The 247379-nt window shown below is 37.9% G+C and overlaps 4 protein-coding genes, 3 non-coding genes and 2 pseudogenes across 14 annotated transcripts; 7 read left to right on the top strand and 2 right to left on the bottom strand.

Moving 5' to 3' along the window:
• Positions 1-45161: 45161 nt before the first annotated feature.
• On the top strand, positions 45162-45233 carry Trnad-guc (transfer RNA aspartic acid (anticodon GUC)). The gene has a single exon. It is a non-coding gene; the product is annotated as a tRNA-Asp (tRNA).
• A 649-nt stretch (positions 45234-45882) lies between these two features.
• Trnaw-cca (transfer RNA tryptophan (anticodon CCA)) lies at positions 45883-45954 on the top strand. The gene has a single exon. It is a non-coding gene; the product is annotated as a tRNA-Trp (tRNA).
• Positions 45955-64425: 18471 nt separating this feature from the next.
• Tmpo (thymopoietin) lies at positions 64426-92651 on the top strand. 5 transcript variants are annotated; one of them, XM_046419257.2, is made up of 9 exons: positions 64431-64982; positions 72435-72561; positions 74237-74395; positions 79652-79749; positions 87448-87567; positions 87667-87762; positions 88161-88271; positions 89284-89372; positions 90178-92651. In XM_046419257.2, the coding sequence occupies exons 1-9, from the start codon at positions 64704-64706 to the stop codon at positions 90461-90463; spliced, it is 1365 nt and encodes a 454-aa protein (XP_046275213.1). In that variant the 5' UTR covers positions 64431-64703; the 3' UTR covers positions 90464-92651. The 5 variants fall into 5 exon arrangements, with proteins under 5 accessions (XP_046275212.1, XP_046275215.1, XP_046275216.1 ...); XM_046419259.2 differs by lacking the exons at positions 87448-87567; positions 87667-87762 and having other exon boundaries at positions 64430-64982; XM_046419260.2 differs by lacking the exons at positions 87448-87567; positions 87667-87762; positions 88161-88271 and having other exon boundaries at positions 64430-64982.
• A 7469-nt stretch (positions 92652-100120) lies between these two features.
• On the top strand, positions 100121-109685 carry LOC124075714 (insulin-like growth factor-binding protein 6; annotated as a pseudogene).
• A 13716-nt stretch (positions 109686-123401) lies between these two features.
• On the top strand, positions 123402-131054 carry Slc25a3 (solute carrier family 25 member 3). 2 transcript variants are annotated; one of them, XM_046419363.2, is made up of 8 exons: positions 123402-123556; positions 123782-123942; positions 125203-125327; positions 127193-127372; positions 127852-128033; positions 128777-128949; positions 130515-130625; positions 130719-131054. In XM_046419363.2, the coding sequence occupies exons 2-8, from the start codon at positions 123786-123788 to the stop codon at positions 130877-130879; spliced, it is 1089 nt and encodes a 362-aa protein (XP_046275319.1). In that variant the 5' UTR covers positions 123402-123556; positions 123782-123785; the 3' UTR covers positions 130880-131054. The 2 variants fall into 2 exon arrangements, with proteins under 2 accessions (XP_046275319.1, XP_046275320.1); XM_046419364.2 differs by lacking the exon at positions 125203-125327 and adding an exon at positions 125496-125617 and having other exon boundaries at positions 123416-123556.
• Positions 128461-128706, top strand: LOC124075795 (small nucleolar RNA SNORA53). Its single transcript, XR_006846170.1, has one exon. It is a non-coding gene; the product is annotated as a small nucleolar RNA SNORA53 (small nucleolar RNA).
• Positions 131055-133586: 2532 nt separating the features above from the next.
• On the bottom strand, positions 133587-137795 carry LOC124075705 (thioredoxin domain-containing protein 17-like; annotated as a pseudogene).
• Positions 137796-138062: 267 nt separating this feature from the next.
• On the bottom strand, positions 138063-160579 carry Ikbip (IKBKB interacting protein). 2 transcript variants are annotated; one of them, XM_046419269.2, is made up of 3 exons: positions 160139-160579; positions 152676-152793; positions 138063-140023 (listed from the first exon to the last, which is right to left on the bottom strand). In XM_046419269.2, the coding sequence occupies exons 1-3, from the start codon at positions 160303-160305 to the stop codon at positions 139265-139267; spliced, it is 1044 nt and encodes a 347-aa protein (XP_046275225.1). In that variant the 5' UTR covers positions 160306-160579; the 3' UTR covers positions 138063-139264. The 2 variants fall into 2 exon arrangements, with proteins under 2 accessions (XP_046275225.1, XP_046275224.1); XM_046419268.2 differs by lacking the exon at positions 138063-140023 and adding an exon at positions 145269-147466 and having other exon boundaries at positions 160139-160572.
• A 93-nt stretch (positions 160580-160672) lies between these two features.
• Apaf1 (apoptotic peptidase activating factor 1) lies at positions 160673-238805 on the top strand. 2 transcript variants are annotated; one of them, XM_046419265.2, is made up of 27 exons: positions 160673-161255; positions 164520-164698; positions 164840-165029; positions 165724-165921; positions 173058-173241; positions 179561-179673; positions 179809-179940; positions 182139-182377; positions 182882-183049; positions 184266-184397; positions 187770-187883; positions 188321-188505; positions 191950-192076; positions 193113-193238; positions 195476-195601; positions 197386-197511; positions 205029-205190; positions 208810-208938; positions 213336-213461; positions 215297-215416; positions 217388-217504; positions 220915-221040; positions 228421-228540; positions 228850-228975; positions 230055-230180; positions 232318-232464; positions 236477-238805. In XM_046419265.2, exons 2-27 carry the CDS (start codon positions 164561-164563, stop codon positions 236621-236623), a joined length of 3744 nt encoding a protein of 1247 aa, XP_046275221.1. In that variant the 5' UTR covers positions 160673-161255; positions 164520-164560; the 3' UTR covers positions 236624-238805. The 2 variants fall into 2 exon arrangements, with proteins under 2 accessions (XP_046275221.1, XP_058427268.1); XM_058571285.1 differs by lacking the exons at positions 160673-161255; positions 164520-164698; positions 173058-173241 and having other exon boundaries at positions 164890-165029.
• The last annotated feature ends 8574 nt before the right edge of the window (positions 238806-247379 follow it).

Here is a 247379-nt window from a genome sequence, read left to right as displayed (position 1 = left end):
TTCAACTGGTGAACAGATAAACAAACCAGGATACATCCACGCAATGAAATACAACTGAAGGGGCTAGGGATAAAGCTCAGTTGGTAGAGTGCTTGCCTAGCATGCACAAGGCCCTGGGTTCAATTCCTGGCCCCAAACTACCAGCACATGCAATAACATGGATACCACATACTGTACATCTCTGCTTACATAACATTCTATAAGAAAAATTATAGGGACAGAGATCTGGCCTAGACTGCCAGGGTCTGGAGGTAAGGGTAGAGAGCAGGGAAAACTGACTACAAAGACATGGGTGGGGGGGAACTACCTGAGGTGATGGAGATGTTGTATATCTTGATTGTGGTGGTGGCTGTGTGATTCTATATATTTGTCAAGACATATCTAACTTCACATTGAAAATTATGGATTTTACAATATTTTTTAAGTTAGATATGCACATAAAAAAAAAACAGTACCCAGTTACGTTTTTTTTTTTTTTTTTCTGGGGCTCACAAGTGTGAGGTAGCAATTCTGGGTATGTGAGTCTGCTGTAAACACTCAAGCTCTCCTTTAGATAGGTTAACCCAAAGTCTAGAACTTGCAGAAGAGACCCCATACTGGGTCCAACCACATTCTCCAATCCACTTTACAATAACAAGCCTATTTCCACTTCCTAAAGGATCCCTCAATCTACACCTCAAGTATTTCTGAATTCAGGAAGTAAGAGAAGAGGTAGGATGAATCATCATCCCAACCCTCCCTTACCCATTGCCATATTGATCCGGAAATCTTGCCAGATGGCTATTAACACTGTGGCAGGGCAACTGAAATAACACACAGGAAAATAAAGGCAGAGGGAAGCCGAGGCCATAGTACTTTTATCAGCATTGACTCTTATAGGCTGCAACACATGTTTTGGCTGAGGTTTTACAGAAATAAAATGCTGGTTTTTACTCTCATTCGTGAGAAGTTTTTTTTCTGGCAGACTTAGACCTAAGCAGGTGCGACTGAATCAAAGATTAGGCTCCCAGCAAAAAGTATTTTCATACCAGGGAAGATTTACGAAACTTTATTTTACCATATTATTAAGCACTGATGGAACAGTTTTTCTCCCTCTAATATGTTTCTTAGAAAGAACAGCAGGCTGGAACTTAAAATTGTAAACAACAGTTAAGTGTACATGGACCAAAAAAGACTGGGCTTTTCATTGTAGCATCTGGTATTTAAAGGTGGCACTAATTCAGCAGACACAAATTCTGTTCCCTTCCATCTTGTTTTGAACTGCAACCGTGGTAGAGCCAAGGAAAGAGTGATTGTTACATAAATCCACCAAGGCTTTTTTTTTTTTTTTAACAGACCCGAATGCTGGCTTCAACCACAAAAGAGTGGGAAAGTATTTCAATGGATAACCAAAAAAGAATTGGAATGCAATGTATGAACTTTGTTTGGTTCTGGTTCAAAAATTTAAAAAAAAAAAAAAACCCACTAGAAAAGACATTTGGAGAAGACTGAGGAAATTTGAATATAAACAGAGTATTAGATTATATTAGGGAATTTGTTTATTTTCTTTGAGGCAATAGTGGTATATTGTTACACAGACGATTGTCCTTATTTTTATAAGGATACTGAGCTATTAGGGGCAATGTGTTCTGATTTCCAGAATTTGCTTTCAGATGGTATAGAAAAGTGTGTGTGTATGTACATATACACACACATATAATATACTTATGCAAATAAATCTATAGGTACAGATTGACAAAGCAAAGAGAATGTGGTTCAATATTATTGTTGAATGTAGAATTTAAGTATATCAGTGTTTATCGTACTTTTCCTCAACTTTTCTTTATATTTAAAATTTTCATAATTAAATATTAGAGAAGAATATAGCTAATCACTCTATAAGGACATCTTGTTGGTATGAAGAAAAGAAATAACTCAATGAAATTATTAAACCAAATAAAACAAAATTACTATAAGTCAATGAGTAAGAATAATTTAAACACAATAATGTAAATGTATTTACTACTGACCTATACACTTAAAAATTATTAGGTTAATGTGGGCTCCGTGTATATGCCTGAAATCCTATCAACTTGAATGACTGAGGCATGGAAGATCATAAATTCAGTCAGCTTTTTCAACTTACTGAGACCCTGTCTCAAAATAAAAATTTAAAATGGCTGGGATATAGCTCAGTGGTGGAGCACCCCTGGGTTAAATCCCCAGTACCACCAAAAGGAAAAGGGTTAGGTGTAAATTTCATGTTGTGTGTATTTTACTACCATATTTTTAAATCTTTAAAAAATTAAATTTCAAAATGAAAAAGAATAATTTAAAAGGCCTCAGCCTGCTACAGTTTTGCTCAGGAAATAAGGAGAGAAAAGCATTGATTTTCAAGGACATGTTTTAGTGTTACTAGAAGAGCAAGAACAGAGGAGAAAAAAACAAAAAGTAAAAGAACATTGGTCAATTAGGTTACACTCTAGAGGAAAAGAGAGAATTCCATAGGCAAAGGCATGAAACCCTAGAGGGAAAGTTAAATCCATATCAAAGGAAAATAAAAAATCTTCAAAGCCAGGCCAGACCAAAAAAAATTAAAAAAAAAAAAAAAAAAAAAAATATATATATATATATATATATATATATATATATATATATCCCAGCCTTATTGTCTATAAAACTCAAACCATAAAATGAGAAGATGAATTGTTACCAGAAAAGCAGGCGAAAGCTTATGGAAGAGAGGCCAAGGTATCAAGAAGTTGGGAGTGACCTCTGTTGTGCACTGAATTGTGTTCCCATTCTGTGTAGAAGTCCTAACTTCCAGTACTTTGGGACGTGACCTAGTTTGGTAATAAGGTGGCAATTAGTTAAGATGAAGTCATGCTGGAGGATGCTGGTATCCTTACAAAAAGGGGAAATTTGGGCAGAGGCACAGACACATCTAGAGAGAAGATCACGTGAAGAGATACTGGGAGACAGCCATCCAGGAGCCAAGGGCTAGAGCAGATCCTTCCCTCAGAGCACAAGGAGCCAGCCTTGCCAAACCAGCTTCCAGCCTCCAGATTCAGAGCCAACACATTTCTGTTGTTCAAGCCCCCCAGTTTGTACTATCTTACAGAAGCCCTAGCAAACTGATATATCCCTCAAAGGGAACCCAGGCCAGAAAACTACCCTGAAGCAACCTGTTAAAGCCTATTGGCCAAGGACCCAGGAATCCCTCTGATACCTGGGAATGTTATCCCAGGTAGTTATGCCAGAACATGGGGACAGATTGGAGAAGGAAAACTGAGATGGAGTCTTTAAGAATTCAAGTTTCAAGATGCAGGGTTGTCTTTTCGGGTGCTGCGGATGGAACCATGGGGCTTGCAAATGCTAGACAAATGTTCTACCACTGAGCTACATCCCTAACTATGTGGTAATTTTAAAGAGACACTGGTATTTCTTATGTTCTGGGGAAACAAGCTTAGAGATTTTATGCACTTAGGACTCTAGGAGGCAAAAAAGAGACAGAGAGACATGCTAATAGAGACTCAGGCAAGACATAGTAAGTCCAGGCCTGGGTGAGGGGCTGATCTGATGGGAGAATATTTCTTATGTGGGTTTCTACATTTTGGGAGGTTGAAGGCAGACAAGGTGTATGTGAACAATGAATGCTTTAGGCAAAGCCAAAACTTCTTAACTTTGAATCTTTCATTAGGAGGAAGAGCCAGATTAGAAAAATCTGGAAAGATATGTTAGGAAAAGAGAAATCTAAATTGGGAAAAAAGAAAAAAAGTAAAAAGATATTTAAATTCACCCATATTAGTTCTGTTTATACTGAAAGAAAGCAATAATTTAAAAAGTTAGATTTAGATGTTTTTAAACTCGGCTGAATTCCCTAGAAGGATTCAGAGAACCATAGAGGAAAATGGACCACGAGATCATATCCCACCACCTCAAGCAAAGGGGTAGTGAAGGAAATGGTCTGTTTCCCTGAAAGATCAGAAGTTAGGCCCAGAAAAATCAAAAAAGGAAAAGACAAGGTGCAAAGAGAACCCACTACAGAAGTATTGACTTTTAGCAGGTCTGTAGTAAAACATCGGAGGGGTCAACAACAATTTCAAATAGGAATCTGCTAAGAGGGGAAAATCTCCTAGGCCCAGGCTACCAGTTAGTGCACTCCTCCTGTGAAAGGACTGTTAATAAATGCTTTCGGCTTTGTGGGCCACAGAATCTCTGTTGCCACTACTCAACTCTGACTTGGAGGGTAAAAGAAGCCATAGTCAGTACAGAAATGAATGGACATGGCTGTGTTCCAATAAAACTTTTTTCGTGGACATCAAAATTGGACTTACTATTATTGTCAAGTGTCATGAAATATTATCCTTTTGACTTTTTTAATCATCTAAAAATGTAAAAACCATTACATTTATTAATGAATATATCTCATTTAAAGTAAAATTTAAATATAAAAATTGGTATTTAACCCTATAAAAACGGGCAACAGGTTGCCTGGGCTAGGCCCTTGGCCCAGGCAATTACAAAACAAGAGCCAAAGTAACACAAAACCCTCATCCTAGAAAAGGACTAGAGGTGCCTTTCCCTGAAAATGAGGAGTCAACTCCCTACAGAGACCACACTTAATGCTGCTATGATGTGGCAGAAACACAGTCTCAGAAGGTTTTGAATATGCTAAAAAAGAAAAATTGACAGCCCCAATAATCATCTGGGCACAGCCGCTTTGTAAATTTCACAACTTTACAAATGCCATTCTCTGAGAGAAGAGGCGTTATACCCATAGATGGATTCTCCCCAAGATGAAGTAGGTATGGGGCCTTGTGCCATAGCTAATCCATAATTAATCTCTGGATAAAGTCTCTCCTGAGTTTATATTTGTTGATAGTAGATATATCCTGGTGAGACTGAGACTAGAATTTCTCTTTTCATTTGTGAATTTCCACTGTCTTTTTTCCCTTCAAATATCACTGTCAAGTTTGGGGTTCTGGAAGGATCATCTTGGTTGTAGTCACTACTCAAAAGAAAAGATATTTGTTAGGTCGATTTGAGGTGGCTAAGGAAACCAAGCACTAGGCAACCCAGGCACACAAAAGAACAATCAACCAGGCGCTGACAGACAAGCAGTGAACCACCTGTCAATCAGAGGGGTCTCCTGACCAATCCTGGAAGGTCATGGATCTCAGCAAGATCCCCGGACCAACCCCAGGAGGAGAAGAGACTCTAAAAACCTCTCTTTTCTGTCCCAAGCCCTCCCTTACTGCCCTAAGCCCCCCCAAAAAAATTCCAATCCAGCTGAGCCTGGGTGCAATTCCCCCCCCCCCATCGCTCTGTTGGACTAGAGGGTCTCACCAGGGACCAAATCTCCATAAAGCCTTGTTAAGCAACTTTTAATCTGCCTTCTTTTGATTAACGTGCCTGACCTTACAGAAATGACTGAGCTTTTAAATTTTTGCTGGATAGATGCATTTATAAAAATGCATCCTATTAATGTTTCAGGCTCCTTAAAAAGTAGGGCTTTTGAAAGATTTTAGGTTGAATTAATTCAATTTCAGTATTCCTGAGAGAATATATCAGTCAGGATTGATAAGTTATTATGCCAAAACATTGTTTAGAAAATAAAAATTTGTTTCTTATTCCACACTACATGTGTATCGCAGGTTGGGGGCGGGGGGGGGGGTGGCGGTCTGTTGATCACAGTAAGTCAGGGGCTCCTGTGATGGGTGTTCCTTCTCAACCCAATATTCTCACGAGTCCGGAGCAGAAGTACAGCACACATTGCCTCATTAACTTTCCACGGGGAAGTAACTCCTGACATTTCAACTCGAATTCCATTGATAAATATGAATTATATGGCCTCAGTCACCCCACACAGGGAACCCTGAAGCTGGGATGGCCCTTCAAACCTGTCCTGAGCTGGGTGGGGGCACTGCGTGTTTACGCCTCCACACAGCCCAGTCATTGAATGCAGCTGCCCCTGAGGAGGGGGTCCAACTCTGAGCCAGAGGGTTCATCATCACAGTCATTTCCATTTTGCCAGTATCTCTGTTTAAAAGTATTGTCAAAACTTGAACACAACACTTCAGATGTGATCTACACAGCACAGCTGTGCACTGGGCCCCATTTTTGTATGAATGAACCCTAAATCCAAACTGGCTCTTTCACTAGCTGCTACACTCTTAGAATCCTCTCGAGCTTGTTTTTAACTCCAATTCCCAAGCTTTTCCATGTGGGCAAGGAAGACAGGAACTGTGAATGGAGTCGGTCTTCCTGGGTTTGAATTCCTGCCCTGCCACAGGCTATGTCATCTTGAGCAAATCACTTCTACTCGCTAAACCTTGGTTTTCTCATCTGTGAAACAGGAATGATCAGCATACCTGCCTCAAAGGGTCTTTGTGAGGATTAAGCCGGTTTAAGTCAAATACTTGGTAAATGCTGATCATGTCCCAGGCACCCCCACCATATGGTTCACCATTTTACCTAATCCTCACAGGAATTCTACAAGGTGTTTATTACTGAATCCATTTGGAAATCCAAGGTTCACAGAGTTTAAGGAGCTTGCCCAAGGTCAAATACCTGTTAAGTGGACGAGCCATGGTGATAAGACCTACCGAACTCCAAAGACCAAGTTCTTTTGATTCCATCATTTAGAAATCTTCTTCCTCTTCTGGTACTTCTACATTTTGAAACACACTACAGAGGTTAAAAGTGCATGCTCTGGGGCTGGGGTGTAGCTCAATGGTATAGCCTTTGCCTAGCATGAATGAGGCCTCAGATTTTTATCCCCAGCACCCTAAAAGAAAAATAAAAGGGTGGGGGTTGCCCCAAGGGAAGACTAGTTTATTTCGTGATATTGAATGAATTGTTTAATCTCTCCTTCCAGGATCTGGGGAACGTTACTTACTCTCCGCAAACCTTAGTTTCCCCACTTATAACATGGGAATTTTAATTGCGATACTACCTCAGTGGGTTCAGAGATGGTTAAATGAGATAGCATTTAACACAATGCCCACCCATTGGCTGATACCAATAGATGTTAGAGCTGAAAGGGAATGTTAGCTCCATTTCATCTGACTGGTTCCAGCCAAGTGCTCTCAGCCTGTCAAAATGGTGCTGAATCCCAGCAAATCCTGGTGATCACAATTTTCTCTCTAAATGCCTTCTCCTGGATTGTATCTAGAGATCAGCATTGAATTTACAAAATTTCTCTGAACTTTCTCAAACACACATGCTTCCCTGTGTCTAAGAGATGTCCAATTATATCTAGAATTCTTTTCCTCACATTTATGAACTCTGAGGTAATAATATTGAAAAGAGGGAGAAATGAAAGCCATTGTTACTCACAAAATGCATAAGACCCAGAAATTATAGGAAGTTGACTTCAGCTGTGATTCATAAGGGCCATTTGCATCTGTTCCTACTGTTTTACCACAACTCACTGCCCACGTTATTCAGCCCTATATATTCCTCACCCACAACTCGCATTTGAGGGCACTGATCACAAAATGTTCTTTAGTACATCAACACAATTGCCAGGAGCTCTCCTCCCCCACACTCAGCAAAGATGGATAGATATCTAAGTTTTTGATATTCCAAGACTGGTGGGAAAAAAAAAAGAACTCAATCCCCACCTAAGTTCTGCAAGATATTCATTGTTAGGTGCAGGACAGGCTGAACTAAGTTGTCTGCAGGGCAGGCTCAACGAAAGTTAGCTGCAGGATAACCCACACACTCAAACCCCCCTCTGTCTGGTCCTTTATCACCTGTTTCATCAAGTCTGAACACTCAACCCCACTCAAGGCTGAACACTCGACCCCCACCCGTCTGGTGCAACGCAAACCCACATCTAGCCCCTGCCCTGTCTGTCTGAAGGCAGAAGATGACACTACTGTATGATCCAATCACTGTACGCCAACAAGGCAGCTTGCAGACCCAGAGACCCCATCAGATTTTGGCTATAAAAACTCCCTCCTGCTGGACCCCTCTCTCTTACTCGCTCGCTCTCTCTCTCTCTCTCTCTCTGTCTCCCTCTCTCTCTCTCTCTCTCTCTCTCTGTCTCCCTCTCTCTCTCTCTTCCTTCTCTTGCTTTCGTTCTCTCTCCTCTCTCTCTCTCTCTTTCTCTCTCTCTCTCTCTCTCTCTCTCTCTCTCTCTCTCTTTTTCACTGCTGCAATAAAGATCTCTTGGTCGCTCCGAGTTGATGGTCACTTTCCTTTCATTCATCACCATTCGCATTACTGCTGAGGAAGATGGAGCTGCTCAAGACCATGCTTCATATTTCACGCAAAGTCACAAAGTTGGTTAGAGATGGAGATAATAGCTAACTCAGGCCTCCTGCAAAGCTGGAGGAGCCAATAGGCTACAAAAAGCAAGCTTTCCCCAACTGGTCCTCCATCCATGTACCACCACCGCCATTTCTGCAGCATCTTTCTACCTCTTATGGGATTGTGTGCTTATTTTTTAAGATCAATGCATTTTTTTACTGCCTCAATAAATTTAGAGGCTATTAATCTCACCAGTAACAGCTGAGAAATCACAGGTTTCTATACAGTGTATATTTTGTATAAGATCTCTTTTAAAGTATATCCATTTTCTAAGGCTGCCATAACAAATTACTGTAAACTAGGTGGCTTAAAACAACAGAAAAGAGAAAGGGAAGAAGGAAAGGAGAAAGAAAGAGAGAGGTAGGGAGGGGAGGGAAGAAAGGAAGACAAAGCAGAAATGTACAGTCCGATTCAGAAGACCAAAAGTCCAAAACAAGGTGTTGGCAAGTTCTTCTAGGAAGAGAAACTGTTTCATGCCTTCTCCAAGCTTCTTGGCATCCGTGGCTCATAGATACATCACTCCACTCTCCACCTCCATATCCACACAAACTTTTTCTCTCTATATGTCTCTATTCAAATCGCCTCTTCTTTCTTTTATAGCAATACCAGTCATTGACTTTAGAGGCAACCCTAAATCCAATATTCTTCCATCTAGAGATTCTTATTTAATTACATCTGCAAAGACCCCATTTCCAAATGTTGTGTTCTGAAGTTCTAGGTGGATATAAACTTTGAGAGGTACACTGTCTATCCCAGTACAATAAATAAATAATGATTAAATTTTTTGAAAGTTGGGCTAGGGGTGTACCTCAGTGGTACTGTGCTTGCTTAGCATGTATAAGGCCCTGGATTTGATCCCTAGAACAACAACAAAAAAAAAAGAATCTGTTTTGAGAGTTTAGCCATATACCACCTAAAATCATCTTGCATCCCGCTAGTCAGAGGTTTACAAACTCCACTGGGGAAACAGACCTTGGTGTGCACAACATCAGAAGGCATAGGGGGCCCCTGTCCTGGTTTTAAAAGCAGCAGATTTAACAGTCAAAATGGGTACACTTCCCCTACTGTATTTGAACCAATGTATGTTTTGGTAAATCAAGAAGTACGTCCCCTAGATAGACCCGATTCTCTTGTTTTGAGAACTCAGGAAATGTTATTAATCATAGAAATGCTTCAAGTGCTATTTTAAGAATGGTGGATGAACACTAGCTCATTGCATGACTCATTGTTCACCGAAATCAGGAGCTAGCTGTTCCTGTACAGGTCTCAGTGAGGTTGTATTTAGGGGATTTACTAATTTTCCTTTCCACAAAGACAGCCAAAGTATGGTAAGGTGGATTTGCAATTTAAAAGAAACCATTAGGTGATTTCAGACTCCATTTTGTGCCTGTAGACAAGAACCCAAAGTACACTTAGTTTCAAAGTACCCAAAGTACCCAAAGTTTCAGTCCAGAGAAGAAAGATGGAGGGGAAGATTTTATTTTCAGCAGCTTTTGTGAGCCCTGGTCTCCCATGTAAACTTGGATTTTTCCATTTGAGATATTACTGAGTAGACCCTGATCTAACTGCACCAACTTTGGCTCAGTCTTTCAGTCTTTTTTTTTTCCCTTTTGGCAGTGGGGTGGGGGTGGTGGCAGTGCTGAGGATTGAATCTGTGGCCTCACAAGGGCAAGCAAGCATTCTCCTATTGAGCTTCACCCCAACTGTCTAAAGAGCATTCACGGTATGATGAAATTAAAGAACACAGCAGAGACATTTTCATAGATTTTATTGATCATTGTTATTTTTAATTTAAATGCTTTTTTGCTCCCCAATAGTAAAAATTATTATGTATCAAAAACATAAGGGAAATTATCTTAAGTTGGAAGAACATCAGATGATGAAGACAAATTATCATATAGGCCTGATGCAACATATTATAAAAGATGCATAAGAGCAGATGCTGCTCTTGGAAATGACATGTCAATAAGCACATTTCCATAAACACATATGGTGTAGGATCTTTCATATACATATCACTCAGTGTTTACACTGAGTTAAATAATTCAAGATGGTATAGCCAGCTCACAGAAATACAATAAAACACTTCAAACAATTGCATTACTGCCATGAAAAATAATCCACCTAACAATAGTAACAAACAACACTAAGATAAGAGGAGATGGGAAAAGTCCATATTTCTTGGCAAAAACTCACAGTATGAGATGTTACTAACCTTCACCCTGTGTTTCCATCCTCAAAAATAGCGGAAAGAAGCAGTCCTAACTTTCATATTTGAATGATCACTGACTTCCAACAGTATGTGTCACTATGACTCATCACCCAACACCATTGCTGACACAGAAGGCCTGGTAAAACTTTTCTTGCAGGACGCCCTCAGAGACAGATGCATACCTCCCAAGAAAATGTGTCTCTTCTCTTTTTAGTCAGGCCTAGATTTTCATGACACCCATTGCCCAAATGAACAGGAAGGCTTTGAAGGGTCCGAACAACCAACTCAAGGTGAAAATGTATTGCTTTGTCAGATACTAACATATTTAACAGGATACTGGCAGCATTCGGACATGCTTTTAGAGGGAAGGCAGTGGGGATGGGGAAGAGGAGAGAGACCCACTGGTGGAAGAGCTGGAGAATGAAAAGGAAGCCGTTTTGCTGGTACTTACTCTATCCCTCTTCCAGAAATTCAAAGTCAACATCAGTGTACTAAAAACTGCTATAGAAATACTGTAGGAAACAAACCGGTTTAACTTGGTTTAACACATCTTTTCTCAAACTGACCTGACTGCAGAGTCCCTTCCTAATACAACAATATTTAACACCACAATTTTATTTGATGTGTTTTAGGGAATGTGGTTGCCAGTCTCCAAGAGAATCCCCAATGATTCACACCTTCTGGGTTGCACACCCTGCCTCATCCTTCCCCCAGTACACATTTAATAAGGGTGATGTGTGTCATGAAAAGGCGATTGCAGAAATAATAGAATATAACTTCCAAGGGTAGGCCATTGAAAACTGGGGCTTTCACCTTGCACTCTCGTGGAGCTTATCCTTGGAAAAGGCAGCTTCCATGTCATAAGGACACACAAGCTGCCTATGGAGAGTCCCACGTGGGGAGGAACTGAGGGAGCTGACTTGTGAGTGCACCATCCTGGATTCAGACCCTTCAGCTCCAGTCCAGCCTCCAGATAACTTTAGCCCCAGCCAACATCTGGAGCTGCAATTTCATGAGAAATCCTGAACCAGTCCTGATTTTCAAACCATAGAGACTGTGAGATCATAAATGTTTATTACTGTTTTAAGTCAGTAAGTTTGGGAATAAGAAGTTATGCCTCGATAGATGACTAGTACAAGGCTATTAACCTAAAGCATTTGATGTCAATCATCCTGGCTTGTCATTTGCTTATCATGCATCTTCAAGGTAGACTATATCTGTACACTATTGTACCTCTCCAGATATAGTTAATTGGTTGAGGAAGGAACTCATACTTAAAACCAACCAGTTGAGGTCACTCCCTGAGTGTTGTTGTTGTTGTTGTTTATTTTTATTTGTTCAACTTAATCATACATGACAGCAGATTGCATTTCCAGTCATCGTACACAAATGGGTGTAACATTTCAATTCTCTGGTTGTACACAATGTAGAGTAGCACCATTCAGGCAATCATACATGTACCTAGGGTAAAGATCCATCTCATTCCACCATCTATCCTATTCCCACGACCCCTTCCCCCGACACCCTCCCCTTTGCCCAACCCAAAGTTCCTCCATTCTTCCCATGTCTGCCCCCTTATGAATCAGCATCCATTAATCAGAGAAAACATTTGGCCTTTAGTTTTTGGGTATTGACTTACTTCACTTAGTATGATGGTCTCCAACTCCAACCATTTACCTGCAAATGTCATGATTTCATTCTCTTTTATTACCAAGTAATATAATATTATATGTGATATATATATATATATATATATATATATATATATATATATATATATCACAGTTTCTTTATTCACTCATCTATTGATTCCACAGTTTTAGCTATTGTGAATTCAGCTGCTATAAACATTGATGTGGCTGTGTCCCTGTAGTATGCTGATTTTAAGTCCTTTGGGTATAGACCAAGGAGTGGGATAGCTGTGTCAAATGGTGGTTCCATTCCAAGTTTTCTGAGGAATTTCTACACTGCTTTACAAAGTGGTTGCGCCAATTTACAGTCCCACCAGCAATGTATGAGTGAACCTTTTCCCCACATCCTCACCAACACTTATTATTGTTTGTATTCTTGATAACTGCCGTTCTGACTGGAGTGAGATGAAATCTTGGAGTAGTTTTGATTTGCATTTCTCTAATTACTAAAGATGTTGAGCATTTTTCCATATATTTATTGACTACTTGTATATCTTCTTCTGAGAAGTGTCTGTTCAGTTCCTTGGCCCATTTATTGAGTGGATTATTTGGTTTTTTCGGTTAAGTTTTTTGAGTTCTTTATAAATCCTAGAGATTAGTGCTCTATCTGATGTGGGTGTGGTAAAGATTTTCTCTCACTCTGTGGGCACACTCTTCATATCACTGTTTCTTTCGCTGAGAAGAAGCTTTTAAGATTGAATCCATCCCACTTACTTACTGATTCTTGATTGTATTTCTTGCACTTTAGGAGTCTTGTGAAGAAAATCAGGGCCTAATCTGACATGATACTGAAGTTAGACAGAGCCAACTCTTCTGTGGTGGCTAAGGCCAGAAGATGTGGGACTTGGAAGATGTGGGACTCAAGAGGTGCCAGTGACCACATTTCCTACAAAGATAGTGACAGCACAGAAGCAGAGTTGAGAGCCTGAGGGGAAAAAAAAACTTAGTAACATTGAAGTTACTTGTCCCTGTCCTTCAGCCCTCTCAGTGTGGCCCTTCTAATAAGTCTCCCCTTTTGCCTAAATTGGGTTTCTTTGTTTTGGGTTGTTTTAGTCAGGTTTTTCATCACTGTGACCAAAAGACCTGACAAGAACAACATAGAGGAGGAAAAGTTTATTTGGGGGCTCACAGATTCAGAAGTCTCAGTTCATAGATGGCCAACTCCATTGCTCTGGACCCAAGTGAGTCAGAACATCATGGCAGATGATGTGGTAAAGGAAAGCAGCTCAGGACATGACAGTCAGGAAGCGGTGAGACAGCTCCACTCATCAGGGACAAAATATAAACCCCAAAGGCATGCCCCCAGAGACCGGCCTCCTCCAGTCACACCCTAACTTGCCTACAGTGACCACTGAGTTTATCCATTCAATTGGATTAATGCACTGATTAGTTTAAGCTCCTGTAACCCAATCATTTCACCTCTAAATTTTCTTTCATTGTCTCACAAATGAGCTTTTGGGGAACACATTATATAGCACTGGTGTTTGTTTTGTTTGTGGTGCTGGGAGTTGAACACAAAAATACTCTACCACTAAGCTACATCCCCAACCCTATTTATTTATTTATTTATTTATTATTTTAATTTTTTAGTTGTAGATGGACACAATTTCTTTGTTTTATTTATTTATTTTTATGTGGTGCTGAGGATCAAACCTAGTGCCTCACATGTGCTAGGCAAGCACTCTACTACTGAGCTACAACCCCAACCCCTTATTTTTTATTTTGATACAGGATCTCACTAAGTTGCTGAGACTAACCTCAAACTTGCAATCCTCCTGCCTCAGCCTCCCAAATCTCTGGGATACAGAAATGAGTTACCAGGCCTGGCCTAAACTGGATTTCTAAACCTTGCTTCCAAATAGAACTTGACTGATATATTGATATATTCCCACCTAATTCCATGTGCCTCCTAGCATAGAACTGATGATAGCAATGACATTGTTCATCTTCCCCCTTGTTCACAAAGAGAGTGGTTTCAGGTTCACCTATTCCACCTCTTCTTGTTACAAGTAGGACCGTGACAACCATGTCTGATTGTCAGCTGAGTTGATTCAGCCAGTCTGAGCCAATCAGATTCTCCCTCTAGGTATTTGGAACTGAGGCAAAAGATACTGAATACAGAAACCCCTTTACACTCATAATATCACTCTTAAAACAGGCGGTGAACCCTCGATAGTAAGGGGCTCCAAGCTGTCCCAGTTCCTGCCTCTTCTGTGAAATCTCTAAGACCCTCCAGTGTTCTTCCAATAAGTTTGCAAGGTCACTTCTACTTCCTAAAGCCAAAAGGAACTGGACTAACACATCCTCCCCAACCTACTGCAGTTTTTGTGCCATTGGGGACTTGTCCATCATTATCTCCAAGACCAACCTAGTCCCTCATTAGAACTCAGTAAATATCTGATGAACAACTGCCACTCACTGTACTGGGAGGGAGATGCTCCTCTTCCCACTGAGTGAAACCCTGATTTACTTTTCTCTCTTGTACTCATCTGTCCTGGTTTTGATTCTGCCTGTTGTGTCAGCCACAGAGACTATATGTCCTTCAGGGGCAGCACATCACATTCCCACCTTCACATCAGAGACCAGAGGTCCCTGGCCCCTCATCAAACTTTACCCTTTACAACGTGCCCAGGGTCATCAGACCTATCTGCTTGGTTTTCCTGCCCACCTTGTCTATGCTGAACTGGAGCCAGGATGACCAATTCCCGTGCCAGTGCTGGCTTTACCCTGGCAATGCCATGTTGCCAAGGACCAGAGGGACCTGACACTTGTTAGAGTCTATAAACAAGTCAAAATAACACCTGGCATTTTGCCAGGGGAATGTTAGAGTTCGTAAACAAGTCTGGATGGTGCCTGGCAAAATGCCAGAGGGAATGGTTTGAGAAGTAACAAAAGCGAGCCATTAAGTGTGGAGATTCCTTATTGGTTGCCTGATGCATCTAGTTTATGCTAATTAGATAAGCTGTATGGAATGTATAAATACTGCTCCTGTCCTGCAATAAACGGCTTCCACTCCTGCTGTATCAAGTACACAAGATATTCGTCACCCCCCGGTTATTTTGCCCAGCCAGCCAGGCTGTGGCAGATGGTAGCCCGTTACGGGGAGCCCCGGGACACTCGGGGGTAAGTGAGGAAAAAAAAAAAAAAAAGCTGCCCGTCCATAGATAGGACGGGAGCAATCTGCTCGTCCCTAGGCAGATAGGGCAAGAGGAAAAATGGCCATTTCGAGAAAATGGAGAAGATTGATACAGTATGTTTGTGTCTTGTTTTGTCTTGAAATGTTGTATTGTCTTTGTGATGAAAATATGGAAGGGGTGTTAAGTAAATTACTAAGGGAAGAAAGCACCCCAGTGGAACCAAGAATAGTTAGGGCATGTGTTGATAAGAGCCCAGGAACTCTAGTCAGAAAGAAAAAGAAAGTTCAGAAGAAGAAGGATTATCAGGAAAAAAGTTGCAGCAAAAGGCTATTACTAAATACTTTTCGTTACCGGAGGGTGCATGAAGCGGAGAGGCAACTGCCGAGTGTGCAAGCCGGTCACAGCGCAGCAAGGATTTTCCAAGAGGCGGCAGCAACTGGCCCTTCCCTGCCTCCTGGCCGGGGAACCGGCTCTTCTACTACCGAGAGCCCAAACCCAAATCTAGACCTGACCTGGAGGCACAGTCTCGCAGGCTCTTGCTCCCTGTGCCCAGTAGCAGTTTGAGTCGGGGACACTCCCCAGGGCCATCTGGGGCTGCCCAGGCATTACAGCCAGCAGAAGACACTACTGGTGTCCCTGATGTTTGGTCATTTTCAATGCCAATAACTAAGCTACAATGGTTCTCCCACACCTGGAAGCTGATGAGTAATGAGCACTATTAATGCTTATTTCAAATGCAAAAAAAAAAACCTTGAGATAATGTACTAAATTGTTCAGAAGGTTGTTTTCTTAGTAGAATACTACAGGATTTTCTTTAGCCATCCGGAGTTCCTGCCTTCGTCCCAGTGCCAGTGAAGACGAAAATGGAAGAATTTCCAGTGTTGCTGAGAACCAGACGAGATTTCGGCTGAGAAACGGACGAAACTTCGGATCAAGCTAGCTGCCTGCAGAACTTACCTGGACTGTGATTTAAGCTAGCTGCCTGCAGAACTTACCTGGACTGTGATTTACCTGGACTGTAAGTTAATCTATTGAGACACTGCTTTACCTGGACTGAGACAACAAACTGTAATCTATAATTGTAACTCAGTATCTTTGCTAACAGTGTCATTGCTGGTATAATTTTTCCAAGGGCTTCTTGCATGGAGCCATCAAGTGGCTTGGTATTGTGGCATTTTGTATCCTTCCCTTCTGTTTGTAGCAGGTTATTTATGGTGTTTCTGTAAAAACCACTATGGTCGTTATTTAAATTAAATAAAAGGGGGAAATGTTAGAGTCTATAAACAAGTCAAAATAACACCTGGCATTTTGCCAGGGGAATGTTAGAGTTCGTAAACAAGTCTGGATGGTGCCTGGCAAAATGCCAGAGGGAATGGTTTGAGAAGTAACAAAAGCGAGTCATTAAGTGTGGAGATTCCTTATTGGTTGCCTGATGCATCTAGTTTATGCTAATTAGATAAGCTGTATGGAATGTATAAATACTGCTCCTGTCCTGCAATAAACGGCTTCCACTCCTGCTGTATCAATCTACACAAGTTGTTCGTCACCCCCCCTGATTATTCTGCTGCAGCCGGACTGCGGCAGACACTCACACCTCGGTGTTTCTCAATTCCTTATTTTTAGCATTCTGGGGATGGGAGTGGGATGGGGGGCTTTGGTCATGGCTTCACTGCCTCGGACAGAAAAAAAAGAATGAGCTTCCGGGAAACTTCCACCTTCCAGAGAATCATCCTTCTAAACCAAACATACCTCCTGTATGACTAGGGCAAGAAAGGTAGGTAAGGAATAGGACAGAGCATGGGGCTCAGTAGTTCAGTAGCTGCTAAGTGCAAGACAACTAGAGAATCGTGGTTAGCAGAGGATAAAAAAGCAGCAAGTATCGTGGGTTAACTACCCACTCCTACAACCCAACCCCCTACTCTCCCGTTTCTTCCCTTTCTAAAAGTACTCAGAGCTTCCTTGAAGGAGCTGCCCTTCCTCTATGCTCAACCATGTGTGGAACTGACAGCCCTTTAACCCCAGGCTCTGAATAGCCTGATCCAATAACCTTTTACCCCCAACAAACTATCACCAGGTGGTATTTCTCTGGTCACAGCAATTGGTGAGTACCTGACCTAAACTAGTTTAATCAGAGTGAAGCCCAACATTTTTTTGGATAGTCAAAGGATAAAGTCAATTTTCCCTCTAACGTGGAAGAAGTCCATAGACCCAGAAGATATTAACAGCTATCTTGTACCCAGGAGGACAGGTCACCTTGGAATAAAGTTGGTACCATGGAAGGCAGGGTTGAAATTGAAAATGAACAAAATTCTGTGTAGCAATACTTATCTTCTAGATCAAACCAAACCTGAAGGCCACTGAAGTACGTAAGCCAATAAACTCTAACAAGTTAAATAAATTGGAGTTCCATTTCTGGTACTTACCACCCAAAAGATATGAACCAATAAACAAGGACTAACTAGCAACCTGCCTGGTTTGTGAGGATGCAAGCAATGATTGAGTAGGGGAGGAAGGCGAACATAATCACATGAGAGCAAAGAAAATCATATTTTCCTGAAATCCCAGAGGGGAGATGAGGGATAGGATATGTGGGTCCATCCTGTAAACTGTGGGGGAATAGCCATGCATTTGATTCCATTAGGGCATGCTCCATTTCCTGAAGACTGTGATAAATCCAGATTCTTAAATCCAATATATTTATGTACCAGCAATAGATGTTTATGAACTTATAACTATCATGGGTGTCATGACGAAAATGCAGTGGTGTGGCCAGGCATTTAGGAGGCTGAGGCAGAAGAATCACCTTCACCCCACCAATTTGAGAACAGCCTGGGCAACATAGTGAAACCCTTCCAAAAGAAAAAAAAAATAGTGGCTTATTTTTTAAAAATTTAGATCCAGTCCTACATGGAAAGCTAAGAATGTCATTTGATATGAGACACCAAGAGTAAGACTCATTTTTAATCTTTATTGCTTATTTACTCTCAGGCACACAGGAGGCTTAGTTAACCTAATCATATTTTGTACAAACACTTTTAGTAAAGCTAAAAAAAATAGGGTCAAAGCAATTTTCCTTTCCCTTCACCTTCATTGCCACATGACAATGGAAGGGAGGTAATTCCTGATCCATTGGAGAAGAGAGGGGCTCTGTTAAAATCAACAAAGGTAAAAGGTTAATTAACTTCATTTGGCATATATATGTATGTATATACATATATATGACACATACACACATACGTGTGAGTGTGTGTGTATGGGATATATATATATATATAATATATATATAAAATATATCAAAGCATCGTATTGTACACCATACATACATATTTTTTTATTTGTTAATTTAAAAAATAAAATTTAAGTCTAAAAAAAGTTTAGGGAATAAAATTTTCCTTACCTGAGATAATCAACTTACAGTAAGGAAAGGTTTATTTTGGCTCATAGTTTCAGAGGTTCCAATCCATGGTAGCTTGCCCCTGTTGCTGTGGGCCTGTGACAGTACACTACATCGTGGCAAGAACACCTGGCAGAGGAGGCCTGTTCACCATATGGTCACCAGCAAGTAAAGGAGAGAGAGAGTAACTGGAAACTCAATATCCCCTTCAAGGGTACACCCCTAGTTCCCTAATTTCCTTCCACTGGGCCTCACCTCTTAAAGGTTCCACCACCTCCCAGTAGTGACACAGGCTGCTGACCAAGCCTTTAACGTGAGTCTTTGGGGACTCTTAAGATCCAAACCAATGCAGGAACCTATACTATAAATCAGGTATTAGGCAATTACCTCACCAGCTTCATGTTTCCAATAATGTTGCACTTTTTCATAAATTTGAAAAAAATATATTTTTTTCATAAATTTGAAACTTAAGAAACAAATAACATAACTGAAAATCAAAATGCTATTTAAATTTTATTTTAGACAGACAGATCTTCGTCTCCTAGGAGGGGAAAAATAATTCCTGAATCAACAGATTTGTTTAAGCAGTACACAAGCGCTCACACCAGCAGCACATATACTGAAATTATCCGGGTGCCTTGGTGCATACCTGTAATCCCAGTGACTCTGGAGGTTGAGGCAGGAGTATTGTGAGCTCAAAGCCAGATTCAGCTACAGCAAGGCACTCAGCAACTCAATGAGACCCCATCTCTAAATAAAATACAAATCAGGGCTGGGGATGTGGCTCCGTGGTCGAAAGTGCCCCTGAGTTCAATCCCCGGTACCTGCCACCAACCAGCTGGCTGGGCTGGCGAGATGAGCCGAGTTCAAAGGGGCTAGCTGCAGCAATAAACTTGAGAAAATGGCCAAGACACCATGCAAAACACAAACAGGAGTTTCTAAGAACAAGGGCAGGACGGCTCTGAGACCTTAAGGGTCAGCTCCACATTCAGCAGCACTGGAAAGAGGGCAAGAGAGAGAGCACACCCAGAACCCCTCTATTTATTAGGGGAAAGACATTCAATAGAATATTTCACCCCAGTAAAGCAAGGAATAGGGTTTCAAAAGGTGGAGTCTTGCTTTGTGATGTCTTGTGGTCAGCAGATTGACTGACATCTTGGCAAGTCACACACATCTCAGGTGCTATGTGGGATCACAAGCAGAGCAAGAAGAAAGGCACATTTACTGCACACAGCCCTATAGGCCCACAATGCCAGACCAGTCCCCTCATATGGCTCAAATACACATAGCTCACACACACAGCCCATGGATGGCTCGCAAAGCCTGCCCCCCAAAAAGTACATAAATATTAAAAGTAATTGAATTATTTTTATCTTAGATGATTTCATTTTGTCATATCAAAGCTGAAAAGCTCTATATAAATTTAGTAGATTCATTCAGAATACTTTAGTATGAAGACAATAAAAATTGAAATTGGATTTTCAGTTTTTCATAAATTTGAAACTTAAGAAACAAATAACACAACTGGAAATCAAAACGCTATTTAATTTTTATTTTAGACAGGCAGGTCTTCGTCTCCTAGGAGGGGAAAAAAAATAATTCCTGAGTCAACAGATCTGTTTAAGAAAAACACATCACCTTTCTTTCCTCTATCTAAAAAAGTTCATTTCCAGTTGACTTTCATAGCTTAAATCCTGGTATTGTACTCATTTCAGCTCTCTAGAAGGTTCCTCTGACCTTCCCTTTAGAAAGGTTTTCCTAGGATTTCCCTTCAAGTTTTACAACTTAGTTTAAAACCACAGGCACACAAACACACACATTCTCCTTTCCAAGGTCTCATCCAATAATCTTGATTTGTTTTCAAGAAGGTTGGCACTGCCCCGGGAATCTTCTTCTCTCTGTATGCTGGTAGATTCTGCTAGACAGGCATGCCATCCTGGCAGCCAGGGCAAGCTCTGGGCTGAAGCAACTGACAGGAGACTGTGAGGCAAAACACTACTCCTCCCCTTCCTCGGGGACTGAGCAAGCCTGAATCAGACATCATCTGGCCTAGGATTCAAGTTTCTAGTACAGAGCATACCAATTGCTACAGACCAGAACCCTTGGATTGGTCTGACCTAGGAATGACCCATCAAGCAAGTTAAAACCCACCAATCTAAGCTAATCTAAACTAGGCACTGCCTCTAAAACTAAACCAGCACTTAACTCTGCTTTTGATTGCTTCATTAGCCTCTGATAAATTAATGGAAGAGCTTCAACTGGGTTATAAGTTTACTCTTAAATATACTCCCTAAATATCCTTTAGCAATATATGTTCATGTTCAATGTAGTGCTATTGTAGTATAGTCATTAAAGCTTTACCCCAGGGGCTTGGGACATAGATTAGTGGCAGATCTCTTGCCTGGCTAAGGCAAGGGCTGGAGATATGAGGATGTGGCTCAGTGGTTGAGCCAGCACAATGGTTCCCAGCACCACAAAAATATAAGAATGAAATCAAATTATATAATGAGATTATTTGCATTTAAAATCTTGATTTTCTATATCTAGATTATGGATAAAAATTAATCCAATAAATAACTAGTGTACAAGTAATATATAATGTAGCATACAGATACTATACTATACTATACATCAGGCATTAGGCAATAATCTCACCAGCTTCATGTTTCCAATAATGTTGCATCCTTAAGAAGTGTAATATAGTATACTCATATGTTTTTATAGCATGAATATATCTATATCTTTATCTATATATATATGTTGTTCCATATATCTGTATTTTATAGAAATACAGATAAAATGGGAGGGGAAAAAATCCCATGATTTTCTTATCATCCAGAAAACACATCACTCTCTTCCCAGTGCATAAGTAGCAGAATGATATATAAAATAATAACTTTTTTGCTTTCTAACAGTTTGGGATTGTCCCCTTGCCCCTGGAAAGGAAATGACTCTGAAACATCAGGACTTTGAGTGACTGAAAAACCACTAAAGCAATTGTGTTTACCTGAAAGTGACTAAGTGTACCAAAAAGAATAGGCAAGAGGGCTGAGGTTGTGGCTCAGTGGTAGAGCACTTGCCTAGCACATGTGAGGCCCTGGGTTCAATTGTCAGCACCACGTATAATTAAATAAATTTAAAAGGTCCATCTACAACTAAAAATATATTTTTAAAAAAAAAATAATGGGCAAGATATGAACTCTGGAGGTGGGAATATGGGAACAAAAATCAAAAACTGAGTTTTAGCAAGAAATTACATTACATTTCTTGCCTACCTAACTTTATGTCCTTGATATACCAAACCCATTACCTACCCATGTGCACACCAGGCATGCACACTCATACATATACAACTCTGAATATGTATAAATGAAAATGGAATCACACATACTGTGCTGTAACCTGCTTTTTCCATTTAATAACATATCTAGAACACTTTGCATGGACCATGCTTTCAATGCCAGGATGAAAAGTACTCAGTCCACTTCACTCTACTGGGTTATGGGAGAATGCATCTTTCAAAGAGAATATTCCCTATTCCCTGTGCTCTTCTGTGATGTAACTTTGCCACTTCTGCATCAACAAGTGGAATCTGATACACCTCTGCTTGAATCTGAGCTGTCTTTGGCAGCAATTTGGTGACAACAGAATGTGGCAAAAGTGACTGCAATGCCATGCTGCCTCTTCCCCTGGTATTCTTGCTTTGTTCCTTGTCTAAGTGCTGTCTTGGAATACACTTGCCATGCTATAAGAAGCCTGAGGCCCACAGAGGTCAAACTCAGGTACTCTGGGTGACAGACCTGTTAAACCCAACCTGCAAGTCAAGGCAGCCCAGGCACCAGAAATGTAAGTCAAGAAGTCTCCAAATGACTCTAGATCCTTACTTTTTATTTGTTGTTTTTAGATCTACATGACAGTCGAGGGTATTCTGACATATTATACATACATGTAGTATGATTTCTTGCAGTTTTACATGATGTGGAGTTTCACTCATTTTGAACATAGGAAAGTTATGTCCAATTCATTCTATTATCTCTCTTATTCCATCTCCCCTCCCTTCTCTTCATTTCCTTTTGTCTATTCCAATGAATTTCTATTCTTCCCTCTCCTTCCCCTTTATTGTGTGTTAGTATCCACATATCAGAGAGAATATTCAGCCTTTGGTTTTTTGAGATTGACTTATTTCACTTAGTATGATGGTCTCCCGTTTCATTCATTTACTGGCAAATGCCATAATTTCATTCTTCTTTATAGTTGAGTAATATTCCATTATAAATAGATAGATAGATAGATATCTCACAGTTTATATATCACTGCTATAAACAGTTTATATACATATATATCACAATATATATAAATATATATTATATATTTATATATATGTCACAGTTTCTTTATACATTCATCTGTTGAAGGGCACCTAGGTTGGTTCCATAGCTTAGCTACTATGAATTAAGCTGCTAGAAACATTGATATGCCCGTGTCACTGTAATATGCTGATTTTAAGTCCTTTGGTATATACCGAGAATTGGGATAACTGGGTCAAATGGTGGTTCCATTCCAAGTTTTCTGAGGAATCTCCATACCGCTTCCCACAGTGGTTGCACCAATTTGCAGTCCCACCAGCGATGTATGAGTGCAGCTTTTTCTCCACATCCTCGCCAACATTTATCATTACTTGTATTATTGATAATTGCCATTCTGACTGGAGTGTAGTTCCTTACTTTTTGAGTCACCTTTTGCTAGTCACGTCTCCCCAGCTGAGACCGCAGACATTTTGGAGCAGAAACAAGCCATCTTCCCTGTCCCCTGTCAGATTCCTGACCCATGGAATCTGAGAACATCATAAAATTGGCGCTATTATATAATTTTTTCCAAATTATCTCTGCCGTCTCTCATCATCCTCACGAATGTATGGCTTCCTCATATGTGGCCTATGCATATTATGTGTCTGGTATTTTAATACACACCCAACATACTTCATTTAATTCACAAAACCCTTAAAGAAAAATATTGTATCCTTATTTTACAGATGACGAATTTGAAGCTTGAACAAGTTACTCAACTAATAAATGACACAGAAGAGAACTGAACTCCCACTTTCTGGCTCCAAATTGAGGTGCTCTACCTGTATACTACAAGATAAGTGACAATATGGCATGGACAGGAGGCTTATGTCACATAATAAAGCCAAAAATTCTACCATATCCCTGAAAATACAGTGAGGATTTCAATGGAATCTGGTCATGGAGGGGTTTCCATTGTTGCTCCTAGTGTTTTTTTCTGTAGTAATACACTCTGGAATGCATCCACTCACCTTTTATTTCATGGGTATATTTATATAATATCCTTTTCTCAGCCAACTGTTTTATCAAACCAGTTTGTCTGGGGACTCATGGCTCAGTGGTAGAGCATATGCTTAACATTCAGAAGGCCCTCGGTTCAATCTCCAGCCCCAAAAACAAAAAAGAAAAAGGTATCAATACATACATGTGTAATACATGTCAGTATGTATACATATTCTTACCTCCACCAAGAAATACTAACTATGATACCATCAATACCACCAAGCACTGAGCTGTTTTTTTGTTTGTTTGTTTGTTTTTCCTTTGATTTTTAGTCAGGACATATATTGACCTGTAACTGGAATTCTGTGATTGTATTGAAGAACAGATAAAGTGGAGGAAATATGTAGGAAGACCATGGCTACAACGGATGCATTTAAAATGTACCACAATTTTGGTATTAACCCCTCTGATTTGTTTTAACCTTAAAAGGGGGTTCAAATTTTAAACCATGTCAGTGTATTATAAAAGTTAAATTTTATATCATCAGTTTGATTTTCCTATATCAACAACAGTAATAATACCAACAACATCAACAATAATATGAGCCTGTTCACCAAGCACCAGACGCTAGACTAAAGGGCTTCTGCTCTACCTCGATTCATCTTAATAGCACCTCTGTGACATAGCCAGTAAAATCATCCATATTTAACAGATGAGGAAACAGGTCTTTAAAGGTTGAGTAGTGGATTCAGAGTGACTCAGCCAAGAAACTATCAGCTTGGACTTGAACTAGGGTGCATGTGACTCCACGCTTTCAACCCTATCTATCTTTTGATTTGGTATGGGTCCTATGCAGGACTGCCCAGCGTTTTTTGTATGTAATTCTTGTTTGCAGAATTTTTCATGAGTCCCATCTGCAAAACTGGAAATCAGAGACCGGCTTTCTCAGCCTCTCTTGCAGCTGGGGAGTTGGCATGTGATCAGATATACACATATGAAAATTCAATCTGCAGAACTTGAGGAAACAAGCCGTGCACAAACCTACGCATCTTGAGGTACTGTTCTAATGGGGGGTCTTAACGGCCGCCGGCGGTAGAGGGCGCTCTACCGGGTGGCCGGTGCCTGACAATGGTGGCACCTTCATTGTTCTGGTTGTCAACGGAGCCCATTAGAGACCCTCCCAGTTTCTCTGAACTCTCAGTTAGATCTTAATAAATTTTGTTTCTGTTTAAACTAGCTAAAGTTTTGTTATATGGGACTAAGAATCTGAATGGCACAATCCCTTCAGAACTCAGGAATTAGTATTTCAAACAGAACTGCAAATACTTATTTGTTTTGTTTTTCATGAGGTATAGTCAATTTTATTATTATCTATCTTAAATGTCTTCAGATTTTTCTGAATGATTCTTCTAATAATTCATCAAAAGCAGCAGGACAAGCCATCCTCCTCAGCTACAGAGAGAGGTCTGCTGACCTTTTCACCAAATGAGAACCATTTCTTTTATGAATTGAAGTCCAAAAAACTTCAAAAATAATTTCCCCCTTTGGAAGTATTTTCTTTCTTTGCTTCCTTGGTTATTAAAATTAATGTGATGTATCTGGTTCTAACTATGAACTTAATCAAATTCTCATTCCATTGATTTAAGTTTATTCCCAAAGTCAAACTCAGAAACATTTGCTCATTCTCTTCATATATTTCATTCTTATCAAACAGTATCCTTGTTCTCTATCTCTGTTCTACTGATGTGGTGACTACTGCACCTTAAATGGCATTACATTCTTGTGAGCTGTTTGGAACACTTTTTCTCTGAATTTTTCCTACTGACTGGTTTTACCATTCCCCCTTATTTCTTGTTTACAGGGTAAAAATAAAACAAAAATAAAGAAGGCTCTTCCCACAGTTCCATCTACTGAACTGTAGTGGTTTCCTTTCCCTTTTGCTGTGATTGCTTTAGGGATGAGTCTACGGTGGGCATGAGAATTTGACTAATCAGATTAAGGATGGAGTAACTTTGGAATGGTTTATCTACTTGATAAAAGGAGAGCTATACATAAAGATGCCATAGTCTGGCTGAGCAAAATAACCAGGAGGTGACAAGCAACTTGAAGGTTGAAGCGGGAACTGCTTTATTGCAGAGAAACTCAGCCGGAACTGAGCGGGCACTCAAGGTAGCGAGAGCCGCTTTATTGCGAGACAGCAGAGGTATATATAACCAACTGATTACACACAGCTTGACTCAATTAGCATCATCTAGATACAGCAAACAGCCAATAAGGAATCTCCATTATCTTAATGGCTCGGTGGCGTTGCTTCACAAACCACTCCTCCTGGAAACTGCCAGGCGCCATCTTGACTTGGTTGTGGCCCTCAACATAAAGAAAAACACCTGTATTTTTTACTTTGTGTGTTTTATGCTGCTATGTTGGATATGATGTTTAGGGTTAAGAGAGCCATTTTGCAATTGTGAAGGTATATACATATATAGATAGATTTACAAGATCTGGAAAACAAGAGAGAAGGCATTGGCAAAAAAAAAAAAAAATGTTGGAATCTGGAAAACATATGAATGAAGGCAGAGTCAATAAAGCAGAATTCTAACTGGCAATGAGGAAAGCTGAGAACCAACCTAACACTTCAAAGGTCTTTGGAACTGGTAGAACCAGGGACCTCTGGGACATAGGTTGAAGAAAGATAATAAAATAAGAAGACAGCAGTATATCCCCTAAACCCCTTCCTTATCCCATAGAGCTGGCCAATGACCTTCTCCCACACCAGCACAACACTGATGGTTTATTCACTGAAAAAAGTAAAATAGAATTTTCTAGACTTGAGGACAGCTGATTCATACATCCTGTATGTAAATCAGAAATATTAAGTAACTGAGTATTCACTGAAGGCTGAAGGCTGAGACCCTCAGCCCTCCTTACTCACTTGGATTCTAAAATATTTGTAACTGGACCTTAGTACTCTAGGCAGGTAATTAGAACAGTTTCCAAGTCATCTAATCAGCTCAAAAGGAAGAAAGAAAGAACTAAAGATACAGAAATGGAGATAGAGGATAATCACTCAGGGCATCTATAGTGAGGCTCCCACATGAACAAGCTTCACCCACACTCAGAACTGCACATTGTCTTTTGGGTTCTCACTCTTCTTAATCAGGAGCTGACAGCCAAAGATTTCCAATCATGTGTCTGAGAGAAATCCCTAAAATAAAAACTGGGGAAAGAAAAAAAAAAAAAACAGAAGGAAGCAAAGCAAAGCAACTTGAAGGAAACAGAAACTGTGAAGGAAGAATAAAACTCCAAAAACACTCTCTAATGTTCTCAGAAAGAAAAGAAAATATTTTGTTTCCATAAAACAAGAACCAAATTGTTAGCAGTTTTTAAAAGTATAATCTGAGTGTAAGAATGGGCATGTGAAATTTTCAAATATGCTAACAGAATTTAAAAATCAAAATAAAGCCTGGAAGACAAATTTGAAGAAATCTCCTAAAAGAAGAATTCTAAGCAGAACTAGAGGAAATAAAAATTTTAAATTACAGGTCTAACCCAGAAAGTCCAACACCTAGACATTAGATATTCCAGAGCAACAAGACATAAAAAATAAACAGAAGAAAATACTCCAGAAAAATATCTCAGAACTTCAGAGCATTAAGTCACCAGATAGAAAAGTCTTCCTGGGAGCCATATACTATGAGTAAAAGAAAAAGAAAAAGAAATCACTCATGGGTTATCAATGTGCATTTCAAAACATTAATGAACTAAGAGGTGATTCTGCCGGCCACCAGAGAGGAAGAGAGTGTCACATATAAGGTATTAGGAATCAAAACGTCTTCAGATTTCTCCACTACAATGCTAAAAGCAAAACCATTCTGTTAGGATTTGACCAGGAAAACAAGCCACTCCAGGTACAGAAATAGGGACTTATACTACTACTAAGGGTTGAGACTGTGAAGGTCAGGTGAGCTGCCACAGAAGCAGGTGAGATTAGGGATTGGGCCTGGAAGTGATAGAAAATCTCAGCAATCTAAAGTAAATCACTGGTTTCAATCCCAGCCACCAGCACCACCAAAGCAGAAGACACCCAAGAGCTTGCCTCCAGCCCTTGTGTCTGCCTACAGCAGCCTCTGCAGAATAGCAATTGAGAAATTGCTATTTTGCAATTTCCATCTTAGATAAGTGCTTCTCATTGACAAATTCAGACTAGACCCACATCTGGAGAAGGAGATTCAAAGATATGCGGTTACCAGTTTCTCCCTCTGATGCAGAGGAGATTCTAGAAGGGGAAATGAAGAGAAGTTGGACAGCAGACAAGCCAGTACAATGACCGTGGAGTGATACCTTGAAAATCCTGAGGGCAAATAACTTCCAACCTAGAATTATATTTCCAACTAAGTAGTTCATCCAGTATGTACATAAAATCAAGAGGTTTCTTAAACACAAACGGTCTCAAAATATTTAACTTCCATGTACCCATTCTCAAGGAGTTCCAAGCACATGCCTGTAATCTCAGCAAATCAGGAAGTTAAGGCAGGAGAACTGCAAGTTGGAGGCCAGCCTCAGTAACTTAGAGAGGCCCAGTTTCTAAATAAAAAATAAAACAAACTGGGGATGTCGCTTAGTTGTAAAGTACCCCTGGGTTTAATTCCTGGTGCCAAAAAAAAAAAAAAATATTTCCAAGAGGCTTGGCTACACCAAATATATAAAGCAAGAAAGGTTAAGAATTAGAAGTAAAGAGGGGGCTGGGGTTGTGACTCAGTGGTGGAGTGCTCACCTAGCATGTATGGGGCATGGAGTTCGATCCTCAGCACCACATAAAAATAAAATAACGATATTGTGTTCACCTAAAAAGTAAAAAATATTTTTTAAAAAATAATAAAGAAATAAAAGTAAAGGGGAAGAAATGTGATGCAAGAAAGAGACAATCCAATGGGAGAGAGATTAATGGGATTCTCAGAAAGAGAATTTTAAAAACTGGTTCTAGCATGACAGCTATGAGTCAAATACAGAAGACAATCCATCCATATTGGAGATGTGTGATGCAGAACACAGACACATCAAAAGAACTATGTCCAAGATATCCTTTACCAATGGACTGTCTTCTCAACATGAAGACAGCAGGCACAATTGGGTCTGTCCTAGATACTATCTGGGCTTGTCCTGCCAATGAAGTCTCTGCTGTCCTTGCTGCATTAGGCAGGATTCTAAAAGGGTCTCTAAAAAATCTCCACCCCGGGCTGGGGATGTGGCTCAAGCGGTAGCACGCTTGCCTGGCATGCGTGCGGCCCGGGTTCGATCCTCAGCACCACATACAAACAAAGATGTTGTGTCCGCCAAAAAGTAAAAAATAAATATTAAAAAAAAAAAAAAACTCCACCCCAAACATTACTCCCATGATTACCTTATAGGGCAAAGGGGAATTTTGCAGGTATAATTAAATTGACTAAACAGTTGACTATAAAAATAGGAGATTATCCAAATAGGTCTGAACTAATCACTTGAGCCCTTTAGACACAGCATTTCTCTGGCCAGTAGAAGAAATGGAAGCCTGAGAGATTCTAAGCAAAAGGGAAATTCTCCATCAAGTGGAGGGTGCACTTGAGAGCAGCCTCAACTACCAAGAGCAGTCCCCTCTGACTGCCAAGGAAATGAATTCCAAAAACTTGAGGTAGCTTGGAAATGGACTGTTGCTTAGTTGAGCCTCCAGCTGGGGATCCAATCAACCTATGATCATTTCCAGCTTATGAGATCCTGAGCAAAAGAGTGACCCGAGGAAACTGGGAAATAGTAAACGTGCTGTTTTAAAATGCCAGATTTGTGGTGATTTGTCATGTGATGAAAGAAAACCAACACTCTCAACATCAACTGTTGTCTGGATGAACTGGGGAAATTACTTTACCCCAAAGAAGAGATCTGCTTGATTTTCTCCTGAAAGAGAGAAACCATAGAAACTTTGGAAGCAGCGGGAGGCTGCCTACTCTTTGACTATACTTCTGCACTTGTCTAACCCAAACTTCAGACCTCCCCGATGTCCCATCTGAGACACACAGTATATCCTGTGTTTCCCAGAACTCACTCTGCACCCTGATCTCTGGATTCCCACAAGGGGCTCTTGAACTCTCGCAAGAACATTAACATCAAGCTTGATCCAGAGATTCATGCAACTTCTCTTTTGAGAGTCTACTATAGTAGTTGGGCTTGTCATTCAGTTGTCAAATATATACAAAGTAGTATTCACAGATATGTATATGTATGAAAAGTATAAAGCAAAGCAAGGAATAATTATCAAAGAAGTCAGCATACTGACTTGAAGAAAGGATGGAGAACATGATTGAAGTGGAGCACATGGAAGACTTCCAAGTTACTGGCAATGATTTCCTGGTAACAAGTAAGCAAGTGTTTGTTTTACCATTATTCTTTCTTTTTTTTTTTTTTTTTTTTTTTGGAACTGGGGGTCGAACCCAGGGCTTTGAGAATGCAAAGCAGACACTTTGCCATTGAGCTCCATCCCAGCCTTTACCATTATTCTTTCAACTCTGTGTATTTTTATACAGTCTTCTGTATATATTATACTTAACACATAAATGCTTACAAAAGATAATATTATAAAATTAGAAATTGTAAGACATGAAGCTACAAATTAAAATTTTCTTCTAGCTGCTTTGTCTTTAAGTTCCATTCTTTAGACCTTTAGAATGTTAAGAGTTTCATAGTGAACGGTCTCTGAAAATCAGGAACCCACTGGAGTTTTCATAAGTGGGAAAAATGATGGAATGTTTATTAAACTCTATTAGATTTATACCAAAATAAATTCCATATGGATCAAGATTTATAGTGAGAATTGAAAGCCTAAAAATAAAAAAGGAAAATATGAGAGAACCATTTTAAAATCCATGAGTAGATAAAGCATTTCTAAGCATGATACAAAATATAAAAGCTATAAAAGTAGTTAAACATGGATACATTTTTTAAAATTCTGCTTAGTGACACCACCACAAATAAACCCAAAAGACATGAAAAACCGGAAACAACTATTTGCATTCCCACAAACTGATAAGAAAAAGACCAATAATTCACTCAAAAAAAAAATGGGCAAAGGATATGAACAGACAGTTCTCAGGAAAGAAGTTTCAAATGGCTCTTAAACATATGAAAATATGCTCAATCTTCTCCACAATGAGAAATCCAAATTAAACTACCAGATTGGCACAGATAAAATTTTTGATAACACCATGTGGATGAAGGTTAGAAAAACAGATGCTCTCACATATTGCTGGTGGGAGTGCAAACTGGCTCAGCCCCTGTGGAGAACAACTTGACAGTATCTATCAAAATCTAAAATGCATGTTTTGGCAGAAGCCAGGAGTTGTGTACCCCAAAATCAATCCTCTAGATTCCTTGCTAACAGAATCCAGTTGCTCAGGTGGCAGTGTGCCAAGTCCCAAGCAATGGATTTTATGTATTGAGTCGTTTATATTTATTAAGCACTTTCTGTGTGCTAGGCACTGTTCTGGGCCCTATCTGCCAGCGAAGGAAGCCGGATCAAATTCTATCCTTCATGACAATCTGGTTCCTACAAGCTGAGATGCCAGAGTAAAAGGGCAACTGTGATATTTTTGATGTCTATTTCATATAATAAATGATTCACATAATTTTTCATCCAAATTGAGACACATTTGAAAGTGCATACTGTAACACAAATGGGCACAAACCATGATTGTCCCAGGCAAACTGGGAAATATGGTCTCCCTTCGTAATCCTGATACCGCCAGTTACTGTTTCCCAGTCCTTGTGGGAAACTGTGTGACTCCATTTTTGAGAAACCTCAAGGCCTGTCCAGAGGCAAACCCACAGAGCCTCCCTGCTGAGTTGTTTGTCTGTAAATAACTGGAGAGATCCGTGGCGCCAGGTGTCCCTGACTCAGTTAGGCTAGGTGAGGACCCATAGCAACCCCCTAGCAACCACCAATCAGCATGAGACAGGGAAAATATCTGAAATGCCAGGTGACCCTCCCAGGAATTTGGGTGATTGATATCATGATTAGGCAACCCTGCAGTTTATCATATACACTCTTGCAACTCCTCGAGGCCTAAACCAATCAGTTCAAATGTATCCACCACTTGAACTAACAAATCACCCTTACCCAACTTGTTCCCCCGCCAGTGAATGTGCTAATCAATGTTAAGAGTTGTTTGATTTTCCCGCGGTATGAAATGATTTGCTGTGTGATGTTGTGACGCATAGAGTATCCCCCCAAAAACTATAAATCTTCTCTGAACTAAGGGCTAGGACTCACTCCTCTGGCGCACTGCATCAGGAACGATTTTGAGTCCAGGCTCGAGTTTGCAATAAAGACTCTTTTGTGATTGCATCAGATTCGGCTCCTGGAGGTTTATTGGGGGTCCCACGAATCTGGCATTACACTTGCTTCCCCAGAGAAGCACGCGGAGGCAAAGAGCAGAAAGCAAAAGATTTTATTAAAGGATCGCAGAGAAGACTTCCCCCCAGAGGAAGAAGGGGATCCGAAAGGCAGAATCTGTGGGATGGGGAGGTCTTACCCCTTTTATATCTAAGGTCTTCTTTTATCCTTCTACATTTCTGTCCTTTATTTTGCTTATTTCCTTCTATCCTGAATGTGAAGGGGGATGCAGGTGAAAAGGTGAAAGGTGGAAAACAGGTAGGGATGTGGCAGGGAAGGAGTGATCCAGGCAAGAAGGGCCTAGGGTGGTTTGATGAGCACCTCCCTATTTGCTGGGAGCTGCTTCATTAACAGTTCTTTAGAATTTGCCGAAGCTTTGGGGACATTAAAATTTCAATGTCCCAGGTATAGTTCTGATTACCCAGGCTCAGATCAGACTCCTTTTCTTTTTGGACTCCGTTTTGTTTATTAAGACTAGCTTTCAGACGGGATTTACCTAGCTACACTAACTACCTATCTTTAAATCTGGCTTCAATCCTACAATAATAATGACATCAAAACTGCCTCCATGGCTGTTCTGAACGACGTCCTTCCGTTCTAGAGTGATTCCACTAGGGAAGTCTGGAAGAGAAATTAACCCGAGAGAAGATACATATGACAGATAATCATGCAAAGATGCTCAACCCCTTTAATAATGAGGGAAGTTGGAATTAAACCAATAATAAGATGCCTTGGAAGGATTAGAAAGAGAGGAAGGATGTGGTCAGATTGCCTTCAAAGCACATACAACTTTGATTTGAAATTGTAGTGCAGTATATAATTCTCTGGGCATATCTCTTAACATAAAAATGATTAAAACGTCATTGCTGAAAATAAGGAGGGGGGAGTATTAAATGATTTCAGTTGTGGGGCCGGGATTGTGGCTCAGTGGTAGAGTGCTTGTCTAGCATGCACGGGGCACTGGGTTCTATCCTTGGCACCTCGTAAATGTAAAAATGAAGATATTGTGTCCACCTAAAACTAAAAAATAAATATTTAAAAAATTTTTCAGTTCTTAAAAACAACACAGAACACTAGAATATAAAAAAAGAAATCTGAATTTCTATCCACTCCCATTTATTTGGCTAGTACTTTCCCAGTTTCCTTGTTACCCCACAGTGGCTAATGAAACAGAGAAACTACTGCCAGAATTCTTCTGGGAAGGATTTCTTCCTGTTAAAGCCAGAATATCCAAAAGGAAAGTTGGCTGGAGCTGACTTTTCCCTCATGCTTCAACCTTGAAAGTGACCGTGAAGCCCACAGCAGCTCTCCTGCAATCACGAAAAACAAGAGTCAACAAGGTTGCAGAGAAGAAAGAGAAGAACTCAGAGCCCTGGATGACCTTGTTGAACAGTGAGACCAATCCTGACAACACTCGAGAGCCTGTGGTTGTGAGTAGAAATGGGAGACAGACTTTTTGTCCGCAATACTTTCTAATATTTCTGAATTTTATTCTGTGAACATCAGTCACTTATCCAAACAAAACTACAATACCTGGGGTCCTATCAATCATTCAGCCTGAAACTGTTGTCTATTTATTTATTTATTTTAGTGGAAATGTAATTGGATGAAACATACTTTGATGGAAAACACAATACAATGGCATACACTGTAAACAAAGGGTGCCTTCACTATCAACTCTTACTGATAAAGCTCCAAGTTGTAAAAATCATTACTGGCAGTCAAATTAAACCTATCTACCTTTTCACCTAATTTATTTGAGAATTATCCAAAGCACTAATTGATATTGATGCCAGAATTAGGCAGTCAGTATAGATAGGTAAAAGAGTCAGGTGGGATCAAGGAGGCCAATTTGAGTGAGTCTGGGGAGCTGGAGGCTGTCCCCAGAGGGATTAAAATGCTAATGCCTTCAGAGCCTTTCCTCCACTTTATCAAGATAACTGGGTGAAAATACTTTGTGTACAATCAGTGGCTTGAGAAAGTGTGCTCTATATGTGAAATAGGTAATGAATTGCATTCTGCCATCGTGTATAACAAATTAGAATAAATAAATAATTTAATAAAAAAATTTAAAAACTAAAAAATAAAAAGATAACCGGCCCCTGCACCAAATGCTTTTGAGAAACTCCCTGATTTACAGTTATATATATGTTTTTAAATGCTTGCTGTCCAGTTGCTGATTTTGAAAAAAAAAAGGAGTACTCAAACTTGCAGGCCCTGATTAAGTTTCAAAGACCCAGCCTGCCATGCCCGTCGGTGTGTGATTTCTTCTAAGATTCCCCACATTCCCTCTCCGGCTGTCACCAGATGGGGAGGGCGCCTTGTGAAAATGGCTGTGATCTTTGTTGGGTTTGTCTGGTGCTATACCTCATTGCGACACCAGAGGGCGCGTGGAGGGCCAGCTCTTGTTTTTCTTTAAATCTCCAATCGAAGTCCGTGCTTAGAACAACAAAAGACCCGGAACCCAGGGGCCTGCAGACAAAGGGACAAGGGGAAAAGGCTGCCCGCCCTGTTTTACTGGAGTCGAGTGTGTCCCTCCCCTGCCTTAAGGAACTAGAAATAAACAAATGAAGCCGCAAAATTATGCAATCTTTCTCGCTAACAAAAACCAGAGTATATTAGAATAGGCAACACAGGGCTAGGGAAGAGCATCACAGGTGTGCCTGGGGACTGTTTTGCCTAATATTAGTAACTATAAAAAATATTTTTATTATTTGCTTTTCTGAGTTCAAGAATAACATAAGTCCATGGTAGAGAATTCAGAAAATGTAGAAAAGCAAAAAGGACAATTCAACAGATTCTAACAGGGATGCAGCTATTTTTGCTTTCACTTATTTCCCTCCAGACTTTCAGGATTGATAAACACACAGGAAAATAGGACTCGGCACGCTATTTTGTACTTTTTTTTTTCTTTTTCATTTACTAGGTTTCTAAATTTCATTTTTACCTGTAAATCCTGATAACAAAACTTTCCAATCACAAGTCCTTCACAGTTAGGATGATATATTTCAAAACTGCTACAGGAAGCTTTTTTCCTGAAAGAGCAACAACTTGCATACCAGATCTCAGTCTGGTATTTGAAGCGGGAATAAAAGCATGAATTTTCCTGTTGCCGTTGCATTTAGAATAGGAAACAGGTAAAGGCAACAAGGAGAAAGAAACTATTGCATCCCACCCCCAGAGGCAAAATAAATTTGTCCTTCCCAACAGCCTAAAGACAGTCTCCACAGGGCTATGGGTAGTGTGAGTCACCAGCACCTCTGATCCTCTGGGTGGAGCAAAGGACTTGACAGGGCCAGATAGATGAGCACAGCTACTTACCCAGACAGGTCTGCGAGCAATCTGCAAGACAGGAAAAAGTCTGGAACAGGGAGGCTATTGGCTCAGAGCCAATGACCAAGCAGGTGGATGCCTCAAAAAGGAGGAAACTTAGCCCAGTTTAGGAATAGAGAAGCAACACCAAGACCTGATACCCTGGAGACCTCCAGAGACACCTAATCACTGAGCCTGTAGGTTGTAGCAACAGAGCAAAGCGAGGAGATCTTCTAGGCCATACGCATTTTGTTATAATCATTGGAGCTGTCTGGGTCTCAGTTTCCTTATTTGTATAATGAAAGTGTCAAAAAGATCTGTTAAGGTACCTGCCTGCTCCTCAAGTCTGGGATTTGTGGGGTATGTGTGCTGAAATTAAACTCAGGGCCTCAGCATGCCAGGCACCTGTTCTACCACTGAGCTACACCCCAGCCCCAGCCCACTCTGGAATTTTTAACTATACCCAACTATGCATTATAAAGTTTCCTGCCTCCTGGCGCCCTGGTCACAGAAGCTCCTCTACTTGCCATTTCCTAAATGCCCACATACAGTTTCATAAGCTCTGAGCCTTTACACTCATGTTTCCCTCTTCTCTGAATGCTGGAGATTTTTCCCCCTTCTCCTTTAAAGTTCATCCTCCTTTAAAGGCCCTGCTGGAAAGCAGGACTTCAACCATCCCAGCCTTTCCATCTCTGTAATCCCATGGTGCTTTGCATATACAAACATTCTTTGGCTTTCTAGCTTTGTAGCCTTAATCTTCCTGTGCCTCAGTTTCCTCATTGTAAAAGAGAGAATTATTATATCAAGCTCATAGGATTAATAACAATTGAAAGGTCAATATTGTGTAATGCTCTTAAAACAGAGACTTAGAGACTGGGGCTGTGTTTCAATTGTAGAGCACTTGTCTGGCACATGTAAGGCATGGGTTCGATCTTCAGTACCACATAAAAATAAACAAAATAAAGGTATTGTGTCTATCTACAACTAAATATACATATTTTTTATTAAAAAAACAGAGCCTTGTACCTAATAGGCTCTCAATAAGCATGAGCTATGCCTCCACCACGGCACTTAACATAATATAATTACCATGTAAAGGGTCCAACTCCCCTATGAAATTTGAGTTCCTCAAGGGCCAAAAGAAAGTCTTATTCTTTTATCTTTTTTCTTTCGTATGCCCACCCACTCCTCAATGCCTAGGTTCATGCCTGACACAAAGGATAAATCAATAATGTTGATTTTTGTTTTTTCAATAAAGAGGAAAAGAAAAGACTGAAGTACTGATTGAATGGGAGGAAGACAGATTTTTGCCTCTTAGTTTTAACTTTAAACTACTGCTTAAAAAAAAAATTAGGTTAGGCAATATTGAAGTATGAGCATCTCCAATAGTTTATTTCCCCCCCTTTAATAATTTAATCATGTACTCATCTAAATTTGTCCTTCAGGCCTAAATCATAAACATTCACCTTTAAATGTTTATAGAGGGCTAAAATGGTGTGGGTAATTTGGGCCTTAATATATATAAATAATGTTTCTGTGAATGAATGTTTATAGAATCCAAAAACTACCCAAGAGCAATTTTAGCTTTTATTCAGTTATGGGGAAGAGGGAAAGGAAGAAAAAGTTAGGTAATGCCCTGAGCTAAGTTCTTGTTTTCTTTATGTTCAAAGGTTAAGTTGAAGAAAAAAGAATAATAGAGGGGGGAAAAAAAAGAAACACAAGAAAGAAAAACAGGTCTTGAATTGTCCATTTAAAACTTTCTCATCATTTCTCATTACTCTTAGAGTAAAAATTGAAGTCCTTCCAGGTATGGTGGTGCACGCCTGCCCGTAATCCCAGTGGCTCAGGAGACTGAGGCAGGAGGACTGCGAGTTCAAAGCCCACCTCAGCAAAAGCAAGGCACTAAGCAACTCAGCGAGACCCTGTCTCTGAATAAAATACAAAATAGGGCTGGGGATGTTGCTCAGTGGTTGGGTACCCCTGAGTTCAATTCCCAGTAGCCAAAAAAGAAAATTAAAGTCCTTTAAGAGAATGAAAGACACAACTTCAGAGAAAATATTTGCAAAATATATATGATGAAAAGTCTGGTAGTCAGAATATTTTTTATACTTTCAAAACTCAATAATAAGAAAACAACTCAATTTTCTAAGCGGGCAAAAGATTTGAATGCTCAAGTGAATCCATGAAAAAAAGAATGTTCAAAGGGTTGGGGATATAGCTCAGTTGGTAGAGAGTTTGCCTTGCATGCACAAGGCCCTGGGTTCAATCTCCAGCACTGCCACCAAAAAAGGAAAAAAAAAAAAAAATGATAAGATCCTTAACCACTGGGGAAAGGCAATTAAGATTTCAATGAGATGTTGCTACACATCTAGTAGAGTAAGAAGTCCTAATTCAAGGGCTGGGGATGTGGCTCAAGCGGTAGCAAGCTCGCCTGGCATGCGTGCGGCCCGGGTTTGATCCTCAGCACCACATACAAAGATGTTGTGTCCGCTGAAAACTTAAATAAATAAATATTTTTAAAAAATTCTCTCTCTCTGTCTCTCTCACTCTCTCTTTAAAAAAAAAAAAAAAAGTCCTAATTAAAAAAAAAAAAAAAAAAAAAACTTACCTTACAACACACAACACTGCTATGGTATGTTAAAGGCTGGGCCCTGGGCTGGGGATGTGGCTCAAGCGGTAACCCTGGCAGGCACGGGGTGCTGGGTTCGATCCTCAATACCACATAAAATTAAAAAAATAAAAGATGTTGTGGGAGAAAAAAAAAAAAGGTTGGGCCCTATTGGGAGGTAGTGGAATCTTTAGAAGGTTGGGCCAAATGGAAGATAGTTTGGTCATTGGGAACTTGTCCTCTTCTCTCTTTTTGCTTCCTGGCCCCCATAAGGTAAACAGCTTCCTCTTCCACACAGTCTCACCATATTGCATTGTTTCAAAGGCAATGGGACCATGAACTGAAACCTCAGAAACTGTGAGTCAAAGTAAACCTTTCCTCCTCATAAGTTGATTTATCTCAGACATCTGTTATGGTAATGGAAAGCTGACTGACACAAATGCCAAGTACTTGCAAAGAAGTGGAATAATAAGATTTCTCATGTATTTTTAAGGAGGATCAAAATGTTACAGTCACTTAGGAAAACATTGTGGCAGTTTCTCACAAAGATAAACATGTTTACCCTAAAACCCAACAAAGCTGATCCTATGAAGGCATAGATTCATGAAAAAATCTGCATACTCAGGTTTTATATTTATATATCTATATTTTTAATAATCAGAAAACTGAAGACAACACAAAAGTCCATCAACTAGTAAATGGATAAACAAATAAACATCCATAAAATATAATATTAATCAACAATTAAAAAAAAAAAAAACATCATGAATGACTCTCAAAAGCATTACACTAAGTGACAGAAGCCATATTCAAAAGTCCCAGACTATATAATTCCATTAATATGACATTCTGGAAATGGATATCAGGTCAGTTGGTTCTCTGGGGCTGCAGGAAGGTAAATGACTTCCAAGGGATAAGCCAACTTTGTGATGGAAAGGATGGAGCAAAGGAAATAATCTATATCCTGATTATGGCCAAAATTCATAGAATGGCACACCTAACATGAGTGAATTCTGCTATATGTAAATTATACTTCAACAAACCCTAAAAATAGTAAATAGGTAAGTGGATGGATAGAGAGATGATAGGCAGGTAGGTAGGTAGGTAGATATGAATAAGAGGCCCCCAAAAAGTCCTTAACACAGCCTGGGAGACCCAGCATCATCCTCCTCCCTTCAGCCTTTTCTTTGTCCCTCCTATGATCTTCCTCCCTCCCTACCCCCCTTCCTCAACCCACTTCAGCCTTCTTTCAAACCCTCTATTTACCACATTTCCTCAGTTCCTATAACCTTTGCACATCCAATTCTATCTATTTAAGATGCCCTTCCCTCTGCATTATCTTCTTGGTAACTGTCAAAGCTGTAATTTTACATTTTTGTGTTATCCTTTGATTATTGAAAAGTGTCTCCTCCACCAAAATGAAAGTTCCTTGAGACCAGGATCTTTGTTCATCACTGTGTCTCCAGTATCCAGTACTGTACTTGACATACACAATGAGTACTCATATGAGGAGGTCATATCTAATAGACTCTTCCATGTCTCAGCCTTAACACACCCAAAACTGGAATTCTGATCATCCCTCCAGAATACTGCTCCACATGCAGGGCTGCCATGTTGCACAATTCCAAGGGGCACCACCATCACAGAGAGTCTGTGAATGGAGTCCTGCCTCTTCCTCACTTATATCCTTAGTCCATTTTGTGCTGCCATAATAGAACACCTGAGAGTTGGTAATTTATAAAGAATGTTTATTTATTGCAGTTCTGGAGGCCAGGAAGTCCAAGGTCAAGGATGCCACATGATCCCATGGTAAAAGGCAAAGGGGTAAAACAGCACAAACCCATGCACGGTGGGAAAGAAAAGAGTGAAACTTATCCTTCCATCAGGAACCCACTTCCAAGACAAATAACCCAAATTCTTCAATAATAGCATAAATCCATTTATAAGGACACAGCCTTCATGATTTAATCATCTCTTAAATGCCCTACTTCTCAAAACCTTTACATCAGGGATGAAGTTTCCAACAAATGAATTTGAAGGAGACATTTGAACCTTAGTATGCTCTTCATGTGCAATATCAAAATGAATAGTGCCCTGTAAAGTCGCATATCATCCTTCTCCAGCTCAGTGATGGCAACTCCATCTTTCCACTTGCTCATGCTACAAAATTTTAGAGTCATCTTTGATTCCTCTTTCACTCTCATACCTCAAATTTACTTGATCAAGAAATTCTATTGGAATGGTGCTGAGAAAACTGGACATCCATAGATAGAAGAATGAAATGTGACCTCTATCTTTCACCCTGCACAAAAGTCAACTCAAAATGGATCAGACTTAGAAATTAGACCAGAAACTCTGCAACTGCTAGAAGAAAATGTAGGCCCAACACTTCAACATATTGGCTCATGAATTAACCTCTTTAACAAGACTCCTAAAGCACAGAAATAAAACCAAGAATCAATAATTGAGACAACATCAACCTCTAATTAAAAAGCTTCTGCACAGCAAAGAAAAGAAGAACAGATCCCACAGAGTGGGAGATCTTTGCCACCTGCTCCTCAGATAGGGCATTAATATCCAGAATCTATAAAGAACTCAAAACACTTAACACTCAAAAATAAATAGCCCAATTAATAAATGGGCAAAAGAACTAAACAGACACTTCTCAAAGGAAGAAATACAAATGGCCAACAAATATATGAAAAAAATTTCTATCAACTCTAGCAATTAGGGAAAGGCAAATCAAGTGAGAATTCATCTCATTCCCGTTAGAATGGCATTTATCAAAAGTACAAATAGTGATAAATGTTGGCAAGTATATAGGGGGGAAAGCACATTCATATGTTATTGGTGGAGCTGCAAATTAATGCAACCACTCTGAAAAGCAATATGAGGTTTCTCAAAAAACTAATAATGGAACACTCTATGACCCAGCCACACCAATCCTCAGTACATACCCGAAAGATCTAAAATCAGCATCTTGTAGAGATACAGCCACATCAATATTTATAGCAGCACAATTCACATGGGCCAAGCTATAGAACCAATTTAGGTGCTCTTCAACAAATGAATGGTTAAGGAAAAAAATACACACACACACAAAATGAAGTATTACTAGCCATAAAGAAGAATGAAATTATGACATTTACTAATAAATTGATGAAACTAGAGACTATCATACTAAGTGAAATAAGTAAGACCCAGAAAGTCAAACATCAAATGTTTTCTCTTATGTGCAGAAGGTAGTCCAAAATAGGAAAAAGAGACAAAAGAAAAAGAAATCAAGGGGTAAAGGGGATTCTACCAAAGTAGAAGAAAGATCAGTGGAGTAGAGGAAGGGGATTGACAGGGAGGAAGGAGGGAACAGATATGAGAAGAACAGTGGAATGAGACTGACCTAACTTTCCTGTGTACATATATGAAAACACCACAGTGAATCTCACCATTATGTATATCGACAAGTCACTAATTTAATTATATGTAAGTAAATAGCATAAAGATCAGTAGAGTAGAGGGCAGGGAACAGGGGAATGGAGGAGGGGAAGGAAAGGGGAAATAATAGGGACTTTACTAGAGCAAATTATATTCCGTGCTTTTATAATCATGTCAAAATGAATCCAAATGTTATGTATAACTACAAAGAACCAATATAAAAAAGGAAAAAAAGAAAAAAGAAAGAAAAGAAATTCTGTTGGTTCTAACTTGAAAATATATCAGCACTGCTCACCTTCTCTATGACTCTCATCTAGTCTGAGATCTTCATCCTCTATGTGGATTAATACAATAGACTCCATTAGTCTCCCTGCTTCTGTTTTTTCTTCCTACAGTCTACTGCCAACCATGTAGCCAAAGTCCCTTTAAAATATAAATCAGGCTGAGTGTGGTAGCACACACTTGTAATTCCAGCAGCTTGGGAGTCTGAGGCAGGAGGATCGCAAGTTCAAAAGCAACCTCAGCAATTTAGCTTAGGACCTAAGCAATTTAGCAAGACTCTGTCTCAAAATGAAAAATAAAAAGGACCAGAGATGTAGCTCAGTAGTTAAGTGCCCCAGGTTCAATCCCCAGTACTAAAAATAAAACAAACAAATATCAGACTATCTTTACAGTCACTTTTGAGGCCCCCAGGCCTCTCAGAGTTACATAACCATTGTCACTTCCTTCCTTCAAGTTTAGTCAAATGTTAGCTTTAAAAAAAAAAAATTATAGTTGTAGATGGACAGCATGCCTTTATTTTATTTGTTTATTTTTATGTGGTGCTGAGGATCGAATCCAATGCCTCGCACTTGCTAGGCAAGCGCTCTAACACTGAGCCACAACTCCAACGCAAATGTTAGCGTCTTAATAAGGCCTATGTTGAACATCTTATTTAACTGATCATTCTCCAAATACCCTATTCTCTTTTCTAATATTTTGCTCTTACTTTTATTTATTATACTCATTGTTCACTGTCTTTTTTCCTTCAACTAGAACATAAGTTCCACCTGAACAAGATTTATTTGCTAAAAATCTTACCATACATCTGAAACAATGTCTGGCACACATCATGGATTGTTAAGTGAATGAGTAACTACAAAGTGTCTGTTAAGTAATTTGAGATTACTCAATAGTAGTATAGGAACAAGCAGGACACGTGCTTACACTAGTTATAAAGTTTTCTCTGCATGGCGTGTATTTGTTTGTTAATACTCATATATAAGGAAATTTGCAACAGGGTGAAAATAGCAGCGGAATTACTATCAAAGCTTGGATGATTCCTGGCCTCTCACCACTTCCTACTTGTGTGACCCTTACAAAATTCTATTTAGGGACCGATAAGGCATCTACCTGTAAAATAAAAATATTTGCCCTATTGGCTTCATGGGGCTGTTAGAAGATGAAATGAATTGTTCAGCAAGCTGCGATAAGCTACCCAAACAGTTATTTAAGCAAAGCAAGACTTGAACTTCTCAATAATATTGATTGCCATCATGCAATCTACAGAAATTTCTCTCCAGGGTATTCGGTGCCCTCTGTGCTGCCAGTCACATTCTTAACCTTTATGTTCTCCAGCGCTGACAGTGAGAAATCTCTGAACTCCGTTACCCTGTTCAGGTTAATTACCCTCTCTTTTCCTTTCCATTTTAGGAAGATGGACAACAGGTGCTAAGTTCCCTGCTCTCTGATCTGTGCTGACTCAGGCAACTTCTTAGTTTCCCCAGGGAGGCAAAAAGAGCAGTAACAACATGTGTCTCAACATCAGCATAGCTTTACCAGAGCTTCAGTGGATGGTCTCTCCTGGAAAGTACAAAGATTAAGCCTCTTCCATCACATGAAGAACAGGGGGCAAACATGTGATTCAGGAGACCTTGAGTTCTCAACATATGGCTCTGTCAAAGGAGGGACCTGGGACAAGTCCTTTGGATCTTATCACAAAAAGGATGCCGCCATTGTTATCCCAGTGACTTTTGGCATAGAGTTATTTGAGGGTAAGAAGTGGAAAGAGTCACCAGGACAAAGAGGGGGTTTATTTTTAGTTTTTGAGGGTTTGGGTATATTTAGGAGTGAAAAAATAAGAATTCATGCCAAAACACTCGGCAGAAATTGCCATTGGTTGATATTTGCATTAGACAAATTATCCTTTTCATCAGATGAAAAGTAGCATGTAATTTATGATCTATAAAAATACATTAATTTTTAGTACACGGCAAGAAAGGGCTTCTTTTTTTTTCTAGGGGGACGGTTCTCTGTGTGCCTGGGATTGAACTCAGGGTTGCTCAACACTGAGCCACATCCCCAACCCTATTTTGTATTTTATTTAGAGACAGGGTCTCACTGAGTTGCTTAGTGCTTCCATTTGCTGAGGCTGGCTTTGAACTAGCAATCCTCCTGCCTCAGCCTCTCAAGCCCTGGGATTACTGGTGTGCTCCACCTGGCCGGCCAAGAAAGGGATTTCTTAAAACATGTGAGTTTAAGTTCTAAACTGAATCTTTTCAGTCACGCAGTTTATCAGTGACTCTAAATACACTGATTTAGAGACAGTCAAAAGATGACATGAGAGGCCCTCTTTGACCCACTGGGAAAATGGCTTGCTCCTGTTTATGGAAAGATTTAGGATGGCACAAATAATCCTGTTAATGTACTTTCCTGACTTTTTTGTTTAAACAGTAACACATCCTTATTTTGAATTTTAAATTTAAGCGCATTACTTGGTCATTTACATATTCTTTATGTCATTCTAAGCAAATCGAAGACACTACCTAGAATTTGTAGACAAATTGTATCAGGAACAGGCCGGTGATAAAATTTCATATGGCTGCAGCTGGTCAAAGGCTGAGCCCTTTTGTGCCGCGAAAGCATCGAATTGTCTGAGAGGCCCCAGGCTGTGGGGCGACTCTGACTGCAGCAGACATCTGACAACCGTTGTGGTACCCTTGAACTTCAACTTCCGAATGAAAATTAAAATTTGTGAGGGTGAAAATTCTGTTTCAAGTCACATATCCTTCCTTGGTCCTGATTAAATCCAAAAAAAAACTCATGCCAACCACCTAAATCACTTGGAAAGCATAAAGAACCCCGGGAAGCTATTTTTACACAATTCACCACCACTGAAATTGGAAGCATTTTTGTTTCACTCATCCTATACCACTTATCCTTTCCGCCCCAAAAGAAAAAGGGTCTAAGACTGCCAAGGAAGATAATCAGAGCAACTACTCCAGGAAAGTGGTCTTTCACACTTCCTGGCGGCACACCAAAGAGAAACAGAACCCAGGAGGGGACCTGAACACTCCTTGAAGAAATACCTGAGCAAGGGAATACGCATGGCTCCTCGTTAGTATAGTGGTTAGTATCCCCGCCTGTCACGCGGGAGACCGGGGTTCAATTCCCCGACGGGGAGGTTCTCATCCTTTTAATATCCCGATATTACTTTTGTAAATTTAACCCTCATGACATTGCTGTCAAACATAAGATGTCGAGACATCCTTTCTAAATGCACAACCATGTATTTTCAAAATGATCACCTTTAGGCTTAAGGCACAGTGTGGAATGAAAATTGACCTGAGAGAAAACACTACATTGTTGACAAAGGCGGAAAGGAAAGCGCAGGTTCTGGCGGGCCCCTAGCTCGCCCTGGGCGCCAGATGGCACCGGTCCGCGCATGCGCAGTGGCTCCCCTGTCGGATCCAACTCAGGGTCACGAACTCACGCGCCATCCGTGGGGGAGGGGAGAGGAAGGACGGCGTCTCCGCCCCTAACGGGCGGGGGCGGGGCACACAAGAACGGAAATGGCTCGATAAAGAAGAGGAAGGAGCGTTTTCTCCTGACCCTGGGGGCCCGCTTAACCGGGTAACCCTATCGCGGTTCCCCGCTGGCTATGTCTCAATCTAGGTAGAGAGCTAGTTGTCGGGGACAGTTGAGCTCTGAAGGAGCCGGTCTCCAGCTCCGACAGATACCGAGTGGAAGGAAAGCAAGAAGAGGCTGGGTTCAGCCGAAGAAGCGCCATGTTATCGGAGTCCTAAGAAACCGCGCGAGCCGTAGCCCAGCAGGACCTCGTGGCGCAACGGTAGCGCGTCTGACTCCAGATCAGAAGGCTGCGTGTTCGAATCACGTCGGGGTCATGGCATTTTTTTTTTTTCTTTCTGAAATTATCCGTTTGTACAATCTTCGATGCGTTCCCGCCATTTTTCGAAAATGATTTTAGTATTAAAAAACAAAAGTCTTCCTCGGTTAAAAGTTATCCTAGTAACCTTTAGTCTGCAGAAAGATAAAGCTTACCACATAGTAAAAAGCCTAAGGATGGTGTTTGTACTGTCTGGTCTTGTACAGTGAGTTTTTTGTTATTACCGAGAATTAAGCCTACAGAGTGGAAGGGTTACCTCTGCATCACTGAGCATATCAGCCCACTGCGGTCCTTTGTAGCGTATATGCAATATACTGTGCTGGCTGCTTTTCCGAAAATGATTTTAGGCCATTTGCCTTTTAAAAGCAAGTACAACAGAGTACTGTTTTGAATATTATGATTTATAAGTTTTAGCCCTTACTGGGTGCCACAGGCACTGTGAAAACCGTACAACGTGTGACCAATATAACATGAGGCTGTGGCACACAGGTTTTAGTGATCTGCCAAGGGTCACCCAAGATTGCAATCAGCTAAGTGACTCCAGATAGCCCTCTAAATGTTTGATTTTAAAAAGGTGGGGGAGTGGGGAACTATTGAAAGAATGTCTTACAAGCTGCAGGATTACATTTTCATCAATTTCAAGTGAGTTGTAACAAGTAACAAGTCACATACCACTTTTGACTGATAATCTCTTTATACTAAAGAGTGCCTTCTTAAAGGTAATGTATACAAATATTTGTTGCACACACACAAAAAAAAAGAAAAGAATAACAGGCTATGAGAAATATTTTTAGGTTTTTATTGGATATTTCTATAAAAGCCCCTGCTCAATATTTTGAAAATATCAAATAATAATTTCTAATGATTCAACCTAGTGTAGCCATATAGCTAGACATTGTATTTTCAGTTGATGTAGTTTGTTTTTTCTCTCTGCTGTTCAATTTGAAAATAGATCCATTTCAACAGATATTTATGAGACCTCCCCAATTATGATGAATCTGGTGTTGTAGATGAGGGTGACAGTAAAATTTACATTGAGTAAATTTTTTTTCTTTTTTGAGGATCAGGAGACATATATTTTAAGCCCCCCTCCCCAGTACTGTGTTTTATGCCACAAAAGTAGCATAAACCAAATGGTATGGGGTGCTAAAAACAGGGAGATTAACTCAGCAGTTATATGAGCTGGTAACAATGTGATACAACCTGCTGTGTCTACATCACAAAAATGTGATTTTATACAAATGAAACAACATGCTTCTTACAAGTGAAGATCAAAGAAGTACTGTTACAGAAATATGCTGTATTTACAAAGGTTCCAGGATGAAGAAAGAAGATTGCTTCTGTTAATGAGCTAAATTGTCCTCCCAAAGTCTTATGTTGAAGCCCTAATCCCCAGTACATTGAAATATGAATATATTGGGAGACAGGCCTTTAAAGAGATGATAAAGTGAAAATTAAGCCATTAGAGTGGCTCCTAATCCAGTCTGATTGGTGTCATCCTTTAAAGATTAAATTTGGACCTACAAACATTAAGTATATATATTATATATATACATACACACTCAGAGGAAAGGCCATGCAAGAACAGAACAAGAAGTCTGTCATATACAAGGTGAGGTTTAGCACCTTAACCTTGTACTTCTAGCCTCCAGAGCTAACACAGCTTCCTTGGAGACCACTTAGTTCTTCAGTATGGCCAGAGAAGAAGGAAAAAAAAACTGGAGAGGTAAACAAGACAGATGACACAGGACCTTTTACATTCTAATTTAGATTTTATTTTGAGGATAATGCAGAGCTATTATTCACAATTTTGATGATACATCAAAATGTTTTCTAAGCTGTAAAGCAGTTTATATACACATTGTTATTAATACTATTATATGCACTGTAAAACTTTCACTTCACTGTTCCCATCTTCTTTCCCAAAGGTGAACATACATGGTTTCTTAGAATGGTCCATTGACTGACTTGCTGTAACTTTTAATTAACCTAAACCCAACACTTCATTTTAACTTGATCTTTATATAGGGTTGATGTGTGGAAAGAAGATCTAGAATACACAGATCCATATCTGAATCCAAATTCTGACTTTGTTCCATTTCACTAAAAATTTTCCAGAGTATTATTATTTTTTTAATTTTTTTTTAGTTGATGGGCCTTTATTTTATTTATTTATCTGTATGTGGTGCTGAGAATCAAACCCAGTGCCTCACACATGTGAGGCAAGTGCTCTACCACAACCCTAGCCATTATGGTTTATTGTTTATCCCCAGCATTACAAAAAAAAAAAAGAAAAAAATGATATTACTTATTCTTAAAAGGGGATTAATTCACTAGTACACAATTGTCTGAGCTATGTATGTCACCTGATAAATAACTGTTCTCTTCTGCCATTATTTGAAATCAGTTACCTAAAATAGATCTGGATAAGTTGATGAAATGGAGTTTGGGGATAGGCAAAATTGAAATATTCTAATTCTGATAAACCAAGTGATTGCTTGACTTCTCACATTAATTTAAAAAGAAAAATATTTGTGGTTTAAATTCATATGTGTTTATTATAAAAATCTTGGAGAAATCACCCATGCCCCACTACCCCTGGGAACTACTACAAACATTTTGGTCCATATGAGGTTAGTATGTTTTTCTTTGAATAGATTTTTAAATATGCACATCTCCACACACACTGTTACATCTATGTTCTTTATAGAACTGCAATCTCCTTCTACATAGTACTCCATTTTTTCTACTTTTTACATAATGTTACTGTGAACATTCTCTCACTTTTTTCTTTTCTTTTCTTGAGGTGCTGGGGATTGAACCCAGGACCTTGTGCATGCGAGGAAGCACTCTACTAACTGAGCTCTACCCCCAGCTCTTCCTCATATTCTTAAACATCAAGAACATGATTTTAATGACCATGAAATATATGGATTTTTATGACCATAATATCATAGATATTTCATAAATTATTTAGCCAGTTCCTTATTGTAGATTTCAGTTTTTATTTTTCACCATTATAAATAATAAAACAACAAATATGAACAAACTCTACTTTTGATTATTTCCTTGGAACAAATTCCCAGAAATGGCTTAAGGGAAATAAACATTTTTTTAAGGATTTTGGCTCTTCTATTTTTGACATCATTTTAAATGTAAACCGATCTTCTGTTTGAAGTGACTTCTTTTTGAAATGACACCCTGAAGTTCATAGTCAATCCCATGAAAAACAAAAAAGTCAGCTGTATATTAATAACATGGGAAATGGAGGCAGTTATCCAAATGATTAAGAAAGCTATGAAAAAGTTTTCTTACAAAATAATTGGAGCAAATTTTTTTTTTTTTTTTTTTTAGTTTTGTCTCATTTATTTTTATGTGATGCTGAGGATCGAACCCAGGGCCCCACACATGTTAGGCAAGTGCTCCACCATTGAGTCACAACCCTAGCCCCTTAGTTCTGTTTTAGCATAGAAATATCTTTCCATTGATTCTCAGGGTTTGGAGCCTTGATATTGTATTTTAAGGATTTTTAATACTTGTTTTAACATAGGAAATCAATTTTTTATTGGATGAATATTATAAAATACATAGCTTCCCCCCCCCCTTAATTCAGAACATTTCACAAAGAAATGAGAGTTTTTAAGCATTGTTATTCTGGCCCTATTGTCAAAATGTCTGGTCAAGGTTGGTGTCATGCATGAGAAAGGGTACTAAAAGAAGCAAGTCTTTGAAATGGGAAGGACCCTGAATACAAATGGTAGAACTTACTTATGATAGTACAAATCTTCAATTGGAAAAAAAGAAAAGATGCAAGAGAAAATGAGGGAAATTTACAGTTCTGGAGGTTGAAGCAGTCTCAACAGATGGTTTTAATTTTCTTAAATATGTGGCAAGGTCACAAGCTGAAAAAGGAAGTGGAGGAAAGGGATGTGAGAAATTTGAGGAGAGAATTAAAGGTAAGAATGGTTAATCCAGAGAATGGAATGACTTTGCCAAATAGTGTTGAGAGCTCCTATGAGGACTAAAGTCTTTTGAATTAAACCAGTCAATCCATTTCATGACTTTTGTACAGCAATATTTGCTGTTCAGATGCAAGTAAGAAAAAATTCAATTGAAGCAGGGTTAAATCCAAGAAAGGTTGAGGTTACTCCAACAAAGAAAGAGGAGAGGCATTGAGTTAAGAGAGTTGAAGATATTTACCAAAATGTTGATCAGGGAGACTGGGGGTATAGCTCAGTGGTAGAGCGCTCTACCACTAGCATGTATGAGGCTCTACTACTAGCATGTATGAGGCTCTACCACTAGCATGTATGAGGCACTGGGTTGGACTCTTAGCACTGCATATAAAATAAATGTCCATCAACAACTAAAAAATGTTGGTCAGGATGAGTTGATAATGGCAGAAGCAGGAAAATAGAAAATGTTAGACTTAAAAAGGATTAATGATTTAGAAGTCTTAGGTTAGGGACACTACAATAAGCTGGAAAAAAAAAAAGGCTAGTGGTTAACAATTGGGATCCTTAAAATTGAGATTTAGAGAGTAAGGTAGGGCTGGAGGTGTGGCTCAATTGGTAGAGTGCCTGCCTCACATGCACAAGGCCCTGGGTTTAATCCCCAGCACCACCAAAACAAAAAAACAAAACTGTAGAGAGTAAGGTAGTTGATTTGGGACATTGGGACAAAGCCAGTTGTCACTCTTCATAAAACATTTCTTCTTTCCGATTCACTTCTGCCTGTGGCCACATTCTGCATACTGGGTCAAAGGCAGCTACAACATCTTTCAGGTTTGGACTAAAAGGACATCACCAGCATTCTTGGGTTCCCAGCTTATAGACAGCAGGTCATGGGTCATAGGTCATTCCCCAATCATGTCTAAAGTAGAAAGCTCCTGGAGTAGTAGATTTCACTTCACTCACAGCTTTTTGCATCTGACCCTTAGGGGATGCCTACAATGATTCTGACCCTACCAGGTACTGTGTGGCCTCCCATGCTTTCCCTTGAAATCTTTTTTTTTTTTTTTTTTTTTTAGAGAGAGAGAGAGAGAGAGAGAGAGAGAGAATTTTTAATATTTATTTTTTTAGTTTTTGGCAGACACAACATCTTTGTTTGTATGTGGTGCTAAGGATCGAACCAGGGCCGCATGCATGCCAGACGAGCGCGCTACCGCTTGAGCCACATCCCCAGCCCTCCCTTGAAATCTTGGTGGAAGCCTCCATCACCCTGTACCTCTTGCTTTTTGTACAGCTACAAAACAAGCACCATGTACAAGATGCCAGGGTTCACCACCAACAGGAAGAATCGACAGGCCCCCTTGGAATGTGAGTACAATGGCTTTTGAGTGCCTGGCAACTGAACCATGGGAAACAATTTCCTAGGCAGCCCTGTGCCAGCAAGGAGTCCTATGGCTCTCTTCTCAAAGCAAAATCTTTCAAATTAGTTTACAATTTTTACACTCTTGAGCCTGGGATGGGTGGGAGTATGGCCAATTCCTTAGAAGTCCTCAAGGCCTAATCCCACAGCCATGATACAAAGCACTTGGCTTCTTTTTAATGGTACTAATCTCTTCAGCAACCACATCCTCCTTGGTCCCAAACTGCAAATTTTAAAAATCTTTCTGCTCTTCTTTTTGCTTCTCATTCTCACTGTAAATCTGGCTCAATTAGCCATCAATAGCCATTGCAGATCCTGAATGCTGTGCTGTCTTATGTGGGGAGCCACAGTGAATGACCACACCTTCCAGTCCTGATGCCTCAAGATTCTGACCAACCACTGCACGCACTGTGGCTTGGGTGGGGTCTAGCTTGGAAAGTAAGGGGTCTTTGTGGGGTGTGCCCCTAGGGTTGAGTAACACTCACCTGCCCTTTTTTGGATAGAACTTTATAAGAACAAGAGTCCCCCCAATAAAAGCTCACTTCCAAACATGTTTTCTCTATCTTGCCAGCCTCTCAGGACTTTCTCTTGCCCTTCCTTTTGGGGAGCCTGAGGCTGAGAGCGGGGAAGCCATCCTGAAGCTTGTGTAAAGGTAAATTGTGTCTGTGTTTTATTTGGTTTCCCTGCAAATTCACAAGAGTCATCTTAATTTCAGCTGCCCATTGCTGGTCTGCAGTCTTGAAATTTCTTCTACCAGATTATTCTGTCACCTTTAAACTCAGCCTCACACAAAGTCTCAGGGCGTGGACAAAACATAGGTAAGTTTTTTGCTAGAATGTAATGGTCTCTAATCCCAGTTCCCAATAGAGTCCTCATTTCCTTTGGAAACTTCATCGGCACAGTCTTTACTTTTGCATTCCTATCAGCATTCTGGTTTTATAAATTGCCACCAGAGTCACCTATTAAGTTCCCCATACAACATGCTAAGCCCAACTTCTAGCCCGATTCTCCAAACTTTTCCTGCAAACCAGTTCCAAAGGTTTCTGAATCACATGGTCAGATACAGTCACAGTAACAATTCCATTTCTGGTACCAATCTTCTGTGTTAGTCAACTGAATTGTTTCACAATTTCAATGGCCGCTTGGACTCATTGATTTGGGACTCTGGCAAGGCGGGACATCATGGTAGAGAGTGCACAGTGGCAGAGAGCAGCTTACCTGAGATGGCCAGAAAGCAGAAAGAGAGGTTCCAGAGACAAAATATACCCTTTAAGGGCCTCTACCTATTTACTTTTTCTTGGCCCCTCCTCCTAAAATTTCTACCACCTTTCATAACCCATTAAGCTATGAATCCATCATTGGATTAATCCATTTATGAGGTCACAGCTCTACTAAAAGGTCCCACCTCAGAACACTGTTGCATTGGGAACAAAGTCTTCAACTCTTGAGATTTTGTGGAGTATTTAATATCTATACCATAGCAAGCCTCACATTTCACACTCATTCAACAGTGTTTATTGTTTGTGTGTGTCTGTGCTAACCACCAAGGGCACCCAAATGAATGAGATGTAGTGAGCCATTTCTCATTGACAAAATGGGAGCAAAGATTTCAGCTTCAAGGTCTATGGACCAATCAAGTGATGCTGATCATGAGACAGTATGTGACATGTATCAGTATTTAGTTAACATCCATTTTCTTCTCCTTTTCTTTTCTTTTCCCCACCACAGTCTCAAAATTCAGCTCCTCAAATGCAAGACCATGTCTGAGAAAGCCCATGTGGGCTTGAGCATCCTGGCTTAGAGTGTGCTCTCTTGCATGCTTCCTTCTCTCCGTCTAGATTCTGATTGGTTTCTGAAGCATTCATGACTTTCAAAGCCTGCCTTCTACTTTTCCATTTTCTTTTTTCTCTGTGGTGCATCCTGAGCAGTTTCTTCAGGACTATCTTCTAGTTCACAAATTCTCCCATCAGCTTTGTCTAGCTTACTGTGTGTCCAATGTGTTGTGGGTCCCCAGTGCTCTTGGATGGGCTCTATGTGTGTTCAGCTTGATTATGGAGGGCACTTAGTCCTTTACTTACACAGAGAGTAGATCTTATAGGAGTCAGACTCAAGTCAAATTCAAAATGAGAAAAACATTCATCTTACTAGGTGCTAAAGAAAAATCTTCTGGTGACTATTTGGAAGATAAGCCAGAGATATTTGAGGAGTAGGGAACCTCCTGATGAACTCAATTGGGGAATGAACTAAATTATTAAATATATTTAATCAGCCTGTCTGAATATCTATGTCTGTTGCAACCATAGCTTAAATAGATACCCAGGAGGTGTAACAAATGTGTTACAGTGTTTTGAGGAAGTGGACTTTGGAATCAAGATGTCTGAGAAGGGTCCCTGAACCTCAGTTTCCTCACCTGAAATGGAAATAAGATCACCAATTCCAAGTTTGACCTTAATTTGACCTCCACTTGGTGTTGCACCATCACTGGGATCACACACTCAGGTCTCCTTGTATCTCCATCTCCCTGAGCTCGTTTATGCCCAGGACCTTTCTCCTTGCTATTCCCTCTCCCTAAAACACATTTCCCCAGATTCTCCCAGGGTTGGAGGCTGGCCCTCAGTTAGTTCTTATAAATAGCAAGTTGGATCCTCTTTTCTTTTCATTCTTCCATTCCCTGACTTTTTTTTTTTTTTTAGTTTTTGGCGGACACAACATCTTTGTTTGTATGTGGTGCTGAGGATCGAACCCTGGCCCCACGCGTGCCAGGTGAGCGCTCTACCACTTGAGCCATATCCCCAGCCCATTCCCTGACTTTTCATTACAGTGTTTATTGTATTGTCACTTAAAGCATTTCCTGATAAGAGCATGTATATACATTATGTTCATTAATGTAGACTAGTAATTTTTTAGCTAAATTCGTCTCTTAAATCATGCAGAAAACAAAAGTAGCATTCGCCATTATAACGTCATGAATTTGCCTTTCCAGAGATCTTTCCATCTTTACTCAGCTCTGAGTTCCTATCTAAAATCCTTCAGTTCAACCTGAAGGACTCCCCTCATGCAGGGCATATTCAGTGGTGATCAACTCCCTCAACTCATTTTACCTAGTGTTGTGATTTGAATGTATGTATCCCTCCAGAATTTCTGTTGAAACTTCAACCCCAAGGCAACAGTATTGGGACATGGGGCCTTCAGGAGGTGATTAGGTCATGAGGCTCCAACTTCCTGAATGGGATATGTGCCCTCCTTAGAAAAGAGCACTTGTCTATAATACATAAGGCCTATTTAATCCTACACAACACAGAAACACATATATTTATTACACTGGGCATGGTAGTAGATGCCTAGAATCCTTGCTACTTAGGAGGCTGAGGCAGGAGGATCTCAAGTTCGAGACCAGCCTAGGTAACTTAGTAAGATCCAGTGCCAAAAGAAACTTAAAAGGGCTGGGGATGTAACTCACTGGTAGAGCTTTTGCTTAGCACATATGAGGACTTTGGGTTTAGTTGCAAGTATCTTGAGGCAAATAAAAATAAAAATAAAACAAAATAAATAAAAAGCACTTGAGGGAGTGAGTGAGTTCAGTCCTTCTCCCCTTCTACCACACAAGGACACAACAACAAATTACCATGTTAGAAAGAGAAAGCCAACTCTCTCAACACACTGTATCTCATGGCACCTTGATTTTGGATTTTGTCAGACTCTAGAACTGGGAAAAATTAATTTCTGTTCTTAAAAGTTGCCCCGCCTAAGGTATTTCATACAGCAGTATGAAAGGACCAAGGGATCTGCCACTGCCCCCACTGCTCTCCCCTATTGGAAGGACATTTTTGCTGACCATAGGATTCTTGGATGACAGCTTCATTTTTCATCACTTTGAATATATCAACCCACTGCCTCCTGGGTTCAGGGTTCCTGATAAGAAATAAGATGAGGACCTTTGGGTCCTCATCTGAAAGGTCACTCCCTCTCAGCCCCATAGGTATTAATAGCATGCCTTATAGTATCTTTGGGAACAGAACATTTTGTTATAGTGTCACAATGTGAATGAAGTGCTACCATCATAAAATATAAAATCATTTATAAAAAATAAAATCTTTTTTTTTTTTTTTTTAAAAAGAATATTTAAGGGCTGGGGATGTGGCTCAAGCGGTAGCGCGCTCGCCTGGCATGCGTGCGCCCCGGGTTCGATCCTCAGCACCACATACAAACAAAAGATGTTGTGTCAATCCTCTGAAATGGAAATGAGGACAACCACTCCATTCAAAATATCTTCAAAAAAATAAAATACTTGGGAATCAACCTAACAAAAGAGGTGAAAGACTTATACAATGAAAACTACAGAACCCTAAAGAGAGAAATAGAAGAAGATCTTAGAAGATGGAAAAATATACCCTGTTCATGGATAGGCAGAACTAACATCATCAAAATGGCGATATTACCAAAAGTTCTCTATAGGTTTAATGCAATGCCAATCAAAATCCCAATGGTATTTCTTGTAGAAATAGAGAAAGCAATCATGAAATTCATATGGAAAAATAAAAGACCCAGAATAGCAAAAACAATGCTAAGCAAGAAGTGTGAATCAGGCGGTATAGCGATACCAGACTTCAAACTATACTACAGAGCAATAGTAACAAAAACAGCATGGTACTGGTACCAAAACAGGCGTGTGGACCAATGGTACAGAATAGAGGACACAGAAACCAATCCACAAAACTACAACTATCTTATATTTGATAAAGGGGCTAAAAGCATGCAATGGAGGAAGGATAGCATCTTCAACAAATGGTGCTGGGAAAACTGGAAATCCATATGCAACAAAATGAAACTGAATCCCTTTCTCTCGCCATGCACAAAAGTGAATTCAAAATGGATCAAGGAACTTGATATCAAATCAGAGACGCGCCGTCTGATAGAAGAAAAAGTTGGCTACGATCTACAGTCGGTGGGGTCGGGCTCCAAATTCCTCAATAGGACACCCATAGCACAAAAGTTAATAACTAGAATCAACAAATGGGACTTACTCAAACTAAGAAGTTTTTTCTCAGCAAAAGAAACAATAAGAGAGGTAAATAGGGACCCTACATCCTGGGAACAAATCTTTACTCCTCACACTTCAGATAGAGCCCTAATATCCAGAGTATACAAAGAACTCAAAAAATTAGACAATAAGAGAACAAACAACCCAATCAACAAATGGGCCAAGGACCTGAACAGACACTTCACAGAGGAGGACATACAGTCAATCAACAAGTACATGAAAAAATGCTCAACATCTCTAGCTGTCAGAGAAATGCAAATCAAAACCACCCTAAGATACCATCTCACTCCAGTAAGATTGGCAGCCATTAGGAAGTCAAACAACAACAAGTGCTGGCGAGGATGTGGGGAAAAGGGTACACTTGTACATTGCTGGTGGGACTGCAGATTGGTGCAGCCAATTTGGAAAGCAGTATGGAGATTTCTTGGAAAGCTGGGAATGGAGCCACCATTTGACCCAGCTATTCCCCTTCTTGGTCTATTCCCTAAAGACCTAAAAAGAGCATGCTACAGGGACACTGCTACATCGATGTTCATAGCAGCACAGTTCACAATAGCAAGACTGTGGAACCAACCTAGATGCCCTTCAATAGACGAATGGATAAAAAAAATGTGGCATTTATACACAATGGAGTATTACTCTGCATTAAAAAATGACAAAATCATAGAATTTACAGGGAAATGGATGGCATTAGAGCAGATTATGCTAAGTGAAGCTAGCCAATCCCTAAAAAATAAATGCCAAATGTCTTCTTTGATATAAGGAAAGTAACTAAGAACAGAGTAGGGACGAAGAACAGGAGAAGAAGATTAACATTTAACAGGGATGAGAGGTGGGAGGGAAAGGGAGAGAGAAGGTAAATTGCACGGTAATGGAAGGAGACCCTCAGGGTTATACAGTGGAGGGGGTAGAGAGAGAGGAGGGGAGGGGAGGGGAGAGGTGGGGAGGGGGGAGGGTGGATGATGGGAAAGGCAGCGGAGCACAACAGACACTAGTATGGCAATTTGTAAATCAATGGATGTGTAACTGATGTGAATCTGCAATCTGTGTATGGGGTGAAGGTGGGAGTTCATAACCCACTAGAATCAAAGTGTGGAATATGATATGTCAAGAAATTTGTAATGTTTTGAACAACCCACAATAAAAAATTAAAAAAAAAAAAAAAAAAAAGAAACTAAAAAAAAAAAAAAAAGATGTTGTGTCCGCCAAAAACTAAAAAATAAATATTAAAAAAAAATTTTAAAAAAAAGAATATTTAACATGGACTAGATAGTAGGTGATAGTGGGTCATTTTACAATGAAACTGTAATTGAATAGAACAAAAATGTCTTTTTTAGAGACATACTGAAATATTCATGGGTGAAATGTCATGGTGTTTGCTATAAACTTTAAGTTGCTTTGGTGAAAAAAATATATGAGGAAATGTGGAAAAATGTTTATAATGTTAAATCTAGATGAGATCATCTGGGTATTTATAGAGTTCACGTAATTTTTCAGGGTTTTTTTTAATAATAGAAAATGTAGAAGCTGGGTTTGTGGCTCAGTGGTAGAGCACTTGCCTAGCATATGTGAGGTACTCGCTTTGATTCACCACATATAAATAAATAAAATACAGGACCACAGACTACTATAACAAGAAAAAGAAAATATAGAGCGCACCAACAGTTGTCCCAGGGACACAGGCCACACTTTCTTCTGATCAGAGTTGACACTGATCATTTTGAGTTAAAAGGAAAAGGAATTGAATACATTAAGTATAGATAAGGTCTTGGGGACTGGGGTTGTGGCTCAGTGGTAGAGTGCTTGTCTCCCATGTGTGAGGCACTGGGTTCGATTCTCAGCACCACATATAAATTAATAAAATAAAGGTCCATTGACAACTAAAAAAAAAAATTTTTTTAAAGATGAGGTCTTTAAAAGCCAAAAGTTATTATAGAGTTTTGGGCTTGAAAAGATCATTGAAGCATGCCACAGGTTTTAATTTCTAAGCAAGTATATGTCATTCTCTATAACACACTGCAGTGAAAAAGCTTCCAGGGTTCTTTTCTTATTATTAAAGTGAAAATGGTCCCAGAGACCAAAAAGTAAGACAACCACTGTGGGTTACACCAAGTTGTGACTGGACCATTTGCTGCTTTGACCTCACAAGGAATCAATGTAAGGGAATTTCAAACAACACCTATATAGGCTCTGGCGTGACTGATTTTTGTCCATAAGTACAGGGAGCTTTTGTTTGGTGACCTGTCAGACTCACAGATAGTTAGCTCACTTAGTGGTTTGGTTTTGGTCTTCATATTGGTTTTTGATTTGGGGGTTTGTTTGTTTTTCTTTTTATTATTATTTGTTTGTTTGTTTTAGCTAGAATCCTTAGTTGGTGTTGCTTTTGAGGCTGTAGAGTGAGAATAGTCAGAGTAGTGAGGTTATAAGAGTATGGCAGGGCCTTTCAACCAGCTTCTACATTGAGGAACCCTCACATGTTATATAGGCCCCTAAGGGAAATCAAATAGGGAAACTTTCCTTAGGTGAATCTGACCTTGCATATCCTCATGGGTACAGAGGTAGCCATGAAAATCCTACGAAAAGGTAGAAAAGAACTTTGTTCTTCATTATATTCTAAGTGGATCTAATGAAGACTGTGGAAGACCCAAATGTGATCCAACTCTCTCACATTATTGAAACAACTGAAAATATCTGCCTTGTGATGGAGTATGCAGGTGGCAGACAGCTAGCTTCTGCAGTCCATCCCAGAGGTCACTGGCATGTAGGAGGAGGTTCACAGAGTGCTCAGGCAGAGCATATATTCTGTACACAACTGTCATGATAAAGGCATCATGCCCACATCTGAAGCTGGAGAACACACTGGTGAATGCCAGAAGAAATAGCAAACTTTATGACTTCAGGCTGGGCATCAGGTTCACAGCTGGCAGAATCTGACACCATCTGCGGCATTCTTCCAGACTATGCCCCAGAACTCTACCAATGAAAAGACTGTAACAGCTCCATCATGGACATATGGAGCCTTGATGTCCTTCTGTCCTTCATAAGAGTCCTCCCACTTAACAAACATCATATTTTTCTAACTGAAGAAGCAGGTCTTGCACACATGGTACAACTTTCCCTCTCACGTTTTCATGAAGTGATAAGTGTCATCAGTTACTGACCGACCCCACAAAGAATACCACGGTAGACTAAGTCGCAAGGCACCATGACTAAACTAATGTGAGGAATATTCATTGATTTATTCTAGGGAGCCACTCCCCAGCCACCTAGAACCTCACAACTGAGGGTCATGCTTGACATGGTTTGTGGTCCATATGAAACCTGAGTATCTTAGGTAACCAGAAAATTTGATGAGATTATAGCTATCTTTCTGATGCTCCAGCACAAACAAACCAGGGGGACTGATCAGTCCAAGTTAACCCTATCCTACGCATCCAAAAGTGGGCCCAGCCCATTCCCTTCCAATCCTTTCAGCTTCACTCTCTGTTCAAAAAAGAGTGCCAGTGAGCCTGCTCTTTACTTCTTTCCCTTTTTGTCCTGTGAGCTGTAGCTGCCTCAGGAGGACTGTCAGGACAGAAGGGCATAGAAGACCCAGTCTGCCTGCCATTCCCCTCTGCAACTTGCAAACAAGGATACCCCAATCCAGTATAGTCCCACAACATATTCTTGCAGCCCCCCTCGCCCAGCCCCTTGTTGAGCACAGTGGGTAGGAGGCAGAGAGCAGCAAGTCCTCCTGGGATACTTTGTCAAGAGAAGAAAACTCCCTCCCTACTGAGCAACCCCATGGTAGGATTACAGCCTGTACTCCTGACAACAGCAAGGACTGAGAGGCAGTGACTAGGAGCATTGCAACTGTATCCTAGGAATATGTTGCTGAATGCCATGTTGCTGCCTGCTGGCCCTCAAGACAAACACTAAATTCAGGAACAATGTGCTCCAACAAAAGGAAGACACACACACTCTGGACTCAGAAATAAAGTGGCTCCAATGAAAGTGGACAGCTCAGACAGAGGCAAAAACCAAATAGATTACAGGGGATCTCACTCACGTAGAACAGCTGCAGGAGGGAAGTCTGCACGCTTCCTGGAACATCACCCCATGAATTCCAAACCGGAGGGCATTCAGAACTGCCTGTGGATGAGTTGGCCCCACTACCCCAAGTGGAAGAAATATCACAGACTTTTTACCTGGGACTCTTCTCCCTTCCCTACTCTTCTCTGTCCTTTCTGCCATGTTTCTGGAATAGCAGAGATTTTTTTCTTAATATTTTTTTAGTTGTAGATGGACACAATATCTTTATTAATTTTTGTATGGTGCTTGGGGATCAAACCCATTGCCTTCCACATGTGAGGTGAGTACTCTACCACTGAGCTACAACCCCAGCCTGCAGAGATGGTTCTTAATAAGTTTCTATTTCTCACCAATTTGGTAGTAAAATTGATGCTCCAAAGATAATCACAATTTTTTTTAAAAGGTAAGGTAGTTATTGATGCTAAGGCTCATAGTCTTACCACTAGAGTCGATACAATAGAAAAGGGGAACAAATTGTTGGAGATACAGAAGTCAAAGATCTAAGAGGCTAAGTGTTAGTGTTAGTGTTAGCTAAGTGTTAGTGCACAGATCACCTACAAGATGCTGAATCTGCATAAACTGTAGACAAGAATGATAGTGAGAAAAACCTAGAGCAAGGAGATCTATAATTTCTGAAGGAGATTAGCCAGGAGGTTAGTAAATAATAGCAAAAATAGTAGAGGGTGACTTAGCTGGATGATGTGAACTCCAAATGTTCCTGGAGGAGGAAAGAGAAGTTTGAAAGTAGTGATCAGGAACAAATTCAGTAGCCTAATTACTTTAGTTTGAGGTACATAGAATATGAGAGAAAAATATCCTCTACTTTGGAATTCTACAGCAGAGTTAAAAGCAAAAATTACATTCATCACTAAAAGTAATGGTTCTGGGAATACATCCTAGGATGATTCCAAGTCTCAATTTGATAACTCATGATTTGGAGAGAAAGATCTAGAAAGGCAGTCTCATTCTGATAGCTTATGACATAAATCATGCTTCCGGAGAAATGTAGTATCTGCAGTAACCTCCTATTGATAGCATGTCCAGGAATAAGAAAAAGAGATGAAAGTGACAGTTTTTGTTTAGGGAACATTAATTTCAGGCATCTAGAATGCAGTTTTTGTGAATCATATCTTGACTTGTAGGGCACAGTACTTTCTTCTAAAACAACTTTCAGACTCAATAGTTGGTCAATACTCCTTTGCTTGTGGAAAAAATAGGATGAGCTATCAATACTACAGGTTATGAGTGACAAGTTCTGCTTCCTCACATGTTGAAGGATAACATTAAAGAAGCACACCGAGGCAAGCATATAAAGCAGGGTTTATTTAAAAAGGGGTAACATAGACTTTTCCCAGGAGGGAGAAGTGGGCCATAGTTGGTATCCTAGGAAGTGTAGGTGCTCTGCCTTTTTATATGTCCTAGGCTTCCTTTGTTCTCCTGTTCTCTTCCTCCTTATCTCTTTCCTTCCTGCATACATGGCTAGGCCCAGGAGATGATTGATGGAATGGCGAAAAGGTGGGGAACAGGTGGTCTAGAGGGCCAGGGAAGGAGTGATCTGGGAAGAAAGGGGGCCCAGGGCAAATTAATTAGCAGTTTCCCAGTCTGCTCTGGAGTTGCTTCATTAACGATTCTTTAGGATGGGCCTTATAGGCTGGACTTTGGGGATATTAACATTTCAATCTCCCACAGGCACAGTAGGCTGGACTTTGGGGATATTAACATTTCAGTCTCCCACAGGCACAGTACCCAACGTTTGGACCCAAACCAGATTGGTCTGTTTTCTTCAATTTGTCTATGCTGACTATCTCTTTTTTAATTCTGGCTTCATTATTGTCTCTAAAAATTAAACTACTTGGAAAACTTCTGGTGCAAAAGTCCTGTGGATAACAAAACAAACAGTTTCAATGCAGCATCTTCAGGAAGCACACTGAGGTGGCAGTGAGACCGTAGTATTGTATTGTACTCATACCAAATTTAGGGTAGAAGCCAGCGCAGTGGTGCACACCTGTAATCCCAGTGGTTTGGGAGCCTGAGACAGGAGATTTGCGAGTTCAAAGCCAGCCTCAGGAGGCTGGGCTTGTGGCTCAAGTGGTAGAGTGCTTGCCTAGCACATGTGAGGCACTGACTTTGGTTCTCAACACCACATAAAAATAAGATATTGTGTCCACCTAAAGTGATGTCGAGGCACTAAGCAGCTCAGTGAGACTCTTTCTCTAAATACACTATAAAATAGGGGTGGGGATGTGGCTCAGTGGTCTAGTGCCCCTGAGTTCTATCCCTAGTGCCAAAAAAATAAAATAAATAAAAAAATAAAAACTTAGGGTAGAAGAATATTATCTTAAAATGTCACCAAAATATCAGCAATACTTCTTCCTCTGAAGATCCACAAAAGACCTATTGTATATTCCCTTGCAGAGATAAAGCTCAAGACTTGTTCTGTCCATTAACATTTGAGACTATACTGGAAAACATAACTGAAGTATATTGCAGATTGGGACGCAAAATTATGGTCCTTTATCTCTCAGTTCAGTTCCCTTTTTGACGATAGAAACACTCACCTATGCCGTGGGAAGCTGTGATGGGGGGCGGAGGGAAGCTGTGATGGGGGTGGGGGAACCCCAACTTTTATAAGTGATTATAAAAATGTACAAAATAACTTTTTTATTAAAACAAAATTTTAAATTTTCATCAGTGAGTTTAATACTGTTGCCTAAATATATGTAATATTGAGATTTTTAGGCAGGAATTAATAAAATCACTTCTAGGAAAATAATGTCATTAAAAGAATGTTTCTTTGAATTCATAAAAACATTTTTAGTGATGGCATTTATTTTAAATTTACTTCAATGTAACCATGTAGAAATCAGGTAAACATTTAAAAAATTTTAAAGCAGTTTACAAAGCATAATTTGAGATTTTTTTCAGAGTCAGCTGACAACCTAAATCCGAGGATAACTTCTCTTTAGGAAGCATCTTGAAACGTATCTACATACGTATATTCTTGAAACGTGTTTGTTCCTATTGATGTCATCAATGGTGTTTGTTTCCAGGAAGATATTTTAATTAGAGTATATGTTTCAGATTCTACTGGATTTTAATCAGTTTAACATGGGTTTATTTATAGTTTCCGGCCTAATTATAGGTCACTAATGCTGTGTCCGAAATTAAAATCTAGAATGTACCATCTCCGTTGTTTGAAGTTGACTATAAATACTGCGCTTCATTTATTTGTTACCACTCTCTCTGGGTTTAAGTCATAGTCAGAGACTTAAGGCTGGAGGGGATCTAACCAAGAGAGACTGTCCAGCAAAAATTCATGCACGGATTTATGTAAGCTCCAAGTAACTGTTCAAATGAAATAATTAAGAAATGCCCAATCCGTAGGGTCACAAGCAAACGGGATATATAAGAATGCAATTTTGTCAACAAATTCAAGGACATTTTAAACTAATAGCAGAGGTCCAGTTTCTCCGGAATTGCAGGAACAAAAGAAGCTTTTCCGAGCAGAGGGGAATTTGCCTCCTGGTGCTGCCCCTTCCACTTCCAAGTAAATCAAGACACACGAACATGCATGCCTCGCCTCTCGTCTTCCCCACTAGAGCTAGCGTTCGGGAAAGCAGCCTATTCTTTGATGAACAGTGTCCTGGGAGGGAGAAAGGCCCAGCCAAGGGTCCTCAGGGCTGGCGTGGAACTCGGCCTGCTCGGAGGTGACCGACCCAGGATGGAAGCTGTGTCCCAGGCAAGAGGAGGGAAAGGAAACGGAGCACAAAAGCAGTACGACCCGTCCCTTATCAGCGTCTAAAGGGAAGGGTGGAGGAAGGGGGAAGCCGAAACGGGCCAGAAGCCTGAGCTCCCGCCCGAGCAGCTTTTAAACTGCGTTTCTACAACCTCTCGCTCCGCAAGGTGGCTAATGGAACCCGCGCGAGCCGCCCAGCCAATCACCGCCGCGCTTCCTCCCGCCGCCCGCCAATGGCGGCGCGCGTTCTTGGGGCGTGGGCGAAGCAGGCTGCTCTCGCCTTGGCTGTAGTGTGTGGGCTGGGGTTGGTGCAGCCTCCCAGCCTGTCCGCACTTAGTCCGTAGTTGGGCTCGCGGCGCTTTTGTGCCCGCGTCTGGCCTCGCTTTGTGTCTGCGAGTTTTTTGCCGTGCCCCCGCGGCGCTCCTCCCGCGCGGGAGCCGTAAGGCTCGGAGGCGGCAGCGCGGCCCCCGGCCAGGAGTGAGCGCGGCGGCAGTGAGGCTGCGGGGAAGGGGACTAGTAGATCCCGGAGATGCCGGAGTTCCTGGAAGACCCCTCGGTCCTGACGAAAGACAAGTTGAAGAGTGAACTGGTCGCCAACAATGTGACTCTCCCGGCCGGGGAGCAGCGCAAAGACGTGTACGTGCAGCTCTACCTGCAGCACCTCACTGCACGCAACCGGCCGCCGCACGCCGCGGGCGCCAACAGCAAGGGGCCCCCGGACTTCTCCAGCGACGAGGAGCGCGAGCCCACCCCAGTGCTCAGCTCCGGGCCCTCCACCGCGGGCCGCGGCCGCGCCACCGTCGGCAGGGTAAGGACGCCCGGCCGGGGCCACAAAGACGGGCGTTTGGCGGTTTCCGCGCGCGCTCGCCCCCGCTCGGCGCGGGGCTGTCCCCGTGCTCCGGCCCGCAGCTCGGTCGCCGCCGGGGTGCGGGCTCCGGCACCGGGGCGCTGCGAGGGAGGGACCAGAAGTTGCGGCCGCGGGGCGCTCGGACGCTGCGTCGGGGAGCTGTGCGGCGCCAGAGCCCCGGTCCTCGACTAGCGGCCGTCGGGAGTGGGCCCTGAGACCGGGCCCCGAGCGCTTTTCAAACGCCTGGCGGGGTCGGCCCCGGAACGCTGTAGGTCAGGTCCGAGCGTTTTCCCGCTTCAGTAACCGAAATGACTCGCGCAGAGCAGTCTCAGAGCGCTCCCTGGAGGGCAGTCTGCGACCTACTCATATCTAAGCAAAATTTGAAATAAAGAAATTCCCGCCTTTTCATATTGGTTTTGTTGGTTTGCATGCAGAGGGCTTTTTGAACTGGGGTTTTCTTGTTAGTCTGACTTGTTCCAGCAACAGGCCATCTCTTGTCGCGGCAGTTTTACTCTAGGTTGAAATGAACCTTAAAAAAATTTTTTTTAAATGTTTATCATCGATCTTGGGAAATTATAGTTAATGAGTTTGGGTTGATTGTCCCCTCCCACCCCTTTTTTGCTTAATATTACTTGAGAAAAGAAAGATTCGGAACCAAGAGATAGGTTTATTTTATGACATCATGATGTGTCGGTATTAAATTTGGGGGAGGGGTACCGGGAATTGAACTCAGGGGCACTCGTGTGACCACATCACATCCCCAGCCCTGTTTCGTGTTTTATTTAGAGACAGGGTCTCACTGAGTTGCTTGGGCCTCGCTGTTGCTGAGGCTGGCTTTGAACTCGGGGTCCTCCTGTCTCAGCCTCCGGAGTCGCTGGGATTATGGTATTAAATGTCTGATCCTGGTTAAATCTCAGATTGGCTTCAGCGAATGCTTATTAGTTTGCTTTTTGTTATCGGTAAATTTTAAGTGTGTTTTTGTTGGTTTGTATATACTTAGTTACCAGGCTTCGTATCATAATGTTGTTAAAACTTGATGGCATAACTTAAAATGCTTTCATGAAAGACGGTGAAATGTGGTAGGAGTTGTTGCTGCTGGGTACTATTATAACTCAAAGTTATTGCTGCTTTTCTTTTTCTTTCTTTCTTTTTTCTTTTTCTTTTTTTCCCCTTTTTTGATGCTGCATTTTGCAACAGAGCCAAACCCCAACCTATTTCTTTTCAAAAGTTTTACAACATTCTCTGTTAATTTAAATTTTTTTATCTAATGTGTTTCGCTAACGAATGAAATGGAAATGAATAACATGTAACAGACACATGTAAATTTAATCCGAAAAGTCTCAGTCTGGGCTTCAGAGAAACTAAAAATCATGCAAGGCAGTGTATGCCACATAGTATATAATAAGTGTTTGTTCAATAAATAAAAGAGCAGCCAAATTTTATTGTTTCTGATGTCTCCATTTTAGGGTTTAAAGAAAGCCACTTTAAACAAAAACTTACTTTCAAAGTAAAGTTTATCCCTTATTGATTTTCCTCCACTGACTCTTCAAAAAAGGGACAGTATTCAAACTATTTCATTATAGATTTGGTCAAAAGTGAAATATCTTCCATTTCAGTCAGCACACTTTAAAAAAAAAACAACAGTTCTTCTGTAGTACCCTTTGTTGGTGTAGTTGTATTAAACCATAAAGTTTGGGTTGTATGCAAAAACTTTAAGTCTTGGAGTTTCCATCATTTTTGAGTCCCTAATATGTGCTCATAACACATTAAGATAATAAAAATAGAAATTTAAAGATTGATTTCTGCAGACCCTACACATCATCATAAAAATTTAGTGTCTTGGGTCTAAAAATTATGTTATTTACCCATTTCTCACCCCAATTCATTGGGGGGGGGGAGAATTAACATTTTTTTTAGCTTATCTACTGTGGGACTGAAGGTGTGGCTCACTAGTAGAGATCTGCTTAGCATATGGAAGGTCTAGGTTGATCCCCAACACCTGCCCCCCTACACACACACACACACACACACACACACTACTGTGTCCAGTGACATGCTAAAAAGTTATATTTCTCCCTCTGGCGGTGAGGGGGTGTCTCCTGGTCTCAAGTGATCCTCCCACCTCAGTCTCCCTAGTTACTGGGACTGTTGGAGTGTACCACCATGCCCAGCTTCCTTTATAGAGGAGAATTATTTCATAACCATAGAATTTTGTCTTATCCCACTTGAGTGATTAAAACTTAAAAATGTATGCCTTTGGCCAGGCTCAATGATAACAACTTGAAAAAGTTAATATTGGTAGTCAATAGCTTTATTTTCTGTTTTAAAGATACTTGAGGCAAGTGGCGCAAGCCTGTAATACCAGCTGTTGGGGAGACTAAGGAGAATGTGAGTTCTAAGCCAGCCTCTGCAAAAGCGAGGTACTAAGCAACTCCGTGAGACTCTGTCTCTAAATGAAATACAAAATAAGGTTGGGTATGTGGCTCAGTGATGGAGTACTCCTGAGTCCATCCAGTACCAAAAACAAACAAAAAAAGATACTTAAGACAAGAGTGAGTTACAAAATAGGGTTGGGTATGTGGCTTAGTGATAGAGTTCTCCTGAGTTCAATCAGGTACCAAAAACAAACAAAAAAAGATACTTAAGACAAGAGTAAGTTACAAGTAAGTCTGAATAGACTTTTTTTTTTTTTAATATGGGATAGGAAGGGGTTCTTTGGATTTACAAGAGCCATAGAGCATTTATAATAGTTGATATGTAAAACTATTTTGCATGTCAGATTCCTTTATAAGAGAGAATTTGCTTTGTATGTACCACCACAATAATGTCTTAGAATGTGTAGTATGACAAATATTTGCATGTTAAAATTTTTATTTTGGTTTAGTTTTCTTGTTTTTCTTTTCTTTTATTGTTTCTTTTATTCATCTTGAAGCCAGTATTTTAGGTGCTGAAATTAGATTGTGGACACAAGAATAAACATTCGTTGAGTTTGCATCCTACCTTTTTGTTACAAAGTGCAAAGCATAAAGGTGTGGTAGGGATTGAATCCAGGGCCTCATGCAGGCTAAACATACTACCAGTGAGCCTCCCTGTCCCCCAACCTGATTAATTCTTAACAGGAAATGTTTAAAGACTTGGGGCAGAACCGTAAAAGGCAAGTTAGCATAAATCATAAATTGATTGCAATGCTCCTTAATGAGGTGTTAAATGAATCAAGAGTTACAGATTTAAATTCTAGGTCTGCTGCTTATTGAACAGTGAACATTGATTGCCTTTAGGTTTCTCCATTTTTACCTGGAATATAGGAATTAAAAGTCACTTATCAGATTGAGGGTTGATTACATGAGTTTGCATAAATGAAGTGCCATGTGCTCAGTAATTGATACCTGTTATAGTCATTGTTTCTGGATGTTTTCATCTTAATATCAGGGCAGTACAGTGCAAAGTTACTGTAATAACAATTTCAGAAAAGGATAAGTATATGAAAGTGATATATAATGTCTGTTCAGTGATACTATGTTACATAGTATGCAGATGTCCCTTGTTAGCCTTACAGCCTTGGACCTTAGTTTCCTCACTTAGTAAAATGGGGATATTAGCATCTTTATCATGATTTTTTTTTTAGAATTCTCAAATACTATGAGGCACTTTAGTACACACATCAATATATAATATGTGCTCAGTAGAATTTATTTTATAATAGTATTGTTATCAGCATCTTTGCTATTAAAGGTAGAAATTAAACAAGTTATTTTACAGAATTGTTGGATTTTAAAATTGAAAAAAACAGTAGAGGGCTGAGGTTGTGGCTCAGCGGTAGAGCACTCGCCTAGCATGTGTGAGGTGCTGGGTTTGATCCTCAGCACCACATAAAAAATAAAAACAAATAAAAATAATAAAAGATATTGTGTCCCAACTACAACTAAAAATATATATATATATAAAAAGAAAAAAACAGTAGATGTCATCTGGTATCTGGGAACGAACTGGAGAAGAGTGCTTGGTACATAGGTACACTGTTTTGTTTTGTTTTTTTTTTTTTTTCCCTCAACTTCTTGCTGCCTGTATTGATACTTTTTTATTTTATCTATTTATTTATTTAATTTTGCATTATGATTCTTAATACACCATTATACAATAATTTATCATTTTTGTATTTTTGACTGAATGAAACTTAACAGATTGTGACTTACTTAAAGGAATAAAACTATCAGGAGGTAGAATTTAGTACAATTAATGTTTCCTTCTTCCTGATTGAAACTGCTGTCTTGTTAATCATGTACACCAAACTACCCGGCTCCCAATTTTTTTTATATTTATAAAATGAATTACTTTTCTGGCACTTTCCCCCTACAGATTAAATTTAAAATCACAGAGTTTATCTACTACATTTTAAAGTTTTCTTTGTTCAGCCGAAGTTTAAGAAAATGTAAGGGGATTGATTTCCTACTTTGATTCAAAATCTATGTCATTTCTTCTCTTTTTATGGTGCTAGGGATGGAATCCAGGGCCTCACACATACTAGGCAAGCATGCCACCTACCTATAAGCCACATCCCCACACCTCCCTGCCCCCCCAATAGGAAATGGATTTTCAAAAATAAATGACTTGATTTTCCCTCTCAAGAATGTATGCATCATTCATTTGTTTGACAGAACCTCCTGTGTCAGGCACTACTTTTGTTTTTGTTCTAAGATGCTTGAGTTAAAAATATGATAGTGCTCTTGCTCTCTGGTGCCCACTTAAATGCTGCATCCAGATTACTAAAGCTACACATTTAAAATATAGATTTTTCTGCCCAAACTTAAGAATCAGAGTGAAGCAAGATATTTTAAAATAGTTGCGATTTTGATAACAAGCTACACTTGGGGACTTGCTACTTAAGGAGTTCACCATTTAGAGAAAATAAAGGGTGTATACAAATAACTAATAAAAAGTAAGTGGGCTGTGTTGAATGCTAAAGTCAGTTTTCTCAGAAACTTTAGGCTAGTAACCCTGTCAAGGGTGGCACATACCTATAATCCCAGCTGCTCTGGAAACTGAAGCAGGAGGATTACAAATTCTAGGCCATTTGGGGCAATCTAGCAAGACCTTCCTTTGTCACAATATAAAATATAAAGAACTAGGATTTAAAACTTAGTGACAGGATTTGCTTAGTATGTGCAAGACCATGAGTTCAATCCCTAATACCGCACCCTCCCATCCACCTCCCACCCCCCCAAAAAAAAACCACTTCAGGATGTTACAAGAAATTGGAATTTTTGTTGATAGTAAAATTTGAACATTCTTATGCTGGGAGGAATTATTTACAAGTAATTTGAACCTGGTTAAATTATTCATTGCTTAAAGTATTTATATCATATAATGGAGTTTTTCTCTACAAACTGTTTTATGGAAAATTCAAGTTAAGTCAATAACACAAGATTAGGTTGATTTGATTAAATCTTTTCTATAAAGATTTCAAGGCTTTAAATATAGAGCTCTTAGATTTTAGGTAACTATTTTGACATCAAAATGTACAGTTTCAAGATTTGAGCCTGGTAAGTCTAGATTAGTGCACTAAAAGATTATATAGTGAATTGACTTTATATTATCACTCTCTGGGGAAAAAAATTATGTGAAGTTTTTGTGTTTGCTTGCTTGCTGGGTGGAACTGAGGGCCTGTGCTAGGCAAGTATTCTGCTTCTGAGCTACATCCCAAGCCTTTATTCAAATTTTTTATTTTTTATTTTATTTTTTTTTTTTTTTTTTGCGTTTTTAAACTTTGTTTGTTTTTGTGGTGCTGAGGATTGAACCCAGTGCCTCACACATGGCTAGGCCAGTGCTCCCCCACTGAGCCACATCCCCAACCCTTTATTTGTTACAAGAGAAATTTTGGTACATTCCCAGGATGCCTACTCCCCCACCTTAATTGGAAAGTAATTGATCCATACAACTTAATAATTTTAGCCATTTTTCATAAAACATTTCTAAGGTGTAGTATTAACTCTCCTGCCTTAAATACTAATTCAGGCCTGAGTGATTTTTTTGAGTGATATTTGTGGCCATTATTTAAACAACTGGGTTTTGTTCGGTACACTGATATTTTCTAGGATTATTCAGACATTTGTAAAGGCTATTTGCCATAATCTTAAAAGGTATCCATACTTTTACTGGCTTAAACTATTTATTTTGGAAATTTATATAGTTTTTTGAGAAAATACTGCCATTGTTCAGATTATTTCAAAAATTTATTTTGAGGGGCTGGGGTTGTGGCTCAGCACTTGCCTAGCATGTGTGAAGCACTGGGTTTGATTCTCAGCAACACATATAAAATAAAATAAAGGTCCATCAACAACTAAAAGAAATACATTTAAAAAGGGGTCTGGAGCTGTGGATCAGCAGTAGAGTGCTCACCTAGCATGCATGAGGCACTGGGTTTGATCCTCAGCACCACATAAATATAAAATAAAAATATTGTGTCCACCTAAAACTAAAAAATAAATATTAAAAATTAGGAAAGAACTTATCTTGGTATTGTTCTCAAAGTTCCACATTCTTTTGGCTATTCTAGTAAAATGATTTAAGAATTATAACTGCTGGGGTTATAGCTCAGTGATAGAACACACCTAGCACTTGTGAGGCACTGGGTTCCATTCTCCATACCACCTAAAAAAAAAGTATAAAAAAAAACTCCAAGGATTAGAAAAAGTCAACAGTAAATTATATTTACTACATTAGGGTGAACATGTTTAAACCGCGTCTGGCTTCACTTTGTTTCTTTCATGCTGATCTGACTCCCTTGTCTTCAGGAGTTATCTTTTAAGAAATACAGTATAGTTGGGCATGGTGGTGCACGCCTATAAGCCCATTGACTTGGGAGACTTGAGGCAGGAGGATCACAAGTTCAAGTCCAGCCTCTGGATCTTATTAAGACTCTGTCTCAAAAAAAATAAAAAGCCCTGGGAACTTGACTCAGAGTTAAAGTATGGGAGGGGCGGAATGCACAGTATAAAAAATTCAGCATAATTTTTGTTTATTTTAAAGAAAATAGGTATAAGGTTCATTATTACATATATAATGTTATCCAAAGTCAGTTACTTTTACTTTGTATTTATTTGCTGTTGAATTTTTGATGCCATTACTACCTCTTTACAGAGGTATTTCAAAATTGAATATTTCAACAGTTAATCGCTTTAACATGTAAGTTATTTGTGTGGGAATTAGTTTTGTACAGTCTAATTATAGTTGAATTTAGAATGTCTTTAAATAATGAATTGTTTTAACTTAATCAAATTGCTATGGCTTAATGTAGTATAACTATAAATTGACTTGTGGGTGAATGTTTATGTTTATTTTACACAGCATATTATTTGTCTAATAAATATACACTCTAAAATTTGTGTAGAAATGACAATTGGACTTTGTTTACAGAAAGCAACAAAGAAAACTGATAAGCCCAGACTGGAAGATAAGGATGATCTAGATGTAACAGAGCTCTCTAATGAAGAACTTCTGGATCAGCTTGTGAAATATGGGGTGAATCCTGGTCCTATTGTGGGTAAGTTCATAAAATTTCAAATATATTTTCTATGAAGCAAGGCCCTAAGTTGTTTTCTCTTCTTGCCTAGTGATTAGAATTTGGGTTCCAAGGGCTGGTCTTACCATTAACCCTTTGTATGACCAAGACTTTAATTTCCTTAACCCTATCGAGGGAAATAAAATAAAAGAATTGAACTAGCTAATCTCTTATCTCTGTGGTTGAGATTGCTTTATGTGGTGCACATATCACACCACCTGGTGAGACTATATTGAATTATTTTTTGTTTTCTTACTGGGAATTGAACCCAGGGGCTCTTAACCACTAAGCCACATCCCCAGCCCTTTTTTGTGTGCGTATTTTATTTAGAGACAGTGTCTCACTGAGTTGCTTAGATGCTAAGTTGCTGAAGCTAGCTTGATCCTCCTACCTCAGTCTCCCAAGCTGCTGGGATTACTGGTGTGCGCCACTATTCCAAGCCCATATGGGTTTAATATGACAGTTGAGAATCTCAGCTAACTTAACTGGCCAGTTCATCCACATCAGTAGGTTAATAACTGACTAATATAACTAAAGTTGTTCAATTCCTAGCCTAGTACCGTTTTCCATTTATCATTAAAAGTGCCATATCTTGATTGGAATTTAAAGATAATTTAAAGAATGATAAACTATCTGGTTGTGGTGGCACTCAAGGCAAGAGGATCTTAAGTTCAAAGTCAGCGTCAGCAACTTAGCAACCCCACCCCCCCCATAAAGTATAAAAAAGGGCTGGGAATGTGGCTCAGTGATTATTGCAAGGTAGCATTTACCTTATTTTATGAGGGTCTTGACAATGACCTCAAGGTGAGAAAAATTCATTTTGATCATCTAAGTTGTAGAAAATTTTGAACACAAAGATTTTGTTTAAAATTGTAAAAGGAAGATGCTGATATGTACCAGCATACATTAAATTACATGATGGTATACCAGCTGTTCGTTTTAAGACTACTTTATATATCTGGATATGTATTGTTTATAAAAGTCCATACTCATTTTACTCAACTTACAGAAATTAAGGAAAGATATAGCTAGTGTGAAACAGAAAACAAAAGCTGTTTGTTATATAGAATTACATTGTACGGTATAATAAAATTATATATAATTATATAATATATGATTATATATAATATATCAATGCATATTCCTCAGGGGGCATGATCTGTTTCTAGAATTTTCTATATTGGCGTATACTTCTGTAATTGTAGAGAAAATATACAAAGTCCAAGACTTGCAGTCAAAAAGAGTCATACATGGCGGGTGGAAGCTGTGGCTCAGCAGTAGCACCCTTGCCTGGCATGTGTGAGACACTGGATTTGGTTCTCAGCACTGCATATAAATAAATAAAGGACTATCAACAGCTAAAAAAAAATATTTTTTAAAAAAGAGTCATACATGGTTCTTTGGTAGCTAATCTCCAAGACCTATACCAATCTACTGTGTATTCCATGTTATTAAAAGAAACATTTATCATCTCATTAAAATCTCAGAAAAATTCCTAGTTTTGAAAAGACCCCATTATTATTATTATTATTATTTTTAAGTAATAAAGTTTAGGAAAGGAAAGGGTAAAAATTGAGTTTATAATGTTATTTAATTTCTGAACTAGACCTTAAATAAGATAATGCAAGAGCTAAAATCAAGTTTTGCCCTGATATAGGAACAACCAGGAAGCTGTATGAGAAAAAGCTATTGAAACTGAGAGAACAAGGACCAGAATCAAGATCTTCTACTCCTCTACCAACAATTTCCTCGTCAGCAGAAAATACTAGGCAGAATGGAAGTAATGACTCTGACAGATACAGTGACAATGAAGAAGGTAAAATTTTTAAATTGTAAATGCATGTAATTATTTTAGATTCTCATGAGACTTCATTCATGAAGAAGGTAAAGTTTAAAACAATATTGGCAGGACATATGTAATTTTTGTTCATATTATTAGAGTAATTCTACAAGTAACTTGATTTAAATACTTGAAACAAGTATGAGAAACAAAAAAGTACAAGTGTCTAATTTTCTATTACCCAAACTTACCAGTTAACTATCTTTTGCTTCAGATCTCATTTTTGTAAAGACTCTCTCCTCCACTTTTGCCCTTGTCCATTATCATCTCCACAGAAGTGACCACTATCAGTAGCTACTGATCTATTTAGTTTTTTAATACTTATTCATCTAATATATAGTATTATTTTGTACTTTAAAAAAAGTCTATATAAATCATATGCTACTTCTTGTGCTTGTATTTTTATTCCATGTTATTTTTTTAATCTAATCTTTATTAAGTATGTATATGTTTTATTCCTTGTTAATATATAGTGGTAGCATTTGAATGTGGCACATTATTTTTTTCTGACAGGCATTTAAATTGTTGCTAGATAATCTGATTTCATGGCAACTTTAAAGTAAATATTTTGACCATATCTTTATATGTTATTACTATTTTAAAGAAAATTTGTGATATTTAAAATTTTTGATACTAGCACATGAAATAAATGTCCTTTTAAAAATGATAAGTGCAATGTGATATTTATAAACTCTTGATTCATATGCCTTGTTCATTAGTTTTGTGATTATCTAATTTGACCCAAGTTACTCAAATCTCTAAAAGCTCTGCCTTCTAAGGCACAGTCTGCCAAATTGTTCAGAATATGAAATATAGGGTCTTTTCCTTCAACAGCACTATTTTAGCAAGGAGGCAAGAATAAAACCAGCTCAAACACAAGTAATGCTTAAACTTCCTGCCTCTTTTGCCTCTACAGGAAAGAAGAAAGAACACAAGAAAGTGAAGTCCACTAGGGATTTTGCTCCTTTTTCTGGACTTCCAGCTACTCCCTCTGGTGGATTTTTTCAGGGTATTTCTTTTCCTGAAATCTCCACCCGTCCTCCTTTGGGCAGGACTGAACTACAGGCAGCTAAGAAAATACATACTTCTAAGGGCGACCCATCTAGGGAGCCTCTTATTGCCACAACCTTGCCTGGCAAGAGACAGATGCAGAATTTAGCCTCTGGAGGGAATTTGTTATTTTCCTCTAAGACTAGCCATGATAGGAGTGTAGAGAAAAGTTCTTCGTCATCCTCTCAGCGTGAACTCGCTGCGATGTTGGGCTCTACTGCAGCTTCTCCTTCACTGATTAAAGAAACCACTACTTCTTACTGTAAAGACATAGTAGAAAATATTTACCGTGGAGAGAAAAGTGGAATTCAGCCATTATATACTGAGAAGTCCAATATTTCAGATCAGCGCATTCTCTCCAGCGAAAGGGAAGTACTAGAGGAGTCTAAGAGATCACAAGTAATTTCCCCACAACTTGCTCAGGCAATCAAAGATTATGTCAATTCTCTGTTGGTCCAGGGTGGGGTAGATAGTTTACCTGGGACTTCTAACTCTATACCCACACTGGACATTGAAAACATATGCAAGAGAATTGGTCAATCTAGTTTTCGAGAAACCACTTCCCTGTCTCCTCCACGAAAATTCCCTAGACTCAGTGAGAAGTCAGTAGAGGAGAGGGATTCAGGTTCCTCTGTGTCATTTCAGGATAGCCAGGTATTGCAGGATATACCTGAATCTGAACATATGTCTTCTTTTGCCAAAACTGTTGTCTCTCATGCACTTAGTACCTTAGGCATGGAAAAGTCTGAGAAATCACAGCATGATAACATTGATAGCTCAGAACTATCTTTTCCCTTCCATGAATCTATTTTAAAAGTAATTGAAGAGGAGTGGCAGCAGATCGACAGGCAGTTGCCTTCATTGGCACGCAAATATCCAATTTCTTCCAGAGAGGCGACCCAGATATTATCCGTTCCAAAAGTAGATGATGAAATCCAAGGGTTTATTTCTGAAACTATCCCACCAGCAGGTACTCAGGAGGGCTCTGCTGAGTCTTGTGATAAACACTTGGACTTAACACTTTGTAGAGTATATACAGCTGCAGCATCCACGATGCAGATTGCAACCCACACTGCCTTTGTAGTTAAGGCTATGCAAGCAGACATTAGTCAGGCTGCACAAATTATTAGCTCAGATCCTAGTCGTACACACCAGGCACTCAATATTCTGAGCAAAACATGTGATGCAGCTTCGTTTCTTTGTGAAGCTGCATTTGATGAAGTGAAGATGGCTGCCTATACCATGGGATCTTCCACTCTTGGTCGTCGATATCTCTGGTTGAAGGATTGCAAAATTAATCCAGCTTCTAAGAATAAGCTGACTGTGACTCCCTTTAAAGGTGGAACATTATTTGGAGGAGAAGTAAACAAAGTAATTAAAAAGCGTGGAAAAAAATAAAGTTAAGAGCTAAGTCACCTGTCTTATCTTTGATAAGGAATTTCAGATAGTTAAGTCATTCCCTATGTGGAACTGCTCTTTTAGATTTACACAGATAGAAAGGCTGATAAAGTTTTAAGCTTTATAGATCATATATTTGTCTCAAACATTCAATGTTTCCTATTATACTTTTTACAACTCTTCAAAACTGAGAGAATTTCAATACTAAAATAAGTAGATTCTTCACTGTTTCAAATATCATATGCATATTCTTTTCTATCTAGGGTAGAATTAAACACTAATTACACATTTAAAGCAATGATTTATCCTTTTTGATACTTCACTTTCTAGAAGTTGTCTACACTTTTATTTTCTTTTGTTTGTTATATGCTGATACCTGCAGTAGCATTCATAATATTCAAGATCAGTGCAACTTAAAGTAACCAGTTCACAAACTATTACTGATCCACAGACGAACATGCACAAAAATTTTAAGACTAAGGGGTTTGGGACATAGTTCAGGAGTGTAGTATGTGCAAGGCCCTGGGTTAGTCTCCCCATCCCCCATCGCTTTTTTAATAAAAGAATTTAAATATAAAGGCACTTTTTAGATCAATGAAAGGATTTATTTATGTAGTACACTTATTGATAGCAAAAGCAGTGTATGGCTTTACAGTCTGATACAGATGCCTCATCACTTCCGAATTAACTAACAATTCATGGACCTCACTTTGAAAGACATTGCTCTTGTTGGTAAATAGTCTAGGATAGTACAAGCATACACTACCACTCTATTTTGTCAGATGAACTAGACACTGGAGAGATGGGGCTTTTTAAAAAAAAAATACTTTTCTTTTGAGGTATGTGGTATTTCATGGATGATTAGGCTTAATAATCTTGATACGAAAAGCAAATTTATCAGCTTTTTCTTAAAGCCTTAAGAAATCATACTATATCCCAGTGTCTATGTCTGTATAAAACAGTGTATTATCCTGTTTTCATTTCTATGATTGTAAGATAAAAGAATCTGATTGTAGAGACATTGTGGGAAATGGTAGTCTCAGCATAACAGAATATGGTCCCTTCAGTTCTCTATCCATTTATTCTTAGACTACACATTCCATCTTTTCAGCTTTCTGGGAGTAATTTTGTTATTTGTCTTCTAAAATGTACATGTATACATGTACCTACTAAGTACTTTGTGATTTTAAAAAATGTATTGATGTAGAATGCTCCTACAAATTCAATAAAGTTGTTAAATTTGAACAGTTTTGTGTGGTCTCCAGAAACGTGTTGTACGTGTGCTTTATTCTTGAAGTTTCAAACAAGTTGAATATTTGTGGATGAACATTTCATTTCCATCTCATCATTGAAACTCACTTAACATTCCAATAGTATAATTAAATATTCCAGTTATTGTTGTGTGGATTTTCTTCTATTGAAGACCATGTTTTTATTGACTGTTGGAATCTAAATTTGTAAGGGGAATTAATCTGTAATCCGATAAATTATTTGCCTAATCAGTTTCTGCTTGGCTATAAGTATTTTACCTTGTGCTTTCTAATTCTTAGATTTCAAGTTAACAAAGAATAAAAGTAAATTTTTATGATGCTAAGGGTTGTACCAAATATATCTATTAGTGGAAATGTTGGGAAATGGGGGAATATAGTTGATAGCCTATTCCCAAATGAAGATTGAACTGTTTGAACTAACTTGATAAAAATCACCTTTCTTTTTGGGAAACTTGCAAATAAATTCTAGACTGACTAATATCAGATTGGAAGTTAGCAGGATGTAGCCATCTTGACCACTTTGTAGCACAACTACATTGAATTCATACAAAATTGAGCTTTAAGAATTGACTCCATTCTTGTTTTTTGGTAAGAAAATTATATAACAAATTTTTGGTGGTAGAAGTTTTTAGAAGAACCAACTGATAACTAAGTTTGCTACACTATAATAAATGACCACAAAAATGGGAAAGGTACATTTTTTTTTTAAATGGAGGTCTTCAAATGACAATAAAATCAAGACCAGAAAAGTGAAAAATTGAAATCTATGAAAAATGTAGTAAATACTGACTCATCTTCAAAGAAATACATTTTTATTATGGGGAAGAAGTGCCCTGTGATTGTTGCAACTTTTCTGTGAACAAGATTCCTTATCTCAGTTTCATCTGGACTTTTTGTGACTGCATCAAAAATGGATTGATTGGGTGCTGGTAATTGAACCCAGGACTTTTGAGCTATACCCCTCATTGAGAAGAGACTTTTAGATTACACTTACATGTTAATATCATTGACAATTACCTTAGAGGCTTAATATAATACAGATTTTTTTAATTCTTAAAAATCTATGTGGTTTTTCTTTTCCACACACCAAACTTAAATTTAACAAGCTAACTTTTGTCATATAGTAGCAATATACTACATGGACAAAATAATGGCAAACTGTGTTGACTATTTTAATGTCTTTTTCCCACATTTGAAATTGTTTTTTAGTGAAAAGCCTCCAGGAGCAGTTGGAATACACTTTTATATTTAATCCTATTAGTCTGAGAAAAAGAAAAGGAGAATTAAGTAGGAAGTGGGAATGGGATTTAAAGAGGGAATTTTTAAAAATGGAATATAATAGTAAAAGTTTCTAAGACAAATTGTAGTTAAACAATTTTGGTCTATTGAGATATCACCAATAGACAAATTTGTTTTATGTATTAATGTGCCTAAAACTGGATTCCCAAATTGTGTTAGGAGAACATAACTTACATGTTTCAGAAAGTAATGGTTTCTCCAATATTATTTCCAGACTCTAAAATAGAGCTCAAGCTTGAGAAGAGAGAACCACTAAAGGGCAGAGCAAAGACTCCAGTAACACTCAAGCAAAGAAGACTTGAGCACAACCAGGTATATTTAGCTTTGTAATCAACATGTACAGATTCAAGTAATCCGATGACACTCATCCGTCATGTTAAATTTGGTTAACAGTTGATACCCAGATTCAGTGTACTATTAACTTGATTTCATAGTTAGCTACATGGCGTGGGAAATCTAAACTTTGGGGTATGTCAGTATTGTAGGTTATGTTTACTGCAAAAGCAAGTGTTTGATAAAAGTCTCATTTGTGTTTGATTCTGTACTAAGCATGGTTCAAAGCTGGTCAAACTGCCTCTCTTTCCCAGTTGCTGAAATCAAACTCAGGGCCTCATGGGTGCTAGGCAAGTGCTCTACTACCATACAGCTTTTTGAGAGAAATGTTTTAAAAGATAGAACTGTCTTAGTGCTTTTGGTACAGCTTCTTTAAAAGGCAGGGGGTAGTTTTATATTTGTGTCTTTTTCTCTGGATTTCTGAATTTGCTTTTACTTTTACCTGCTTTGTCTTTTGTAGTGTTTCTCTGACGCTGTTTCATATTCTAGATGAAAATTTGACTTTTTGTGTAAGAAGCAAAATGCAAAGGGAAATTAAGGGGAAAATCAACATAGTTATAAATGAACTAGTTTATAGAGAACTAATTATTGGCTTTAATTTAATAACTTATCTCTACAGTCTTTTTCGTTGCCCTTAGTCTTTAGTTGAAAATTTTATCTAGTTAGCTATTTATCTTTTCCATGTTCTGTTTATCATTTAAAGTTGCACTTGGGCATGGTGGCATAAGTCTGTAATTCCAGCTACTTTTGAGACTGAGGCAGTCAGGAAGTGAAATTTGAGGCTGTCTTTGGGCAACTTAACAGGACCCTGTCTCAACATTTAACAAAAGGTCTGGGGATATAGCTCAGAGGTAGAGTGCTTCTGGGTTCAATTCTCAGTAAGGGTGGGAGGCGGGGGGGACATGTCCTAAAATGGAATTTTGTGTGTGTTTGTATTCATATGCACATATGCATGCATAGCTGGGATTGAACTCAGGGCCTCATGAGTCTTAATCATGAACCTACCACTGAGTTAAATTCCCAACCCAACATGTTCTTGTAAGCCATGTTCCTCTGTTCATTTGATGTAGTTGGTATGTGTAATTTTAGAACCATTTATTAAAAATAAGCTGGATGGCTACAGAAAATGTGTAGGGTATTGAATGAATTTTTTTTTTTTTTTTTTAGTTGTAGTTGGACATGATACCTTTATTTCACTCATTTATTTTTTTTTATGTGGTACTGAGCCCCAGCCCCAGCCCTGTTCTGTTTTGATACAGAACTAAATACCAGAATAAGTATTTCATTGACTTTAGAGTTTTGCTAGCAAAGAGCTTTAGAGTCGTATTAAGGAATACAGAAATAAGAGTAAGAGCAAAAGAAATTAGGAATATCATGAAAGGCACTGCAATAGACAAACATGGAGGATTTTGTTCCAGAATATGAAGGCAAGGTGTCTACCAAGAATGTGTGTCTGATCTGATAGTAGTTTAAAGGAAGGTATGGGGTTTAAAGATGGTTTAATGGTTAATTGTTTGGGGAATCTAAACTGAGGAGCAGGATAAATAGTCAAAGGAGAGTTGAGGTTAAGGAGTTGACAGGCAGAATAAAACTGTGGACTTATTACAAAAAATGTAAAACAGAAGAGTGGAGGGAAGAGTTTAATAACTCTCCAGTCAAGGATGTCCTAGTTATCAATATATTACCAATTTAGTTTCATCTTCACCTACATCTTCCATCCAGCTTTTTAAATTGCTTTTGATTTTGTTGTTTTGCCTTTTGTTGGAGTATTTAAAGCAGATCCCTAACATATTTCACATGTTAGTGTCAATATTTTAATGTTTCTCTCAAATATAGCTATTTAAATGACAGCGTCATTTTCCTACCTAGTAAAATTATTAGTTTTTTTTAAATATCTAAACTGTTCATGTTATTCCAGTTTTAGAAGTGTTGCACTTTTCTATTTTACATTTGTTTGGATCAATCAGGGATCCAGACAAGATCCATACATTGTATTTTATTTTTTAAATGAATTTTTTAGATTTCTAAGTCTGTGGCTATTCTTACTAAACTGCTTTTCTTCCCTCCATTTATTTGGTCTAGAAATTAGGTCATTAGATTCTCTCCCACATTCTGGATTTGATTTGTCAGATCATGTAATTTGCTCTTCTAGACCCTGTGTATCCTATATACTGGAAGTTAGTCCAATAGATTGTTCCCTAATGATAGAAATGTTTTATATCTGTGCTGTTCATTACAGTAGTGTCTAGGGTTTGAACACATGGAATTTGTCTTAGCATGTCTGAGAAACCAAGTCTTTAATTATATTTAATTTAAATTTAAATTGATACATGTGGCTAGTGGCTTCCATGTTGAACAGAACAGATCTGAAGGGTTGGTTAGATTCAGGTTCAGTTTCTTTGGCAAGAATGATGCTGTAGTCTTCCTATTGATCATTTCAGGAGATATATATATAGATATAGATATAGATATAGATATATATGCCCTTTTGATGATGCCAAAATTAATTAGTAGGTTCAGATATTGAAAGAATTATCTATCCAATTAGAAGTTTTACATTGGCCTTTCATTATAATGGTTCCAGTTGTTATTAATGATTATTGCTTAAATCCATTATTTTATTTGAGGTTCTAAAATGGTGATTTGAGGGTTGGGGTGTAACTCAGTGGTAGAGCACTTGCTTAGCATGCTCAACACCCCAGGTTCAATTCACAGCAATACAAAAGATAAAATGGTTATAAAATGGTGAAGGCTAGGGCTGTAGCTTAGTGGTAGAGCACTTGCCTAGCATGCATGAGGCACTGGGTTTGATCCTCAGTACTACATAAAAATAAATAAAATAAAGGCATTCTGTCCATCCATTAACTACCAAAAAATTTAAGAATAAATAAATAAAATAAAATGGTGATTTGTCTCAGTATCTCACTCCTTTATATCTATGACCAGGATTTTTTTTTTTTTAATAAAGAACCATTCCTCATAAATTTCTCAGGTACCTAAAAATAAAATTTTATACAAGAGGCTGGGATTGTGGCTCAGAGGTAAAGCGCTCGCCTAGCACCGGTGGGACCCGGGTTCGATCCTCAGCGCCACATAAAAATAAAGGCATTGTGTTGTGCCCATCTATACCTAAAAAATAAATATTTAAAAAAAATTTATACAAGAGAACCAAGAGAAATGCTTTCTTGCCTTTTGTTTGCCAGTTTTCAAATTGATATTCATAATTAATATGTCGAAGGGTTAGCAATAAAACTTTACATATTGACTTGTGATGTACTATGTGTACTATAGTCATTTTTTCTTTCCCCCCACAGCATTAGTTTTTTTTTTTTTTTCACAGTGTGCTATCTTTTTTTTTTTTTTGTATTTGGACATAATGCCTTTATTTTATTTATGTTTATATGGTGCTGAGGATCAAACCCTGTGCCTTGCACATACCGCTGAACCACAACCCCGGCCCCACAGTGTGCCATCTTTTGTCAGTGGGAATTACTAAGTTGGTTCCTGTATTCTTTTATTGTCTCCCATATGTCTTTGGTAGTTTCTTGCTAGGGTGCTCCTTCAATGAAGTTGCCATTGCTTTACTCCTTTTCGGAGAAAAGTAAATCATGAATGAATGGTGAACTTTTGGGTGTTACACGTATATCTCTTCTAAAATGCTTGGTATCTTGGTTCTTCAAATGATAGTATATCTTATGTATCACAGGTGTTTCACAGTATTCTAACAATAAGATTGCTAAATGCGGTTTAGGACTTTATTTTTCCTTTTCTTTAGGGCATATTTCATTAGGATATAAAGTCAAATGCTATGTTTAAATATACTTGAAAGACTTTTTATTTGTGTCCTAAAGCCACAACTTAATGTACTGTTAGGGGGGTTTGTTGTTTTTTCTTTTTTTTTTTTTTTTTTCTTTAACCAAACTTTGGTTAGTTTCTTTTTGAAAATATAAGTAAATGCACAAATTTATTTATACATATATGTGATATGTATGTATATATGTTTGTTCCCTTTCTCCTTGCTTAAAAGGCAACCTACTTTGTACATTATCTTTAACCTAAGCACATATCCCAGATCACTCCATATCTGAATTTATCCATGTTCCTCATTGTTTTGTACAACTGCACTTTGTATTGCAGTTTGTAATTTATTTAGCCACTTCCCTTTTGGTTAATATTTGAGTAATTTTCACTTGTATGCTGTTATGAATAATGCCAAGGTGAGTGTTTGTCTTTTCCTTTTTTTTTTTTTTTTTTTTTTTTTTGGTGGTGGTGCTGGGGATTGAACCCAGGGCTTTGTGCATGCAAGGCAAGCATTCTACCAACTGAGCTATATCCCCAGCTCAGTTCTCATCTTTTTGTTGATGAGGATTTATTGCCTTTTTAACCTAGCTCTCCTGCGAATGTTCTCAAGTGCCTCAGCTACTTAATGTCTTTTGACTGACTTTTTGCCTGATATATTATCAGAAGGCAATATGAAAACATCTCACTGAACATAGATGATACTGCAATTCTTATTTTGTCTGCAAAATACACAGCAATCACATTTCTAATTTTACATCTCAGTGAACTTCCTTTTAATCATTGTTTATCATCTTACTAAATAATTATAGTACTGAATTATAATTTTATATTTTTAATTTTGGGGGGGTGATCAGGATTGAACTTAGGGGCACTCAACCACTGAGCCATATCCCCAGCCTTGATTTGTACTTTATTTAGAGACAGGGTCTGACTGAGTTGTTTATAGTGCTTTGCTGTTGCTGGGGCTGCTTTGAACACGCAATCCTCCTGCCCCAGCTTCCGGAGCAGCTGTGATTACAGGCGGGTGACATCACACCCAGCTTAAAGTCATTTATGATGTGGGTTCTAATAAAAAATCCTTAGGATATTTTTTTGTTTTAGTTGGACACAATACCTTTATTTATTTATTTTTATGTGGTGCTGAAGATTGAACCCAGTGCTTCACACATGCAAATGCTCTACCACTGAGCTGCAGCTTGAGCCCCTAGAATATCTTTTTTAATTGTGTTAAAGGTTCTCAGTTTTCCGTAAAGATCACTAATCCTAAATTGGATAATGATGGGAACTAATAAAACTGGTTGAAATTTTCCAAGAACTTATAAAATCTGAACAAAAGAAATATAAATTATTTTTAGAATTCTCAAGTAGGCCCTCAGTCAACCAACGTTCCTTGTGTTTCCTGCCACAAAAGATTATAAAGAACTTTAAATGAAATTTAACTTTAAAAATGTAAACTTTATTTTTAATTAACCATAATTATTATTTCAGTAGATGTTTGGTAAAGTTTTTAATGGACTATTATTTATTCAATCCAAAACATAACAAAGTTCTGGAATTTGGCCTGGCACAGTAAAAGGGGGTTGTAGCTCAGTTGTAAAGCACCCATGGGTTCAATCCCTGGTACCAAGAAAGAAAGAAAGAAAGTTAAACCTTGAGTTTGGTAGATGATCAATTCTAAGGAAAAAGATTGTCTTCCCCCAGCCCCTTTACCTTCATCTTGGTTATAGGTAAAGTGTCTGGTTTTATTGTGTCACTTACACAACTGATAAACTTAGTTCTTTCAAGTAATGTAATTCTTTGAAGAGTTTTTAAGTACTGAATACATGTCAAATAGACTATCAAACTAAAATATTTTTAAAATACTTCTAATTATTTTGACCAGCATTGAATAATTAATTATTTAAAAGGGAATGATATTCGGGGCTGGGGTTGTGGCTCAGAAGTAGAGTGCTCGCCTAGCATGTGCTGGCCCCTAGGTTCTATCCTCAGCACCACATTAAAATAAAGGTATTTTGTCCAAGTACACATGAAAATAAATTTTTTTAAAAGAGACCAATATTCAAAGTAGGATTTTTTTCCTTAACTTCAAGGTGCATGTTAAATCTACTGCAGTTATATTAAGCCAGTTATTCCCAACTCTGCACATTAGAATCCTCTTAAGAGCAATAAGAATTAACTGTATCCAGACCTTTTTTATTTATTTATTTTTTAATTTTTGTTTACTCATTTGTGCTAGAAATTGAACCTAGGGCATTGCAGACATTAAGCATATACTTGACCAATGAGCTATACCCCCAGCCCTGTCTAGACCCTTTTAGAAGGATTCTGATCTAATTGGTCTGAGGTGAGGGTTGGGAGCATTCAATAGATTATAAAGCTCTCCCCAGATGATACTCTGCCACCAAGATTGAGAACCTCAAATTAAAACTATTATTTTTTCTTATTTTTAAATACTTAAGAATTTGACTGTTATTAAGCATTTATTATGTTTTGTGATTTGCTTACACATTTGTCTTTAGACTAACTATAATTTTACATTCAGCAAGTATTTCCTAATTGTTAGTTGGATAAGGAATACAGATTTAGATTGTGAGAAAAAGTAAACTCTTATGTCAATTCCAAGTACAGATAAATATAAAATCAGACACATGAGACAATGTTCCTTTGTGAGGTTTTGGTACAAATTTGCATATTTTAAAATAATTTTTCTTGTTACAGGATAAGAATAAATGTGTCTTTAAATTTAATAGACACTAACTTGGTCATAAAACTACCAGTTATCTAGGTAAAATATTATCTTGAAAAGTGACAACCTAGGCACACTGTGCTGTAATACTAATAATTAGTTGATGTTATCTAGTTAGAAGGAATTTAAAATAATCATCTGATAATAGTGGCTTCAAAATTGAAAGCTTGTTACTTGGAATGCAGAATCTTAGGTTCCGTTCCAGAACCTCTGAATCAGATTCTGCATTTTAACAAAAGGTTCAGGTGATTGATATATATATATTTGGCCTAATGAATTTAAAACTGTAAGCATCCAGGAACTAATAAAATTATTTCTTAAAAAAGGAAACAATCTGTTGATCCCCTCCCCCCCTCCAGGGAGAAATTAATCCGGAACTAGAAAGTAGTAACCATCACTATTACCTTTCTATCTTTCTGTATGAGGTGTGGGAGCATTGTGGTTTGGCAGTGACATACTGTGTTTATATATTCACTAGGATGATCATTAGGTTTTTCTTGTTTGAGTCTGTTTGTTTCTAAGAGTTTGACACCTGGGAATTTTTTAGTTTACATAGCCAAGTATGGTTTATAATTCAAACTGTTTCTATTAAAATAATACTAATCACATGAAAAGAATGTTTGATCTGTTCTAACAGTCAGAAAAGTTCTGGTTGGTTTGTTTGCAATGCTAGGGATCAAACTCAGAGCCTTGCACATGCTAGGCAAGCACTCTACCACTGTGCTACATCCTCAGCCAAAAGTTTGTGTTTTTGTTTTAAAAGGAAATTGACCTGTTATATAATAAATGACTTTCATTTAAGTCATGATCATTCTGCTTCTTTGTTGAGACAAGAGTTGCAGCTGCATTATTAGACCTGCCCAAGCATACAATGAGTCACAAAAGGACCCAGTGATAATTGGTGTTTTTTTCCCCTCTTATTGGTGGACTCTTCAGTGTATTTTATGATTCTTTAAGAGTTTTTCTGATGCTGAATGTTCAATCGGTACGATAGAAATGTTTTGAAGGCATAGCATTATTTGTAAATGCTGGCATTTGGAGACTTGTTGGCTTTGCAGTGTGCTAATGTGGCCATTTTTAGGGTGTTTGATGTTAGAATATGACTTTTTAATGTGTCAATGCTTAAATAGAGCTATTCACAAGCTGGAGTAACTGAGACTGAATGGACAAGTGGATCTTCCAAAGGCGGACCTCTGCAGGCATTAACTAGGGAATCTCCAAGAGGGTCAAGAAGAATTCCAAGGAAAAGGGTGATGCAAGGCTTATTCCTTAGAATTGGGTTTTCAGATTGGTAGGGTTTTAGTGATTACTTTATATTTATTGTTTTTGTTTTGTTTTCAAACTAACAGGTGGAAACTTCACAACATTTTCGTATAGATGGTGCAGTAATTTCAGAGAGTACTCCCATAGCTGAAACTATAATGGCTTCAAGCAACGAATCCTTAGTAAATATGTTTTGTGAACTATACAAGTGGTCTTCTTTGAAAATTGCCCTTTAATTGGAAATGGGGAGGTGGTAAATTTTGGCAAATCTCAAAATCTACAAATTTTTAATATTTCAAACGGGTTTTCCCCCCATATATTTCTGAATTTTAGAATTTTTCAATATAGCTATTTTATTACAAATAAGTTCAATTCCTCACACAAGAATCCATACTTTTTTACTAAATATTTGAAGAACTATAAGACCTATAAAGTACTCAACGTGTGTGTTTCTGGGCTCCATTGCCTAAATTTTTGTTAAGGGAAAGTCACGTGTTACAGAAATAGAATATTTTCTTTTCTTTTTAAGTGTCTGTTATGTTTGGATAATTCTGAGTCTGAATAATTTGAATCTTGGCAGGTTGTCAATAGGGTGACTGGAAATTTCAAGCATGCAACTTCTATTCTGCCAATCACTGAATTCTCAGACATACCCAGAAGAACACCAAAGAAACCATTGACGAGAGCTGAAGTAAATGAATAAAATTTAGATCAATGCTATCATTGATCTTTTAAAGAGGAAATATTTATATTTGGGTTTTTTTTTTTTTTCTCCAGTGGGAGGGAACAGAGCTTTCTTGGGTGGTGGTTGTGTGTGTGTGTGTGTGTGTGTGTGCGCACACGCATTTCTCATTTTTAAGACACTTTTAATAGTGAAAACAGAAATTAACTAATATAGTATGCCATGCTAATACTACCCTTTTGCTGCTATGTGCCTTCTTAAGTTCTGGTTTTCAAAGGAGTGGTCATTTGTGTGCTGCTTGTAATATGTTCTATTTGTCATGGATGCAAGTTTAGAAGTGCTGCCTGGGCTGTGAGGGATGCTACATCTTTCTTCTGTCGGAATGTTAAATAATGGGACTTTAAAGTGACTTTGTGTGGTGCTTGAATGGGTTAACTCCTGTATAATTATGCTTTAAAGTACTAACTGCATGGTACATTATAATTTTTATGAATCTTTATTAAAGGAGATGAAATTATTTTGATGTGGGTTTTAAAGGTAAACATATACAGCAAAACAAGCCAAAATTTTTTCTAAGCTGAGGAGATTGCATTGCCTATAGTTTTAAACATAAACTAGAATTGGTTAAAGGTCCATGTTAATTGGTCACTTCCTATATTTGATTATTTTATTTTATTATGGAATTCCTAATAAGAAAAAATGTATTCTTAATGTTTTATTAATGAAAAACATGGAAAATCATTGAGGGAATTTACACTGCCACATTAGGTTGCTGAATTTTTTTTTTCCCCTGTTTATTGGCATGGCAGTTTTCCCCCAATAGCCACATTAATATCACTTCATGATGATGAAATTTAAAGAGAGCCGTAGAACTCTGTGAATACCTAGATGGTAATAAATTTAGAAACGGCAGTCATAAAAGCTAGGATAGATTAAAGGGCATTTTTGTTCTCTAAAACTTCTATTTAAAATTATTACACACTTATATTGAATTTTAACTTGTTTCTTTCTTTTTTGTTAGGTGGGAGAAAAAACAGAGGAAAGAAGAGTAGAAAGAGATATTCTTAAGGAAATGTTCCCCTATGAAGCATCTACACCAACAGGAATTAGGTACTTGGAAATACTGAATCAAGTATAAGTGTACTCTGCTAGGGAATTCTTCATTCTTCATTACAAAGTTATTTTACTCTGTTTTCAGAATTAAACTGTTCTTTGGGGAACAGATTAATTCCCCTAAGCCACAAGTTATTCGTGTCCTTGAAAGTTGAATCATTTTCAAAATTAATTTGTCAAAACAACTAATAAAAAAAAATAACTTGTCAAGTTGAAGGATTATAAATAAATCTTTTACCTTCTATTTATTTAATTTTATTTATTTGGCAGTACTAGGGGTATAACCCCAGGCCTTCAGTCTCTTCCCTCATTTATTTTTTATGGTGCTGTGATTGAACCCATGGCCTTGTCCATGCTAAACATGTGCTCTCCCACTAAGCTACATCCCAAGCCCTGAAGGAAATCAATTATTTCGTGCATTTATTCTTTCTAATTGAAAAACTAGAGTTAGATTTACCTGTTGAATTACTTCCTTACTGAAAGAATCACAGCCAAAACTACCTTATGTTTTAATTTTCTCCTAAATGTACTTGCTTTAAAAATAACTTTTAAGGCAAGTCCAGTGAGCATTTATCAATGTTCTGCATGTTATTTTCTAATAAAAAATACATCTGACTTTTAAAGTGGAAAATGTTTAGAAGTTTTAAATTGACTTGACCTTGTGGCTTTATATATATCAATTTTGTACTGCTGCCTCATAGAATATTCTTAGAATTAGAAGTGGTATGACGTTTTATGTTACTTGTTCAAATCATGAGCTCATCTAAAATTATTTTTCTCTTTCTCCTTTTACTTTCAACAGTGCTAGTTGCCGCAGACCAATCAAAGGGGCTGCAGGCCGGCCATTAGAACTCGGTGATTTCAGGATGGAGGAATCTTTCTCATCTAAATATGTTCCTAAGTATGTTCCTTTGGCAGATGTCAAATCAGAAAAGACAAAAAAGGGACGTTCCATTCCCGTATGGATAAAAATTTTGCTGTTTGTTGTTGTGGCAGTTTTTTTGTTTTTGGTTTATCAAGCTATGGAAACCAACCAAGGAAATCCTTTCTCTCGTTTTCTTCATGATGAAAATAGAAAATCCACCTGAATTATATCACTTTGGCACATTCAACTTGGTCTCCTATTTTTAATAACTAGAAAAACATTTGTGTATATTTGTTGACTCAAGAACTAAAAATAATGTGATTTCACTTCAAATTTAATATTCCATGGAAAAGCAAACAAGATATCTGAATGAACTTCATTTAAATGTTTTGGACTTTGGACTAGTGGGAGATCACTTTGTGCCATATGAATAATCTTTTTTAGCTCTGGAACTTTTTGTAGGCTTTATTTTTTTAATGTGGACATCTTATTTCATTTTTGGGAAAATATATTGTTTTGTGTATTTGGAAAACAAGGGCAAAACATGGTAGTATAATGTGAAATTACACATTTAAATACTTTGAATTCTTACAGAAAAGATTAAGAATTATTCTCTGCTGAATAAAATTTTACAGTGGTGGAACATTGAAATTTGGTAAGAGAAAGTAATTTGGTTGTACTTTTGTAACTGAAACAGTTTGACAGTGTTTATGAGGGAAAGTACAGCAATAATCTCTTCTGTAACTTATTGATAGTAATGTTGCTATTGTAGCCCTATCATACTCACTTTTTAAAAGATTTCTAATATCATGAATGTCCTCTTTCAGTAAGACCCATTTAAATACAATTGATTTTTAGCAGGGATCTTTTAGGGTGACATAATACTTGTTTTAGAGAACTAGCTGGCTGTACATATTAGCTAGCTAGAAGGCTAAAATTGGAAATTTATACTTTTTATTTACAACTGAAGATTCTGTCAATCCAATTTACTACCAGAATTTTTTTTTTTTTTTTTTTTTTAAGAAAAGTAAGTAAGTGTATGTGTTTTGTTTAAAAGTTAGAAATTTAAATACTGGTGTTGTTCCATTTGGATTATTTGTTGCATTGTCTTCTATTACCAAAAACAAACTTTTGCCAAGTGTTCCCCCCCCACCTATATTTCCAGCTATAGTTTGATTAAAAAGTAAAAAAGTATTTGCTTTTAAACTGCATACAAGTAGTAAAGTTGTAAACTTTCAGTGCAAAGTGGGCATTATGATTTTGTATACTCTTGAATTATGGTTAGCTTTATCTTTGTGGTTGATTTATTTTAACTTTTTAGCTAAAACTTACCTCATGTATAACTTGGTTGCATAAAATTGTAGGTGATGGAAAGAAATTTCAGTAGAATCAGGTAAAACATAAAAACTTTAAACTTAATCATTTGATTTGCAACTTTATCGTCATTGACCATAAAGCACACTAAAAACATAAGTTATTTTTAAAATACCATCCAAAATAAAAGATAATTTTAACAAAGGAAGAAATTGAAGGTGTATTTAGACCACCAAACTTTTTGTTTGAACTAGCACTATTCTGATTTTTAGATTTTAGGTATTTTGTAGACATTTTTACTGAACTTCTGCAATTCAGACCAGACATACTTATAGGTCTGATTCTGCAGAGGCACTCATAGATCTGAAAAGCTTTCCTCTTTGAATTAAAATGTTGCTTTGAGATGAGCCACAGAGGAGGCATGTTTTACTTGACATTTATGTAAGATCAGTTCTCTAATAGGAAAAGTATGGTCCAAAATAGCAAAAGGACTGGGTAAAACGTGTACTCTTTTTTAAAAAAACAAACATGTATTTGGTCTTTTGTCTGTGTCTGTTTTATTCCACTAGAGTAAATGTGTCTTTGTTGTAAACACAAAGCATTTCTTCCTGATTAAATCATAGATGTAGATTTACAGTATAATTCAATAATAAAAAAATAATTAACCTCTAGTTTTGTTGTTGCAATATATGATTTTTAGATAGCTCAAACAGTAAGATTTCTAGGTAAAATTTCTCGTGTATTTATGGATTGAGTTTTAGTTCTCATTTCAGTCTATTCCTATGTGTGTTACTTCTAATTACTGTAGTAATCAGGTCCTCATTTGTTCATAAGTAAGCAATGTACGTCCATTATATCTGCAGAATGACGTTAAGTCTCCCATTTACTCTCAATACTAGCCCCAACTTTACTGTTGTTAGAACTTATCTGTGACACTCTTGCATTGAGACTAAGCCAAAGTAGTCACTGTTGTATTCATTGTGGAATCGTGTTCACAAGATGAAAGTGCTGTTGTTACATCTCTGATTTGTGTCTCCAATGGTGATCTTATTAACAATGGTTTTTAAAGTAATAAATACACTATAATTAATTGGAAAGTAATTAGTGTGAAAGGTTTAAAATAACAATTTGTTGCATGCTTACCATGTACCAGGTAATATTACTCTTATGCCCTTGATATGTATTGACTCAGCCTTCCTGATAATCATGTAAAGTAGGTATTATTCTCTCATGGCAAATATGAGAATGGATGCCCAGAGAGATTATGCTCATCTGAAAAATGATGGATCTATTTGCATATGTTAGAGGGGACCAAATACACATAATCATTTCTCTATTCAGCCCTGTTCCTTCCATGATTTTGGTGGTGCATCTCTTTTAAATTTCTAAGTAGGGTTTTTTTAGGGTTAAGTATTTCACTGCTAGCTTTACTATTTTTGTTTTGATTAATCACTTCTTATTTTAATTGTTATTCGCCATTTGAATTTAAGACTTCCTAATTTTTGTTATTTCATCTGTTTTCTATCCTTCACGCAGCTTTTTGAAGTATCTTTTGCTGTCATCTTTGTCAATTGTGTCGAACACATTTTTATTTCTTTATTACTGATGTAGTTTTAGCAGGAAGAGAGCAATCACATATCATCCTTCTCGCCAAAGATTTGGGTAAGAAGAACTAGAGAAGCACCATCAAATTGGGTCATTTCGTAGGTTTTTGTTGTTGATTTTTTTTGTGGTGCTGGGGATTGAATAAACAGGGCCTTAAGCATACTAGGCAAGTACTCTAGCATTGGGTTACATCCCCAGCTCGAGACATGAGAGTTTTGAGTACAGGGGAATTCCTGTGTTTTGTAATGTTCTCCTGATATTGAATCATTAGTTAAACTGACAGTGGCTTTTATGCTATATTCATAGTGGTTTAAAAGTTTTTCACCACCTTCTTCAAGAAACATTTATTCCAAGCCCCCTTTGTGCCAAATACATTAATGTTTGGTGCATGAGTGCAGTTTTGGAAATAATCTTTGAGCTTGAATTGGGCATTCTTTGGGCAAGGTGGGTTTGTTGTTGTTTTGTTTGTTTGTTGTGGTGCTAGGGATTGAACCCAGGGCCTTGTGCATGTGAGGCAAGCACCTCTGCCAACTGAGCTATATCCCCAGCCCACAAGTGGTATTTTTTTAAAAAGTATTTGACCATCCTATTAACTAATAGTCATATAAATTTATTAGGAGTTTAAATATTTTTTTAATATTTATTTTTTAGTTTTAGGTAGACACAATATCTTTATTTATGTGGTGCTGAGGATCGAATCCAGTGCCTCATGCATGCTAGGTAAGCACTCTACCACTGAGCCACAACCCCAGCCCAGCAGTTTAAATATTGATAATTATTTTTTATCAAATTAACCTTGTGTTAAATAGGACCAAAAACTTGTCAAAACTACAAACCAAAAGCTTTTATACTAGATCACTACTGACTTTGTTGTTCAAAATTTAACATATAGATATTGTAGCTGTGAATAATTTCAAATGGGAAAGAAGTGTGAAGCATGTGTTTTATTCACATTAATAATAGTTTACTATTTGTTTCTGGTTTGGGAAAAGAAGACTTATTATTTTATAGAAAATTATGTCAAAATCTAGCTAGTTACCTGCATGCCATGGCACAAACCTCTAATCCAGCAACTTGGGAGACCTGTGGGTAATATTGCAAGTTTGAATCCAGCCTGGGCAATTTATGGAGACCCTGTCTCAAAATCAAAAAAGGGCTGGAAATGTAAGCTCAGTGGTAGAGCACCCAATCCAGTAGCCTGAAATAATTGCCACAGTTTCTGGATCATAAGTAAGGAAGGAACCTGGGTAGTTCTGGATCAGTATCTCATGACTTTGCAGTTATGCCATCACCATGGCTACAGTATCATCTGAGGGATCAGGAGGGGAGAATCTGCTTCCAAGCTCAGAGTAATTGTCATACCCGAGTGCCCTCTTGACATAGTTGCAGGCTTCTACCACATTAACCCAGGTGCACCCAAGATAGAGATTTGGTGCCTGCAGAAGACATACGTGTTCATCAGTCACTCCCCTCTCATGTGTTTCTGGGCCAAACCTTCCTGTTAGGAATGACCTCCAGAACAAGACAGAACCTCTGAAAGCCTCTGATCAGTTGCTTAGGAAACAGAGTCTTTAAGCATTGTGACCAGCAGGTCTTGAGTCGGCCTTAAATGTATACTGACCAAAAAAACCACAGTAATCACATACAAAAAATCTGACTTTTTCAAAAGAAGGAAAGTAGAAAATACTTTAAAATGAATAAAAGGGAAGATGCACAAGTCTCCATTAACACACTTGATGGTAAAACCTCCCCAGTGTTTGCTTTTGGGTTATTTTGTGTGCTGGGCATGGAACCCAGGGCTTTGTACATGCAGCAGATGCTCTACTACTGAGCTCTAAAGAGAAGAAAATAATGATCAGAAACATCAAAATACCAATAACCTGTGGAAAGGAGGACTTTGTGATCAGAAAAGTGTTCAGAGGGGAAGGAAAGTGAGGGCCATGCTGTATTTACTGATCTAAGTGTTGCTTTGTGATCATAAATTTTACCTTTCTGTGTACCTTGTTTCTGATATAGCTCGTGATTTTTTTTCTTAAAATTCAGAAAAGTTCCCAAGGCGAAGGAGAAAGTGATTTTTGTTGGTCATATGTTGGACTTAGTTTTTCAAGAGTTGATTGTGTCTTGCCCAAATATTCAAAATAGTCTTGAAAAAACAATGACAGGTACCATACTTTCTAATTTCAAAACAATGTGGTGCTGGCATATGAAGTAGGATAGAAATCCTACAGGCAATGAAGTAGGATAGAAATCCCAGAAATAAACCCTCACATTTACTGTCAGATGACTTTTCTCCAAGGGCACTGTAGACAGGGAAAGGTTGATCTCTTCTGCAGTAGGAAACTGGATATCCATGTGCAGAAGTGTGAAGTCGAACCCTTACTGTCCTCCATATTTTAAAAAAAAAATTAACTCAATGGATTAGAAATATAAATTTGAGACCCAAAACTACACAATTTCTAGAAGAAAACAGGGAAAGCTTTAGCAGCAATTTGCTTGCAGTAATACCAGAAGCACAGGCAACAAAAGGCAAAGAGAAAAGTGGGCTTACATAAAACTTCTGTGTATTAAAGGACACAATAAAATGAAATGATAATCTGTGGAATGGGAGAAAATATTTGCAAAATCTGATGGGGATCATGTCCCAGAACATGTGAAGAACTTAGAACAACAAAATGGCCTATTTATGGGCAAAGGGAGCTGGGTGCAGTGGTGTATACCTGAAGTCCCAGGTTGGGAGGCTGAGGCAGGAGGGTCACTTAAGCCAAGGAGTCTGGGGCCAACCTGGGAAACCTAGTGAGACTCTGTCTCGCAAGGAAAAGGTGGGTGGGGGGGACGGTTTATTACACATTTCTCCAAAGAAGATATATAAATGGACAATAAGCTTATGAAAATTTGCTCAACATCACATAATCAGAAATGCAAATTGAAAGCATGATCATCTCATATCAGGATGGCTGGTCAAAAATTACAAGTGGTGACAAGGATGTGAGATAATTGGGCCCCTTATACACGGGTGAGAAAATAAAATGGTACAACCATTATGGAAAACAGTATAGTCGGCCCTCAAGTTAAAAGTGGATTTGTGGGGCCTGGGGATATGCCTCAGTGGTAAAGCACTTGCCTAGCACGAGTGAGGCACTGGGTTCAATCCTCAGCGCCACATAAAAATGAATAAATAAAGATATTGTGTCCATCTAAAAAAAAAAGTGGATTTGTATGATTCAGTAACCACCCTTTGGGGTATATATCCAAGAGAATTCAAAGTAGGCTCTCAAAGGCAATTGTCACAGGCGCAGTGGCACATTCCTATTTTAATTCCAGCAGCTTGGGAGGCTGAGGCGTGAGAATCTTGAGTTCAAAGCCAGCCTCAGCAAAAATAAAATGCTAAGCAACTCAGTGAGACCCTGTCTAAATAAAATATAAAATAGGGCTGGGGATGAGTGTCCCTGGTACCCAGGAAAAAAAAATATATATATATATATATATGCGCGCGCTCATAGTAGCGTTATTTAAAATGGCCAAGAGGTGGAAGCAATTCAAACATTCTCAAAAATGTGGCATATGTGCACAGTGAAATATTGTTCAGCCGTGAGGCAAATCCTGTCACTGTGATATAGATGGACCTTGAAGACATTACAGTAAGGGAAGTAAGCCACAAAATCTCAAATGCTGTATTATTTCATGTCAGAAGTCAACACACAAACTAGAAAGGTGGGGCTGGGGATATTCTCAGTGTTAGAGGACTTGCCCAGCATGCGTGAGGCCCAGGATTTTATCCCTAGTACTAGGGAGCTGGGGGGAGGGAGAAAAAGGTGCCAAGGCTGAGGGTGAGGGAAGTAGAGAACTGGTATTTAATGTAGAATTTCAGTGTAGTCAGGCATGGTGGCGCACACCTGCAATCCCAGCAGCTCAGGAGGCTAAAACAGGAAGGTCACAAGTTTGAAGCCAGTCTCAGCAATTTAGCAAAACCCTATCTGACTCAAAAAGGGCAGGAGGTGTGGCTTAGTAGTTAAGCACCCCTGGGTTCAATCCCCAGTACCCCCCCCCCAAAAAAAAATCCACCTTTGAAAGGTGAAAAAGCCCTGGAGATGGGTTGCACAGCAAAGTGAATATACTTAACACTACTGAACTGTACACTTGCAAATGGTTAACATGGAAAATTTTTTATTACCTTTTTTTAGCCACAATTTAAAGTTTTTAAAATTTTTTGTGGCTGAATCTAAAATTCTAAATTTTTAGCCTAAGTAAAATGAGTGGGTCATGCATAAAATACATTACTTAGGTATCTTCATAATTATTTTGTGTTAATTGTGCAAAATTCTAATTTACAAATGGTAAACACTTTTTTCAAGCTTTATCTGCTTTTTTAATTCTTTTAATTGTTTCCAAAATCAGGGACTCAAGTCTGTATTTGTAAATATGCTGTTCCTTATTTCAACTATGTATTCATCTCAAAAGACACAGAAAAACCGTTCAATTAAATTCCCATTATTTTTAAAAATTTGAACTCTAGCAATAGAAAGAAATATCCTTAATTTCTACAGGTTAATTTATCTGTCAAAACTTGGAGTTGTGTTAATAATAAAACAACAAGTACTGAATAAATTGTTCCTAAATCGTTACTTTAGGAAAAAAGAATGCTTACTGTCTTCACTACTTGTTCATTTCAAGGAAGATTAAATCTTTCTTTTGCAGCTGAGGAAACTATAGCCCAAAGGCATTAAGTTATTTTCATGAGGTCACGCAGTTAGCAGATCAAAACTGAAGTTTTAAATTCAGATCTGTCCCAAGAGTTTGTATTCTTACAAAAGATTGTCAAACCAGGCACAACTAAGCAAGTAACTCCAAACATTCAGACTCCGCTCTGTATATAAATAAATATTTGGTGGGCAACACTGATTAATAAAATAATCAATTTTACATAATGTGGAATTTTTTCTTTGATTGAAGGGCTTCAACTGAAGCCTATTTAGTGGAATGGAGAAATAATATCTGCTTTTCCAAAGCAACACAACAGTGACCCATTTCCTAGACTATTAAAAGTAGATAGAGGATTCCTGAATCACAATGGTTTAACTTACAAGTGTTCAACTTTATGATGGTGAAAAAGTGATACATATTTAATGGAAGCCATACTTAGAATTTTTTATTTTTTATCTTTTCCCTGACTGATTCCCAGTATGTGGGGTTCAATATTGTCTTAGGATGCTGGGTAGCTCCCAGTCACACAATCTCAGAAGTGAAAAATGGATGCTCTACAGTATACTGTACCACCACCATTTTCTGGATGCAGGTATTCATTGTTACAGTAGACATTCAACCCTTTATTATAAAATACTTTGGGGCCTGGGGTTGTGGCTCACTGGTAGAGGGCTTGCCTAGCATGTGTGTGGCACTGGGTTTAATCCTCAGCACCACATAAATAAAATTATCGTGTCCATCTACAACTTAAATAAATAAAAGTACTCTTTGGTTAGAAGATTGTGCCCAACTGTGGGCTGTGTTTTGAACCCATGCTAGGCTGCACTGTGACGTTCATAGCTCAAATGAATTAAATGTTGTTATAGCTTGGGTAAGAGGTGTCCTCCAAAAGCTCCTATGTAAATGCAGGAGTATTCTGAAGTGGAATGATCAGATTATGAGAACTGTCATCTAATCGGTGGATTAATCCACTTAATGGGTTAATGATTTTGAATGGATTACTAGATGGTAACTGTAGGAAGATGGGGCATGACTGAAGGAAGTGAGTCACTAGGGGTGAACCTTGGGGATTATGTATTTTATCCCTGGCTCCTCCCACTCTCTGTCACTTCTTACAAACTGAGTGGCTTTCTTCCCCCATGAAGTTCTACCTCACCTTGGTCCCAGAAGAGTTGAGTCAGCCAGCCATGGTCTGAAATCTGAAATCTTGAGTCCCAAATCAACCTTTGCTCCTCTAATTCCTTCTGCTCAGGATTTGGTCACAGTGACTAAAAGTTGATTACACACACAAATACATCTTTGACCTATGATACTTTCAACTTAATGATGTGATTGTTGGGCTGTAAATCCATAGTGAGTAAAGAAGCAGTTAATAGGGCTGGGGATGTGGCTCAAGCAGTAGCGCGCTCACCTGGCATGTGTGCGGCCCGGGTTCGATCCTCAGCACCACATACAAACAAAGATGTTGTTGTGTCCGCCGAAAACTAAAAAATAAATATTAAAAAATTCTCTCTCAAAAAAAAAATTAAAAAAAAGAAGCAGTTAATAGAAAAAGTTATCAGTAAATGTTTACTTATAGTTTGTTTTGTCTTTGTAAATAAAGTTACTTTGGAGCAATGGGGCCTTGTTACCAACCAGAGAATGATAGTCACAAAGTATATGCTTGTTGTCTGCTACTCCTTTATTAGTCAAGAATGATACTGGTATTTTTACTCAAGTGATTTCAAATTTCATAATATTCAACAAATAAAATTTTGATTTTGTGGACAGAAGTCCTGTACTATTTTTATACTACTCTACCTTGCATAAGGCAGCTTTAAATGGAAGATGATTATAGACATTTTTGTAGATATTTCTAGTATTTCTAGTAATTAAAAAATTTACACATAAATCAAAGCTTTTCCTAATTTTTATCTCCTCACAAACTAAGTATATTTCACAGTAAATTTTTTAAACAGTGCTATGGTTTGAATATGATTTGTCGCCCCCCCCAAAAAAAAAACTTACATTGAGGCTTAATCAAAGTGGCAGTGCTGAGAAGTGGGGCCTATCTGGAGGTGTTTGGGTCATTGGGGCAGAGCCTACCTGAATAGATTAAAGCTGGTGGGAGTCATGAGTTCTCCCTCTTGTAGAACTGTTTGTGCCATGGCAGGTTGATATAAATCAAGTTTGGCTTCCTTATCTTTCTCTTGCTTCCTGGCTTTCCATGTGAACTTCCTTTGCACACACACCTTCTTGCCCTGCCCACTTTCTATCCAATATGGAGAGCAGCACAAGGATCTCACCAGAAGCCCAGCAGGTGCAGCAACCTCCAGCCTCCAGAACTGTGAGCTACATGAGCCTTTTTATTGAAAATAAATTACTCATGCCAGGTATGATAGCAGACACCAATAATCCCAGCTACTTAGAGGCTGAGGAAAGAGGATATCAAGTTCAAGGCCAGCCTCAGCAGGTTAAGGAGACCCTGTCTCAAAGCAACCACCACAACTTTTTTTTTCTTTTTAATATTTTTAGTTGTAGATGGATACAATACCTTTATTTCATTTATTTAGTTTTTAATGTGGTGCTGGGGATTGAACCTCACACATGCTAGGCAAGCGCTCTACCACTGAGCTATAACCCCAACCCCAACCACCACGACTATTTTGATATTGCAGGGTCAACTGCTATAGTCAAGTCCAAACTGGCTAAAACATGTATGGTAAGAACCCCAAACAGTACCACAATTTGCACTGTAATCTAAAAGTCACAATAAGAATTAGTAAGCACATTTTGACTAGGCTGTTTATTTTGGGATTCTAAAATAAGTACATAGTAATTGTATTGTCCCTAAAGAAAAGGGAGAGAGTCAAGCACCATGTCCCTGAATGCCCCTTTCCTGTTCCCCAAAAACCTAGCCAAATTAAGGGAACACAAAGAGCAAGGCTGGGTCGGAAAGTGTGTGTGTGTGTGTGTGTGTGTGTGTGTACAGAACTCAGAAGTACTTTTATCACTGAGCTACATGTCCCTCCCTCTCTCTCTCTCTCTCTCTCTCTCTCTCTCTCTCCTCTCTCTCTCCCTTCCCCCGCTCCCTCCATCACCCACCCCCCACTCCCTTTCCCTCTCTTACCCTCCCAGTAGAGACTAAACCCAGGGGCACTTTACCACAAAGCCACATCCCCAGCTCTTTTTTATATTTTAAGACCATCTCACTAAGTTGCTTAGGATCTTGCCAAGTTGCTGAGGCTTCTGCCTCAGCCTCCCAAGTTGCTGGGATTGCAGGTGTGTGCCACTGCACCTGGCTAAACACATATTATCTTGACAGACATTGACTTTCTCTTATGCATACTGAGAACTAGAACATTTTTAGCATGATCACCACGACAGTTATTCCCTAAAATGTTGGTCATACAAGCAAGCTAATGCTGATGATATCACTGCTAATGCAGTCTAACATAAAAACCTTGAGTAGAGATGGGTACAGAACTGAGGGTACGGGGGAAAGGATTTGTGTCCTAGTCCAGCCAGCTGCCACTGGACAAAACGCGCTGCAGAACAGGAGGCACTACTTGGCCAAGCACTGTTAGGGACAGAGGTGCTGTCTATGAGGCTATCACCTCTGAACTCTTCTTGAAGCAGTCACTTATCTCTTGTAAGTCTTCCCCTCAATAAATCATGTCTCATACCCTGTCTCTGGCATTTTCTTTGGCCTCTTGGAAACACTCGACTACCATGGCACAAATTGGCTTCTGGGTGTGACAATCCCAAAAATCAAGTCTAAGGGATTTTACACTAGATGTCGCTGTATAACTCAGTAATAAGTAACAATGTGAAGTGATTCATGTTGCATTCTGGGTTAATAATACTATTAGATGTTAACTATTCATGTAATTACACTAAAGTAGATATAAAGGTAGAGGGCTGGGGTTGTGGCTCGGTGGTAGATGCTTGCCTGGCATGTGTGAGGCACTGGGTTTGATTCTCAGCACCACATATAAATAAATAAAATAAAGGTATTGTGTCCATCTATAATAATAAATAAATAAATAAATAAGTTGTAAAGGTAGAGTAATAGGGAATCAGTAAGTAGGATCTAAGCATTATTTCCATTATAATGTATTCTGGTCTGAGGTTTACTAAATAAGTTTAGATCATTTATTTTTCACTGACAACACTCATAAAAACAAGAGGCTTTTATAAGACCAACTTGTAAAGTAAATCGTGAAATATCAAGGTAATAATTGATACATACACGTGGTTTAAAAGTTTAAATACAATATATTGAAGATACAGAGAAAAGTCTTCTCATTAATGGCCCCCACTACCCAGTTTCCTGCCTCATTCACAACCAATGTTACCCGTTTTTGTGTATCTTTCCAGAGATGATATCACACCCACACATACACACACAATCTTCATCCTCTTGTACACGGATAGTAGCATACTTTGCATGCTATTTCATGTGTGAATTTTTATTTAACAATGGAGACTTTAGTTTTGTTTATTTACATTTATTAGCTATGAGTATCATAATATTCCATGGGATAATTTATGTAAACCAACTGATGGATTTACTATATTCTTTCTTTTTTTTTTTTAAAGAGAGAGAATTTTTTTTTTAATATTTTATTTTTAGTTTTCAGCAGACACAACATCTTTGTATGTGGTGCTGAGGATCGAACCCGGGCCGCACGCATGCTAGGCGAGCACGCTACCGCTTGAGCCACATCCCCAGCCCCTTTCTTTTTTTTAATATTTATTTTTTAGCTGTAGTTGGACACAATATATTTTACTTATTTATTTTTATGTGGTGCTGAGGATTGAACCCAGGGCCTTACACATGCTAGGCGAGTGCTCTACTGCTGAACCACAATCCCAGCCCCATACTATATCCTTTCTAATAGTTGTAGTTATAAGTGATACTGTAATGAATAATCTTGTACATAACATCATCCTGCACATAATAAGTGTAAAATAAATTCCCAGAAGTAACTGGACCAAAGTGTATGTAAATTTACAATTTTTGGTAGAAAATGTTAGTATCATATGTCTTGATAACTAAGGTATTCTCCCTCTTTCTCCATCCATCCTTTCCCCTTTTAGAGGTGTGTGAGAGACAGACAGAGAGAATATATATAATCATGTAAAACTTAATCCTAAATAGGAACCGCCAGCTGTATTTCTTTTGTGTAAGGTTCTCCCTCTTATTATTTGTTCCTCTTTTTATCTCTCAATAGACTTACTTCTTTATTTTTTTGGTATTGGGAACTAAACCCAGAAGCACTTTACTGCTTAGCTACATCCCCAGACCTTATTTTTATTTTGAGACAGGATCTTGCTAGGTTATGAAGGTCTTGCTAAGATGCTGAGGCTGGTCTTGAACTTGAGATTCTCCTATCTCATCCTCCTGAGTCGCTGGAATTACAGACAAGTGCCATTGTGCCTGGCTCTCAACTGGATTTTTATATACAGCTCCTCTGCCCCTACTAATTTTCATCTTCTATTCCCCCATATGTTTAAAAAGCAGATTTCCAAGATTGTTAGGTTTCTTTAAAAAAATAAAATAAAAAGTTACATTAAAATTATAATTTGTTTCTCCAACTAGAGATCAGAATTCTACCTTTGTTTCAAATTTATAATTTGAACTATTCAGATTTTTTATATTTAATTCCTTTATAGTAAAGCAACTGATGTAACCCAACTGATGGTTTTACTATATCCTTTCTAATAGTTATAAGTGACACTGCAATGAATCATCTTGTATTATTTTCAATAATAATGCTTTAATATTTTTATTTTAAAAATTAACCATATAGAGGCTGGAGTTGTGGCTCAATGGTAGAGCACTTGCCTGGCATGCGTGAAGCCCTGGGTTTGATCCTCAGCACCACATATAAATAAATAAATAAATAAATAAATAAATAATCTATTTGCAACTAAAAAATACTTTAAAAAATTAACTATATAAATCTTAACATAGGACTTAAACAAAGCTGAACATAAAACATTGAGTTTATGCACTAAATTTATATACTGAGCATTCAGTTGTTCTCAGTGTAATATAGTCTTTCAGGTCTAAATGTGTTGATATGATAGATTGCTTTAGGCCTGAACTCCTTTGAGTGCTGTCCTGGTTTTAAAGTTCTCCTTGACCAGCTCCAAACCCAGCTCCTCCCCTTCTTACACTCTGATATTAAGGTTCCAAGGATGCAAACACTATTTTAGTTTCCACCAATAGGAAGATCCAGAGGAGATGGGTCAGGAGGAGGAAGATGGGACTTGGCTGTTGATCCTGTCAAAATCCTACATGTGTTCCTCCCTTAACTTTGGCAGCAACAGCTGGTGCCAGTCTCCAGTTTTTTCTGGCATTTCCAGAATCAGCCTCACTGAGTGCTCTCAGAGACGCTCAGGTAGAGCCTTCTCAGAGGTCTGGATCTAGTTCTATAGGTCCCCTCCTACCCATTGCTAAATTCTTAGATTCCAGCCTATTTATTTTGTGCCTTTAGCACCAGGGGTGGAGCTGCTGTCTGCAGTTACTATCTTTGTGACCTCAGTCTTCTTTGTAGATTCTCTGTTCTCCAATGCCTGTTTAACCAATCCCCACATGAAACATTCTGTTAAAATAAATGGTATGGTTTCTTTTTCTCCTGATAGAATGACTACAATCACATTTTTTTCCAAGAAAAATAAAAATAAAATGCTCTACTTAACTATATATTTTGAATTGACATTTTAGACTTTACAGAGGTCAGTACTGTCACAGTCTCAGTAAAAGCAGCTACATTTACTAAGATCATTTCAGAGTCATTTAGAAGAATCTAGAAAACAGGGCATCTTGAAAAAGAGACACTGAAAAATAGTTTTTGTAGGCTAAGCTGTCAGCTTCTGCAGGTTCTAATACCATATAAACACTAAGGTAAATTGCAGGAGAGAGAAGTCTATTTTAAGCTGAGTCTGAAACATGATAAGTGGCTGTAACAAGTGAATGCAGAGAATGTAATTGCTTGGCAGTGACCCTTGATCTTAGGATGGGAAGCTTATCTCAAAACGGTTTCTCTAAAGTAGGTCTGGCAGCAGGTAAATCATTTGGAAAGTATTTATGGAATGTTTCCTATATAAATGGCTGGCACTCTGGATACCAAGAGTCCACCTATGAGCAAAACTGACCCATGTAGAAATTACGATCGTGTGATACTGGGAATTGAACCCAGGTCTCTGTGAATGCTAGGTAAGCACTCTATCACTGAGCTACATCCCAAATCCTTTAAAAAAAATTTTTCTTTTTAGTTTTGAGGAAGGTTCTCTCTAAGTTACCCAGGCTACCCTCAAACTTTCAAAACTTTTTACCTTTGTCTCTGAGTAGCTGGGATTATAAGCATGTGCCACCATGCCGGCCTGATTTATACTCCTATAAAGAATGTAAAGAAGATGAACAACTTCTCAGTCTGAACCAATGGAACCTAATCTAATTCTCCAGTTCAGAAGGCCCAAAATGAACAGATTAAAAAATGTGAGTCCTTCCTTAAGAAAGGATTAAAGTTGACCAGGTTTTGGTTCCTAAATAGTATTAGCCTGTAAAAGGTACCAGGGTTTCCTGGAGAAGTGACTGATTTCAGGGTTATGACATGAAAAGGACAAAAGAAGCCAGGAATGTGTTGTACCAGAAGATAATGGTGCACCTGGCTTGGTGGTGCATGCCTGTAATCCCAGCTACTTGGGAGGCTGAGGCAGGAGGATTGCAAGTTTGAGCCCATTCTCAGCAATTTAGCAAGACCCTATCATCTCAATAAATAAAAGGGATGGAGATTTAGCTCAATGGTACAATGCCCCAGGGTTCAATCCCCAATATGGGGTGGGGAAAAAGTGAAGGATGTGCTAAAAAATTGATGGGACACTAAAAAAGGACAGAGGGGTCAGATGGCAGGGGCTCCCAGTTAAGATTGTGTGTGTGTGTGTATGTGTGTGTGTACGCACACACGTTTATTTATGTACACACACATCCACTCACACAGCCTAGAAGCAACAGCATCCCAGAAACAATAAGCATATTTTTCTCCCAGATCTTGGTTTCTAGGTGCTGTTCTGTCCTTAAAGGAATGAGAACTCTTCGGAGAAATGGCTGATTCCAAGACTCTTGGATAGAGAAAAAGGGTAAAGTAAGGATGGAACATGTTGCTGTGACAGAAAATAAGAAAGTACTTTAAAAATGATGGGTATTGGGGCTAGGGTTGTGGCTCAGTGGTAGAGTGCTTGCCTTGCACACATAAAGCACTGGGTTCAGTCCTCAGCACCACATAAAGTAAATAAGTAAAGTAAAGGTATTGTGTTCATGTTCAACTAAAAAAATTTTTTTTAAATAATGGGAACTTGTCAAAAGAATAAAAGATCGATTAAAGGGGTTCCTTCAGATCAAATCTGGGACAATATGAAAATGGAAATAATAATGTATTAGTGTTAGATTATAAGTCATTGAATAAAATTGAGATCTCTTAGTCCATACTGATAAAAACAAGTGACAAGTAAATGATTAGGCAGAAAGGAAGAACTTCCACAGGGCTGGGGATGTGGCTTAAACGGTAGTGTGCTCGCCTGGCATGCGTGCAGCCGGGTTCGATCCTCAATACAAACAAAGATGTTGTGTCTGCCAAAAAATAAATATTAAAAAAAAAGAAAGGAAGAACTTCCTTATAGTAGAATACTAACTAATAAGTCTAGAAGGACTAGACTTATTACTAGAAAAATCACCATTTGACAACCAACACAGTAATAACTGATTCAGGCAAGAATCATGAATGGATGTGAAAATTAATGTTGAACAGAATACTTGAGTGGTCTCACAGTGTCTCCCACAAATTACTTATTGTTTGCCGAGAAAATGGTAACTATAATGAAGAAATCTGGCAGATAAGCCCTTGATCAAGTAATCAAAGTTCACCTGACCACTAATGAGATGAGTCAATATCAAGTGCTTCTGGATAAGATAACTGAGAATATCCCTTCTGTGACAGTCCTGTTCTAATGTATAACCTAAGTCTGACTATTAGAAAATATCAGAAACCCAAAGTGAATAACATTCTCCAAAAATAATTGTCCTGTACTCCTCAAAAACGCCAAGGTCATAAGTGATGAAGAAAGAATTGCTCCAGACTTAGGAAAACTAAAGGGACGTGGAAATTAATGTTACATGTGTCCCTGGATTGGATTCTGGATTAGAAGAAAAATTAATTTTGATTTGTTTTGATTTTTTACAATAATGGACATTATTGGGAAGTTTGCAGGATTTGAATAGAGCTTATAGATTAAATTATTATATAAATCTTAATATCCTGATTTTGATCCTTGTGCTTGGTTTCTTTGTTTTTGTTGTTTTACGAAAAACATATTGAAGTATTTAAGGGTAACTCTCAAATGGTTCAGGAAAACCTATGAATATGTATGTGTATGTAAGAAAGCATATACTTTTATATATATATAATATATATGTGTGTGTGTGTGTATACACACACACACATATATGTGTGTATATATGGTGTGTGTATATATAATATGTGAGATAGAATGTTAAGGCAAATAAGGTAAACTGTTAACATCAGGGAATCTGGTTTTTTTTTTTGTGTGTGTGTGTGTTTTTGGTGTGTGTGTGTGTGTGTGTGTGTGTGGTGCTGGGGATTGAACGTAAGCGCTCTACTGCTTTACCGACTGAGCTATATCCCCAGCCCAACATCAGGGAATCTGGATGAAGGGTTACAGAAATTCTTTGTATTAGGCATCTTTCTGTAAGTCTGAAATTACTTAAAAATGAAAATAAATAAAACCAGAAAACATGAACAATACAAGATTGAGAATTTCCTATGAAGAATGAAAGCTTATCCCCTGGTAATAAAGGAAAGAGGAGATAAAAGAAGAGAGGCCAAAGATAGAACTTTGAAAATATATTAACTAAGTGTTCTAAGTACCTTAAACTAAGTACCTTAAACTAAGTGTTCAATAAACATTAAATAATTTTAAATGTGAGGCTGAGGCAAAATAATGACAAGTTCAAAGCCAGCCTTAGCAACTTAGGAGACCCTAAGCAATGTAGCCAGACCCTGTCTCAAAAAAAATAAAACCGGCAGGCTTGTGGCTCAGCAGTTAAATGCTCCTGGGTTCACTCCCCTGTACTAAAATAAAATAAGACAAAACTGTGTGCCTTAGATTAATCTAGCATATGTATTTGGTTTTTAATTATTGTACTGAGGTCTAAAAATTGTCTTCTATTTTTCCTAGACATATTTACGTTTTAACCATCATGTTATATTAAATATTTAACAGTCAAAACATGCATTTCTGACTTCTTTTTCCATTTTCCTTGAACCCACTGTCTTAAAGCAAACTTTCAAATGTTTCACCAAATTTTTAAAAATATGTTATGTTACCTTGCCTTGTTCTGATTTATTTTTATTTTTTTTCCACAGTATTTCTTGGAGTGAAAGATAGGGCATGGCAAAATAAGGTATTTAAAAGTGGTTAATGTTTAAGAGTAAGGCAGAGCCCAGAAGGAAATTCATTTTTGTAATAATGTTATGAAAATAGTAATATATAAAGACAATTCAGGAGCTGCTCTGGAAGGGGTAGACCGGGCAAAAACCCTGACGATGACCCCCTGCAGTCCTCTGCCACCACTGCTGGGGCTGTCTTTCCAGGAGGCGCCTTGGCACGCTGCCCAGCCTGTGGACAGCGGGTGCAGGCGGATCATCCCGTGGGCTGCGTGGAGGAAGAGGGCGGGGGACCGCTGGCGGAGGGCTGTGCGAAGCCGGAGGCTGTCTTAGGGGAGAGGGCGACAGTGCACGGTCCACACCCCTAACCGCGCCCCAGGACTGCTGTGCCAGCTGTAGAGACGGCGCCTTTTAGGACGCTGCTGCCTTGCTAGGGCCGCCACCGCGCCTGTGCACCCATGAAAGTGACTCCCTAGGCCCGGAAGCTCCAGGGAGGCACCACCCGACCCTTGGACGTGAACCGCGGAGAACAATGGAGGATTCAGGGACCTCCACTGCTCCTGCTCAGCCCAATCCTGGGACTGTCCAAGACAATGAACTGGGCCCTGCCGCAGCTCCGCGCTGCAGCAACCCCAGACCGAGGTCTTCCAGGTCTTCTGAGGGTCTCACCCTCTACGTGCCTAATTGGGACCATCGAAGCTTCTACTGGAAGTGACAGCTCCCGGACAGCGACGAGGTCCCTGCTGGTGTGTGATCAGATGGGCCAGACCCTGCTGAGTCTCCAGATGGTGATGGAAGCTCCTTGTGTCCCAACCCAAGCTAAAGCCTTGTGGGAGCAGCGGGACCACTGGTGGGAGCTGTCATGTTGGGTTATGGAAAAATCGTTGGTGTCACCCTGGGGTGTTAATAAAGCTGTGTTGGGGGTTTAAGGGGGGGGGGAAGCACAATTCAGGCTGCATACAATTTGTAAGAAACAACTTAGTCTGAAAGACAAAAAGTTGGAACAAATATTACAAATGTGCAAGAATACAGTATAAGAAACCTTGGATTGTTCCAGTATGCAAAGAATTTATAGCAAATTAGACTGTTTTTTGTTTTTTTTTTTTTTGGAGCGGGGGACGTGGAGGGTTAAGGGGATTGAACTCAGGGGCACTTAACTACTGAGTCACATCCCCAGCCCTATTTTGTATTTGATTGAGACTGAGTTTCACTGAGTTTCTTAGCGCCTCATCTTTGCTGAGGCTGGCTTTGAACTCGTGATTCTCCTGTCTCAGCCTCCCTCTTCACCCACTGGGATAACAGGAGTGCACCACCTCCTGCTGCAATTTAGACCATTCTAAGAATAAATTACATTTCCATTTATACAGCCTTCAGATGCTTAATCATATTTCTCTAAAATTAGAAAATTATTTCTAAACTTTATCCATACTACTTAAATAGTTAAATTAGTAATCTTGCTCATTTAATTCATATGTCCAGTCAGATCATTCCAGCAACGAGGAACAAGTTATTGCAATTCATGAGCTGCCCTGTTCAAGTAAATTAGCTGCTCTACTTTGATCTTTATATTCCCCTATTTTGTAATTTAAATGAGGAATGATTTAAATATTTTTAAAATTTGAAATTCTTGAAATCAAAAGGGAAAAATATTTTTCCCACAGTGTTTCAAGCATCACAAATTATATAAAAGTTAAGTAATTGCTAGTGTTTCATAGGTGAATTGTAATTGTGTAAGACTCATTGATATTCAGTTTCTCTCAGAAGAATAAAGTCAGTCAGTTAATTCCAATAACATTTGAAGCTACTGCTCTCTAAAGAATATGTTTGGGGATGGGGATATAGCTCAGTAGGTAGAGTGCTTGCCTCCCATTCACAAGGCCCTGGGTTCGATCCCCAGTACCACGAAAGAAAAAGAAAAGAATATGCTTGATTCTCTAAAGCTATTCTTTCCCAATCGACTACATTCCAAACTTAGAGATATCCTAGCATACTGAATGAATTTTTTTGAAGTTTCATTATATATGCAAATTTAGGGCTGACTCCAACTGTATTGTACTAATGAGTGAATAGACCTCTTAGTATCTACAGCAAAAAAGTACCTTAAGTGGTACGAAGTTTGAATTATGACAAAACTACATTTCAGTTCACAATGGCCCAGCACAAAAACAAAAAGTTAGATATACTCAGACCCATGCCTGTAATGGAACTATTTCTATTCTTTTTGTTGAATTTTAATCCCTTCATTTTATATTCATTATTTAACATTTGCTGCTTTTTAATTTTTTTCAGACCAGTATATTTCTTCCTAAAAATTTCTGTTAACAAACCCATGGCACTTTACAGAGCTTATATTCCCTGTCCTTTTTTATACCTCTTGTTGCAGGGTTTTTTTTGTTTGTGTGTGTGTATGTGTGTGTGTGTGTGTATGTGTTGATGGGGATCAAATCCAGGGTCTAAAAATGCTAGGAAAGTTCGGGTGTGGTGGTGCACGACTGTAATCCCAGCAGCTGGGGAGGCTGAGACAGGAAGATCGCAAGTTCAAAGCCAGCCTCAGCAATGGCAAGGTGTTTAGCAATTCAGTGAGACCCTGTCTCAAAATAAAATTCAAAATAGGGCTGTGAGTGTGACTCTGTGGCTGAGTGCCCCTGGGTTCAATCCCTGGTACTAAAAAAAAAAAAAAAAAAAAAAAGCTAGAAAAGTGCTCTGCCACTCAGCTCAAAATTTTATTTTGAGACAGGGTCTCACTAAGTTGCCTCAGCCTCAAGAGTAGCTGGGATTCTAGCTGTGCACCACCACACCTTGGTGTACCGCTCTTACTTCATCAAGAAGTTTCCTTGTTCTGTATAGCATATGAAAGGTGTACACCATAGCTCTTACACACAAAAGAACAGTCTAACACCGTCAATGTGGAGCAAACTAAATCAGCAGGGACTCCTTCCTTTTTCCTAGAGATGGAACCAAGGGCCTCTGGCATGCTAGGCAAGTGCTCTACCACTGAGCTACAGCCCAACCCTAGGGATTTCTTTTTTCTTTTCTTTTCTTTTTTTTTTTCTGGTAATTGGGCACTTTCTATGGCAAACCAGGCAATTCAATATGATGTCTCATGTTACAGATAGGAAGCTCATGTCAAGCTCCTTCTACAGACTTTATCACTTGTGTCTTTCTTTAAGTTCCTGTGTCGATAAGTTCCCAAGAATTACCTGGGGATCTTTCTAAAAGGACACCTTCTAGGAGTCCTCATCAGACTTAGTAAACTCTTTTGAGGTCTCAGAATGGCTGTGTTTGCCCAGGTGCTTTAATGAGAATCCAGAATTGGCAACCTCTACTTCTAAAGGCCAAGCTGCCTGTAAAAGCTGTCAGGCTAATGGACTGAAGCCATGGAGTGACTCAAGTTGCCTCGTATTCATGTACCATATATGGGGATTATTTTAGAGTTTGACTCTTTACTCTGGACGCACCATATCCTATGTTTTTAATTGCAGAAAGGAGGAAATTTCAAGTTATCTAGTAGGTAGAGACTGGGCAAAAAGATTCATATGCCTTTATTCCCTATCAAATGCAATGCTCCTGAATGTACAAGTATCACTTTCACTGTTTTCAAACTCCTGCATAAAGAGGAGTGACTTCTGGAGTCTGAACCTCAGCCTCAGAGCTGGGTCTGCTTTTTTACCATGGGCTGTGGTAAACAGGTTGCCCCCTAGTCTTACAGTCAAGACTTTATCTAGGATACCTTTCCAGAAAAGGATGTGTGTTTACCTTATAACACTGCTCAGAATAGAAATTATGGACCCATTAAAAGCAAACAGGGGTTGGGGATGTGGCTCAGTGATACAGCACTTGCTTAGTGTGTATGAGGTCCTGAGTTCAATCCTCAGGACCACAAATCAAACAAACAAACAAAAACAAGATTCTGAAACAAAAAAAGACATAACTAAAGTGTTAGTGAATGTTACTCTTTTCTATGGTATGATTGTGTTTCCCCCAAATTTATGCATTTGATCCTTAATTCCTAAAGGTGTTGATGTTGGGAGGTGGGGCCTAGTGGGAAGTGCTTGGATCCTGGGGACTGGCCCTACAGCAGAAGAATTCTTGCTGAAATAGGTTAGCTATTTGAGGGGTTCAGTTCCTTTTTCTTTTGTGCATGCCTGCTTGCTCCTCTGCTTTCAGACATTTGTCAATGTGGCCTGAGGCCCTCACCAGATTAAATCACCTGATTGTGGACTTCCCAGCCACAGTGTGGACCAAAGTAAACTACTTTCTTTTAGAAATTACTCGGTCTCAAGTATTCAGTTATAGAAACAGGAAATGGACTAATATGGTCAGTGTGGCCACTAGAAGTAATGGATTGTCACTTCTGAGATTAGGATATAAAGGGGACTTGGCAGCTCTCTGTCTTGATATATTCCCTCGGAGGAAGCACTATCATGAGATTTTCTACACAGAGGATCACATGTCCAGCAACTAATTTCCTGCCAATAGCCAAATCTAAGAGCTTGAAAGAAGATTCTCCAGCCCCAGTCAAGTCTTTCATGAATGCAGTCCTAGCCCACAGCCAGACTGCAGTCTCCTAGGAGATCCTGAGCCAGAACCACCCACAGCAGCCATATCCAGGTTCCTGAACCTCAAGAAAACGGTGAGATAATACATATCTTTTGTGTCAGTAAATTTTGGAGTAATTTGATACGCAGCAATAACTAAAGTAGAACAGAAGAAATATAACAGCAAATCAAGCCAAATGTATTGATATGGGTACAGTAAATTAACAGAGTGTTTCAATTTACTATTTTAGCTTAAATGGCTGGGAGTCACTAATAGTTTGGCTGAAATTTAAATTCAACAGTAGCCTATACTGAATGAAATTCAAATCAAACTTCCTAGGTATGCCAAATAAGAAGGTACACTGTATTAATGAAGATTCTCCTATATCAGATTTTAGTCAGGCTTATCTGATCCCTTTATCAACTATGCACCGTCTTTGAGGGTGCTCTCCAAAAGCTCATTCAAAAATAAGAAACTTGTCAAATTTATCCGGAATCCCTCACTCTTAGTCTCTGATCAGCCCCCATATTTGATCAGATTCCTTATCTCCCATCTTCTCCCAGTGATATCTGATCTCTCTGGCCTGCCTTCAGCAAAAATCCTGTTTATCCCTCTTATCTGATGCTTTGCTTTCTATGTTTTCAGTTACCAGTGGTCAATGTGGCATCGTAACCATCTCACACTACCACAAGAAGGGTGAATACAGTACAAGAGATATTTTGAGAAAGAGAGAGATCACATTCACTTTTTTTTTTAGTATCAGGGATCGAACTCAGGGGCACTCCACCACTGAGCCACATCGCCAGCCCTATTTTGTATTTTACTTAGAGACAGGGTCTCACTGAGTTGTTTAGTGCCTCGACATTGCTGAGGCTGGCTTTGAACTCATGATCCTCCTGTCTCAGCCTCCCCAGCTGATACGATTACAGGTGTTCATCAGGGTCCTGGGCCACATTCACATTTTATTATGGTACATTGTTATTATATGTTGCATAGTACATTAATAGTTATTAATTACTTTAATTTATTATTAATTATTGTTAATCTCTTGCTGAACTTAATTTATAAGTGAAGCTTTATCATAGGTTTGTGTGTATAGGAAAAAACAGTTTTATAAGGCCTGGTAGGATCCATTTTTAGCATCCATGGGGGGTTTAGAACGGATCCCCAGTGGATAGGAAGAATGCTGTAAATTACTTTAGCAAGATATACCCTATCCTATTAGTAACCTATTCATCAATCTCTCAACCCTGTTTCTTTCCCCAGTTTTCTTTATTGTTTTTATAGTTGAGCCCAATTTCTCTTTCCTACTGCAAAGCCTTTTTTTGCAGTAGTTCCACATTTATTGTAATAACATTAAATAAAGTCAGAATCATCTTTCTTTAATAGATGATAGAGAATAGAATGCTACAGCAGATTTCCTGTTTTTTCCCGATTTGTTTTTTCAATAGTGTGTTACATTTATACATACTGTTGGGGTCCATTTTGACATAACTGTACAAGCATGGAATGTAATTTGCTCCAATTCTGTCCCCAGTACTTCTCCTTTCCCTCCCCTCTTCCTTTCCCCTATTCCCTTTCTTCTACTCTACTTGTCTGTCTTCTATTTATTTGTATTTTTTTAAATTAGTGCTTTATAGATATCCATAAAGGTGAAATTCACTTTGTATATTCATATACATCCATAGCATAATTTGGTTGATTTCATTCCACAATTCTTCCCTTTTCCTGTACCTTCTCCCTTCTCTCAATCCTTTTCCTCTTCTTCATTGGTCTCTCTTCTATTTTCATGGGGTCCTCCTCCTTGTACTGCCCCCTTTTATTTTGGTTTAGCTTCTACATATAAGAGAGAACAGTTGATCCTTGACTTTCTGGGTCTGGCCTATTTTACTTAGAATGATTTTCTCCAGTTCTATCCATTTACCAGAAAATGCCATAATTTCATTCTTCTTTATGACTAATATTCCATTGTGTATATTTACCGTATTTTTTTTTTATCCGCTCATCTGTTGATGGGCACCTGGGCTGGTTCCATAAGTTGGTTGTTGTGAATTATACTGCTATAAACACTGATGTGTTGGTATCACTAAAGAATGCTAAACTTTGTTTTTTTTTTGGGGGTGGGGGTGGGGGGTAAATACCAAGAAGTGAGATAGCTGGGTCATATGATAGCTCCATTTCTAGATTTTGTTATGTTTTGTTTTTCTGTGAGGAATCTCCATACTGCTTTCCAGAGTGGTTGTACTAATTTACAGTCCCACTAACAATGTATGAGAGTTCCTCTCCCCCAACATCCTTGCCAGCATTTATTATTATTTGTATTCTTTATAATTGCCATTCTGAAGTGAGATCAAATCTCAATGTAGTTGGTTTTTTGTTTTTTTTTTTGGTACCAGGGATTGAATTCAGGGGCACTCAACTACTGAGCCACATCTCCAGTCCTACTTTGTATTTTATTTAGCAACAGGGTTTCACTGAGTTGTATAGTACCTCATCATTGCGGAGGCTGGCTTTGACTCACAGTCCTCCTGGCTCAGCCTCCTGAGCTGCTGGAATTACAGGCCTGTGTCACCACACCCAGCTTCAATGCAGTTTTGATTTGCATTGATTTGCATTTCCCTGATTGCTAGAAATGTTGAAGATTTTTTCGTGCATTTGTTGGTCATTTGTATTTTTTTGAGAAGTGTCTGGTTAGTTCTTTCACCCATTTGTTAATTGGGTTATTTGTTTTTTGGGGGTATTAAGTTTTTTGAGTTCTTTATAGATTCTGAATATTAATCAGAGGAACAGCTAGCAAATATCATCTCCCATTCTGTAGGCTCTCTCTTCTTGTTCGTTTCCTTTGCTGTACAGACCTTTTTAATTTGATATTGTCCCACTTATTGGTTCTTGGTTTTATTTCTGTGCTTTTTTGGAGTCATGTTAAGGAAGTTGATTCCTGTGCCAATACATTGTAGTGTTGGGCCTACATTTTCCTCTAGCAGTTGCAGTTTCTTTCTGGTCTTTGATCCACTTTGAGTTGACATTTGTGCAGGGTGAGAGATACTAATTTAGTTTCATTCTTCTAACATGGATATTCAGGGTTACTTATTTATTTGTTTAGCATAATTTGTTAAAAAAGGCTTAAATTTTCCATTTTAAGATGTACTTGCAGGGGCTGGGGATATAGCTCAGATGGTAGAGTGCTTGTCTTACATGCATAAGGCCCTGGGTTCAATCCCCAGCACCACACACACACAAACGTAAAAATTATGGGCTGGAGTTGTGGCTCAGTGGTAGAGTGCTTGCCTAGCATGCACGAAACACTGGGTTCGATCCTCAGCACCATATAAATGTAAAATAAAGATATTGTGTCCACTTAAAACTAACTTAAAACTAAAAAAAAAAAGATGTACTTTCCAGGCATGCTGCTGCATGCCTATAATCCCAGTGACTTGGGAGGCTGAATTAGGAAGATTCCAAGTTTGAGATCAACCTCAACAATTTAGCAAGACCCTGTCTCAATAAAATAAAAAGGATTGGGGATATGGGTTAATAGTAAAGCAACCGAGGGTTCAATCCCCAGTACAGTTCAATGCCCATTCCCAACTATTTTCCTTAAAAGAGTCCAAAGGACAATTCTTTATCAGGGATATTAAAATAGATTTATAGGAGAAGTCCAGCATTCCTAAAGAGATAGATGTTTAAGCCATTTTCTGTAGGCCAAGAATGATGTTAGGAATTCCTGTTGTCAAATTGGAGCCCTCTAAATTCAATGGGATTCTGGGGTGAATGGTTCAAGTAGTATCACATAATCAGAGGAGACCAGGCAACCATGGTTTCTGTAATGGGCAACAGAAATAATAATCATAATGATTTGATCTGCACAGATTTTTGGCATTGGCTCATTGATTATGGTGCCCTGAGAGCTAAAATAGATGAACAGCCTACTAAATTCAGTTTTTCTCTATAAGTGAAAAGACTTCAGACTTTTGGTGAACAGAAGTCTGGAGAACAAAAGTCAGAATCTCCACAATGGAGATTCCAATAAAGTGGGCATTGTACTGTACTGGGGATTGAACCCAGGGTTGCTTTACCACTAAGCCATATCTCTAATCCTTTTTATTTTATTGATCCCTAAAGCAATTTCTATTCCTCTCTCTGGTCAGAGATCTAGAGCCCTTTGAATGTAAAGGAGGCTAACCCCTTGTCTTAGTTTGAACTTATACCATAACAAAATTTCACAGACTGGGTAATTCTAAATAATGGAAATGTGTTTCTCATAGTTCTTGAGGCTGGGAAATCAGCAGATTTGATGTTTGGTAAAAGGCTTGTTCTCTTGCTGGGCACAGTGGTGCATACCTGTAATTCCAGCAGTTTCGGAGGCTGAGACAGGAGGATTTCGAGTTCAAAGCCAGCCTCAGCAACAGGGAGGTACTAAGCAACTCATTGAAACACTGACTCTGAATAAAATACAAAATAGGGCTGGGGATGTGGCTCAGTGGTCGAGTGCCTCTGAGTTCAATCCCCAGTGCCCCTCACCAAAAGTAGGCTTGCTGTCTGCTTTCAAGGTGGTGGCCTCTGGTTTAATCTTCACATAGCAAAAGAGATGGAAAGGCAGAGGGGACAAACTGGCTCCCCCAAACCCTTTTATAAGTGCACTAATCCCATCCATGAGGACTTAATTGTCTCTTAAAGTACCTAACCCTAATTCCATCATCTTGAGAGTAAATTCTAATGTGAATTTTGGAGGAGTATATATATTCAAACTAGGCATGGTGGTGCACCCCTGTAATCCCAGTAGATTGGGAGGCTCAGGCAGGAAGATTGTGAATTCAAAGCCAGCCTCAGCAATTTAGCAAGGCCCTAAATAACTTGGTGAGACCCTGTCTCTAAATAAAATATAAAATGGCTGGGGATGTGGCTCAGTGGTTAAGTGCCCCTGAGTAAAACAAAACAAACTGTGGCTATTCGATCAGAATTTTATATTGTTGAGCTGGGGCTGTAGCTGAGTTGGTAGAGTGCTTGCCTAGCATGTGTGAGATACTGGGTTTGATCCTCAACACTGCGTATAAATAAAATAAAATAAAGGTATTGTGTCCATCTACTATAAAAATATTTTTTAAAAAAATTATATTGTAAAGTTTCCTCCTAATCTTCCCCAAAGTGACCTACATTCATTCACTAGTTTGACTGTAGAATAAATAGGAGAAAAAGATAAACTTTTTAGATATTTCTGAATGCTGGCTGTGAATTGACCTTAATTCCTAGAGATCCCAAAGGCTGCTATAGGCCATCGATCTAAACAGAGATTTATGGAGGTCAAGTAATCAGTGGAGTGTAGCTCAAATCTGGTCCAGTGGGTTTCTAAACTTACCTTACGGTACTCCCTGAGTTCTGAAATGCACAGTTGGAATATATACATTCAAAAATTTGCAGATGGGGCTGGGGTTGTAGCTCAGTGGTAGAGCATGTATGAGGCACTGAGTTCAATTCTCAGCACCACATATAAATAAATAAAAATAAAGTTCTATCAACAACTTAAAAATATATTTTTAAAAAATTGTGGCAGAGTACCTATATTGGTTTCCTGGTCTGTGGAATGAGGGCTATTATGATACAAAATGCCAAGAGGAAAACAAGTTACCTGCCAAAATATTAAACCAAATCAATGCCACATTCCTGCAGAGATTACAGAGATTAATGCCACTATCAACTTACAAGATTCAGGAATGATGATTCCTACCACATCCCCATTCAATTGGCCTGTTTAACCTGTGTAGAAGACAGATAACATATTGGAGAATAACAGGGGATTATCATACCTGTAATCATGTATGATTGCAGCTGCTGTTTCAGGTGTACTCTTGGTGCTAGAGAAAATCAATATATTCCCTGGCACCTGGTAAGTAGCTATTGCGCTGGTGAATGCTTTTTTTTTTTTTTTTGGTACTCATTAGTAAGGAAGAGTATACTGTCACCTAGTAGAGCCAGTCATACATCTTCACTGTCTCCCCTCAGAGCTGTATCAACTCTCCAGCACTGTATCATAGTCCTCAAGAAATTTGTTCATGGGGCTATGGTGGTAGCTCAATGGTAGAGTGCTTGCCTAGCATATGTGAGGCACTGGGTTCGATCCTCAGCATCATATAAAAAAAATAAAGATATTATTAAAAAAAAAAGAAATTTATTCATCCCTCTGTGACTATTTCAGTGGTATGGGGCATGTCAATTTACCCCTTTCAAAGGAAAGGTCAAGTCCTTCTATTCCTAAGATAGTGACACAATGCTTATTTGATATGAATACGACTGTGCATCTAGTAACCTTTTTTTCTTTTCTTTACTTCTTGCATTTGAACATAAAATGTGTTACTAGGATTCAATCTGATTACCTTGGCATTTATGTTACAGGTTATAAAAGGAGCAGTGTGATTTGGCTGGACTGAACATCACCCAAAGATGGATTTTGTATTTTTTCAGGGTCAGGGAGAGGGTTAGTCTGCTTACTATTGTACAGGGACAGCTGCATTATGTTAGGTGGAAATCTGACTTTACTATTTAGTCTTTATTTAGAAATTAAATATGACTTAAAGAGGTGTGATGCCAGTTTAACAAGAGATGAACTATTGTGCTTGTCTACTGTGCCAATTTAGCTAAGCTGGAGCTCTATTTCCCAGATTTTTTTTTCTTTTTTTTTAGTACTATGCTTGAATCCAGGAATGTTCTACCACTGAGCTACAACCTAGCCCTTTTCAGTTTTTATTTTAAGACAGGGTCTCTCTAAGTTGTCTTGAACTAGTAATCCTTTTGCCTCAGCCCAGGGGATTACAGGCCTGTGCCACTGTGCCCTACCCTGTATAGTTTTGAGCTGGAGTTAACTACAAGAGAAGTTTGTGTAGCACTGGGAAAGCAGAGGTGAGAAAGCAGCTTTTACACTCTGAAGGTCACCTTGTTGACACAGGGAAGGAGCTGGGCTGGCAGTTCCTTCAGCTATCATTGGCTCTCCATTAACTTCCCTGACTCCTGGGCCAGGTGTACCTGCAGACCACGGTGAAGGGCACCCACTACTCCAGCAGAAACATTTGCAGAAAACTTTAACAGTATTGTCTGCTGCTAGTGAAGGGGACTAGGAGTAAAAGTAATTACCATAGGGCTGGGGTTGTGGCTCAGTGGTAGAGTGCTTGCTGAACATAGGTGGACACACAATATCTTTATTTCACTTTTACGTGAAATAAAGATATTGTGTGTCCACCTACAACTAAAAAACAAGTATATATATTTTTAAAAGGTAATTACTAGGCTGCAGTTGTGGTTCAGTAGCAGAGTGCTTGCCTAACATGTGTGAGGCACTGGGTTCGTTCCTCAGCACCACATAAAAAGAAATAAATAAAATAAATGTAAAAAAAAAAAGGTAATTACTATATACTGGGAATCACTTAAATGTCAATCTCTAGTAATGTTTTCTGTCTACATAAGATCAAATTCCTCATTCCTGGTGTGTGGGGCCCTGGAGAAGTGGGTGTTTGTGCACTTTTCCACCTTTGTCTGCCACTATTTCCCTTCCTGCACTTTCTACTCCTGAATTCTTCCTGGGCCTTTTGCTATGCAGGAAGGGCAGTGTTGGGGTGGGGCATGGAGGATGGGAAGGGGCGGGACAGGGTTGCTAGAATGGGATGATGCTGGTGATAACTATAAATTAGCATGCCTGTAAATTAGAACCATATTCTTGGCAAACCCACCTTCATCCTACACATACTTCCTAAATGTCCCAATCCTACATGTATGACAGAACTCAGGTCAGGTTTCTGCCAAGTCTTTGGATGGACTGAGATCACACACTACTTAGTGGTAAAGCCAAGTTGAAAAGCAGTCCACCCTACTTGAGGAAATGAGCTCTTCTGAGAGGCTTTTTGATAAAGAAGTAATTGAAAATTTAATCTGTGCCTCCTTTTGAGGGGGGTTTATTCGGGTTTGAATCCAGGGGTGCTTTCCCCATGAGCTACATTTCTAGTCCTTTTTATTTTGAGGCATGGTCTTGCTAAGTTGCAGAGCCTAGCCTCATACTTGGCATCCTCCTGCCTCCGCCTTCCAAATCCACACCTATGGAATTATAGGTGTGTGGCATTGCAGCCAGCTTGTGACTCTTTAAGTATATTGTCTTTCTCATTCTTATAACTTTATAAATTGCATTGGGCCTTACTTAGGATTCTGCCTATTTGTACCCCCAGTTATAATTTTAGGTGGCAGTCTCCCTTCTTGAAGCAGGTGAAATTAGAGAGTTTTAAAATCTTGCCTAATTTTTTTTTTTCAGTGCTGGGGATTGAACCCAGGGACTTGCTCAGGTACGGCAAGCACTCTACTATCTGAGCTATACCCCCAGTCCATGCCAGAAATTTTGTATAACTTGAACCTACTGCCTTCTGCATCACTGAGCTATATCCCCAACCCAGCTAAGATTTTATAGAGCATGTTTTGTAGATTGTTAGATATCATCTCACTGATTCTCATAATCTTTAATATGTGTTATTTCCATCCAGAAACAGAAAATTTACAAGGCCTAATACAAAATGAAAAATTCAGAGTTCTTTTTTGGGGGGGCAGGGGCAGGGGTGGTAACCAGGGATTGAACTCAGGGGTACTTGGCCACTGAACCACATCCCCAGCCCTATTTTGTATTTTTAAAAAATATATATATATTTTTAAATTGTAGATAGAACAATAACTTCATTTTATTTTTATGTGGTGCTGAGGACTGAACTCAGTGCCTCATGCTAGATGAGGATGCTACCACTGAGCCACAACCCCAGCCCCCGCTATTTTGTATTTTATTTAGGGATAGGTTCTCACCAAGTTGCTTAGTGCCTCACTTTTGCTGAGTCTGGCTTTGAACTCATGATCCTCTTTTCTCAGGCTCCCTAGACACTGGGATTACAGGCATGTGCTACTGCACCCAGTTCAGACTTCTTTGTTCATAAATTTATTAAAACTTATTTATTTATTTGGTACTGGGGATTGAACCCAGGGCCTTGTGCATGCAAGGCAAACATTCTACCAACTGAGCTATATCCCCAGCCCAAAAAGTTTTTAAATGGCATCTTGAACCAAGCATTAGAGCCTGTGTAATTGTACAGGTAATGAGCCAATGAGACCAGCTCTGCCCCTCTCTTACATTTAAGAAACAGGTTTAGTAAAGATGAAGTAAATTCCCAATATAACTGCATCAGAGCTAAGAAAATGTTAAGGGCAAGATTTCTAACAGGTGTTGCTGTAGAATAAAAACTTTGCTTTAAAGGAAATAAGAAAATAGTTTATCTGAGTCAAATATGAGTGACATGGCCTGTGAACACAAATTTATGTTACCCTGAGCAACATATTCAGGGTAACTGAAATTGTAGCAGAAGTGGTTACATGAAGTTTGATAGTCACAGACAACAAGAAAGTCATAAATGAACACGTTTACCAATTATATTGGCTGCATACAACAAAGAGAAAAGTGAGAATCTCTTCTATTAGTTTTAGATGTTATCTTTTAGCATTCTTAGCTAGATGTAATCTTTTATTTTTTTAAGGGCTAGGGACTAAACCCAGAGCCTTGTGCATGTGAGGCAAGCACTCTTACCAACTGAGCTATATCCCCAGCCCTATCTCTTGTTATTCTTAGCTCTAGAGTTGGTGGAACCTAGGAAGCTAAAGACACTTAGGTTTAACAATACTGGAATGTAGTCACTGGGGAGGCTGGCAGACCAGATACAGTGGTTGGTAGTAAATAGGTAGTATAGGAGACTAAAAACAGCCAAAGTCAATTTGGGATCTGAATCTGTAACATTCTTCCTCTCCACACTGAGATGTTATAGTCATTCAAAAACAGTTCGCAGGATTTTTAACACAGATTGGCCTCTTTAGAGAATAGATTTAGCCCCTACTAAACTCTCAACTAAACTAGGTTCCTCCTTACTGAACTGAGTCTAATGAAGATTTTATAAATGTATTTTACACACACACACACACAAATCAGCTGTCACTTTCACTCTAGCACAGTTCTGTTCTCCCATGTGTTAAGCATTTATTGGGTATTTTAATATGCTTTGTAGACTCCTGTGATAAAGCAACAAGCTATCTTTGTCTCTTTTTAGAGTTCCTGCTGCACATTTCCTTTCAAACTATTCTCCCTTAGTCTAATGAAATATGAGGCAGGCCTATGTTTAATATCAGTGAATTAAACTTTAAAAAAGGAAATACTAGAATGGCAGAAGTTGTAATGTCCCAACTGCAACACCTAAATAATATACAGTCAAGCATTTATTTTATTTTAGGTGATCACCATATAATGGAAACCAAACGTAAAGAACCGAACTCCTGGAGTCAAGGAGAGACACCTGAAGGTGAAGGGACAAAGAGTAGATCACGAGTCCTAGATAAGCACAACTCAAAAACCCAGCCCGGAATGCGCGCCTGCGCAGTACGAATCCTCCTGCGCACAAGCTGGGCCGGAAGGGCTGAGGCGGGCGGGGGCGGGGGCGGGGATAGAGTTGCTAGGAGAACGCGATGACGCTATGGGCCCCCGTGCTTTTTTCTACCAATAGGCGACGCGTGCCTCAGTGACGCGCTGAGTGCGTCATGCTGACGACGCGCGAAGGGCACGGATCTGAGGACCCGGAGGACATTCGGCCTCTATGAGCCGCAGCCTTTCCGAGGGAGCGGTCTGGTGTTCGCCATCTTAAGGAGTGAGTGTGGTTCGGCCTTCCCCGCGGTGGGTGTTGGGAGCGGAGCCTGGAGCCCCTGTGGGGCAGCTGCTTGGCAGTAGGCCCGGTTGGGCACGGCCTCTTAGGGAAGGCGCCGTGACCTCCTCAAGGGCGCGGAGGCGGGAAGGAAGAAGGCCCCTCTTTGGGTCCCAATGACATTGACGGGCCCCTTGCCTTTCCTTTAACCGCCGCTTCCTCCTCTTTTAGGAAGATGTACTCGTCCGTGGTGCACCTGGCGCGGGCGAACCCCTTCAACGCGCCACACCTGCAGCTGGTGCACGATGGCCTCTCGGGGCCCAGCAGCAGCCCCACCGGGCCCCCAGGTCCTCCCCGACGTTCCCGCAACCTGGCAGCCGCCGCTGTGGAAGGTGAGATCAGACAGCCCCGATGCAGTTGTCAAGGCCACTGTTGCCCCGCTCTGCCTTTGAAGCCTGGGCCTGGCTGGAGGACAGGGAAGGCGCCAGCCCGTTGCACCGCAGTGTATGGCACCACAGTTGCTTGCCCTGGGATGTTACCCTTTTGCCCCGTAGGCTGGTGTCGGATCCTTGGCCCTCCCTCAAGGGCGTGGAAGGGCCTAGGCCCAGCGTCCCTCCGTGACCTCTCTGTCCCCAAGGGAATAGAGGCAGACAAGGCTTCAATAGCTTCTTTTCTTCTTTGAGTCTGCCTGGTCAGCAGACTTTGGGTAAAGTCTCCTTCCTAATCGCTGCCCACCTATTGTTCTAACTGTATCACCTGTTCTTTAATTTGCCTTTAATTTTCTTAAAAATATTCTTCCCTAACTCATATTTCCCAAGCTTTAGTTAATGCAAGGTAAATGATCTTTTTTTGTTTTAATGCTACTGGTGGATAAGGTGACTTATGACCCCAGGTAGACAGAGGAGATAATTGGTGGGCATCCCTTTGGGCTTATCTCTTGGGATTCAGGGTGGTTGGGCCCAGCTCTAATTTAATTGTGTGTGTTTTAAATCCCAGTGGAGCGTATATACAGAGAAAACCTGAAAACGGAATTGTAGGAGTCCTGAGAATGTTACCTCCATTGTGCCTGTAAAATGGAAAGTTGTTTTTTATCCCCAGTGATTCATGTGCTTCTGTTGTGTCTTTAGTGTGGATTAAAAGTCCTTACACTCTCATTCTCTTTCAATGTAATAAGTTAAAGCTAACATTTGTATATGACATGTATTTGTAGGAATTGTGTATGCTTATATTGTAGGAGTTCATTAAGGAGGGGTTAGTAATTGATAGTTGCTGGGGTAAACTTTTGAAATTTTCGCAAGCTTGTTACATGTCAGGTGCTCTTTCTGAGTTCCGTTTGTATTCTGAAGCTGCTATTTGATGTTTATTTTAATTGAGGGATCCATTAATGTAGAGGATTTTTAAAAATTAATATGGCAAAATAAGAGACAACTAGTATCTCAGACACAAAATCCTAATAATTTTTAAATGATCTGATTTTGACAGTGGATTTCTTGTAATTTGCAATAGACGGAAAGCCACTTAATTTTAAATGTTGGCCAAAACTGTTTAGCTGTGATAGTACTATTTCACAGGGAAGCAGTTTTCTTTCATCACCATGGCCTTTATCATCTCTAAAGAAGTTCTTACTTGATTTTTTTTTTCCCCCCAATCAGAACAGTATAGCTGTGACTATGGATCTGGCAGATTCTTTATCCTTTGTGGACTTGGAGGAATTATTAGTTGTGGCACAACACATACAGCATTGGTTCCTCTAGATCTGGTTAAATGCAGAATGCAGGTTTGTCTTGCATGCTGGACTAAAATATTGTTGAAGCATGGCTGTTGTAAGATGTAGATATCTACTAACAGGCTATGTGGAAACCTAACTGTCCAGGAGGTAAGTTGATGACCAGTAACAAAAGAGTTTTTTTTATTAAAATGCATGGTGTGTCTTATCTTATTACAGAGTACAGTTGTGAATATGGCTCCATGAAGTTTTATGCACTGTGTGGCTTTGGTGGGGTCTTAAGTTGTGGGCTGACACACACTGCTGTCGTTCCCCTGGATTTAGTGAAATGTCGTATGCAGGTTTGTATTGAGATGATGACATTCAGCATATCTTTTCTATGTGATTTAATTCTAAGTAATCTTCAAGGGTTTCCCAAATGAAAAGAATTTGAAGGTATTACAACTTGCTAGAAGCTTCAGTAGGAAACCAAACCCTAATTTTTTTTAAAAAAAACTATGTGGTCTTTATATTTTTAGTGTTTTAAATCCATGGAATGCCTCTTTCTAGAAAGTATGGGTAGATTATTCACTCTCCGAGATAAATGACTCTTTGCTACTGGTTTTCAGTTCTGACTAGAGTAGCCTTTCAAGGCCTCCTGGTTCTTTATGCCCCAAATAATCACCCTTCAAGCAGTTATATCAATGCAGGTAATCAGTCTTTGTATGCTAATGTGAAGTGACTTTTAAGTCCCTAAATATTGATAAGACCAAGGCATAGAGTTCATGTGAGTTTTTTTTTTTTAACATTTTTTTAGTTGTAGGTGAACACAATATCCTTATTTATTTTTATATGGTGCTGAAGTTCAAAGCCAGTGCCTCACATGTGCTAGGTAAGCGCTCTACCACTGAGCCACAACCCCAGCCCCTAATTTTTAAAAAATGATCTTGATTATCTTAGTATGAAAAGTTTGTGGGCTTAGTTATTTGTATATCTATTTGTTTTCTTAAGATTTGAATATATTTTAATTAAGATTATTGAAACAAAAATAATCAAACATCAAAAATGTATTTGTCCCAAACAGGATTAGAAGTCTACTTACCTAAAAGAGAAAGGAGGTGAAATATTAGGAAGGAGAGAGAGGAAGGTGATGTATACCAGCCCTTGTAGTACTGGCAGAAATAGTGAGATAAGCTTTTTCCCGTTTGTTAACAGAATGGATATGAAATGTGCCTTTGCTAAAACTTATTGAATGTCTCTGGAAGTGAATTTAATTTTTTAAGTCAAAGAGGTTCTTATTGCATTGATGTATCTTCTAAAATCGTTTATTGTCTAATTCATAAGACTTTATAATCTGCTTAGAGGACTTAGCATATCAGGAATACAGACTTACTTATTATTAAGACAGTAGCTTCAAAACTAGTTTTTTAAAAATAATGGGAATTATGCCAGGAATGGTGGCATATGCCTGTAATCCCAGTAGCTTGGGAGACTGAAGCAGGAGGATTGAGAGTTCAAAGCCAGCCTCAGCAAAAGTGAGGCGCTAAGAAACTCAGTGAGACCCTGTCTCTAAATAAAATACAAAATAAGGCTGGGGATGTGACTCAGTGGTTGAATGCCCCTGAGTTCAATCCCCAGTACCAAAAGAAAAAGAAAAAAAGTAATAATGGGAATTAGATGGTAAGAAACCATCAGTTTTTTTTTTGTTGTTGTTGGAATTTTACCCTCTTAACTATCCCTCCAAGATTTATGACTCAGCTTAATGTATAAAAAGTTTCCATTTATAAAAGACATAGATATTAACCTGATAGTGTGTTAGAACTCTATTTCCCTTGTGTAGTTACTGAAATTTTATTTTAGAACCAAAAGGGAAAAAACTATATGAGAAGTGTTAAATCTTTGTTGCATTTAATTTTTTTTCCTTCTTTTACATAAAGGTGGACCCCCAGAAGTACAAAGGCATATTTAATGGATTCTCAGTTACACTTAAGGAAGATGGTGTTCGTGGTTTGGCTAAAGGATGGGCTCCAACTTTCATTGGCTACTCTATGCAAGGGCTTTGCAAGTTTGGCTTTTATGAAGTCTTCAAAGTCTTGTATAGCAACATGCTTGGTGAGGTATGTGATTTAACTTTTAAACTGAAAGTCTTAAATAATTTCTTAGCTTTTGGTTGACTCAACTTATTTTACAACTGAAGAAATGGTCCTCCAAAGAGTAAGCAATCTATTTCAAGTCATAGGCTGTTTTAGCAGAGACAGGATGAGAAACAAAAGCATTTCATAAAATTTCAGTGCTCTTTTCCTTTTGCAATGTTGCTTTCTAAATAATTTGGATTGAGGTTCACTTTTTTTTAAAAAGGAGGATTCTGGGATTCCTTTGTGTAGGGCTAACTATACCTTGCAACCAGATATTAAAAAAATGTTCACATTTGGTTCATGAAGTTACAACTTATGAGATACAACATATATTAAGTCTCATATTGTTTGTTATCTAGGGACTGACTGTGTGATAAATACAAAGGTCTGAAATTATCACTTAAATTGAAAATAGCCAATGCTCCAGCAATTTACATGCCTCCTTATGTTTTGTTTTTTAGGAGAATGCCTATCTCTGGCGCACATCACTGTATTTGGCTGCTTCTGCCAGTGCTGAATTCTTTGCTGACATTGCCCTGGCTCCTATGGAAGCTACTAAAGTTCGGATTCAAACCCAACCAGGTTATGCCAACACTTTGAGGGATGCAGCTCCCAAAATGTATAAGGAAGAAGGCTTAAAAGCGTAAGTAAACACTTGGCTAAAATTACTTTCATTGCTTAGCATTAAGCCCAGCAGACTTACTGTCTCTATTATGTTATTTAATGTTATCTTTTTTTTAAATATTTAATTTTTTTTTAGTTGTAGTTGGACCAATACCTATATTTTCACTTATTTATTTTTATGTGGTGCTGAGGATCGAACCCAGCATCCCACACATGTGAGGTGAGCGCTCTACTGCTGAGCCACAACACCAGTCCTTAATGTCTTCTTTACCCATGTCTAGAACCTAAATTCTAGGGGCAAAAGTTCTGTTAGTACATGGTTTGAGCCCTGAATTAAGCCCAGACATTTACTGTTTGGCCCAAATATTTACTATTTGCTTTTGAGAGAACTTGTTAGATCTCATGTGATCCATTCATAGTTAAGAATTTGCCTGTAGTCAGGCCACAACATGCTTCCTTAGATCCACCTTTGTGGATGAGTCTTGAGCTGAGTTCTACTTGTAAACTTCTTGTTTCTTGTAGTTTCCAGTCAAAGAACATCCGGCAACTTTTTTGGTTGTATAGTCAAAGGTGCTTGAGTCATTGGCATGTGAGATCAATATACCTGCATGCTAGTCTAAGGTTCTGATAGAAATGGCATGCAGTTATGCTGTCATTTTTTACTATCAGGACTCGATTGGTATGCGGACACTTAAGTTAATGATGAAAGTATCAGCTAGATTAACATATGCAAATGTATAAATAAGTCTCCTAATTTCCTAGATTCTACAAGGGAGTTGCTCCTCTCTGGATGAGACAGATACCATACACCATGATGAAGTTTGCCTGCTTTGAACGTACTGTTGAAGCATTGTACAAGTTTGTGGTTCCTAAGCCCCGAAGTGAATGTACAAAGGCAGAACAGCTGGTTGTAACGTTTGTGGCAGGTTACATAGGTACGAGTTATTTGGAACACATTTTTCTGTGAAATTAGGGGCTAATAATTGTTTTCATTATTGACCTCTTTTGTGGGGAAAAAGTATTCCAAAGGTTACAAAGTGGCTTTATCTTCCCATAATGTTTGTTTTTTTTTTTTTTTTTTTGATTCACGGTTGAAATCAGGGGCACTTAATCACTGAGGCACATCCCCAGCCCTTTTTTAGAGATAGGGTCTCACTGAGTTGCTTAGGACCTCCTCAAGTTCCTGAGGCTGGCTTTGTAATCATGATCCTCTTGCTTCAGCCTCTAGAGCCGCTGGGATTACAGGCATGCACCATTGTGCCCATTTTCCCATAACATTTTATATGTCCTTTTGGATTCATAAGTATTTTCTAACTAATCTAAAAGGATTGTTTTATGGTTAGGCTTGGGAATATATGTATTGATCTGCACCATTTTACAAAAAAATTATCAAAAACTGTTTTTTGGGTACCTGGGATTGAACCCAGGTACTCAAAAGGGGCGCTTTACCACTGGGTCACATTCCATCCGTTTTCACTTTTTATTTTGAGATATGGGATCTTGATAAGTTGCCATGATTACAACAGATTTTTTTTTTTTTTTTTTAAAGAGAGAGAATTTTATTTATTTATTTTTTATTGGTTGTTCAAAACATTACAAAGCTCATGACATATCATCTTTCATACATTTGACTCAATTGGGTTATGAACTCCCACTTTTACCCCAAATACAAATTGCAGAATCACATCGGTTACACACTCACATTTTTACATAATGGCATATTAGTGACTGCTGTATTCTGCTACTTTTCCTATCCCCTACTATCCCCCCTCCCCTCCCCTCCCATCTTCCCTCTCTACCTCATCTGCTGTTGTTCAATTCTCTCTCGAGAGAGAATTTTAATATTTATTTTTTAGTTATTGGCGGACACAACATCTTTGTTTGTATGTGGTGCTGAGGATCGAACCCGGGCTGCACGCATGCCAGGCGAGCGCACTACCGCTTGAGCCACATCCCCAGCGACAACAGATTTTTTTTTTTAAGATATTTATTTTTTAGTTGTAGTTGGACACAATACCTTTATTTCACTTATTTTTATGTGGTGCTGAAGATCGAACCCAGGGTCTCACACATGCGAGGCGAGCGCTCTACCGCTGAGCCACAACTCCAGCCCACAACAAATTTTTAATAAAGAGAAGTATTGACTAAAATCTGAATAATAAAAACTGAAAGAATTGTTCAGTTTTACATAGAATAGACTGCTTTATAATCTACCAGTCTCACCTGAATTCTTTATCTCTTTCTCCTTTTTTTTTTTTTTTTAAATAATGAGGTCTTACTATGTTGCCAATGTCTTAAACTCCTAGGCTAAAGAGAACCTCCTTCCTCAACCTCCCGAGTAGTGGGCCTATAGGCCTATGCCACCATGTCCAGCTAAAATCTGGTTTTCTCAATAAAATTATAAGTTTATTCTCAGAGGCATGGAAAAGGGAGGCTGACTATGATTTGAATTTTTTTTAACTGATTCATATTGAATCATTTATCTTAACTTTTTTTTCAGCTGGAGTCTTTTGTGCAATTGTTTCTCACCCTGCTGATTCTGTAGTGTCTGTGCTGAATAAAGAGAAAGGTAGCAGTGCTTCTCAAGTCCTTCAGAGACTTGGATTTAAAGGTAAGGTGAATTTTTTTCCTCCTGATTAGAGAAAGAACAACACTTGGGTATATTGCATTTTTTTTTTTCATTCATATTTCCTGTTTGAACCAGGTGTGTGGAAGGGACTCTTTGCCCGTATCATCATGATTGGTACTCTTACTGCACTACAGTGGTTCATCTATGACTCTGTGAAGGTCTACTTCAGGCTCCCTCGCCCTCCTCCACCTGAGATGCCAGAGTCTCTGAAGAAGAAGCTTGGGTTAACTCAGTAAATAGAATCAAAGTAAATGGACTGAATCTGCTTGTTGATCAGTGTTGAAGAAAGTGCAAAAGGAACTTTTATATATTTGACAGTGTAGGAAATTCCTGATATATAATCACTGTAGGACCCTTGCATAAGGCAAGAGTTTCAAACTTAACTGCTGAAATAAACCCATCTGTTCGTGATTTATCTGTTGAGAGTTTTTTTTGTTGTTGTTGTATTGTACTAAGGAGTGAATCCAGGAGTGTGCTGCCTCTCAGCTACTACCCCTGGCCCTTTTTAATTTTACTTTGAGACAGGGTCTTGCTAAATTGTCTGGTCTGGCTTTGAACTTGCAATCTTTTGCTTCTGCTTCGGCCTCTGAATTTGCTGGGATTATAGGCATGTGCTACTGTGCCCAACATGTTAATAATTATTTTAAAACTATAGTGTTTTTAAAGATTTAACCCTGAAATAGTTGGAAAGAATTAAGTATGAATTAAGACCGCCTGGGGGAAAAAAGCAAACTAATTATTGGTGGTTGACTAGTCTGTATTTATAAAGTGTCGCGTCTCAGTTTTTAATTTTTTTTTTTTGTAGTTGTAGATGGGGACAGCATGCCTTCATTTTATTTGCTTATTTTTTTTATGTGGTGCTGAGGATTGAACCCAGTGTCTCACACATACTAGGCAAATGCTCTGCCACTGAGTCACAACCTCAGCCCATGTCTCCAGTTTTCTCATTCAAAAAGTTCCATTTTAAGAGACATTCTAAATCTTCAAAAATGTGATTTAGTAGTTAGATATGGCTATTCATTTTTGGTTTTATTTTGACTAACTAATTTCAGCATGAAATCAAATTTTCACAGCCTGTACTATTTAAAAAATTTTTTTTTTAGTTGTTATGAATCTTCTTTAATTATTTATTTATATGCAATGCTGAGACTCGAACCCAGGGCCTCACATGTGAGGCAAACCCCCTACCACTGAGCCACAACCCAGGCCAGCCTGGAGTTTTGAATTTGGGGGCACTCAACCACTGAGCCACATCCCCAGCCCAAATTTGTATTTTATTTAGAGACGTGGTCTCACTGAGTTGCTTAGACCCTCGCTAATGCTGAGGCTGGCTTTGAACTCATGATTCTCCTGTCTCAGCCTCCTGAGCTGCTGGGATTACAGGTGTGTGCCACCATACCTAGCAGTCTATACTACTTTTTTTTTAATATTTTAATTTTTTTTTTTTGTAGATGTTAATGGACCTTTATTTTTTTTCTTTCTTTATTTATATGTGGTATTAAGAATTGAACCTAGTACCTCACATGTTAGGCAAGTGCTCTACCACTGAGTCACAGACCCAGCCCCAACCTGTACTATTTTTAATGCTAATATATTTGTTGATCCTTTTTTAGTAAAAGAAGGTAATCCAAATTAGGCTAATTCCCAGAATGATAGTAAAGGACCAAAACAATTGATATTTGATAACCTAATTCTCTTCACACAAATCTGAGTTTATAAATTACAGGAAATTTAATTTTGGTTTTGGTTTTCAAAAAAAGTTGCTGCTTGAAAACCGAACTAGGTGAATGCATTTTACCTTGAGGTTGTTAGGTATAGTAGTATCTGGGTAGTTTTAAACAAGCTCTAATACAGATGGTGACTTCAGATAAGAAATTTCTAAGTTTTCAAGTGAGAAAAAGAAATGTTCTTCCATATCCTAAGGTTAGTGAACTAAATTTAGAAGCCAGATACATCTAGTTGCATGTTAACTTTATATCATGACCTTATCTCATCGATGCAACAGAGAGAAAAGGAAGAATTGCAGGTGCAAAATTGGACCAAAGTATTAAAAGGTAGAGTAAGGGGTCTTATTAGCCCAACCACGTGGTGGCTATGGTACTTTACAGTATTAACAGTGTGTTAGTTATTGTTGTAGAACAGTGCTCACATTTAATGGTATAATATCTCAAACTTCCTTTGGGTTTGAAATTCAGGAGTATCTGCTGGATTCTTCTGGCTGTGGGTCTTATGAAGGTCTTAAGCTTTTCACTTTTCTGGGCTGGAAAGGTGCTCTTAACCTTGTTAGTGCCTCAGCCTTTCCATAGCATCTAAGCTCAGAAGCCTCAGAACACCGTGCCTTGGTGGGCCTTTCAGGGCTCTGGTGGAATGAAGTTGAAGCTGACATTTTTAGGACTTGACCTTCAAGGTCACCTTAACACAACTTCCATCATACTCTAGGTTATTAAGAATCCAGATTTAAGGGAAAATAAGGGTAGACTCTGTTGCTGGGAGGAATGTCAGCCACAAGTTGGAATTAAAAATAACATTGAGGGCTGGGGATGTGGCTCAAGCGGTAGGGCGCCTGGCATGCGTGCGGCCCGGGTTCGATCCTCAGCACCACATACAAACAAAGATGTTGTGTCCGCCGATAACTAAAAAAATAAATATTAAAATTCTCTCTCTCTCTCTAAAAAAAAAAAATAATAATAACATTGTTGTAGCAACCCCAAAATGAATGGTGGACCTAAAAACTATTCCAGTTACAGTTCAGCTACCTTCCCCACCATGAGGAATTTCCACTGCCAGAATTGCAGGATTCAAGTATTGTTTTCAAGAGATAACAGGTTTTATTTGTGGATATTTGCTTGCTCTCTATAATTAGATGTATTTTCAAGTCATGAATGATAAGTATAAGCCATTTCATCCTCAAAATCCAAGTAAAATTTTGCGAGTTCCCATTCATTTCAGATTTAAATTTAATTTATTAATTATAAAAATACACATTCTAATAAGGAACTTTTAATAGCATACATATTGGTGTTTTTTTTAACATTTAATAAAATTTCTAATATCAATTCCATGAAGTAAAACCCAGGAGAATGGTAGTTTAGTTGAATTGTGTTGTAATTTAGGGAAAAGGTAGCATTTCATTGAATTGTCTTTTTCAGAGCAATTCAAACCAAGCTTGGTTTTGCTAAATTATTCCCGCTGAATGACAGGTACAACAAAATTGAACAGAAAATGGAGTAGCAGCTTAATTAAATCACTATTGTGTGAAAGCTTTGTGAAGTGTTTTGGCCATATTTTAAAGTGAATTTAATATTTTTGTGATAGGATTTTTGGAATAGAGAGATCCATAATATTACTGAAGTGTTTGATGCCTGACAAATCTTGTTGAACCCTAAGGTGCTTTACCATGAACTGCATCCCTCGCTCTTTTAATTTTTTTATTTGGAGTCGGGTCTTGCTAAATTGTTGAGGCTGGCCTTGAACTTATGATCTTACTGCCTCAGCCTTTCAAGATGCTAGGATTACATGAATTTTTTTTAAAAAAAGTATAATTGTTTACTGTTTCTTAAAACCAGAGCATTAACTAAACCCCCTTTTAGCTGACAATTCTGTGAGATCAGGAACACTTAATAACAACCAATAGTTACCTAGCTGTGTGTCTGAAGCACCAGTCCGGTTGTTCTGGATATATTGTTTCATAAATGTTTTCAAACGAATGAAACAACTAAAGGAAAATGTATCTGTTTCCTATCTAGAGGAAGAGCTATAGTCCTGGATCCATTAGTTGATCTAAAAGCTAAACTTGAATAGAGAAGGAATAGTCAACCTGTTCTGGAGCTATACCTGTGGCCTAAGAGTCTGAATAATAGGCAGAGGTGGAACAGACACATGTCAGAGGTAGATAACTGGTTTACTAATAAGCTAAATCTCATAGCCTTCCTTAAAAGGGAGAGTGTGTGTTGAGATGTGATAATTAACTTTGTCTCAACCTGATGGGACCATGGTACCAAGATATTCGCTCCAGTAATTCTGGATATTTTTTAATGTTTTTTGGCTGAGATTAACATTTAAATCAGTACAGCAGATTGCCCTTCATAATGTGGGTGGCGATACACATTCAATCAGTTGAAGGCCTGAATAGAACAAAGACTGACCTCCTTCTTGAGCAAGAAGGAATTCTGCCAGCAGCTGGCCTTCAGACTTCAACATCAGCTCTTGCCAAGGTCTCCAGCTAATGAGTCACCCTGCAAAGTTGGGACTTGCTATCATCCATAATCATGTGAGCCATTTGCTTATAAAAAAATCTATGTACATAAACATTCCTATTGTTTCTATTTTTTTGGAGAAACCTCATTAATACAGAAGGTTCTGGTAATGATGACTCAATTTTTCATAAAAGGATACATAAAACATTTTCTGGTTAGTAGTTTGAAGGAAAGTTGGAGTCTATGTTTAACCTCTTCTATGGCAAAAACCAAGGCTTAGAGATGAGCTGTTCTGGTATGGTAATTAATACTCCTTTTTAGGTACCTAACTCTGTATCTAGACATCCTTTATATTTGGCATTTGAAACTGGGGCTAATATTGTGTGGATTTTTTTTAAAAAAGATCTTTTTATATTTTTTCTTTTATAATTTTATTGAAGAGTGATTGATTTCCTCTAAACTGCACATTTTTATTTATCTTGGGAGGGATACTGGGGGTTTAACTCAGGGACACTCAACCACTGAGCCACATCCCCAGCCCTATTTTTTTATATTTTATTTATCATTGAGTTGCTTAACACCTCACTTTTGCTGAGGCTGGCTTTGAACTCCCAATCCTCCTATCTCAGCCTCCCCAGATGCTGGGATTATAGGTGTGCACAACCATGCCCTGATAAACTGCAATTTTTTTAAAAAAAATATTTTTTTAGTTGTAGATGGACACAATCTCTTTATTTTTATGTGGTGCTGAGGTTTGAATGCAGTGCCTCACATGTGCAAGGCTGTACCACTGAGCTACAGCCCCAGTCCTAAACTGCACATTTGTTGTTGTTGATAGACCTTTATTTTATTTATTTATATGTGGTGCTGAGAACCAAATCCAGTTCCTCACACATGCCAGGCAAGTGGGCTACCACTGAGCCCCAGCTCTAAACTGCACATTTTTAAATTGTACAATCTGGTGAGTTTTGATGCATGTATCTACCAATAAAACCATCATAATGATGAGGATGATAAACATTCAAAATTTCTTTGTACCTCTTTGTAATCTTAACCTCCCTTCAACTCTATCCCAGGTGCAATGGTTATTTTTTGTGTGTGTCAATTTGACTGAGCTAAGGGGGATGCCCAGGAAACTGGTGAATGTTATTTCTGGATATATCTCTGAGGGTGTTTCCAGAAGAGATTAGCATTTCAATTGGCCTATTGAATAAAGATGACTCTCACTAACGTGGGTGGGCATGATCTCATCTATTAAGGTCCTGAGTGGAATGGAAAGGCAGAGGGTGAATTTTCCTGGGATATCCATTTTCTCCTACTCTTGAGCATAGACACCATCAGCTCTCTCAGTTCTCAGTCCTTTGACCTCAGATCCAATAACACAACTGGCTTTCCTGGTTCTCCAGCTTACAGGTGGCAGGTCAGGTTATGGGACAACTTGATCTCTATTTGTGTGAGCCAATTCCAAAAATGTATCTCTCTACGCATATATAATCTCCTATTGGTTTTGTTTCTCTGGAGAATCCTAGTAAACTAGACAACCACTTTCTGTTACTAGATTTTCATTTTCTAGAATTTATGATTGGAATTGCCTATGATGTATGAAATGTTAGAACTTCCTTCTCTAGAGGCTTTAGCTACTCCTGTTCACATCATTACCACATATCAGCTGTGTTGCCTTGAGGCAGTCTTTGTCCAGGCTTGGCAAGGCCCCTGTGATCCACACCCATCCCTTCCCTGACCCCTCCTAGATGCCATCTTCTACCCTCTCTCTCTTTTTTTTTAAAGAGAGAATTTTTTAATATTTATTTTTTAGTGTTCAGTGGACACAACATCTTTATTTTATATTTATGTGGTGCTGAGGATCCAACCCAGGGCCTCACACATGCTAGGTGAGCGCTCTACGGCTTAGCCCCTTCTATCCTGTTTTAGGTAACCTATTTGCTGTGTTGTGAATGTATCTATCCAAAATCCATGATGTATCTATCCAAAACCTATTTAACCAACAGCAAGGTATTAAGAGGAGAGGCATTTGGGAATTGATTATGATGAAAAAGCCCTCATGAGTGAGGTAAGTGCCCTTATACAATTGGCCTCAAAGAACTGCCATGTAAGTACATAACTAGGAGAACTGTATGAACCAAAAAGCCCTCACCAGATGGAGAATCTGCCAGTGAGGAGTAACTTAACATTGTTTATAGGCTGTCCAATTTTTTTTTTTTAAAGCATTCTTTATTGTTTAGACATGGCTAATTTTCACATCATCATATACTTATTGCTACAATGAATTCAAATATGCAGTTTCTTTTATACTAGACCAAACTAGGAAATCAAAACACAATTGCCATCATTAAATTTTAATCTTCAGAGAACAGCATCACCACAAGGTTGGCCTGAAAACACTCAGATTATAACAGTTTTTGAAGGTTCCACATTTAAGTAGTGTAGGCACTGCAGTTACTTTCAGTTGTTTTCTTAAGTCATTATTTGGATCTTTCCAATAAGATTTTTTCTCCTACTTGGCAGTGGATGAACACATATTCTACACTAATATGCTTCAGCCCCTCTCAAATGACTGGTTCTGCCTGCACACATTTGGGACACCAGCTTTTCCCTTCGGTGTCCTTACAACCTGTAAAGTAGGCAAAATGGTCTTGCCGAGGTGCTGTTCCACAGCCTGATTGAACTCCTCAAAGCCCAACATGCTCACCTCCTCGCAGATAGCCATGGGTACTGCGTACTGCGGTGCTGGAGGAGCACTTGTTCTGCTGCTACAGGGAGGGACCCCCTCGGGGCAGAAAGCATCTGTCCAATTTTTGCTGTGTATTATATAGCAGCCCAAATAGACTGACACTACTGTTTCTTTCCATAGTTTCTCAAAGCCATGAAAGACCCAGAAAGATTTACTTATCTGGGGCCAGGACTGTGGCTCAGTGGCAAAGCGCTTGCCTAGCATGTGTGTGGCACTGGGTTTGATCCTCGGCAACACATACAAAAATAAAATAAATAAAATAAAGGTATTAGGTCCATCTACAACTAAAAAAAATTAACAGAAAAAAAAAAAAAAAAAGATTTACTTAGCTGATTCTTTTCCTGTAGCTCCTTGGCTATTCCTTTGAGTTTCTCTAACTGGATAATGAATGCTACAGTCCTGAACCCTGAGTAGTAGTCCCCTCCCCTATCCCATAACCCCCATACTGGGACTCAACCCAGGGCTGCTGTACCACTGAGCTATTTTTTTTTTTTTTTTGAGACAGGGTTACTACATTGCCCAGGCTTTCCTTCAAACTTATGATCCTCCTGCCTCAGCCTCTCCAGTCACTGGGATTATAGGTGTGGGCCACTATACCTTGCTGGGATAGTTATTCAGTTAGGGTCCCAACCACACTATTTTAGTCAGTTTTTTTTTTCTCCTTTTTGTGGTGCTAGGGATTGAACCCATGGCCTTTTGCATGCATTCTACCAACTGAGTTATATCCCCAGCCCTTTAATTCAGCTTTTCTGTTGCTGTGACCAAAACACCCAACAAGAACAATTTTAGAGAGAAAATTTATTTAGGGCTCATGGTTTCCAAGATCATAGTCCAAAGAAGGCGAACTCCATTGGTCTGGGCGAGGTGAGGCAAAATAACCTGGTGGAACAGTATGGCATAGGAAAGCTCAGGATGTGACAATCTAGAAGCAAATAAAGACAGCTTTCCTCACCAGGAATAAAATACACACCTGCCCCTGGTGACCCACCTCCTCTAGCCACACCCTATCTTCCTATAGTTAACATCCAATTACTACCTAGCAGTGAGTTAAAACCGTTTCACCTCTGAATGTTCTAGTAATGTCTCACGTGATTGAGGGACACCTCATATTTAAACTAACACACTGTGTTTCCTATCAGTCAATGAGATAAGTAGGGATTCAGATTCTGCCTTGCCCAGATTTCCCAGTGCTAGACCAGCTGATTCTCCTTTTCCCCACTAGTGTAAGGGCATGTTTGTTTAAGAGTATGTAGGCCAGGGTGATGGATAAGGTTGTTGCTATGTAAAGGTGCAAGTTTATGTTTCAGCATGTTTGGGAAATTCAAATGTTCAGTCTGTTTAAAAAATTAGGCTGGGTGTGGTGGCACATGCCTATAATCCTGTTGGTTCTGTAGGCTGAGGCAGGAGGATTTCAAAGTTCAAAGTTCAAAGCCAGCCTCAGCAATTTAAAGAAGTGCTAAGCAATTCAGTGAGATACTGTCTCTAATAAAACACAAAATAGGGCTAGAGATAAGGCTCAGTGGAGGAATGCCCCTGAATTCAATCTTGGGAACCCCCCTCAAAAAAACACTTTTTACTGGGAAAAATAGAATAAAATACAAACTGGTTTTCATCCCAACATAACAGAGGTCCCATTTTTAAAAAATGTATACCTCAGTCTAAGCTAAACAATGTTAAACATCCATATCAGAAATATGTGTTATTTCATCTTTAATATCCTTAATCTCAGCTTGGACCATAGTTAAGTTAGATATTTTTTCATTTAAAAAAGCAATTTCTTTTTCTCTCTGTAATAAGTCAGTAACCAGTCTCCCAATGCGTACTGTTAAATCATTTACCAATGGCTCCAACCGGGAAAAGTCCTTCTTTAGGTTATATACCTTTGGTTTTAGATCATTTGCAAAAGTCACTGTCTTCATAACTTTAGCTCTGTCACTTTCTAAGCTTAAAAATCTATCTGTGTGCTTGTTGAAATCACTCTTTAGCTCAGTTAACGTCTTCTTAACTGAGTTAATTCTTTGTGAATTTTCAGATGCTGTCTTTCGAAGTGTTGCTGTTCTATCAATACTACTTGAGAGAAGATCACCTATGTTTTTCACTGTATTTTTGTCTACTTTTTCTAATTTAGCTTCCAGTTCTTGCATAGACTCTGTCAAGGATGTTACATCAGTTACTAAACCTGAAATACGTCGTATATCTGTTTTTACAGTTGTAATCTTGAGACCAACATCTTTTGCCATGGAAGTTGTACTTTGGTCTAGTTTTGTAATTTCTTGAGAAAGAGTTGTCAAATTGTTATTCAGTATATCCTGTTTTTCAGTCATCTTGCTGGACCAAGATTTCACTGCATAAATTTCTTCCTCTAGATGCTTTAGATGTACAATTATTTGAAACGACTTCAGTTTTTCCACAAGAGCTTCACATTTCTGACACTATAAGAAAATATAACACCACAATGATTAAATTCATTAAAGCCTCAAAATTTAAAATTCAACTTAATTTTACGTGCTATAATTATAATTTTTCTGCTCTTTGGGAAAGCATTTGGTAAAAGATGGCTTCAAAAGTAAGAGCTTTTAGAACAATTTATTACTAACGAATAAGAAGGAAAACATTCAGGAAATTTCATAAAATGTTACTGGATGTTACATTTTCTGAGTTACTACTTTCATACCATTGATTCTCTATATAGCAACAAAATACTCTAAATGAGATAGTGAAGTATTTACTATTTCTAGAGAAGGGAAAAAATCTCTTTCAGATGAAATTTGGTATATTTGTGGGGTGAGAAAAGGCAAAAGAGCTTCTCTTTTTATCCAAGTTTTTTTTTTTTGGATGTGTGTCTGTGTGTGTTTTGTTTTTAAAACTTTCTACTTTTTAAATTTTTAACTGACAACATAAAAGGTGTACAATTAATGAGGTACCATGTAATGCTTGATACATATATGTATTACATAATGTTTAAATTGGGTTAAAGGAAATTATTTTACTTTATTTATTTATTGGTACCAGGGATTGAACTCTGGGGCGCTTGACCACTAAGCCACATTTCCAGCCCTATTTAGTATTTTTATTTAGAGACAGGGTCTCATTGAGTTGCTTAAAATGCCTTGCTTTTCCTGAGGCTGGCTTTGAACTCACAATCCTCCTGCCTCAGCCACCCATGCTGCTGGGATTACAGGCATGCACTGTTTTATTTTTGAGATGAGGTTTCATTATGTTGCCAAGGTTGGTCTCAAATTCTTGGGACCAAGGGATCCTACTGCTTTAGATTCCCAAGTAGCTGGAACTATAGGTGCCTGCCACTAGGCTAAGCCCTTTTTTCTGCTTTACTAAGGTTTAATTGATAAAATTAAAATTGTATATATTTATGGAGTACAATGTGATGTCTTGATATATGTAAACACTGAAATGATTAATCATGTTAATGATCATATTCCTCACTTCACTTTTTCCTTCCACTTGTGGTGAGAACATTTGAGATATACTCTACTAGCCATTTTCAAGTAAATAATACATTATTTATTAAGTATAGTCACCATGCTATACCATGTAGTATTTGTTTTTCTGTGCCTAGTTTATTTTTTTCAACATAATGCCTTCCAGGTTTATTCATGCTGTTGCAAATGACAATGATCTTCTTTTTAAAGTCTGAATAGTATTGCATTGTGTATATATACATTTTGTTTATTGTTCCTCCATTGACGGACACTTATTTTGATTCCATAAATTGGCTATTGAAAATGCTGCTGCAAAGAACATGGGGATGCATGTATCTCTTCTACTTCTGGCTTCATTTTCTTTGGATACATACCTAGAAGTGAATGTTTCCATCACATGGCAGTTTTATTTTTTAATTTTTTGAGGAACTTCCATAATGTTTTTCCTATAGGTGTACTAATTCAAATTCTCACCGAGAGTCTAAAAGTGTTTCTTTTTCTCCACATTTTGCCAACACCTTTTTTCTTTTTGATAGTAAACATTTTTATAGGTATGAGATGTTATCTCGTTGTAGCTTTAATTTTTCATTTTCCTGGTATTAGTGATGTTGAAAATTTTTTTATTATACCTGTTGATCATTTATGTCTTGATAGATCTTTATTTAGGACCATTGCCCATTTTTAAAAAGAGTTGTTTTCTGCTACTGAGTTGCTTGAGTTCCTTATATATTTTGGATATTAATCCCTTATCAGACATTTGGTTTTCAAATATTCTCTTTCATTCTTCAGGTTGTCTCTTCATTCTGTTGATTGGTGTCTTTGCTGGCTGTAGATTTTTAGTTTGATATAATCTCTTTGTGTCTAAATGTGTCTCTACAGCACTTTTGGGGAAGTTGAATATTTTACTGTACTTTGAATATTTTAAATTTTATTGCACTGTGCTATCAGTTTATAAAATGAAGAGAAAGAGAAAATTAAATTTTGATCATAAGATAGGTAGTTCTCATAAGTATACAAAGCTGAAATTAAAGCAAGGATGTGAATTGTCAGGTGAGACTATAATGGCATCAATTAGAAGATTAACTAAGCCTGTAGACTATGTACTGAACTATGAAGTAAAGAACAAATGCAATGCTAGAAATAGATCATCAATTTTGATGCCCAAAGACAGATATATACACTGTGATTACTCTGGAAAGGGAACCTCATTTGTCATGTATATCAATTGTTTGACTTTTCATTTAACTGACAGCTTGTTCTATGAAAGCATTGTATTTTAAAGTAGGAGACTATTGATAGCAATCTACTAATAGTAAAGTAGTTGGATTCAACAATGTTACCGTTATACGATGTGGTGGTATAATCAAGGACAAACTCTGTTTTGGGGAGTTTGTAGTTTAGTTTGGGAAGCAGAATGTCAATAAATAGATTATTGAAAACTCAAAAGAAAACAAAGAATAGAAAAGCAAATATTCAGGCTGAAAAACATTTTTACAAAGTAAGATGCAGTTTAAAGATATAAAAAAAATTTTTTTAAATGTGTATTTCTTCAATGTGTTTTTTAATAGGTTATCTTCCTTAAATTGTATTTGGCTTACTCTGCAAACACTTTTTGAAATTATTTTGGTTAATATAGTTTTATTTAATGGAAATAAAACCACAATATATATGTTCAGATAGTATTTTGATGACATCTTTAAAAAGAAGCAGTTATATAGCTGTAAAAGAATTGTAATGAACTGATGAAATGGAGCAGAGAATTAATTCAAGGTAGCAACTCTCCCTCCTTGTCCCATCAAGTATGTTTTGGTTCAAAATGTATTTTAGAAATTTTCTCAATAGCTTTATACTACATTAACTATAGGTGGTGAAGGTAGCCTAAAGTGTTAATTTTTAAATTTTTTTAAGTAGAGAAGTTAGTTTGTGAAAATATTATTGTGGGTATATAAGAAGTAGCCACAGGCAGGAAAGAAATCAAGTAGTGGTTGCAAAACTGTTTTTGCTAAACAGTGTATTTGCTAAAACAGTCTCCCAAGGGTAAAAGGAGTAGCTGACTTACTTTCATTTGTTTTATTACTAGGTTATCATTTACTAACATATTTACTCTGGTAGAGTAAATGTAGCTTACTAGCATTACTCAAATTAAGATACCTCCTTCTTATGCCTGAAGTCCAAACAATTGTTAGAGCTTTTGAAGAGCTTATAGTCTAGTTAATGGCAACATAGTAGAGAACAAACATGTTTGTCTGAATTACTGCTTTTTTATAGTTCTACTGACAGTAGTTTTCTTGTGATTTTTTTTTTCCTTCCCTAGTTGTATCATATGATAGGAGGTCCTCAGCCTCTGGAGTTGGACAGAACTTGCAGTGATAATCTAATCTTGCTGATCCTCAATTTCCTTATTTGTAAATGGGTGTAATAGTTACAAACCTATAGTGAGGAAAAGTGGTAATACGTGTAAAGTTCTTAGCACAGCACATCATAGCAGGCACTCAATATAATTCTGATGATGATGATGTATATGAATCTCCTAAAAATGTTTGGCACACAAAATGTTAATTTTATCCTTTTCTCTTAGCTGGGAGAGAATTAAATTAATCAATTAAATTAATCAATAGTTGATTTAATTAACTATTAATAGCTCATAGCTGAATTGAAACAAATAGACCCTGGGAAAATTTGCAGAGCTTTTGTCACCTGAATAAGATAAGCTTGTAAAGAAATAAGAGTTGTTTTTAGTGTTTATGGTGAATTTATAGTATCATTACTGTATAATGACATAAGATCAAACTTTGATCAAGATTATAGGTTATTCAGAGGACTCCAATTAGGCTGAGATTAAACCAACATTTTTCATTATAAAATATAAAAGTACACCTAGTCAACAGTTTGTCATTAGGCAAAATTTAAGAAAACATTTATAAAAATGTATTTTTAAACTTTATACTCAAAAGATAACAAAAAAAATTAGGTATTTTTTTAAAGCTTTGGTTTGTGCTAAAAATTTAAAAAATGGACTCATGAATATAATAAGTTAATTGATAATAAAGTTTATTATCCATTACAAATATACAAAAATGTATCTTCAAATATTGGCAATTTTCCTTTAAGGAAGGATTGAATTTAATGTTTGGTAAATGGGAGTTTAAGAAATTTCAAATATTTGTGTTAACTACATGAACAAAAGAAACAAAGATAAATTAGGTATATCTAAATCCAATAGCAATATTTTAAATAGGAAAATCTTCGGAAAGGAACACACACATTTCAATAGGTTTTTAAATTTAAAAAAAAATTTTTTAGTTGTAGATGGACACAATACCTTTATTTTTTTTTTTATTTATATGTGGTGCTGAGGATTGAACCTAGGGCCTCACACATGCCAGGCAAGTGCTCTACCACTGAGCCACAACCCCAGCCCCACTTTAGTTTTTTTTTTTTAAATATTTATTTTTTAGTTGAAGTTGGACACGATACCTTTATTTGTTTGTATGTGGTACTGAGGATCGAACCCAGGGTTCACGCTTGCTAGGTGAGCGCGCTACCACTGAGCCACCACGCCAGCCCCCCCACTTTAGTTTTTTTTTTTTTTTTTAATTTTTTTGTAGTTGTAGATGGACAGCATGCTTTTATTTGTTTATTTTTATGTGGTGCTGAGGTTTGAACCCAGTGCCTCATACATGCAAGGCAAGCACTCTGCCACTGAGCTACACCCCTAGCCCTTCAGTAGTTTTTTATGTAATGCTTGTAGAAGTGGTTTTCATTCCCCTTGTGTTATCATAGAGCATGGTGTCCACCTTAAGTTTCAGTAACTGTTACTATGGTATGTACAAGTACATAGTAAAGTTGAATCAAATCTGGTGATAGGCAAAAATTATTTTAAAATGAAGAGCACAAGAGAAGAGATCATCTGGAAGTGATGGCACACATACAATTATTTAAAAATGAAGAGCACAAGAGAAGAGATCAGCTGGAAGTGTTGGCAACTAGGAGGCTGAGGCAGGAGGACCGTGGATTCAAGGCCAGCCTCAGCAATTGAGTGAAACACTGACTCAAAAGAAGGCTGGGGATGAAGCTCAGTGGTAGACTGCCCCTGGGTTCAATACCAAGTGGCGGGGGGAGGGTGCGGGGGAATCACATCTATCCCTAAAGTGTAGAGGTCAGAAACAATGATGTTCCAGCTAACTTTATAATCTTGTTTATTGGCATTTAAAAAAAAAAAGCATACAAACACAAATTTGTCAGTGCACACAGATGTTTGTTTATATAACTCAATGTCTGTCTACTACAGGCCTTCTTAACTCCAATGGAGAACTTGTTAGGTATTTTTCCAAAAACTTGCAAAATTACATAATAAAACTATCACAACTACCTTTAGGAACTGCTTTAAGTTTTTGATGAAAAAAGTTTGTGTCTAATTCCACTGAAACTGTACTATAAAACTGAGATAGTTACTGGCAAAAAGAAATAAGAACAGAACTTCCAATGCAAATATATGATATAATTGGCTACATTAAATAATTTTAGATAAAATAAAGTCAATATGTAAAATAAATTTAGTCCCAAAAGTTTGGAGAATCCTTAATGACATACTTTTAGTCATCATAATTATCACTATTTATCATTATGTTGCCACTTAAAATAAGCCACAGGCTTATTGGGTATTTTTATTGTAACTAGACCAATTTATTTGGAGATCAGGTATCTAGCAAACTCAAGAGTCTAACACAGAACCTTAAAAAAATCCATTATACAAAGATATTCTGTAAGTTCATACTTTGAAGCATACACAAGTAATAAGAAAGGCCTTAAGTAAGAATTTACTCAATTTAAAAATTCTTGCAAGTATTTGTAACACAGTTTAGAACCTTAACAAAAAGTAAAATATTTCCTAGGTTTTATAGTTTTCAGAGAATGCATATTAATTCACAGAAAAGTCCCATGCTCATCTTCAGGCACATTATCCTTTATTTTAGATAAAATTCCTCCTTTTCTTTTTTCTTTTTGTGGTGCTGGGGTTTGAACCCAGGGCCTCATGTGAGGCAACCACTCTAGCAACTAAGCTTTATCCCCAGCCCCTACAAAATTCCTATGGACTTGACTGTCCGGACTCTTAGCCTGCAGTGAATTAACATAGGAAAGTGAAGAACTGACTGAGGCAGACTTGTTACTACCCAACCTGAGCAAGATCAGGTGATAGAAAAGATGTAAGGAAAACACAGGTTTGAAAAATAGCAAATTTGGGTCATTTAGTGAATTGCAAAAATGCTTCAATAGTATCCAGATATAGCAAAATATTTGGATCCAATATAATAGGTGAAATTCATATTGATGTTCATCAACTATTGGGAAAACATTTAAAAAACTGAGTATATCACCTTAAAGACAGATAAATATAAACTTTAGAATTAATTATATTTAAAATGGTTAAAGTGACGTTTAGACCTTAAAAAGGTAAGCTTTGATTATGTGGATAAATCCATTGTGTGGACTTCTCATTTTTCCAATAAAGTGAGGCATAACACTATAACTCAAAAACCATGGAACTAATTGATTTATGCATAGTTGAATGATTCATCAGAATACATGCAGTGATTTTTTTTAAAAATCATCGATTCCTTTATTTTCTAGCTTATATTCTTCTAAAGTTCCCTTTTCTCTTGTACTGGAATATGTTATAATATCATGAACTTTTCCTTTCAGAACATTCAGTTCATTTTGCATCTTTAAGAGGCTATTATCATACTGAAGTCCTTCAAGGGTTTTCTGCATCTCCATTATTTCAGATACAGCTTTCAACATATCATCTTCCATATTAAACATCTTCATAGTGAGGTCTTCCATTTTCTTTTCTGTTCCTATCAGATCCTGAGAGACTCTGAGAACAGAGAGAACAGCACTTTCAATTGTTGGCAAATGAGTCTTGCATTCTTCAACTTTGGGTTCATAGCTGGAAAGTTTATCAGTCAGATCTTCATCTCTGGCAAGGAGAGCATGCTGTTCCTCTTCTAACTTCTCAACTGTTTTTGTATCAGAGCTAAGCTGCTCTTCTACTCTCAGAAGATCCTCTTCTTCTTGTCTTTTTACTGTTCTAATATTTCGTAGTGTGCTATCTTCCAAATCTTTTAGCCGTTCAGTGAGTAATTTTATTTCTTGCTCAGCTGAGTTAATTTGGACAGTAACTTGAGAATGTATATGTTTTGCTTCTGATTTGAAAATGTCTGTATTATCATTCATTTCTGCTAGGCTTCTCTTCCAGAAATCTGTAATATTTTGGAATTTCTCATTAAGCTTTTGCATCTTTTGAGTGAGCATCTCTTCACTGTTTTGAATGTCATGCATGAATCTTTGGAGGCCGGATACTTCCTGTTCAAACTGGGTCATCAAAGACATGGATGATGTAGCTTCCTGCAGGATACTTTCAGTAGACTCAAGCTGCATTTGTAACACAAAACAATTCCCAAGGCTACTTAATACTTTTTATATTAGAGACATATACTTTTAACAATTAGGAGCATAATAAATGCCAAGTTCAAATTCTGACTAAAATATTCATGACTAAAATATTCAAGTATGTCAGAATCAAACAGACAAACATTTATTACTTTCTTGGTTGTTTTAACAAATAAATACAGATTAGCCCTTTGCCACAAAAATATAAACCTAAATTTATAATCCTACGTTTTTTGGTTTTTTGCTACTGGGGATTAAACCCAGGGGCACTTACCCACTGAGCCACATCCCCAGGCCTTTTTTGTGTTTTATTTAGAGACAGGGTCTCACTGAGTTGTTTAGGGCCTTGCTAAATTGCTGAGGTTGGCTTTGAACTTGTGATCTTCCTGCCTCAGCCTCCTGAGCTGCCACCATACTTGGTGCTATAATCCTAGATATTTGTGCTTTACCATGGAAGCATATTCAAGAGAAACATAATGTAAAAAGAAAGTCTGAAGTGTATCACACTGTCCTCTTTTTCACTCAAATGGAGTTAGTTAAGATGTCATGTTAATGGTTATTTGACTTTAGAAATTGCAATTTAGTGTAAAAATATGTTATTTTCCCTAAAATCTATGATTCTGGAAGAGTTTCTGCTTGAAAAAAAATTTTCTTAAGCCAACCTTTTATGCATAAGGTACTAGAATCAGATCTTACAAAGCAAATATGAATTTAAAAAAAAAGTTTAGTGATAAAGAATCGTAATGCAAAAATAAATAAATAAAGTTTAGTGAGACAAGTCACAAATGATAAAGTGTTGTAAGTATCAGCAACTGATATTAAGCTCCTGCTACACCTCTTCATATATATCTGGACTATGAAGACCAGTCCTGGTCTTAATTAAGTCTATATTCACATAGATAATAACTTCATAGATTATAGAAATGCCTAGAAATGATCATTAATATATCAAATGTTTGTAGAATTGTGTTAAAGACATAACACAGTTATGCCTTTAAGCAGTTTAGTTTAACTGGGGAAAAATGCATTTATCTGCATTATAACAGTGATTTTCCATCTATGGAAGCACCTAGGTGGAGACTCAACCCAGACTTCAAAGATCAAGAAAAGATATATTATAAAAGAAGTATTATCTAAATATCTGCTTCCAGTCATTTCCTCTCTAAATAATCCAACACACTACTATCACTTAAATTTTAAAAAAAACTACTATGCACAGTATGGTACAATAATACCTTTCTTTGTTGATGTTTCCTAATACTTTCTTTTTTTCTTTTTCTTTTTTTTTTTTTTTGGGGGCGGGGGTAGTACTGAGATTGAACCCAGGGTGCTCTACTACTGAGTATGCCCTTTTATTTTGAGACAGGGCCTTGCTAAGTTTAAGTTGCCCAGGCTGGCCTTGAATTTGCAATACTCCTGCCTCGGCATTCCGAGTTGCTGGGATAAGAGGCTTCAGCCACCACACCTGGAATCCTAAGCTTCTAAAGAAACGTCCATAGCCATAAGCCTGAGAGTGGGAATTATTGTAGCATCTATTAATGTACTTTCCAAAGTATAGTTCAAAATTTTTGAATGTTCACTCTGTGCCAGAGCTAGTGCTAGACATTTTATAAAATATAAACACAGCATAGTTCCTGATTTCAAATTTGATAGGGGGAAGTATTATGGATCTTCTGTATTATATATTCTATAGTCTCAATAAGATCTATCCAGTGTCTTCTATGAGCTAGTTTCATTTCTAGGTGCTAAAAAAATAGCAATAAAAGATGTTTGCTCTACAAGGAGTAAGGAAGACAAAGAAATTAACAACAAATCAGAATGGGCTATGATTAGAGTCACTGTCACCAAATAGGGGTATGAGGAGGTCCTTCCAAGGGTGCAGTGAGACCTCAACTTGGCCCAGGTGGGCTCTTGACTTACTCCACTGAAAAGAATTGATGATGCATTTATAAAAGACAGTAAAGCAAAGATAGATACATCCCAAAGGCAGGGTGTGGATGCCCCTTGTCTTCATAGCTTTTTTCTTCTGGGGCATTATATGCTCATCTTTCTCATGAGGCAAGAAGAAGAGTAATACACCCAGAGTTGAGCTCTCTGACTATATGTAGTACTTTCTTGCAGATTCCCAGGTACGCTTTTGTGAAAATCAAATCCCATGTCAATCATTTGATATTTGGCATTCAGAATGTTTTTTCCAATTTAAGCAGTCTAGCCATAAATCATTTGTGGGTACATTGTATAGGTCCTTGAATCTAGTGATATTTAAAATTTAAATTGATTATGCTTTTGTTCTAATTGATCTGGTGCAATCATACGCTGGAAGTTTTGTTCATCTCACTAGACACAAGTATAGCTGGTCATGCTCCTAGATTTGGGTCTCTAATCTAGTAAAGGTTTCTTTTTTTCTTTGCCTGAGAGCTCACCTATCTCACCGTGACAGAAGTAACCCAAGGAGCAAAAGATTGTAGAGGAGAAATAAGTCAGGAGTACAATAAAGAAAGGTTTAAAAGTGACTCTGAAGTCTGACTCATTAGCAGACTGATAAATTAGATAAAGAAGATCTGAAAGCTTCTAAAGACCTTTCAGGAAGAGATACATGTCTTGTGTTTTTTTGTAGTCCCCATTTCTCAGAGAACAAAAAACACATTTGTTGATGCCTAGGAAGAAGGGCAGACATAAAAGCCTTTTGGGCTCATCCCATTCAAGACCTATAGTAGTTCCAAGTGACAGGTGGGAACAATGTGCAATAATAATACTAACTAATAAGATAAGACCACTCTGAAATGTTTTTTAAAAACTATTTTAATGCACACATGTAGCCATAATACAAATTCCTTTAAAAACCAATTCTGAGATATACTTGTATGTTGGTAATTAGCAGTATTTTGAAGAACTGAGCATCTTAATCTAAGATGATTTCCTGTGTAAGCTGTTCATCAGAACATCACTGTAAACTTGAGGCAATATAGCCCAAGTAAACAATCTATTTTTCAGTATAATAATCTCAAGCTTTAATTGCAAATTATTAAATGACTGATACACTACAATGGTATAGTTTGGCTCATGTGTTAAAGGCTTGCAGCAATGTTCAGAGGTGGGACTTTTGGAAAGTGATTGGATCATGAGGGCTCTGATATTATCAGAGGATTAATCACTGATGAATTCATAACTTAACAGGCTATTGGGAGGTGGTGGAAACTGCAGGAGGTGGAACCAGTTAGAGGGAGTGGGTCTTTGCGGGCAGCAAGTCCTGGGTGACTATATATTGTTCTTAGCCCCTTCCTCACTCTTCCTCTTTCTCCTTCCCAGATGCTCAGATGTGAGCAGCTTTGCTCCTTCCACACCTTCCACCACAATGAACTACAACATTACCACTGGCTTAGAAACAATGGAGTCAGTCCACCATGGACTGAAACCTTCAAAGTCATGAGTCAAAATAAATCTTTCTTCTTGTAAGTTGATTTTCTCAGGTATTTTGTCACAGCGATTGAAAACTAATACATCACAGTAACTAGCATTTATGGCTGCCAATATATTCTAATAGTTTTTCACTTTTTTTGAAAACAGCCAATACCTTACCATTATTAGTAGCTGAAAGTTTTTAAACAGTTTGCATATATATCTCATCCTGTTATTTCTCACTTAATGAATGTTGAATAGAGACCAAGGGAAGTTCAAGTAATTTGTTCCAAGTAACCGAATTGTGATGAGAGCCCACTTCTAATTGTTTTTCCCTCCTACTGCATTACGCTGACTTTTAGGGCCAGCTTTGGGAAAAGGCAGCTATTATTAAACTACTCCTAGAAAAGAACTATAAAAAGACTGACTACTTCTTGGATTCAATGATGATATTTTAAAAATGTTTCAAAAATTTTTTATGTCACCCAAATATTTTATTTAAAAAGGAAATCTGGCTTTGTTCAAAATTTATTTTCAATAGCTTTTAGTTAAATATATGAATTCTAGTACCTGAAATTTTTCTTTCAGTATTCCAGAGTGCTTATAACCAGATTCCAATTTGAGCCCTATGTCAAAATACCAAGTCCTTTTCAGTTTCTTCCCAGAAGCCCATTATGCTCACCTTTTCTATGGAATCCTCTGGCATGCATAAATCACTCAATTTTCATTCATGACTTTTTTCTTCTGGGGCATTATGTGCTCATCTTTCTCATGAGGCAATAGGGAATTAGACCCTCCATCATGTCTGTCTATATTAACATCTTTACCACCCTGGTGCCAACCACACACTGATAACATGAGTAAAGGTTTAGTGATGGATAGATGAACAAATGTGTTTCCCAGTGATAGCTTGGTCACTGCTAGCCAGATACAGCCCACATGATCACAGTGGATCCTCTTCTGAGAGATGTGGGAGTGACAAGATGGTTTCATATTTCTAATAATCACAGTAAATAATGCATCTGCTGGAAATCATTTGCAATTTGAAGAAACATGTCATATACATGGTGTTATTTTTATTTATTTTTATTTTTTTTAGTTATAGATGGATACAATCCCCTTATTTTATTTATTTATCTTTTTGTGGTGCTCAGGATTGAACCCAGGGCCCCACACATGCCAGGCAAGCACTCTACCACTGAGCTACAGCCCCAGCCCCTACAAGGTGTTATTTTAATTTTCATTAGAACTCCGGCTATAGAATCAAAACTTATGTTTAGGCTAGTTATTTTTTTTCTGACATACCTGTTATTTTTATATGCATATACATACATTCTTAAAATGTGGAAAGAAAATGATAGATTATCTATAAGTGCTATTCATATTCTAATTTTATATGTAAAGCTCAACCATGTTTTCATTGCTTGGGTAACCTGACACTTAAAAAAAAAATTAACATCATATCAATATGAACCTATCAGTCTTTTACTTTTTTTAAGTTTTAAATTTTTTAAATTTATTTTTTTGCAGTGGTGATGATCGAACCCAGGGCTTTGCAAATGCATACTGGTCTTTTTCAACAGTAGACATTGTTATATACAAAAATCCATGTCCTTTTAAGGTGCAATATAAATCCAATTGGATCAGAGGAAGAATGTCAAGAGGTAGGAAGATCGGTGAGTTGAAATAGTAACAGTTAAACAGGCAGGAAGAAAGAAGTTCTGAGCTGGCATAAAGGAAGGCTAGAGGAGAAGTAAAATGGGAAAGTCTCCCCAAATAAATTAATAATTACCTTTTCTGAAATTAAACTGATTTCACTTTGAAGTCCTTGGAACTCCTTGCTTTCCATTTTCAGTAACTGGTATTTGTTTTCTACCTCTGCAAATTTTTCTGACTGTTGAAATACAAACCTGGGAAAGATTAAAAGAAAAAAAGTCACTATGGCCCTATTCATATTCATTTAAATTTGAATTTCAAAGAAGTATTATACCCACTTCTGGTAAGAACATAAATTCTGGTAGCAAGCTGTATTTTTTGTCAGTGTATTTCATTTATAACATGCAGATAAATACTATGTGATAGGTACTGCTTTAACTCTTGACAAGAGTAAACTCTGTCCTTGTTTACATTTCACAGCACAGTAAGACAGTGTGATATCTGTAATAGATGTATGTACAAACAGGAAACATTTTGGAGAAAGTCATGGTAAACTATTTAGAACAAGCTCTTTGATCTAAACTATTTTTCTCAAAGCCATATTAGGACACTTACCTAGAAAGTGTTTTTCCAGGAGAAACAAAAAATGTAGGAAAAACAAAGATTATCTATAAAAAGTACTTAAAAGCTAAAATGTAGAAGAACAGACTCATGAAAAGCAAAAATCATGATTTGGAAGAGAGAGAGGTGATTGTGATTAGAAGGTGCAAAATACAGGCTGGGGATGTGGCTCAAGCGGTAGCGCACTCGCCTGGCATGCGTGCAGCCCGGGTTGGATCTTCAGCACCACATACAAACAAAGATGTTGTGTCTGCCGAAAACTAAAAAATAAATATTAAAAAAAAAATAAACCCTATAATTGATTATACTCTACAATACAACTTATGTAGAGCAGTTCAGATGTCATTTTAAAATAGAACTGAAGTGGGCCTAGTGGCACATACCTGTAATAGTTTTTATTTGAAAAAATAAAAATGACTGGGAATGTAGCTCAGAGGTAAAGCTCCTCTGGGTTTAATCCATGGTAACAACAGAAAAGATGAAAATAATAGGACTTAGAGGTGTAGTTCAGTGGTAGATAGTTTGCCTGGTATGTGAGAGGCCCTGAGTTTGATCATAAGATTAAAACAATAATGAGCCTGGCACAGTGGTGTATGCCTGAAATCACAGTGACTCAGGAGGCTGAGGCAAGAGGATTGTAAGTTCAATGCTAGCCTCAGCAACTTAATGAGGCCCTGACTCAAAAAGTAAGAAGGGCTGGGGAAGTGACTCAGTGGTAAAGCACCCCTGGGTTAAATCCCCAATCCCCAAACCAAACCAAAATAAAAACAATAATAAAGTTGGAATATATTCTTCATCAAACAAAGGTAGAAGAATAAAAAAGGTATCCCAATCTTTAGGGGTTAAGCGCCCTAAGTTCAATCTCTGGTACCAAGAGAGGGAGAAAAAAAAAAAGCAATGGAGCAGAACCAAGTGAAGCACCTAAGTAACATTACCTAGAAGAGTGGTTCAAAAGCTCCCCTGTATCTTGGAATCACCTGGCAGCTTTAACAAATCTTATACCTGGGCCTCACCCTCAGAGATTCTGATTTAATTGGTCTAGTATATGATGTGAACATTGAAAATTTAAACAGCTTCAGCGGTGATCTGAATGCACAGCATGAGGACTACTAATTGACCATGTTTTGTAAATTCATTTCCATTGAAATGAACTTAACTTAAAAACACTTAAAGATTTCAAAGACTTCAAAGAGAGGTAAAAGACTTTTTTTTTTTTAAAAGTGTAGCTGACTTTTGTGTATTCTTACAAAGGCAATGGTGTTTTGAACTCATAAATGATATCTTTAGACTTCTCAGTTGCTAAAGCTAAAATGGATTCTTCTTTATTTTTTTTGGCTTTTTAAACCAACAGAATGTTGGATGAAATTTTTCTTTTTTTGGGGTACCAGGGATTGAACTCAGGGGCACTCAGCCACTGAGCCATATCCCCAGCCCTATTTTGTATTTTATTTAGAGACAGAGTCTCATTGAGTTGCTTAGTGCCTCACTTTTGCTGAGGCTAGCTTTGAACTCGAAATCCTCCTCCCTCAGTCTTGAGAGCACCTAGGATTACAGCATGCACTACCATGCCCCATTGAAATTTCTTTTGATGGTACAGATTAATGTCTGTCAAGAGATACTTAGTATAATTTCAGGTTATATAATTAGCACAGATTCTCCTGTGTATCACATGAATTTTAAACAAAACTTCTGGCTATTAGAAAGCCTTCATTTCCTAATTTCTTTTCTTTTTTTTTTTTTTTGGGTACTGGGTATTGAATCCAGGGGTACCCTATGAATAAGCTACATCCTCAAGCCTTTTTATTTTTTTTAAACAGTCCACTAAGTTGCCAAAGTTGGGGTTGAATTTGTGATTTTCCTGGCTCAGCTTCCCAAGCAGCTGGGATTATAGGTATGCAACACCAAGCCTGGCTAGGTTCATACTTTTCAAAGATGGATGGGTAGACAAATTTTTTAAAAAATATATATATATAGTGTAGATGGACACAATGCCTTTATTTTATTTATTTATTTTCATGTGGTACTGAGGATTGAACTTCAGTACCACATGAAAATAAACATGTGCCTCACATGTGCTAGGCAAGCACTCCACCACTGAGCTATAACTCCAGCCCCAGATGAAATTTTTTATCCACTTCTCATTCTTGAATCTTAAGATACCCACCCAACCCTCAGTATAGGTTTGGTTGAGGTCAGCCTAAAGAAGTAAAAGCTAATTTTAGGGGCTAGTTTTATCATCCATACTCCATAGTATTACTTCATGGATTGATTGTATAGATCAGTGAGTTTATTCAGAGTAAAATCATTATAAAAAAGACTGAATCAAAGTTGACTCACTATAAAAATGCATTACAGGATTTGCAATTTTATTAAATATTTTAATGTTGTCTGTCTCTGGACTTTTCAAATTCAAGCATTAAGTAAAAACTTGAAGAAAACTGTCACATCAGTAGAGACATCATTTCTGATGTTAACTTGTAAGGTTTTTCTCCTCTTACGTTTAACCTTTCACAAAAGTAAAAAAGTACAAGATTCAACCTTGCTACATATGAATAGTGCATAAAAAACATGCACAAAGTTGACTTATTGATACTAATGAAAAAATGAAAAGTGGTCTGCATGGTGTTGATAAGGCATAATACATTATAATACATTTTATTTCCATTTAAATGTGCCACACTATTTTAAATGCTTGATCAACATTAATTCACTTAAAATTAAGGAAGAGAATGACTGATTTTCTAGTCAAGAAAGTACCCTAAGAGAGGGATGCTTCAGTTTTGAAAAACCAAGTTTTTTCAATCTGGCATCCAGATTTGAGCCCAAGATGCTTCATTTTCTTTTCATGAGTCAGAGGCATATTCTAACAGAACCGTTTCTAATCTTTTAGGTGAGTGTGAAAGACCAACAATTAGGGTCTGCTGAATGGTAGAGCTTCTAGTGAAAGGAAGAAAATGACTAATTCTGGATTTGGGGGCTCTCTATTTCTAGAGTCTGGTCTTATTTTGTATTAGTATCAAAGGAAGGGTACATATACTGGTTAAGTATGTAGCTGGACCATCTTGGCTCTACCACTTATTAGCTGTAGTAACCACCTTGGACAAATTAAACAACTTTTGCTCATTTCTTCATCTATAAAGCAAGGGTAATACCTCAAAGGGTTGTTACAGGGATTAAACAGGTTCATATTTATAAAAGTTCATAGAATAATACCTAGAGTTTAACACATCAGCTATTCTATTTAAGTACATTGGCCCTTTCTTTTTGACTATTTTGTACAACTGTTTTTCCATCCTGCCTATGTGCCTATGGTTTATAAAGGAGCAGATTACCTTCTGTTTACCTGTACTTGTCAGCTAGTCCTATCCCTGTCTCCTTTGAACATTAAGCATAATTGGGGTTGGAGTTATGGTAAATGAAGTATAGAACAGATGGATTAGACCACTTACAGGTTACTAAAGGAGCAGCATTCTCTTATCCTATTTTGGGATCTCTTCTTGCTATCACATAGGTAAGGCCCTGAAAATGTTAAATGTAGGACAAAGGTTAATTGGCTAAATTTAGTGTAGGCCTTCCAAAAGGAATCTTCTTCATTCTATCATAAACCATTGCAATATACAGAGACCTCATACAGATTTAGGGCTCTGTAGCCCTAATGGTCTACTGCCTCTGTATGGCTCCTTCAGAATTGTAGAAGGTGGAGACAGTTGATTGAAGACGTAAATACAGGATTTCCTTTGGCTCTTATTTCAACTTAATAATGACACAGGCAAATGACTAAAGGAAGGTATTATAAACCTTCTGCAAAAAATTTTTAGTGTCACTAGCAGGGTTGGTACATACTTAACCCTATATTTCATACCATCTACAGCTTCATTTTTAGTACAGAACCCAATATTTAGAAAAACACTGAAAATATTTCATGTTTAAAGTACAATCCTGTTTTAAAGATAAAACTCTAATAACAATAATAGCAAAAGATCTAGAAAAAGTTAGCCAAGATTATATAGACAAAGTTATACTGGACGATAAAGGAAGAAAACCCTAAATATTGTTTAGAGAGCTTTTGAATTCTTCTACACAATTATAATGTCATGAAAATCTTTTATAAAAGCAACTTATAATTTGTTGAAATTTCCAGAAGAAAATTATAATCTTCACAATGGAATTAAAAAAATTATTTTTTGTACTGGTGATTAAAACTTTACCACTGCACTATGTCCACAGCCCTTTTTCTTTCTTTTTTAAAAATTGGAAGCCAGGAATGATGGAGCACGCCTGTGGCTCAGAAGGCTGAGGAAGGAGGATCATGAGTTCAAAGCCAACCTCAGCAAAGGTGAGGTGCAAAGCAACTCAGTGAGACCTTGTGTCTAAATAAAATACAAAATAGGGCTGGGGATGTGCCTCAGTGGTCAAGTGTCCCTGAGTTTAAACCCGGCACCAAAAAAAAAAAAAATTGAGACAGTGTCTTGCTAAGTTGCTGAGGCTGCCCTCAAACTTGTGATCCTCCTGCCTTATCTTTGTAAATTGCTAGGATTATAGCTCTAGTTGACTGAATTTCTAGGTAACTAAATATCCTTGTGTAAAAGGTTTTGTCTTGTTTAGTAACTTCCTTTTTAATTTTCTGAAAGCAGAATCTCTTCAATTATTTTATCTGAAAATTTTCTTTTAGAAATGAGATATGCAAACTGATACTGAATTCATGTCTTGGGCCACTCCAGTATTTATTATCAAGTTGATGTATGATGATGTATCAGGATTTTATTTAGCAGAGAGAAGATAGGAAAACAACACACTTTTAAGTTTGTTATGTGTTATTTCTGTTTATTTTTCAAACAAGGACCCAAAGACTAAGATCTGAAGATACTCATATATTGTGATGCCTTGAAATCCTCCTGGGGCACAAGGGTTCAGACTTTCTCAGTGAGACAAAGTGTGAGAGGATGCATAAGCAGTGTTTATAGGTACACATATTCACTGTTATATTTTAACAACTGAATAGTGTCAGTAAAGTTACCATTTAATAAGGATTTGGTGGATTGAGTTTTTGAAGCTAAAGTATGTGTTCTAATGGTAAAGATTTCAACTACTTTGTTATAATTCTGTGCTTTGAAAGTATTTAAGAAATGGCAAATGTTTGCTCTTTTATTTGGAAAATGTTTGCAAATGTCTTACCAGGATAAAATTTTATCCCCAAATTTACCACGAATATTTTGCTATAAATAGCAAACTAAATGTATATACTCAATTCTTGTGGCAAAAGATTTCTCAGGAGCAACTTAGAGTCAACTATTTTAGTACAGTTGTAGATTCTGTCCATTTAAAAAAAACCTTTTTTTTTTTTCTTTTAATGGTGCTAGGCATGGAACTCAGGGCCTCAAACATGCTGACAAGTGCTCTATCACTGAGATACACCTCTAATCCTAAAAATAATTGATTCAGTACTAAAAAAAATTATTTTTCAAAGTCATAGCTCAGATAAAATCTTTCAAATGAATGTAACATGTTTTTGTCTTTCTACAATAAAAACAAAAATCCCTCATAGCAAATTTCTTAGTTGAAGCATCAGCTTTTCAAGTTTAGTTTTCTATTAAGTTTTCCCCCTGGACATAATCAAATTATTGAATGGCAGCCAGGCATGGTGGCGTAGGCCTGTAATCCCAGTGACTTGGGAGGCCGAGGCAGGAGGACTGCAGGTCTGAAGCTAGCCTCAGCAACTTAGGGAGGCCCTAAGCAATTTACAGAGACCGTGTCTCAAAATAAAACATGATGGATGGCGGGGCTGAGGATATAACTCAGTTGGTAGAGTGCTTGCCTTGCATGCACAAGGCCCTGGGTTCAATCCCCAGCACTCGTTCCCCCTACACACACACACACAAAAAAAAAAAAAAAAAAACCCAAAAAACATGATGGGGGTGGGGGAGGAATAGAAGTTCCCTGGATTAGACAAACAGGGACAAAGGGAATGGAGAGGATATGGGATATAGAAGCAACTTATAATTTGTTGACAGTAGACTTAATCGGACATAACTTTCCTATGTTCATATATGAATACACAACCAGTGTGTCCACATCATTTACAACTACCAGAATGTAGTTGTAAAACTAAAAAGAATAAAAAAGTAAAACATAAAAAAAGAGTTGGGGATGTAGCTCAGTAGTTAAGCACCCTGGGTTCAAACCCCAGTACCAAAAAAAAAAAGTCTAGATTAAAGATCTGGGGTTTCTTCTAGACTTCTATCACTTTGGAAGGTTGTGAAAAATGGAGGAAAATTCTATTAAAGTGTCAGTATTGTTATAAAATGAAACAGATTATCTCAGGAAAATAAAACAACTAGTTTAAAGGTTATTTCTATTTTCCCCAATGACACCAGTATATCATTATTTGTTTGGCTTAAAAACTACAAATGTTTACACCTAAGTAAACACAAGTTCTACACAGAAATTTTGCAGCTTCACAGTTACGGTCAAATCTGTAACTTAGGTTTTATATTCAAACGTATGTACATTGATGGAAATGAGAAACCCTCTAAATTTTGCCATTAGCATTAATGTCTGTTGAACTTTCTTTAAAGTTGCAAACGTTTCCATCAGGTATTTTAGGGACAGCTGGGGTGGGGTAAATCTGTCGCGGATAACGGTTTATGTAAACGTGAAAGCTTCTGACGTGTAGCAGAAGCGTGGCCGAACCTGCAACGCTTAACAAATGGCTGATTGGTTCCCAAACTTTAGGCTCAATTCCAGTTGAGCGAAGAGGGGCACGTTTCTAGCCCGGAAGAAAAATGAGTTACAAGGAATGAGCGAAAGAAAGAACAAAGTTGGGCCGTATCCTTCCTCTGCGATGGAGGCAGAGAACAGAAGCCGCAGGCCGGGGGATGCAAGGTTAGCGGGATGTGAAGCCAGGCGAGGCAGGACGGGACAGTGACCTGGAAGAGCCGGGCGACGCTGGTTGGGCGCCAGCGGCCCGCGACCACTTACCAGGCCAGGCCTAGGCACGTCCCCAGCGACAGCAGGCTCAGGCCGGTCCTCGGGTCCGCCCAGCCGCCCCCTTGGGCCTCGGGGCTCTTCCTGCCCTCACCCCGTTTCACGGGCTCTGCAGGGGCTCCCTTAGGCCCCGGCTTCTTCCTACTCTTCACCTCGGACATGTCTGGACGCTCTGAGGACCGCAACGGCGGGGCGGCTGTTCACCCAAGCGAGCGGGACGTGGCCGGCTTCCACTTCTTGGGAAGCCTCGCCCCCTGACAGACCGGGCAACGCCCAGAAGCCAGCTCCATCCCTCTCCCGGCCATCCTCGCTCCTTCGTCGCGCCTCCTCGCCTCCGGGTTCCTCCAGCTGAGGAGCGCTGCGGCCACACCTCCCGCTTCCTCTGCGTAATTGCCGCAAACGCGAGGAAATCGAAGCTCGCGGGCGCGCGCAGGCTGCCGGGACTCCTGGGCGCGGGGCGGGGCCGCACGCGCCACGTCGAGCCCTCTGCTCCGAAGAACGCGGCGCGCCCTGGTAGCGTAACCACGCCCCCACCGCGGGATGGGAGGGTGCGTCCCTGTGCGCGCGCGGCGGCCGCCCCGCGGACATTAGGATGTGTGCATTTGCACGCGCGGGCACACTATTTGGACTGGTCTGGCCGGGCGGGGTTTGACTGCTCAGCGGTCCTGAGGCGGAGAGGAGGCGGTAACTAGTGGACCCTAATGCGTTAGCCCTGGACAGAAGGGATAAGGGAGCCAGAGCGAGGGGCAGGGCTGCAGGCGACCTGCAAGGATTTGAAGTTGCCGCGGCGAACGGCGCCAGGGTCCCGAAAGGTGCGACTCCAGCCGGAGGGAAGAGCGACAGCTCTAGTGGCCCTCCTCCTTTTGTGTCTCCGGGCAGGGTCCGCCCGCAGGCGGGGCTTGCGGAGGTCGGGCCGCGGGGTGACACCCGCGCCGAGGGCCCTCGGATCTTCCTCACTCCGGGTTGCGGAGGCTCTGGTGAGGACCTGCCCCGGCTTAGGTCGCTGGGAAACTGCGCCCCGCGCCCCCATTCCCCGTCGGAAGTCGGGGTTACAGTACTCCGCCACTGACCTGCACTCGTGCAGTCTGACCCGGCAGGGCTGCTCCTCCCGGTAAGACCTCTGCACAAAGGTTTGGCTAAGTTTACCTCCCTGCTTTTCTCCCGGAACTAGGTTCTTTGGAGGTTCTCTAGGCGATTTCCAGGGACTGAGGATTTGGGGACATGGAATATTCGATAACAGTTCTGCTTCTGTACCAGGAAGAGAAATTATCTAACGAGGAAGTAGTAAACTATTAGCATTTTCCTGGGTGAATTTAGCATTTACTTTGTATTTTACATCTATGAAGATTTTTGGCTTTTGCATTTTGATGTGTTTACAAAAGGTGGGACACTTTGAGAATTTGTTCATATTTCAATTTGTGCAAAGTTTTAAGAAGTATTTAAAACTCATATCTGTAAGTTTAATAGGGCTGGGTAAAACTGGAAGTTAGTTTGAAATTGCTAAGAGTATTTATGAACCTGGAAGTTCACTTTTGTTCTGTGATATCAATTTTTATTACTATAAATTGGAAAAGTATTTTATGTTTAACAAAATAGAAACGTTAACATTTTGAAAATATGACAGTCTTGATTGTGATCCTAACTTTTTTTTTAATCAGTAAGTTTCATGCCAGTTCTGGGCATTTTGTGAACAAACATGGGCAAATGCCCTGTTTCCCTATTTTTTGCAAGTACTACATTTGGTGACTTTTCAAGAAATATGATCATTTTCAAAGCTTAATAGTTTTTGTTCCTCTTCTGTGCTCTCCAAATTACTTGTGTTTATATCTAGTCTTACAATTAGGACATTCACATTCTAATTATCTCTTTTTCTTCTACTAGATTGTGAATTCCTTCAGGTACATGACTTAATCTTCTCTGTAGTCTCAGTGTTTGGCACATGGGAGAGGCCATAAATGTGTATTGAATGATTAATGTCCCCATTTAGACATTCTCAATATAATACATTGGATGTTTTAAAAACTTTCACACTTTCTGAACTGGGTTTTATTCTTGTGGAAAAAAATTGCATTGTATTTAAAATGAAGTTGGTATAATCGATCAAAGTATGTTTCTGTAAAGAACATTCTTTCCTTGTTACCTCTTAATCCAAGAAATGATATCAGAGAGTATTTCCTGATGCTTTGTGAGAAGTGTGTTTACTAATGAAGACCTAGAGCTGACAACAACTTTGAGAACTAATACTCAATTCCAACAATGCTGTGTTCAGTCTTATGTTGGATAAAGAAAACAAAAAACTTTTAAGCATTAAGGACCTCAGTATAATCACTGTTTTATAAAATCTTAATTATTTGTTTATTTAATTAAAAAAAGTTTTTTGAGACAGGGTCTTGTTAGTTGTTGAGACTGGACTTGAACTTTTTTTTTTTATTGGTTGTTCATAACATTACAAAGCTCATGACATATCATCTTTCATACATTTGATTCAAGTGGGTTATGAACTCCCATTTTTACCCCAAATACAAGTTGCCGAATCACATCGGTTACACATCCACATTTTTACATAATGCCATATTAGTGACTGTTGTATTCTGCTACCTTTCCTATCCCCTACTATCCCCCCTCCCCTTCCCTCTCATCTTCCCTCTCTACCCCATCTGCTGTTATTCAATTCTCTCCCTTGTTTTTTTTTTTCCCCTTTCCCCTCACAAACTCTTATATGTAATTTTGTGTAATAATGAGGGTCTCCTTCCATTTCCATACAGTTTCCCTTCTCTCTCCCTTTCTCTGCCCCCACTCATCTCTGTTTAATGTTAATGTTTTCCTCATGCTCTTCCTCCCTGTTCTGTTCTTAGTTGCTCTCTTTATATCAAAGAAGACATTTGGCATTTGTTTTTTAAGGATTGGCTAGCTTCACTTAGCATAATCTGCTCTAAAATGCCATCCATTTCCCTGCAAATTTGGACTTGAACTTTTGATCTTCCTGTCTCAAGTCTTCCAAGTAACTGGTATTACAGGCATGTTCCACCATGCCCAGTGCCAATATCTTAATTAAAAAAAAAAAAGTATTGTAGAAATGATTTGTATTGAAAAAAAATTTAGACAATATAGAAGAATACAAAAAAGAAAAGGAGGAAAATCCCTAATCTTGCTATTCAATAGCCCAAACATTTGGATGAAAAACTTCTAAACATCTCCCTGTATAATTATATTATCTCAATACATGTTTTGTGTTTTTTGGGATTATATTTCTATTTTTCAGTCAGCAGTGTATCAGGAATATCATTCCATGTCAATACACAGTGATAATGTGTTTTATAATTTGAAATGGCTGTATCATATACTTATTTATATGCACCTTAATTTTCTTAAAAAAAATCTGCATTCAGAATGATGGACATTGAGGTTGTGTTCACTTTTTTCCCCCTCACCTAAACATTCTCCACTAAATTAAAAAAATTTTTTTTGTAGTTGTAGCTGGATACAATACCTTTATTTTATTTATTTATCTTTATGTGGTGCTGAGGATTGAACCCAGGGCCTCACACATGCTAGGCAAGTGTTCTACCAGTGAGCTACAACCCAACCCCATCTCCATTAAATCTTTTTTTTTTTTTTTTTAAATATTTATTTTTAAGTTTTAGGTGGACACAACATCTTTATTTTATTTTTATGTGGTGCTGAGAGTCGAACCCAGTGCCTCACGCATGCTAGGCAAGCACGCTACCACTTGAGCCACATCCTCAGCTCCTCCATTAAATCTTTTTTTTTAAATGATCAACTGACTTTTTTTTTTTTTTTTTTTTTTTTTGAGAGAGAGAGAGAGAGAGAGAATTTTTATTTTTTTTTTTTAGTTTTCGGCGGACACAACATCTTTGTTTATATGTGGTGCTAAGGATCGAACCCGGGCCGCACGCATGCCAGGCGAGCACACTACCGCTTGAGCCAATCCCCAGCCCATCCATTAAATCTTTTTGTGGATATTTTTTGCATAAATTTGTGTGACCATCTCTTTGAAGTAGAAGTAGGATTTCCAGGTTAAAGAGAATGCCTATTTTAAACATTTTTAGTATACATGCTGATAAATCGAGCACTCTTTAAAACATTTTTTATTTTTTTTTTGCTACCTTCCAGAAAAGTTACATCATTTGTACTCTCCTCAAGTAGTAAGAATGCTTATTTTTCTCAAACCTTTCAAAGCATTGGCTTTTGTTCATTTTCAGAAGTCTCAGCCAAAAAAAAAAAAAAGCAAAAGATGAAGAAAAAAGAAAAAGAAAACAATCTTGCTTTCTTTACATTTCTTGATTATTTCTGGAGTTTATGTATCTTTTCTGTATTTATTGTCTTGACAAATATTTTGGTATTTTGCCTGTAGCTCATGGTTGACAGTGCAGAGAGAAAGAACTTTGAGGGACAATGGATGCAAAAGCTCGAAATTGTCTACTTCAGCATAGAGAAGCTCTGGAAAAGGACATTAAAACATCCTACATCATGGATCACATGATTAGTGATGGAGTTTTAACAGTGTCAGAAGAGGAAAAAGTAAAAAATCAGGTAAAGCCCTTTGAAGCAATCTGTGCTTTCTTAAAAATTTTTAGAATTTAAGAAATTTTGGAACTTTTCATGGGTCTTTCCATTCATTTATGTTGCAGACATATTCATTGCTATATACTAAACTACTTATTTTTTTTTTAGCCCACACAACATCAACGAGCAGCTATGCTAATTAAATTGATACTTAAAAAAGACAGTTATTCCTATATATCATTCTACAATGCTCTACTACATGAAGGATATAAAGATCTTGCTGCCCTTCTTCATAGTGGCATTCCTGTGCTTTCATCTTCCAGTGGCAAAGATTCAAATGGTGGAATAACTTCATATGGTTTGTACCTTTGATACCTTCTGTCATATTTCTATGATGATGGCTACTACATTTCTTCAGGTTTATCTGTAATCTGAAAAATATGATCAGTTCACTGAAAAATGCATATGAAAAAATTGTGATATTTTCAATTTAGATATTTCGATGTTAACACATTTTCTTCTCAGGGAGCTATTTGTTGCTTAGATCATATGCAGGCCCTAATTTTTAGAGTTAACCAGACTTTCTAGAGACCCTTATTTAAGTTCTTTTTTACTTCTCTGTGTTTGTAGAGTTTACAGGAAAGAATAAAAAGATCTATATTCTTGAAAGGAGTTTCATAAACATTTTCTCCTTTACACTTTTTTTTTTTTTTGCAATGCTGGAGATCAAGCTTAGGACCTTGCACATGCTAGGCAAACATTCCACCTTTCCCAGTCTCTAGTATGAGACACAGACTGGAGAGTCAGAGAGTCATAGGGTGTATTAAGCAGGTATTGATAGACAATTCCATTGTTTGTAGTCATCTTGAAGGATACATGTTTGCTTTTTTTCTCCATGTTCTGAGAAATCAGAAAGTTGAAGTTAATATGCTAGTCATTTTCTTTTGAAAATTCTGAGGCTAAGACCTTGGTTTGTTCTTTTTATTTTTTTGTGGTATTATGTAAGTAGCCACTTCAAAGTTATATTCATGCATACTTGTTTTGGATTTCAGTAAGGACAGTGCTGTGTGAAGGTGGAGTACCACAAAGGCCAGTTGTTTTTGTTACTAGAAAGAAGCTGGTGAATGCAATTCAACAGAAACTCTTCAAATTGAATGGCGACCCAGGATGGGTCACCATATATGGAATGGCAGGCTGTGGGAAGTCTGTATTAGCTGCAGAAGCTGTTCGAGATCATTCACTCTTAGAAGGTAAGTTTTGACCTCTGTGTTGGTGGCTAAGAAGATAATTCTTTAGGCATTCTATTAGTTTTCTGTTGCTGCTGGTAATAAATTACCATAAATTTAGTGGCTTAAAACAAAATTTATTATCTTATAGTTCTGGAGTTTTTTTTTTACTAGGCTATAATCAAAGTGTCAACAGGGAGGCCTTCCTTCTTTCATTTGAAGGCTCTTGGAGAGAATTTTTTCCTTGCAATTTTCCCCTTGTGGAGGAATCTTGCATTCCTTGACTCACGATCTTTTCCTTAAGACCAGCAGTGCATACATAGTATCTTCATACTCCTCCCCATCTTTTTGTCTCACACTTTCTTTTCTGATGTGACACCACATAAAAAATATTAAAAATAAATAAATAAATAAATAAAAATTCTTAGTATCTTTTCTGTCTGTGTGTAAGCCCCAAGAAGAAAACCTGGGACTTGACTGTAGCAGTCAATGGGTGTTCACAGGTGGGCTGAGATTGGCAGTTTTAGGCACAGGTCATCCAAAAAGAAGGTATAGTCTGTATAACTGAGGAATTCACTCATAGTCTAGTAGGATAACCAGACATACAATCAATTATGATTATGTGATAAATTAGAAGAAAATATAAGGTTTAAAGTTAGAACAAAGGAAGGGAACATTAACTCTGGGGGAAATAGGTAGATAGCACAGGTTTCCTCAACAAGGTGATATTTTAGCTGGAGTTTGGAGAAAAAAATAGAAGTTTACTAGGTAGATGAGCTAGGGATGGGAGAGTAGGGAAAGGAGGAAGGGTGGTTACTGGATGGGGAGGGCATCCTGGGCGGAGGAGGGTTACAGGCATGCTTGTAGATGTGAGTCTGGTAAGTTCTGAGGATATTCATCAGGAATAGTCCTAGAGCTTCCTCAGTGTTTGGTTGTGAACTCTTCTAGGGAAATTCAAAGGTAGTTCCTGATTTCTTATAGTTAAACTTTTTCTTTCTTTGCATATGAGACATAATTAGCAGTTAAGGCTGATAAATTGAATGGAATAAGAAGTATTTAAAAATCTGAATCTAAGAGATTTGAAAAGATGGATGTTAGGGCATATCTGTTGTACACATAAGACTTTAGTTTATAACTTCATAGGCTGCTTTGTTAGTAGCATTTATTATACTCTTGTCAGAAGAATGTCTAATTCCCAATCTTTGATTTTTTTCCTTCTGTCATTATAGAGAAATTTTCTGTGACTTAGCCTCTTGCAAATCTCAGATTCAAGTGTCTATCTATCTATCTATCTATCTATCTATCTATCTGTTTTTGGTACTGGGGATTGAATCCAGGGCATTTAACCACTGAACCACATTTTTGATCCTGATCTTTTTTTTTTTTTTTTTTTTTTGTACTAGGGATTGAATCCAGGGACACTTAACCACTGAGCCTTTTCCTCAGCCCCCCATGTCTTTTTCTTTGTATTTTATTTATAGACAGGGTCTCACTGAGTTGCTGAGGTTGGCTTTGAACTCGCAATTCTCCTGTCTCAGCTTCCCGAGCCACTGGGATTACAGGCATGCACCACTGCTCCCTCCCCATTTTATTTTTTATTTTGAGACAGAGTCTCACTAAGTTGCTTAGGGCCTCATTAAGTTGCTGAGGCTGGCCTTGAACTTGCAATCCTCTAGTTTCAGTTTCCTGAAGTGCTGGGATTTATAGATGTGTGCCACCATGCCTGGCTAGGAAATATTTTTTAACCTCTATTGCAAAGTTGATCACTGAGGATATTTCAGCATAAATTTGGCTTAAGTTCCTTTAGTGTAAAGAAATAAGTTTTTATTTCAATATTATGAACTTTTAAAAAATGTGTATTTATAATATAGTAATTTATAGGATTAAAAGAATACCCCATTTAAATTATATTGTGATGAATTTTCAATTTTAGGGATTAAAGTTGAACATAAGTTTATGGAATTAGATGACTTAGTAATCATATTGTATAAATTGTTATCTTAGAATAGAGATTAACCATTTTGTTGAGGAAATCCCAGCTATATTAATAGCTGTCCAGTACATGTAAATTTAATTCATTTCCCTCATATATTTTTGTGAGATCTCAAGTTCAGAGGACTGAGTTAATCATGTCCTTTAGTTCATGGTTCATTTTTTTTTTTTTTTTATGTCTTTTCGACCTTAGCCTCTTACTGTATTTGTTTGTTTATTTCCTTTTCAAAATTCCCATTTTCGTTTTTTTCCTGTCCCTTTTTGTATTATAAATAATAGAATCCCAGTATATTTAATATATGTTTTTAATAAATACCTGTGTATTGTACATGCTTTTATAAAATGTCTATGTTGTTTGTATGTGGATATTTTAAATTTGCACAAATGTTATGGTGTTATTTTATTGTGTTTCTTATCTCCTATGACATTGTTGAGATTTATCCTTGTTGCTGAATATACAAGTTATTTGTTACACCTGATTGCTATGAACATATTTTACTATCCATTCCCCTAATATAGTAATTTAATACGTACATTGTCTCCAACTCTCTGTTGCTCCAGCAAAGCTGGGTTGAATCTTTAAAAGAGTGTTTTTTTAGTGTATATTTCTAGAAGAGTTGCTAAATTAAATGATGGGATATACCAACATCAAATTTGGTTGTACCACAGTTTGTGTTTCCACCAGCAGGGTATGGGGGCTCCAAGAGCCTTACTTTCCCAGTGACAGTGTAGTCCAACTTTATAATTTTTATAAGGCTGGCTGATGTAAAGTTATATCTTTCAATTTGCATTTCTTTTATAACTCAGGTTTGAATATTTTTTTATAAGCTTGTTAGTGTTTTAGGTTTTCTTTTATAGATTTTGTTTATATCAGTTGTGTACTTTTTTATTGGGATTTCCATCTGTTGCTTTTCAGGAGTTTCTTGTGTGTTCTCAATGTTAGACTTCTTGGTTTTTGACTTTGTAAATACCTTATTCTAACGTATTCTCTGTATTGACTTTGTCCTGGATGCTCTTAAAGAAGAGAAGTTTTTAATTCCCAAATAGTCAAATTAATAATTTTTTTTGCATTCTAATTTGTACTTCCCAAGTTTTGCTTATATCATCCTGTATCAGCCTCATGTATCAGCCTCACCATTTATATTGAACTCTTCAATCTCTTGAGTTTGCTTTTGTATGTTTGCTAGTTCAGGAGTAGATGCTTTCTGGGGCTGTGTAGGTAGCTGAGAGCTTGTCTAGCCCATGCAATGACCTGGATTCAATCCCCAGCACCACAAATGAACAAAAAGAGATGCTTTCTCAAAGATAGATTTTACTCTTTTGAGATTACTTCCATTCAAAACTTTAGGAATTTGGCTTTTTGCCATTAATTATAATGTAAAACCTTTTATTTTAAAAGTGTAGATAATGGGAAAGGTTACATACTTTTTAAAACTGGTTTCTATAGAAATTTTGTTATCTTAGGTGATTGATATAAAAAATGTTAAGTTCTTAGCTATTTATGCCTAGATATTTTTAAGTAACCCAATTTTTTTTTCACAGTTTAAACCCTGTATTTATTTTATTTGTAGAGAAATTGTTGACATATCTTTAGACCATTTACTCTAAGCTTTTCTTTTTTATTATTTATTTGTTTTAATTAGTTACACATGACAGTACAATGATCTAGACATATCATATATTTGTACTCTAAGCTTTTCATATAGGCTGCCTACTTATTTGTTTCTGTCCTTCCCAGGATTTCCTTGATGCTATTAAATTGCTTACAGGAAAAACCTCATGTGAAAGTAGGATAGGATTTGTTTTCTTAGAATAAAGGCAGTTTTTCTCAGAATAAATTTCTCTGAGTGAATTATAAGTAAACCCTCATTCAAGGCTAAATTGCTCCCTCTTGTGCCCATAGTTAAGATGTTTAGGTTCTTTCTGAAATGTGGAAATAATAAATCAGTATTTATTTATTTATTTTTAACTATTTTTTAAAATTTATATATGACAGCAGAATGCATTACAATTCTTATTACATATATAGAGCACAATTTTTCATGTCTCTAGTTGTATACAAAGTATATTCACACCAGATTGTGTCTTTATACATGTACTTTGGATAGTAATGACCATCACATTCCATCATCATTTCTAACCCCATGCCTCCTCCCTTCCCCTCTAACCTCTTTGTCCTATCTAGAGTTTGTCTATTCCTTCCATGCTCCCTCTCCGTACCTCACTATGAATCAGCCTCCTTATATCAGAGAAAACATTTGACATTTGTTTTTTGTGGATTGGCTAACTTCTCTTAGCATTATCTTCTCTAACTTCATCCATTTACGTGCAAATGCCATGATTTTATTCTCTTTTATTGCTGGAGTAATATTCCATTGTGTATATATGCTGCATTTTTTTATCCATTCATCTATTGAAGGGCTTCTAGGTTAGTTCCCTAGCTATTGTGAATTATGCTGCTATAAACATTGATGTGGCTGTGTCCCTGTAATATGCTGATTTTACCAAGGAGAAGGATAGCTAGATCAAATGGTGGTTCCATTCCCAATTTTGCAAGAAATCTCCATACTACTTTCCTTATTGGCTGCACCAATTTGCAGTCCCACCAGCAGTATATGAATATATCTTTTCCTCCACATCCTTGCCAACACTTATTGTTGCTTAACTTCATAATGGCTGCCATTCTGACTGGAGTGAGATGAAATCTTAGAGTGATTTTGATTTGCATTTCTTTGGAAATGTTGGTCACTTGATCTGCTTTTCTTTTTCACATAAGAAGTTTGAATTTTATTTTTAGCTCAGTAGCAAACAATTGAAAGGTTTTGAGCAGAGTATTTTTTAAAAGATCTTTCTGGTTTCTGTGAGGAAAGGAGAGAATTTAGGAAATAAGAACAGAGGCAGAAGAACCAGTTGGTTCAACTGAGAGAAGAAAGGGACTTGGACTCAGATGTATGCAGTTGACTTGGAGCACAGTGATTGGATTGGGGATGCCTTAGATCCAGAAATGTTAGGGGTGATGATGGGGTGCTGAAGGAAGGCTGACAGGAAGTCCACAGCTGCAGGGAACGCAAGATGGCTTCAGGGGAGTGAGATTCTGTCTACCTTTCTTTGTAAAGCTTGTAGTGTTTTTTTGTTTTTGTTTTTATTTTTATTTGTGCATGTATTGATAATGCCCTGTTTAGTTTTAAATTTAGGAGAGAAAGGCTTTTAACCTAAGCATTATTAAGTCCTTAAATTAAAATGTGAGTTTACTAGGTAGCTGCATCAACACGCTGAGATTTTAAAGCACAGAAGCTTTCTCCAAAGGTTTTTGTATGATTACGTTTTTAGAATAGTGATTTATTTTTATACCTAATTATTGTGAATACCAATAAATAAACTGCCCTTGGATATAATTTATGTTTTTGTTTTTTTCTTTTTCTTATATTTTTATGATCATGTAATAGAAATCTTTATGGTTAATGTCACTTATCAGTGATCTAATGCTACTGTTCACCATATTTTGGACATAGAGATTCCTTATATATACATATAATATATTTGTGTATTTTTATTTATTTATTTATTTAAATTTTAATATTTATTTTTTAGTTTTCGGCGGACACAACATCTTTGTTTGTATGTGGTGCTGAGGATTGAACCCGGGCCGCGCGCATGCCAGGCGAGCGTGCTACTGCCTGAGCCACATCCCCAGCCCATATTTTGTGTATTTTAAAAAAACATTTATTTTTTAGTTGTAGGTGAATACAATACCTTTATTTTATTTTTATGTGGTACTAAGGGTCGAACCCGGTGCCTCACATGCTAGATGAGCGCACTACCTCTGAGCTATAACCCCAGCCCTTATTTGTGTATTTTTTTAACCTGTGAGAAGCCAATTAAGTCTGAAGGCTACACTTTAGAGTCTTCATACATATGTATGAAAATACACATGTGAAGATACATATGTAAATAAAGATGTGGTTTAATTAACAATATTGATGGTAACAGTAATAATAATAATGACTATTGTAAGTGCTTACTAGTTCAGAGCTTAATATTTATAAGGTACTCTCAGATTTATAACACCAGTAATCCTGTTTGTTATAATCTTTTACAATTAACAGCAGTTTCAAAGCTTTATGTTGTTAATTTCTCACAGCAACTCTGAAATAGCTGGACTAGAGTATAAGAAATGAGACTGAGTTAAGTGACTGTGGTTACTAACGATTGCATAGCTAGTAAACAGTAGAGCCATACTTGAACTTAACTTACTTTAAAAGTTTGTATAAAAGAACCATGATGAATAACTTATGTGATCCTGGACATCAGTGTTTTTTTTTTTTTTAAATATTTATTTTTTTAGTTATAGGTGGATGCAATATCTTTATTTTTAAGTGGTGCTGAGGATCGAACCCAGTGCCTCATGCATGGTAGGCAAGAGCTCTACCTCTGAGCCACAACCCTAGCCCATATTAGTGGTTCTTAATCTGAGTGATTTTGTTGTCCAGGGAACATTTGACAGTGAGTGTTTGGAGGCAGTTTTGGCTCTTAGTACTTCTAAGGGGGAATTATACTGGCACCCAAAGGGATAGAAACCAGGATGGCTGTTGATCTTCCTGTAATGCACATGAATGTCCCTTACAACAAAGAATTATTCAGCCCCAAACATCAAGAGTGTTGAGGCTGAAAAATGGTGTTATACCATGATTACTGATGATATACACCAAAGATAGCAAAATTTTGCTTGGTGAGATTTCCTGATAATCAGTACAAGATTTCCTCCAAGCCTCAGTTTATTTAGATCTTAAATTTCTTTTCAGATTCAAACTTTAAAACTCAATAATAGCCTATCAAAATTTATAGCCTGTAGCCAGCTATTCAGAAGGCTGAGGCAGGAGGGTCACAAGTTCAAGGCCACCTTGGGCAATTTAATGAGACCCTGTCTCAAAAAAATTAAAATTAAAAAAGGGCTGGGGATGTAGCTTACTGGTAGAACACTTGATTATCATGCACAAGTCCCTGGGTTCAATCCCCAGTACTGCAAAGAAAAAAATAAAAAACCTGAATTAAGAGAAGGTAAAGATTCAAGATTGGAGAATGAAATAAATCTGTTGCTTAATAGTAAAGCTATTCAAAGGGGGATTGCTGTTCAAAGGCCTTCAGTTTATTATTCTTTTCCTCATTAGGTTGTTTCCCAGGGGGTGTTCATTGGGTTTCAGTTGGAAAACAAGACAAATCTGGGCTTCTGATAAAACTACAGAATCTTTGCACACGGTTGGATCAGGATGAGAGTTTCCCCCAGAGGCTTCCACTTAACATTGAAGAGGCAAAAGACCGTCTCCGCATTCTAATGCTGCGCAAACACCCAAGGTACAGGTGGTCAAATGTAGTAGGTGTTTTAGACTTACCTGCTAACATCTTGAAGACATCATGCCTTTTTTTCAGTTGAGGGACTAAGAAAGAGCCATTGCTTTCTTGCTGTTCTCTTTCTTATTTTGTTTTTGGTACCGGGGATTGAAACTGGGTTCGTTAGCCATTGAGACACATCCCAGCCCATTTTATATTTTATTTAGAGAGAGAATCTTGCTAAATTGCTTAAGGCCTCATTAAATTGATGAAGCTGGCTTTGAATTTGCGATCCTCCTGTCTCAGCCTCCTGAGCTGCTGGGATTACAGGCATGCTACACTGCGCTCAATTTTTTCTTATTATTTAAAAAAAAAAAAAAAGTAGCTGGTACTTGGCTTAAAATTGCCACTTTCCTCTTTTGCATCCTATTTAATCACATTATTTCATGTGTCCATTGTAGGTTCTTGAGAAATTTTATATAGATGAGTTAGTGAGTGGTCCTAGAAAGTACTTTGCTAGAAAGTACTTTGAATCAATTGTTTATAATGGATTGATAGAACAGGGTATGGACCCTGCTTTATTTAAAAAAAAAAAAAAAAAGCACAAGGGAGGGACAGTTTTTAAGGGATATTTTATTGGGTTGTCTTAGTTTTTGGAGGTGTTTGTTTTTTCAATAATGAATTTATTCAATAACTGTCATTATAGTTATAGAATGCAAGGCTCAGAATGAATAGTAGTAGCAGGGCAGATGCCTGTAGTGTCTCTTGGCTTCATGGGAGCTAAGCCACACTAGTGGACCCAGATGAAGTACTCATCAGTGTCTGAGGGATACAGGGTACCTTCTTGTGGTCTTGAGGGCTTGACTTGCTCAAAGGCTGCCCAGCCTCTTCTTAGGGCCATAGCAGGCTTAGCTGCTCAGGGAAATCTGTTTGGTTGCTTCTTACGTTAAGTTATGGGTAAGATAGTCTTAATATAGGCAGCAACAGAGCTGCTGACTCCTTTTTGGCTAATGAAAACTGTGAATAGTTCATAGCAGTGCCTAACACACCTGGATCTACTGGAGGAATTCCTGTGTTGCCCTTGGAAACTGACAGGTACCCAGCCTCGGCTGCAGTGCCAACTATACCTCATCTGTTTGGGCCTATCAGAGTGGCCCACCCCCAGGTAATGCATGGAAACTGATGAGCACCCCACACCCATACCTGGGCGTTCCATGCCATAGCTGCTGGTGAATCTGCCCCACTTAATAAAGCTGTATGCCAGCTGGTGGAGTAATCCCATAAATTCCTGCAGCCTAGGATCACTAAGATACCCTCAAGCATCACCTACATTGAGTAAAGCTGAAGCCACATAGACACTGTACTCTATGTCCACATGGAACCAAAGACGACATAGCCTACGCAACTGACACTGTAGGACACACTTTTAGGAGAGTCTTTTACTATGAAAACCATTACAAGCAATTGATCCACCAAATGTATAAATATCAATATATAGACATAAGCATGAAAAAGCAAGGTAACATGCTGCCTCCAAAGGAACACCATAACTCTTTAGTAACAGATCCCAAAGAAAAGGAAATCAACCAATAAGTGAAAATGAATTCAGGATGGTTTTAAGAAAACTTATTGAGATATGAGAATACAGACAGAAAGTTCAGGGAAATTAAGAAGATAGTTCATGATCTGAGTGAGAAATGTAGCAAAGAGCTAGAAAACTTCAAGAACCAAACAAAAGAAATCAAAGAGCTAAAGAACTTGATAAATTTTAAATTCTTAAAATAAAAAAATACAGGTGAAACCTTCAAAAGCAAACTATGTCAAGTAGAAGGAAGAATTTCTGACCTTGAAGGATTTTTTTTTTTTAGATGTTGTCTCACTAGTGCCTAGGCTGGTCTTGAATTCATGGGCACAAGGGATTCTTCCATCTCAGCCTCCTGAGTAGCTAGGACTACAAGCATGTATCCACCATACCTGGATAAAGCAGGTCTTTTGGACTAACTCAATCAAAGAAAAAAAAAATCCCTGTAAGACTTATGGGACACCATTAAGTGACATTAAATGAGCAAACATTCAAACGTTTTTAGTATGGAAGAAGAATAAAGGGGACATAGAAAACCCATTTAATGAAATAATTGGTGAAAACTTGTTAAAACCTGGGAAAGATATAAACATTCAAGTCCAGAAAACTCAAAGGACCCCTAAATACTTCTTTGACCAAAAATGATTTGATCAAAAATGATCCTCTCTGAGGCATATTATAGTTAGACTATCAAAAACAGGGATTTTTTCCCCCAGTGGTACTGAGAATTTGACTCAGGGTCTTGGGCATGCCAGGCAAGTACTCTACCATAGAGCTATACCATCAGCCCCACAAAGAATTCTTAAAGAAGCAAGAGAAAAGTGTGAATTCACATAGAAGGGAATCCTCATTAGACTAACAGCAAACTTCTGAGCTGAAACCTTATAGACCAGGAGAGATTGGAACTATATATTCAGAGTCCTGGGGAAAAGAAAAATCCTGTCAATCAAGAGTACTTTGCCCAGGAAACTTATCCTTCAGAAATTAAGAACAAATAGGGCTGGGGATGTGGCTCAAGCGGTAGCGTGCTCACCTGGCATGCGTGCGGCCCGGGTTTGATCCTCAGCACCACATACAAACAAAGATGTTGTGTCCGCCGAAAACTAAAAAATAATAAATATTAAAAAAAAAAAGAACAAATAAAGTCTTAAGGTAAGCTGAGAAATTCATCAGCATTAGACTGGGCCTACAAGAAATGCTTAAGTGAGTCCTCCACTGTAGTAAAAAGTCTTCCAACAAAAAAAAGCTCAGGACTGGATGGGTTCACTGCTCAATATTAGCACATCTTTAAAGAAATGAGACCAATTATATTCTCAAACTATTTTAAACTATTTTAAACTATTCTCAAACCAGTTCGAAGGGAGGGAACCCTTCCAAATTCCTTCTGAGACTAGAATTACCTGGATACCAAAACTAGACAAGAACATATCCTTAAAGAAAACTACAGACCAGTATCCCTGATGAACATAGATGCAGAATTTCTCAACAAAATCCTAGCAAACAGAATCCCCCAACACATTAAAAAGATTATACACCATAATCAAATGGGATTCATCCTAGGAATGCAAGGATAATTCATACACAAATCAATAAATATAACATATTACATTAACAGAATGAAGGACAAAAACTATATGATCATCTCAATAGATACTTAAAGCATTAAATAAAACAGTATTACCTTCACTATCAAAATCCTCACCAAGGTAAGCATAGAAGGAACCTACATCAACACAATACAGCTTATATGAGACAAGTCCACAGTCAATATATTGAATGGGAAAATCTGAAATTTTTTCCATTAAGAATAGGAACATGACTAGGATGTCTATTTTCACTGCTTTTATTCAACATAGAGTTGGAAATATTAGCCAGAGCAATAAGGTAAGAGAAAGAAAACAAGGGCATTCAAATAGGAAAGACAACATTGTAGAAATCATTCACTTCCTTGGTTCAATTTATTCCTAGATTTATTTTTTATTTTCATTTAATGTGTATTTTTTTAGTTGTAGGTGGACACAATACCTTTGTTTTATTTATTTATACTGAGGATTGAACCCCAGTGCCTCGAATTCGCTAGTTGAGTGCTCTACCGCTATATATATATATAACAACCCCAGCCCTCCTTTATTTTTATGTGATGCTGAGGATCAAACCCAGTGCCTCACACATGTCAGGCAAGTGCTCTACCACTGAGCCAGCCACAGCCTCAGTCTCCTAGGTTTTTTTTTTTTTATAGCTATTGTGAATGGAAATTCTATCTTGATTTCTCTCAGAAATTTTGTATATATTTGGTATGTAAAGTTGCTACTGATGAGCCAATTGTGTCTAATAAAGAAAATCCTAAGGATTCTACCTAAATGCTATTAGACTTGATATATGAATTCAGTAAGGCTTCAGGATACAGAATCAACATACAAAAATCAACTTTTTATTTTATTATTTTTTTCTTTTCTTCAATACTAAGGATTGAACTTATTGGCATCTATCATGGAGCTACATCCCCCGCCCTTTTTGATTTTTTTTTTTTGTTTTGAGACAGGGTCTCACTCCATTGCTCAGGCTGGCCTCAAACTTGTGATTTTCCTGCTTTAGTCTCCTGAGTAGTTGGGATTATAGGTGTGTACCACCACACCTGCCTAATCATTTATAAGTAAATTAAAAAGTTAATATTAAAGTATATTAAAGAATAGTGGTTACCAGAACCTGGGAAGGGTGTGTATGTGTGTGTGTGTGTGTATCAATCAGTCTGGAGGAAGAGGATGGAGAGAAGGTGTTTAAGGAGTACAGAAATACAATTGGATAGGACAATTAACTTCCAATACTCTATAGCATAGTAGAATAAGTATGGTTGATGACAATTCATTTTATCTTTCCAAATACCTAGTAGAGAAGATTTTGAATGTTCCCAACACAAAGAAATGATAAATGAGCTAATGGATATGCTAATTACTCTGATCTGATCATTATACATTATATATACATATTGAATTGTCACACCATACAATTATATTGTGTACAATTATTACATATCAGTTAAAATAAAAAAATCAACATAACCTGAGATTCAGTAAACAATTTGCTTTCTGTGACCTAGCAGCCAGTTTTGAACAAGTTCACTTAACAAGCATTGAGTGTTGTTCCAGGTTCAGGTCAAATGCTCCAAGTGCAATGCTAAGCAAAACATGCCTTGGGAGTGGGATAGTATACTAGATGAGAATTAATAGTGGCTTTGAACTTTTCTTTCTTTCTTTATTTTTTGTGGCATTGTGGATGGAACACAGGCTGTTGCACATGTCAGGCAACCAGTAGTACTGATGGATACCTCGGGCCCCCATGAATGTATTTTGGGAATGCAGTATATTTTCACATATGCTGAGTATGGCAGATTTTCAAATTGGTAGGGATTATAAGGTGAAAGGAGAATTTTTTGGAAAAGTCTGCTGCATGATTCTTATGCAACCCCACTAGAAAGGGAAGCCTCTCTTTTCTTCTTCCTTCCTTCACCTGAATATCCCTCTATCATCTTCTCACCTTGATAGTTATTAATCATCTACTTTCTAGGAGGAAGTAGGACTGAGATTACTAGCTACTCACACTTTAATTGTTTGGTAACTTTTTCCTTGTTCTGCTTCCCTTCTTTGCAAAACTAAAAGTGACCTCTGTTTAGGAAAGCATTTTAGCAACCATTGTCAGATGTATGAGACCATGGAAAGTTGATCATTTTCTTTTTCTCTGAGCATCGTTTGGTTTATGCTTTTGCAGTTTTCCAACTTATGTATGTACCCTGTTTTTTTTTTTTTTTTTTTGTAGTTTATAGTAGTATGCTGTGCAGATAAAAATGCTAGTGTATAATTTTGTCATCAGGTTTTAGTTATATTTTTTTCCCCTATCTGTTCTTGTGAGTTTTAAAAAGGTTTTGGAGCTGAGTGTGATGGTGCACACCTGTAATCCCAACAGTTTGGGAGGCTGAGGTGGGAGGATCATGAGTTCAAAGCCACCCTCAGCAACTTAGGGAGGCCCTAAGCAATTCAGTGAGACCCTTTCTCTAAAATAAAATATAAAAAAGGGATGTGGCTGTGTGGTTGAGCACCCTGGGCTCAATCCCTGGTACCATACAAACAAACAAAGTTTTTGGAGAGATCAGTCATGAATTGGCATAGAAGTTCTTTGTTATTCTAGATAAGCAAATTGATTTCTTTGAAAAAACTCACTAATATGCCAAATGAAAAGTAATATTTTTGCTAGAGCTTTCTATTACCTTGGAACACATGAAATTGTGAGTGTTACGGGTAGAGTATGGTCACATAGTATCATTATTATGTAATTCATTCTGATGTTAACCTATTAGTTCTAGTTTGAGTTTAAACTGTATACTCAAAGACCAAATTGGGAAAATCCTATTACTTGGATAGTTCTTTTTAGGCACTCAGTAAGAGATGACTGACTGAATGAATTGCTAATACTTTTATGGCATACAGTCTTCTTTTTGTAGGACATTGATTTTAGTATGTCCTAATCTGAGGTATGAGGAAAGGGAAGCCTATTTTTTTTCCTTATTTGAATTAGCATATTGAGAAAGGAACATAGCAAAGAATGGAAGAAGAATCATAAACTAGCCATCTATTCTTTTTTTTTTTCTTTTTTAAATCAGTAGGTTTTAACACATTCGTGTGATTTTTTTTTTTTTTTTGGTAAGGAAGCTTAAAATAAGTGTTGTTAGTGATTCATTATGTTTATTTTTAATTTTTTAAAATTTAGGTCTCTGTTGATCTTGGATGACATTTGGGATTCTTGGGTTTTAAAAGCTTTTGACAATCAGTGTCAGATTCTTCTTACAACCAGAGACAAGAGTGTTACAGATTCAGTAATGGGTAAGGATTATTAACTTACTTTTAAATACCTTTATTAATAAAGGTACTAAATTAAAGGTATTCATTATTTAATTCAATTACACTGAAATATATGGCATACCAAATTACTTACTATGTCTTGCAATTTTGTTGCAGGTCCTAAATATGTAGTCCCTGTGGAGAGTGGCCTCGGAAAAGAAAAAGGACTTGAAATTTTATCCCTTTTTGTTAATATGAAAAAAGCAGATTTGCCAGAACAAGCTCATAGTATTATAAAAGAATGCAAAGGTATGGTTATTTATTTTGTGTATGAGGGTGATTATAGGGGTAATGATTCTCCTTCTGTAAATTAAGCTAATGAATGTGACAATTTAGCACATGAATATCCTTAAACTTTTCTAGAATATTTAGTATTTTAAGTCCTTCTCTGGGTACACGATATGGTACTCCTTTAGTCATGAAAATAATATTTAACACTTTCCCACAATATCTTATGGAGACTGCATTAGTGAGAAAAATGAAATGAAGACATGACATTTACTGTCAAAGAGTTATAGTGAAAGTCAAATTTAAGAATTTCTTTGCTTGGGATTTTATAAAAATAAGTATTCAAATTTGATAAGTAAAAGCTGATATTGTCTTCTTAATTTGTACTTTCTTTTAATGAATTTAAACTTTTTGCTTGTTCCGATTCAATTTTTCCTCCTGTACTCTGATAAGAAAGATCACTTCTGACAACAGATGTATAGAGATTTTTCTCCATACACCAAGCAAGCAATCAAGTCTTCAGTATTCACCAGCTAGCTAGCCTCTAATGTAATTTAATCATGACACTGTCTCCCTGGAGACAGACTACCTCCTCTTTAGATGGCAGTTATAAGCTCCAAGATGTTTAACCTGTGTTTCTGACCCAGCGGCTATAAATCGAGGTTCTTGTCACCCCTCCTCAATCTCAGTTAATTTGCTTGAGCAGTTAACAGAACCCAAGGAAACATATTTATTGGTTTGTTACAAGGATACAAAGAGATCCACTGGGCAAGTTTTGAGGAAGGGGTATAGAGCTTCCATGCCATCTCTAGTGTGCTGCCCTTAGGAACCTCCATGTGTTCAGCTACCTGGTATTTGTCCAAACTAGGTCCTTTTGTATTTTTAATGGAAACTCCATTGCATAGGAAGGATTGAAGAATGGACAGCTGTGACTGGACAAAAAGGTGACTGGACAAAAAGAGTATGATCTAATGCTAATAAACTGAGTGGGGAAACCCAGCAAGGCCTATTGGTACAGATTCTTCTTGTTTTCTCTGTGAAGCATTTCTGCCTTCTAGTATAGGGCAGAACCCCTTCTGAAATGGGGGTCTTATGATCTATAAGAGAAAGTAGATCAGAGAATTTCTTTACAGCCAGCTCCAAGACAGAAAGGTAGAGATAGAGTTTCTAAGACCCACCTCAGGAAAGAGAAATTCTAGTTTCTGTGGCCTGTCTTTGGGAGAGAGTTAAGGAGCCAGGGACATTGGATAAAAACCAAAATATGTACATTATGATATCATACTTGTTTATTGGATATTTGCATTTTAAGAAATTATCCATGACTCACTTTTCTTTTTTGGTATATATTAACATTTATTTAAAAATTCCCTATTGAAGCTATTAGCACTTCATCATGTTTTTGCAAATTTTCCCTCCAGTTTTTTATGTGCCTTTTAATTTTATTGTACTGTCTTTTCACATATAGAACTGAAAAATTTCTATAGTCAAATCAAAATCAAGATTATAGCCGGGTGCAGTGGCACACACTTATGATCCCAGCAACTTAAGAGGCTGAGACAGGAGGATTGAGAGTTCAAAGCCAGCCTCAGCAAGAGTGAGGTGCTAAGCAACTCAGTGAGACTCTGTCTCTAAATGAAATACAAATTAGAGCTGGGGATGTGGCTCAGTGGTTGAGTGCCCCTGAGTTCAGTTCCTTGAAATCAAGATTATAATGGTTAACATAGTTTTTGCATTCTTTTTGTGTTGTGGGTGGACAGAATGCCTTTATTTTATTTGTTTATGTGGTGCTAAGGATTGAACCCATTGCCTCTCACATGCAAACACTACACCACTAAGCTACAGCCCTAGTCCTGGTTAACATAGTTTTGAATCTTGTCCTTTTTATACATCTTGAACATTTTCCCATGGTATTAAGTAGCTTTTGAAAAAATTTACCAGTGGCACAATATTGTGATATACCTTTATTTATTCAACTATTTCTCTATTATTGAACATTTTTTACACTATTATAAATTATGATGTGATGAGTATCCTTCAGTGATATCTTCTTTATTTCTGATGATTTTCTTAAAACAAATACCTAGAAGTAAAAGAGGAGTTAGATATATCTTTAAGACTTGGATAACATGCAGCAGGAATTGTTTCTTAAGACTAAGTTGTTCCTTAACTTAGTGGTGATTTTTAAAATAAGATGGTATTATTACAATTATGTTTTTTAGGTTCTCCTCTTGTGGTATCTTTAATTGGTGCACTTTTACGTGATTTTCCCAACCGGTGGGAATACTACCTCAGGCAACTACAGAACAAGCAGTTTAAGAGAATAAGGAAATCTTCATCTTATGATTATGAGGCTCTGGATGAAGCCATGTCTATAAGTGTTGAAATGCTCAGAGAAGACATTAAAGATTATTACACAGATCTTTCTATCCTTCAGAAGGATGTTAAGGTGCCTACAAAGGTAATACATAGACCAGCAATTCTCAGCATTGGATATTTATGATACAGTGCCAAGGACATTTGCAGGACATGTTGCAGAGGATAACGGAAGGATATTATTTACAGGACCAAGGTAGTGGGTGGGGGGTACACAAGTCCTCTACTCTTAGTCTCCATTAAGGACTCTCTGTTGAGTGCATACCAGTCTGGTGAAGCTGGGGAAGCATCCAACATCTTTTTCTCTTTTCTATGTGGAGAATAGTTGGGCTTCTTATGAAATGGAGACATTCTTTTCTAGGGATATGAGATAACAGTTTTTTTTGTGTGTTAACACTTTTTCTTTTTTTCCCAACACTTTTGTTTTATTTATTTATTTATATGTGGTGCTAAGGATCGAACCCAGGGCCTCACACGTGCTAGGCAAGCACTCTACCGCTGAGACCCAGCCCCAGCACCTGTTAACACTTTTCTAAAGTCCTATTTGATATACTTCTACGGCACATTAAATAATTAAAATAATTCACAGGTATTATGTATTCTCTGGGACATGGAAACTGAAGAAGTTGAAGACATATTGCAGGAGTTTGTTAATAAGTCTCTCCTATTCTGTGATCGGAATGGAAAGTCGTTTCGTTATTATTTACATGATCTTCAAATAGATTTTCTTACAGAGAAGAATCGCAGCCAACTTCAGGTACTTGTATCTCTGTAAATTTTCAATTTTAAATATTTTTAATTTGAAATAATTTTAGACTTACAGAAAATTACAGAATAGTACTGAGAATTTCTATGTATTAAATCTTTCACCTATCTTCTCCTAATGTCAACATCTTATATAACCTTAACACTTTTTGTTGGGTACTGGAGATTGAACCTGTTGTGAAGGGCAAAAGGTGCGACTTGTGCAGTCCAGGGGGAGAAATAAAGAATGTCTACACGCTTCTACCCTTTCCAATGTTTTATGCTCTGAAATCACTTAATACAATTTCACTGTATAGGTTCTGAATCAAGGAAATGACAATCCTTAATGCTAGGCACTGCAATAGACATATATCAATTCACAACAAACAATTCTAGATTAATTCTAAGCACTGCAAACACACTTAATTATGACAGGCTCATGACAGACATTCCCTCTACATGCTAAGTTCAAGTGTCAGATCAAAAGTCTCAAGCTTTAAGCTTTAAGTCCAGCAGGTACACACTCACTCAGACACTGGTGATTAGATTAGGAACCAAGGCAGGCTTCTCCTGGGGTGAAGCTGATGGCCAGTTGAGGAGGGGGTCATAGGGAGAAGTTGTGGCTCTGACCAGGGTTAAGTTGTGGCTATAGAGTTTGAGAGCCATGAGGAAAATGCAGAGGATCAGGTCAACAAGGAAAGGTCTAGGTCCTCAGGCTCTCAGCTTGAGGGCATCATTGTCTGCTGGTTGAATGTCTGTTCATTTGCTCTATTATTTATACCAAATTTTGGGGCTTTGGACCCCCCTTTAATCCTTATCAGTTGCCGGCTGGTCTCTCAGTGACATCATTTACCCTGGGGTTAAAACACTGGTCTGGTTGTCTCCACTCTGATCTTTTTGCCTTTCCCTCTTATCTGGCACCTTTCCCTCTTATCAGCAGGACAGTCTTACAGTCCTCACTCAGAGTTTATCAGGGTGGGGAGAAGTGACTTGGTAGTGCCTGAGGGCCATACTGGAGGGTAAGAAGGTTAGTAGAATGAATCAGACATTATTACCCTATGTACATACAACTGGTGGGATTCTACTGCATGTATAACCAGAAGAATGAGAAATTATACTCCATTATGCCCCCAGAAATTACATTCTTAATAGTGTTAGAAGCTGGAGTTACTATGATGCTTAAGTTATTAAATTGCTTCTGTCCTCTGAAATGTGTACTTTTGTTTCAGGATCTACATAAGAAGATGATCACTCAGTTTCAGAGGTATCACCAGCTGCATACTCTTTCCCCAGATCAGGAGGACTGCATGTATTGGTACAACTTTCTGGCTTATCACATGGCTAGTGCCAATATGCACAAAGTAAGATGACATATTTGAAAATTCTTTTATCTTAATTTCCGTTCACTGTATGTGCTTCAAGTATTTTTTCTTCATTTCTTTCTTTCTTTTTTAAAATTGTTTTTAGTTGCAAATGGACACTATTTTTTATTTTATTTATTTATTTTATGTGGTGCTGCAGATCGAACCCAGTACCCCACGCATGCGAGGCAGGCAATCAGTCACTGAGCCACAACCCCAGCCCCTGGTTTATTTATTTCTTAAAATATTGCTTTTTTTTTTTTTTTTTCTTTTTGGTGTATGTGGAACTGAAGATGGCCTCACACCTACTAGGCAAGTTCTTTGCCACTGAACTACATGCCCAGATTGAGATTGGAATTTTTATGTAGTTAAATGTACCACTTTTTTCTTTTTTGTATTTTGCTTCAGTGTCATGTTTATAAATGTGTTTTGTCCTATGATTAGACATTTGTTAGTAAAAATAAGGTCATAGCTTATGTAAGTTTTTTTTTTTTTTTTCTATTTTTTACCTGAACTAAAGTTATCTTACTTAGTAACTATAGTAAATGAACTACTTAAAAATTGATTTTCTTCTTCTTGGTAGTTTTCCTTTGTGGGCAGTAAGGATTTATTTTTAAGCTATAAGAAGCAGTGGAGCTGGATGTGACAGTGCACACCTGTAATCCCGGTTACTCAGGAGACTGAAGCAGGAAGATTGCAAGTTCAAGGCTAGTCTGAGCAATTTAGGGAGAATCTGTCTGAAAATAAAAATGAAAGGGCTGGGGATGTAGTTGAGTGCCCCTCGGGTTTAATCCCTAGTACCAAAAACAAGCAAACAAATACCCCAAAAAACTTTTGAAATATATCAGTGTGGCAGGAATTAGTTTTTTTCTTATTAACCTTTTTTCTGCTCTTAAAGGTAATTATTTATTTTCATTGGGAAATTTTAGGAAAACATCTATAGAAAAGAAAGTTGAAGATTACTGTTAGACTAGGACGCAAGAAAAGACCACTGACTCCAATTAAAATCAAATTAAAGCAAGCTTATTATTTCGACCGGCCGGGCTGCCTCTCCCACCCAAAACCTCGGGAACAAGACAGCAGCCGCCGCTTTCCTGCAGACCAGCTTTATAGCCCAAAAAGTTACACAAAGGGGGGTTACAGATAACAAAACTCTGACGAGCACAACACTAATGGTAGTTTACATTTTTGCTGGCCCTGACATCAGAATTTATGAAGGTCATTAGAGCCTCACAGAGGGTCATTTTCTGGCCAGGGAAGGCCAAGATTTGTGAGGCATCACAAAAGTTTTAGAGAGGGCTGCTATCTGGTCAGAGAGCCAGGTATGGGTGAGTTCAAGGAACGGGCAGGCATTCCAAGCAGGTTCAGAATTTGCAGTAATTTATAGTAAAGCCAAAATTAGCTTTTCATGGCTTTGTGGCGAGATGGCTCCCAATTTTAAGAGAAAATCAGGTTGGGTCTATCAGTTACAACCATTGCTAATAATTCTGTGTATAGTTCATTTTGCTACTTAGATAAACACACTTGTTCTTTAAAACCAAAATGGGAATTGTAATAGAAATATCATAGTATATATTGAATTTTACTTCTTTTTTTTAATATATATATTTTTTTGGTGTAGATAGACACAACACAATGCATTTATTTTTATGTGGTGCTGAAGATCAAACCTGGGTCCTGCCCATGCTAGGGGAGTGCTCTACCACTGAGCGACAATCCCAGCCCCTGAATTTTACTTCTTAATTGTATTTAATAATTGTCTTTTCATCTTCTTTAAATAGAATGACATGATTTTTAAAATATTTATTTTTTAAATATTAATGGACACAATATCTACAGTATCTTTTTATTTTTTTATGTGGTGCTGAGGATCGAACCCAGGGCCTGGCAAGTGCTAGGCGAGCGTTCTACCACTGAGCCACAACCCCAACCCCTAGAACGACATGATTTTTAAAGCTGTATTCTATTTCATTATAGGTACACTATGATTAACCAGGTGGTTGATAGATGGAGTGTTAATTATACTCATCTGGTTGTTGTTTTTGGATACATTTCTGGGTTAAATGTTGTCTCAGGATACAATTTCTGGTTTAACTAGTGCATAGAGTTTAAATTTGAATCTAGATTGCCAAACTGCTGTTAAGAGGGGTGCTTTTATATTTTGAACAATAGATAAACATGTCTATTTCCTTTGATTTTTAGCTAATATTATTCCTTTAGTCTTTTAAAACCTATTTAAAATGGCAATTTCTGTGTTTCACTTTGATCACTGGTGAAATTTTGGCTACTGATATATTTTATTTTGTGAATTTACTTGTTTTTTTCCTTTACTGATTTTTTTTTCTTTTGGGATATTTTTAAATTGTTTTATTATCATTTTCTATGAAGGATAATTTATTAAGCCCTCTTCTGTTGTGTGTGTTGCAAATAAATATTTTCCTGATTTTTTTCCCTAAATTTTGCTTGTATTGCTTTCTACTGTATTGAGGATTTGAATTTTTGGTTGTTTAAGGCACTTGGGTTTTTTGTTTTTGTTTTTTTTTTTTTGTATTTTGCTTTGGTGCATTCATTATAAAGGTTTCTTTCACCCCAAGGTTACAAAATTATTTACCCATATTTTAGCATGGGTTTTTCTATTTTCTCTTTTAATCTTTAGTCTAACTGAAATTTATTTTGATTTTAAGATGGGAGGCTCATTTTATGTTTCTTTTTAACTATTGATGTATTCCTTTTTGCTAGCTTCCTTTTTGTCTTAAATTATAGGTATCAGCTAAGTTTCTCTGAGTGGTGTTAGGATAGTGATGTTAAAATTCTTTGACCTTTTTTTTTGCCCCTTTAAATGCTTTATTCACTCAAATTACTCAATACAATTTCACTCTATAGGTTCTAAATCAAGAAAACCACAATTCTTAATGTTAGGCATTGCAATAGACATAATCAGTTCACAGCAAACAATTCTAGATTAATTCTAAGCACTGCAAACACACTTAATTGTGACGGGCTAATGACAGACATTCATTCAAGTTCAAGAGTATTAAGTCTTAGGCTTTATGTTCAGCAGATGCACACTCACTCAGGCCGCAGTGATCAGGTATGGAACCAAGGCAGGCTTTTCCTGGTGTGGAGTGGATGATTGGTTGAAGAGAGGGTCGTAGGGAGAAGTTGTGGCACTCACCAGGATCCAGGTGAGGCGGTAGAGTTTGAGAGTGGTGAGGATCACGCAGAGGATCAAGAAAGGATGACTAGTGATGGGATGTCAGTCCAGGTCCTCATCAGGCTCTCCAGCTCGAGTGCATCCTTGTTTCGGCTGGCTCTCTTTGACCTTTTTAACAGTACTGCCAACTTCACTTTTTTCCTTTTCTTTTTCTTAAGGAACTTTGTGCTTTAATGTTTTCCCTGGACTGGATTAAAGCCAAAACAGAACTTGTAGGCCCTGCTCATCTGATTCATGAATTTGTGGAATATAGGCATATATTGGATGAAAAGGTATGTATTAGTATGAAAAGTTTGTATTTAAAGTACATCTCATTTTTACATTTAATTCTAGGTTTAATGGTGGGGATGAGCAGAATAGAATAGTTGAAAATAGCTATTTTCCTTGCTTTGACCTTTTATCACTCTAAGTAATTTGCTTCCTTGCCTACTGGGAATGTAGGTAGGATTAAAATTTGAAAGTTGGGAAAGTAAAGTTTTCAGTATTAAAAAAAAATGTTAAGAAATGTGTCTGATAATGAGATTTTTTACTCTGTATTTAAAGGCAGAAGAGAATCACTATGTATTTGTTACCTAATGGTTGGCTGTTAAATTTTAGTTCATATAGAGAATATTTCATTTAAGTCTTTAAAATGACAAGATCAGAGAAGCAGAAAAATGTCAGATCTTGACTCTGGTTATGTTTCTAAGAGATTTCAGTTTATTCATAGGATTGTGCAGTCTGTGAGAATTTTCAAGAGTTTTTATCTTTAAATGGACACCTTCTTGGACGACAGCCATTTCCTAATATTGTACAACTGGGTCTCTGTGAACCAGAAACTTCAGAAGTTTATCAGCAAGCAAAGCTGCAGGCCAAGCAGGAGGTCGATAACGGGATGCTTTACCTGGAGTGGATGTAAGTAGGTTAGGGGAGAAACCCCAAAGGGTGTGGAGTGCTAACTATATCATTATTTTTCTGGTAGTGAATAAGTTCACTCCAGGAAGATGTAACTACTTTGGAAAGAACTGGAACTTTTAATAAGTATTCTTACTTAGTGAAAAGTTCCAGAGACATAAGAATAGGAGAAAATGATTATGAAGTACATAGAAATAGCTGCCCTTAAGGCATTTTGACAGGCCATCCTAACTATTAATACCTGATGCTTGACTTATCATAATCTAGTACAGTGATGAAGAGCATGGGCTCTGGAGCCACAGACTTGGGTTTGAGTCTTGGTGCGGAAATCTAGTAGTTTGTGATTTCAAACAAGTTACAGGTTATTTTCTCATATGCAAAATGGAGAGAACAATTCTTTGAGGTAAATGTTGTTTATTGTGAAAATTTAAATGAGATAATGGCTGTAAAGAAATTTGCACTTTGCCTCAAACACATAGCTCTTATTAAATGTCTACTGGATCCTGACTCTTCTACCTCTTAATCCATTGTGTCTCATTGTCATATTAATAGGACATTGGTAAAAACTTAAATTGAGCAATTTTATAGATGTATTACAAAACTCTATAGGCTTTTATAGGTGTCTAATATATATGATGATGGGACATGATGGTTTAAAGAAGTCAATAACTTTTCATTTTATTTATTTAAACTTCCATCTATTTAATGTCTGTTATATTGTCTTCAGAATAACCTTGTAAGGTAAATATTCATTGTCCTGTTTGACAGATGAAAAAATTGAGGTACAGAGAGGTGAGACTTGATTAAGCTTTGTGGCATGCTGAGTGGGACGTAAGTCCTGGTCTGTCTAGCTTTATTTTCCATTCTCTTTCCATGTGCCATGCTTCTCTTACAGCTGGATATAATAAACATGAGTGGTTTTCTCTTCACATGTATAATTTATGTCTAAATTGAACTCCAGGTTGGTATCTGTGATTTTTATGGCCCTTACCTTCTTCAAATAAATTATAGCTGATTCCCTTGATTCAGGGTAATTTAGCAAACATATGACTTTCTCTGCTGTGCTAAGTACTCTTACTAAGGGTCCAGGCTTTCTCTAGTGAGTTCATAATCTAATAGTGAAGAAAGAAGCTTATTACAATATAATATGATAAATGCAGCAACAGAAGTATGTATTAAAATTGGGATAGAATTGATGAGTAATTAACTTGGATGAGAGAGTTAAAAAAATTTTTTTAGTTAAAATTTAATTTTAAATTTAAATTTTGGTTGGTTTTTAAACTTGTATGCCTCCTGGTTAAAGTAAAAAAATTATAAATCTGTAAAACGAGAAGTCAAAGACTTCTTTTCCTCTCCTACCTTCCCACTTCCTAGAATTAATCATTCTTTAACATTTTCTTCACAAGAGGAGGTTTCACTTCCATCAAGAAGAAGTGAAAGAAGGGAAGCAGCCCTCCTAACTTACTGAAGCTACATCAGATCTGTTAGTATTCTAAAATACTCCTTTGTCACCCTTTATCGAGATGATATGCTTACTTGTTTTTCTCCCATACTAGTCCATATATTTTATATTGTAGAATAGTTAGGAGGTTAAAATCCAAACTCTGAAAAGAAGGAAGATCAATAGAGTAGAGGGAGGGAAGAGAAGAGGGAGAAGGGAAGCACTGGAAACTAAAATGGAGCACACCGTTATATGCATTTATGAATATGCCAGAATGAACCCTACTGTTATGCATTACTATAATGCACTAATAAAATCTTAAAAAAACTGGTTCTAGACTGCCTGGGTTTGAATTGCAGCTCTGGTAGTTATTAGTTGTATGTAATTAGGGGAAAGTTATTCAATTTCTCTTGCCTAAGAGTGCCATTTCATAGCATTTTGTGATAGAGGTTGTCATTAAGAATAGCAGTTAGCATTTTGCTTGGTTCACATAGTTGATGTTCAGTAGAGATTTGTATAAGATTGAATAAATTCCTGTTTGGTTAATGGCTAAAATGGAATCTTAATACTTTGTCTTATCAAACTGGCAGAGGTTTAGTTCTTGATCCTGTGGGAATTGTTGAATTTTTTTTTTTTTTTTTTTTGCTATTTCCTGCTATTTTTTTTTCCCATTGCACCAGCTGCATTTCAACCTGTGACATTCTGTCATATTTATTCATAGATTTATTTTATACCTGGGTTTAAACCGGCCATCATCAAAGAATGCTTAATTTCAGTACTAGAAACCTGTTTGTTTATTGTAGAAGGTGTGGATTATTCTAAACTTATATTTAATTGAGTTTTAATTTTCAAAGCAATCATTTGTTATTTATCTAATATTTTTGGTCCTTTACTATATGCCTGTCATTGTAGAGGTCACACTCTAAGCTTTGGGGAATTGAGTAGACAGATCAAAGGGAAATACCATATTCTTAATCTAATTCTCATAACTTTTCAAATAACTTATCTTTTCCAGGTTCTCATCACTCTAGTTCTTATACTTGTTTTATCACTTCTAGTAAAATATAATACATAGTTTCTATGCAGGATCATAGACGGATTTACTTCTGTGTTCTTTTATCATTTGTTCTATATTGTACACGGTTCATTTTTTTGAAGAATGATAACAGTGGTATTTTGTGTCAGTTGTAGTTTATAGTGAATATTATTATTTCCTTTACATACAAGGAAATGGATCTTACGTTGAGTTATTTGTCTAATTTCACACCCTATAAAGTAAGGTTGCCCTCTGGGTTTAACTCCTAATCTTTGACTCCAAATAAGCACAGTGCTTTTTAACATATTTACCTATATCCAAAGTGACTGGTGTGTATATAGATGAAATTCGGACACTACTCTAGTGCTTTCTGCTGCTTTAAGTACATATTCCATTCCATCATCCTTTACCTTGTGAGCAACAATATAATATCTATACTAATGGAATAGTTGGTATTCCTTAGATTAAGATACAAAGAAAATGACATTGCTGTGTCTTTTTTCTTCTGTGTCTGAGTAATTGTAGTTAGAAAAAATCATCACCATAATGGTGGGTGTAGTGTCATGCTTTAGTTAGGAAATGAACTTCATGTTGTAATCCTTTCTTGAATTTTAAGAGATGGAGGTTTTTCAAAAGTATGCTTACATAATGTTTTAGCTGTGTGTTATAATTAATAGTATATAAAAAAAAATAGAAAAAGACATTTGATAAACTAGATCTCCTTCAACTCAGTGACATTTGTGACACATGGCACTTTGCTTGATAGAGAGTAACATTTCTCTTAAAATATTACTTTTCTTGAATTATGTCTTTTCTTTAGGTGAACTGTGTTTTTATTTGCAGTTAATAATTTAAGAATTTTATGTTTTACGAAATGTAACCATGTTACGAGATAGTTTCTATTATAAAAGAAATAGGCCTTTTACTCTCACTTACTAGATTTCTGTTCATTTTTCCTTGTATTTAGAAACAAAAAAACCATCAAGAATCTCTCCCGCTTAGTTGTCCGCCCCCATACAGATGCTGTTTACCATGCATGCTTTTCTGAGGATGGTCAGAGAATAGCTTCTTGTGGAGCTGATAAAACCTTACAGGTAAAACAATCTCTTTGAGACAAGTTGAAAAAGGCATATACCCAATCCTATGCAGAGTATAATATGTTTAATTGCCAAAATTAAAGAAAATTAAAACTTAGAAGTAGTGGAGAATCCCAGTCTCTTGATTGGGATTGCAAAGGCTAGGCATGTGCTCTACCACAGAGCTTCATTCTCAGCCCTCTTTATTTTGAGACAAGGTCTCAGTTGCCCAGGCTGGCCAGAACTTGTGATCTTCCTGCCTTAGCCTTCCGAGTAGCAGGGATCATGGGCTCATGCCGTCACCATGCCTAGCTCTCTTGAATATTTTATGAAAGTTTTCTCTAGAGATTTTAAAGATATAGTTATGTGTTTTCATAATTCTAAATTTGCCACATGACAAAGAAGAATCTTCTTCCCTGTCAATTATCTGCCACCCATTTGCTGCCTGTGGGTAATGATGAAATAATAATTGTTAAAAGATATAAGGACTTAATAGTGTAGTGGATAGGACTCTGATGAAAAAATAGTGATTCAATAACTATTTTATCAAAGGCTTAGAAATAGGTTTCTGGATGTAAATAGTAATTGAACTAAATTATTTCTGTTAGCATTTGTGCTCTACCTGTTAATTTTGAAGGAAATAGGGTCAAATTAATTAAACTTTTTATAATAATTTTGGCCTTTCTGAAGTAAGGACTACATGCCTTCTTTCTATAGTACCTGATTACTAATTTTGGTTTCTGAGCTCCAGAAAGAAAACATATTGCATTAAATATTTTGTGTTTGATTGTTAGGAATTTGCCAAAATGGTCACAAGAGTTGAAGGTATATCCAGCCATTTCTTTTATTGGTATTAATCAACATGTAACAATGGATAGTTCTCTGTTTATGTGAAGGCTTACAAATTCTGACAGAAATTCTGATTTTTTGAATGATTTTGCTAAGGTTCATTTCTGTTTTATAAATAACAGTGATTAAGATCTTTTAAAGAAAGATTTTTATTATGTGATGAGTTCAGTGATTTATAGTAAAGATTTTATTGTTGCTTGTATAGGTGTTCAAAGCTGAAACAGGAGAGAAACTTCTAGAAATCAAAGCTCATGAGGATGAAGTGCTTTGTTGTGCATTCTCTACAGATGACAGATTTATAGCAACCTGCTCAGTGGATAAAAAAGTGAAGGTAGGAAACTATTTTCCTCTTGAATTGTAATCATTACAGAATTAATTTTTTCTGTAAAAGACTAACTAAAGGACTCATGCCTGTTGATCACTAACTTGAATCCTTATAAATTAACATTGTATGAAAATTCTTTATTTTTAAACATGAGCACAAATGCTTATGTTGATCAGCCTGAGGTATGTATCAGGCAGTGGGGAAAAGTAATTACAGATTAATGAATTTGCCTGCTATTAATAGACAGGTCTATGGGTTAAATGTCGGTTGAAATCTTCAAGTACATTGTGATTTAAAGTGTTATTGCACAAAATGATTGTCTGAGATCAGATTCCTGTCATAAAAGACATAATTTGTTAAATGCAACCCATTTTTTTTTTTTTTTTAAACGTGTATGAACTTAGGTATTCAGTGCAAAACCAGGTAGGTGGACAAACTTAACAGGTTGCTGGTCTAAAAACAAGAAAAAAAAGAGGATGATTTTTTATCTTGTTAATTATTCTTTTTTGTTTCTTGTCCCTAAATTTGGCTTTTAGCTAGAGTATTTATTTAATACAGAATTTAAGAGAAACTGAAGACTTAGGGGATGTTTTATCACTAAAATTTGGAAGAGAGACCTCACTTCAGACTTTTTTCAAAAGTGTTTTGGAATACGAATCTGGCTAGGTTGGAAGGACAAGAGAGTTGGCGTGGGAGTTTTCCTGGAGTTTTCACTGATATGAAGAGGTTGTCGAATGTCCTGATTAAAATTGAGGGACTGGGAATGTGGCTCAGTGGTAGAGTGCTCACCTGACATGCATGAGGCACTGGGTTCGATCCTCAGCACCACATAAAAATAAAATAAAGAGAAGTAAATGAAGGTAAAATAAGACTTTAAAAAAAAAAAATTGAGACCTTGGAAAAACCTGCTTTTTTTTTTTTTTTGGTACTGGGAATTGAACTCAAGGGTGCTTAACCACTGAGCCACGCACGTTTCCAGCCCTTTTTTATATTTTACTTAGAGACAGGGTCTCACTGAGTCACAAGTGCCTTGTTAAGTTGCTGAGGACAACTTTGAACTCATGCTCCTACTACCTCAGCTTCCCTAGTTGCTGGAATTATGGGCATGTGCCACCATGCCCTGTTAAAACCTGCTTCTTGATAGACTAGAATTGGTGGCTTTACAACCAGGAGTTAATTCACTCTTGAAACCTCCACTCTGAGTCAGACTTGGCCGCACTGAGCAGTTCCAAAGTCAGAACTATGTCGAGTAAAGGGAAATAATAAATAAACAAGAGGCAGGAATATTCTTTAAAGAGCTTCAAAATAAGATAAATTCTTTGGACCTCTGGGGATTCTAATAAATGCTTTGAGGGAATGCTATGGGAGGGAACATGAGTATCTCTAAAAAGTCAATGTCCTAGTGAAGATTTATTAGGACATTTATTTCTTTCGTTTGCTTAGTTGTCTTACACAGTAAGTAGAATGATGTTTACTCTTTACTGTGGGACTTACTACACTCTTCCTTATATCACCTTATCAGTTTTTCATTACAACTTGCAAAGTAAGTATTGATCTGACTTTACAGAGGAGAAAATAGTTTGAAATGAAGTTACTTGCCCAAGTTTGCATTAAGTAATAATAACAGGATTGATAGCTAGGTTTCTCTCAGACTCTCAATCAGACTCTCAAGCTGTTATTTATTTACTGAGGAATCTTTTTTTTTTTTTTGGTGATGCTGAGGGCTTTGTGCCTGTCTTTACTATTGATGTGGTTGGTACCTTGGAGTCGATACTTAGCATGTCCATGATCTGATTTGATATGTTGAATTGTGTAAAACATGTTTATGTATCCCCATTTGCTAAGTAGGGAGCTGAGATTCAGGTAAGGTAAGGGCTCAGTGGGCTACACAGAACCAATCTTGAACTTCACACGTCTGATCTGAAGTCTCTTATGCTATCCTCTTTATAGCACTTCTGTAGTGCTGTCATTCATATGAATGTGGGGAATCCTCTATTTTCATAAGATTCCATTTATGCTATAGAAAGATATGTGTAGTCTTATAAGTAAAAAAAAAAAGCAAATATAAAAACCATCGAGACAGATATTGCCATGTTTTAGAGAAAGGGTAGTATTCATTAGTGTCATTCTGATGGGAAAATCTGTTATGACAAGCATCTGGAAAGTGCCTCATTTTGTTTTTTTTATGTTATCCTTTGAAAATAAAGAATATCTGTAAATTTTAATTTTTAAATTCTCTTTAGATTTGGAATTCTGTGACTGGGGAACTAGTCCACACCTATGATGAGCACTCAGAGCAAGTCAATTGTTGCCATTTTACCAAGAAGAGTCATCTCTTAGCCACTGGGTCAAGTGATTTTTTCCTCAAAGTAAGTATGGCTATTGAGAATTATGTAGATAAATTTTATAGATACATTACAAAGGCTTTTATTTTCTCATGTATTATATTATTGGGGCTTTTATTATTGCAGTGATTAAAAAAAAGAAAGGTTGACGATGTAGCTCAGTGGTAGGGCACTTCCCAAGCATGTGTGAGGCCCTGGGTTAAATCCCAAATACTGCAAAAAAAAAAAAAAAAAGTAAAATATAGATATATATGTATATATATTTCATATAGTTGTAACTCACTATTACTCAGAAAACTTTTGCTATATGGGAATAAATTACTCTCTAAAATGAAAATAAATCTATTAAAATATGACCTATTTTTGGTGTTTATTTTTAATTTCTTGTAGGTTGAGGAAATTTACCTCATTTAAATATAGATAGAAGTCTCTACCATATGTAAGGGGATTTAATTAAGGAAAAGTTTAATTTAAGACATGACATGCCATACCTGCGTTACCATTCAGACTACCAGAAAGCATGTTCTGTGATTGCAAGCTGAGAAGCCATTGAAAATTTGTAAAACTAAGGCTGTCTCCATGTAACTTGTCTTACATGAAGAATTGGGTTTATCAGAACTAGGATTAAGGAGCCACGGAAGGAGGTGAACATGAGGAACAGGAATCTCACTTACTGATCATTTTCAAAGAATTTCTTTCAAGATTAACTTTTGGGATAAATTATTTCTTTCCCTGGGTTTAAATTAGTTGGTACAAATCACCAGAGGTGAATGTAGCCTTTTTCATATATATTTAAAAATATTTTTCAAACAAGGAGAAAATATAATAAGGAGTCTCTATGGTATTCATCATGTAGCTACAATTATAAACAAAATGAGGTTTTGCCAATCTTATTTTATATATGCCCTCTACCCTTCTTTTTGGCTAGAGCATTTTATAGCAAATCCTGGATATGTGATTTCCCCCAAAATATTTCAGCATGAGCCTTGGAGGTGTAAACACTAGTGCTATGCCATTATTAAACCTACTATAATAAACAGTAGTTTTGTAATGTACCTGATCTGTGTTCACTTTCCCCAGTAGTCTCAAACATGTCTTTCTACCTGTGGCTTGTTGGAATCAGACATGGAACAAACTTGGCACTTGACATTTATTTTGTCTGTTAGGCTTCTTTTATTCTAAAAAACCTCCCTTTCCCCTTTTCCCCTTTCTTGTGCTATTGGTTTGATAGAGGAATTGAGTTATTTGTCTTGTGGAATATATCACATTCTGGATTTGGTTGATTGCTTACTGGAGTTGTTATTTGATTTCTTTTTCTAAACCCTCTATTTACTGTATTATACTTAATACAGGTGCTTTGAATTTTTTGAATAATTTTTTAGAATATTCATAACTTTTAGCCTATTGACTAGTTTCAAGGTTTGGGAGATCTTAGAAATTATCATTTTTTATAGCCTAGTATTTAAAAAATATGGGGGCAGTTATCTTAATATATTGTATCTTTTTATAGCCAAAGTAACTTTGATTCTAAACCATTCATTTTAAATAAGCAGTAAGTGTTTAATTATTTAAAGCTCAGACTAAAAGCCCAGGTCAGCTTTCAACTTCCTTAGTAGATTTAGATGTCAATCGAAAGGCTGCCTTGTTGTTTATCACAAGTTTAACTTTGACACCTTTGTGTTACTACGAATTGAGCATCATTCTTAAACATACTAAAGTAGAAGAATAGGAAGAAATTCATATGATTTCTGACTTTTACCCCATTCAGTACTAGTTTTTAAAATTTATCTTTTATCCTTCTCAAATAGCTTTGGGATTTGAATGAAAAAGAATGTCGAAATACCATGTTTGGCCATACAAATTCAGTCAATCACTGTAGATTTTCACCAGATGATGAGCTTTTGGCCAGTTGTTCAGCTGATGGAACATTAAAGGTAAGCTTTTGTACATTATTAAAATGGGTAGTCAGGTTTTCATCACTGTAATAGAATACCCACAAAAAACAACTTATAATGAGGAAAGGTTTATTTTGGATCACGGTTTCTGAGGTTTCAGTCTGTGGTTGCTTGTCTTTGTTTGGACCTGTAGTGAGGTAGTATATAATGGCAGGGAGCCTGTAGGGGAGCAAAGTGGAGGTTCTTAATGTCCCCTTTAAGGGTACACTCCCAATACCTTCTTTCCACTAGGCCCCACCTCTTACAGGTTCTATCACTTCTAACATCACCAGTGGCTGGGGACTAAGCCTTCAACTTGTGAGCTTTTGGGGGACGTTTAAGATTCAAACTATAGCTCTGTTTTTCATATTTCTACAGAAAGAGCTTCTTCCTTCAACTTCCAGGAACATATTTAATATAACTAATTATTTGTCATAATAATTATTTATGAATGATTTCCTGTGTTTAAAATACATGTAATTGGAATTCTTAAATTTTAAGCATGTATCCTTTTTTGGGGGGCGGGTACCAGAGATTGAACTCAGGGGCACTCAACCACTGAATCACACCCCCAGCCCTATTTTGTATTTTATTTAGAGACAGGGACTCACTGAGTTGTTTAGTGTCTCACTTTCACTGAGGCTGGCTTTGAACTCGCAGTCCTCCTGCCTCAGCCTCCTGAGCCACTGGGATTATAGGTGTGCGCCAGCAAACCTGGCTAAGCATTATATCCCTAAAAAACATATTTATCCACTATTTTGAGATCTATAGGGTCAGGTTTATAAAGGGCTGCTTTTATTTGTCACTTATTTCTTCTACTTTTTGTGTTACCATTTTCCTGTTTTTGAGCAGTCATATAGGGGAATAACACAAGAGTTAGGGAAAACATCTCATTTAACCTCCTGAATTTTATATTCCTAAAAACCCCAAGTTTTTCTTCTTTAAATCATTTCCTTCTAAAATAAGACCCTAATTTCAGTATTTTATTTCTGTCTCCATTGTCACTTTGTCTCCTGATTATTGACTCTCCTTTCTCTGGTCTTAAATGAAGACCATTTTTGACCATTTTCGTGTCTATTTTCCTTTCTGTTCTGTAGTGTTGGCTCTCGTTCAGGCATTGTCCTCACCTGTCAGATTTTGGTTTCTACAATTTGTTATTTACAAATACCGAATATCTATTCCTTCTTTTGGCATAATCCATGTTGTAGGAAGTTTTTCAGAATACCCTTGGATGTGTTAAGGCAGCCATCTTCCAAGATATTCTTTCCATCATGTCAGTCTATTATTTCTTGATTTTTACTATGTGAGTGGCTTTAGAAGAAGGCATTTTATTTCTGAGTCCAAGTTTCTCTACCATCTTATCTCCATTGCTAATTCTAAGATTTTTTTTTAAAGAGAGAGAGAGAGAGAGAGAGAATTTTTAATATTTATTTTTTAGTTTTCGGCGGACACAACATCTTTGTTTGTATGTGGTGCTGAGGATCGAACCCGGGCCGCATGCATGCCCGGCGAGCGCGCTACCACTTGAGCCACATCCCCAGCCCCAATTCTAAGATTTGTGATGATATCATGATCTAAGCTGCTTTAACTGTCTTTTTTTTTTTTTTTCCCCAAAGATTGAACCCAGGAGCAATTAACCACTGGACCATATCTCCAGCCCTTTTTATTTTTTTATTTTGAGGCAGGGCCTCTATGAAGTTGGTGGGGCTGGCTTTGAATTTGCGATCTTCCTTCTTTAGCCTCCCAAGCCACCGGGATTAAGGGCATGTGCCACCATGCCTGGCTTTACTTCACTGTAGTGCCTATTCCAGTCCTTTCCTGCTGTTTGTAAGCCCCCAACCTTTTGATTCTATGGTAATTACCTTACCTCATTATAATTCAGAGGGTTAAAACCATCTACCCAGAGCTCCCCTCAGTGAGCCTCCTCAAACACTGCTGTAAAAGCTCCCTGCTCTCTCCTTTTTTTTTTTTCTTACAAGAAGTCCTCTGCTTGCCCAAAAGTCTACTACTTATTCCTGCTGTTTCTTTTTCTCCCTCCTTTATATGGTACTTTGCTTAATTGTTATTTCCTCTCTCTGTTGCTTTTTTCGGTTTTATGCTTTTTTGGGGATACTTTCCTACCATCTATAAATGTTCTTGGCCCTTCCTGGCCCTATAAAACAAAAAAATTGAAAAACCTTGGATTTTTTTTTCTTGAGTGTATTTTTCTTTCAAATAGTCATTCTGTTTTTCTCTTTTTCTGTGACTAAACTTTGTTAGTTGGCTTTCTGTTACTGTAGCAAATAACTGAGATAAGTTATAAAGAGAAAAATGTTTTTTGGGGCTCATGGTTTCAGAGATTCTAGTCCCTGATAATTGGCCCTGTTGTTCTTTGGACCTGGGGGAGGCAGCATACCTTGACAGGGGGTACAGGGCAGAGCAGAACCACTCACCCCTAGGCCTGGAACAAAACAGAGAGGAGCCATGATTCTTTTTGAGGGTTTGCTCCCAATGACCTAACCTTGCACTCCCACCTCCTGAAGGCTCCATGACCTCTCAGTTGTGCCACAGGCTGGGGACCAAGTTTTAATGTGGCCCTTTGGGGGACGTTCCAGATCCGTCCATCATCTGTGCTTTTCTCTGTTTCCTGACAACCCACTCACTGCTCAAGCCTTTTTTAACCTGCTTCTCTCTGACCTATATGCTTTTGAAGAATGTCAAAATCAGTTTTAAGTTTCCATTTTTTGTTGTAAAGTCTGATACATTCTGGATTAATGTGAAATTTTGCATTTTTATTTATCTGATCCTTATTCTTGTTGTATTTAAACCTCCATTGATAACCTAGTTAAGCGTTCTTCATTTGAATATAACAGTGTTTATTTTTTTCTTCTTCTTAACCTCTCCTATAAGTCTTTTCCATGCCCATGCTCATGCCCATGCCCATGCCTATGATCATTTAATGATATTTACTGTGTACCAGGTACTGTGCTAGTAGGCATTTGGATTTTAAATACTTAAAAAAAAAAAAAAAAAAGCACATTCCCTGGCCTTAAGTTATTCATGTTGGGGAGAAAGGTAAGTGATAGAGGAACATGAAATGCTAAAATTATATTGTTGTTTTGTTTTTAATGAGATAGCGCGTCACTATGTTGACCGAGTTGGCTTTGAATTCCTGGGCTCAAGTGATCCTACTGTCTCAGCCTCCCAAGTAGCTGGGACTACAAAGCATGTACCACCTGCCCAGCTATGTAGAGGATGTTCTAAAGAACAGATGAGGACTGTGTTGGTAAAGGGTTCAGGTACCTAAGGCTATAGCCAGATTGAACTTGTTCTCCCTTTTTGTTACCTTTGCTTTCCCATTTTGTACTTTAATGTATGCTGACCCCTGAGCTGAAGGCCTAGAGTATTCCCTCTGTCTTTTTGATGTTGAAATTCTTTTATAAGGTGGCATAAGGTAGGCTAATCTTTAGGTGGTAGAGTGAGTTGGTCACCTGCATACTGTGTTCCCTAAACCCACGGCTTGAATGCCGTGTTCCCACAGTGCTTTCTTTTCCTCTCAAATGATATATCGTATGTATCCAGGGTTAGAGTTACTTATGTGCTCATCTTAGCCCTCTTGCTGACCTATAAACTCTTTGAGGGTAGTATCTATATCTGATTCATTTATATAATATCAAATATAATTTCAAAGTGACCAGCATAATATTTTAATAAATGCATTAAAAATCATAAGCCCTTGCTGTGTTCCTTCAGATCAAACTAAGACTTCTTCAAACTCATAAAGAAATTTTAAAGAGGCCTCAGTTTTCAGGGGCAGGTTTTGGTTCCTGTGTTCATGTGTGAGTATCACTAGCAGCAGGGGACAGACATTGCTGCAGTCTTGGGGACACCTGCCTGTGTCTGTGGTGGCTTTCCTACGGTGCTGTTAAGCCAGTACTGCTGGCTGGTTCACACTGATACAGTGACATGTAGTAAGCAGAGGTTCTGCAAAATGATTTTAGATAACAGCATTTCAAGGTCAAAGTCTTCTAAAGCTTTTACCATTTGAGAGGATGAGAACTATAAATTATTTTCTGCCTCAAATGGCTCTGTAATTTTCTAAGCTTTTTGTAGTGTATCAAGTTGATAAGTGTGTGTTTTTTGGACTGTGATGATAAACTATTTCAAAAGGGAGTTTTATTTAAAAAATGTCTGAAAACATACAAGGGCACAGGGTAAACAGGAACCTTGGACAGAGTGCCATGGTGTCTTCAAAATGAAATGGTGACGTTAGTTTATATGATCCCCTAACATGTAGGATTTCACCACATTGGATAGGACTGTAGTCAGGTCCTTCTAAAAGCAGTTGTAGTTTAAGCAGGAGTAAAGAATTGGATTATGCTAGTTTTCCTTTTCTTTTTTCTATATCAAAATTCTTTTTTTTTAAATTTTTATTTATTTATTTTATGGTAGAATGCATTTTGACAGATTGAACACAAATGGAGCACAACTTCTCATTCCACTGGCTGTACATGGTGCAGAGTCACTCCAGTAGTGTAATCATTCATGTATATAGGGTAATAATGTCTGTCTCATTCTACTGTCCTTCCCATCTGCACAATCCTACCCCTCCCCTCACTCCCCTCTACACAAACCAAAGTTCCTTCATTCTTCTCTGTCCACCCGCCCCACTATGGATCAACATCTGCTTATCAGAGAAAACATTCGGCTTTGGTTTTTTGGGATTGGCTTATTTCACTTAGCATGATATTCTCTAGTTTCATCCATTTACCCTCAAATGCCATAATTTCATTCTTCTTTAAGGCTGAGTAATATTTCATGTGTATATGTACCACATTTTCTTTATCCATTCATCTGTTGAATGGCATCTAGGTTAGTTCCATAGTTTAGTCACTCTGAATTGAGCTGCTATAAACATTGATGTGGTTGCGTCACTGTAGTATACTGATTTTAAGTCCTTTGGGTATTGCTGATGAGTGGGATAACTGGGTTAAATGGTGGGTCCATTCCAAGTTTTCTGAGGTATCTCCATACTACTTTTCATAGTGGTTGCACCAATTTGCAGTCCTACCAGCAATGTATGAGTGTACCTTTTCCCCCACATCCTTGCCAACACTTATTATTGCTTATATTCTTGATAATTGCCATTCTAACTGGAGTGAGATGAAATCTTAGAGTAGTTTTGATTTGCATTTCTGTAATTGCTAGAGATGATGAACATTTTTTCATATATTTGTTGATCGATTGTATATCTTCTTCTGAGAAGTGTCTGCTCAGCTCCTTAGCCCATTTATTGATTGGGTTATTTGGTTTTTTTGGTGTTAAGTTTTTTGAGTTCTTAATATATCCTGGAGGTTAGTGCTCTGTCTGAGGTGTGTGTGGTAAAAATTTTCTCCAATTCTGTAGGCTCTCTCTTCACATTATTGATTGTTTCCTTTGCTAAGAAGAAGCTTTTTAGTTGAATCCATCCCATTTATTGATTCTTCATTTTGCTTATTGCACTTTAGGAGTCTTGTTCAGGAAGTCAGGACCTAAGCCAACATGGTGAAGATTTGGGTCTACATTTTCTTTTTTTAGTCACAGGGTCTCTGTGTCTAAGTCTTTGATCCACTTTGAGTTGATTTTTATGCATGGTGAGAGAGATTTAATTTCATTTTGCTACATATGGATTTCTAGCTTTTCTAGCACCATTTGTTGAAGTGGCTATCTTTTTTCCAATGTGTATTTTTGGCGTCTTTGTATAGTATAAGATAACCGTATTTATGTGGGTTTGTCTCTGTGTCTTCTATTTTGTACCATTGGTTTACATGTCTGTTTTGGTACCAATACCATGCTGTTTTTGTTATTATTGCTCTGTAGTACAGTTTAAGGTCTGGTATTGTGATGCCTCCTGCTTTACTCTTCCTACTAAGGACTACCTTGGCTATTCTGGGTCTCTTATTTTTTCAAATGAATTTCATGATTGCTTTTTCTAGTTCTCTGAAGACTGTCATTGGAATTTTAATAGGAATTGCATTAAATCTGTATAACAGTTTTGGTAGTATGGCCATTTTGACTATATTATTTCTGCCTATCCAAGAGCATGAGAGATGTTTCCATCTTCTGAGGTCTTCTTTAATTTCTTTCTTTAGTGTTCTATAGTTTTCATTGTAGAGGTCTTTCACCTCTTTTTTTAGATTGATTACCAAGTATTTTACTTTTTTTGAGGCTATTGGGAATGGAGTGATTTTCCTAATTTTTCTTGCTGTGGATTCATTGCTTATTTATATAAATGCATTTGATTTATGGGTATTGATTTTATATCCTGCTACTTTGCTGAATTAATTTATTAGTTCTAGAAGTTTTCTGGTGGAATTTTTTGGATCTTCTAAATGTAGAGGCATGTCATCAGCAAATAATGATAGTTTGAATTCTTCTTTTCCTATGCATATCCCTTTAATTTCTTTTGTCTATCTGATTGCTCTAGCTAGTCCTTGACTTTCTTAAATCTACCAGTGGTTTCTTTGTCTTTCCTATGAATAGGGAAACAGTATGGTTTCTCATTATATTCTGGCTGATGTGACTGAAGCTCAAGCATTTATTTTCTCTTTAGTATTAGAGAAGGGTAAATATTTTAGTCCCCAGTGTCTGTTTTGCTTTAGTTAGTTTATCCAAGGTTATTGCAAGTGGCAAGATTTTGGTTTTGGCCGTATTTCTTATTATATAGAATGCTTCTCTGAACTCAAGAAAGAATTAAAGATGTGCCTGGCCAGACAAATCAGGTTTTACTTGGGTGTTCCGCTTTGGAAGCTGAGTTCAAGTCTGAGAAGCATTGTTGTTTGTTTTTGTTTTTGGCCTTGACCAACCCTTGGTCCGGGCATGATAGCCTTTATCATTCTTTGAAGCTGGGACTGTTTGAGATCTAGAAGGAAGATGTATCTTTTCGAAGGCCTCTGTTTTGTACCATTCAGTGGCTTTGCTCTAGAGTGAGGTTCAGTGCACTTTTTACTTCATTTCTCAGGAGACAGTAGTTTTCATGCCTCTAGATTATCTGGCTCCACCAAGCCTCATTTTCTTTCAGTATCTCTGTTTCCTATTTTCAGGTCTCCTGTTGCTTTGTGGAGTGGTACCACACCACTGGGCTTGGTCTGGGCCCTGTTCAGTCCTCTTGCTGTGCTTACTGTAGATGTGGTGCACATGTCAAGGCGGACAGCAGAGGGCAGCAGCGGCAAGTCGCTGGCATCTTCATCCTCCTGCTTCCACATTCGTCCTGTCAACACCTCCTTTAGAGCCTCCTCCACGCCAGCAAGGCTCTGCTCACTTTTTGCTTAATTTTATGTTCTGCAGCCTGCATTTTGGGCAGTATTTTTATTTTTTTCCTTTTAGGAAGGTGGTCAATGAAACAGAAGTACTTAATGTAAAAGTTTTATAGAAAGTCCTGTATAGGTAAAAGTTGATTAGGTAAAGTGAGTAAGTTCGCATGGTATTTAATCCAGGTGGAATTCTAGAGGTGTGAGTTGAGAGTAAAAACAATTATTTTTTATTTTTTAAATTTGAAGCTTTGGGATGTGAGATCAGCAAACGAGAGGAAAAGCATTAATGTGAAGCAGTTCTTCCTAAATTCAGAGGACCCTCAAGACGAGATAGAAGTGATAGTGAAATGTTGTTCCTGGTCTGCTGATGGTGCTAGAATAATGGTGGCAGCAAAAAATAAAATCTTTGTAAGTATTCGTATTTTAAAAACCAAATTTAGCCTGATTTAAAGAAAATTAAAATTTTTATTAATTTTTTCATTTTACATTGTTTCTTGATATAAATAAAGTCTAGCTGTGTGATTCTGGGCAGGGTTTCCCAACCTTTCATTATTGTTTGGAATCATGCTCCTGGGGGATTTGGATGGCTTGTGAGAAAAGGTGTGTATAGTCACATAGGTGTGGGAAATATCATGCACTGCTTTCTCCTCTGGGAGATAGACAGTGGGAACTAACATATTTAATGCCTTGGGTAACCCTACATTGTAGAAGCAATTTGTGATGTTGAATCCACTGTTCCTCATGTGTAGTTAAAATGTGGAATAATTCTGCATCACTCTTCTCCTCCTCCTCCTTTTCCTTTTTTTCCCCATTAATTTCCAATACATTGATTTAGGTGATTTTTCAAAGAGCTATGTATCCCTAAAAAATTTATGATTTGGTGACTCTGATAGAAATACTCATCAACAACTGAACAAGATTGTAAGACTTTTGTAAAGTAAATGAAAAGACAGTATTGTCCTCTTGTTTCCAATCTAATGAGTGTTTATATTTGTGCTGTTCAGAGTACTCACACATATAATTTCTTTTGATAGTAAATACCTAGGAGACAAAGCAGATTGCAATGACCCTATGATAATAATGAGGTAACTGAGGTTCAGAGCAGCCAAATAATTTGTCTAAGGTTGCACTGTGAATAGGATGGCCAAGTCTTCTGATTTACGGCTCACTGATATTCTTCTAACAGTAATTTTAAAAGACTTGAATAATAAAAATTATTTTTAAGAGCACAATTAAAATATAATATAGTTATATAAAAATTCACAGAAGGATCTGTGCATATGATTGTTATTGATCTGGTAACTGTGATGCTGGGATCTTGGTTGGTATTTATTTTTATTCCTCTGGTAGGAAATTAAGAGGAAAACGGTCTCCTTTTGTCTAAAGTTTGTCTTAAGTTTGCTAAAGTCTTTAAGAACAGAAAGGAACTACTGCATTTGCAAGTTTCAAAGATTTCAAATTTATTCTTATTAATAAGATATGTATAATGTAAAATTTGTCTTTTTTTATTTTGGTACTGGGGATTGAACCAAGAGTTACTTAACCACTGAGCTCTTTTAAAAAAAAAAATTTTATTTAGTGACAGGGTCTTGCTAAGTTACTCACTGAGGCTGGCTTTGAATTTGCATTTCTCCTGCATCAGCCTCCTGAGCCACTGGGATCACAGGCCTGTGCCACTGATCCTGGCAAATTTATCATTTTGAAATGTACAATTCAGTGGTATTAATTATATTCATAATGTTGTATAACTTTTACCACTACATATTTCCAAATCTTTTTCATCACCCCAAACAGAAACTCCATAATCATTAATAACTCCCTGTTTGCCATTAGCTAACCCCTGATAACCTCTAACATAATCTATGAATTTACTTATTCTGGATATTTCATGTAAGTGGAATCATACAATATTGGTTTATTTGTTTCCGGCTCATTTCATTAAGCATATGTTTTCAGAGTTCATCTGCATTATAACATATATCAGAACTGCCTTCTTTTTTACAACTGAATAATATTTCATTATATATATGTATATGTGTTATACATTCATGAACTTATATATATATATATATGTATATGTATAATATATCTATATATTCCCCACATTTTATTCATACATTCATCTATGTATGGGCCCTGGGCTTTTCTCTACCTTAGGCTCTTATAAATAATGCTACAGTGAACATTGATGTACAAGTATCTGAGCCCCTGCTTGTTTTTTTTGGTACTGGGAATTGAATTCAGGGTCACTCAGCCACTGAGCCACATCCCCAGTCGAATTTTGTATTTTATTTAGACAGGGTCTCACTGAGTTCCTTAGTGCCTCGCTATTGCTGAGACTGGCTTTGAACTCTCTGATCCTCCTGTCTCAGCCTTCTGAGCCATTGGCATTACAGGTGTGCGCCACTCTGCCTGGCTCCATTGCTTTTGTGTGTATATCTTGGACTAGAATTGCTGGGTCATATAGGAATTCTGTACTTAGCTTTTTGAGGAACCACCAGGCTTTTCCACAGCAGCTGCATCATTTGACATTTCCACAGGCAACATACAAGGATTCCAAGTTCTCCATATCCTTGATAATACTTGTTATTTTCTTTTTTTTAAAAAAACTATAGCCATCCCGGTAGGTGTGAAGTGGTATCTCATTGTAATTTCAACTTGAATTTTCCTGATGACCGGTGATGTTGATCATTTTTTTAAAATGATCATTTTTTAAAAAAGATTTTAAAAGATCTAGTGAAAAAGGAAAATAACGTTACGTTGCATGAAATGCCTTCTTGTTTTAAAAACCTATAGATCTGTTTACCATGCTGAAAGAAAGCTACTGTACAATTACCCTTATGAGTATTTTGCATGTAGATCTCAAATTTTTTTTTAGTTGTCCCTTTCTCCTATTTCTTTCCCACTCTTTGGTATTGTTAATTCAACCCTGCTGTTAGGTTTTTCTTATTTTGTTCCTTCATGATTGGGACGTTTTCTATCCAGTTTGCAAAGTTCCTGTATCACTCTGGGCCACTAAGTTTTAAGAACAACCTGCTCTGGGAAACATTTAAATATGATTTCCTGTGCTTTGGCTTTGGCCCCCAAAGCTGTGCTGCTTACCGTCTTACCATCTGCGCATGCTTCCAGGGTTACATTCACTAAATCTCTTTCTTTTTCTATGTTTTGAAATGCTCACTGTGTTGCTCAGGCTGGCCTTGAGCTCATGATTTTCCTGTCTCAGCCTCCTGAGTAGCTGGGATTACAGGTGTACTCACTACCACTTCATTAAGCTTCTTTCTGGCTCCCACTGGGAACCTCTGTTTTCTTCCTGAGGACTGTGTTTTGGTCATGAATTCGTAGATTGTATCAACATATACTGTATGTATGCATTAAGTATAAACCATCTTATCATTTGGCAAAAACTTTAAAAAGTATATTCAGCATTTAAAATTTTTCAAAAATTGAAATAAAGAAGGATAAATTACTCAAAAATAACTTTTTGGTTCAAAAATGGGAAAATGATGAATTGTAATGTAGTAATTTGTTAGCTCTGGAGAGAAATAGAAATAATGGAGTTAATTTCATTTAGCAAGACTGTGCTGTATATTTTGATCATCTTCATTTATGAATTGCATTTTCTCTTTTGAATAGATGAGCATTGGGGAGAACTACTCTCTGTTAATTTGACTAGTCCATTCATTTATTCACAAAGGTTTTTATTTCTCTTTAGCCCAGCTTGAGAGATCATCTGTGATGCATTTTCCTGTACAAAAACTGTTTCAAGATGAGCAGTGTTTTTAAAGTTGATGTATATTGATGTATTATCTTATTTATTATTGTTAGTAATTATGCCAGTTATTATAGTAATTATGCTAAATATAAAATGTATATCTACAATGTATTAGTAATTATAGTAGTTTTTCAGGACTTAGAATTTATAGTTGAAACGGGAGGAAATTCTTTTAAAAATAAATTTAGATTTAGTTTGGTATAGCTTATCTTTTAAATATTTTGCTTTCATAGATACTTCTATTTATGTTGACAGCTTTTTGATATTTATACCAGTGGCCTGTTGGCAGAAATCCACACAGGCCATCATAGCACCATCCAGTACTGTGACTTCTCCCCTCAAAACCATTTGGCAGTGGTGGCTTTGTCCCAATACTGTGTGGAGGTAAGTCGTTGAATTTATTCAGTGACATCTGGGTCTCTAGAGATCCAAGGATAACAGGGAATGGGTTGCCTAAACCATTAGTTGTTCACGATGCTTTCTTGAAAAACTATAGAGTATTTTCTTCGTAGCCTAATAACCTGTAGCTTTGGAATATTGAACTATATAGCCAGCTTTAGTGTTTCAACAGTGATTGGAGACTTGATTTGACAGTATAACAGGGAATGACAGTACCATTCATCAGGCATTTATTGAATCCCTAGCATTTTGGGGGGGTTGGGGAAACAATGAAATGACCACTGGTTTTCTAGGCTGAACTATGTCATCTCTTGAACAGTATAAGGATAGACAGACTTTTTTCTTCTTAAAAGAAATGAACTTAAAAAAAGTTCAGATTCTTAGATCATTGAGTAGGATAAGATGGAAGTTATATTTAGAATTGATTAAGATAAGATTTTTATTTTTATTGCCAAGCACTAAAGAGTAAAATGACTCTTATAAATTACTATTTATACATATAATTTTGTACTTTCCTAATAAATTATACATTCAGGGTCTGTACCTAACTAGTCTTGGAAGAATTCTATCAAGTGAGTTACTCTATTTTTTTTGAAGTTGTCAATGGACTTTTATTTTATTTTATTTATATGTGGTGCTAAGAATCGAACCCAGTGCTTCACATATGCTAGGCAAGTGCTCTACCACTGAGCTATAATCCCTGTCAGAGTTGCTCTATTAATTTACTCAAAAGACAATGAATTGTATTTTCCCTTCAAAGATGGATTAGTTTTTCAAAGCCTTAATACTCCCTATTCCTTGGTTTGGTCTCACCATCAGGTAGTTTGAGGGGATAGGGCTTTATCTGGAAAGTAGAAAAATTCCCTTGGTTTACAGGTTTCTATTCAAGGGACACTTGACTACAGCAAATACTTCTTCAGTGTTGGGTGCTTATTTCAGTAGTTCTTAGTGAGTTTGCTACCTTGCCTCTTACTATTAAGGCTTTAGGGGAGAGTTGCTAAGCTATATCCTTCAGTGTGGAGGTAACAGATGAAGGCATGAGTTCTGTAAGTGCCTTCTGATTCTTTTTTTTTTTTTTTTTTTAGTACCACGGATTGATCCCAGGGGTACTTAACCACTGAGCAACATCCCCAGCCCTTTTATTTTTTATTTTGAGATAGGGCCTCATGTAAGTTGCTGAAGCTGATCTTGAACTTGTGATTCTCCTTCTCAACCTCCGAGTTGAGGCATGCACCACTGCACCTGGCTGCCTCCTGATTCTTTTTTTCTTTTCTTTTCTTTTCTTTCTTTCTTTTTTTTTTTTTTTTGTGGTACTGAGGATTGAATCCAGGCCAGGGCCTTGTGCATACAAGGCAAGCACTCTACGGACTGAGCTATATATCCCCAGCCCCTGATTCTTAAGTACAGCAATACAAGTAACACTGAAAGACTTTACTCTGAGAACCTGCCTGTTGTAAGCCGAGGCAGTGAATTAAAGAACTCCAGTTCTCTAATAAATTTATTTCCAATAAATTTTCTTTTTATAGGTACCAGGGATTGAACTCAGGGGATTCAACCACTGAGCCACATCCCCAGCCCTGTTTTGTATTTTATTTAGAGACAGGGTCTCACTGAGTTGGTTAGCACCTCACTGTGCTGAGGCTGGCTTTGAACTTGGGATCCTGCCTCAGTCCCTGGAGCCTATAGGATTACAGGTGTGCACACTGTGCCCAGCTCAATAAATTTTAATTTTTATATTTGATGTTACTTATCAAAGTTTGCTATATATTTATGTTATTTTAGTCAAATGAATACATATATTAATTTTCATGGTAGCTCAATCAGAATAAATTTTTAAATAGTTAAAAGAGAGAGAGAGAGAGAGAGAGAGCGTGCGCGCGCTCCAGTTCTGTTCCAGACAGTAGGAAGAAGCGGGGTGGTATGGGCAGGGTACTTCTGGGCAGAGATCTTGAATTAGAAGAGTCAGATCTACCAGGGAACCTGAACTTTATCTGTAGATTCTCAAGGTAGATGTGGTTGGAATTTTCCCCTCTCCAAGTTTTGTCAGGATTTTTAGAGGGAGTAAAGGAACAACCCCTCTTTCAACCTTGTAAGACCCTTACTCTCTTGCATACTTATCTTCTTCTCTCTAGAAAACAATGTCTTCCTTCTTGAAATATAGGGACTTGGCTCAGGAGGCTCTGAGTGACAAAGAAATGAGTGGGAAGAGATGGAGAAAACAAGGAAGGAGGAGAGGAAAAAGTTTCTTTTTTTAAATGTTTTTATTAGTGCATTGTAGTTATACATAATATTGGGGTTCATTTTGACATAATCATACATGCATGAAATATAATTTGTTCCACTTCAACCCCCAGTACTTCTTCTTTCTCTCTTCTCCCCCCTTCCCTTATTCCCTTTCCTCTATTCTACTGGTCTTCAATTTATTTATAGTTTTGTAAAATTACTGCTTTATAAGTATACATACAGGTGAAATTCACTGTGATATACTCATATATGTACTTAGTATAATTTGGTCAATTCCATTCTCCCCCCCACACACTTTTTTTTTTGTTTTGGTCTCTGTTCCTTCCTGTCAGTCCCCTTCCTCTGCTTCAGTGATCTCACTCCCCCCCCCCCCCTTAATTTTTGCCTAGCTTTCACATATGAGAGAAAACATTTGACCCTTGACCTTCTGAGTCTGGCTTATGTCACTTAACATAATGTTCTCCAGTTCCATCCATTTACCAGCAAATGCCATAATTTCATTCTTTATATCCATTCATCCATATCCATCAATGTGTTTACATATTTATGGCTGTGTAAAACTCCATTGTTACATATACCACATTTTCTTTATCTGTTCCATCTGTTGTCAGGCTTCCAGGTTAGTTCCATAACATGGCTGTTGTGAATTGCATTGCTGTAAATATTGAAGTGGCTGTATAGCTATAGTGTGCTGATTTTAATTATTTTGTATAAATACTAAAGAAGGAGATACTGGGTCATCTGGTGGTCCCATTCCTAGTTTTTTGAGGAATCTCCATACTTCTTTTCAGAGTAATTATACTGATTTGCAATCCCACCAACAATGCATGAGTGTACTTTTTCCCCCACATCCTTGCCAGCATTTATTATTGTTTGTATTCTCAATGATTGCCATTCTAACTGGAGTGAGATGAAATCTCAATGTATTTTTGATTTGTATTTCCATGATTGTTAGGATTGTTTAACATTTTTTCATATATTTGTTGGTCATTTGTATTTCTTCTTTGCAAAAAGTCTGTTTGGTTCTTTTTCCCATTTATTAATTGGGTTGTTATTATTATTGCTGTTAAGTTTTTTCAAGAGAGATTTTTCAGTTGTGGAATTGTTTTTGATTTCTGGCTTTAAGCTCCATATATCCCAGTTTGGACTCTAGAGATAAAGAAGAGGAAATTTCATATAATTAGTTTGTAACCATAGAACTAATTCACTGAATGAAAACCACTGGACGTGTGATGAAGTACTTATTTTGTCCATGCTAGATCTGAAATCATAAAGTAGGTCTGTAATCAAAGTGTAATGAAAGGAACTCAGGCACATATGGTACTTCATTAGATTGGAATGTATTTAAGTAATTTATAGCAGAACCTAGGACAAAATACAGCTGGGCTGGTTGCAGACAAAGACAATTTGTAATAAGCATGAATAACAACAGAAATGCGTACATGTTACAATTAGTGCATTCATTTATGGTTTTGCAAGCATTTGGGATGAAGTGGAAAATAGTCTGTATCTGGAAGCTGCTTATATTCATGCTATTATTTTTTTAGATTGATTTTTAAAAAATAGACAAACATTTATATTATTCCAAAATCAAAGTTTTATAAGAGAACTTTCACTATCATCCTTGATTCTTCTTCCCCATCATACTACCCTACCCCATAGATAACAGTGTTTCTTTTTACATATAGAAGCAGATATCTGTGTGCATATATATCCATATCTGTATCTATCCATATATTTCCATATTTATATTTCCAACTGTTTTTTTTTTTTTTTATAAATGATAGTATGTGTACTCTTCTGCATTTTGCTTTTCTTCAGTTAACAATATATCCTACAGATTAGCCATTATCAGGGTGCTTTTCTCACTGCAGTTTGCATAGTATTCCATCATGTGATTAATGTAGTTTTATTCAGTTGGTTTCCTATGGACATACGGTTAGATTGTTTTCAGTTTTTGCTATTAAAAATAGTCATACAATGAATAATCTTTAGCACAAGACATTTTGTATTATTATAGTTTGGGGGTTGTTTTCATGGAGGTGGTATTGCTGAGCCATACTTGCTATTTTAAGTTTTCTTTCTATATTCAAAATGTTTATGAATGTTATTTCCTATATTCTGTGTTTATTCTGTAGTTATGGAATGTAGACTCATGTGTAAAGGTAGCTGATTGCAGAGGACATTTAAGTTGGGTTCATGGTGTGATGTTTTCTCCTGATGGATCATCATTTTTGACATCTTCTGACGACCAAACAATCAGGGTGAGAAATTCTGAGATTTTCATTTTAAACATTTATGATGGTGAGTGAAACTTTCTACAACTAAGAAATTGATGGGAAATATTGGGAGAAGTAAAGTAGGAAGCTATGAGGTTCATATTCTTCCTGGAAAAGTGCTACTATGTGGACTTTAATGATCTCATTCATTCAGACACTCATTGAGTATTACCATGGGTCAGGTGCTATGGGAAGTCCAATGATTAAACTGTATTTTGGTTAATTTGCATATATTACACTTGATTCCTGAGAATAATTTTTGACTCTTTCTTCTAACTTGAATTCCCATATTCTAATATATTCTGCCTTTCATTTTTCTCATCATTGTCTCAACTTTTCCATTCCTATTCCTAGGGTCTCATTACCTATTGCCTGTCTTACATTAGGCTCTCCCACAGTCTTCTTTCAAGCTTTCTACATGCTGCTTTCAGGATATTTTCCTTATGTGCAATATAGTCTTGTCTCTTTTGAGTGGGGAGGATGCTAGGGATTGAACCCAGGTCCTTGCATTTGCTCAAAACAAATACCCCCCCACCACTACCTAGGAAATACTTCTAACTTAACCTGCTGTTAAGCTTCACAGTATGATCTCATTCTGTTCCAATCTGTCTTTCGTTTTACTCCTACAGGTAACCTACATTGGACTGCTCAGATTTTCCTAAAACCCTGTAGTTTCCTGCTTTCTGTACTTTTGCTTAAGTGATTTCTTATGCTTTGAATACCATATTTCCCTATATTTCTGCATTTGAAATCTTGACCATCCTATAGGTTCCCTCTAGCCTTCCTTATTTGTGGGAATGTGTCTTATATCTCTTAATGCTATATAATTCTATGTCAGTTTCTAAGAACACTTATCAAATTCTGATTTTAAGAACAGATTTAAGGGGCTGAGGTTGTGACTCAGAGATAGAGCACTCTCCTAGCATGCATGAGGCACTGGGTTCAATCCTCAGCACCACATAAAAATAAAATAAAGATATGGTGTCCACCTATAACTAGAAAATAATATTAAAAAAAAATTTTAAAAAAGATTTAATTTACTCTCCATCTCTAGTGTTCCTCTGCTCCATGATCTATTCACACATTTTAGCTTATAGATGGGTCTTTGTGTCCATGGATCCTGGTTGGCACTATGGCAGCTAATACAGTGTTTTATACATTTTGTATCTAAAACCTATTTAGTACTTACTGTATGCCAGATATTGTGAAAAGTATTATATGTGTACTAATTTCCTAACTCTAACAACAGTCCTTTTTGAAGCTGAGGAAATAGGCACAGGAAGGTTAGTTGGGCCCAGAAAGGTCACTGCTAGTTAATGTGTCAGTCTTGTTGAGCTGGAGCTAGAATATAAGTCAACTTACTGCTTCTTCCATCAAGAAGGTCTTGTTTAAAAACAAAACAAAAAGCTGTGTTAAGAAACACACTGTTGCAGTATGTTTAGTGATATAATTAATTTATATTCTGGTATATTCTTGTGGTCTGGTATCAAACAGTTTGAGAAGCAGCAGGTGGTGTTTATCTTTGAGTAGCATGGGTTAATAGACTGCTCAAAGTTATAACATTATGTAAAACTAGAATTCATACTGAGGCATTTTGGCTCCAGAGCCCACACTTCTAATACTAAATGCTTCTCACTATAGCATGTGTTAGTAAATATTTATTGTTGGGTTATAATACAACATTTGGAAGTTTTCTTGCATTATAGACATTTTAATTATGAAGCGTGGCTTGTGTTTTGCTTTAAGAATAAAACTTTATATTATCTTAGAGGATGAACTTATAATATATAGTCATTTTTGTTTCTTTATATCTTAATCAGGTCTGGGAGACAAAGAAAGTATGTAAGAACTCTGCTATAGTGTTAAAGCAAGAAGTAGATGTTGTGTTTCAAGAAAATGACGTGATGGTCCTTGCAGTTGACAATATGAAACATCTGCAAGTGAGTATTTTTTTGAGAAAATAATTTGAAAAATTATTTTGGTTGAACTCAAAGTTATTGTTTGTTTTGGACTTGGGGTCAGGCATAATTGTATAGTTCTAACAGATGCCCCATAGGAATTAGTTGAATAAATATATGGGTCTTGAGCTATAGTTTAGATATGCCAGTATTTAGAATTAAATTAGCTGCTACTTCACTGTACCACACTTCTTTTTGATTGATATCTATGATCACATTCCTTGATTGGCACGGAGTCTTTGGGATACCATGAGGACACAATTGAACTTGTTTACAATAGTGATTTAGACATGTCTGATGGCATATATGGAGGGATGAGCATACTAATGGAAGTATTTTTGCAGAGGAAAGATAATAAGTTCTTTGAAATTAAAAATTACCTTAAGTGGGGAAGGAGTCTGAGTCATCAGAACTGAGGAAGGAGCTGGACTTTGTGTACTGAAGCATACCTTTTCATTCATTCATTCACTCATTCATTCGTGTATTTGTTCTGAATGCTTATTAATTCTCATGAAGGAAAAGATTGTGATGTACCACTGAAAGAACTATATTGCTCAGGGATCCCAAACAGTGTACTTTAGGGTGGGACACATAAAGAGGAAGGCATTTTTCAACTGATTGATAAAGGCTCCCAGAGGCCCATTGGCAGAGGAATGGTATTTAGAAGCTCTGAATGGTGGTTACAGAGACAGCAGATGCCTTAAAGAACATTAGCATTTAGCAGCAAGTTAGTGCCACTGGGTTGGTGTTAGGTTGGTGCCTTGAGTAAAGTTTCCTCCAAATAGAGGTCCAGTGCAGTGGGCACTGTGTTGGTAGAGAAGTCTGGAAGCGGGGGTAGCATTGTGAGCAGTAACAGCAGGAAAAAGCAAATCCGACATGGAAGATCAACACAAGAGACTGCCTTCTTGGTGGCCGGACCATGCAGAACAGCTGGGTAGTGGACCTAGGAGGAGTTAGTGTAACTGAGTGAGGGTTGAGTTGTGGCTGAGAGGGGTGGTAAGAGCAGCAGTCAGAGAAGAGCTGGGGGTAGGTAGTGAATTCCTTCTTGCCCTGCAGATTCTTTTTCAAGATGCAACTTGAGTTCATCGTTTTTCCAGATGGATTATATTAGTGCCTTATATATTTTTTTGTTTTCTTTTTCGTTTTTTAGTGGTGCTGAGGATTGAACCTAGTTGACCCTGTAATCTGTATAACTGAAACAAATTTGCTTGTTTCATTTTGAAAAATAATTCAAGAATTTTAGATTGTGACACTAAGGAAAAAAGGAATAACTGACAGTTGTAAGCTAGAGAAATAGTTTTCTAGATAGCATATCTTAGTTGAGTGGTAAGGCAACTTTTTTGTGTGTGATTTCAAAAAGTAATTATTAGCATTTGATTATGAAATTGGGTTACCTTAGTTAAATATTACAGATTCAATCAATAAATTATGCTTATGGGTTCTTCTCCAATATCCCTTTACTTTGTGCCCCTCTCCCTTAAAAATTCTTAAAATTGCCATGCTATGTGAGTGATTTGGAGGAAAAAATTCCTGTTTAAATTTAGATTTGTCTTTTTATGTATGTCTGTTTCAGTCCTGTTTCACCAACCCTTTTGAAAAATATCAGAAAAATATATTTTAACAAATGATAACCCTATTAAAAATGAACTTTGTGAAAAAATGGAAAACAGGGTATGGAGCTAGCTGTGGGATTACGAATCAGACAGATGTGTCTCAGGTGGTGGGCATAGCGCTGCTTTTAAACCTTTGAAGGCTTTTATTTTATGATGAAATGAAATGAAAGCATGAAGTGCTAAATACAGCTGCTGAGACAGGGATGTAGCTTCATTGTTCCCCAGGGAGCTGCAGTTAATTATTTTCTGTGTTTTATTTTATGTTTTTCAATTGAGGCCTGTGTTCTAAAGAAGAAAAACTGCTCCTACAACCTAATAACTGATGTGCCTTGTTTTTTAGCTCATTAATGGAAAAACAGGTCAAATTGATTACCTGACTGAAGCTAAAGTTAGCTGCTGTTGCTTAAGCCCACATCTTCAGTATGTGGCATTTGGAGATGAAGATGGTGCCATTGAGGTATTCAGTTCTAGTCTTGTGTAACTGTGTAACTGTGCGGAAGAGTAATTTATTTAAAATTAAGCACATGCCTGGCATTCTACACGTGCATACTAGACAAGTCTCCCTGTGATCTCTTAGGCATTGTTCTGTGAGAGCCTTTTCCAGGTGTTTGTAAATTTTCAGATTGCCTTTACCTCATGCTTTTTGTATTTTTTATTTTCTACCTAGTGTTTTTGTTGTTCTGCACACATTTCAAACACTGAGATTTAGCCAACTACACAAAAGCATTTTTTTCTCCTCCTCTTAGAAGCTCATAGGTGTGGAATGTAAATTGTTTCCATTTTGGTCCTGATAACTCCTTGGGAGTTTCAGTGCAGGGTGGGCTATGCTTGCCTGTTTTGCCACCCCTTGCTTTTTAGCATTTGGTGTTAGAAGTACATCTGCTCACCACCTGAAATCCTTATCTAACAAGACCAAGTAACTAAAAGTGGAATCAGGTTATAGGCAGAAAAGGTAGTATAATAAAAATAATTTGGGGGGCTTAGGTTATAGCTCAGTGGTAAAGCACTTGCCTTGCACATGTGAGGTACTGGGTTTGATCCTCAGCATCACATAAAAATAAATAAAGATATATGTCCATCTTTAAAAAATCTTTTAAAAAATAATTTGGATAAAAATAGTATTTATTACAAGTGAAATTCATCACAGAAGAACACATTTTTGTATAATAATTTTTTGAGAACATTGGCTCCTTCTCTCAGTTTGTCTCACCTAGACTCATTAGCCACATTTACTTTACTTTGGATTCATTTTCATAGGGAATTACATAGATATTTTCAAGTCTATATTGTTCCACAAAGAAGAGATTGAATACTAATACACAAAATGAAGAAAGAAATGACATCAATTTTATTATATACTTCCTGTGGTCATTGTAGCATGGATTTGGAGTCAAGACTTCATTTTTTTCTTCATTATTATGAAAAATTCATTGTTAAGATGGGTGCTATAAGAGATGATTGTACATTTAGAGGTCAATCTTAGTCTTCCCTTTCCTTTGTGTGTGTGTGTGTGTGTGTGTATAATTTTTATATATTTGTATATAATAATATACAAATTGTTGTATATTATTATTCTGAAAAGGTTCTTGTTTCTTCTTTTTCTTTTACCTGTTTGTTTGTTTGTGGTGCTGGGGATTGAACCCAGACCCTTGAGCATGCTAGGCAACTGCTCTACCACTGAACTACATCCCAACCATGTTCCTTTTGTTTTTAACCATCAATGTATCTAGAAACAAGCCTACTACATCCTTAACCTCTTCAAAGTCCTCAAACATTATATATACACACCCATTATATATATATAAACTACATATATATAGTTATATATATATATATACACACACACACACACACACATAATGAACTGTGTGAAATTACCAATATCTGACTTTCTAAATCTAATTTTAACATATAAAATGGCAATTTCATGTGGTTCAGCCTAAATAATAGCAACTAGCATTTATTAGACATTTACTGTGTCAGATGCTCTCATTGAATTCTTAAAACATCCCAGGTGTTAGATACTGTTATTCTTGTTTTACAAACGTCTGAACGCTTCATTTCTACAACTTTCCTAATTAGTAGAACCAGTATTCAAAGGCAGGTCTCTGAGCCTTTGCGCTCCACTGTTATGCTACCCTGCCTTCCCTGGAAGAATTATGAAATTGTCTATCCTGCTCACTTAGGAAGGCTCCCATTCGCACAGTTCTGTTTCAGCTTTTCATCTATGGGACAAAAAAGTTCTGAGAGGAACTACTTAGCAGAGAAAAGATTTATTTTGATTCATGATTTCAGAATTTTCTGTCTATGCTCCACTGGCTTCATTGTTTTGGGGCCTGTAGCAAGACAGAAACATCATAGCAGAAGGGTGTGGCAGAGGAAAGCTGTTTACCTCTTGGCTGCCAGGAATCAGAGAGGAGGGGCTGGGGACAAGATGAAATCCCAAGGGCATGCCCCTAGGGACCCACTCCCTTTAACTAGGCTCCCTTTCTACACTGGGGACCAAGCCTTTAACACGTGAGCTTTGGGAGGACATTCCAGATCCAAACCATTACTTCTCTTTGTTTTCCAAGGGGCCAGTTTGTAGATATATGGGTTAGGTTTGAATTTAACTCCATTGTTATTTTCCTTCGGCTTTCTTGACTACATTTTATTTTATTTTATTTTATTTATTTATTTATTGCAACCTATGTTCTGTCCCTCAACAATGGTGCAGTGGAAAGAGCGATAATGTGAATATCCTGATTTACAACATAATTCTGCTGGAACTGTGGATCCAGTTTCCTCAACTGGAAAATGGACAGAATGATGTTTTGCCTTAGCCATGTAGGAAGTATATGGACACAGCCATGAAAGCTTGTCTCTCCTATCAACTCCCTATGCATGAACTCAAAAATAGAAAAAATGAGACTCTTTCCTGTGTACAAAAGTAAAACGCAAAACCATAGCAGAAAATTATCATCATCATTATTATTAACTGACTATAATCTGAAGACATTAACTTATCTAATAGAAGCAGGCAGGTTTTAATATATCTAAAGAAAGACATCAGGTTCCACAACTTACTAGTTTTATTATCTTGGACAATTCATTTCATCAATTAGAACCTTACGTTCTTTCTTTGTATCAGAATTGGGATGCAGATTCAGAGAGATGATCTATGTGAAGTTTTAAGCTTAACACCTGACATAGAACCAGCACATAATATGTGTATGTGTATGTATATATATATATATATTTTAATTTTTATTGTTGGTTGTTCAAAACATTACATTTTACTACATTTTAATTTGGGCGAAGAAACCATATTTACTTTTGTGAGGGTGTAAGTTCATTTGAGAGCATTTTTGACAGTCATTATTATTATTATTTTTTTTAGTTTCTATTACTAATTTATGAATCTCTGTATTTGGCACATTAGTTCTTAGCCCTCTTAAGTCTTGTCATCCTTTATCTTTTCTCATCTCTGTTGTTTTGTGAAGAGCTTGCCTTGTCTTATCCAGGATATTTACTGTTCTTCTTTTTCATCCATCATAAATGTCTTTTTTTTTGGAGGCTAAGCCTGGACTGCCTCTTATTTGATGATTTGGGTAGTTGAGTATTCAGAGGGATCACTGGTTCCTCCTGCCATCTGGCCATTCCAGTGAATGTTTGATTTTACATGGTGTGTGCTAATGTGTATATATGCATATATGTGTATTTTTGTGTCCCATTCACTTGTGTATTTTTAGTTAACTGAAAGAACTATGAGAGGGGAATTCTGTACCCTTCTCTCATCCTATTTTCTTTTAGTATCTTTGTGGGCATAATGCCTAGGTATTGCTTAATTTCTTTGTATTAAGTTTTCTGTGTTTTTCTACTTTGAAGATTTTAGAACTTCTAAACAACAGAGTCTTCCAGCCCAGGGTTGGTCACAAGAAAGCTGTACGGCACATCCAGTTCACAGCTGATGAGAAGACTCTCATTTCAAGTTCAGATGATTCTTCAATTCAGGTGAGAGAACTAATGAATTCCTAACACATATAATATTAGGGAGAAGAACAAAGGAACATTTCTCTAGCAAAAGAACATTTTGAATGTGCCTGAATTCTAGTGTGCATTTTAAGCATATCACTTCTGGAGTGCATTCAGATTATGCACATGGACTTAGATGAAACCCATTTGTGTTTCTTACCTTTCCTTGTGTGTGGTGAGCAGTTTGATTTAGAACTCCCCACTGGAAGGTTGTTTGTTTTGAAAATCCAAGATTCATTTGAATTCTTTTGTCTGCCTTGGTATTTGTATTTGTATCAGTAAATAAAATTTTTGCCACATTTATGTAATTGCACTAATAAAATCTGATTAAAATAATTTCATTCTTATAAAGAATAACAGTTATTACAGAGATGAAATTCTATGAAAATTCTATGAAAAAAGGAGTGAAGATCGTGGACTTACTATATGTTCTTTTAAAATTTACTTGGTTTTCATTAAAGTTTCATGAACATACTTTAAAAACTCAGATAGTAGTAAGAGGCTTATTATGAAAACTATACCTCTTCCAATTTCTAATTCTTCAGAATTACCACTTTTAGCTTTTAGAGTTTCTTTTGATATATTTACCTTCTTACCTCCATATGGCCTGCTGATAGTGCTATTTTGGATTTTCCCATCTGAGGAATTATCTACTGGCTTCCCTATAGTAAGGTGCAGATTTGGGTTTTCTTCTTCCTCCCCCGTTCTACCTCTAGCATATGTATGTCTACGCATGCGCACACCCCATTGTCCTAATGCAGTATGACAAAATTTTCTTTAGGTCTTTAGTATTATTACTATGACTAAGTAGACTTTGTGTACTAAAGATACTATGAATACATTTATAATTCAGCCTTTCTCTAGTCATAGTTGGAAACTATTATTTTATCTTAAAACTTGAAGTTATTACTTCATTTTCCTCCAAATTCCAAAGTTGATGTTGAAAAGTCTGAAGCGATTCTGTTTCCTAATCTTTCTCTGTGGAAGATTTTAGGGTCTTAGTCTTCACAGAAATTTCATGTGTTTTGGTGTGTGTTTGATTTCATTCATTGTTTTGTATGTTTAGTATCTTAATTGGAAATGTATTGTTTTTAATTTAGGAAGTTCACTTTGAATTATTTCTTTTATATCTCTATTTATCTACATGTATATTTTACATACATATATATTTAATTACATATATTTATATATATATTTGGTTTGAATCTGCCTTCTCTTTCTGTAACACCTCTCATTTAGATGTTGGCTCCTGGATCAGTCAGCTAGTTTTCATCTTCTATATTTCAGCTTTCTATACTGTGCTCCATTTCCTGGAAGTGTCCTTAGTTTTATCTTTCACCCTTTTTATCGAGTTTTAAATTTCTGCCATTTTTCATTTTATTTCTGTTTTATTCTATTTTTTTTCTTTTTATTTTAATGCCCAAGAGTCTATTCTTATTATTTAATCTTGGTAGGGTTCTTTTTTTTGTCATTTTTGGAACTGGGGGTCAAACCCAGGGTTTTGTAATGCAAGGCAGATGCTTTGCCACTGAGCTGCATCCCAGCCCTTATTGTTTATTTTTTTGGAAGAGCTTTATGTTCTTTTTTTTATAGATGGAATATCTTCTCTTTCCTCTATGAGGAGATACATACACACATATACAATGTATGTAGAAATTATATATTTTAAATATAAATATGCAGTTTACATATAAATATGTAAATTGCCTGCACACGTGCATACACATGGGTGTGGGAGCATGTATACACACACACACACTCACACTCACACTTTTTGCCCTCCAAGTTGTCTTTTTCTGTTTGGTTGCTTTTGCCTTTGTTTTAAAGGCTTCTTTAGCCATGCAGTGATCATTGGGTACCTGAGATATCTGTGAAAAGGCTCATTTAAAACTTTCTGTGTTTACTGAGACCTTCTCTGAAAAGTAAACTGGATGGGAAACCTTTCTGTTAGTATTTCTGGGTCTTTTGTCTTTTTCTCCTCAGATTCCTAGAAAAGAATCTGGCAATTTTCTGCCTGGAGGATAAATCTGGCTGATGGGTTCTCAGAAATAGGTAGAAGAGAACTAGGAATAGATGCTAGAGGTCAGCATTTGTTCTGTATTTCACTTGCTCCCTCTGTTCTCCAAACTCCAGTTCTATCCTAGATGGTGCTGGTACCTTATAATTCAAGATTCTGGTGTGTTTTTATTGTCTGTAGCAGCATTATTCTGCAATTTATTCCCCTTTTCTCATAACTTTGGGATTCAGCAGCAGTTTTTTCTAATGTTTTAACAGGTCAGAAAAATAGAGAACTAATGAATTCCTAACACATATAATATTAGGGAGAAGAACAGAGAAACATTTCTCTAGCAAAAGAACATTTTGAATGTGCCTGAATTCTAGTGTGCATTTTAAGCATATCACTTCTGGAGTGCATTCAGATTATGCACATGGACTTAGATGAAACCCATTTGGGTTTCTTACCTTTCTAGCTTCTCGCCTCTAATCTTTCATTTTTATAAATGTTAAAAATGCATTCTTATTTTCATGAGATCTCTTCGCACCTTGCATTCCCCTGTTGTTTTTGGACCTTCTCTTTCCTTTGTTGTATCATCTTTGTTCTGCTTAGTTTAGATTCTGTTTCTACTCCTTGCAGGGTTTTCCTGGTTAATTCTGAGAGTTAATGGCCCAGGCTGGTCTACCTCTCCAGACAGTACCTACTCCTCCTGTACTCAGTTTCTGCTGCTCTTTTCTGGTTGGTCCAGGAAGTGTCGCTAGGCTTCTTTGGGATTCTCTGCTTCTTCCTATGTAGATGTTAATCCCATGCAGGTCTTACGGCTCTATTTGTCTCCATCCGTTTGTATCTTGGGGTTTGTGGGGATACCTTGTCACTTAACATGGTCTTACAGATAGCATTAGTGCAGTTTTGGTTGTGTTATTCTAGTTACTCTGACTGCTTTTATTAGATGGCTTCAGGGAGACTAATGAACGGTGTCTGAGCCACTGCTGTTTTCCCAGGAGTCCTGGACTTCTGATCGTAGCCCATCCTCATGCCCACCTTTGGATATCCTTAGAGCCTCCAATTTCTGAGCATTTCAGGAGTTTGTAGCATCTGTTTTTTGTTTTTCTCTGTTGTTTTTAGGATTCTGTTTTCTTGGTTCTGCTGCGTTAGTCACCATTTTCCTGCTTTCCAGCTCCAACATTGTGTCACTGTCTCCTTTCCCATCCCCCCCCTTTTTTTTTTAAACATTTAGAATTTCTTTTATTTGTATATATGTATATATATGTGTGTGTGTGTGTATTTTAATTGTCAATGGACCTTTATTTATTTGTTTATATGTGGTGCTGAGAATTGAACCCAGTGCTTCGCACATGCTAAGCAAGCGCTCTACCATGGAGCCACAACCCCAGCCCTCCCTTTTCCATTCTCTTGACCTTGCCATTTTAACAGGGTTTTAGAAGGAAAGACATAAGTGCATATTCAGCTGAAGTCACTATATTCTTTTATTTAGTACATATATTTCTTTTTGTGGCAGTATTTAGTTAACTATACTATTAAAAATGGTTTTAGAAAAAAAGGTGGGTTTCTTTTTTTTTTTTGGTACCAGAGATTAAACCCAAGGGTGCTTGACAACTGAGCTACATCTGCAGCCCTTTTTTGTGGTTTATTTAGAGACAAGTTCTCACTGAGTTGCTTAGCGCCTCACTAAGTTGCTGAGGCTGGCTTTGAACTCCTGATCCTCCTGCCTCAGCCTCCTGAGCCGCTAGGATTATAGACGTGCACCACCACGACTGGCTAGGAGAAAGGTCTTTTTATGTTGTGTCTTTGTGGATCCTGTGAAGGTGTAGTGAAATTTGGCTTCAGTCTAGAAACTTTTTTATTTTAGGATCCCATGATGGTCCTTTATTAGCTGTGAAACTCTGTAATAGTCACATTTTTTTCCTCTCCAGATGTCTTTGAAATAGTAAAACTAAAGTGCATCTGATGAAATTCTGTTGAGACATCATATGGTATATAGTCTTTCTATTAGAAGTTTTAATTCCTAAGGTTTTATGACCTGCTTAAAGATACCCTCAGCCAGAGGAAAAATACTTTCTAGAAATACTTTCAGAATGGGAGTTATTTTTAGAAATACAAGTTATGTTTTATCTTCTTTTTCTGTTCTGCTCAGAATACTTTTTTACATTTACAGTGTCTTAATGAGTGTGCTTCCATGCAGCAGAGCTCTTGGTAGGTATTTCTAAACAATGACTGATTGAGTTTTGTTTTAGATTTTTTATGATTTAGTAAATGACTAAAAACGTAGGTTTGTTTTGTTCATCGTTGTATCCCCACTGCCTGGAATGTAGTAGAAATTCAGTAAATCTCTGTTGAGCTGAAGTTATTGCCAAAATTCAAAGAATCAAGTGACCTAGTTATAGCAGAGTTATGAAAATTGAGGTCCACTTTGGTAGTTTTGTGATTATTTACCTTGAGGTAAGTAAATAAAGTCCAAGTAGTAGCCATGCTCACCTGAGTCATTGTATAATTATTTATTGACTCTTGCAAGTACAGGAAAATTTTTTTAGCATTTTTAAATTTTAAGTTTTATTTATATAGTTGAAAAAATTCAGTAGTTTGTATACTCATAAAGGTTATAGCCAAATAGACATCCCTCAACTCAACTTCGATGCATTTGACTAATTTGGGGGGGAATGTAACTGTTACACCAAGGTTGATTCAAATGGCATGTTAAGTTTGAGCTCACAAAAAAAAAAAAAAAAATCACTGTCATCACTGCCTCATAGAAATCTTCTGTAATAAAGCTAGGAAGGCTATTATTAATCTCCCTTCAGTGACTGTCACATTTTTTGTCACATCTGTGCAGGAAGGTGCCCTGGCTTCTTGATGTGGAGGGCAGCAGTAAGCACCTTAGTTGGGAATGGACACTGAATCAGACACAGCTGAGACTGGTAGTGTCTGTCAACAAGGGCGAGCTGTACAAGTGGTGAAGCCCTGGGAGGGTAGGAGGGAGCTAGGAAGTTCCTAGTACAAGTGTTCGGGTGTTTCATGCTTAGATACACAGGGTATCCATCCTTTCTGGTATAGTCTGGGGAGCCAGGAAAGCTGTTCTCACCCCACCACCCAGCATATCTCATTGCATTCTTAAAATACTGAAATTTCTAATTCATTCTCATTAGAATACTCTTACTTCTAGTTCCTTGTCTAAAGCCCCAGTTTGCATACAGGATACACTGCTCCTGGTGATCCTGTTTTTGAGAACATGCACCCTGAGCCAGAAAATAGGGAAAGATCTGAGAGCCAGGGCTTGGTGAGGAGGGTGACTTCCAAGAGCAGTGAAAAAAGGAATAAAGAAAGAGGAGTAAGAGATGTCGTTTATTTTTTTCTTTTTGTGATGCTGGGAATTGACCCAGGGCCTTGTGCATGCGAGGCAAGCACTCTACCAACTGAGCTATAGCCCCAGCCTGAGATGTTGTTTCTTCTATAGTTTTGCTTAAGCCTGATAGGAAAAGGCTTAAGGACATTTTTACAGCTTGAACTTCACCAAAAACTAGACCCAGAATGTTTGTAATAGGCCTACCTCGGTTGGTGGCTGATTTTTCTTTATCTTTTTATCCTTTTGGAGCCTGCCTGATGGCCCACACCTTCAATGGGCACTTTGGGCTGTCTCTTTGAATATCTTCCCAACCTTTTTTCTCTACTGTTCCTTCTGCTTCTCCTGCGTTCTAGCCAGATTGAACTAGGAACGGTCCCTATACTCTTTTAACATTTTTGTACACCTATACTTTAAATCTAGATTTATTCCTTTTGTTTGAAAAGCCCCTCAATTTGTGAATCATACTTCCAGACCATTCCTTTAGCCTACTTTGAATGCACTATCTCCACCAAATCTTCTGTAAGGAATTGCTTTTTGATTTCCATTTAATTTTTATCTCTACGATTAATATCATCTGTTTTAGTTAGCTTTTTGTCACTGTTACCAAAATACCTGACAAGAACAGCATAGAGGAGGAAAGATTTATTTTGGCTCATGGTTTTGGAGGATTGAGGTGATTGTTGCCCAACTCCATTTCTCTGGCTTAAAGTGAGGCACAATATCATGATGGAAGGCCCTGCTGGAGGAATGCTGCTCAGTGCATGACAGCTGGGAAGCCAAGAGGGAGAGAGGGGAAGTGTCCACCTCCCAGTAGTCTGTTCAGCTACCAGGGAATTAATCCATCACACAGATTAATCCACTGATAAGATCAGGGCTCTCATGATCCAGTCATTGCTTAAAAAGCCCCACCTCTGAACCTTGCTATACTTTCACCACAAGACTTTGGGAGGACATTCTAGATTTAAACCATGACATCTATGTAGGATTTTTTTTTTTTTTTTTTTTTTAGTATGTCTCAGTTTTTATGCTAGACTCAGGTTTCTTTTTTTTTTTTTAAATTTATTTTTTAGTTTTAGGTGGACACAATATCTTTATTTTTATGTGGTGCTGAGGATTGAACCCAGTGCCCCATGCATGCTTGGCAAGCACTCTACCACTGGGCCACAACTCTAGCCTCTCAGGTTTCTTTTTGATAGATCCTTGCTTGATTCACATTTGCCTCACATGTAGGTACTAAATAAACATTTGTTAAATGAGTTAATCTGAAGTCAAGAATTAACAAGGCTCTCAATATAGTTGCTTTGATTAGTAAATATGGGATGTTTTACACATGGACATGGCCTAGAAATAGTCTCTTCTGTTCACTCCTGTGTCTCAGACGTTCTTATGTGCTTATTTTGTGTTAGTTACTGACATTATTTTAATTCCTCGTCCGCTTGTATCTGAAGATCTCTTCCTGAAGCTCCATGTGAAAAATAATGCCCTATTGCTTCTTCTTTCATTTTGAGGCTTGCATTAGGGGATGGCTAAGTCTCTGAAGCTTGGAGACCCTATGACCTGATTTTAAGCTGTTTGGGTCAGCTGACCTTGTTGGGTAATAGGTCTAGCTTCAGTGGAGCCAGAATCTACAGACGTGCCCAGCTTGTGGTTCAGAAATCTGTGAATATGTAATTGGGATAATTTTCTCTGCAAAATTTAATCAGATGGTGAGCTCACTGCCATATTGTGGCTTTTCTCCATCTTCTGGTATAATTAACTGTTCTCCAAGCAACTGAAGAAAACAAATTTTATTTAGGAGAAAAATATTTTATTTTGCCCCAAGTCAAGTTAATTAAACCCAGCTTTTGTCTTTGTAAAATGTGGATACCATATTCCTTGTTACTCCTCTCTGTTTGGAGTGCTACAAGGATAAAGGACTTGAACTGAGAGTGCATACTCTCCCTGCCCATCCATGGGATATTATTGAGGGAGGTTATAACAAACTTATTTCTTTGATATTCAGATATGGAATTGGCAGTCAGAGGAATATGTTCTTCTGCAAGGCCACCAGGAAGCAGTGAAAGACTTCAGGCTTCTAAAACATTCAGGATTGCTTTCTTGGTCATTTGATGGAACAGTGAAGGTAATTTGAATCTCAGGTTTTTAATTTTTTTTCAGTATTTTGCTATTGCAACAATTATATTTCAGTAGCCAAGAGCACATAGATGTTAAATGGTGCAGTTTCTAATTTTTATATTCCTGTTTTTTTTTCACTGTGGTCACTTATATCTGCTGTATATATGTGAGCATTTTATACCAAAGGGTACTTACTTAAAGAAGTCAGAATAACTAGTGTGCTAAAACCCATATTTTAGATCTGTCTTATAGTTGATCATGCTCTTTAATACAAAATGTTCTTAAAAGTTTAACTTCTAAGTGTTTTGTTCTTAAGGTATGGAATACTATTACTGGAAAAATGGAAAAAGACTTTGTCTGTCACCAGGGTACAGTACTTTCTTGTGATATTTCTTCTGATGCTACCAAGTTTTCATCTACCTCTGCTGATAAGACTGCAAAGGTATGTCAATAAATTGAACTGTCCATGCATAAAACTGTACTATTTTTTTTTCTTTTTCTTTTATCTTTTTATTGGTTGTTCAAAACATTACAAAGCTCTTGACATATCATATTTCATACATTAGATTCAAGTGGGTTATGAACTCCCATTTTTACCCCAAATACAGATTGCAGAATCACATCAGTTACACATCCACATTTTTACATATTGCCATATTAGTAACTGTTGTATTCTGCTACCTTTCCTATCCTCTACTATCGCCCATAAAACTGTACTATTGATTATGTATTATGAGTCCAAATAATGTATAAAACAGGATAGTAACAATTTCTATCTAATGTCTGTTTCATATTTTAGGACAGCATAATGGCTAATCTTTAAAAAGGGTTTGCATATGGTGGACTTTATTCTAAGAACTTCATTTCCTATAGTAACACTTAATCTTCATACTGTAGCTATCATTGTCCCCATTTTACAGATGTAGAAACTGAAGTTGGAGAAGCTTATATGAGTTACCCTCAGTCACAAGGAACCAGTAAAGAGTGGAGCCCAGTGGGCTGGGGTTGTGGCTCAGTGGTAGACTGCTCGCCTAGCACATATGAGGTGCTGAGTTTGATTCTCAGCACCACATAAAAATAAATAAATAATGCACTAGGCCCTGGGTTCAATTCCTAGCACCATAACTAACTATAACTAACTAACTAACTAACTAAAATAAAGGTATTGTGCCCAACATTTATTTATTTATTTATTTATTTTTAATGGAGCCAGTACTCATACTCAGGTCTCTGTCACTCCACAGACTGTTCTTAACTGATTTGTGTTCTTCTAAGTCTAAAGATAAAGAAGGTATGACTTTTGTCCTTGAGTGGAATTTAACTTGAGTAATTAAAGGGAAATTCAGAAAAATTAATAGGGCTGCAAGTTGGAGTTTGGGCATCTCATTAAAGTATATGCACTGCAAATGTTTCAAACTTCCATTGATGGAGTTTATGACTGAATAGTACTCAAGTCAAGGTTTGCAGATGCTTGTTTTTGAGTTTGTTTATCATTCCTAAACAATTGTAATTGCCTTCCAGATCTGGAGCTTTGAACTCCCTTCTCCTCTACATGAGTTGAAAGGCCACAATGGCTGTGTACGCTGCTCGGCCTTCTCTGTGGACAGTTCCCTGCTGGCAACTGGAGATGACAATGGAGAAATCAGGGTAGGCTGTTTGCTACATGAGAGCACTGCTCCTCTTGGAGCTTGGGCCTGCACTCTTTACCTCTTGGGGACCTTTGATAATGGGACAGGGAGGCACAGGCCCTGGGGTTCTGATTGGATGAAGCATTCTTTGTATATTTTTGTGTGTTTGCCTTTACTGTAGGAAGAATTCATTTTGGAGTTAGACTGAGGCATTTCCTACATATGTGAGGAGGCAAATGCCCTAGTTATTTGCAGCTGGTTCTCTGCCATTAGTTTGAGAGTGATTCATCTTAATTTTTGGACTTGAACCAAAGGTTGCTTTTAGTGGCAAAATTTGAGGAAAGTAATTTTGTAAATCATTGTCTGGGTTATAAATGAATTGCAAATTCTGCTGGTTTTGATTGCTCAAAGAAAAGATCTCTTTAGTACTTTACCAATTAGTCAACATTTACAGTGTGGTTAGTTGCAGTCTTCTCTCTGCTTTGTTAACTGAATAGTGCAGAGGATCACATTTCTGTAATTGGGTGGGCATTGAAGGGCTTCTTACTGAGGTAGAGTCTGCAGGATAGGCCAGATTTTACCATCCTGCAGTGCTTAAGATACACATATAAACTGTGCCGATTTTACTTAGGAAAACGTCTTTTTTAAAAGGGAGACAATCTTCATGTCTATGGAAATACAGTGCAATTTGGAAAGTATTGCATGCTGTGAGATCAGAAATCACAGAAAAACAGTCAGAGCTGGTGGTGTTAAAGGATTGGACAGATATGGGGAATTGTGGATATTGGAATGGCTGCTTAGTGATCAATATACATGGAGGATTGAAACTCAAGGAGTAGGCATATAATGCAGACCAACAGGAGAACATGGAATTTTTATGAATAGAGGTAATCAGAAAGGATGTCCAGTAAAATTAATATTCTCCTTAAGGACTAAGGAACAAACCTTCTATTCTATCCCATTCGCATAATGCTCTGCCAGCTGAAGTGGCAGGCCACTGTGGGATATTCCTTGTGCTTTGAGTTCTCATCTTTGGATGAAAGGGCTCCTTTACAAGTTGAGATAGTGTTCCATTTTTCAGAACCCCCTAAAGGAAAACTCTTAAAATTTCAAATGTGATTTAAAAAATTTTCCCTGGTACATTTTCTGAAGAAAATTTTGTTTTTCTACTTGATTATTCATAATGTAGGAACACGATTCATTTTTGTACATATAAATAAAAATAGCTATATATATTTATATCTAGCTATATGTATTATATCTACCTATATATATATTATGTATAGCTGTCTTACTGAATTCTGTATGTTCTTTTCCATTAGTTTCTCTTGAAATTTCTAGGGAGACATTTGCTGATTTTTTTTTTTGGTGGGGAGGTGGGGTACCAAAGATTAAACTCAGGGACATTCAGTCACTGAGCCACATTCCCAGCCCCATTTTGTATTTTATTTAGAGACAGGGTCTCACTGAGTTGCTGCCTCACTGTTGCTGAGGCTGGCTTTGAACTCACTATCCTCCTGCCTCAGCCTCCTGAGCTGCTGGGATTACAGGTGTGTGCCATGGCGCCTGACTTCAGGGAGACATTTTCAAGTGATGATTTAACTATTTCCTTTTGTACGTATGCCTCTATTTCTTTTATTATTCTCTTGTGCATTTCACTATTGTGTATTAAGTATCACAGGAAATAAATGGACATCATCTGTAAATGACTGGGTTGTTGTTAAGACTCTAGTAAAATAATCTTAGAATATAATATATGTATTTAGAACCTCACAGGGACTTACATACTTTAGATGTTTGAATAATATTTGTCAACATTTTTGATATTAACTTTTGGACTTTTTTTTTCTTCCCCACTTAGTTTATATGGCTTCTTTTGTATTTCTTGCATCTCCCTTCATTCATTTTTCTTTTCTTTTTTTATGTACTGTGCTGGAGATTGAATCCGGAACCTGCACATGCTAAGCACATGCTCTACTACCAAGCTATACTCCTAGCCCCCTCTTTTAATTAGAGTTAGCATTTGAATCAGTCACTCTATCCTTTTGCTTTGTAAGAATGATCTCCATATATCCCAAAGATATGTAAATATATATTTTAAAACTAGAGAAGCTTCCGGGTAACCCGTTAATGGACTGTGTGTTGTGTTTGCATAGATATGGAATGTCTCAAATGGCGAGCTTCTTCACTTGTGTGCTCCAGTTTCAGTAGAAGAAGGAGCTGCTACCCATGGAGGCTGGGTGACGGACCTTTGTTTTTCTCCAGATAGCAAAATGCTTGTCTCTGCTGGAGGATATCTTAAGGTAAGAGTTCCTGAAGGACTGTGAAAGAGAAGAATCATCTCTGCCTTTCTTTCCAAGCTGTTCCACTTCCTGTTTCTCAGTTGGCTCCCTATAGTGCAGCAGAGTGAAAGGGCAGTTGCTGTCACTGTTTTGCAGTGATGAGACTGAGGTCAGCAAGGGTGCTTTCCTCAGGTCTCTTGTAGGCTTTGATGACAGCTCTCCTCTCAGTTCACCAAAATCTAGATGGTCAGAATGACTAGCAAGCAAGTGGGGTGTTCAACAATTTTACCCTCCATGTCACTCATTATTAAATATTTTTGTTGAAATTCTTTTAAAAATATTTGTGGAATTTATTTTCTTCAATATCAGTCACAACAACAACAATAATAAAAGCAGCATATTGCTCTATAATTTATAAAATGTGTTACTTCGTCATCTCACTAGCTAGTTTTCTGAAGCCTACATTTTATACCATCCTTGGTTATAGAAGAGCATACTGAATTTTGTGGACATTGTGACTTTCCTGAAATTATATAATTAGTGAGTAGAAGGGCCAGGACTCACACCCAGGTCTTCCTCCTCAGCTTTTTGTAGTGGGTTGGCTTCTGCAAACTTACTGGTGGCTCTTGGGGCCATGATTTGAATATGTTGTGGTGCTTCAAAGTCTTTTTTTTGGTGCTTGCATCTGTTAATCCCTCCATTCAGTAAGATTGCTCTCCATGCCTACTGTGTACTCAGGTACTACTGTGTGGCGCATTTGTTAAGTTTTGTTCCTGCCTAACAGCAGCTAATAGTCTGGGGAGGCAGGTGATAAATAAAGCCTCTAAAGTGCAGGAGGGGTCTGGCATATGGTTACATGAGGGAAGTGGATAGGCTGCTTGGTGGGAGTTACCAGAGGTTCACATGGAGAGGGAAGATTGAGGGTCTTTAGAATAGTGGTTTACTTCTTTTTTTAAAAAATATATTTTTAGTTGTAGTTGGACCCAATATCTTACATTATTTACTTATTTTTTTATGCGGAGCTGAGAATCGAACCCAGGACCTCACTCATGCTAGGCACGTGCTCTATCTCTGAGCCACATCCCCAGCCCAGCCTTTACTTCTTAAATGGGTAGAAGGTGATACTATATATTATACTGACCACTTGAAAATTCTATAAGCTTTTCATTTAGAATAGATCCCATATAAGATCTTATGATACTGATATTTCTTACTGAAAACAGCCAACTGAAGCTGATTCTGATCATCTAGATATTCCGAAATACTTGAATGAAGTTTTGGTTCTATGGGACCCATATCATTGCAATTATCTACAACATAAAACTCTAGCTTATAAAATAAGATAAATTAGGTAACAGTTTTTAGCTCTATGAAAAGATATGAATTATGATTCCTTTACAAGGTTGCATTGGAAATACAATTCTGTCAGTGTTAATGCTGCATTAACCTCTGTCTTTTTGGGCACAACTTCATTCAGTTATCAGGGGATCCCAAGTCATGATCATCACTTGTTTTCCTTTAAGGTAAAGGTAAACTGTAACTCTTGGTTGCCTCTGAGGATAATGCTTAGAGGAGGGTCATTGCTGCCTGTGTCAGAAGCTGAGAGTTTTGAACTGTATTAGTTCCTGAAAACTGCTCAGTCTTCTGACACCAAGCTTCTAGATACCATGCCATTTGATTTCCTGAGCTCCATAAATGCTGTCACATAATTGTGAGTCTGGCTTTTAAGGTGTTACAAAGATCAATGACCAGATTTGTGGAGCTCTTGGAGAATTTTGAAATAAAGCAGCAGAACAGGTCTGTGTGCTCTAGGGGTTATGTCTTAAGGCTAAAAGAAACTGTAGCATGTATATTTAGTCTGTATATTTAAGTGATGATCAGGCTGCTTTTGCCTTCTGGTTTGATTACTGGCATGGTTATAGCCCAGCCTGCATCTACCCAGCATGTTAATGAGACTATCCAAAAGCACAGAACAAATTAAAAGTAAAAAGGAACAGCTGCTGTAGTGGCCAAGAAATTAGGCCTTTTGAGTCTGCTCACTTTAAAAAGAATCCAAGCTATTTAAATTGAGTGCCAGTGAAATAAAGTAGGTATCCAGTTGCTAAAAAGATTTTAACTTTCAAAGTTACTTCTATTTGTACGTGAAAAAATAAGATAGCTTTTACCTGAATTAATGCCACAGAGTACATATTGTTATAATGCAAGAAATTCACATTAATTCATACTCCTGAGGAAAAAAGCTGATCTGAAAGGTGGAACACATGGTGGTAAGTGAAAGTGTACCATCATGTAGAGGCAGCAGTGTCATGGTTGGGAGAGTGGGCCTGGGGACAGACTGAGTTCAAAGCCGGACTGTGCCACTCATTAGCTTTGTGACTTTGCACAACATTGTTCTATCTCCTGGTGCCTCAGTTTTTTTGTACAATGGGTGTGACAATCATACCTCATTACAGAGATTTCCCACATACACTTGTCCCCACACGTATGCCGCTTCCCCCACTATCAACATTCCCTACCAGAGATGGTGCATCCTTTGCAATTGATAGACCTGTGTTGACACACATTGTCACCCAAATTCAGTAGTTTACATTAGATTCATTCTTGGTGCTGTACCTTTTATGGGCTTGAACAAATCTCTAATGACATGTATCTACCATTTCAGCATCAAACAGAGTAGGTTTACTGCCCTGAAAATCCTGCGTATGTGCTGCTATTATAGCATCTATTTTTAAAAGTCTATATTAAACTGTCTCCAGGGACAAGGTCTGTGTTAATAGTGGGAAAGGAAGAAGGGTCACTGGATTCAGAAGCCAGATCTTTCCACCTCTGCCACCTGCCAGGGTCTGGGGTTCAGGTTCTTCTTTCAGAAACCCACTTCCTTATTTGTAAAATGGTGGGTTAGGTGATAAGCTATAAGAGCCTTAGACACTGAAAAGTAGTGAGTCTCCTCTCGGGACAGAATGTGTCCTTTGAACTCTTGATTACATTGCCAGTTCTAGAAGATTCCAGGTTAGTGCATTCTGCTTAAGTAAGGTTCAACAAGTCTGGTATGCTTTTATCAGTTCCTGTGACTAAAGAGAACATACATAATCGACTCCCATAACGTGCTAAGGCAGAATGCTAGCCTTGGCCATGGACACAAAGGTGGATGACACTGTGTTCCTAATACTCAAGACTTTTTTTTGTAGTACTAGGAATTGAGCCTAGGGGTACTCTGCTACTGAGCTACATTCCCAGCCCTTGTTATTTTTTATTTTGAGCCAGGGTCTCACTAATTTGCTGAAACTAGCCTTGAATCTGCCCTCCTGTCTCAGCCTCTCAAATAGCTTGATACATCTGAGGCCTTTGAAAAATATGTTCATTTGCATTGTTTCTTGCCCTTGTTTTAGCTGTGAGATACATGGGTAAGCTTTATGGTCTCTATTTGGCAAATGGATATAAATATTGTTATAATCTTAGTGAATTAAAAGATTGGAAGGGAAAGGAAGGGAAAGGAAGCACCTGCTTCATTTGAGATGTTAGTATTTATTAAATAAATACATAAACCATTACATAAAGAAACTGGGTCATATGTTCTTGAATCACGCCTGGTGGAAAGGAAGATTCTCTAGAGAGAACATTCTGAGTGTCTGTCTGAATTCCAGTCTGTGACTACAGAGGGGCACTGGAGTGAAAAGAGGGGCAGTCATCTACCAAGATGTGCAATCAGGAGAGCCCAGTCCTCCATGAGGAACTCTGTCTCCTGGTGCCTGCAGCTCTCAAACAGCTGCTTGTTTCTCTAGAAGTGCTGGAGTGGGGATGGAGTGGGGATGGAGTGGGGATGGGTAGGGATACCTGCGTAGGTCTGAAGCCATCACCAGGGTTGATCAGCAAAGGCCAACCAGGTTGATACTGTCTTCAGCCGTAAATCTTGGGCCTCTTTCCTGCTGTTTGCTTGAGGGTAGGAGAGGGAAGGTGATAGGTCTGCTGGCACTACAAACTGTCAGGTAGTGTAATTACCAATCTAATGAGAATTTTATTTTTTTCTGAACAGTGGTGGAATGTCGAGACGGGGGAATCCTTACAGACCTTCTACACAAATGGAACTAATCTTAAGAAAATACATGTGTCCTCTGACTTCAAAACTTATGTGACTGTTGACAATCTTGGTATTTTATATATTTTACAGATTTTAGAATAAAATGGTTTAGAATTAATGTAAGTTAAAGTATTTTAAATTTTGCATTGGAAAAAAATGATAAACTCTGTATTATCAACTTTTTGTAAAGCTGTGAATTGTTTTGCAGGTTTGCATACATTACAAGTGTTTGTGGTTGGATGAATAATATTAGTGTAGCTTTTTCCCATGTGAACACACCTTTAATCTTATTTTTTATCATTATCATTAATAATTTGTCCTTAAGATGCAAATGAAAATGTAAATATGTACCTTGTTGCACTGTTAGTAAAATTTGTTCGTGATGCATTCAAATTAGTTGTCATAATTAATGAGAATAATTTGAAGGATCTATATTTATTTAATATTGTCATTATGCAGGCTGTGCCTCAGGGTGACAGTGGCCTGTTTTCTGAACCACAGCTACCCCCAGGGGGTATAGTTCTCCCAAATACTATCTTGGAGGTTATTTGTACTCCTTAAATTTGCTTTAAAAATACTGTGTCTGTGTGCACACTCTGAAACACTTCCTTTAATTAACTCAATAAGTGAGTGTTGGATTTTATCAGTTCTTTCTATGAAGCAAAAATTATGTGTTAGAGAGTAGAGTTCATGGGTTTCCCTTTTTCTCCCCGTAGCTAAAGGCAGCTCGCCATAACTGGACTCTAGTGGTCAGTATTGAGTGGGTGCTATCCTACTTTCTGTGGCTTTTTTACTTCTTAAGTGACTGAACTTGGCCTTTCTTGATCTTCACTTTATTCCTTTTAAAGCTGTTCTTCCCTAGTTAAATGTTAGTAAATCAGATTAATTAAGGATGGAGCAATTTTAATCACAAGTTTTAATAATACTTTCCTAAGAAATGTGAAATAGTAAAGAATAATTTTCTTCTAATTGCATTTTACTTTTAGGTAAATGGTGTTGTTAGAGCTGTTTTCTTTGTGAATTTCAAGAGACTTCTTTCTGATTTTCTGTGCAGTTCTAGAAGGGTCACTGTCAGTCACTTTGGAAGCTTTTACCTTTCAGCCAACCTTTCTCCTCCTGTCCCTCCTTCCCTCCCTGCCTTCCTTTACTTTCCATCCTCTCTTGTACCATCCCTTTCTCTCTCCCCCTTCTCTGTGAAGTTAATCAGGAAATGCAGGGATTTTTTTTTTTTTTTTTTTAGATGGGGCTTGCTATGTTACCTGGGCTGACTTTGAACTCCTTGGCTCAAGTAATAATCTTCCTGCCTCAGCAGAGTAGCTGAGAAAAATAGCTTTGGACATGGAGAAAGTTCACCAGCATCTATAGCTGGCTATTTTTTTTTAACCTCCTGATTAGGAACTTTAAAGTTTAAATCTTTAATTTTTAGTTAAACTTTAACTAAAGTTTAAACGTTATTATGGGCATTGGACGAAAATTTATAACAGATGTGGTTTTCATATAAAAGTAATCAAAATTCAAAGATTTTTTTTTCTATTACAGAAATAATAAGTCAAATGAATATTAGTATACAATAGTAAAATTATATATAAGCAACAAACCCATTTCTGCTGGTGGTGCATATTAATAGATGATGTGTGGATAGAAGGATGTGTTTTAGATTAGACATTCATATATAGCATTTGTGGAAACTGTAAATACAATACAGTAAATAAAATCTTTTACATTATTAAGGAAGTTTTTTGTGTTTGAACAGGTTGAGGAACTAGTTTATAGGCATACTATGATTTAAGCAAATGTGATAAGTGAAAAATCTTAATTTTATAAGAAATTTTGGTAAATAATGTTTTGCTTAGAATGTCCAAGTTTTAATTTGATTTTCATGTTTAAGGGCTCATCTCATCTATAGCTCAGAATATGAAGAATTGACTTTTGGAGTTAAAAGCCACTTGACTGCTAATGTATAACAGCAAACATCAACTTTTTATGTCTCAATTGAGCTTTGTCTTAATATTTAAAAGAAACTAAAAAGGAAAATGGGAAGATGAGATAATGTGAGGAAAGGAGACACCTGCGACGTACATTGCAGCTCGTGGAGTTGGTCATGAGGGGGATTCGGTTGTAGCTGCAGATGAACATTTTTAAACATTTTCCCTGATATGTTTTTTGTATGTGAAATTACATTGGACTTTGTATATGTAAAGATGTTTTTATATTGAATGTTTTTATATTGAATGTGTATGTTTTGAAACCTGTTACTTACATGATTTTCTTTTTTTTTTTTTGCCTTGGAATACATTTTAAAACATGAATTTTTTAAAAAAATTATAAAAATAAAATTCCTAGAATTTTTTGGAAAAACATTTTGGCCTATTCCAGACTCCTTGCTTATCTTTATCTGTTGATTAGAAGACTAATGTGAACGATAAAGCTAATCCATCAACCTTTCCATCTAAGCCTTATTAACTATATGTAAATTCAGTTATATCAAATTTTCTGCATGTCTCTTCAGTGTGTGTCTATGATGGTTGCTGCTCAGTGAGCTGGCATGAAGAAGGACCTGTAAAAAAGAGAATTCATTTATTCACCTACTCATATCTTTCACTTATTCATTGAACAGTATTCATTGAGATCTACCGTGTGCCTGGCATTTGGTATAGGTATTGGGGATACAGGAGTTAGCAAAATAAAATACTGCTGCCGTTGGGAACTTACATATAATATTACTATTATATACTAATCTACACTCAATTACATGGTATAAATTCAGTGGGAAGGGTTACGGTTTTCGATGGAGTTGCAGTGGTGACCCTGGAGTACAGACCTGAAAGAGGAGAGGAATTGTGAGCCATGCATGCATCTGGAGACAGTGCCACAGAGAGGATGCAGCACGTACAGGCTTTAAAGTGTTCCAGGAACAGCAAGGAGGCTGGTGTGGCTGGAGAAGAGTGGGAGGAATACAACAGGAGTGGCAGGCAGAGAGGAATCAGGGCAGCACTGAGGATTACCTCCCCGGCCCTGTAAGGACTTTTGCTTTGACTCTGAGATGGGAACCAGTGTAGGAGTTTGAGCAATGGAGTGATCAGACTTAAACTTGAGCTTCGTCACTTGGGACTCAGTTGAGAGGGGGACAGGGAGACCATTGAGAAGCCTTTGTAATCACGTGGACAGAATGAAGTTGGGTCAGATGAGGATGCCAGTAGAGGTCGTAACAAGTGAATTCTGGATATATTTTGGGGGTAAGAGTCAATAGGAATTGCTGATGGCTTGGATAAAGGTTGAGGGAGAGGAATTGCTTCAGTTTGGAGTCGTATCCCAAAGGCCCGTGTATTAAATGGTGGTGCTATGGGAAGTGGTGGAACCTTTAGTAGGTGGGGCTCATTCAGGTCACTTGTGGCCTGCCTTTGAATGGAACATGGGGACGCCAACCCCTTCTTGTCTCTTTTACTGCCTAGCCATCGTGAGATGAAATGATCCTCCTCTGCCACGTATTCCCACCATGATGTGCAGTGCTACGCCAGGGCCAAGCAACCACAGGCTGTAGCCATGAGCCCAAATAAGCCTTTCCTCCTCTTGAGTCCATTTACCTCAGGTGTTTTTTTTTTTTTTAATTAACAGCGATGGAAAGTTAACATAGAAAGTTGATATCATGTGGGGTCATGGTCGTGACTGTGTTTGACAGTGTGGTTCAGGATTGTTTGGAACTCGTTTGCAGGAGTTTAAACTGGAAAAGTTTGGAGGAACTGGCTGGAGGAAACCCAGAATGCTGTAAGAAGAACTTACAGTGGACATTTCTGGTGAGGACTCAAAATGCTGATAAAAACGCAGACAGTAAAGGTCATTGATGATGCTCATGAGGTTTCAGATGGACAGGAGCCGGTTGGGAACTGGATTTAGAGACCACCCACATAATACTGGGGCAAAGAATTTGGCTTCCTTTTGCCCATGCCCTGAGACTGTAGGAGGTTGAGCTTAAAGGTGCCTATGTATCCCGTGGAGGAAATTTCATCATTCAGACAGTGGTAGGGGTATTGCTGGCTGCTTTTCATCAGATTTTACACAGAGAATTGGGAGCAAGAAGTTGAACAGAAAAATGTGGAAAGCTTGTAATTTGGCCAGAAAAGAACCAAGCATAAAGTTCCGGCCAAGGAGAAAGAATACAGTTGCGGGAGAGATCAGCACAATATAAAGCAGCCAAGTGATTTGCACTGGGATCCTAGGAAAGGTACCCTGAGGGCATGTCAGGCATCAGCAAGGCTCCGCCCACCACAGGCTCAAAGGTGTGAAAGTATGAACTTCGAAAGAATTTCCTTTGAGAAGAGAGCCCTGGGGTGGTGTTCTCCATTGGACTGACTAGTGAATCGGCTGCCTGGAATTTAATTTCCTGAGCTCAGCTGTCAGGGCACTTAGAGGCTTCTGCCATGATTCAGATGGTCCCTGATGTAGCTCACACAGGTGACAGACCTTGGCATCATCCACGTGCTGCTGGCTTTGTGGGCATGCAGAATGTAGGAGTTAGAGGACGTGGGGTCTTCCCCTGAGATGTCACTGGAAAGCCTGAGAGGCCAGGCCAGGCCGCTCGTCGCAGGCTCTGAGTCCCTCAGGCAGCCCTGACAGGGCCATGCACGAAGCTGTAAGAGTGAATCTGAATTTGCACTGGAGACCTCAGGTAGTTAGAGATGGCAGGAAGGTGGGCCATCTGCTAAGGGATGCTGTGGGCAGTGAGCAGAGCCAGCCCAAGACACCTCATGCTGCCAAGTGTCCTGGATGCCAGGTATGGAGTCTTAGGATTACCGTCTCCCCTCCTGGGATTCAGTCTTTCTTTGATCTGATCCTGCCTTTCAATACCCCTAGTCCTGCCTTTGGGAATGGGAGTGTTCACCCTGTGCCATTCTCTTAGAAGCACATAACTTGTATTTTTTTTTTTTTAATCATTGCAGGATTACATCTGAATTTGCCTTGAGTATTGGAGACTCTGGGTTTGTCCTTTGGAGCATGCTGGAAGAGTTAGACTTTGGGGACTTTTAGAGATGGATTAAATGAAGGTTGCTTTATGAAATGGACATGAGCCTTTGGGGTCGAGGGGAAGTTTTTCCTCAAAGGCTCCTGTGTTAAAAGGCTTGATCACCAGCCTGTGGTACCATTGAGGGATGATGGAACTATTAGGGCCCGGTGAAGGGAGGTAGGATCACTGGGGGGGGAGGACCCCTGAAATGGATGTTGGGACCTCAAGCCCTTCCTGTCTCTTACCTCCTGGCCACCATGAGTTAGTTGAACAGGCCCCTTCCTCCATATGTTCTTGACACAGTGTATTGTGCTACCACAGACCCAAAGTGACATGGCCAAGTCTGAAACCAAGTCTGAAACAATAAATCAAAAGAAACCATTCCTTCCTTTAAGTTGATTTGTCTCAAGTTATTTACTTACTTATTTTCATACCAGGGATTGAATCCAGGGATGCTTAACCCCTGAGCCACATCCCCAGCCCCTTTCATTTTTTTATTTTGATAAGTTGCTTAGGGCCTTACTAAGTTGCTGAGGCTAGCCTCAACCTTGCAATCCTCCTGCTTCAGCCTCCTTGAGTCACTGGGATTACAGGTATTTGTCACCATGCCCGGCCCTCAGGTTTTTTTTTTTTTTACTAGTGATGGGCAGTTGAAAATATACAAAAAAATGATGCCAAGGTTTTGGCCTGTTCAATGGTAAGAATGACAGAGTTGCCATCAACTCAGTTGAAGACTATGAAGGGAGCAGGTTTTGACGTAAGTTTGAGATGCCAATTAAACATCCAAGTGAGGGTGTTGATTGGATCAGAGGGCCTGGACTTCATGGGAAAATTCCAAGCTAGAGATAGAAATATGAGATGGAAATAGTGAGTTGATGGCACTTAAATAGCCCCGGGGCCAGATGACATCAGCTGTGATGTGCCCGTAGGGAGAAGAGGCAGGTGGCTCAACACTGCGTCCAGGGCAGTCTGGAGGTCAATGAGATGCAGGGCCAGCACAAGAGACAGAAAAGGTCCTACAAAGAGCCAAAGTGGCAGTTTGGTGTGGGAGGTGTAGCAAATGCCGGGCAGGGCCTTGCAGATTCCTTTATCTGTTTGTCCAGCCATCTGTCTGTCCTGTACGTCACAAACATCTGCTGAAGTAGCACCGGGCACTATTTTTTAAGTAGCGCACAAAGCAAATGGCAGCTGTTGGGGAGAATGTGGCCAAGGCGTAGTAAGAAAATAAGAAGCCACCAGCGTTCGTCTTGTCTATAAAATGAGCATCACTTCCTCCCAGGGCTGTTGTGAGAATTTGATAAGACAATGCTCACAGAGTATTTAAGTCACTGCTCGAACCTAGAAAGCACTCCGGGCACATCCAGTGATGTCATCTGGACCATGTCGTGGACAGTTCCGGACCTGCCACCCTGCTGCCATTCCTGCCCTTCTGCATGATGGTTCCCGAGTGCTGCTCTCCATCTTGTTGAGCTTTGCTGCTAAAACCCTCTTGCTTCCGTGGCTCTGTCTGCACAGCTCTCTCTTCTGTTCTGCACCTCCCACCCCCAATTTTACATTTTCCTTCCCAACTTTCATACACCCTTGGAGGTGACCCTCGAGGGCTGGGGATCTGCCCTCCCTCCGCAGCCTCCTTTCCTCCACCACGGCTTCTGTTGCTTTGCAGCTGTTTGCTCACCTCTTGGGGGCCGCCCTTTACATCATGTCCTCCTCGGAAACCAGCTCTGTCTTTTATACCAGATTCTAGCAGCCCGACCTGTCATGAAAGCCTCGGTGAACATCTGTAGAAGGACTGAAGCTCCCGTGTGCGTGGGACCTCTCACGAGGGCGTCGAATCAAGCCACAGCCTATCACCTGCCTTTTCTTTATCTTCCCATTTCAATTTGGTATCTTTACTGTGAAACATCATTAGGGGAAAGTAAAACTTCACTTGGATAAACGAGGTTTGCTACCAAATTATAGGAAATGAATAAACATATCCCCGGGGCGTTCAGCTACCAGCAGGTGAGGACACGTGCTACTCAACAGACGTTTTACATTATAATTTACTTACCGACCTTTAGAAAAGGAGAAAATGATTTTCTAATAATTCTAATCTCTGAAGATTGTCACTGCAATAGATTCCTTGCTCAGAGGTCCCCCCCTTAGGACTGTGGATATGCTGTACGGGTATTAAGACGCCTGAATCGGGACAGGAGCTGCTTTGGGGCCATGAGCTTCACTGTAGAAGCACAGTTGTGTATTGTCACCTGGAAGGGGCTGGAGAACTGCCTCAGTGTGGGATTCGTCAGAGGCCAGCCTTTGGAGTCGTGTGGCATTGTGGTGACTTGCTCCTGAGTCAGACGGTGCCCTGAGAGAACTAAAACTTGGGAAATTTTCATTTCGATTATGATTCAAGAAAATGAGTTGCTGTTGCTCATTGTAAATTCATTTATGGGGTCAGGCTCTCCAAACTGGGAATACTGCTGATCGCATAAAAATGAGTGGAAAACCAGCCTCTGATTCCTCATCACGCGGGCCTAGGATACGTAGCGAGGCCTGAGCCTGGGTGGTATGGATCTGAGCTGTGCTGGATGGAGATCACTTGGCAGGTGAGAGTCCCTGCTGGGCCCAGGGCAGCTGTTCCTCTGCCTCCGCTCCCTTTAGCCCAGGAGTTCCTGGATTCCAGCCAGGCTCTGCCCAACCCTCACTGTGACCATGGTGAGGTTGCTAAGTAGATTGGCAGATTAGGATTCCCAGTTTTTGGAGGAAGAACCAAACCCCAGGCAGCTAACCAGTGATAGAATCCAAACCTGATTTTCTTTACAGAAAGGCCCAGACCTGCTGGGCTGGAAGTAGAGGTTACAGTCGAGAGTGGAATTCTCCTGGGTCTCGTGACCGATGAACACCCATCCGGGAGTCACAGGGCTTGGGTTTCAGATGCTGAGGAAGATCAGCACTGGCCTGTGTGATGATTTTGGGGATCTTATTTCTGAGTCATCTTTGGTGAGCAGAGATTCTAAACCTTTGCCTTGAGTTGATTGCCCTGCTCACTGCCAGGGAACTTTCTGAGACATAAGAAATCCTGCTCAGGAAGGAGGAGAGGTTAGGTGCCAAGCCCTGGGCCGGGCACTCTCTTGACAGTATTTAACTGAATCTCATGACAGTGCTCTAAGGTGTCTTTTTTGGTACGGAAACAGATGCAGAGAGGTTTAAGTCACTAGGACCCACAGCCAAGCGGGGAACAGGGCTCCAGCCCCTGGCCATCTGCCTCCCCTGGATCTCCTCAAGACCCACAAGTATCTTTTCAGTCCTGCATTTAGTTCTTTATTCATTTCATGCATTCACTTGGTGCGTCATGGCAGATGCGTCAGTGCTGAGCTGTCGGAGAAGACATCAGATGCTGTTCTCTGCTCCTGAGGAGCTTCTACTTTTGGTATCCTGATCACCCCATCACCAGGCCCATAGGATTTGCTCTTTGAACAAAAGCAGCCAGGACCATTCTGATATGAGGCATGTGGGCGGCAGAGTTTGGGGGTGCTTTGTATCTGCCAGCACGTAGCCACTGCCCAGCCTGCTCTGAGTTCTCAGATGATTCCAGCACTGAGCAGGGAAGGCGGGAGCCCTGCTGTTACCTCCCTCATGGGGAAGCCTGTGACATCTACTTGGAAACTCGAGTTCATCTCAAATTAGCGGCAGGCCCCGTTTTAGTGGGTGAACGTGCTTTCCTCAGCCATCTTGATCCTACGTCCCCCTTTCTCCTTTTCCTTCCATTTGAAAAGTTGCAATGTCCCAGGGCCTTGTTTGTCAGGTGGGGAACACAATGCCCAAGGTGCAGGGTTTGTGAGAGGCACAGAGCATGTCACGCCTGAGATGCGGGTCTTCATAAACGACATGATAATTACCTTCTGTCCTACTTACAAACCCTATTCCTCACCTGCCCAGGTCTCCTTGGTCTATAAACTGGGGCCCTGTGCTTCTCCTCTAGGAAATGCACCTCTCTGGGCACCCTCTCCCCCCTCCTCCTCCTGGCTATTGGGTGGCAGGAGACAGACCTTGCTCATCAGGGAAGCTGCCGCCTACCCTCTGTGGGCTGTGTGTGGCAGGAGGCCTGGGAGTGGGGACAAGGGACCTCGGCTCACTGCTCGGCCAGGGCTTAGGAGTATGGTGGTGCGTTGTGCCTCTGGCCACTGGATCCCAGGTCAAGTCCTGGCTGCACCAACTTTCCAGCTGTGCGACTTCAGCAAATGGTTTAATCTTCTCCAGGACCTATTTGCTAGTGAGCCTCTGGTGGGAGGCGCTCTGGGGGCTCTCGGGACCCCCTGCAGGGCCTGATAATCCAGGAGCAATACCTCTCACACTTGGTAGCATCTAGAGTTACCTGGGGAACTTAAAAACCTCCCCAAACCCGAGCCTCGCCCCAGCTCTGGAGCTGGGACCTACACAGCAGTGTTTTCTCAAGTTCCTGGTGATTCCAGTGTGCAGCAGAAGTGGAGATCTGGGGGCCTCTGCTCTGGCCATTGATGTGCAATCAGCCCATTGCCAGGCCCCTCCTGGTTACGCCTGTGACGTTGGCTAGGCTGCATGCTCTTTGACATCTGCTCGGCTATGACATTCCCGGGAGGGTTGCTGGGCCGCATGGCTGTGCATGTTAACACAACTGGGGGCTCATTTCTACAGCAGCTCTGCCAGGATCCTCACCAGTGCCGTCTATAGCCACTGTGCAGTCATTCTCATCTGTGTGAGTGTTTGCCTTTTACCTATTCCTATGATGATCCTCACTGTGTGTACACTTCTAGTGGCACCCTGATATCCAGTCTCTCTTTACCTCACCAAAAGCCCCTCTGTTGCTGGGGGCCATAGTGTTCTACTAACAACAGCAGTCACATATTTCAGCCTCCTACTCTGGGTGGACAATGAGCTAAAAGCAGAAATTGTGGTGTGGAGCTTTCCTAGACAGATCTTAAAAGTTTTCTGATTTGGGCGATCCTACTATCCTTTGGTCCTTACCATCCTTTCTCCTGCCTGGAAGGAGATGCACTGGCTACATCTCTAGCAGCCACTGTGTGATGATGAGGTGAACTTGGGAGTAGAACCACATGCTAAGAATGGCAGAGTAGAACTAGAGAAGGATCTTGAGATTTTGATACCATAAAGCTACCACTTCTAGACCTGTGCGTCCTATCTCTGAGGTTCTTAGGGGAAATTCAACTTCTCCCTTGTTTAAGACACTATTATTTCTGATTTTTGCTACTAGTCTCCAAAGTTAGTTTTTAACTGATTAAAAGCAACCTGGTATGTAATAGCCGTAAACAAATATAAGTGACCCCTGGGTCTCTGCCTCTTCTATCCCTTCACCCCAGCTACAAACACCCAGTTCCCCTTCTGAGCAACTGGATATCTAGCTGTATAGAATCTCAGAAAGTCATAAAGCTACTGGAGATGGGGAAGGTGGCTCCGAAGACATCTGAACTGTCCATCACCCCCAGCCCACAAACCTGTGCCCCAGAAATGGCTGTTAAGATGGGCTCTGAGACTCCTCCCTTCCAGTCTCCCTGACTCAACACTTAACACATTAGGATTTCTTTTTTTCTCTCTCTCAAAAATCCGAACTTGCACTTTTGAGAACTACAGAGGGATCTTGAGCCTCTCGCGGTGGCATCCTGACTCCTTGCCATGTGCCTGTGGCCATTTGCCTGCTGCACGAGCCTCCAGGGAGCCGCACCCCGACACCGGAGGACAGTTAAGTTGGGTATTGAATCTGGATCGCCTTGAAGGGTTTCCGTCACTTTGCTGTGAGCTGACATTGACTGCAGAGCGGCCTCCACCTCCCCTCGGCCTCACTGTGGCGCTGAGACCCACTTGGAGACTTGTAAGCGG

Source organism: Marmota monax, unplaced genomic scaffold (genome assembly GCF_021218885.2).
Source record: "Marmota monax isolate L192 unplaced genomic scaffold, Marmota_monax_Labrador192_F-V1.1 WCK01_AAM20220418_F8-fsc00036, whole genome shotgun sequence".
Taxonomy (NCBI): Eukaryota; Metazoa; Chordata; class Mammalia; order Rodentia; family Sciuridae; genus Marmota; species Marmota monax.
Note: the sequence above shows the minus strand (reverse complement) of the source record. Positions and strands in the feature narration are given on the sequence as shown.

Coding starts and splice junctions, on each gene's coding strand:
- Tmpo (XM_046419256.2), top strand. CDS start 64,704: ATGCCGGAGTTCCTGGAAGACCCCTCGGTCCTGACGAAAGACAAGTTG. Junction 64,983..72,434: donor GCCGCGCCACCGTCGGCAGG/GTAAGGACGCCC, acceptor CTTTGTTTACAG/AAAGCAACAAAGAAAACTGA. Junction 72,562..74,236: donor GAATCCTGGTCCTATTGTGG/GTAAGTTCATAA, acceptor GCCCTGATATAG/GAACAACCAGGAAGCTGTAT.
- Slc25a3 (XM_046419363.2), top strand. CDS start 123,786: ATGTACTCGTCCGTGGTGCACCTGGCGCGGGCGAACCCCTTCAACGCG. Junction 125,328..127,192: donor TGGTTAAATGCAGAATGCAG/GTTTGTCTTGCA, acceptor TTTTACATAAAG/GTGGACCCCCAGAAGTACAA. Junction 128,034..128,776: donor AAGGAAGAAGGCTTAAAAGC/GTAAGTAAACAC, acceptor CTAATTTCCTAG/ATTCTACAAGGGAGTTGCTC.
- Ikbip (XM_046419268.2), bottom strand. CDS start 160,305: ATGTCCGAGGTGAAGAGTAGGAAGAAGCCGGGGCCTAAGGGAGCCCCT. Junction 152,794..160,138: donor ACGTGCCTAGGCCTGGCCTG/GTAAGTGGTCGC, acceptor AATCTTTCCCAG/GTTTGTATTTCAACAGTCAG. Junction 147,467..152,675: donor TCAGTTTAATTTCAGAAAAG/GTAATTATTAAT, acceptor TTACAAATGCAG/CTTGAGTCTACTGAAAGTAT.
- Apaf1 (XM_046419265.2), top strand. CDS start 164,561: ATGGATGCAAAAGCTCGAAATTGTCTACTTCAGCATAGAGAAGCTCTG. Junction 192,077..193,112: donor GAGCTGATAAAACCTTACAG/GTAAAACAATCT, acceptor TTGCTTGTATAG/GTGTTCAAAGCTGAAACAGG. Junction 215,417..217,387: donor ACAATATGAAACATCTGCAA/GTGAGTATTTTT, acceptor CTTGTTTTTTAG/CTCATTAATGGAAAAACAGG.